This window comes from Anopheles moucheti, chromosome 2 (genome assembly GCF_943734755.1).
Source record: "Anopheles moucheti chromosome 2, idAnoMoucSN_F20_07, whole genome shotgun sequence".
NCBI lineage: Eukaryota > Metazoa > Arthropoda > Insecta > Diptera > Culicidae > Anopheles > Anopheles moucheti.
Window position 1 is genome coordinate 73,897,659 of NC_069140.1, and position 285,356 is coordinate 74,183,014.

The 285,356-nt window shown below is 43.0% G+C and overlaps 26 protein-coding genes across 26 annotated transcripts; 12 read left to right on the forward strand and 14 right to left on the reverse strand.

Annotated features, from left to right (window-relative positions):
• The first annotated feature begins 9,725 nt into the window (after nt 1-9,725).
• LOC128297631 (nuclear pore glycoprotein p62) lies at nt 9,726-11,127 on the forward strand. Its single transcript, XM_053033311.1, has one exon. It carries the CDS (start codon nt 9,787-9,789, stop codon nt 11,044-11,046), a length of 1,260 nt encoding a protein of 419 aa, XP_052889271.1. The 5' UTR covers nt 9,726-9,786; the 3' UTR covers nt 11,047-11,127.
• Nucleotides 11,128-11,451: 324 nt separating this feature from the next.
• On the reverse strand, nt 11,452-16,714 carry LOC128298960 (zinc finger protein 235-like). Its single transcript, XM_053034780.1, has 8 exons — nt 15,556-16,714; nt 15,294-15,410; nt 15,189-15,225; nt 14,751-15,109; nt 12,442-13,872; nt 12,243-12,359; nt 12,133-12,169; nt 11,452-12,064 (listed from the first exon to the last, which is right to left on the reverse strand). Exons 1-8 carry the CDS (start codon nt 16,712-16,714, stop codon nt 11,812-11,814), a joined length of 3,510 nt encoding a protein of 1,169 aa, XP_052890740.1. The 3' UTR covers nt 11,452-11,811.
• Nucleotides 16,715-17,342: 628 nt separating this feature from the next.
• LOC128298967 (uncharacterized) lies at nt 17,343-31,249 on the reverse strand. The gene is made up of 14 exons (XM_053034794.1): nt 29,952-31,249; nt 29,767-29,883; nt 29,667-29,703; nt 29,201-29,588; nt 26,746-27,943; nt 26,559-26,675; nt 26,450-26,486; nt 26,010-26,377; nt 24,212-25,375; nt 24,018-24,134; nt 23,912-23,948; nt 23,738-23,839; nt 20,502-20,595; nt 17,343-17,949 (listed from the first exon to the last, which is right to left on the reverse strand). Exons 1-14 carry the CDS (start codon nt 31,183-31,185, stop codon nt 17,641-17,643), a joined length of 5,319 nt encoding a protein of 1,772 aa, XP_052890754.1. The 5' UTR covers nt 31,186-31,249; the 3' UTR covers nt 17,343-17,640.
• Nucleotides 31,250-32,892: 1,643 nt separating this feature from the next.
• LOC128310420 (uncharacterized) lies at nt 32,893-44,201 on the reverse strand. Its single transcript, XM_053047062.1, has 6 exons — nt 40,901-44,201; nt 37,734-40,351; nt 35,477-37,619; nt 35,236-35,358; nt 34,814-34,856; nt 32,893-34,730 (listed from the first exon to the last, which is right to left on the reverse strand). Exons 1-6 carry the CDS (start codon nt 43,470-43,472, stop codon nt 34,685-34,687), a joined length of 7,545 nt encoding a protein of 2,514 aa, XP_052903022.1. The 5' UTR covers nt 43,473-44,201; the 3' UTR covers nt 32,893-34,684.
• A 2,828-nt stretch (nt 44,202-47,029) lies between these two features.
• Nucleotides 47,030-64,678, forward strand: LOC128298975 (uncharacterized). The gene is made up of 6 exons (XM_053034806.1): nt 47,030-49,152; nt 52,210-52,973; nt 55,776-55,786; nt 57,645-58,302; nt 58,423-59,875; nt 60,777-64,678. The coding sequence occupies exons 1-6, from the start codon at nt 47,205-47,207 to the stop codon at nt 63,749-63,751; spliced, it is 7,809 nt and encodes a 2,602-aa protein (XP_052890766.1). The 5' UTR covers nt 47,030-47,204; the 3' UTR covers nt 63,752-64,678.
• A 1,279-nt stretch (nt 64,679-65,957) lies between these two features.
• LOC128300911 (uncharacterized) lies at nt 65,958-78,979 on the reverse strand. Its single transcript, XM_053037163.1, has 5 exons — nt 78,269-78,979; nt 77,809-78,207; nt 72,195-72,800; nt 68,446-68,761; nt 65,958-66,926 (listed from the first exon to the last, which is right to left on the reverse strand). The coding sequence occupies exons 1-5, from the start codon at nt 78,443-78,445 to the stop codon at nt 66,829-66,831; spliced, it is 1,596 nt and encodes a 531-aa protein (XP_052893123.1). The 5' UTR covers nt 78,446-78,979; the 3' UTR covers nt 65,958-66,828.
• Nucleotides 78,980-79,801: 822 nt separating this feature from the next.
• LOC128297595 (cell division control protein 45 homolog) lies at nt 79,802-81,988 on the forward strand. Its single transcript, XM_053033270.1, has 2 exons — nt 79,802-80,143; nt 80,213-81,988. The coding sequence occupies exons 1-2, from the start codon at nt 79,802-79,804 to the stop codon at nt 81,578-81,580; spliced, it is 1,710 nt and encodes a 569-aa protein (XP_052889230.1). The 3' UTR covers nt 81,581-81,988.
• A 136-nt stretch (nt 81,989-82,124) lies between these two features.
• Nucleotides 82,125-83,498, reverse strand: LOC128298240 (mitochondrial tRNA-specific 2-thiouridylase 1). The gene is made up of 4 exons (XM_053033987.1): nt 83,423-83,498; nt 83,195-83,360; nt 82,942-83,126; nt 82,125-82,876 (listed from the first exon to the last, which is right to left on the reverse strand). The coding sequence occupies exons 1-4, from the start codon at nt 83,496-83,498 to the stop codon at nt 82,125-82,127; spliced, it is 1,179 nt and encodes a 392-aa protein (XP_052889947.1).
• A 3,765-nt stretch (nt 83,499-87,263) lies between these two features.
• On the forward strand, nt 87,264-88,796 carry LOC128298718 (chromosome-associated kinesin KIF4-like). Its single transcript, XM_053034490.1, has one exon. It carries the CDS (start codon nt 87,264-87,266, stop codon nt 88,794-88,796), a length of 1,533 nt encoding a protein of 510 aa, XP_052890450.1.
• Nucleotides 88,797-88,909: 113 nt separating this feature from the next.
• Nucleotides 88,910-130,196, reverse strand: LOC128297644 (protein king tubby). The gene is made up of 6 exons (XM_053033325.1): nt 129,182-130,196; nt 96,098-96,380; nt 94,414-94,878; nt 94,000-94,190; nt 93,582-93,716; nt 88,910-91,765 (listed from the first exon to the last, which is right to left on the reverse strand). Exons 1-6 carry the CDS (start codon nt 129,269-129,271, stop codon nt 91,496-91,498), a joined length of 1,434 nt encoding a protein of 477 aa, XP_052889285.1. The 5' UTR covers nt 129,272-130,196; the 3' UTR covers nt 88,910-91,495.
• Nucleotides 130,197-131,993: 1,797 nt separating this feature from the next.
• Nucleotides 131,994-133,597, forward strand: LOC128297294 (regulator of microtubule dynamics protein 1-like). Its single transcript, XM_053032913.1, has 2 exons — nt 131,994-132,283; nt 132,349-133,597. Exons 1-2 carry the CDS (start codon nt 132,197-132,199, stop codon nt 132,949-132,951), a joined length of 690 nt encoding a protein of 229 aa, XP_052888873.1. The 5' UTR covers nt 131,994-132,196; the 3' UTR covers nt 132,952-133,597.
• Nucleotides 133,598-135,168: 1,571 nt separating this feature from the next.
• On the forward strand, nt 135,169-136,864 carry LOC128297982 (regulator of microtubule dynamics protein 1-like). Its single transcript, XM_053033702.1, has 3 exons — nt 135,169-135,388; nt 135,484-136,037; nt 136,117-136,864. Exons 1-3 carry the CDS (start codon nt 135,299-135,301, stop codon nt 136,172-136,174), a joined length of 702 nt encoding a protein of 233 aa, XP_052889662.1. The 5' UTR covers nt 135,169-135,298; the 3' UTR covers nt 136,175-136,864.
• Nucleotides 136,865-138,668: 1,804 nt separating this feature from the next.
• LOC128310463 (RNA-binding protein 24-B-like) lies at nt 138,669-187,167 on the forward strand. Its single transcript, XM_053047111.1, has 7 exons — nt 138,669-138,767; nt 171,844-172,228; nt 172,340-172,466; nt 173,884-173,947; nt 184,570-184,729; nt 184,827-184,914; nt 184,996-187,167. Exons 2-7 carry the CDS (start codon nt 171,980-171,982, stop codon nt 185,169-185,171), a joined length of 864 nt encoding a protein of 287 aa, XP_052903071.1. The 5' UTR covers nt 138,669-138,767; nt 171,844-171,979; the 3' UTR covers nt 185,172-187,167.
• A 2,756-nt stretch (nt 187,168-189,923) lies between these two features.
• Nucleotides 189,924-191,558, forward strand: LOC128298987 (uncharacterized). Its single transcript, XM_053034815.1, has 3 exons — nt 189,924-190,002; nt 190,084-190,992; nt 191,371-191,558. The coding sequence occupies exons 1-3, from the start codon at nt 189,924-189,926 to the stop codon at nt 191,556-191,558; spliced, it is 1,176 nt and encodes a 391-aa protein (XP_052890775.1).
• A 168-nt stretch (nt 191,559-191,726) lies between these two features.
• On the forward strand, nt 191,727-192,211 carry LOC128298840 (uncharacterized). Its single transcript, XM_053034638.1, has 2 exons — nt 191,727-191,805; nt 191,869-192,211. Exons 1-2 carry the CDS (start codon nt 191,727-191,729, stop codon nt 192,174-192,176), a joined length of 387 nt encoding a protein of 128 aa, XP_052890598.1. The 3' UTR covers nt 192,177-192,211.
• A 2,411-nt stretch (nt 192,212-194,622) lies between these two features.
• On the reverse strand, nt 194,623-195,945 carry LOC128298996 (uncharacterized protein DDB_G0284311-like). Its single transcript, XM_053034827.1, has 3 exons — nt 195,894-195,945; nt 195,703-195,795; nt 194,623-195,611 (listed from the first exon to the last, which is right to left on the reverse strand). Exons 1-3 carry the CDS (start codon nt 195,943-195,945, stop codon nt 194,623-194,625), a joined length of 1,134 nt encoding a protein of 377 aa, XP_052890787.1.
• Nucleotides 195,946-199,481: 3,536 nt separating this feature from the next.
• On the reverse strand, nt 199,482-200,638 carry LOC128298579 (uncharacterized). Its single transcript, XM_053034348.1, has 2 exons — nt 200,138-200,638; nt 199,482-200,048 (listed from the first exon to the last, which is right to left on the reverse strand). The coding sequence occupies exons 1-2, from the start codon at nt 200,636-200,638 to the stop codon at nt 199,482-199,484; spliced, it is 1,068 nt and encodes a 355-aa protein (XP_052890308.1).
• A 321-nt stretch (nt 200,639-200,959) lies between these two features.
• Nucleotides 200,960-207,095, reverse strand: LOC128299005 (prominin-1-A). Its single transcript, XM_053034839.1, has 7 exons — nt 207,087-207,095; nt 206,724-206,874; nt 206,563-206,633; nt 206,252-206,487; nt 204,115-206,130; nt 201,802-201,858; nt 200,960-201,198 (listed from the first exon to the last, which is right to left on the reverse strand). Exons 1-7 carry the CDS (start codon nt 207,093-207,095, stop codon nt 201,018-201,020), a joined length of 2,721 nt encoding a protein of 906 aa, XP_052890799.1. The 3' UTR covers nt 200,960-201,017.
• A 1,845-nt stretch (nt 207,096-208,940) lies between these two features.
• Nucleotides 208,941-209,933, reverse strand: LOC128296974 (caspase-1-like). Its single transcript, XM_053032514.1, has 2 exons — nt 209,860-209,933; nt 208,941-209,775 (listed from the first exon to the last, which is right to left on the reverse strand). The coding sequence occupies exons 1-2, from the start codon at nt 209,931-209,933 to the stop codon at nt 208,941-208,943; spliced, it is 909 nt and encodes a 302-aa protein (XP_052888474.1).
• A 2,911-nt stretch (nt 209,934-212,844) lies between these two features.
• Nucleotides 212,845-214,023, forward strand: LOC128310569 (caspase-1-like). Its single transcript, XM_053047241.1, has 2 exons — nt 212,845-212,915; nt 212,980-214,023. The coding sequence occupies exons 1-2, from the start codon at nt 212,845-212,847 to the stop codon at nt 213,866-213,868; spliced, it is 960 nt and encodes a 319-aa protein (XP_052903201.1). The 3' UTR covers nt 213,869-214,023.
• A 596-nt stretch (nt 214,024-214,619) lies between these two features.
• On the reverse strand, nt 214,620-215,619 carry LOC128299014 (caspase-1-like). Its single transcript, XM_053034851.1, has one exon. It carries the CDS (start codon nt 215,617-215,619, stop codon nt 214,834-214,836), a length of 786 nt encoding a protein of 261 aa, XP_052890811.1. The 3' UTR covers nt 214,620-214,833.
• A 1,752-nt stretch (nt 215,620-217,371) lies between these two features.
• LOC128305451 (L-threonine 3-dehydrogenase, mitochondrial) lies at nt 217,372-222,109 on the reverse strand. Its single transcript, XM_053042904.1, has 3 exons — nt 221,401-222,109; nt 218,142-218,666; nt 217,372-218,073 (listed from the first exon to the last, which is right to left on the reverse strand). The coding sequence occupies exons 1-3, from the start codon at nt 221,585-221,587 to the stop codon at nt 217,667-217,669; spliced, it is 1,119 nt and encodes a 372-aa protein (XP_052898864.1). The 5' UTR covers nt 221,588-222,109; the 3' UTR covers nt 217,372-217,666.
• Nucleotides 222,110-245,971: 23,862 nt separating this feature from the next.
• Nucleotides 245,972-257,443, forward strand: LOC128297555 (protein artichoke). Its single transcript, XM_053033224.1, has 5 exons — nt 245,972-245,991; nt 251,982-252,301; nt 252,361-254,611; nt 254,675-255,053; nt 255,130-257,443. Exons 2-5 carry the CDS (start codon nt 252,051-252,053, stop codon nt 257,049-257,051), a joined length of 4,803 nt encoding a protein of 1,600 aa, XP_052889184.1. The 5' UTR covers nt 245,972-245,991; nt 251,982-252,050; the 3' UTR covers nt 257,052-257,443.
• A 520-nt stretch (nt 257,444-257,963) lies between these two features.
• LOC128297932 (39S ribosomal protein L15, mitochondrial) lies at nt 257,964-259,017 on the reverse strand. Its single transcript, XM_053033649.1, has 2 exons — nt 258,857-259,017; nt 257,964-258,771 (listed from the first exon to the last, which is right to left on the reverse strand). Exons 1-2 carry the CDS (start codon nt 258,956-258,958, stop codon nt 258,016-258,018), a joined length of 858 nt encoding a protein of 285 aa, XP_052889609.1. The 5' UTR covers nt 258,959-259,017; the 3' UTR covers nt 257,964-258,015.
• Nucleotides 259,018-259,447: 430 nt separating this feature from the next.
• LOC128305167 (alsin homolog) lies at nt 259,448-265,090 on the forward strand. Its single transcript, XM_053042493.1, has 7 exons — nt 259,448-260,243; nt 261,082-262,656; nt 262,720-263,290; nt 263,359-264,129; nt 264,201-264,380; nt 264,442-264,587; nt 264,659-265,090. Exons 1-7 carry the CDS (start codon nt 259,448-259,450, stop codon nt 264,907-264,909), a joined length of 4,290 nt encoding a protein of 1,429 aa, XP_052898453.1. The 3' UTR covers nt 264,910-265,090.
• Nucleotides 260,066-260,750, reverse strand: LOC128305172 (ATPase inhibitor A, mitochondrial-like). Its single transcript, XM_053042506.1, has 2 exons — nt 260,589-260,750; nt 260,066-260,488 (listed from the first exon to the last, which is right to left on the reverse strand). The coding sequence occupies exons 1-2, from the start codon at nt 260,636-260,638 to the stop codon at nt 260,269-260,271; spliced, it is 270 nt and encodes an 89-aa protein (XP_052898466.1). The 5' UTR covers nt 260,639-260,750; the 3' UTR covers nt 260,066-260,268.
• Nucleotides 265,091-285,356: the final 20,266 nt, after the last annotated feature.

Here is a 285,356-nt window from a genome sequence, read left to right on the forward strand (position 1 = left end):
GAAGTAAACAAATCTTGGTTCAGATGAGCTTCGAACCTAGGTTGGTCATGTTGGCTACCAAATCACTTACCGTTTGTTCTACGGGATCGAATCAGATACCGTCGGCTAAATATCGTTTATAAGCAGCCATTAAGCGAGTAGGCGAAATCCCCAAACACTGGTAAACTTCCCAATTCTTAAAACTATGCATGAACTATGCATCAACTATACCAACACCAAAAGCCAATAAGCGAAAACTAACTCTTCAGACACGAAATATTCCCACGTATACCTGACCGCAGCCAAAGCGCTAATACGATCTGTGTATGTTCACGTACCTTAACGGCGCTGTCTTGCATACTGGCAACCGTGGCAAGTGATTCGTGCGAACATATTTAATTGGTTCAACTGCAGCGCACTGGTTGCCGCACACGTCCATCATCTTTTAATTGTTATGATGTTGCAAACGCCAGATGCAAATGCGAATTGCGTTTAGTACTGTGAATGAAATTATTCACAGTGTAAATTATGGATCTCGGGGAAGTCGTTTGCGTTGATGCCTGAATTGCATTTCGACATTATTCATTTAAGGAATTAGTAGAACGCAGAGATTAAAATAATTTAATTTTCCATCTTTATGAAGAGCGACGTTTGTAACATGGATGTAGTATGTGCATTATATAAATGGGGTAAATTGTTTGTTAATTTGCAGATTAACCGAATAAACTTTCAATTTTATATTACTCTTTTAGTTTTATTAATCATATGAAATGCTTTATGTTCTTTTCCTTTTTATTCATTATGCTACTTGTCTTAGTTTTTCATGGTAATTGTTTTTTTTTTGCATATGCATGCCGAAATAAAAAGTAAAATCTGTAAACTTTAGAGATTTTGATATTTTATGTATGATTTATGAATGCAATTAAAACACGTACAATTAGTAATAAATCATTTCAGAATGGTTCTCTCAACGCAACCTTATTAATAAATCAAACAAAGCCCATCATTAGATTGCAAAAACTATCCCTGAACCGTCAAACTCCGTGATCGGTTTCTTCCGGAATCGTATTTGTTTTTCGATAATCTTTGCAAGCTATTAACACAGCTTGATCTTTTGATAGGAAGCTTACACCACTAGCTTTGATTTCCTGACAGTTGCATAAGGCAAACCATATAAATCATTCGCAGTATTGCCGCTAGATTACTAGCAATCACATACAATCTTTATTCAGCGGCTGTCAGAACGTTGACTTAAGAACGCTATCTTTATTTCACGGTTAATAACTGCCCTTAGTACCGGATGCAGCGTATAAAAGCAACCCATTAAACTGTGCTGCTGTCACATTGTCCCCGAGAAACTGTTGTCGTATCGTAAGCGACGAGATATTTGCATAACATTCAGAAGGATCCTTTCATTAACTTGAAAATGAAGATAAATTTTAATAATATAAACTTGAACAACATTTAAAAAATTTACGGAAAATGCTAATTATTCATTATTACAAACTGAAATTCTAAAAAATCGTCATTTGTGTTGTCTAATTATTCAACTCCATCATATTAATATTTTTAAGTTGATGTTATTCCTTTAAAACAGTCTTTCGTTTTGGTAAATTAAATATGAAAATAAAACAAAACATGCAGTAAAATGGATTAGTCAATAATATAAGAAAAAATACCAATATCTAGGAAGGGCCATCACAAACTGCTTTAATTCTACTGATAGATAGCCAGGCCTTAAACATGAAACGTAGAAAAAGTAAAATCACCTCACACAGGTGTTTGAATCCTGGCTACATTGAGTATAATTCCAAACCAGTTTCTAGCTTCCAGTGTGGTGTTTGTTTACCAATCTAAAAACCAAACAATTCGCATATGTTGATCGAGACAAACTGTGCCAACGACCTCTCTGTTTGTAAGTGTATCACTTGCTTTTTTGTCGAACCTCACCCTAATGTTTTGGAGTATCATGTTGACTTCAAGTCGCCACTTCATCATCCCAGCTCATACACCTAATGTTGCACCAATTCAATCAAACCCCGCACCATATCAAATGGTGACGCCAGCTATTTATGACCTTAAAAAGGGGTGCGTTTTGTTGACAAAAGCCGAATGATGCCGCGATCGCAGTTGTTATTGTTGACAATGAGAAGGTTTTACAGACAAACAGCCCCCCGGTTTGGCGAACACATTTCGTCCACATCTTGTCCACGTGTAGTATTTCGTAGTGAAATGGTTCTAGTAATTATGGAGGATATTATATTGGCCAAACAAAAGGATGTGTAATATGTAAACTTGTCGTGTATTTTAAAGGGGTAACATGCACTCTAAGTTTCTGAAAGACGTGTTTGTTTTGTTTAATGAATCCTTTGAAATGTCTTCTTTATCGTAAACATTATCCAAAGATTCATGAGACAGTACATTCCAACGTTATAGGCCAAAATGCGTCTCAAAACTTTACTATGCTCTCCAAGTTGGGAAACATTATAACACAACAACAATTGGTTCCTTCAAAATGTAATTTCAATTTTCGCATTTTGCGAGTATTTTTCCGTCGTAAGTGACCATCACCGAAAAAACCTCTTCAATGTATTTTTTTAAATCCATTTTTGGGTCCTAAACCTAATATTTTTCCCAGACTAATTAATTTTTCCAATTTTCCATTTGATTTGTCATATTTTTTCTTTGCAAAACATTGATTAATTAAAACATTGATTTTTTCACGTACTAACCCGGAACAAGTACAAATGTTAAATATGTTTATACCATTTTCATCTCACATTTATAATTACGTTTGAAAATCCCCTTCCTGACTTTACTGCCTCCTTAAGCTAACAAAAAGGCTAGTGGTACATCGATTTAAAATATAGAAATATAAAAAAAGCGTTACACAATTGCTTGGTAGATGCTTAACGTATTATACAGCGAGGTTGTTTAATTGTCATTCATCTTTGTCGTCCGCTAAGATACGATCTCACCCGGGGAATACTTGCACACTCGAAGCCATGCGTTAGAAAAAAAACTGCCAATGCGTAAAGCATAAAACATTGAGCAACATTGTTGCGAACTTCCCGCGCTGCAACATTGTAGCGACATATGGTAAGAGGAAGGCAACAAAAAAACAACAACAAACACTAGCAGATAATTTACAAATGGCTTCCTACGGAATAGAAGGCACGGAGGAACTCGTCATTGTCAAGCACCGGCACAAATAGACACATACACACAAGGCAAGACAACGATCGTACACACCCCGTTCGGATCGGTGTTGTTTAATCAAATGATTGATCTGGCACATACTACCGCTTCAAACGCTCGACACAATGGGGGAAGTGTAGTGTTGTTAAAACCGGTAGAGGAGTTCGATTCGTGGAAAACAGGAAGGAGGAGTTGGTGTAAAAATTACAAATGCACTCACTATCTGGCCCTACGGTGGCACGTGCTACGAACAGAGCCACCGCGCATAAGCTCTTCCATTGCTTCATTATCTATGTGGTTAGCATATAGATTTCACAAATGTGCTATATTAACGTTTACAGCAAACATTGAGCTCATTCGTGTACTCGCTCGTTCAAAACACCATGCTTCTCCATCATTTCGCATAGACCGGAAACGATAATTATTCGAGCAAATGCGATCCTTGGACGATATCAAACATGTGTCAAATTCAACACACAACTACACTCATAGGATGAAAACGTCATCAATATTCTTTCTGTCAGGTTTTAGACCGCTCTCTAGCTCGAGTCGTTGGTGATCTACGTAAAACAAGTAACAAAAAATACCCTTAATTCATCTACTCTCTCTATCTCTCTCTCTCTCTCGCTCTCTTTCTCTTTTTTATCTCTCTATCTCTTTTCTCTCTTTCTCTCTCTTTCTCTCTCTCTCTCTCGTTTAAGCTACCTTTTCCTCTACGCAACGAAGTGCAATTGGTTTAGCTCATTGATTTTGATCGTGGGATCTTCTCAATACCGCTGGACAAGGTCGAACAACAACAACACAACGATGTACGGAGCACGCCGATGACGGCGACAAACCGTCACCCGGGCGACCGAACGTTTTGCTATCGATCTGAAATGATCGCCTGGGAATCGGTCGGAACTAAATAGAAGATGATGGGTTTGCGGGTTTCGGGAAGGCTACATCACAGGACGGCATTAATTATACGGTGTGCGCTTGTGAAGCTACCAGCCACACTCATTCTCCCTCCATTTGTTTTTTTTTTTTCGTCAGTCCATCTCTTTCCATCACCCTCCGTTTCGATTTCCATTTCCACCGCCTGACAGCCTCCCTGTTTGCTAGCACTTCTAATCGGATCGGGTCAATCAGCAGATTATTGAATGCTAATTGTTAGCGGTGGAAGCGAGTGGTTGTTGTCTTTCTTTTTGTTAACTACGGTAGTTATTTTTTGTTAAAGCTGCTGATGCCCCGACCGGCATTGAAACGGAAGTAAGATCGTAGCAAATAACGTGTAGCATCCATTCAGTCGGGCAGTGGATCGATAACGCTGCACAACGCACCGTACTCGTCGGTACAAAACTGTTAACAGCTAGCTTGTGGCAGCTGCTGCATTCACGGAACGGTTGCGATGGTACGATAGGGGTCAAACAAATTTGTCGGTCATACAGACCGCACGGTTATTTTCGGTTGTGACATTCCGCTTTCGACTCGAATGGAGGTCAATTGTTTTCTGCAAAACCTGCCGAATTTAGATTACACTACGCGCAAAACAAAAGCATTAAATGATTTGTTTGTTTTGTTGTATACGGTCGGACCGAATATCTTGCTAAATTGACTTTCTTTGTAAATTTAAACTTACAATCAATTTTGTAAAAACATATAGTGTTCCAAAATTTAATCAAAACCATAACAATTCGTTTGGCCCATGTTTGATGGGGGCTGGTGTAATATTACAATATAATAGTAATATTACAAATTACCAAGCTATAAATAGACGATTGACGTGTGATCAAATTTCAATTTAACATTGTTAAGCAACAGATTGACTACTTGGTTTCTAGAGTCAACCCTCTCATAACGTGTGCTTCTTGTAGCGAATTTTTCGCCTAATGTGTAAATCTAAATACTACAAACATACCCCTTTCAAAGAGCAAAATTTCGTAGTTTTTCGAAGTGGATTCATGAATGCACTCCGACTCCGAAAAGTAAAAACCGGATTCAATCCCGGAAATATTCCGGAGTTGATTTCAGATTTAACTTCGCCTAGCTCCTGAATCAACTCCGGATGTGAGTCCGGAATACTCCGAAGTCAATACTGGAGTTAGTCAAATCTTCAGCAGTGTTCCATGTACTTTAAAATTCTTTTAGGATCTTGTAGGAGCCAAGAGACGGAAATAATAAATAGTTATGTCAAACCACATGGTGAGTGTTGTAGCGGCACTGATTATCACGTCAACATAGAGCAATTTCTAAAGAATGTTTTCTATAACGAAGAGTTTTGCAGGCTTTCCCATCGAATTCCACAAAGAACTTGTTGGAGTCTTAACACCATCCATGAAGAACGTCTTTACAGCGAAACGAAGAACCAATGCTCAATTTTGAATAAATAAGTGACGTATATGAGATAAATACTGTTTCCTTCTTTTGGTCACGCAACGAATGCAAGGATTAAGGATAAATTTAGCTAATGTATGTTCATACTTTCGTCGAACTGATAAAAACAAATACAAATTTGTTGCACTTCGATACTGACCATTAATTCGGTGAGGAATGGTAAAGAAAATCTACAGTGCTTTGTTTTGTATACCAAAAATTTAACTATAATGATATTAGTTTATTTGTTTAACTAAAACACTGGAACGGATTAAATTCGTTATAAGATGGTTGATTGAGTTTAAAAAAAGCTTATAGTTGTCCAGTAAATATTTTATGCAATTTACCAGCCACCAGGCGTCTCCATGACACTCCTGATTGCTTAAAACATGAACCTTGGTTCTTACAAATTGATTCCCGAAATCGATCGCGGAAAACAACTATTTTTATCACTTTCATTAGATTGTGATTGTGTAGGTAATGGTGTACCTACTGCTGGTATCGTTGCAGGGAGCACATCAAATGGTAAAAGCATTTGTAAGATCATAAAATTTAAATTTACCAACCCTGCCCATCCCTAACCAACGCGCGTTACCCGTTCCCATCTATCACAGAAAGGTGCAAAACGGCCCCCGAACATACCGCAAGCCTGCTCACAGCCAATGCCAGGCCGAAGACAGTGAAAACCTCGAACTAGCGGTAGCAACATCTAGCAACATCACAAAATGGTACACACTAGCATACCCCAAACTCTCTTCACGTGACCCAACAACCTGAACCTGGGCGGTGAATGTTTAACGAAATTAATTGAATCTTATTGTGAAGAAATTGTGGCAGCATTATTTATCAAATAAAACTGCCGCTCCAGCCACCACCGGACCAACGACGGGGGGTTGCGTGGTTGTGTGAATTCGTCCGTACGCTGCTTCAAGCGAACGAACCCGTTCGATGATCGGGTGCCCTAGCAGCGCTAGCAGAGATACGCGCAAAGGTGCCGTTTGATCGTTTTCCGGCCTGGCGAGCATCGAGCTCTTGATAGCACTTGTAAGCCGTCAGTACTGCTCACTAGCAAAATGGTAGACGAATTCGTCTTCGATGCGAAGATGTTTGTGTGAACTACAAATTTGTATACATTCTGCCATTCTCTTTGTTTTGTTATGATAGAAAATTATTTATACAGCTCAGCAGTACGTAAGTATTCTAAATGTAATTTCACATCATTTAAAACATTCTCATTAATGTAGGGTGTTTACAGTTCAGGTGTGAATTCGTTCACTTGTTATAAATATTTAAATCACTTCCTTATAACTAAACATCACTCACTAATACACCATCTACGCATACTTTTGCCACTGTTCTTTCCTGTATTTTGCTCTTACTTCTTTGTTTGTGTTCTCACTGAAGTTGTGTTTGTGTTACTTTGTTTTCAGTATATCTTGTGCTGTAAACACACATACCGAACCGGACCACACCAACGTTGCACAACGGTCAATTTGGGACAAGTTTTCTGATTTATGCTATTTCACATACTCGGGACATGTACTAGTTCACAGCAGAGCGTGTGACAGATCACTAGCTGTCACTTTGCTTGTTTTGACATCCGGTGTCAACAATTGAATCGTTTTTCAAACTGACCTACTAAACGCACACTTATAATGTTACTTCTTTCGAAGATGTTACTCTACAAAGGATTGTTATAATTTGCCATTTGAAGTTTTTTTGGTTGGTATAAATAAATACAACGCTCACTATTGTGATGGACATGTGAATTGTTTTTAAAGCATTATCTTTAAACTGAGCATTCCTGCATCGTTCATTTCGTCCAATCTTACAACTCCTTCCACAATCGAACGGATATGCAACGTTGTGCAAACGGGATCACAAACACACACAAACACACGCGGAAACTCGCGATGGAGCTACGTGGGGGACGCGGAAAGGGGGCAACGTTGAAAAACGGCAACCAGCCGAATCACATTCATAGCCGATTTGTGGTCCCCGGTGTTGTGTGCGTTAGATTCGGAACACGGCAACGTTAGTGATGGGGCCGGGTTAGGCTGGTTTGTGACCACTTTATTCTTCAATCTTCCCATTTTCTTAAATTAAGTGCCATATTCTTCTCTATGATTATCCATAATGCCTCTTATCCGTCCACGGTTTTTGGTCCGATATCGTCCGCAAGGCGAGCAACGATCGCGCACTGGACGGCCGGTGCTCAACCGGTGCAAACTTGCTAGCACATAAATTCAAACCCTGTGGACACACGGGTTGCTGTGGTCTTGATTCAAATTTCGTTACGCCGGCGGTGTGAAACACGAGTGGTGTCGTTGCAAAACACCCATCTTCCTCTTACTGGCGGTATTTAATCTTAACACACAGAGGTAATATTTGATCGCAAACTGGTACCGCATTGGCTGGCCGATTTGTGCTTTTGATCATCACAAGATTATCACAAACACACGAGAGTCAATGAGTGTAGATTTTTACTAGTGTTTGACTAATGACTATGCTGATCACTCTTTCCACCAACAACACACTACAAAATGGTTCAGTATAACTTTCTTACACAACACATAAGCAAAATGGAACACAAATTCAAGAAAACAAATAGTAATATAACGCAACCATATAGTGTGTAAACCAACAACTTATCCTACAACCGAAGTAAAAGGGTTTCGTTCGCTAACCATTGCTACGCGCGAGTCCCCAGTAGTCCGATTCGTCCATGTTGATTAAATCACAGTCAAATTCCAACTGAACTACTGATTCCGATTTGCGCTTATGTATAGCCTGGCTGGCGAATCGTGTGGCCTCTGGCCAGGCGCAGAAAAGACACAATAACAGCAACAGCAGCGCAACACTTTATGTATATCCGTATACATACCCACCCCGGTTCGCGTCGCTTCGGTGACACAAAGTCAATGGCGTAATGACAAACCTGGCAGCGACGATGCTGCCCACTTCGGCAAACTTTCATTGGTAAATGCGGTGCAATGTTACGGGGTGGAAAGGAGTACTATAGCTGCAAACACTCACCTCGCAGCATCACATGGGCGATAGGCCAAACACTTCAAGCCCACTGTGCGTCGATTAGCCGCTTGTGTGCGTACGTGTGCGACCTGTGTACCATGCATCGGACACACTCTCACACCGAACGGGAGCCGATCGGCATATTGGAGATTGTTGTCAATTGTATTGTGCTCCCAGCATTCATCATCTACATCTGCGGCTAGTTTGGTTCCCCTCACCGTAGCACCGGCCGCGGTGCGCCATTTCTATTGTGTCTCGAGTGTGTCGAGAGTTTTGTACGGGCAGGAACGAGATATCTCGCGTACGAGCTCTGATCGGCTGGCAAATTGAAGTGTGCCAGAGTACGACAAAGAACGCGATCGAATCGCAAACATGCATATGTACGTAGCGCATGGTTTTGAATCAATCAATGTGTTAAATACACGCAGTTTAAACTGCTAACGGGTCGAAGATGATCAAAAGTAAGCCCACAGGGGAGGCGAAAAGATGATCACACGCTGTAATTTGATCAAGTTCACCTGAAGGAGACGCATGATCTTTTACGAAGACCGAATCAGAATATCTCTTTCTCTAACGGCACAACAACCTCAGGAGGTCTACTAAACCCTGTCGGTTCTGGTTTTCTTTGATTTTATTTCTACGCGTTGCTGGATAGTAAATCATGCGTACTGGTCGTACGAAATGAGATTTTGGATTGGTCCTGTCGTGTGGAACTCGGCGCCGCTACCAACGCACCACCGGACTACCCTGTGTCAGAGTATAATGGTACGAGTTATATATAAAATACAGCATAATTCCAGTGTGGCCTTGATCAGTATGATTCACTTCTTCGCAGGGATATATTCACTTTGATAATTATGACGATTTTCCGTGCTTGCATATTTGGAAATGTGTAGTTATAATACGAATTTGAAATAAAATTTATATATTTTTTGTTATATCATAGTAAACTTTAAACGAATCTTGTAAATTGAAAACCCACAGGTATTTCAAATAGGACCACGTGCAGGTAGAAATGTTTAAAAATTTCTTTTGAATTTCAACCGCTGTGAATTCGTAGACCCATACAAACCTTAACCGTTTCGAGCAGTTTGCTGTTCTCGAGCAGTTTGCTCGATAAACAAACTTGACGTCTCTGCATTGCCGCGCGTGCATTCCGTATTTTTACCGGGAGCGTAATATAAACTGTGTAATTTCTTTGTTACAAACGATTCAAATTTTGCGATGAACTTCTCCTTCGGAACACCAACAACTACAACCGCCTCGACGGGTGGGTTTTCGCTCGGTGCTCCAGCGACCAGCACCGCTACGGGCGGCTTTTCCTTCGGTACGGCGCCAACTTTCGGAGCGACCAGCGCAACCGTACCAGCACCGACCTTGTCGCTTAATCCCACGGCGTCCGCTACAACAACAGCAACAGTTGGTGGACTAGGAACACTTTCGTTTGGAGCATCACTTGGCAGCACGGCTGTTGGTGCTGCAGCTTCATCTCCTGCAGCAGGTATACAGCCATCGGGCACAACGGCAGCATTGCCAACCTTTGGTGCGCTGGGCGGATCGGCACAGTTGGGCGTGGGTTTATCAGCACCAACGCCCTCCCTTGCACCGGCCAACGCTAATCAACCGTCCGGTAATGCAGCTACTGGTATTAATCCACTCGGTGGTTCTCTTGCCACACCAGCCCCGACAACAACCGCTGCAGCTCCATTAACGCTGGGTGGTTTCGGGCTATCCAAACCAGCGGAACAAAACACGTTGTCTTTGGGAGTTACAACCACGACCACAACCACACCGGCTGCCACGACGAACACAGCAGCAGTTACTACTGGTGCGAGTGCTGGACTGGCCGCTAGTTTGACAACCAACACGCAAACCACACAGTCCGCTACCGTTGCCGGTAATCAGCAGCTTAAGTTCTTCCAGCTGGAAGAGTTTATCAACAAGTGGACGCTCGAGCTCGAGGAGCAGGAAAAGCTGTTCACCAATCAGGCCACGCAGGTGAACGCGTGGGATAACATGCTGCTTGCGAACGGTGAAAAGATTGTCGCCCTCAACGAAGCGGTCATGAAGGTTAAGGCGGAACAGAACGCGATGGAGCAAGAGCTAGAATTTATCACCGCGCAGCACACCGAGCTGGAGGAGTGTATCGTTCCCCTCGAACAGGAGCTATCGCGCATCGGCCAAATTGATCTCGAGCGTGGTCAAACGTACTCGATGGCGGAAACACTTGACTCACAGCTGAAGCAGATGTACGAGGATCTGAAGGAGGTGATTGAGCACCTGAACGATGCAAATAAGTACACGGATCCGAACGACCCACTCGTGCAGATCGGCAAAATTCTTAACGCACACATGAACTCGCTGCAGTGGATTGAATCGTCCACCACAGGCATAACGAATCGGCTGGAAGAGATTAACAAGATGCACGAAACATTGCGAAAAGATAACGAACGTTCCTTTCGTTTAACATACTACGATCAGTGAGGGTGGCCAGGGATAAGCCCTTCCACCGGTGGTATTATCTAGGTTTTTATTACAAATTTTGAATATTGAAACATAAAATAAATTGAATCGCAACGAATAACTACGTTCATTCTGTTCCTGGTGCTATATGACTATGTTGCCTCTGTTGTGTTGCAATATACAATTTCTCCGTTACTGTCGCCATGACATATGGTCGTTCGCACGTTCTTTGCGTAGCGCATAACGCGGACACTCGCGAGCACACGTTCCGGGTGTGTTAGGTCAAGTACGTTACCGTTATCATTCGTTTAGCTTCGATGGTGGAACATGATCGTCCAGGCACTCGATCGACACTAGATCGATAACCGTCCGATCAAATTATCGTTCTGATCTCTCTCTGACTGCGACTGTTAATCTGTCGGCTACATCGCTTTATTTATACCATTTCTGATCGGTACTTTTTGTATAATTGCTTAACCTACTAACAAAAGTTCTTTCGCTCATTGTGCCATAGTCAAGATGTTTACAATTTGTTTTCCGGTGTTTTGTTTATAGGTATCGTCCGATTTACAGGATTGCTGTGTAGCACAACAAATTGCTGTGTAGCTAGCTTTCTTGCGCAATTATTCCATTGCATGCGCTGCATTGCTAAACTGTGTCACCTGTGGTGCACTGACCGATCGAGGTGTGATGGATTATTTTGTTGGCTTAAAACTGTTGTCTCCATTTAATTATTGTTATGATTTACTGATTGAATGCTACATTTGCCTAATCTACAGTGTGATCTCATTGTTCCACAGAGGTACACTCATTCCCCGACTTTCCTTCCCGCTCGTGCACTTTCAAGTGTATCCGTAAGTCCGCTACCTCGTCAAAGTAAGCATCGCAATGACCACAAGGATATGGTTGCCCGTGCGTTTTCATGTGCTTCAGCATATCGTTTTTCTGCGCAAAGCCTCGTTCACAGCAGCCGCATTTGTAGGGTTTTTCGCCTGTATGCCTGCGCATATGGATTTTAACGTGGTGCGCCGAAGCGAATCTACAACAAAAGAGAATTGTAATGATTATCATCTCGAATGAAACAACTTTGCCACCACTGGTTCGTACCTCGTTTTGCAAACCTCGCATTCATAATGCCGCACACCTGAAAGCGAAACAGGCAGCATGTACCATGAAATAGGCAGAAACAGAGTTCACAAGTAGTACCAATCTCATACCTGTATGAATAACCTGATGCTTCACGAGAGAGTAATGTCTATTAAACTGGGAACCGCACGTATCGCAGCTGTATGCTTTATGTTTCGAATGTGTTAGCAGGTGCACCGTTAGATAACCTATAAAAAAACATATAAGAAAATCAGAACGATTAAAGACAATTATTCTACTGGTAAATGTTGTTTTCATGCAAGTTTGTACCTTTCGTACTGAATCGACTCGGACACAAATTGCATTGCCATGGTTTGTGGCCAGTGTGACGATACTCGTGTTGCCGAAGATTGCTTCGGTCCCTAAACTCTTTACCGCACTGCGAACACAAAAAACCTGTACCGTCCGTATGCGTTTTCAGATGGTTTCTAAGCAACTGTTCCGTTTGGAACCCTTTGTCGCAAAACACACAAAAATGCGATCGTCCAGTAGCGTGACAATACTGATGATGTTCAAAGGCCGTCTTAGTTATGAACACCTTCGGACATTGCTCGCAACATTGTATCTGGTCCGTGTGCGTCGTTTTCAAGTGATCCGTTAGTTCATTCGGTAAAGCATATGTTGATTCGTTACATAGCAAACAACGAAATTGGTTTACTCTAATGTCCGGTTCGCCAGATTCTTCGGAAGAAACATTAAATGTGGTCTGTTCTGCCTGTTGCACATTGCTTTTGTTTGCTTTCGTTTGCCTTTTTGTAGCCACACATTTTCTCGGATGTTTTATCTCGTAGGTTTCGTCATTTATCAAAGCCGAAGAGAATATTGCCTCATTTTCCTCACCAGAGTACGGTGGTTGATCAACGAATTCACTTCGGCTTTCTCGTTTTATTTGCCTTTTTGCTACTATACGTTTTGTCGAGTGTTTTGTTGCATTACTTTCATCTTTTGCCTTAGAAGACGATATTCTGCCATTTTCCTGACCAGAGTACGATGCTTGATCAACGAGTTCGGTTCGTTTTTCTGCTTTCGTTTGTCTTTTTCTAGCCACACGTTTTCTCGGTTGTTTCATTTCATTAGTTTCGTCGTTCACTTTGGAAGAGGATATTGTATCGTTTTCCTCACAAGAGTACGATGGTTGATCTTCGATTTCCGAAGGAGTTGCGTGATCGTCGACGAGAATCGGACATGTGTCTCCTTTAATGTGTTCCTTACAGTAAGCATCTTTTGGTACAATTTGTTCCGATGTAACATCAACGATAGTTTCCTGTGATTTTCTCCAAATCCTGGCCGGAGCTTGCTTAATTTTTTGTGGACAACATGTCTGCGCATCCGCTGTTTCCATAGAACCACCTGTTATATTGACGATGAATGTTGTTTTTTTCTTGCCCGATAAACATTTCCTCAGTAGGTCACCGCTCTTCATGCTCATCTCATACAAGGCATACGCCTCTAGCACTTTGCCTTTACATCCTCCGCAAATTTTTCTTGGAAACCCCATTAATTCATCCACCTTCACTTGTTCCGCGTTGAATACCGAGGGAACTAACTTTTCCAGCATCATATGCATGTTTGATGTCCCGTCCTTGTAATCGATTTCATAGATGCCATACTCGTCGGTACTTAGCACAGCACAAATGCGACAGAATGTTAGTTGAATGGTCAAGTTCTGATCTTCAGAATCGTTATTTCCATCCATCGTTATTTTACAATGTTTACGATGTTGGGAACCAACAATTTTCGTTGTTTACGCTGCACAAATGTCAAGCATTGTTTTCCCGTTTTCGCATCTAGCCCAAGGTTCATATATGGCAGAGATGTCAAACTCAACAAGAATCATTTTCTGCGGACAAGTTTGAATATCTTCCTGTAATGCGGCCTATTACAACCGTTTATGAGCTGAATTCTGCTTAATTCAATTATCAAACGAAGTGTTCGATACTTCTTGCATGTCGAAATGAAAGACCTTGCCAGCCACGAGTCTGCGAGCCGCATGTTTAACATGTCTGTAATGCAATCTAGGAGGTCCGATTAAAACTAGGCGGCGTTTAATGTCGATAGTAGCAGCCAGTTATTTTGCACATTGATTGATTGTAGAACCACGATTAAAGGCTCCAAGTGCAGTCACTTAACAAACGAAGAATATTGACCTTTTTGTTTTATTTTTTAACTTATATTTAAACTGTTGCTTGAACTGAATGAAGCATAACGTATCGCACATTTACATTGTTTGTAATTTACCATAACACAAATTATCATGAATTACTTCCTGAACGAATTATCACTCCTATTATGAATTCCCAATAACTGATTATGATGTCTCGGTACTCGGTACTATTTAGATTTATTAATTCTTCTCAATTACCCACTGCACTAATGCTCTTTGCTGTTTAGTCCATCATAATACCTCCAGGATAAGGTGGTACGATTAAAAGGGTCTTAAGGTCTTTTTACAATTAGTATCTTCTCCAGGATATCATATATTTCTAGTATCTTAGATTAAGTGATGATTAATAATAACTAAAAATAAAAGTAAAATTAGTACCATATACCCATACCCATGCAGGCTCTGCTTCAGTATTCCCGTGCCAAAATTGTCTGGTTCTCTTCTCTCTTCTCGATCAGCTGGTTCATTTCCTTTTCGAATCGAATTTTCAAAATATTCGTGCTAGTAAAGCTGATGTTTTTGTCCTCCTCGCCGGAAAATGCATCTTTACTGCTCGACTGACAATGGTCCTTGTAGTGATTCCGCAGGTCCGTGAGCAGTCGAAAGGATGCATCGCAACGATCGCACTGGTACGGATTGTTACCAACGTGCGTTTTCATGTGCTTTACCATGTCGTTGCTTTGCGTAAAGCTACGCTCACAGTATGTACATTTGAATGGTTTTTCTCCCGTGTGCGTTAGCATATGTCGTTTTACATGATGGCTTGAGGTGAATCTAAAACACAAAGATCAGAAAGACAATCCTCGATAACGCGGTGAATCAATCAATTGTGTGACAAACGCATCAAACGTACCTCATATTGCAAACTTCGCAGGTAAAGTAACGATCGCCTGAAATTGTAAAGCAAATTTGTTACAGACAGCAGAAGCATACAATACACTTTCCATAGGAATATTACCCGTATGAATTAGCTGATGTTTTACCAATGAGTAATGTCGGCTGAATTGCGATCCACACGTGTCACAACTAAAGTATTTAGCCTTCGTGTGAGTATGCTGATGCCTGTCCAAATAACCTTTTGAACGGTGGAGAATGAAGATTAAATAAAACAGTGAAAAAACAAATCACCTATCTATTGGTACAGTATAATAAAATTGTTTGGATGTTAAAAGCTACAAGTTCGATGTGTAAAACTATTTCGATAAGAGTGAGATACATACTTTTCATGCTGAAACGGCTCGGACACAAGGTACATTGCCATGGTTTATCGCCGGTATGACGTATGAGATGCTGACGAAGATTGCTTCTGTTGCTAAACTCCTGGCCGCAATGGGAACACAGAAATCCTGTGCCGTGTGTGTGAGTCCTTACGTGATTCTTGAGCAGCTGCTCTGTTTGAAATCCTTTGTCGCAAAGCATGCAGAAGTACGATCGACCAGTAGCATGACAGTACTGATGATGCTCAAAGGCCGCCTTAGTCATTAACACCTTCGGGCATTGTGCACAACAGTGAATCTGGTCGGGATGTTCCGCTTTCAAGTGCTCCGTAAGTTCCTTCGGCGAGGAGTATGTCGATGCATTGCACAGCAGACACCGGTATATATCTACCTTCGTTTCCGGTTCCTTCGTTTCATCCAAAGTTTCGTCGTTTGACTCTTGTACCTTACGCGTAGTTCGTTTTTTACCCTTTGGTGTTTTTTCGAAGCCAGCAGCTGAACTTGCAGAACGCTTGGTTGATGCTGGTTTCTGTCGTGTGGAAGTTTTGCGTGATCCCTTTTTGCAAGCACTTGTAGAATGTTTCTTACTACCATCTAAGTGATGCACGTCGTGATCAGTTGATATGGGAATACGTTCTTCTTTCATGTCTGATTCTATTTTATCCTCTGAAATATCCTCCTGTGCACTTGCTACAAAGCGCAACTTACGACCAACTCTTTTAATTGGTGCCCTCTGAACTAATGGCGTTTGTTCTTTCGTTTCATCATCTGAACTGATTAGTGTGTGTTCCGGAGAAGTATCAATAATAAAGTTTTGCTTCGCATCATCGTACATATCTTCGATTATGAAAGTTTCCGTTTTTCGAGACAAACATTCTCGCAGTAGATCACCACTCTTCATACACTGTTCATATAAATCATACGCGTCTAGCACCTTACTTGTACATTCTGCACAAATTTTCCTTGGCCAGCACATGAACTCATCCACCTTCACTTGTTCCGCATTGAACACGGAGGGAACTAACTTTTCCATCATCATATGCATGCTTAGTGTATCATCCTTGTAAACAGTTTCGTAAATACAGTATTGTTCAGCGCAAACTTCAACACAAATGCGACAAAATGTCGGTTTCATAGCAATAGTAAGAAATTCTTCCTCCATTGTAACTAAAATTGCAATCAGTACGATGTAGAAATAATATAAACATCACCCCAAGCGATTTGTTTGCGTTGCTTTGTTGACATTTTACTGTCAAAGTTTTACCAAGGTGTATTGCGATATTGCGGCGGCGAGTTTTTTTCTATTCATCTTGTTCATAATTATTCAAAAATAGGCGTTCAGAATATTTGCACTTTCAATCATTACTTTTCAATATTCTACATAATTTTAACCGGTGTGATGTAATTACAGATCTCCCAGTAATTGTATTGGGCAGCCAAGAATTCACTTTCTGAAGCACGTATTCCCGGACGGAGAATACACTATTCTAAATCACAGGTACGTACAATCGATGCTATCGATGGTAAATGATGAATTATGAACGGAAATTAGAATCGGTAATAAGGCCCACGAATTGTATCAACAATTGGTTCTGCTGTGGTTTCTCTAAATTCAGTTTCTGATAACAGTTCATCTATTCATAAATATATATTTATTACATTAACACTATTTGTTTATAAAAAAAACTTCCTGAGTCGAAAACTACGATCCGCGTACAATCGATACCCGAGAAACGCGCACAATGCGTTCCAGAGATATCCGCATAACTCGAATTTCCCCTAAAACATCGTTATATGTCGTATTAAAGGATCGAATAATTTCCACGTTAAGACGCTCACTCGAAATTGATATTTCTACGGTTATTTCATGATTTACCATGAACATTATTTTTTTGAATAAAAATTGTAACGTATGTCTTGGGATTATTGAAAATTTGCAAATTAAAAATTGCATTTTGCTACAGAACATCGCAAATGTCAAATTCTTAAAATCCGCGTAACTCGGGTATTGACTGTACATAATCATGCCAAAGAGTACATACATGCTATTTCCACCCGTATACCAAACAATCGTTCCCACAAGCCTCATTAACTGTCCCTTTGACCCATTTCTTTTTGGTATCGTAGTTTCAGTATTTCTGTACTAGTAAATCGAATATCCTTATCGTCCACCACCGGCGAAGGTCCAATTCCTTTCTCGCTTTCGACATAGTGTTCTTTGAAGTGGTTGCGAAGATCCTTCAGCAACCGGAAGGATGCGTCGCAACGATCACACTGGTACGGATTGTCACCGATGTGTGTACGCATATGTTTTACCAACACGTTGCTTTGCGCGAAGCTACGATCGCAGTAGGTGCATTTATAAGGCTTTTCTCCCGTATGCGTGAGCATGTGGCGCTTTACATGGTACTGTGAAACGAACCTGTGGATGAGAAGGTGCCAATTAATGTTTCGTTCACGGTGGTGCTATATGTTAATTTCTATCAATTTTCCTATTTTTTCACCGAAATGAAAATTTACCTCATGGGACATAGATCACACACAAAAGGGCGCTCTCCTAAAATAACAACGAAATACAATGGATACAATCAATCAAAATCCCCCAGAGCATGGTTCGTTCTTGGCTTACCGGTGTGAATGATCTGATGCTTGACCATCGAATAATGTTTGTTAAACTGTGAACCGCAAGTCGCGCAAGTGTAAATCTTGTTATTCGTGTGTGTTCGCATATGCACATTTAAGCAGGCTGAAAATAACTCCAATAAATTAAACGGCAAAGGACCAGATTATCACGCGTATATTACCTTTTGTATTGAAACGACATGGGCATAAGCTGCAAGGCCAAGATTTACTATCCGTGTGGAATATGATGTGTTTCTGCAGACCGCTTTTATTTGTAAAGCCCTTTCCACAAATAGAACATAGGAATTTGGGGTCTCGCGTATGTGATTTAAGGTGATTTTGCAGAAGTAGCTCCGTCTGGAAACCTTTATTACAAAAGGCACAGAAGAACGAACGTCCCGTAGCGTGACAGTATTGGTGATGCTGGAAAGTTTGCTCGCTAACGAAAACCTTTGGACACTTGTCACAGGATCGTATCTGACCCGAATGTTCCGCCTTCAGATGATCGGACAGATCGATTGGTGACGCAAAAGTTAGACCATCGCATAGTTGGCACGGATGTACTTCTATCTTTGATTCCAGTAACACTTCCTCTGCACTTTCATTCTGGTTCACCACTACTTTATGCTCTCTTTTTTTCCGTCCCCGAGTTACAACCACAAACGTTTTAACTTTAGCAGAGGTGACATTTCTTCGCTTACGCTTTGGTGGTTCCCAATCAGGTTCGGTATTCTTTTCCTCTAAATATTCGGCTTCATTTCCGTAGGTCAGCTTTTCTTTTATTGGAGTATTCTTCTTGCTGTTTGCATGTTTAATACTGGTGGTAGATACTTGCTTGGTTGAAGTTCCCACAAGTTCTTTCTCCTCGGTTTTTATGGATCTTCGAGGAATGGTAAGTGATTCTTGAGGTCCCTTTGCGTTTCCGGGAATAAGATTACATTCAACAAACTCGTCCGTCGGTACACCGACATCGCAAACCACCGGATGCAGGATTGTATCCTCTTCGTCAATCCTCTCTTTGCCATAGCCATTCTTCAGAAGCTTATTACAGCTATCAAGGCAGCTCTCGTACAGTTCGTATGCGTCTTGCACTTTCTGCTTACACTCTCGACAGACTACCGTCGGCCAGTTCATACTGTAGTCGTGTTGCACTTGTGCTTCATTGAACACAGCTGGAAATAACTTCTCCAGAACGATCTGCAAACTTGTCGTAGCGCTTTCATCGACCGCTTCGTGCATGGAATAATATTCATCCATTTGCTCCACGCATATGCGACAACAGCTTAATAGATCTGTTGCATGCCAAACCTCTTCCACATCCATCGTTGAATGATCGAGTAATCTGCGCACTCCGAGAAACAATCAGCTATTGAAACAACCCGATCCAGTTTGTTTACTCCACAAATTATTGGAAACCCCACAGTCAAGCAGGCGTCTTTTGTTGATTTTGGAATTTTTGGGCCATCAAATTTGACAGCACCCGTCGGGGGAACTTCGTTAAAGGTGCGTACATGCAGGGTATGCCTTGAAAAACAAATTTGAAATAGTCATGATTTTATTTCAATTGCTGCAAAACATCTTGTTGCAATTTTTATTGAAATAAATAGTGTTGATTGTCACATGTCTGATATTTCTGTATAACGACATTTCATAATATATTTCAAGATAAGTTAAAAATCCTCCTTTGATATTTCACAACTATCCCGCGTTTGCAAAGGAACCGTTCCGTATTGAAGAATTGAGGAACATATCTTTTAGATGCCGTCCAATAGTGTCATGTCCTTTCAATTGTAGCACTCTATCTTAGTTCTAGTTTCTTGTGCATGGCATAGATGAAGCCAAGGCTTCGTTTATTTGGCATTTATTCGACATTGCGTACCTAACACACAATTTGAAGAATTTCATACGTTTTAGGCGAGACTTTTCTTTTTCCTATCAGTTCCGTCATTTAGTTTCAGCTGCCTCATACTTTTAAGTTTGTATGTTGTACTGCAAAAGTATTCCTACATCCGGAACTCAAACTAATCTAAACCATTCGCTTATTGTGATCATAAATCAAACTTTGTCACTTCTTTCAATTCGGCTCCTGCAGATTCTCGATGCTCGATGCCTAATGTTCCTTTTTCTTTTTTATATCTTAATTGCAGAATGTCTATACTGGTGAAGCGTATACCTCCACCTTGTTCAGGCGATGAACTAGGGCCAGGCTCGCCCGTCTGATAATGTTCTTTGTAGTGATTGCGTAGATCCGTAAGCAGCCTGAACGATACGTCGCAACGATCACACTGATACGGGTTATTGCCAACGTGTATTTTCATATGCTTCACCATATCGTTGCTCTGTGCAAAGCTGCGCTCACAGTAAGTGCATTTAAATGGTTTCTCACCCGTATGAGTACGCATGTGCCGCTTAACCATGTAGCTCGTGGCGAACCTGAAATTACATTCATAAGATAATGCTTGCAGCCAGTGCCCCACAATGATACATACCGCATGCCACAGACTTCGCAACCAAACGGCCGTTCGCCTGCAAAAAGAATGATAACGATCGTAAGTATATAGTTCGACAATTGCTTAGGCAGACTCCTCACCAGTATGAATCAGTTTGTGCTTAATGAGAGAGTAATGTTTGTTAAACTGTGATCCACAGACATCACAGCTAAACGCTTTTACTTTCGTGTGTGTATTTTGATGTATCGTTAATCCACCTGCAACAAAAAGTGTAAGCTCGATCAATTTCACCAGTGTGCAGAAAAATGAACCAATTACCTTTTGTGCTGAAGCGACAAGGACACAGATTGCATGCCCACGGTTTGTCACCCGAATGCCCAATTACGTGTTGGCGCAGATTACTCTTGTTGTTGAACTCTTTGCCGCAGTGGGAACACAAAAAGTCCAATCGGTGGGTGTGAGTTCGGACGTGACTCTTACGCAGCTTCTCGGTTTGAAATCCTTTGTCACAAAATGTGCAGAAGTAGGATCGTCCAGTTGCATGGCAGTATTGATGCTGTTCAAAGGACGTTTGCGTCACGAACACCTTCGGACACTGTTCACAATGACGAATCTGATCGGGATGCATTTCTTTCAAATGTTCGGTAAGTTTCATTGGTGAAGTGTATGTCGGTGCATCGCAAAACAAACAATGGTACAGATCAATTTTAGTCTCCAGTTCTTCCCCATCCGCGTGTGCTGTTTTTGGTGAATCGATTTTTGTTTCCAAACCTGTTGCTTCCTTCAGCTTGTTGCTTTTAACTTTTGATGAACGTCTACGAGATGCTTTGTGACTGCCGAATTGCAAATTAAAGTTTTCTTTGCTTTTCTCACCCAAATGATGGCCATCGTCGGTTTGGGGCTTTGGCAGTTTTTCAACATTTGTATCCTTTACCTCCTTATGTTCTTCGGAACAGTTTGCTTCCTCAGCTATGACTTGTTTTCGTTTCCTTCTCGTTACAATGCCTGTAACACTTTGATGCTTTCTGGACGTTATTCTTTTGGATGCTCGTGTTGTTTCCGGAACTTTATCAGCCTCAATTTGTTCCACGGGTGACTGTACTTCAGCAGGATTTGGATAAGTTAAGGGCGGTACTTCCTCTAACGGTACGTATGCAAAATTTTCTTCCTTCGTTGCATTTGCTACCCCATTGCCGCTCGTATCGAGCTGTTGCTGGTCCGACAAATCGACGTCCGTCGCATATGTCCCATGCACCACGCATGTATTACAATTATTGTCTCCAGATATTGTTGATGGGCGAATCCTGTCGTGGTCGTGCTTCACGAGTTTTACGTTAAATACTTCTTCTGTTATCAGTGGTACATCCTCCGACGGTTTGTTTTGGAAATATTCCTCGTTTGCAACCCCGTCACTGATCACTGTGAGCGGTTGCTGGCTCAACAAATAATTACTGCTTTCACATTGTGCATACAAGTCGTACGCATTAATCACTTTACATTTACACTCTTTGCAGATAGAAGTCGGCCAATTCATGCTGCGGTCATGCTGTATCTGTTCCAGGCTAAATATAGCTGGAAACAGCTTTGCCAACATGCAATGTAAGCTGAGGGAACTTTCATGGTCGGACCCTTCGTGAATGCAGTTTCGTGCATCACAGATTGAAACACAAATACGGCAACAGTCTAGTAGTATTTTTGAATCGGTGCTGTTTCCTAAATCCATTCTATAAGGCAATATCACTCTAAATGGCTATTTGAAAACGGCAATTGAATTTGTTTGTAAGATTTTATCGTAGCGAAATACCACGGACATCAATTCACTGTCTATTTGTCAACAAAATGAAGGCAAAACACAAGACCAAGGTTTGTAGTATGCTGGTGTGACACACGATACAACCCTGGATTGCACAATCAAAGTTCAAAAGTTCCGTTACGTTTCTTCTCCTGCAAGCCATCATTAATTTATTATAATTGAACGATATTTTAAACTGTTGACCGGCTTTTCTCGTGCACCAATCAGCTGCGAAGAATTCTCTCTTTTGCAGCGACAGTCTTCCAGCTAGTTGGCCCCAATTTTGTGGGGGACGATGAAGGTGGAAGACCAACCCTGCCAATGTCGAACATTGCAGATCAAAATGCTCGGAACGAGCCCCTCTGTTGCGAAGAAAAGGAGAGTGACCACTACTTTAGCGCTTCTTGATGTCCATCCAAAACCAACCCAGACAAGGGGTTTCTCATAGATAACTAGTCTTGCAAGGAATGTAAAGTTTCGGGATTAATTCATTAATTGCACTGAGGTTCTCCTTTTATTACTGTTTTGTGTTCCATTTTTTTTGTATAAACAGTAGTAATGAACATGATGTTGTAGCGATTCTGATCACCAAGTAAATATATTTTCGGTTTTTTCGTACTTATTTAGAAGACCAACATATTTTTGACCACATATCCTACGAAAGTTTTGGAATTGAACTTCTTCTTAGCCGCTACTAATCACGCTTTCGCCCCCCGTTCTCTATTATCATAAAGTTTGAGTCACATAGACCAAAAATCGGAAAGTAAAAAAATACCCTCGCATAAATGTACGTCTATCAACATTATACTAATGTCTAAGAAGTGGAACGAATTACATACCGTTCCTTCTTTATACATCCTCACATTGTCTCCACTAACTTAATTGAACTTGCTGCATCCTCTAGGAGTAAATACCCATTAGAACAAGCTTACCGGTATTTGGTACATTGTCTATTGTAAACACTGAACCAGCTCGGTTCTTCCTTTGCGACAAAATCCGGATGGAATTTTGACGACTGCTCTTGTCATATGGAGACCGGTTACGCTACCACTAAACCACAGAACTACTCGTGTCTTCGCCTACCTCACCCTTTAGAGTAAGTTGACTCATCTCTTTCCGGTATCGTAACTTCAGAATATCTGTACTAGTAAATCGAATATCCTTATCGTCCACCACCGGCGAAGGACCAATTCCTTTCTCGCTTTCGACATAGTGTTCTTTGAAGTGGTTGCGAAGATCCTTCAGCAACCGGAAGGATGCGTCGCAACGATCACACTGGTACGGATTGTCACCAATGTGTGTACGCATATGTTTCACCAACACGTTACTTTGCGCGAAGCTACGATCGCAATAACTGCATTTGTAAGGCTTTTCTCCCGTATGCGTGAGCATGTGGCGCTTTACATGGTACGGTGAAACGAACCTGTAAATGAGAAGGTGCCATTTAATGTTTCGTCAACGGCGGTACTAAATTTCCATTTAATTAAACGTTTACCTCCTGGGACATAGATCACACAAAAACGGACGCTCTCCTACAACAATAAGAAAACGTATAAAATTAACAAAAAAAAAAATCATCGTTTAATTCCGTCTTCCATTACCAGTGTGTATTATTTGATGCTTCACCATCGAATAGTGTTTGTTGAACTGTGAACCGCAAGTCGCACAAGTGTATATCTTGTTTTTTGTGTGTGTTCGCATATGAACACTTAAGCAAGCTGCAAAATACAAATAAAAATATAAAATTTAATACCATCATCGCTACGCACGATATCTAGCCCACATAATACGTTACTTTTCGTATTGAAACGACAAGGACATAAACTGCAAGGATATGACTTGTTATCGTCATGCAGTAGCATATGCATTTGAAGGCTGCCACTATTTGCCAAGCGTTTACCACATATAGCACATAGAAACTTCGTGTCTCGTGTATGAAACCGAATGTGACTCTTTAGCAGAAGCTCCGTCTGGAAACCCTTGTCACAAAAGGTACAGAAGAACGAACGTCCCGTAGCGTGACAGTACTGATGATGCTGGAAGGTTTGCTCGCTAACGAAAACCTTTGGACACTTGTCACAGGATCGTATCTGACTCGAATGTTCCGCCTTTAAGTGGTCGGTCAACTCGTTTGGTGATGCATATGTAGGTCCGTTGCAAAGTTGACAATGAAATATTTCCGTACTGGATTCCAGTGGTTCTTCCCGTTCCGTATCATTTTGTTTAGCCAATGATTTTTTCTCTCTCTTTTTCCGTTCTCGTGGAGTCTTTTCTTCTTTCTGTTTGGTGGCTCTGGGTTTTCGCCTCTTACGTGTTGGTGGTTCCCAACAAGGTTCGGTGATATTGTCGTCAAGCAATTCTGTATCATTTTCGTCAACTATTTCTTCCATTTCTTGCTTGATGTCTGAGTGTTCAATGATTGTAGAAGTTTGTTTAGTTCTCGCTATTTCCTTTGATTTGTTTTTACTCGTTCTCTCCGTTCTTTTGGAAACGTTGCTAAGTTCTTTTGGTTCCTCTGCACATTCGGAAACAAGTTCACATTCAACAAACTCGTCCGTCGGTACACCGACATCGCAAACCACCGGATGCAGGATTGTATCCTCTTCGTCAATCCTCTCTTTGCCATAACCATTCTTCAGAAGCTTATTACAGCTATCAAGGCAGCTCTCGTACAGTTCGTATGCGTCTTGCACTTTCTGCTTACACTCTCGACAGACTACCGTCGGCCAGTTCATACTGTAGTCGTGTTGCACTTGTGCTTCATTGAACACAGCTGGAAATAACTTCTCCAGAACGATCTGCAAACTTGTCGTAGCGCTTTCATCGACCGCTTCGTGCATGGAATAATATTCATCCATTTGCTCCACGCATATGCGACAACAGCTTAATAAATCTGTTGCATGCCAAACCTCTTCCACATCCATCGTTGAATAATCGAGTAATCTGCGCACTCCGAGAAACAATCAGCTATTGAAACAACCCGATCCAGTTTGTTTACTCCACAAATTTTTGGAAACCCCACAGTCAAGCAGGCGTCTTTTGTTGGTTTTGGAATTTTTGGGCAATCAAATTTGACAGCATCCGTCGGGGGAACTTCGTTAAAGATGCGTATATGCAAGGTATGCCTTGGAAAATAAATTTGAAATTGTCATGATTGTTATTTTTAAAGACTGAGCTTGGCAAAATGAGGAATTCATTTCATTTGCTGCAACAAATCATGATGCAATTTGAATAGAAATTAATAATACAGATTGTCACATATATGATCTTTGAATTTCAGGACATTTTACATTGTATTTCAGGATAGGATAAGAAGCTAAAATCACAACTATCCCGCAGATGAAATTGATCAGAATATTGTTATGTGGTTTTTATTCCCTGCAGGACAGCTTAGCAGAATTAGTTTTATTAGATGATTGGATCAAATAGATTGTTTAGGGTATGAGATCCATCATTGTGCTGTGGTCGTCCTTCACAGGTTATAAATTAAATGCTTCCAAACAGTGAAAGGCCACCTTATCCCGGATGTACTTGGCCGGTAGGAGTGGTACTTGCTGCGAAAAATTATGTGTAGAACATATCACGTTGCTAGCAATTGGCGTCCGGATCTTCGCCTTCCTCACCTTTTACACTCAGTTTTTTACTCATCTCTTTCCGGTATCGTAATTTCAGTATATCCGTGCTTCTGAAACGAATATCCTTATCGTTCACAACTGGTGAAGGACCAATACCTTTCTCGCTTTCGTTATAATGCTCTTTATAATGATTCCGAAGGTCTTTTAGTAACCGGAAGGATGCGTCGCAACGATCACACTGGTATGGATTGGTGCCGTAGTGTGTTCGCATATGCATCACTAAAACGTTACTTTGTGCGAAGCTACGATCGCAATAACTGCATTTGTAAGGCTTTTCTCCCGTATGCGTGAGCATGTGGCGCTTTACATGGTACGGTGAAACGAACCTGTAAACGAGAAGGTGCCAGTTAATATTTCGTCAACGTTGGAAATATATTTTCATTCAATTAAACACTTGCCTCATGGGACATAGATCACACACAAAGGGGCGCTCTCCTAAAATAGCAACGAAATACAATGGATACAATCAATCAAAATCCCCCAGAGCATGGTTCGTTCTTGGCTTACCGGTGTGAATGATCTGATGCTTCACCATCGAATAGTGTTTGTTAAACTGTGAACCGCAAGTCGCGCAAGTGTAAATCTTGTTATTCGTGTGGGTTCGCATATGAACACTTAAGTTAGCTGCAAAGTACAAACAACATTAATTTTAATACCATCATCGTATAATATCTACGCCAACAAAATGCTTTACTTTTTGTCTTAAAACGGCTCGGACATAAACTGCAAGGGTGGGATTTTTTATCGTCATGCAGCTGCATATGCATTTGAAGAGTCCCTTTATTTGCAAAACGTTTACCACATATAGCACATAGAAACTTCGTGTCTTGCGTATGAAACAGAACGTGACTCTTTAGCAGAATCTCCGTCTGGAAACCCTTGTCACAAAAGGTACAGAAGAACGAACGTCCCGTAGCGTGACAGTACTGATGATGCTGGAAGGTTTGCTCGCTAACGAAAACCTTTGGACACTTGTCACAGGATCGTATCTGACTCGAATGTTCCGCTTTTAAGTGGTCGGTCAACTCGTTTGGTGATGCATATGTAGGCCCATTGCACAACTGGCAACAAAATATTTCCGTACTGGATTCCAGTGATTCTTCCGGTTCGTGGTCCTTCTGCTTGGCCGTTGCTTTTCTCTCTCTCTTTTTCCGTTCCCGTGGAACTGTTTCTACTTTTTGTTTAGTGACTCTGGACTTTCTGTTCTTACGTGTAGGTGGTTTCCAATCGGGTTCGGTATTGTTTTCTTCAAGATATTCTGCATCATTTTCGTCCATCAGCTCTTCAGTTGTTACCTCATTCATTTCTTGCTTGATGTTCGCGTGTTCAATGATGGTAGAAGTTTGTTTAGTTCTCGCTGTATCCTTCACCTCAGTTTTGCGCGTTTTTACGGATCGTCGTGATATGGTAGGTAGCTCTTGTGCATCCTCTGCACTTTCTGGAACTATTTCACATTTAACGAACACTTCCGTAGGTACATCGACATCACAAACTACAGTATTAAGGATTGTAACCTCTTCGATAAAATTCTCTTTGCCAAAACCATTCTTCTGAAGCTTATTACAGCTATCAAGGCAGATCTCGTACAGTTCGTAAGCATCTTGGACTTTCTGCTTACACTCTCGACAGACTACCGTCGGCCAGTTCATGCTGTAATCGTGCTGCACTTGAGCTTCGTTGAACACAGCTGGAAATAACTTCTCCAGCGCAATTTGCAAGCTTGTCGTAACGTTTTCTTCCAGTGCTTCATGCAAGGGATAGTACTCATCCATGGAACAATATTCATTCACTTCTATCACGCATATACGACAATAGTTCTTTGGATCCGTTGAATTACAATCTTTTCTCGCATCCATCGTGGAAAAATTTAGCAAACCACGATCGCCAAAAAACTATCAGCAACTGGGTTGTTTACTATATGAAGATCCTTGACAAATGTCACAGTCAAAGAAGGCGTCTTTTGTTGATTTTTCGTACCACTCTGTACGTCATGCAAAAGAAATGCTTTTGAGTTATGTACATGTAAGGTATGCCGCCAGAAGAGGGTCGATTTCGTTGAACGTGATTCTAATTTACCGTATGACTCGCAATACGTATTAATTATAATTTTGATGATACAATCAGCCGGAGTAGCTGATATGGATAATTCTATATTCAAAGCATCTACAAGCGAGAGATCGTCAATGAATTGGACGCAAATGAGAAGTAACGAACCCTGCACCTGTATTAGTATCGCGACACTACGCATTTCTTTCACCTGATGGAATTAACACGTGGTATTAACACAAAAAGTACGTTATTTTATAATGTGACACCGGATAGTTCGACATTAGCATCTCGATACTCCATTTTGCGAATGTACTTTGTTTCTTTTTTAAACGAGTGAGCTCGTTAGTTTTATTCATCTCAAAGTTGTAGGTTAATAAACCCTAACTCATTTCGAACATACAAGTCATTTGAGGTTTCATACGAAAAAAAAGTAAGCAAAACCGCTCATACAGTATCATATTTCACGTGAGTCACTACGTATATTTTGAGATACTTTCAATGTGACGGTGTTATAATCGTTTCTTGATATCCATGACTGAATCGTTTTCGCGCTGATCCATAACTGTGATCCAAACAAAACCAGAAACGATCGACCATGATTCCAAGATCAAGATTTCTTTAAATTACATTGCCACAAGAGAGAAAGCAGTATCACTAGCAGTCCATTTTTTCTTGTACAGGATCTGCTACAGAAACAAGAGTATGCTATTGCATACAATGGACATACATTGCCGATGATTTCTAGAATTACGATTTATTTTAGACATCTTCTGCTTCTCAAGTTTTAATTTTCAAAAATATGAAAAAAAAAACATAAATGATTAGCCCCAATTTATAGCAGTATTCCCGATAAAAAAACATATAGTGGCCTACGTACACTCGAACAGATACTACGTTAATCCTAACAAAGCTACTTTTATATTCTACATGCGCACTCACAAATCATGTTAAAATCCCAGTACGCTGTTTTGGGTGATTATTACGCTGAGGTAACTTCTTTTCCAAATCGACCTACCACTAATCTTTACGTTCTAACGTAATCTTAACATTGAACAAAATATTACATGGGTTTTTGTAACGATTTCGAGCCTTCACTGAACTGCGGGGAATTCGGTTGCTTCTGCCATAACTTTGCGACTTTCACAATCCCCTTCGTACCTTTCACTGCACTGTGCCATTTCCTTTTCATACCGCATCTTTAAAATGTTTGTGCTGGTAAACCGAATCCCATTTTCCACTTCGGGACAGGAAATGTTCCCCTTATCAACCGGTTGACACGTTTCCTTGTAGTGATTTCGTAGTTCCGTAAGTAGCCGAAAGGATGCTTCACAGCGGTCACACTGGTACGGATTCTCGCCTAAGTGCGTTTTCATGTGCTTCACCATATCGTTACTTTGAGCAAAGCCACGATCGCAGTAGGTGCATTTGAAAGGTTTTTCGCCAGTGTGCGTAAGCATGTGACGTTTTACATGATAGGTAGAGACAAACCTAAAACAGATGAACAATAAATACACATTATCAAAAATGCATCCCGGTGGAGCGAGTAGTGGAACGAAATCTACATACCGCATTGGACACAGATCGCAACCATAAGGACGCTCGCCTGAAAAACAAATGCACAGTGAGTGTAATAAATATACAATGTTTAAATTTTGCTCGTTCTAACCTGTATGAATCAATTGATGCTTAATCAGAGAGTATCTCGTGTGGAATTGAGAACCGCAAGTATCGCAACTAAATGGCCTTAGTTTCGAATGAGTTCGCTGGTGTAAGTTTAATGCACCTGTGAAAAATAATTGCAACATTTGATCAGCATACGTTTAAATATAGGATTCTCCTTTTTTGTCGTACCTTTGGTACAGAACCTACTCGGGCATTGGGTGCATGCCCATGCTTTAACACCCGTGTGCCGCACCAGATGTTGACGAAGATTGCTCTTACTGTTAAACTTTTTGCCACACAGCGAACACAAAAACTCGGCAACGTGCGTGTGTGATCGGGTGTGGCTCTTGAGGAGATTTTCCGTCTGAAACCCCTTGTCACAGAACATGCAGAAGAAAGAGCGCAAGGTGGCGTGGCAATACTGGTGATGCTGGAAGGCCGGTTCGCTCATAAACACCTTTGGACACTTGTCACAAGTCCGAATCAGATCCGGATGCTCCGCCTTCAGGTGGTCGGTTAGTTCCATCGGCGAACCATACGTATGCCCATCGCACAGCTGACACTTGTACAGATCTACCTTGGATTGTAACTCTTCCACCTGATCCGACGAGTCTTCTTCAGCTTTAATATTCGTTTCTTTTTTTTCTTCCTGCTCGTCCTCTTTACTCCGGCTAGCAGTTTTTTCAAGCTTGATTTTAGGTTTTCGACTTCTTTTTCTACCCTTTGGTTGCCTTTCGAAATCCGTGCTTGCTTCATCATTTGATTGTGCTATTGAATCGTTAGCAATAGCTGCAGAACTTTTCTCCTCAACCGGACCCGATTCCTCTTCCACAGGTTCTTGTTTAATATTATTTCTCGTCCGTTTCTTCACGGGCACAGCCCGTTGCGATCGGTTGCGTCTTCTTGTCGACACGGGGGTTAAACTTTCACTGTTCGCGGATTGTTCTTCAACGGTAAGCGTTTCCGAAAGTACATCCTGGGCTGTTTCATTGATCAAATGCTCTACTTCTGTTGAGTAGGTGTTTCCATCTTCAAATGTATACTCAATCAAAACATCGTACTGTGCTGCGCTCGAACCACCGTCCTGTTCTGACTTCGCGGTGTCAACATCATTGCGGGACCGTTCTTCTATGCATCGCTGCAGCCATTCTTCACTCTCAACCAGCAGCGTATACAGCTCGTATGCAACCAGCACCTTATCCTTGCAGGAAAGGCATGCTTTCGTTGGCCAGTTCATACCTTCCACCGATTTTGCTACCGGGTCGAAAGTTGAGGGAAACAATGTCTTCAACATCATGTTAAGGCTCAAACATCGTTCCGAGTCTACCACTTCGTCCATGGGAAATTGCTCTACAGGTTCCGTTACACAGATACGGCATACTTCCAATTCCACCATTGAAACTAGCTCCGTTTTCACATCCATCCCGGCGCTGCGTTCTGGAGCTTTCCTTAAAATTATATTAAATTATAAATATTTCTCGCCTATTGTTTACGGATCCGAAAGGTCTTGTATTTTTGTTTGATGAGCGCAGCTAGAAACGTCATAGCAGCGAAGCAAAGCCCAAGCTAGATACAGCAAATATTAAAGGTGTGACAACCAATCACGGTAAATAAAGAAAATGGCTGCAGCATTCAAATTAATGTCTCCCAATTCTTTTTAATTTTATAAGTATTTATAACATCCACACCCTGAAGATAAAAATAGGAAATGGTTTACATTTACTAGCCTGTAGAAATTGTCCTCTTAACATCTCACGGAAACCGAGTGCCGTCCTCTGCGAATCCAATATCATGGCCTCCATCTCCATTTCAATATGAACCTGCTCTGTACATCTGGACACCCTAAAAGGGCTGAGTGGTCTGGTGTAATTGTTAAGACGTGACCATCTAACAACGCTGTACAATGGTTAGTTCATCATATAGCTCGTATGGCTCGTCATTGTAACGGCTCTTCCATCAGAACAGTGGCTTACCACGTTTCGGGATAGCCGTTCGTACTACCGGACAGGTCCACCCAGATTAGGTTTCGTTTCAAAACTTATGATGGTTTTGATCGCAATGTTTGGTATGGAAATTATGACAACCAATACTATGAAAGTATACTACTGACTTACTTTTCAGATTCTACAATCGCTTCATGGTGCAGGAGTCCTCTAAACCGCTTACGGTAAAGCGACGTCGTCAGCCAATCCATACAGACAGACCTTTCTGGCGGACGCATGAACACCATCACTACGTCCCAATGTGGGCCTCCTCCGTCCATGTGAAGGTCCTCACAGGACTTTACGAGCTTGGTCGTCCTGTGTCATTTTCATAACGTGAACAGCAAATCGGAGCCTGGCTGTAGTCTAATCCGCTGCAGTATAGTAACTTCGCCGTTCAACTCATAGAGCGCATCATTGAAGCGCCTCCTCCATTGTCGTTCAATAGGAAAGTATACCATAATATAGTGTATGGTAGGCTATATGGTACATAGTAGTATATGGTATACTAATGCATCCTGCAAAGATGAGGGTGAAATCAAAAGCCAAAAATACAAAACCGTTAATCTCTAAATCTTATGTTTATTTTACTTTAAATTCCCATTTCAACGTCTTCCTTCTATCATATTTCCTTTACATTCCTATTTTGTTCTAAACCGTTTGGATCATAATTTGTTCACTGCTGTTGTTGTTTTTTTTATTTGTTGTTGCTTTTTTACGACTTCTTTTGCGAATCCTTCCTCATATTATATCGACTAACCGCTCTTGGCCATTTCCAAACTACACTCTTCATTTAGCGTATTTTTGCAATATGGGGTGGGGTATTGGTTAAATATCTTATTACAAATACAATAATAAATATAATAATAAATTAATGATGCTCATGAAATTTGTTTTAATTTTGTTGTTTTTTTTGCGTTTTGTTTCAGCTTGAATTACTGATTGTAGTCATGTGTTTTAGACTTTTGCTAATTCGACTGTTACATTCTGTTGCGTGTTTATGATTTTATTTGTTTGATTGTTGCTTGTGTATGCTAGTTTTTAAGGATGAACCAAGTTTCGTTTGGGGCATATTACGTGGGCAAAACGAATCGCACATGGAGCGGGCTAGAATGTGTCATCATCATTACATTGCTCTCTATTCTATATGCTAGTAGATTGTTGTTTTTTGTTTCGCATCATTAGTTTGCTTTTTTTTTACAAATTGATTCTGGACAAAGTACATGATTAAAATCAATAAACGTTAGCTAATTGCACCTGCATACGTCTCCGGCTGGCCACCAATTACAAAAAGCGGGTTCAAAACGTGCTTCAGAAGGTTCCACACGCTGCATCGAACGTAGTTAATGTTTAAACATGGTACAAAAATGAGATAAAATAAAAGAAGAAAAAATACTTTCCATTACCACTATGTCCAACAGCACACCAGCAAGCAGAGGGACTGGGTGTAGTAATAATACTACCATTACTACTACTACTTCTACCTACCATAGTACTATGATATCTTCTGCAGATACTAAAGATAAAACGAGCTGTTTTTTTGTTTGTTTTAAAATTAAACAAAGATAAAAAAATGTTGAAGCCAACTAGTATTATGTTGTTTAAGTTAGCGTAAAATGAGTAATAAAATAAGCATTCAAATACAATGCAACTCACATCGACCTTAAGCGGCTCGACGGATATAATTATATCGCCACACCAAAGTCATTTTTCGTGCGAACTCTTGCTGAAGGAAAATTACGTAAAAGTAATACTCTAATTAAAACAACCTATTGCTCTCGACAGTTTATCGCAATTTTAAACACTTCAAAAACCATAAACGGATTGCCATAAAAAGGCGAAAAGATTTCTCTATCAGTCCAACTATCATTATGCTTTGCAATTTGGGGAAAAACTTAAAAACGCCACGCTTTTGGCAATTTTTCTGCAAACATGCGCAACCATTTCCTTCTACGCGCTTTGTTTCCTTATTTTTTTCCCACTTTTAACGCACTATTCCGCACTAAAACTGAATCCAACGAACTAGTGACACCGTGCGGAAACAAATGCATTCTGTTTAACACCCCCGAAAGGTGCAGCCTAGTTGCAGGATGTGCCTTTGCATGCAGATGCGGTTTAGGTGTATGTGTTGGACTATATGCGCATGCTACATTTGCACTTACGTACTAATTACTCTTTCATGTTAAGATTTAAATCTATCGGTGATGTGTTGCTGCTCCATCCGATCCGTTTAAGAACACGAGCTAGATATAGAATGCACTTGTTCGATCGATTCTCCCTACAGTATCGTGCATAACATTACAATTATAAGTAGGAATAGGTTTAAACAATTTGAACTACTACCTTGCATGGATGTTTTACTGTTCTTCACTTTCAAGATATTCTTTTTTTCTAAATCGTTTGTATCAATTACTGGGTTCATTATGATTCCTACCAACTGCACTAGTTTGTTGTTTTCGTTCCTTTCTACATCTGAGTTTTGTGGGTGTTTGTTGTTATGTTTGTTATATGTGTTGTTTTGATTCGTTCCCTTACAAGCTACATGTTGTTGTTCTCTACACATTTCCTTCCCCTATGACGGCTTATAGGCGATTTATATTCCTGCAAATGTTATTACTGTATGTTTTGTTTGTTTGCTTTGCTACTATATTTATATAATATATATATATACTTTCTATCCTGATTTTACTTACACAATACTTTTTTTCTTTTCTTACTACAAGCTAAACATACACTCCTTCTGCGCATATGTGTTGAGTATGTGTGTAAAAAGATACGTTATAGCTGCTATATTTTGTATGTGTTAGCCCCCCTTGCCCTATACGCTCCCCCATTTTCCACATTTACTGCCTACATCATCTGGCGATTTTAAGCGTAAATCGTCAGCATTGCTTCATTATGTTATTACTTTGTATAGTGGTGTTCTATTTTCCGGTGTCACTATTGAATGCAAACATGGTTGTCTACTTTTTGTGCGCTGTTGAAACTGTGGGAGAATAGAAAGCCAAAAGAAAAGAAATCAAACATTATGCACACAGCGATAACAATGTGTTGATTATAAATACTTACGTTTTCTTGCAGAAACTACACTTGAAGGCTCCATTACTGGCTTCTAAAGATTTAAAAATAAAAAATAAATTTAGAATCACGTTTCAAAATAGTCCTTATTTAAACTTTTAATTTTTTAATTCGTGGCATTTTACAACATATTATTTAAGAACCTTAAGGAAGTAAATCGTTTTTGCAGGTGGTGTTATTTTATTTGTACCTCTTAGTAATGTCCAGGCAATATACTTAAAGCAAGAATTGGTTCAAAACAAAGCAGGGAGGCTCTAAGGGTAGGTACTTAGCCTTGGTTAGACATATGGAGACACCAGGTTTCTATACACCACCAGGACTATAGCTACAATTCGACTAATGCTGTAATTCGCCACGACTTAAATTAAAGACTAAATTTAAACAAACTACAAAAGCGCTTCAACTTTACTTACTTAAGTAATGTTCTTCTCGGTGAGTTTCGTATGATTTCTTATAACTAAACGTTGCCGGACACTTGTCACACTGGAACGGCTTCTCACCTCTGTGCATTGTGTGAACGTGAGCGGTTAACATAGCTGAAAATAAATTAACACATTAGATCATACAATCTACGCGATTTCTGTCAACTACACGGGAAGGTTATTGAAGAAAAGAACAATAAACAGAATAATGATCATTTGTTAAATTACTCACGCTTTGCATCAAACGATTCGCCACAGAAGGTACAATCGAACGTTTGCGGTTCCGCCGGTGTCAATAGTTCTTCCGCCATCTTTTCGTGCTGTTGCCGGATGTGCCGTTGCAGATGTCCGACGTATTCGAACCGATAGTGGCAAACACGACACTCGTGCGGTTTATCCTTCGAATGATGTAGCTGCTTGTGCTGGTTGAGATTGCATGGGTACAGGAACTCCTTCTTGCACAGCTCGCACACAATTTTGCCCTTGTTCGATGACGACGATTGCGAGGAAGATGCGGACGGTGTTGCTTGCAGGCGTGCTGATAATGCGGCCGACGCAGCAAGACGTGAACGGTGCGTCGCCATCAGATTCATGTTACGTTGAAAGCTGGCCATGGTCGATGCGGACGACTGTTCGCCTTCGTCCTCTTCGTCGTCATCCTCGCCGACCCCACCATCCCCGTCGTTCGTGTCCGTGATATCGTCCTCGTTCTCATCATCATCATCGTCATCTTCCGCTTCATCCTCTCCCCCTTCACCGTTGTTGTGGCCTGTCTTCGTCGCTCTGCGCTTTTGCTGCTGATATCGCATGTTGAAGTCCTTATCGAGAATATTATCATCTAGGACGAGCTCTAGATTCGAACTGTCGAACAACGGATCGCCTCCGCTACCATCTTCACCATCATCCTGATGATAATCACCATCGGTACTTCCGCCCTCCGTCCGGTTGTTATTACCTCCTTCGCCACCCATACTGCTTTGATCCTCTGGGCCGCCTCCCATCCCTCCGGCCGATCCACCCGCTCCTCCACCTCCCATCGAATCGTTAAACATATTCTCGTGCAGCATGTTGAACGCACTGATGCCGAACGGAACCTCAAGATCCATTGCTTCGCTTCCAATATGCGTCATCATGTGCGTCTTCAGCTCGTGTGCCGTTGGGAAAGTTCCTGCACAGATACGACACACCAGCTTATCGGATCCGATTGCGTCCGCCGGTGGTGACGGCTCCGCCGTTGATGCCGGTATGACGCGGCGCAATTTACGCCCACCGAGATGTATCCGCATATGCATGGCCAGCGAGCGCGCCTTGATGAACTTCAGCGAACACATCGGACACTGGTGAGTAGGTACACCAGCCGACCCGCTTTCCGAGCGTGGGGATGAGGTGGTCGGGGCAATAATTACATCGTCCGTTACCAAACCGCCATACTTTGGCACATTTTGGCTACTACCTTCCCCATAGTTTCCCCCACGACCGGACGATCCACGGAGAGGAGTGGACGTTAAGAAAGAGCTCGACATGTCCATACTGTGATCCTCCTTGGCCTCGTTCGGATGATGGTTGGCCCGATGTCGCACCAGATGACCTTTGAACTCGAACCGATAGTGGCAGGTGCGGCATTCGAACGGTTTTTCGCGCGCATGATGCAACAGATGGTGTTGCTTCAACTGGCAGCTGAACTTGAACACCTTGTGACACAACTTGCATTGTCGATCGGTGGGAGCGATTCCTATATCCACCGATGCTGATGACGTCGATAAGTTTGCTGCCGCAGTGCCTCGACTCTTTGCCTCGTTAATGCGCTCGATATGTGTCTGCAGGTGCACGACGAGTTCTTCCTGTTTCGTAAACACCAGCGAGCAAACAACACACTTGAACTTTTTCCATGTGCGTCCACTTGCGCCAACCGATCCGGACAGTTGGTCACCGTTACCATCCGCCTGATCGGTTTGCCGACCGCCTCCGTTTGTGTCATCATCCGGCCCATCCATCAGTACCAGCGGTTGTAACAGGTGCGAATTATCCAGCTGATCGTCCTGATCCTGCTCCTGATCGAGCATTTGTGGCCGAGGCGGTTCTCGAAGATGGGTTAGCTCGTGGCGCTTCAGGTTCAATTTGTGGACGAAACTATAGTGACACACTTTGCACTCATATGGTTTGCCCGGCTGATGATGGAGCATGGTATGCTGATGTAACTGGCTACGATACATGAAAGTTTTCTTGCACAGTTCGCACTGGATGATGCTTCGTCCTCCCGTTCGTCTGCGCCTTTGAGTCGGAGGCGATTGTGAAACATATCCCATATGCATCGGGCGCTGACCTCTCTGGTGCGTGCGCATGTGCTCGAGGAAAAGGATCTCGTTGTCGAATATCTGGAAAGGCATAAGACCCATCACATAAGTACGAAAGTGTTAAAATCCCCAAAAAAAAAATCTCCTAAGGATTCTTAAGGACTTTGGGTCAGATATGTCCGACCATTAGCTTACCTGTCCACAAATTGTACACTTGCTCATCTTCGGAGGGTCAGCGATCGCGTCTGGGCCAATGTCTGGAAGGATAGCCACGCCGTCACCCTGTTTCGCAATCGACCGATGTGTTTGCAAGTGCCAGTCGAGTGATTTCTTCTTCAGGAATCGTCCCGAGCACAGTTTGCACTTGAAGATGAGGGTAAATCCACCGTTCTGGGAGCTGTTTTTGTGATCCTCGTCCTCCTCCTCCTCTTCACCCTGCCCTGTTATCTCATCATCTGCACCAACCTCGCCCTTGATGGTGCGTTCTTTATTCTTCAATGACCCGTCCGTACCATCCTGACCCGATCCGGCAGCATTCATTAGCGCATCCGCACCCTCCGCCGGTTCGTCCGAAGCAACACCCGACTCAATAAGTTCCATTTTCATACCGGGATGAGCTTCGGTTGCATGCGCTTCGTAAAGTTCGCGAGATTCAAACTCTTTACTACAGACGCGGCACAGGTAACAGACTTCCGAGTGTAACATCTGAGCCGCCTCTAGGTTGTGTGTCTTCATGTGACCATTCAGCACGCTCTCCCGGGTGAATGATTCTGAACAGATCGGGCAGGTGTGAGTGCCTCTGCCACTGCCGCCACTAGTCATTCCTGACGTACCACCCATATGCGACAAAGATGCGCGGGCCGAAACATTCGCACCATGGTTCGACATGCCTGCATTAATGCCGGCGCTATACATCGAGCTACCCGACGCTGCCGACCATCGTCCATGCATTGCCGCGATGTGCTGGCTAAGCAATTTTCGGCGAGTGAAAGTCTCCGAGCACTTCGAGCAACGGTAGGTTGTGGGCTGGGTGGGATTGCAACCGAGTTCGTGCCGCAACATATGTGCCGTGTAGCTGTACTTCATTGCGAATCGATAGAAACAAATGTGACACTCGAAGGGGCGACCCTTCGGCGAGTGAACACGCTTATGACGCCGGAACTGGGACACCGTGTTAATCACCTTGCCGCACACCTGACACGTAAATATCTGCTCGCCCGTGTCTGGATTGAACGAAATCTCGTCCGGATCGATCGGCATATCTTCCGTCGTATCATCATCGTCGTCTTGTGTTTTGGAACGCTTGGGGCGCTTTTCTGCACCCTCAGTCGCATCCTCATCATCCTCGTCGTCCTCCTCGCCGCTATAATCTTCATCGTCGGCCACACTATCGCCCATGTCCGCTCCATCATTTTCCATCGCTTCGCCGTACGGTCGCTTACCGCTAGTGCGTTTCATCGCTGCCACATGCGTTTCCAGATGCGAAAGCAGTGAACTTTTCGTTACGAAGCGCGCCTGGCACAGCTTGCACTTATATACGACCGAACATCCTTCCGGTGCCTTATCGACTGTCTTGGCTTCGTCGTCCGAAACTTGCTTCTTAGCCTCGACACCTTCGTCGGGTTCGTCCGTATTACTATCTTCTTCCTTTTTGATGTTATCCACCAATGTTCCTTCCTTACCTTCCGCTTCCGGTGTATCTGCTTCTGGCTTTTCCTTACTGGCGGCTTCCGCCAGCTCTGCCGCAGTGTGCGTAGTGGTCGTGTGGTTTTCCAGCGCGGCACGATCAGTAAACTCCGTCAAACAAACGCCACACATGAAAGCCTGTTCCATATTCAGAGCTAAAAATTCGTCCTGATGTTGCTCCTGCATATGCTCGTACAGCAACGCTTCGCGCCCAAAGGACATGGTGCAAACGGCACAAATATGTTCCCGCTTAATTTGCACACCAGCTGCATCGTCACCCTTCGTCTGCGGATCATTACCACTACCCTCCTGTTTCTCGTTGCTGCGCATTCGCTTTTGATCCTTGTGCTCCTGCAGGTGCAACAGGAAGCTAGACTGATTTGCAAAACGGCACTGACAAATCGGACACTCCAGTCCACGATGTTTATCCGCATGCACCGCCAGCATGTGTCGCTTTTGCAGCGTAATTGCTGGGAACGACATGTCACAGTAATAACATTCAAAGCCGCGTACACCTTTGCGCCGTTCCATGCTGCCGTCCATGGACGAATCAAACGAATCCATCGTGCCGGAATCCGTACCCATCGCGCCACCGCCGCTATTGATCGTCATCATATCACCCGACGCAATGTGTGTCCGCATGTGTACGATCAACCACCGCTCGGTAAGGAAGGTGTAGTGGCATTTGCGGCACTTGAACGGTTTGCTAGGATCGTGCTGGCTGATGTAGTGGTTCTTGTAGTAGCTGTGGTATTTGAACTCGCGGAAGCACTTCGTGCACTGGTGGCTCCCATTTGGCAGTACTCTGTGGAATGAGTTGTAATCGTAGATTGCCGGTGAACGGACGGCCGATTGCTTCCTTCGGCCGTCGTGCATTTGACGCAATGCTGACGGTCCGTTGGCGACCTGCTGTATGCGCAGATGGCTCGGGGCACTGGAAAGTTGCGATTGCCGATGATATTTGCCCCATTTGCCGGGAGTTTGTTGCTGCTGCTGGAAACGAGATTGCAAGGCTGCGATGGTAGAGTTCCTGCGCGCGGTACTGGCCGCATGCAGCGGATATTGGCGATCGTACAGATAAGAATCGTCATGTTCGTTCATTTGCACAGAACCACGTTTGGAGATACCTGAAATAAACATTACAAACATTAGAGCTGTGAAAATATGTGCGTGAATTTTGTATTATGCTTCACAAATCCTGCACGGCTTATAATTACTTACAAACGCGATTTACTGGGATTATAATAAGATACGACCCTTTTTCCAATGTTTATGTTCATATTGTTAATAATGTATCTTTCCTATCGCTTGTTCACTTAAAGGACAAGAACAAAATGTAATGTGTTTTCCCATTTTCTTCTACCATTTCATTTGTATAAGCTGACTTTAAAGAAATTACATAAAAGTTCCACCATTCAACTATAGAACCCCAAAATTATATCGTTTGCAATCAGATCGAATATTCAAGAACAAAGGAAAGGAAACATATACACACAACAAATGACGCGTCGAATGTGACCTCAATCCATTAAAACGAGCAATTTGGAAGTACGGATTCGATTACCAACGCCGATCGATAATTGCTACTCAATTATCTAATTAACATACTGCAACAGATTACTTTTCCTACACATGTGTCCGCGATGCAATGCATACTTGCTCAATACCCCACTCACCTCCACGATAATAGTCCTCCTCATCCCCGTCATCCCCGATCGCATCAACGCCATTATTGTCCAGCTTTTCCTTCTTGATACGGCGCATTTCGCCACCACCGCCAGCAGCACTGGATGCGAGCAGCAACTTTTCCTGGTACTTTCGGCGAAGCATCTCGTCGTTGCGCAGGCACATATCGTACAGCTCGTACGCGGCCAGCAGTTTGGTTTTGCACGGTACACATATCCGGTCCGGCATACCGGCATTGCTGCCGAGATGCAACGGATGACAGACGGCAATCAGGATCGAGTAGAGGCTGCGCGATTGATACTCCGGCACGACCGTACAGTAGAGCGATTCCATTGGCCGCTGTTGCTCACCATCGGCACCCTCCGCCTTTTCGTCGCAGAGACACACCCGACAGACGTGCGCTACCGGTGCAATCCGGTTGTCGTCGCCCTTTTCATCGCCGGTACCGCCACCTTCACCCATCTCAATTTCCGGCAGTAGTGGTTCCAGCTCGAGCTCGATCGATTCACTGTGCTTCGAGCGAGAACGGTGTGTGGCTAGTTTTCCCAGCGTGCGTCCCGACATGCGACGACGTCCACCGTTATCGTCATCATCTTCCATTTCCACCTCCTCGTCATCGTTGTCTTCATCATCCAGCGGTTCGTCCATTTCCACCAACAGGCTCTCAACCGGTGGCAGGTTCTGCATCAACGACAGTCCGTCCATATCGTCTTCTTCTTCCTCTTCCTCACCCTCGTCATCATCACGGTGACCAAGTCCGAGTGGATGTGGTGAAACCACATTGGCCCGTGATTGTGATTGCATTCCATCGAACGAGTTCTCTTCGGTCGGTTCCATGAAGCGCACATGCTTCACGGAACGTTTCCGTGGCTGGTCGGACGATTGTGCAAGCACCGTCGCCGGAGTCAGCTGTCCCTCGTTAATACCACCCGATTGTGACAGCATACTGCTGGTAGACTTGGCCGAACTGTTTCCTTGTAGCATTTTTCCGTCCAGCACCGAATTCAGATCGTTGGTAGCAAGCGGATCTGCTGGAACCACCTCTTCAAGGGCTTCCGAATCTTCGGAAGCTTCCTCCGCCAGACGGGCTGCGGCGCGGCTGTTCGCTGTTGCTGAGCGGGTGATGCGTTCGTTTGGAGGATCCGTTCGGGTTACCGGTGCAGGACCATTACCACCGAGGCCTAACGAAAGAGATTGTTGCTGCTGCTGCTGCTGCTGCTGCTGTACGCTATCTACTGTGCTTTGATCAACCCCAGGGAAGGTGAACTCCGACTCCAACGAAACCTCCATCGGACCAGCACCCTGTAGACCGTACATTTGTGATGCTCTCGTTTGCTGCTGGGTGATAACAGGCATCTGATTAGCCACCTTCAGCGGATCATTGTTCATGACCATATCGGAAGGTTTCGAACAGGCGGCAATTTGTGCACCTGCTCCGGTCGCATCCACCATGCAGGGGCTCGAGGACGGGAGTGACACTGCCGCCTGGAAAGGTGATCGAGACGCACTGGACCCGAAGTCTGCATGCATCGGCAACTGCGCCCGGCGATGTTCCGGTACCATCTGTTGCTGTTGTTGCTGGGCAACAATCGAACCGGCCGAACCGACGGATGTTTGCATCGTGCCCATGTCGTTCATCCGTTGCATACCACTGGGGGAACCTTGCTGCATGTAAGCAGCTACATGTGTCGGTGTGCCTGCTGTATGACCGTAGGCATTACCACCACCCATTCCAGGAACTCCCGGCGGTGAGGCAGCATTCGGGCTAGCCACCATTGGGCCCACTGTACGACCTCCACCCTGTACGATACCACCCGATACTACACCTCCGGTTCCGTAGCCGCCTGCGTTTGTTGTGTCCACACCGACAAAGTGTCCCATCGCTGTACCAACCACGGACTGGGCATGCGTACCGAGCTGATCGTGAAAGTAGGAAGCCCCGGAAGTGCTCGCACCGGATGCATCCACACCACGGTTGCCGGCGTACTGATTCACACCGACCGACGGCATCATCCGGCGCTGGTGGCCCTGCGTCGCCGTCTCATTCCCGTACCCGTGCGAAACAAACGCGTTCGGTCCGACAACAACGTCCGCCGTGCTCTGCAGCGGATTCTGGGCCCCGTGGTGATGATGCCCAAGGCCAGGTGTCATCGATGTGCCGGCAGTGACACCACCACCGCCGGCAATAACGCGATCTGTTGCCAGACCGTCACCCCATTCCATCGGGAGCTGTCCACGTAGTGCGTTGCCACCGCTGTACTTGTCCTGCATGCAGGAAGTCGCTGTCTGTCGGGTGAAATGTTGCTGCTGCTGTTGATACTGTTGTTGCTGTTGTTGTTGATGATGGTAATGCTGCTGCTGCTGCTGCTGCTGCTGTTGGTGATACTGCGGTAATAGATGCTGTTGTTCCTGAAAGACCTGCTGCTGCTGCTGCTGCTGCTGGAACAGTTGTTGCTGCTGGTGGTTGAGATATGGCACCTGTCCCGTTCCGACAAAACCACTGTCCTGCTGCACCTGAGGTTCCAGTACGAATGCTTTCGATTTCAGCTCCTCGGGATGCATTATGCCATCGTTTTCTGCTTTTTTGGTTGTGTTTTTATTGTGGAACGGTGCGCAACGACAGCGTGTTATGCACAATCAATAGGGATTGATGGCTGCCATATGCCGCCGATTCCAACCGCAACTGCTGCTGCTACTACTTCGCGACACAATTACACACTACGTATGAGGGTGGACAATGATGGCGCTGTGCGAGAAGGTACTTTTCTCAACCTTTTTTCTCTTCTTTGCTGCCTCTACGCCGTTTACACCGTCTCTCTTTTATGATGTCGAACGCTGTACAGCGCAACCACGGGCGACGGCAGGAGAGGCGAGGACTGCGTGGCTTCCCACACCGTTGTCGCTCCAAGCCTGGTCCTCATCCAACCACTACAGGGGATAGGAGGGCGCGCTCTGCCTGCTGCGTTTTCAACGAAGATGCTGCTGCGATTTTTCGATGCACTTTTTTTTCGTTCGATGTCAAACGCACCGCAACACACGCATACATACGCACATACGTCTCATACACACACACACACACCGTCATACACACATCGGCTGCTGGTGGTGCTTCAATTGCACAAACAATCTTCCATCTTGATCCGCACCCGTGTATTATTGCAACGCATCGCACTCTTTCCAACTCTCTTTGCTTGACTGCTTCGCACTATTCCTTTTTCGCTCTCTCCCACTCGCTTCTCGTTGTGTCTACCTTCCCCGTAGTGGGATAGCCGTCGGCAGAAGTTGGTCCTACAGAATACGCATTTTTTTAGAACTTTCACAAAACACACACACACACATACACCTCCACCAACATACGCACACTGGCAGGACTCAGGGAGCAAGGAATTCACACAATGGGGGGGGAGGGAGGTGTTTCAAATCAACCACACTTTTAATGGGACGAAACAATTACTGGCAAAGGGCAACACACGACACAGGGAGTGCAGCGAAAAAAAAACGAAAGAGAAGAGGCTTGACCGATTTCGCTACATGGAATTCGCGGTTTGCCTGCTGCCGAGTTTGGTTGCTATTGCCACTCGTCGCTGCTCCACACGCGCGTGCCGCTTCACCGAAAACAGCTCCCAACACTTAGAACACTACGTGATGGTGTGTGCGGATGGCACCTTCTTTACCTCAGCTCAGTGCTCTCTTCCCTCTTTTCCTCGTACACCAGCAGCGCTGTCCTCTTTTTTTCCTTCCGCTAATGAAAAACGCGACACTACACACACACACACAGGCGCGCGCGCTCATTCGTACGCACTATGTCGTCCATACGGTGAGGGCACACCGCTAATACACAAAATCCCCCATCTTGGCTGTGGCGTTTAGCCGATTCCACACCTTGCACGTCGTAACCTTCTATTGCTTCGGCGAAAAGCACACTTTACAGCATCCGTCAACAGTTGCGCGGTATGAAAAAAGGAACGACTGTGTCGTCGAATTAAAGCGAATCTTCTCCACCGTCGCCGTCGAGATCACACCGTTTTTTCCCCGTGCGTGCGTATGTGTGCGCTAAAGATGCACTTTTCGCCACTTCCTGCTCTTATTTGTCTTCGTCCTCGTTCTTCTGTCCTGCTTGCACGCGCAGCGAATGTGGGCCGCCCCAATGTAGGCTGGACAATGGGAAGTGTCACAAAATCGTTTGACATTAGCCGACCAGTTATTTTCACCCAGGCTGCAAAGAACCCGCGAAAAGACCGATTCTTTGTGTTTATACTACTAGCTAGCGAGTTCATTTGTTTCAAAATCGTTTGTACGGCATATTAAGTGAAAATTCAACGTACACGGCATATTAAGGGAAAATTCCGCTTTTTTCCTTCGGTCAAGCAAGCTTTTATTTGAAAGAAAGGAGTGCACTGCCCTATTACACAAGCAGGTATAATCATGATGCTGTATCTCTTCCACCGGGTTTGCAGGATTGCAAACATTCTTTTATAATATTATTCCATATGTCCCTATTGGTCTTATTCTTGACGAAATGACTATTTGTGTAATATATTCATATGGCATGACAGCCAAAACAACGCACAAGTTACCAACATCAGCTATATCAATGCACTCAGTTGTTGGCTTAAAATAGAAATGAAATGAAATAGAATGAATGAAAAATACATGTACGTTTTACAGGTAGCGTGTTTTAGCACTGCGGTTGCACGAGGCAAGCTTTTATTTAAAAGAAAGGAGTGCAATGTCCTATTACACAGGCAGGTATAATCATGATGCAGTACCTCTTCCACCGGGTCTGCAGGATTGCAAACATTCTTTTATAATATTATTCCATATGTCCCTATTGGTCTTATTCTTGACGAAATGACTATTTGTGTAATATATTCATATGGCATGACAGCCAAAACAACGCACAAGTTACCAACATCAGCTATATCAATGCACACAGTTGTTGGCTTAAAATAGAAATGAAATGAAATAGAATGAATGAAAAATACATGTACGTTTTACAGGTAGCGTGTTTTAGCACTGCGGTTGCACGAGGCAAGCTTTTATTTAAAAGAAAGGAGTGCAATGTCCTATTACACAGGCAGATATAATCATGATGCAGTACCTCTTCCACCGGGTCTGCAGGATTGCAAACATTCTTTTATAATATTATTCCATATGTCCCTATTGGTCTTATTCTTGACGAAATGACTATTTGTGTAATATATTCATATGGCATGACAGCCAAAACAACGCACAAGTTACCAACATCAGCTATATCAATGCACACAGTTGTTGGCTTAAAATAGAAATGAAATGAAATAGAATGAATGAAAAATACATGTACGTTTTACAGGTAGCGTGTTTTAGCACTGCGGTTGCACGAGGCAAGCTTTTATTTAAAAGAAAGGAGTGCAATGTCCTATTACACAGGCAGGTATAATCATGATGTTGTACCTCTTCCACCGGGTCTGCAGGATTGCAAACATTCTTTTATAATATTATTCCATTTGTCCCTATTGGTCTTATTCTTGACGAAATGACTATTTGTATAATACTGGAACGATGACACACCTGTGTTATTTCGGATTGCAAAACATTAAACATTTTCTAATCCTCGGTTAGTTGATAACACATCATGGATAAGTTTCTAAGCTATTGCCGATTCGATGCAGTTTTTCGAAGGAGAAAGTTTTTCCAGAAAGGCTCGAAGGAGAAAGTCAGATGGTAAAATGGCATCATCGGAAGCGTTTACCGTATCTGAAATGATTCACAAATATCGCACTGTGTTTATCTCAAACCATATAAACCAAAGAAAACACTTTTTCCGTGGCCGAGGTCAAAGGCGATAAATACAGGCACTCCCCGAGATACGCTATTATAGCGGACCGCTATAACCCGGGAAAACCCGCGTCCCCGAAAAGACCGCGGAAGGACGTCTTTTCATGTGCCGTTTTGGAGCTTGGGCAGCGGCATCCATATGCCATTCTCCGACAAAACGTCCGACGCACAGTGGTACTGCGTGCGACACTACCGTGGCCATAATGCACCGTGCAATTTCTTTCTGCCTAGCATGTCACAAGTGCTTGAAGTGTCAAATGCATTTGTTGTACTTGTCGAAAAACAAGCTGTGAAGCTAGCAAAATACAATTCTTTCTCCCGTGCATTGGTTTCCTGTTCTACCTTTCTGCACTCGAACACGTCGTTCTGCTTCTGGTCGACATCGCTTGCTTATCAAGCCATATACGCAGACGAGCGAGAGTGTTTGTTTGGGTGGTGTTGTTTTCGTTGTGTGCTAGGTTGCGCGGAACACCAAGCATGGAGGAACCGCGGGAAGCGCAGAGTGGACCGACGAAACACTCATCCGACACAGTGCAGACCGAGGACGAATCAACACAACGGCCAACCGTTGGTAGGATGGTAGTAATTTGTCGCATTTGTCTCTCCACCCGTCCTCGGATGATATCCATTCACAGTCCGGTTCCGGAGTACGATCAGAAGACACTGTACGCCATGCTACTGTCCGTCTGTCTACCACTGAACCATCGCGAAACGGTACAGGGCTTTCCGGAGCAAATTTGCCGTAACTGCCAATGGAAGCTACTAACGGCATACGATCTGTACGAAACAACCCTGGCCAGTGACGAGGAGCTGCGAGCTCAGAAGAATCCGGGAACAGTCACCAAGGTACCAAAGATACCGCAAACGAGCGAGGTGATAAAACCGGAGAGTGTACCGATGACACCGATCGTGGGTAACGATGGTGTTATCCGCGTAAAGGAAGAAACTCCCGACGATGGGTACGAGGAACAATACGGACCGGGTAGTAGAACCGAAGACGATAGTAGCATGACTTACGATCCATGCGGTGAGATCAAGAACATTAGTGTACATCCGGATGTTTCAATGCTAATTCAGCGCACCGAACAGGGAGAGGGGGAAGAGGAAGACCCCGGGTTGTTGGAGGAAACGAAACCCCCGATTCCGGACCCGATGGAGAGCTTTATCGCGGAGCATTACCAGGTTGACAAGGCCAGTGGTAATCATGTGTGCGGGTTGTGCAAACAAGACTTCCCGTACAAGAGTCAGTGCCGGATGCATATTGCGCAAAAGCACAATCCGGCCAAACCGTTCAAGTGTGACATCTGTTTCTGCACGCTCACCAGCCATCTGCGGTTGGTGAGGCATAAGATAGTCGCCCACGGTGCTGGCCAGATCAAGCGCGAAGACGTTATAGAAGCGCATAACGATAGTACTGGCGAGATGACGTTCTCCTGTCCGATCTGCCGGAAGGTGTTTAATTCGTCCGTACGGTTCAAGCGCCACAAAAATGTACACGTCGTGCACAATCGGCCATTCAAGTGCGAGGTGTGTTTGTACCGGTTCGCCACCAAACCGCAGCTGACGCAGCACGCCAAGGTACACGAAACGAAACCACAGTCCGGTCTGTCGCCTGGCAGTTCCGAGGTAGGTGAGTTCCCTTGCGACCGTTGTGAGGAAATATTCGCGGGCAAGCGTGCACTCACGATGCACCTGAAGAAGGCACACCAGGTGTACCGTGTCGCAGGTGGCGCACGACCGGATGAGCGCGAACGCAGCGAGTACGTATGTATCATCTGCAAGGCAACGTTCGCGCGCGAAACAGTGCTGAATACGCACATGAAGATGCACGAACTGTTGGCGGCCGAAAAGGAAAAGGAACGGCGACTAGATCTTGAGCGCATGGTAAAGCAGGAACTGCAGCAGCAGATGCAGCTAAATATGCCGCCCTTACCGCCACTATCGCCAGAAGTGGTTGACCGATCGGCTTGTGTGTTAGAACCGTTCGCGCTGGGGTTGGTGCCGGTAGCGAAGACGGGTACAGCTACGGGCACAAACAATAACAACAATACCAGTATCAACAATAACAGCCCACCGACTGTTAGTGGATCCGGTGGACCAAGTGGTTTAGTGCCGGGCGGTAAACGGAAGATACCGATACCGCCACCAACGTCAAGTGATATGGCGTACGTGTGTCCAGTCTGTGACATGGAGTTTGACGAACGCGATGCGCTGAAGAAACATCAGATAGAGAAGCACGCAAGGCTACAGGTTGGCATCGTGTCATCGAAGCTTGGCGAACCTAACAGCCCAAGCACTGGTTGTAATCCGCAGGCGAAAAAGATGCCACGATTTTCCGATATGCCGGAATTGAAAATGAGGCTAATGGATAGTTCTGTACGGCCGAGCAAAAAGCGACTGCTAGCCGATACGACCGCAATGAACTGTGAGTATTGCTTATGGTGCTCTTTTTACATTTTGTTGTTTTCTGAATCCTTCAATCGATTGACCATGCTAAATCATTTTGCTCTTTTTTCTTTTATTTCATATTCCCTGTGGAACTGTATTGTTTCCTTCATTGCATGCACTTGATTAAAAATAGTTTTAGCTTGAGTTGGTTCAAGATTTATGTTCGATAACTGTTATACAAACACATTCCAGTTTGGTCAGCTAAAACCCCTCAAAATTGAACATGAAATTGATGGAGAAACCTTATTAAGGTTCATGTATGCGGTTGGCCTTACCACCAAACACAAGCGATAAAGCTGACTTTACGAAAAAAGAACCACATCGATATACAGATTTCACCATCATCGTAGTTGGCATGTTTCATAGTGTGTTTGCTTCTCTGTGTATTTGTTCTGGAAAAAGGGTATTAGCTACGAAATGGGTTGCTTCCCATACCCGTATCGTGTTTTTCGCTTCAGTCAAATCGATTGATTTTAGTTACTTTGAAGCAAATGTTAAAACATTTCTACGAACATGGAGAAACTTTTACCGAACCTTTGCCACATTGCTGTATCCTTTGTGTGTGTGTGTGTTCACGTTCGGGTGAGTTGGTTCTGCAAGGGAAAAGCATCTCACCCTCCCGGATTGATAAGAAGCGAGCCAATATAAGTTCGTGTCGCATGATAAAATGTATTCCCTTTTTTATTTTCATTTGTTTCGTGGTTTCGTTTCGATTGCAATAAAGGCAATTGTGTATTCTGTTCACTGCACTTTGCTCTACAACTTCCAATAAGTGTGCAAGTGCATATTATGTCTCAAATTGCAAAAGTCATCATTTTTCGTTTGGTATTGTATTGTTGTGTGCGGTTGGTTTAGTTTCTTCTGACGTGTTCTCGCTATCTTTACGACGTACTAAACTACCACCAACAGCACGGCGCATAGCCCTTTGCATGCGGTAAAAAATTCGTAGATAATAATTGAAGTTTGTCCATTTTTATGTAATTTTTTTGCTCTTGTTTCTTCACTGTATTGCGTGGTGCAGGGTCATTGTCTATTTGCTATGTATGTGTAAGGCTTTTTTTTATTTTACTTTTGTATTTTTGTTTATTTTCCACTTAATGCAAACGATTGCTCTTTGGTTAGTGTTGTTTTTTTTTCTTTATTCATCAACATTGCGTTACAATACAGCTTTAATTTACATTTTACAGGGGTTTTCAATGATCATTTGTTTCTTAAGAAAAGTTTGCAGAAAAATAAGTACATTGTTTTTACGTGAAATTCATAACATTTTGTAACATGCTCACGATTGTTTAATTTGGGTCGAACATGAGTAATTTTGTTAAATGATTTGTCGCTTTTCTTTGTGCCTAAGGATGACAAATTCAAGTAATTTTTTTAATTTCTTTCTTTATTCCAACTACAATCGCCCAAAGAGGTATTTTGTATTATCACAAAATTGCGATAACCATTTGATATTAATTCTGAATGTATGGAATAATATGAAACAACTCATAATGAATGATTCCTTCCCACTCCAGCAAATACACAGATGTACCTTTTTCCTTATCCAAATATTAAAATGATAAATTAACCACATTTCACAGAGCTAACAGCTGGTAAGAGTCAGTTGAAGTACAGAGTACATGCAACAAATCCATATTTGCACTGTAAATGCGTAACATTCTCATTCAAACAGACAAATATATTATAATCATTATTCAAGTTCAATAGCTGAACTGTATTGTTCAAATATTGTTCTAGAAGATTTCCGTAAGTTGTAAGAATAGTCAAAAGTCAGAATGAATATTTCGAGCGCAGAAGGTGAAACTTAAGTTTTTAGTTGTAACATATGGACGTAAAACTGTAACCTGAAAACCCTGTGATATAACTTTGCTACTCATCCAACAATCGTACACTTTGTGTAGTTAATAATCAATAGCTTTTTACATTGGTGTTGGTGCTTTATGCTGTTTGTGTCCAATGTTGCTAAACCTCGAAAGGCTTTAATTTTTTCCCATATCCATTTTGTTAGTTTATCTTTAGGACAATCGCCTAACGCCCACCACCCTTCTTCTGCACCCGGGTGTTTACTCTGCCTATTCGTTATAAACCCTATAAAACACACAAAAATATACATTCCTACGAAACTTAAAACCTGTTTTATGCACTCACATTTTACACCCTTCCCAAACCCAAACCCTGTTTCCCGGGGAGTTTTCCCATCCCTCTCCCATTCGGTCACATGCCCTTTTATGTGTGAACATAAGAACGCCTGGTCTGGTGCTTTGTTTTACGTTTCTTCACAACCGGCCAATTTCGTCGACCGTTCATCGGGTTCTTTTGGGGTTTCAGTGAATTCGTTAAAGGGGCTGGACTGGGGAAATGGGTGGATCGTGGTTAAGTTGATGTTTGCATGAATGCAAGAAGTTGGAAAATTGTAAATAAATGCGTGTACCTTTTGATGTCCGTATTGCATTGCTAAACTAATCAAGTGGTTGTGCCGCACTGTATTACGGGGCCATTCATTTGTTAGTTGTTTATTCTTATATTGATTTTTGTTCGTACATTTGCACCGTCGCACTTGTGCACAACTAATGTACAATGTGCGCATTGTTCTGTTTTTGTTTCAGATTCATTTTTCTAGTCATGATTTATGCTGGCTGCATTGCTCTTGGTTCTGTTATAATTTTAACATTTTGTTTTGCTTTGTATGCAGCCTTTGAGATTATGTTTTATTTTAAAAACGATAAATCATTTTATGGACATATAAAGATAAATATTACAATACCGTTCTTCTTGAGGTAAAAAGAGAATGTTCACGGTTCACTGTTTCATTCTAGTTTATTAATTCTAATTAAAAAAAAATGTATGAAATATATGAATATTTTCATTTTTACATTTTACCTTACGATTATTTAGATGATTTCATCAGTTCGTTTCAGTGCATTTATTACATCACACTCTTTTGTACAGTTGCAATTGTACATTATATATAATAAATCACTGTAAGTTTATCTTTTTAAAACTTTTGTTTTAATGTTGTTTCTCATTTTAGATATTGACGATGGTGAACCATTGGATCATGATGAGTCGCTGGACAACGATGGGCATATCACTGCCGGCCTGTTACCCATCGATGACATTCCCTCCAGTACTGATCGGCGGTCCGCATCTGGCGCCGCAGCGACAACCCCTTGCGAAGAACCATCTCAGTTCCAGTGCGAACTGTGCCATAAAAAGTTCCCATACAACTGTTACTTAACCATGCACATGCGAAAGAACCACGACAAATCGAAACCGTTCGGCTGTAAAGTGTGCCATTATCGTTTCGGGTATCGAGGAACGTTGCTGCGCCACCAGCTTATCCACTCTTCGCAGCGTGTCCAACCCGGTAGTCATGGCTCGATCATCTTCAAGTGTCGAATCTGTTCAGCCAAATTTTTGGAGCTGAAGCAATTAAACGTACATTTGAAAACGCATCGAAAAGTGGTCAATAATGTGTCCGATACAAACCGGCAGGTGCAATTGATACAGTGCGACGAATGTCCGCAAATTTTTAGCGAACCGGCTCAGCTGGCCAAACACATGCTGAAGGAGCACCAGAAACACGACAGCAGTGATGATGATTTATACGATACGGTACAGCATGCAGGGCTGCTGGTTAATCCATCTTCATCGTCTTTTCGAGCCGATAGCAGTTATACCAGTGCGTCCACCCTAAACGATCTCAAACTAAACTCCGAACAGTCAAAGGACGATGGGACAACCCATGAAGAAGAATTCTTGGACGATGATATATCGATGATCAAGATAGAGCCAGTTTACGATTGAACGCGTATGTGTAGATTTGTTTTATCTTTCTTGTTTTAGTCAATTTATAACCATTATTTCCCCGTTCGCCTGTGCAAAACAAGGGGAGAAAACAATAAAATAAATAGCTAGAAAGGGCTTTAGTCATATAAGTGGGTATAGTATCTAGTTGTGTGTGTGAAGGAATAGATGCAAATGGTGTCTTGTCAAGGCCGTAACAAGTAAACGAAACGGAGCAAAACCGTCTGTACAATCTAAACCAAATAAACTGAAATCCAATCATCGAAGTAAATTGATTCTAAGCTGCCGCAACAAAAAACACAGGTTCCACTATGTTTTGGTTAGCCAAAGAGTATTTTATCAAACCTGCCAACTGTTTTTTGATGGTAACAGAGAGGAAAAAGCAAGAGGAGAAACGTATCTAAATAAACGAGCTAGATTTATCACAATTTGTATTATTGATTTTGTTTAACAAAAACAAATCATCAAATAATTGATGGCATTGTATCGTCTTCTTGCTGACCGATACGAATTTTAAAGTATAAAATATGTTTTCGAGAGAGATCCGGAATACGATATACGTAAAATACTACTGCTAGTTACCAGAACCATGTGTTTCGAACGATCGAGTTTAATAAGTCAATGCAAACTCCGAATCGCTATACAAATTTTATTAACATTATTTCCCACATCCATGGATCATTTTTGATTTCACATTTCTTTTTTCAACGCCTTCTAAGATTCTCTCGCCAACAATATGTTTTTCCATGTATACTATTGATTTACCAAATGGAAGTTTGTTACACGTATTGACGTCCACAGACGCGCTATTTAAGAATGTTTTTAATTGTTTAATTGTCAAAAAGATTTAAATTTTGGCAGGTGATACAGGGTGAATGGTTTCTTAAACAACAAAACTGGTACAAAACCCTATTCGAGCCGTACCCCCGCACGCAGCACTCACTACTCTTTCTTCTATCGGCACAACAATCTTAAGAGGTCTGGGCCTGCCATTTCTGGCTTTCTGCGTCTTTGTTTACCCGTAGCTGAATATTCAGTTCAAAGTATGGGGGATTGGTCCTGGATGGGAATTTTGGTCCCGGTCCGTTCCTGTGAAGACCGGCGTCGCTACCAACAAGCCACCGGGCCGTCCCAACGCTTCCAAATCACGGAAGACCAGAAATGGTCATTGAATACACGAAAATAGCAGCATTGAAAATAATACCATGTTTTACAGCAACTTATAAAGCTGTTAAAGAAGCTGTTTTACTGTTTGATTCGATGTTTTCTACTAACAGAAAAGCGAGAGTGTTTCAGGAGCTGTTGTTGAGTCTGAAGACGCAGAAGTCCCAATGGCTAAAACGCCATCAAATGCAAATAGAAAAGTTCTTTTGAATGAAAATCTCGGTAAAATCATAGGCAACAATCGTTAGTTCAAACCACATCAGCCAATAGAACTGCCTTCCATCATCATCATGATCATTGAACTTTAACGGATAATTTGGGTTTGCGATTACTGAATTGTTGCCGTCCATGTTTGGAGTTTTTACGAGACAAGAAGAATTTTGTAGGATAATATTTTTTTTTGCAGATCGCCTGTGCTTCAATAATCCATTACACATACTGAGCGGAAAATCAAGAAATCCAGGCCTGCTAATTCTGGGCTTTTTTAACTTGATTTACCCGTAACCTGGATAGTTGTTCCTGGATTGGCCCGTATGTAATTTTGTACCGGTCCTGTCGAATTGCGCCGCTACCAAATACACTACCGGGCACATCCGATTAAATGGCACCATATGAAATGTGGTGCCTGTTACTGGAAAGGCATGACTCAAATATACTGTGTGTGAGGAAAAAGTCAGAAAAAACTTGGGTAATCAGTGGTACATGAATGTGAATGCCTACTAGACTTAAGGCATATAGAATCAGTTGCAGTTTTATAATTGTGAAAGACATCGACTATCGACGAAATTATGTGCGGTGCCCTCGAGAAGCAGGAATGCATAGTAAGCAACAAGTATTATGGAGTATAATCTGACGCAAGATTGTAAAGAATTGATTAAGTGTAATTTGGAGTACTCATTTTAAAATGATATGATGCATATGGGCATCACAGTCTAGGTGGGAGCTGAACGCAAACAGGACGGGTCATATATTTTTACGTACATTTCATTCGTGATAACTGACCCAGGTTCGGGTCTTATCAACTACAATGATCAAATATATAAAACACGACGCTAGATGTCCAGATCATACGAATGGCTATAACAGACTAGGAGACGAATGTAGGCACTAAGGGTCAAGGTCCGTTAAATCCTAATACGACAACAAAAGCACTATGTGACTTGGAATATGCTTTGCCAAATAGTTTTTTTTATGAACGCCATAGTGGCTCGAGGTGAGAAATTTGAGTTATTAAACTAAATAAAATAAAATTAACAACTTCCACCAATTGGGAAGAAAACCTCTTTTTAAACATCTTTGAGTTTGCGTACATCACGGAATTCTGTTGCATAGCCCTGTAACCGGGCCGATTAGCTAGTAATGAAATAAATTCATCATTTGTTGTTTTTAACGGTTCGTTTGTATTATTACTCGGGCGAAAACATTGTTTTCGTTAAAAAAAACTCGTTAAAATGGTTGTTTGACACTTGCCTTCGTTAAGTGGCTGATTTTTGGCGAAATCGTTCAAGATTTGGTTTAAATTTCTTTAAACTGCTTATTTCAATGTTTTCTTCACAATTTGGTTCAGAATTTCTTGGTCAATTTTTAACTTATACTTTGATTATGCGCTAAATTACGTGCTCACAGCATAATTTGGCGTAATTTAATACGTGCTAAAGTCGAGCGTCGCCTGTACGGTTTCATTCGAGCACGAATTACTGCACGACGCACGGCGAAACGCGTTCTTTATCAACACGCCATCTTGTGCGATGGTGTGCGTGCCAACAAAACCGTTCGAAAGCTCACACACATACAAACAACCTGTTGCTTTCTTCCGCTAGCGAGCCAGCGTTTTGTGTTCTTTTCGTTTCTCAGTCACTGAGCAACACAGAAAAAAGGTCTGACGCCGCGCTTTCGCAGTAGTGGTGCGTCGCCTGTGTGCTTCATTTCGCGTGAACGCGTTTCCCATTTTTCGTTGGTTTTTTCTTCAGTTGCAGTTCAGTTTTCTCCCCCACAGCTACCTGTTTTAGTTGTACTTTAGTTTGCCGTTAGTATGTTGTTAGTTTTGTGCCGTGCAAAGCGTACAGATGGACGCAAACGATTTGCCCAACGAAATGGTAGTGTGACACCACACGGCACGACGTAGCGTTAAAGTGTTGCCTCTGCATACATTCCACTTTTTGGGGTTCGGTTTTTTTTTGTCACGCCCGTGTGTGGGGCGTAATGCGCACTTTGTGGATAGTGAAATAGACGGTAATGGCCACAAGGAAAAGTGGGTGATAGTTTGCCAGCGTGGTGGAAAAATCTGGTTCTTTAAATTTCGAGTAGTGCGTATGTTCCATTGCGTATGTGCCATTGTTCCGACATGTTTGATACTTTCATTGTGCTGAGTTATCCTCATACGTGATCTGCCTGCGTGTGTGTATGTGTGTGAGAGTTGTTTGCCCCCCTTGTTCGGGCTCGTTGTGCTCCGCCGAGGGCCAAGCAAAAGAAGGCAATTTTTACGACACACACAGTGTGAGTCAGAAGAAGTGAAAAAAGGTGATGATGAAGATGAAGAAACATTCCACCGAACAGTGTGGACAGCATCTGGTGCGGTGGTGATGGCGTTAACAGGAAAGGTTTTACAAAAGTAACAAAACCATAGTACCCATCGGAATTGCGAGATTGGGTGTGTGTGTAGGTGAGTGTAGAGTGAAGGGTGCGAGGATGAGGGTGTAGTGCATTGTGGCGACGAAGTTTTACAACGGAACGAAAGACACGAACCGAAGAAAGCAAAAAGAACCACACAGTGCAAAGGAAACAACAGAACCAGAGAAGCAAGAAAGAGAAGCGATGCAACGGTGCGATCGGAACGTATACGAGAGACAGAGACGCCACATCCTGCTGGAGCTGGAGCTAAATGGAATGGGATAGAGGAAGTGTGCAAAAAACATAAAAACGACAGCATAAAAAACAAAACGGGAACATAAACACACATACAAACGTACGGCGAGCTAAGCCCATCGACTCGATCTCTCGATCACACTGGCAAATAGTAGAGTCAACAGTGTGCAACAGCAGCAGCCACAGACAACAACCTCCAGTGCCCTGCGCTCATCGGTTGATGTCGCCATCATTCCATCTCTGCTTCCTTTACCCCATCTGCCAATATAACGCGGAGAGATAAACAAAACCCTATAAACGAGCCTGGTGTATGTGTGTGTGTGTACAGCCCTACATGACCATACGCATTTCATTTCAGTCGTCCCGTGTTTCGCGTGTGTGTAGTTGACAGTCACGGCTAATGGCGGCAACGTTGACATAGGCGCGGAGGACGCCAGTGTATACATTAGCGTTTTTTTTATTTTTCTAACAATTTATATGCTTCATACGGGTTTTCTGTTTAACGAAAGTGTAACTCAAAGACAATATCGAATACCGTCCATTCCGTTCAGCGCACTCCAGGTGCAGCAGTGTAGTTTAGGTTGGTGTTAGTATTTATATCAATCGATGCCAACGCACCCGGTACGTCAGCCACGGTATGGCGACCTTAAACTACAGAACACCATCGGCCGCCAAGGCTCCAACGAACGGCGGTGGTCAAGCTCATCATCATCGCCGCCACAGCCATCATTCCTCCGGTATGCCCAAAACAGTGTACGGAATGTACGCACCCACCACGAACATAGGGCATAGTCCAGGTGGTTACCTTCAGCAGCAGCACCAGCACCAACAATACCAACATCCACATCAACCATCACACCGCATGCAACAGTCCGCACTGTATGCGTCTCCATCGGGCGGGCAACCGGTTATCAACCCTCCGGTAGCGGCCGCACCGTCAGTGATGGAGGATGATGATGATTTTCTCAGCGAAATTACCGTACAGTTCGATGACGGTGTGCAGACGCTGTACGTCGGTCCGGTGGAAATCATCGACACCAAAGGAGGCATCGTCGATGAGCCGCCTGCTAAGCCGGATCCACCATCATCCGTATTGTCGATGGTTCGATCACGAGAACGCTTGCAAGAAGAACGAGCGATCGTAACCCTGGAACCAGTGGGCGGCAAGACCAAAAGCCAGCCGTTACCGATGTACCTCCAGCAACAGCACGAGCAGCAAAAACAACAACATCAACAGCATGTACGGCAACAAGCGCAACATCAACAACAGCAAAAGAAACAGAACGAGGTTCATCCGAAAGCTAGACTGAAGCAAACCAAGCAAAAGCAGCAGCAGCAGCAGCAGCAGCAACAGCAGCAGCAGCAAAAGCAGCAAGAGCAGCAAGAGCAACAACGCCAACGACTTCAGCAACAAGAAATACAGCGCCAGCAACATCAGCAAAAAGAGCTACAGCGCCAGCAACTTCAGCAGAAAGAACTACAACGCCAGCAACATCAGCAGAAAGAACTACAACGCCAGCAAATTCAGCAGCAAGAACTACAACGCCAGCAATTTCAGCAGCAAGAACTACAACGACAGCAACAGCAGCAGCAAGAACTACAACGACAGCAACAAGAACTACAACGTCAGCAACAGCAGCAGCAAGAATTACAACGCCAGCAACATCAGCAGCAAGAACTACAACGCCAGCAACATCAACAGCAGCAGCAGCAACTGCATGAACCACAAAGGCTTCAGCAGATGAGGCTTAAACAGCAGGCACTGCTACAGCAGATGAATCTCATGAAGGAATTATCACCTGAGCAGTTGGTGTTATTGCAGCAGCAATCTAGCTTAAAATCGATGACTGATTTTCAACTAACGCTTAACGCGCAACTACAACATAATCAACAGCAGCAGATATCCCGCAGTATTGATTGGTATCAGACCCAGCACGAGTTGCTCCGGCAGCATCAATTCATGCGATACCAGCAGCAGTTGCAGTGTAACCAGCAGCTGAAGGCACAGAAGCAAGCGGAAAAACCAACGACACCGGCAGCACCGCGGCCCAAGATGTGCATTAAGCAAGCACCGATGCTAAACTTTGCGCTGCACAACGTTCCATCCAGCAGCAGCAGCAGTAACATGAACAAACAGCCAAAAATTGTCTCCGATGGCGGTATGAAACGGTCACTCTCGTTGGTCGATGGACGAACCACCAGCGAAAAGCACGCGGATCGGGTTACACCGCCGGCACCGAAACGTCCCGCACATGTTTCCGAAGCTGGACGGCTGGGTGAGTTTGTACCGGCGACGGTTCTACGATCTCCACCAACACCGACACAGCCGGTCGCCATTAGGGTAGCGGCTGAAGCTCAACCGCAACAGCAACAGCAACCGCCCGTCCTGCTGACACAGCTCAAACAAGAACCCATCACCGAGGAACGGGAGGAGGAGAACGCGGAACCGGATGCAGTGGTACCATCACCACCACCACCGCCATCTCCTGCACTAGCAACAACGCCCCTCATCGAAATCAAGCCCTCCATAGCTGCCGTAGTGGAAGAACCCATCGAGAAATCGGCAACCATCATGGCTTCCACGGAGAGGACGGTATCGCTGCAGCCGGCAATGGCGTCCACCGAACGATCGGGCGATATTGTAACTGCGATGGTTGAAGAGCAAGCGGCAACTGTTTCATCTGTTGCTGTTGTTCCGAAAGGCACGCTTGAGAACGGCATCGAAAACGCTGGCGAAAGGCAACATGGCAAGGATGATGAAATTCAGCGCCCCATGACGAATGGTACGCAACAGCTGCGGGATGGGACAATGAAGGAAATGGCGTCTCCATCACTGGCTGTTAATGTAGCCGTAACTGCCGGTAGGTATTGGTAACGCGTCAAGGTTACTCTCTTATTCCTTATTTGTTCAACAGAATGCAGTTTTGTTTATAGAAAAATGATAAAATTATTTAAATATGGCACAGTATTTTATTACATTTTTGAGTATCATAAATTTTGTACTCTTTTATTTATTTATACTTCTGTGAGTATATTTAATAATGTGCCTTAAGTAATATTTGTGAATTGAATTTTATCAATGTTATTTAAAAAAAGTTACTTTCAACTGCAATTAATTTAGCACATACATAATTAATCCAATACATGAATTGCTGTTCTTTCCGCTAACACTTGCGTGTGTGAGTATGCGCCTTTCCGCACCAATACATTTAACCAAACCGGCCGGTTATGATATGTAGAACGTGTGTGACGTTCATATTATAGAAACGCCGCAAGGCAGCGTACGTATGTATAGGCACCCTGTACTCTCCGCACAACAGTGTGCGGTGTGTTGCTGCGGTTGCTCTTTTTTCTTATTGGTAAATGTTCTGTGCCGACGTCAGCACCTGGTTCGATCAAGTGTGCGTGAAAAAAAACAAAATGGAGCTGCCTGGTGGTTCGTACAAATACGAAAATGCTTCTCGGGCAACCTCTTGTCATCTGCGACATAAATGTGCTTTTATGTCAGTGCGTTTGTTTGTTTGTCGTTAAATGAGATTTCGCCGATGTACGGTCAATAAAGAATACATTTGTAAAGGTTAGTGTTGATTTATGAAATAGTGAAATTGGTGCAGGGTCAATGTGAGTGAAGCACCATGCTGCTCCATTTCCTATTTGCTGTTGGTAAAGAAAAATGATTTTCATAGTTTTCATAAATATTTTTCTGAACAGTTTCATAAAGTTTGATAATTTATTTATTTCCGTTTTTCGCTTTATTTTTAGCTGTCGAGCAAAAAGCAGTGATTGTAAAACGAGGACGAGGTCGTCCACCAAAAGCATCATATCAGAAACCCGTTGCCTCGGCTACAGTACCGACGGAATTAGCATCAGCACAAGAACCAGAAACAATCAGCAGTAGCTCTTCAATGATTGCAACACCTGGGGCAACCGATTTGGACGGCAGTATTAAGATCGGCGACCAATCGCAAGCTGAAGAAGTGAAAAAATCATCTAAAAAACGAGGGTACATATCAGTGGCGGCCCTGTTCGCCCCGGCAAAGGTTGCTCGCAAGCAACAAAAAGATCGTAACGTTGGTGAGCCTGAGAGCTGTGAAGCGATTGTATCCGCCACACAACCAGAGGGAACTGTAACGGCCGACGAAATTGTTTCAAGTACTGTTGAAGTAAATGTAGCAAACGATATAACTGAAAATAAGACTGAGCAAATGGTACCTGCACCAGTCGCCAGTGTTCCAAACGGAGTTTCAAACGATACGGTAGTAAACGGGCTCAGCAACTTACAGGATGAGATCACCGTACAACCTCGACCGCCTGTGGGAAAGACAAGAGAAGGAAGCGTTGCTAGTGGTGATGGTGGTGAGTCGTCCGTTTCGTCGTTGGAAGAAGGTGCGAGTGTAGCGAAACAAACGACCGTCCTAGCGGATATGGACCCGGGTACGGAAAAAGAATCTTCACCGGCTAGTGATAGTGGGATCGAATCGGTAAATGAATCTGGCACGAAGAATGCAAGTAAAAAGCTAAAAGAACGTTCCAAATCTTGTTTGAGCATTCCAAGTACGCCTGCTGAGCAGGGCAAACTTCAGCAGGAAGAGCAATCACAATCACAGCTGGCGGTGAAGGAAGAAAAGGAACAAAGGAGTCGTGCTGTTAGTCGTAGAGTGACCATCGCAGGAGGCGATATCGTTGGCAACGAGCACGATGACGAAGAGGAGGAACATGATGTAAAGGTGGGCCGTAAGAGTAAGCGAACTGTACGTGCAACACGGAAACCATCCGCAAAAGCGAAGGAAGCGGCTGAAGCAGCCGAAGCTGCACAACACGTGGCCCTTTCGAGCGGAGAAGAATTTCAGTGTCCCAAATGTGAAATGTGCTTCAAGACTGAGATGTGGTACAAAAAGCACTTGATAAAATATCACGGCATCGATCTGAAAAACCAGAGTGCGCAATTGCTTTCGTCGTCCGTTGATCGCGATGTTGAAAATGAAACGCTCCCTCTTGCAGATGTGCATGGAGCGGAACCGCACGTGCCGGTACTGCCGGTCGTAAATGGTGACATTGTAGCGAATGAATTCAGTACGGAACAGGATATATCTGCAGCCGCCGCAGCAATGGTTGAAGCAGTAGTTAGTGCAGAAATTACACAGGATGACACCGAGGTGGACGAAATTTCAAAAATTCAACCAGCTGTAGCTGTCGAAACGAAAGTTTCCAGTGGACGGAAAAGAAAATCTACTCCATTCAGTGCTGATGAGCATGCACCATTAACCGAAACAGGACCATCGTACACGGCACTGTCAAGCGACAGTCGAACAGGGGAGAATGATTTGGTTCTGCCCGTTGTCACAAACGTGAAAGTGGAATACCGAGCTTCCGAAGTAAACAATCGTAATCTGGTGGAAGCGGACGACGAGACCGTGCCAACCGATGATACAGATACACCACTATCGAGTACTAAGAAACGCAACAAAGCAAACCGTAAATCGATGATAACGTCGCCGGTCATGGAAACAACGAAGGTGGTAAAACCGGACCCGGATGAGTCGGACAAGCTGACACCATTCGAGACGGCCAAGGTGACTATGCTCGAGTCGGAAATGACGGGTGAAACGCACTACACCTGCACGATCTGCGGTGGTCAGTTTACGGGTAAATTGGCGATCAAGGATCACCTCGGCACGGTACACGCAGCCATTAAGCGACGCTCATGCGAATACTGTGGACGTACCTTCGTGCAAACCGGTGATCTGACGCGACACATTCGCATACACACCGGTCATCGACCGTTCAAGTGTCCGGTGCTAGAATGTAGCTTCGCGTTTATCTCATCGGGCGACCTGCACAAGCACGTGCGGCGTCACAACCAGCAGCCGTTACCGAAACCACACATATGCGATCAGTGCGGCAAGGACTTTGAGCGTTCGTACGATTTGAAGCGTCACAAGACAATGCACGCAAAAAGTGAGCCTGACTTTAAGGGCATTTCGTGCGGTGTGTGCGGTAAAATCTTTGCTCGCCAGGACCAGTTTCGGGCGCACACGTACCGACACATCGGCTACCGTCCGTACCAGTGTGAGATCTGTGGCAAGGCATTTACCGATCCGAGCAACTACTCCAAGCATGCACGCTTGCACGAAATGGATGGCGTCGAGGTAGTGTGTAACTTCTGTGGCCGTCCGTTTAAAAACAAGAGCGCCATCTCGAAGCACATCTTCCACTGTCAGCAGAAGACAGCCGGTGGGCGTAAAGCGCCGCTCAAACGAGGCGGCAAGAAAAACCGTGGCACTGGCACAGAGGAGAGCAAGAAAACCCGTCGCGTTGGATTGGCGGTCGGGTTTGGAAAGGATAGTTCGATACCGATTTTGGTAAATCCAAAGCAGGAAAAGGATACTTACGATGAACTGCGAGCCGGTATTGTTACTAAACGTGAACAGTTGGATTCGGAGCTAGAGAGCTTTGGTGCGGGTTCAGGAGGGCGCACAAAACAACAGCAGAAACAGCAAGCGTCTCGAAAGCGTAAGAAACGTCGCCAGCGAATGCCATCCTCGACCGAGGAGGATGATGAGGCGGAAAGCGATGACGACAGTGGGGATGATTTTATCGGTCCGAGTTCCTCCCGCGATCCGTACGGGGCCGAACGGGGATCGGCAGTAAAGCGGGATCGTCGCAGCAGGAAGAGTCAAAGTGCTACTTTGGCTGGACAGCTGTCATGCTCATCGCATGATGACCTCGATAAGTAAGTGCTCTTCCGGTAATATATTACGCCGTCTCGTGGTTTTTTTATGGAAGGTTTAAGAGCGAAAAGGTTTTAAGTAAAACAAAGGTCTTTGTACTTCCAATATAGGCGATAGACTCTTACGTTTCCATGCGATCCAATAAGCAATAATGACACGTACCGAACGATATGTGTAGTAGATATTATATTTAGCAGATGGCGACGCGCGTAAAAAGGGCGTCCCGCGCTCTTGTGTGCATTCGATTTAATTGAAGCATACATTTACAAAGCAAGAAAGGACATGAGAAAGTAGAGTTCCCCATCCACTGTTTATAGTGGAACTGTCCTATTACACTTATTCTTACTTAAGTGTTCTTAAGTGTAGGATCGAATTCAGGTAGCAAGCAGCATAAAAGTCTTTTGAATTTTTTTACAATATTTTTTTATTATCATTTGCAAACAGAAAAGGGTTCGTCGCTTACGATTTTGTTTATCGTGAACTTTGAAAATATCTGTTCTGTATCAAGATGCTTTTGTATCATTCTATTTTTTCTATTTTTGCCGGTTTTCTGATATGAAACATTCAAACAGTATACTGTCATGATAAAGCATAGCATGGGTTGACTATCATAGCCTACTATGCACACGTTATAAGTGGCGCGACTCTCTTGGTTACGTACATAGAGTGAGTTATGAGATACTATAAGGAATAAGTGAGTGAGCTCTTCTTGGCGCATATGAGCTAATAAATATATCTCCCCCGGGAAAAAGATCATATTATGGCAAGCAAGGTCAAGCGACTATCATAACAAAGACGCAAAGCAAAACTTAAGCTGATTGATTTGGAAAGAATAAAAAGCTCTAGTTAGATATGCTTTCGACATGCAGGACAAAAGGATCGTGCCCCCCGTCTCGATCAAGCCGATCTTAAACCAGATCCAGCCACAACGGTTGGGACTTTTATTTGTTTTTTTTTCTTAAATTATTAAACCACAAGCCGTCTTTCTTTTTTTCCATTATATGTCTTGTGCAATTAGTTTGTAAGCGCAGCTCTATCGTAGTTCTTTAACGGTACGTTAGAATACCATAAGTAAATGCAACATATTATACTTGCCCCCGGTACTTTCCACCAGTTCTTTCCAGCGTTTCATTCCACGCGACTAAGTATTTTTACGAAGAAGACACATACAATCGTTTTTACACTCCAACTCACAGCAAAGGCTTGTAAAACGTTCAAAAAGAAGGAGCAAGGAAAAATGTAACAGAGCGTTTCTGGGAAAAACAAACAAACCGTAAACAAAAGGCATTGAAAGTATATACATTAGTGATATGATGCGAAACAAACAAAAGACAAGCTGAATTGTATTTAAAAGTAACAATTGGTCAAACATTCCGGACTTTTCAGGCAAAGAAGTGCTGTTTTTCTGCATGTGCACTATTTTCCAACGATCGAATGCAACGTTTTTTAAAATCTTTTTTCCGTATATACATATATACAACTGGTACCGCTATTATTTTGTAAGAATGACGCGATATTTATATCTATAAGAATATTCCATTTTGCATTTCTCGTTTATTGGTTTATCAAGCTTAAATGGTTAGCTGTGCATCGTGTAAAAGACGGTTCATGCCTTTCGAAGACTTATTTTTTGATGGTGGTTAAATGCGAACGCGCGGATAATATGTGCGTGCAGAGATTTTGTTTGCCTTTCTTAAGCGCTAATACGATATATTAAAGACATTAGTATGTACTGCTATTCCTTTACTACGCGCGCAACAGGCAGATATTATTTGATTATACACCTGTACATTATTACAGTAATTTTCTTTTTTTTCGGTATCGCTTTCAAACACATTTGGACTCTGTAGCATTTCTGGGGAGAGTTGTTAAAAGATGGCCTAGAATTTGGAGTGAGAGAAAACAAACAAGAAAAGTAACACCAAGATATTTGGCACGAACGTAGCAAAAAGGATGATATATTAAAAAAAGAAAGAAGAAACAAATCAGATTTATGGATGATGAAGTATTTTGGGAGGAAGCAAACAACGAGATGTTCAATATTAACCACTGGTGTAAAACGAGAGAAACTTTTTTGTATTTATAAGACAAATAAAATGCAGCCTAAGCGGAAGAAGCATCCGCAAATTTCTTACCTGTTTATGTGTATACATTTTGTTTGACAAAGCAATGACTTCATTGTGCTCAAAAATAGTTTGAAAAACGTCCCGAAACTTCATCCCAATAACAGGAAATTAATTTATTTATTTATTCATTTTTACAGTTAGCTTCTCCTTCCCGTATTCACACTTTTCATCTAACGCTTCCGTATTCGATTGCATGTTGTTCTGTGTTCCCTTTTGGTGCCCCGTAAACTATGCCCGTTTTCGTGGAATTTTGATCTCACTGAAGAATTTTTGTCTCTTTGCTATGGAACTAATCATGTTTACCCATAAGGACACACTTGAAGGAATATGCTTAAAATATTAGTAACTAAACAAAAACAATACTTTTCTCTCTACGCCCCCTGTTTTGTTTCCAATGGTGTACCTACTTCTGTTGTTACACGCCCGCTCCCTGCGTGTACTCACACACTATCGAATTTCATTCAACACTGTTGTTCTAGTGACTAAAATCATATTGATTGTAAGCTGGTGGTAGCGTAGGCACGACCTAGTTAGGATTTCGTTTCTTTTCCAATATATGTATTTTACAATCTTACATTGATGATCATCCATAAAGTAAGCACATTGAATCTACCGCTAAATGCCTTTTCCGTAGGAGTCAAAGTAAGAAACCATCCGGCAGAGGCACACACAGATTCACACAGATTGCACATTATTATTTTACCGCTGTTCTCATCGGTCGCCAGTTGAGGAGATTTGTGTTATTTTTCGTCCTTTAGTTCGATTGTTTTTTTTTCTCATCGTTATTGGGTATTGGTAAATCCTCCAATTCCTTATTCAACACATTTAAACAACAATATAGGGTCAGGATTTGCTGGTGGTCTGTGGTATAGTAAGTATAGTATGTGGTACTAGACAGCAAACCGTGGAACCAGTCCAAGCAGTTTGTCGATCGTATGGAGGCGGAGGGATGGCTTCTTATGGAACAGGCACCTTCACAGGTTCTTCTTCGCCCGGACCAAACAGCAGTGCACTTAGGGCGAACAACAGGAACACAACACCACCGACGAGGGTTACTAAAACGAAAGACAAGATAAAGATAATTATTCACTACCATGGTTCAAACCAATTGGACCTACGATGGAGGATATTTCGACCAAATCTTTACACTACAGAAGAACCTCCAGAAATGCTGAGAGACCCATAAATTAGTCCTAGCTCACTGACATCGAAACGAATTGTGGAAGATCGTGCGAAATTGCTGATTCTCTAGGAAATAAGTATGTATGCGAGAGTATGTAACGTACAGTTTAACTCTTCTATTTGTGTTCATTATTTAGGCGACCCGATTTTCACCCGTTCTTCATCGATTCCTTGGTGATATAGACATCATCGGACGTAAGCGAAGACCTTCGGTCGCGAGAACTCTAAAATTTTAGTGCGCAACACAATGCGATGGAGATAAAGTACCTGGTTGCCGGAGACTATGAACGTGACAGGACACGATCCGGTTGAGATGGGTTGATGGGGATAGTAAAAGAGTGATCTCGTATCTACCGATAATAATCTAAACTATGAAGGACACACATATGCTACCGAGACATAGAATCTGTCTACGAGCTGTACGATCGTACAACGAGTTGAATTTGATACTCTGCGGCGGGCGGATCATTTTACCGGATAAGAATCATATCAGACGAACCATCCCAAAATGACGTCCACATGGACGGAGGCGATGCGTGTTAGAGCTTAAATGCGATGGAGTAGATGCCAGGATATAGGACTCTTGCAGCAGACAGCTCAGCTCAGTGCCTCCAAAAGGCTCGATCCGTCATCGGTTAAGTATGTTAGTATGAAGAACAATCGATGGGCGCTACATGCTTCTGCTTCTCTTTAAATTCATTTGCACTTTTTGGTTACGTCTGTTGTCGGGTGACTGACACAGGACTACTGTTTGAAACGTTGGTTTTTCTTCAGATTGCAGAGGATATTATAAATGTCTTATCTCTCTGTAAGGTTAGCAAACGAAGAGTCTCCCCATAATAAACTTCTTTGCTCAATTCCTAATTTCTCACAAGGAAACAGAGAGATCTTGAATGAAGAATCGCTCAAATATGTCATATTTTATACGCCTGTCACACAGGTCCGGGTTGTCCTCAACAGCTACGAGTCCTTCGGGACTATGGAGACAGAAGACGCCAATTGTCCAAACCTCATTTAGCACTGGGTTATTTTGGTCTTGTTATAGAGCTCCGACGATTTAGAGACGATAAATCAACCACGAGCTAACCTGTGTGGTAGCGGAGCAGATATCTTGAAGGTGGCAAAGGCCAGAAGGATACGAATTACTGGGGCAAGCGATGTGGATGTCGGACTCAAAACGAAACACGAGGCATAGAGGAGTACAGTGGAAATAGTTGGCATTAAGTAAAGCTTAACCTGCGCGAGATCTTGATCGTAATTGGAAGAGATGGCTGCAGCATTGAATCCAATTTCCTGCATCAAGCACCCCCTCGCAAGTCTCCGTGAAATATTATACCTCAATTCTGTCTAGCACACTCTCAACGCCAACGTACTAACGCATGAAAAACTTACCAGTTCGGACGGAAATTCGTTGGGCGATCATACGCCCACCGATCACAGCCAGTCCGGTGCAGATCGAGTGCCCAATAATACCGCCCGCAATCACACCGTAAATGTTTTCGCGCGCACTCAATATCACGGTGGTCAGCTGGGACCGGTCGCCCCATTCCGCCACGAACGTCATCGTAAACGCCTGCACGAAGATACGCAACAGCATCTTGAAGGCACTGTTGTTCCGTCCACGACCCGCCCCTCGCCGGCTGGTGCTGCCACCCGTTTCCGCATCCTGGCCCATCAGATTGCCACCGGCACTGACTTCACGTTCGTGCTGCGGCGTTGCGTGTTGCATGCGTGGTGGCGTTGGTGCATAAAAAGGAGGAGGAAAAAAAGGAAACCAAAATGTGGTTCGCATTAGTGAACGTTTGCTGTGGAGCTGTGGGGAGGTGGAGATCAATATAACGAGAAAACATTAAAATGGCAATAGAGAACGACTTCGTTTCCGGCTACTGGTACCCTGATTTGTGTAAGTTTGGTGCAACTTTTTCTACACAACGCATTTGAATAAAAAAAAACAATGTGTGAATGCATTTAGCATAAACTCCCGATTTAATGCATCGATTATAAGTGAGGCTAATGTTTAAACCCTTCCTTAATTGTGATGTGTAATTGCTTCGGGAAGGTTCATGCAGAATTGAACAGGGTTACACACAATGCGATGATTGAACAAATGAATTGCTAAATGAAAAAAAAACAGAGGAGAGAAGACATGCACAGAGAAGAGGACGTTTACATCGTGATACTACGGGGTTTCCCAATTGAAGTTGCAAACGCTGGCAGCTTTGAGATGTTTTGATTTCTAACATTTCAGCATTAAATTGTAAGCTAGTAAGTAAAATCTCAAAATTACAATAAGACCTGTAAAAAATAATGATGTATTAATTTTTTTTACCGACATAATTCTTAATGAAGGAGTGATTCAACATAGATAAACATCGTCACGATATCTATTTTAATTCAATGAACTTTATACACTCAAGTTTTGCTAATGGAAAGCGGTTGAGATAATGGATGTTTGTTATTGTGGTCGGGCAATATAGCATTAAACCACCAAAAAATGTAAAAGCAAGCCGCGTAACTGATGTTTTGCATTCAGTAAATTACAATCAAATTATGGCCACTTAAGATATGTTGTGCACATATTATTATGCAGCAAATACATATTACATTGGTCACACGTCAGCCAATCCCAGATTATAATAGAGTCAAAGCTTCTAATTTGAGAACAATTTTGTCACTATATTTGTCATATTACGTACGTTTTACGTACGATTTATTTTCCGGACAGCATCGAAACTTGGCCAATAAAGTTCGCAAATCGAGCGTTTTTTATGCTTAACGTACAACTTGACGCTAGTGTTCGGAAAGAAACTCTGCAGCGTATATCGAGTTTTCGCGTATGTCGAATTTCCTTAGAAATATCGTTTATACTTCATGTTGAAGAGTTGAAATATAAACATGTATATCGAATATGGCATACTGCGGGAGTTTGTTGTATCTTGTTTCAAACTTCTCCCCGTCCAAATAGACATAAAGTGACAAACCTGTCCACAATGATGATCACATAGCCTTGAAAATAATTCAATCTTGCAACAACAAAGCACAATCCCTCGCGGTGACAGTTCTACGCCTGCTGTTGTGATTTTCTTCTATGAATCTGTATGCAGTTCCAATTTACTTCGGTTGTTCCATGAAACAAGGTAAAATATAATTATTTCATGTAATATCTCAAGAATGGCAGCTAGGCCAGAATAAAGGGAATAAATGGTGAATTTACACTGGAGTAGGTTTGAAACAATACTCCTGGGCCTAACAGGCGTAAGTAACTTTATAAATTGATTCCGGTATATCATGGCAATCATGTTAAAAATTAATATTAATATAAATATTAAGCATCGTGGATATAGTTTGTGTATGAAAATATTCAACTAAGAATTAGCCGGTATGCAAAACATAGTTTGTCAGATGGTATAGTCAATTGTCAATTTTATAGTTATATCCTCGTTTAGACAATAGCATTGCATTCATTACAAAGTATTCAGTTGCGGGAGGAGCCTAAGGCAGTTTCGGCGAGCCAAGATTGCCCATAATGACTCCTTCTGATGAGCTTCGAGAATCAAATCCCACAAGTTCTTGATAACGTATAATAAGAACTTTGCTACATGTAAGTGGAACAAAATCTCAATCCAAGTACCATGCAACTTTACAGTCCTTCTAGATATGACCCAAATGGGAGGCCATCTTCAGATCTCGTGATATCGGAATTCAATACTGCCATACAAATTTAATACCTTATCTTGATTTGCTTGCAGTTTTGTTCCACAATATGTTCTAAAGCTTGCCTTTAATCATTTTATCTCAAATTTAATCCATTTATAATAAGTTAAATTACAAGTTTTTGAAAATTTAGAAGATCTTTTTAACGACTCAATTTTTCTCAAACTTTGGACACTTCCGAAGTGTTTCTGGAACGAAAGAGACACTCTTAAATTAACATATGATACCCCGAAAAGCAAGCTTGGGCCATTTAGTTAAATAAATACAGCATAAAGAGTAGTTTAGCAAAATTTCAAACGATGGGATATATTTGGTTTTTGAGATTTTGAGGTTGAGGATTTTGCCAAACACAGTAACGAATTTTAATCTTTAGCTTAACCGAATGATGAAACAATGTTCGAAGCCAATCGTAAACCCCTGTAAGCAACACCATAGGAACACATTTAAGCATGGTGAGTGTAAATAATTTGTTTTGAGATTTGTTGTAATTTGAGCAAAAGAATGACAAGAAACTGAAAAAACAAAAACTCTATAAAATCATCTACACCCAATAGAATATTCAAATGGAACAATAAAATAAATCATTATTTGCTACTTTTTTACATTAACAACTATTAGCAACAATGCGTTAGGATTGCAAACTTAAAACTCATAGCAGCACTAGAAATCACACGTACGAGAACACTAAACAACACTAAAATAAATAAACAACAGTCACACATGTCGAATCATGGAAACAGCAAACGGAACTAAAAAGAACAATCAACAAAAACGGAAAGGATGCGACGCAATCAGCACAACAAAGAAAAACGAACAACGTTAAAATCGGTATTTTGTGCGAAAGATAACCTTTCATCGCACAAGTGCATGGACAGAACAATAAATAAAGAACGGTGAGGTGGAGAACGGTGTGCTAAACATAATAATGATAAAAAGTATGTTCATACTACTAAACAAAAAGAAGAAAGAAAGAAGAAGAAAAAAACACAAAAATAAAAGTTAGAAACAATAAAGGAAAATATAAAAGTAACAACATATTAAAACAAAACACACACACACAACAGAATGAAGAAAGCAGGGAGAAACAAAACAAAAAGATATCTTGCAAGGAATGCTGGTGTGTGCATGAATAGTTCCCTAGTTTTTATCCACTTCAGAAAAGCGGTGTATTGCTTTGGTGTAGGTTGGTTGTTGTAGTATTGTTTTCCAATAAGTTTTTTTTGTATTGCGCGTGTGTGTGGGCGTGTGCGTAAGGGTGAAAAAGTGTGCCTTTTTCGTTTGTTTGTTGCATTGTTTTCCCCTTTTCTTCCTCACTGGGCCAATATGAATGTGCCGCCGGTGGAAAACGAACCGTATAATCGTTAAATAAAAAGGATAGGCTTTCTTCCGGAGGCCGTGCACCCGGCACTCGGCTCAGTTTTGCTAACCATTTTGTGCTGATTTGCTGCACCGTTGGTCATCGTCGTACCAGCCATCGCCGTGGTGATGCTGGTGGGATGAGCATCTTGTACACCGGCGCCGGCGGCCAGATGAACCGATCCGTTCGAGTGAATGCTGCCGGTCGCTGGTCGCAACCGTTGTCTCTGCTCGCCACGCTCACCGCCACCGTCCAGCAGTAACAGCTTGCTGCGGGAAGACTCCAGCACTGTTCCACCACCGGTGGGTGCGGTACTTTCACCTCCTCCTCCACCTCCACCTCCTTCATGGCCACTCTCTGCGGCGATGGCGACGGAAGACGTCCCATCGTTGGGACCGTGCTCCGTTGAGATTCCAGATTTACTGCGAGATACTACGGGTGTTTGCTGTTGGTGACCTTCCGCGGTCAGCTGGGTGGCGGACGCGGACAGGCGAAGCGTTGCACCGGAAGACGTTGTGTGGTTCTGCTGCTGTTCGGCCAGCGAATGGAACGAGCCATTGTTGGGACCGTGGCGGCGGGGCAAGATGCCAGAATGTTTCGTCCGTTGGTCCTCCGTATCACTTAGCGGGACGAGTTCGACCGTTTCCTTGCGACTTCCGCTCATGGAACGGGCGAGCTGCACCGGCACCGGGTTTTGAAGGGTAGCGCAACACAGGCAGGAACACACGCAGATTACGGGGGAATTTACGAAAGTAAGAAAGATGTGATCATGTTTTATAGAGCCAAACATTTGAGCAGCGATCATGGAAGTATGGGAAATTTTTGGTAAAGTGAACTTAAGCTTGTTTCTTGCAGACACACAACGTAAAGAAAAACTCGCTGTTGAAACGTTTGTTTTTTGTTTTTGCACGTGAGCGAAACAATACGAAAAGCGACCGAAATTGAATTAAATGAAATTGGATGGTGAAAAACCGGTGAATAACACTCATACGCATAATAAGGGAAGAGTGGAATAATGGAACAATTATTTGCAACAACAAAGCTACATCGGAGAGTTATTAATAATAGTGCAAAATAAACCAAGTAAATATTTCAATTAAATTTATAATCCCCTTCCACAAACCCCCTTTACAGTTGCATACGTTTTGCAACGTTCAAGTTCGAATACAACTTCAAAATACGATTTAAAAAATATATAAATTTGTTGTTTCTGATTTTTACTATTGGTAGCTATGTTTACATAGAACTTATACAATAAAAAAACCCGCACTTGGTATTACTTCATGAGATCCACACCATACTTGACCTAAAAGAAGCAAGCGACACGCACGACTTGCATGGAAATTTTATCCGAGATTTGAGAATTACCGTCTTGAACTGATCCACATCGAATTATTCGTGTACGTTGAGCATCGACTTCACAAAGAACCAAATAAAAAGTCGACAGGATTCAAAACCAGGGAGCTGGAAGTTCTCAAAGTTTTGTCCAAAAAGTCGCTTCAATCGTCAAGACAGCAGAATTGGAACAAATTCCCTTAAATGTTTGTGTACCGTTCTGCTGGAACATGTAGTGTTCTTCTCCGCAGAGGTTTCGAAAACTGGAGATAATAACCAGCACCTGAATTTGGCGTTGGTTTTTTAAGAATATCAAGGGAATTGGGAATACAAATTAAAATAAAAGAAGCTACGAATTCCGGGTAAAAATAAAAAAAAACATATTTCTCGTAAAATTTAGAATAAAAAATAGCAAAAACTTCCCTCCACCTCAGGCCTCGAAAACTACCTTCGACGGAGGAAATACTCAGATTGAAGGGATTTAACGATGAATTTACACTGGAGTTGGTTTGAAAGAAACCCACCGTAAAAGCCACCGATGATTAACTTGGGGCGCTGGTGCCAGATCTAAAATATGTATTTATTGCGAAATTACGGCTGTAACTTTATAAACCGATTCTAATATATCATGGCAGTTATGGAAATATTAACAGGCAGTGTGATAAAACGATAAAAATGCACGGAACTTCCCCAGCTGTCCTTAATATGAATCAGTACGGTATATTGGATACTTCCCAACCCAATTTCGTTTGAAGGTACAGGCAGTCCCCGAGATGCATTACAAAGTTTAGTGCGAGGACACGTGTAACTTATACAGAAATGCAATATAAATTATAATATAGACATTATAAAAAAGAAAAGAGTCAAACGCCACAAAAACTATTAAAGATAATTGAGAGTGCAGTCATTTCAGGTTTTTCGCGTAATTGCCTAACAAATCTCAAATCTGTGTTGGCCTAAAAGCTTCCAAATGCTTCCATTAAGGAGGTCGATCTTCGTTCGGCATTAAGTCTTCGTTAAAACGTTTTAATGAATCATTTTTGAATTAATGTTTGCAAGTCTCTCTTTCTGGGAAATTGTCCACTGATCGGATGCAATTGGTTTTGACAAACAATTTCACTGTTTGGACAATTGCTTCAACGTTCGGGGGATCGCTTTCCTGTAGGTACTGCAGCACTTTTACTACTCTACCTATCGTGGCGCACTGTGCTGTGACGGCTATAACAAAGCTACTACTTGACATTGTGGTCTCTTTTAAGATAGAAGAAGCCATAAAAGAAACCAGATCGTCCTTATCAGATTGATATGAAAAGATTTTAATTTGTTTGACTGGTTCGACTGGTCGATGTGACACATTCCGCTTTCTACAGGCATTAGCAACAATTGCTTTACTGTTTTGCTAATGGTCGTTACAAATTAAATGATAACGTTGTCGAATTTTAACTGTACATAGTGGGATAGCTACAAAAACACAAAACAATGCTGGGTTCTCCTTAATGTGTTAGGTACTCGTAGGAAAAATCGGTAAAGTTAATATTAGTTAATATTATTTAATGCACAATTAGTGGAAAGCTATAGAGCCGACTTTCTTCGCTCCTTGTTTAAGGAAATTGCTTTCAGGATTACAGGCGACTTAAAAAAGACTTAGCTTGAATGTTTTTTGTTATAAATTAATTGAGCCGTCTAAAAGATATGGCCGGATCGTTCTTATGATTAGGGGGAATTAAAAAAAATGATCTCTCAAACTTCAAAATTAAATCAGCTGTATTTAATACTTGAAAAAGAATTCGATTGAATTCTTTTTTTTAGTATTGTGCCTATAAGACAATTAAAAATCAATTAAAATCAAACAGTACAGTAGTTTTTGGAAAAGTTCTTTGTTGCTTCCAATTGTTATAAATCCAATAAAAATTATGATTTTTGTCGTACATGGTGATCGTATGTCTCACATTGGAACTCTTTGGACAATTTTGTATTAAAAGCTTGAGCTTTTAATACGACGCCACCCATTGTTGCCAAAAATTAATAATAACAATATACAATTCCAAAAAATGTGCTTCCTTTACTAAGTTTTACTAGACGGCATGCCGTGGACAGTGATTATTGTTATAGGTAATATCGTAGCATAACATTTCATAACAACAAATTGAACTTGCAAAAGACATAACTAAGTATAAATGGCCCATTCATATTTTAATCAATTAAAACGGAGATGTGGTTCCAACATCGTAAAGATGAGACAGCAGCACACATCTAAAAAACTGTTCTGCAAATGACTGATCTTCGCCCGTCACAATAGACGTTAGGCCTTGAAATCACGCTTTATTTATCGCTTTCTGAACGCACAGCTTTACACGGGGCTAATATTTGTCCTCTGATAGTCAGTGACTCATGTAAAGAGATAGTGAGAGTAATCAGTGCGCCACAGCATGCGCGGAAGCTCCACAATTAGTTGGCTTACGACACTTTAGCGGCACAGGAAATTATCCCATTGAGGTTTGCATTTAACGTGCTCAAGGGCGTACCAGCTTTGAACGGCGTCAGTTCGAAGGGGCCGTCCGCACAAAGCATCGAGGATAATTAACACAACAAACCGCTAGCCACTACTATTACTCTTGCAATTTGCCAAAGCACCTTATAGCTGCACTTGGAGAGCAAAATTTTTAAAAAAACTCAAGTACAAATAATACGTTAACAAAGCATAATATGAATGCAATAAAGTGCGTCTATGGATAACTTATAAATAATGTTAGTGTGTATAAGGTGCATGGAAGGTAAAGCATAATAAATGCATATTAACGAGCATGCTATAACAACGAACGACATATAGAACAATAGATAGATAGCATTATATCAACTGAAGCAAATAGAACCAAAAATGAAAAAAGTAATTAAGACTGTGCCAGATTCCCATTACAGACGCGTGCCATAAACCTAGGACTATAAAGTAATATACTGATGTATACAGGACACGAGAACCCGGTTTAGGTTGCAGCGCTCATCAAATGTTTTTGACTCGGTTTGTTATCAATCGAATGTATCTTCGAACGCAACCGTGAAAGACAACTACGTGAGCGATAAAGTTGCTGCAAGAGCACAACGATACGATAGTAACAAACATATCAAGAGACAAACGTGGTGCTGTCGTGCTCTATCGCACGGGCAACGTGCTTTATCGCACGGGCAAGGTGCTTCATCGGCAGTACATTTTCACGCAATAACACAATGCAGATCGATGAAGGCGATCGATAATCGTTCCCATAGCAACACGAACCAATGGAATGTTTTGTCTGGCTAACTTGCGCAACATATTTCCATAGTAAAGATGTCATTATACATTCGTTTGCACTGCTGGCATTAGGGTGGCGTATGCGTTTACTATCAGATACTTAATATAAATTCATTAAATCGCTAATTAAATGGGCATTACCACTGATTATTATCGAAATAAAAATTCAACACCTTCTCGGAAAACAAGCGCTTTTAACTGCACTAGGTGGATTTCGTTTCCCTGTAAGCTTTTATCTTGATTAATTCTGACACCGTACATACCGCATACCGTACTGCTACATATGTTTAACGAAAATGATTTACAGCAAGTAAGATTAACGTGTGTACAGTGATGATAGTTGACCATGCTCCGGTCCGGCATCTAACAACGCTGATGTTCCGAAATTATCACCTTGCGCGCGACACGAGGTTAATTAATTCGATGAACCGGAACGTATTTTCAAAACTAACAATCCTACAACAAGCGGAACCGGGCAGGTCTTTGCATTTGCGGTGCGAGCATGGCCAGTGCGATTCGTAAAAGAACGGTAGGTCAGGGCCGTTAAAGATTGGATTACAGGCCCAGGAAGCAACTGAAGAAGAATTAAAAACGTGTACTTAAATCATCAAACAACGCGCCAGACAGAAACACGCTGATAAGGAAGATGATGCCAATGTCGTACGCTCACCGGGGGGGGTTAATGACACTCTCTTTCTTGGAGCAAATCTGGGTGGGGATTGTTTGAATTTCAAAAATATATATAAAAAAAGCCTAACGTCTATAAACGATGCATAGGAAAAGTACGAATTTATAAACTCAACTAGCACTAACAACTATAGTTGATTAGGATCAACAGTACATAAACATAGAAAGAACGAAACGAAGGACAAAGACCAATGTTTATGAGACAAATAACATCACTTTTCAGCCTACGTGACACGTGAGATGCCTATTTAAGACGCATGTGAAGTTTTGTCACCGAAATCAAGACGAAACAACAAAACACAAAATCCCAATGAAACCCATAGGACGGAGGAATAAGCGTTTTTTTAGGCATAATGGAGCGCGATGGACATACCTCATCTTCGCGTTTTCTCAGATCTGACTGCACCTCCTCGAGTTCCTCGGCCGCATCGGTCGCTGACATGTGGTATCCATCGTACAGCATCTTAAACCCGAAAAGGGCAAATAGCGCGGTCGAGATGTAGAAGGTATAGACGCGCGGTATGATCGTGGCCAATATACCGAACATCACCGATAGCACGGTCATCAGGGCAAGTGCAGTGATCGCACCAGCAAACACGGTTAACCGTGGATGCCGCATGGCCATGATAGCCGCGATGAAGAACGTTTTATCGCCAAGCTCGGACACGATAATCACCATGAACGAGGCAGCAAAGGCGTGCACAAACCCAATGTCGGACGAAAGCAGTGTCTTTCCTTCGGTTGGTGCACTGCTGCTTCCATCCGGAGATAGCTAAAATGAGAAAATCAAGAATTAGTACGTCAATCGTAAAGCAACAACAAGAGCAACTTACCTCATCCACCTCGGTCACGACGGAAATGTCTTCCTGCGGCATCTTATCCGCCCCTATGCCGGCCGTATCCAGCATGCATAGCAGTATCAGATAGAAAACACATACGTACATACAATGCACGAGCCGTTGGGCGATATTTCTTATAACGAATTTGTTCATCACACTTTTCCCAGACATTTTCAGCTAACGCGAGGATGGTGGTGGGATTCAATGTCGAAGGCACCTTCCGCTACCTACAAGGTGCCAGCTAATCAATACGACGTAAGCGATAGTTGGAAGAAACTCAATTTTCCTTTACGAAACCGCGTTGCGTTGTAGCAGAATAGTGGTTGTTGATTATTTTCCTCCGTTCCACGATGGCGTAGACTACAAACGGTGGAGGACAGACAAACGGTCACTGAAATATTTTCACGGCACGTTAATGACACTCGTGTGTAACACTGATGTGAATTCGATTCCTGCCACTTTGCAGACTGAAAAACGGAGAACAACCGCGTCAGATAGACGCCGTTTGGAAACACGTAGCTTTACAACCCGGAGATAAAAATACGCGCTGATACACGCCGACCCGTCTATCGTTCTCCAATTGCCACTTCGAACACACGATAAAGGAGCGGGGGAGTAGCATGCACCTGGCGCAAGGGAAGTAACCGCGACGGCAACCGAAGTGACCACAAAAAGAAAACGTATACAAGGACCAACCCGCGGAAACGACGGGGAAACGCGTAGACAGAAATGTTTTTGCTCTTTTTCTTTTGAAGTCTGTTGCTGTCAAACTTCGGTAAACATCGGCTCATCACGGATGGTTTCGGCCAAGGCCGCTACATTTGACGGTTTACGAAATGTTTTACTGTAAATTTCACATGTTCGAAAAGAAATTAAACTAAACGTTTTGTTTGTTAAAAGACAAGAGTTTTAAAAGCTAATTAATATACAAAATTTCAAAACTCCTCGGACGTCATATGTATGTTTGACAGTTGGCTCGCAACAGTTCCCAGGCAACATTTGTTATTGAAAGGGCGATACTCCGTTAACAAGGCCATAACAAACTCGTTGCGAATAATAAATTGTATATTTACCGCAAAAATAGCACCCTTTGTACGAAGCATACAAGTTAACTTTCAAACAGGCCAAATCATTTGATTAAATTATCTTTACAAGAGCTTGCGGTCAAACGGTGTGTTGTCGCCTTTGACAAGTATGCCCAGTGGGTTATGGAAGTTATGCTTTCGGCGCGTAAATTTATGTTATGGTACCAGAGCATCTCAACAGAAGGCCGCGGCTCCATCCATCAAACAGTTGTACCAAACTGCATTACTAGCAAAAATGTGCTATTCCTTTTAAAATATAATAAGCGTTTGTGTAACTAATGTGTGTTTGCCTAGTAAGAACAAAATTGAAACATACTTTTAAAGCCAAATATCATCCTCTAACGACTTCTGTGACGGATGTGAGATCGGTGTGTTTTCCATTTACGGCCTCGGTGCGTTGCATTGTTTGCTGACCAAACATTCGATCGGAGCGCCGGAAGCGATGTTTATCGCCGACCTAAGGAAAGATTTCTACCAGCAGCTGATCGGCAAGCGGATTCTAGTGCTGGTCAACTATGATCTCGACGCTATCTGTGCGAGCAAGATTTTGCAGGCACTGTTCCGCTGTGACAATGTGATCTATTCGATCGTACCGATCATGGGGCTTACGGGCATGAGGCGAGCCTACAACGAACACAAGGGCGACGTGCGGTACGTGCTGCTGGTCAACTGTGGTGGTTGCATCGATATCGTGGACGTGCTGCAGCCGGAACAGGACGTCGTGTTTTTTATCTGCGATTCGCACCGTCCGTATGATGTGTGCAATGTGTATAGCGATGGTCAGGTGAGTATATGGGTGGGTTAGTTACGAACAACAAAAAAACACTGAAGACATCCTTTCTCTGGCTCGTAGGTTCGTATTCTGGGTGAGATGAACAGCAGCGAAAACATACCCGCCTTCGATGATATCTTTCAAGATTCGGACAATGAAAGTAACGATGAGGATGATGCCGGTTACGACGATGACAATGCTGGCAGCGATAGTGATGACGGAACAACACCCGACGGCAAAGGAAACAATCGTATCCAACGCATCGAGCAACGGTTGCTCCGTCGCCGGGAGCGTAAAGCGTGGCAAGAGCGTCGGATAACGCTAATGTTCGAATACTCCCAGTACGCCTACTACGGTTCAAGCTCAGCGCTCAGCATATTTGAGTTGGCGTGGCGCATGTCGAAGGATTCACTCGATCTGCTCTGGTGGGCGATCGTCGGCGTGACGGAGCAAAAGTTGCTCGGCAAGGTCGAAAGCTCCTCGTACACGCTGCTGATCGAAAAGCTTCAATCGCACGTATCACGCCTAACGAACAAAGCGAGCGATCAAGCCATCCAGACGTCGGTGAAGATCGTGTTTGAGAGTGATCTTCAGCTGGCCCTGTTTCGGCACTGGAGCGTGCTGGATTCGCTGCGCTACTCGTACTATCCCGCCTGCCGGCTAAAACTGTGGACGCACAAGGGTGACAAGCAGATGAACGAGCTGCTGGTGGATATGGGACTGCCGCTGGTACAGGCCAAGCAAACCTTCAACGCGATGGATCTGGTGTTGCGCAAAGAGTTTTACGAGAAGATAGAAAAGTTCTCCCCGAAGTACAACATGCCGGACGTGACGTACGCTTCGTTCGTGCTGCAGTATGGCTATCGTAACCGTTACTCTGCGGCCGATTACGTTTACTCGATGCTGGCCATACTGGAATCGGTACGGCAGGACCGGTTACCCGAAGCATGCTTCCTACAGTCGATGGATGCACTATCGCGAGCGAAAAAGTCCATTCTCGACGAGGGTATCGAAATGTGCAAAACACTTCTCACGACCATTTTTAAGCAGGTACAAACGTGTCTGGAAATGCATCAGATACGCTCGGCCGGTCCATTTCTGTATCTTGTGCTGCAGGAGGAGGTGTCTTTCTTTAGCTGCCCGTACGGGTTGATGTTGCTGGCAAGGTTTTTACTACGCGCTCACGTTGCTGTATCTCGCAACCGACGGGCCCAGGAATTGCCCCTGATTGCCGTCGCACCAATCGATCTGCAGAGTGGCATCTCGCTGCTGGCCGGTGTGCCACCTGCCTGTGAAGACAGTCGCCATTTTTTCGCGAAAGCGTTCGAAGAGGCAGGCAACCGTAGTGGAGCGATAATCTCGCAGGACTTTTTCGAAACGGCCGTCATACAGATCAAACAGTCCGACTGTACAAAATTTCTCGATGCGCTCACCGTTATGCTGAGCTGATGAGGCGAGGCAGGGCAGCTTGTTTTAGGAAATTTTAGCCTTAAATTGTCACACATCCAACTGAACATTTTGTCCCATCGGCCGGGTTTGTTGGTTTGATACGTGTAGTTATAGCAATTAGACTGTGCTTGTGTTTGTTTTTTGTTTAAGATCTATATCAATTAATATTAAATGTCTAGCGCGTAAGGTAGCTTTCCGGGATTTTTTTTGTGTCTTTTCAATTCATTGCGCGGCAAATAGAGTTGCTTCGTAACAGGACATTCATTTTAATGTACTTCGACATAGACTTTCCTACCCTGAATGACGATAGAAAAAAGCGATATGAGTTGCACAAAACAATCCGTTAACGAAACCTTCGATAAATTATTGCCCGGCCAGGGGGAGATTAAACGATACGTTAGCTTAAGGTACGGCATTTACCATTAAGGAAATAAATCATTTACCTGTAATAAGACAATTGCGTCATCTTGTTGGAAGTAACAGTGGAAATTGTTGTCAAAGACATTGATAGAAAGAAAGCAACTTTTAAAATGATTGAGCACATTTACCCACTTGCTTCTTTGGTTAGCAGCCATTCCTTGCTGTTATACGCTACCGATGGTCCTGGTTGCACTATTCGAGCACTGCCAAAACATTCCTCATTCCTATAAAACACAGCATACTGACCGGGTGTGATCGCACGGAGAGGTTTATCAAGCTTAACAAATAGTTCTTTCCGTCCATCACACTTCATGCTAGCGGTTTCGATTATGCTACAGCCGACCAATGGTTTAGTGTGCTGGAAGCGAAATTCACACCGTACCACCTGTCCCTGATCCAACCCGGGTGGACTATTTATCCAGACGGGTTGTTCCGCGTACACCATATCCGTATAGAGCAACGGATGATCGTGTCCGGAAGCGACCTCAATCACGTTCGTTTCACGATGCTTCCGTAGCACGTAGTATGGCTGTAGACAGCCGCCAATTTTACACTTCTGTCCTACCGTCCAGTGATGTAAACCGGCATGACGACCCACTTCCTTCCCACTGTCAACGTCTACAAATGGGCCGGGCTTCGATTCGATGTACTCGGCGATAAATTGCTGAAAGGAACGTTTGCCTACGAAACAGATGCCCATACTTTCCTTTTTTCGTGCAAACGACTCCAATCCGATCTCGTTCGCCAGCTGTTTGACTTGCGGCTTGGTACACGATCCGATCGGAAACATTGTGCGACGGAGCGCTGAGGCGGTTATCTGCGACAGGAAGAACGTTTGATCCTTTATCGGATCCGGTGCCATTAGGAGTCGCACTTCTGTGAACGAAAGATAGGATATTTGCTTCATACGAAGGACATATTGGGTTGTTTCGGGGTCTTACTTTCGTTCTCCTCGTATTGCTCCAGAAAAGGTCCAAAGTTGGTCCGTGCATAGTGGCCGGTAGCGATCGCGTCAGCACCAAGCCGTTCGCGTGCATGGTGAAAGAATCGATTGAACTTTATGTGTCTGTTGCACAGTATGTCCGGATTGGGCGTGATTCCTGTTTCGTAGTCTTTTAGGAAGTTTCTAAAACAAAAAAAGAGAAAGCTAAACCGTTCGTAATTCATTTAATTTTGCGAGTTAAAGCCATTTACCCAAACACTTCCAGCCAGTATTCTTTCACGAAATTGATCTCCTCCAGGTGGATGTCCAGCATCCGACACAATCGCTGAGCATCCTCCAGATCCTGCTCACCAGAACAGTAACCGGACTCATCGATCAAGTCCCAATTTTTCATAAATGCACCACATACCTCAAATCCTGTACCGTAACGGGTAGAGCGAAATTCAAACCTTTTCTTTAGAACTGGTGTTTTCACTTACCTCGCTTCTTTAGCAAATAGGCCGAAACGGCGCTATCAACACCGCCGGAAATACCGACCACAACTCTACGAAACATTCGATCTCAGTACGAAATTGGACAGTATTTCATCAAGTTACGTTGATTAACAATTCAATTAGGAAGAGAAGTGATCTTTTGTGCCGGTCGAGAGAAATCAAAATAAACCGAGCCGCAACAATCTGTCAAAATATCGCCATGGTAAACAAATAGCCCTCTTGACAAGCTTATTAAGGGATTGGTTACAGCTCTGCCGCATCCGCAACTGCCGGATGCGGCACATGTTAAACTTGTTTGATATTGCTAGGCGGCAACGTGAGAGGTGCTGTCATGAATGTAAAAATTCCATAGAAAGGCATGCGGCAGAGCTGTAACACTTCCTCCTAAAGAGAGCTAAATTCCGGCAGAACGTGGAAAATTATAAACGGATAATAAGGCAGCAGACCCGACAAGAAGCGCAGCTTCGAAGAGGACGAGCAACTGATGCATACGGCACGATATCTTGACGGACTAGCTAGAGGTGATCGACAGGTGGAAGTGCTACTTCGTCGGACACCTGAACGGAACAGATGCAGTAGATACCGCACCAAGTGCAGGACGCAGAGAAGAGCAGCACTACGATAGCCAGCATGACGGTGACGAAGTGCCCCCGAATGGCGAGGACGAAGTCATCGGCGCCGTTAATCAGCTGAAATGTAACAAGTCAGCTGGCAGCGATGGGTTGATGGCCGAATTGTTCAAGATGGGACCGGAGAGGCTTGCCGCTATAACGCATCAGCTGATTGTAAGAATTTGGGAACAGGAAGAACTAACGGATGAGTGGAAACTGGGTGTCATACACCCAGAGTATAAAACAGCGGACAGGTTGGACTTCCGAGCCATAACAGTCCTGAGTGATGCCTATAATATCTTGTCATGAATACTCTTCTGCAGACTTGTGCCCCTTGCTACAAATTTCGTCGAAAGACTGGGTTTTTTGGAGGCATATCGACCGCCGATCAAATCTGTACTCTACGGCAAACCCAGAAATGCCGAGAGCACCACATCCCTACGCACCAAGTCATTAACTTCAAGGCGGCCTACTACTTAGCTTGGAGCGAACTATGGAATACCATGTAGCAGTACGGATTCCCTGGTAAGCTGATACGGCTGTTGAGAGCCACCTATGGATGGGGTGCAGTGCAAAGTGAGGGTGTAACTTCGGCCAACAACATACGCAACTTACGCAACGAAATCTGGAAGTCCAATGTTATTGAGAATCTTCGAATCGACGACACAAAATGCAACATAAATCGCACTCACTTACAGCACGAGCACGGCGAGGAGTTCGATGTCTGAATTACATGGAACTAGACCTGTCGGAGATTGGATGCTGCCTGAATCAAAGGGAATCAGCTCTGGATTGACTTTCTTAGAAACAGGATGGGTGATTTGACCAAGTCAACACAAAGCGGCCCTAGAAGGAGAAGAACACACACCAACTGGGCGGGTGCCACTCAGCGGCGGATCAAACGGTAGGCGGAGTAGGCGGTCGCCTAGGGCCTCGCCGTGTTGGGGGCCCCAAACAATTTGTGCCGATTGTGCGATTTTTGGAAATTTAGCAGCAGAGTTAATTTATAGCACAAAATCTAATTAAAAAGGAAACAATTTGATCGAAAATATGCTTGGATTTTATATATCCTTGGTTATATAAAATATTTGTTTCTATTTGACTAGCTATATCGGTCCGGTTACGCAAGCGAATTATGCAGTGTACTCAAACTCCTTCTTCTTTATCGGCACGACATTCTCAGGATATTGAAGCCTACCATTTCTGGCTTTCTTTAGACGATTAAATGAGATACCAAACCAGCCAAACAACGTCACGCTGAACATGTCAACATAGTCCCCAAAAACCCTGCAATAATAGCCAACGTGTGAGAAACCCTTCTATCACGCGCAATGAAAACACGTGAGAGCGCATCAGCAATATGCATACTGGAGGGGAATTGATGTCAGCTCCTGTTTTGGATGCTCTCTTGGTGTTGGAAATCTGAAAACAGCCGGTTTTGTATGGAATTTCGTATCACGCAGCTGATTATCTTAGTTGTGCATACACACGCAACACAAAACCACACAAGACGATCATACCGAAGAGCAAACAGTTCCCTTCGCCTGAGTAAAATGTGGATACAGATCACACACACACACGCTACACATAGCCACACACGGCGATCGTATCGCTCGAATGGTGAGAGCGAGATCGGCTGCCGATGCTAAATGCGAGCACCGCGTGATAAGACTCTCGCGTGATAAGCCAGGTATGCGTATGAGGGAGGGGATTCTTCATCTTGAAGAGAGCGATGGTGTGCGTTGCAGGGTTGGCGTCGTATGTATTGACGAGTCCAGCTCGGTGTTGCTTTGTTCGGGAAAAGCTATATGCGTTGACAAGTTCGGTAGAGCTATCGAATGACCGTCAAATGTTGTTGCTGGCAACGATAACTTGCCAATAAATATATATCATTATTTTACATGAGATATATGAGACAATTGTATGAGATACCAAAACGAGCCAAACCACATCACGCTGAACATGTCAATATAGTCCCCAAAAACCCTGTAATAATAGCCAACGTGTGAGAAACTCTTCTATCACGGGCAATGTTAACACGCGAGAGCGGCTCAGCTATATGCACGCTGCAGGGACATGCATGTTACCTACTGTTTTGGATGCTCTCTTGGTGTCGAAAATCTGAAAACGGCCCGTTTTGTATGGATTTCGTACCGGCCGACGGCAAGTTTTTACGCATTTTTTTGCATCGACTGGTGGAGATTTAAACGCATGCGCAAGACACGAAAATTATGTGCGTGGAACGATCGACATGGTGCGGATAGAGTTCTTAAAACAGAATGTTCCTAAATAACCATAAACGTGGTAAATAATACACACCCATTATACTTACTTATTGTTTTATCAATAAAAATACTTTCGGATGGTACTTGTTGCGAAACGAAAATCGCGAATTTTAGAGTCGAAAGACAATAATTAATTTGCATTGCTGTTAGCATTTTCAGTTGTTTGTTTGTTCGTTTTTTTATTACACTCTTGCCTTTACAACAAAGTATGTATGGTTTTTTGTATGGAATTTCGTATCAGCCGGCGGAAAGTTTGAGTGAGATGAAGGATCCGGCCGCAATGATGGTCCAAGGACAATCCGTACGAAAGATGTTTTGCGGATCGATCGATCGACGCGCGACAGGAACCGACTCTTGCACCGGGACTATCATAGGAAAAGTGGACAAATGTAGTTGCAGATCATTTCAAGGGCCTCAATGCCCCCCCCCCCTCCTTCATCGTTTTTAAAATTAGAGGCCCCAACTATAATTCCGCCCTGGGCCTCCAAGGGGATTGATCCGCCACTGGTGCCACTAGAATATGACCAAATTGAATAGGATTTGCATCTTTTCCATGCAAATCACCTACTCTTTTTATTCTTCTTTTTTTGCCCCACACAATCAAAAGCTTACTGTTTCCTTTTTAGGTTTTCAACTGAGTCTTACGACTTCCATCACCTACTCATCAAACCATCATTGACGCGTGGTTTGTACGATGCTCGAATACAGCAGGCCGATCATAGTTTACAATGTGATATTTGACGCTTCCGGCTAAAAAAAATCTGTCGTTCTCTAAAACAATTCAGTGAATATAGAAATTAATTGTAGTTGCAGCTCGCGACATCCGTGTGTATTCCTGGGCTTTTTATAGACTTTTTTTTTCATTTTGAGTATATAAATAACTAACAAAAAAAGAGGAATCCAGGAGTCACAATTCTACGTTTTGTCGCAATGCATTCGGTTTCCGTGCCTGATACCGTGCAGGTAGCGGTTCGCATCAGGCCTCTGTCAACGCAGGAGCTAGCCGGGGGACACCATAACGTGATCGTGCAACCAAACCCGACCGAACCACGGCTGATTGCGCGAGGTGCTGAAGAGTTTAGCTTTACCGATGTTTACGGTCCGACCGTACCGCAGGCGGAAGTGTACGATCGATCGGTACGCGGTATCGTGCTAAAATTGCTCCAAGGCTTTAACGTGTCCATCCTGGCGTACGGACAAACGGGATCGGGCAAAACGTACACCATCGGAACATCGTTCGATGGGCGGCTAACGAATCAGAGCGGAATATTGCCCCGCGCGTTGCTGGATATCTTCGATGCGGTGAATGCACCTCCGGATGGTGACGGTTCCAGCGCAAGCTATCGTGTGTTTTGCTCCTTCATGGAGCTGTATCAAGAGCACGTGTATGATCTGCTATCGCATCGAAACCGATACGAACGGCTGCTGGGCATTAGGGAAGATGCCGAAGGTGTCATCGTACCGGGACTTACGGAGCTGGCCGTGTCGAGTGCGGAGGAAACGTTCCAATGGCTAATGCACGGAGCCAGCAGCCGAGCGACGGCACCTACTCGGATGAACAAGGAGTCGAACCGAAGTCACACCATATTTACGGTTATTATTCGCTCACGGCGAAAAACAAACGCCACGAACGCTGAACACGTGCGTATCTCGAAGCTACATTTTGTCGATCTGGCCGGTTCGGAACGGGCGAAAAAATCACGTGCCAGCGGTGACCGGTTGCGGGAAAGCATCCAAATCAACAAAGGTTTGCTCGCGCTCGGGAACGTCATATCCGCGTTGGCATCGTCCAGTGGAACGTCTCCGGCCAAGTCCGCCCGTACCACGTTCGTATCGTACCGTGATTCGAAGCTGACGCGTCTGCTGCAAAACTCGCTCGGCGGAAATTCGATCACACTAATGCTGGCCTGTGTGTCGCCGGCCGATTACAACATCGAGGAAACGATCAGCACTTTGCGGTACGCCGACAGAGCACTGTCCATACGGAACAAACCGGCCCGAACACCTCCAGCACCGATGAGCCATTCGGGCAGCATGGCCGAGGTAGAACGGTTGTCGAAAACGGTCTCCGAGCTGCGTACGGAAAACGACCAACTGAGGCGCCGCATTGCCGCCGAACTGAAGCCAGCGATCGATGCGGGTTTGGCTGGTGGCAAAAATGGCACCGGTCGGCATCTTGCCGTCCAGAACCGGTTACTGCACGGGCAGCTGCAATCATCGATCGAAGAGTCGACCCGCAACGAACTGCGAGCGTCGATTGCCGAGAACGCGCTCGGTAGGCTGGAACCGTTGGTGTTGCAGGAGTTGCGCGCGGAATATGACGAACTTATCGGTACGGCCACGTCACCACCGTCCGGCGATGAGTTGCGGACCAAATGTGAAGAAATACTTTTGCGATACCGCACCGAGTACGAAGCGCTCCGGCAGCGACCAACCGCACAACACAGATCCACCTTAGATTAACGCAACTCGCTTGAGGACTAACGCTATAAAAGGATCCCTAAAGTTTGAACCTGTAAACTGTAACCGGTTCCTTTTGCGAACTGATTTCAATGCCTTTTTTTTCCTCTGTAGACACTTTATTACGGCTTTATTCATTCTTTTGCTTCATTAATTTCCCCCTTCGCTCTCTCTCTCTCTCTGTCTCTGTCTCGCTCGCTGGTTGGTTTCATTTGCACTACAAATTAGTTGAAAATACGTACAGTTCACTCACTCGTTGCGCTTATTTAAATAAAATCGTTTGCAGTATTATTCTACCATTTCGTAAGCAGCATGTAAAACATAAATGATAATTAAGTACAAATGAAATGAAATGCGTTTGACCACTGCAAACATTAACCACTACTAGAGGTTGTGTTACTGCTTCTCCAGCAATTTACAGAAGCGTCGTATGCACTAATTTAAATGGCCTCTGTTTGGCCATACACACTCAACGCTAATTATTGCTCGTGTGGCGCACGAGTATATTATCTTCTCTGCCTATCTTGTTTGTTACGTTTCACTGACTAGACGTGTTAACTTACGATTTGTGGAGTTGAGTTTTGTTTCTTCTTTTGCACGTTTTATGCATTAGTTCTGTTTTCTTCCACTATTTTCTTCCTTTTGAATTTCATTTTCCAACTTCTTAACTTCAACCAAAAATTTGTGGAAAATTAAAAAGCAGTTTGTACCAGAAATCTATTACGCAAATTAAATATTAATCCTATACCACTGAACTAAATATAGTGCCCTTAGCATCCAACTTAGTATAGCAATATCGATTATGCGTTTTGTTTGCCACCATGCTGCAATAAGAATGTAATACTTAGTTTTGTTTACCATTTGGTGGGGGGTGACACTTCATAAAATTTAACTTAACATACGTACACCCTAATGTTGTTTAGTAGCAAAAAACCCCTACACCATCTGAACACACTTCACGCACTCAAAATCAACGCACTGTTTAAAAAAAGTCATTCATTGCTGGGTGTACATTAAATTTAAATGTGTGTGTGTGAAAGGATCGCCATCAGAACCTGATGCAATTTTTTTTCGGTTTTTCACAATAACACAATTTGCAAATGCACTCTTGTAAAGACTCGGATATGCCCTCATATGTGAAACATAATCTTAAAGCTAGTTATCAGCAGAACGATAGTGCAGCGATAGTGCAAATAAGGGCGGAAACTTTCATTTGCAGACAGGCGCAACATTAAGGCAAAGAAAAGCTTTTCTAGTGCTTTTTCTATTACAGTCAATAATTTTCGCATATTTTATGCGCCATTTGTAAATTAAGTAACATCTTCCAAATGTTTCATGTTCCGATAGTCTTTTGTATCAATCCTTTTTTTCCGTGGTGTGTTATTCGCCCTAGTTCCATGTGTATTCCAGGCCCCACTTTTAATGTTTATCACACAGGAATATTTCAATTTTTGCCGTGAGTTGTAATTTAAATTCATCAATCCAGTAAACAAAGAAATTATTCGAATTACTTAATATAGCTAAATCAAACTCTTTATCCGGTGGTTTCTATTCTTCTGAACGCAAAAAAGAGGCGCTAAAATGTACACTACATTTATCAAAAGCGCGTTTTTTGTTTGTTTGTTGCTTTTAAATTTTTGCTGGCTAATTGTTCTGTTGATTATTTCTTTTTTTTCTCTCACAAACCCTTTGAGGGTTATCTTTAAGAAGTTGCAGCTTTGTTCTACCTCTTTCCGCTAACGGTTGTCTCTCTCTCGTTTGTCTTTTTTCCCTTTTCTTCAAGATGTCCGAAAACGGTTGAATCGAAAAGCTTACAATTACCAATAAATGAAAAAAAAACCCATACCATCCGATCCCTCAACACCCTTAACTGTTAACAGTTTCACTTTAGCATGATGCTACCACTGGATGCTTATTTGCTAACTGAGCTAACATTGTTAAATGTATGTAAGTGTTTTGTTTTTGATTATGACACAACCATTTACCACTGTTTTGTATTTTATATTGTTTGTTCAACTTTCTAACCACCTTGTTGTGTGGCAACATTTAGGCAATGTTTGACTGAACTATGCAGTATTCTAGCACCGTTCGGTGCAATCCAACGTGTTTTGTAGCTTTAAATGTTTGATTCGAGTAGCATTTGCCAATCCACCGTACACAATGCGCGGTAAAATATGTTTAGGCCAATCCAATTGCTGCACAACATCTTAGCTGGGTTGTATACGTACGCTGGTCGTACGTTCCAAAACAATTCAAACTGTTTGCAGCATTACGCAAAACAACGCTCTTTACACGTTCTGGGGCCCTTAATTACACACTTTAAAACATTACCATATTGTCGATTAGTTGGAATCGGTGTCAACCCCACAATAATTATCTACAACATTTAGTGATTTTTGTGGGGTTTGAGTGGTTTGCTTGTACCAAAGCATTGAACCCCGCTTTAAAATCCAAATGCGTTCGCTAACCCATTAATATACCCTACCCATAATAAATAGCACTGTTCGCAACAAAATAACTTAACGTCTAATGCATTCTAGCAATTCCAATTCCCGTAACAGCTAGTGCTCCACTCCAGGAACGGTTTCTCAATTCCTCTCGGTTTCTCACCACCATCGGTTGAGTATATCCATCTGTTGGCAGTATGGTTGCAGCCAGCGGTATGGTGCAGCTTTCCATTCTTGCTCATCATCGCGCCGCTGCTACTCGCAGGCCAGCTTCCCGTCGAAGCTGGACAGTGCGATGGCGAACGCCTGGAACGCGCACAGCGGATACCGAAAGTCCATGGTAAAGATGTCATCTGCCGTTCGCCCGAACTGCATCACGATGTACTCTGGATCGGAATCGTGCACCAGCTGAAAGTTCTTGACCGATGCTTGCGTGACGCGACCGTGAAAATTTAGCACATACGATTGCGTTTCATCGTTCCAGATGGGCGTCTTGTTGTGCAGTTCAACGACATTGTCCATGTTCTAGCGGAAAGGAAAACAAAAGAAGTTTACAAATGCGTTAGTAACAGGCACAATCGATAAGCGTGGCATGGTGCGCGAACCACCTTTAGCACCGGTAATGGGGTTTTGGCTAGTCAAATAACTGACCGCCGTTTATCGGTCCACTTTGGTCCCAAGAGTAAACGCTTTCCTAAACACACACACGAGCGCAGAACGCGTGCTGAATATAGCTCGGTTTAAAATATGGTCACGAAATACACGTGGCCGGCTATGCGGGAGCTAGGCTATTAAGGGCACGCTCTCAGAGGCAGACATCCTTGGCAGAGGTCGTCCGACAATAGCCAAGGGCTACTATTGCTATTAGTTCGTGGAATTCATTAGCGTCGTTCCCGCAGTAGAGGTATGGAAAGAAGGATAAGCTATGACCGTACGGGTTTCCCCTTTTAGATGACGTGGTGGGTGGTATCAGTGTTCTGACAGTTTTCAATGTTTTTTTATCGATCAAAATATTATGCGACACAATACTTTTTCCGAACAGATGTAAGGCATGTGTAATTTATGCATGATATGTGGCTAACTGATTAATATTGAATTTCTTTCGCAATGGAAAAGTTACATCTATTCAAAGTACCTAATAAATCCTTAATCCTTGATTGTACCAATATTTCTTCTTTTAATTGTGCATACTTTGAGATAACTTCGGCAATGATTGTGTCCTAAGTAAAGATTTCTTTTGGTACATACTGAATTGAATTTCTATCATTTCATTGGATATTTCACAACGTAACGTAAACCTACCGTGATTACCACGGGGAATTTATCGAACTTCTTGTACAATGTGGTCTTGTTTTGCACCGTTGGTTAGATGGCACTTCTACTTCAACACGCACTTACACCCATGATGGCTTATGATGAATATCATCACCAAAAGAAAAGCACTCGCGTGAATATCGATCCCGTCGACCGTATATAGCTCGTGGTTGTAACAGTGGTGAACAAATAAAACAAAACAAAAATCCCTCAGGAAAGATTTACCACCTTCGGGGATTCAGCAAACGATAAAACTGTGCAGCGACAGACAGGCGCAGCGTAACGATTGGCATGCATCTGACACGGGAACTGTAGGAATGAGAATGCTGTAACCCTGCACTTGATCGTCTCCCATCTCACCGTATCTCCGTGCGTGTGCGTCCTTGTGCCCCCGGGGTAAAAGCATCGGCAAACTTTCACAACAAGCTTGTTAAAATTTAACCGCTTGTACGGGACAGGAGTGCTAAAAACAAAGCAGAATATAATGATGAAACCGAAGACCGAGCGTAATGTAATTATTCGCTCTTGAAGGGTACATCGGTTCAAAGCGATTATGTGCCAGAGCAAAAGGGAAGGCAAGTGGACAGTTTGGGCAGGATAATCATGTACTAGGGAATGGAGAATATATAAAAAAAGCTTCGAAATGTTTCACAAGTAATATATAACAACGTGCACAACAGTTCGGAAATCTCCTTCACTGAAATCTTGATTAGTGTTACGATGAATCTGGTTCAGCTTCATGAATCTGAATCTCTATTGCAAAGAAGCATGATTCCCATCTCTTTTGAAAGAAACTAAAGATTTATATGATTGACTCTTCTCAAAAGGTTCACTGAACACAACACTATCTCTTGACCATTTTGAAACACCTTTTAAAATTCTGCATCTTCGTTACTATACAAAGCACCACGAACGGATCTCAAATGTCAAATGGAATACACTAACAATCTTTCAAATTTCATCGATGTCTCTCATCGATTATTTCTTCTCGGGCTTCACTCTTATCCGGTGCTCTTCTCATTCTTACCTTCGATTTCCAACAATCAAGCAGACCCTGCTGGCTATCGACCGAGCATATCTGCACCCGCTGATCGTCCTCAGTCATCCCGGGCAGCAGCACCGTCATGTTGCGCGGTCCTTTAAATCCCAGTATGTTGGTGTCCTGTATCCGGTTGCATGGATGGAAGAAAACAAAAGGCACACTTGATTCAATTTGCTGCTGGCAATGTGATTGTGATCTCCCTGCTACGCTTAACATGCTGGCGAAGCGAAGGAGATGTTGCTGTGACATGAAATCACATGACACCATACATGTATTATTCATTCCAACGCTAGTATGCGAAGAAGCACTGTAGCACAAGGTTCAACTTTTAATGACAGATCAGCGTCTTTTGGGAGCATTCGTAAGTATTTAGGTACATTCGTTAATTTAATTTTCTTCTTACATAGATTACGACGGCCAGATCGAGGCGGGGTGCGACCGCATCGTTCTTGGTGCCACTGTCGTACACGAAGAATGTTGTACCGAACACGTTCGAGCGCAGTTTCCCCACGAAACCGTCCGCCTGCCGGGAGAGGTCCGTCGGATCACAGCTGATGATGTAGTTGGACGTTTTACTTTTCTTCCGCTTGCGGCCTGAAATGGTAAAGAAATTCAATTAATATGATACATCATTGTGCTGCCGGTGTCGGGATGGTTATAATAATTAACACAGTTTGCGTTATTATATGTTTGAGATGGGAAAACATTGGGTAATAAATTTTATCTTGCTAACAAAACCAAATAAACAATCACTTTCATCGAACCATCTTCGCGGAGAGAATGTTGAGCTTAATTCTAATATTTGCGCCTAACGTACCCGCTAGACAGAACACCTTCTTGCCGTAGTCTCGCTCGAGGTGCAAATAGTAGATGGGGAATAGGCCCCGGTCCATGCCTTTTCGGTCGCGCGTAATTCGACATTTGTACAGGACGCCCTGGGCGGCTGGTTGTGTGACCCACTGCTCGATCGGACCGATGACATCACCCTCCGTGTCGGGCGCACCGCCACCACCACCACTGGGAGGCGTTGCGGAACCTTCGCTGGACTTTACATTGCCACTGCTGCTGTTGGTGTGATGATGATTGTTGTTGTTGAGCGCAGGTGATATGGGTGCCGAATGGGAAAGCAGCTGGTCGGCCATTGAACGGTCGTAAAGGATGGCACCACCGCTACCACCGTTGGCGGGTGATTTTGTTGAGGTGGACAGTGGCAGTACGTCGACCGGTGTGCTTTCTTCGTCTTCACTGTCCTGTGACGAGGGTGTTAGTTTCTCCATCGGTGCTACAAAGAAAAGAATTGACATTGATCAAGTTACTTTCATGCTAATAAATTTAAAATTGTATTGTACATATATTTTGTTGAAGTTTTGTAATTTAACTATTGAGTTCTCATTGTATATTATGCAACAACAGTTTAGCTGTAGCGTGATGCACACTAAATTAGTGAACACTAATAATGTAGCAAAGTTACCCAACGATTTTGTTTGGATATTGGGAAATTAGAATTAAATAAATAAGCAACTATTACAGTGTGTAACAAAACTATATCAACACTTGTGTTCGTATGGCGATGAAACTAAAACTGATGAAGCGATGGATATGGTCAATGTTGTAGTAAGTTAAGAGGAAAAAGGCTTTTTTTATATATTTTTAAAATACAATAAAAAATATCTTCGTTCAGTTTATTCAACTATTTCAATTCGTTAACCCTGGTTAACTCTAAAATTTCGGCAATAGAAGCTGTGATTTAGAGGTCTTGAATTATAGGACAAGTCACTCCAAAAGATCAAATACTATTTTGCGTGATACTTCCTGATGAAACCAACAGCTTCTGGATGCTACTTTATGATCATATTACAAATCACATCGAGCCCTGAAGGGAAGCATATTTTCCTTTTCCCTGATTGTTAATCACAAACAGTACCATCTTTGCAATTATTTTGTGGAAATCATTAATTCGGTGGGTAATTTATTAGGTGGAGGACGTGATGAACACGGTCTCAACGCAAGTTGTGACCATTCTTCAAGGAAGCTTCAGCCGATGGCGTGTTCGAAAAGTAATAATAATGTCCGTCCTATTCAAGTACTTCGATTTTCATTTTCTGATACTCTGCCATAAGCCATATTGGCTATAAGGTGGACAAAAAGCACCTTCTTTACTCTAATATACAGCTTACTGCTCGAAAAAATTAGCTAATAACGTTATTAAATTTTGTCTATGTACAAAATAGTAAATAAAAAAGATAAAACTATTGAATCATGACGTGGTAAAAAACAACGTAAAAATATTAAAAAGCCCTTCCCATTCGATGACATTATTCAATTGTACCCTTTCGTTGCAGATTATTCGTTAAAAACGTTTATTTTTATTTAAAAAAATTTAACAAAAAAGGTTAATTTTATTTATTTACGTTGATATAGAGTTATGTTACTTACTGTACAATTAAATACTTCTGGAAATACCTGAAGTGCATTCAAATACGAATAGTTACGATACTTACAGTCGCTATAAGGTGAAGTTGGGGTGGTCGTGATCGATGCCGCCGTGATATTGGGACCGGTCGTTCCAACTGCTGCCGATGGCATCGGACCTACGGGTGAGGTGGGCATAATCTGATCCGGATTGTTTGGCGACATCATGAACTGCATCGGTCCGTCGTACGCGTGCACCTCACGCCCATTCCGATTGATGCCCGACATTGGCCGAACGAGCTGAAGATCACTCGCCTGTACCATACCCGGTGTTGCTCGCTTCTGCCGTATGTAAGCCTCCATTAGTTGTCGCTGCAAATGAATCGAACGAAACGAAAGAGCGTCACATTTATTGTATTGTTCCTAGCAAAGTCGCAACACACTCGTGTGTTCATGGTTATGTTTGTGCTGCAGTAAATGTAACAATTTGCATTGTTAAACCAAGAAAGCAAACAGCTCGCGTGGGAATATTTGCACGTTAATATTCTGCCCCTCGCCCAATATCAATAAGTGCTAACCAAATTAACACCTAATCTCCGTCGTTGACTAAGGCAAGGCAGGAAGCCCATAATGATGGCGGCCAGCACATTTGCATTACACAGGCTGTTACGGGAAGACACACACACTAATGCGGATTAAAATCTACACCTCAGCGCGGTTTGTTGTTCTGTTTATGGGAAAACTAGCAATTAGCACAACAAACACTGCGCCAGAGCTAAATAAAGCTCGAGATATGGGATGGGCTCCAATGAAATGTAACGCTGGGCAGCATTGTACAAGCGCGGGTGCACCAGCGCTGGATGGGTACGGTCCACTGCACACAATTTGTGCCATCGACCGAACGCAGAAGAGCACCCCATTAGGACGAGTCGTTAAAGCGCTATGTTGACCTAGAAAGTGAGTGTCAATTGGGATTTATGCATCGAGCAGGAGCGAACAGAAGCGCTAAAATAATAGCTTCAAAGTACACAGTGCCTGCGCAAACAGTGCACAGTTTTTGGGTCGATAATCCATTGTGCCATTTTTTGCACGAAGTGGAATAATTTAATATAATAGAGCTGGGCTTCTTTTTTTTTCTTCCGAAGACCAACCAAAAAATTTAATTACATTGCATGAGGATTGAACATTTTATGGCGTCATTTGCCTTTTGCGTGTATTTGCAAAAAAAAGAGCTTCACTGTTTTTTTTTGTTTGTTTATCATTAAAAATTTAATTTTCAGCTTAATGTTGTCGCTATTTAAAGCGATTTTGAAGCATCAATGCGGCTTGCATAATTGTTCGTACATTATTTAAATATGCATGCCGTAGTACACTGTTGTTTTTATCCTTTCTTTTTAAAGAGACAGAGAGATACTCCGTCACTAGCGCAATCTTTAGTCACGCTTCAGTGGAGATGCACTCATGCGGATACGCATACGGTTATATGTTCCATGGTACAAGAGTAAAGTGGTTATGGTAATGTTACAAAACACAAACAAATGTTCATATATTTAAAGAATTGCAAAATTATTTATTTATTCTGGTGCTTGTTTACGACATACATTTTTGTGTATACTTAAGGGGGTAGTATACGATAGAGATTCTAAAATATCGTAAAATTCCTAAAAATATCGAATTTTTGGGTTAATTTATGTTTGTTTAATTTATTTTAAACTTGATCTAAAATTCAAAAGACATCCCGTTGGCAAGATATAGATCAAAAGTTGAATCAGTGTATTAGCAAAAAAAAATAAAATAACGGAATTATATCAGAATAATGTTTTCAAAATTGAAAGATGAACAAATAAGATGTCAGTTGGTGTAAAGAACGACTTGTCAGGAGCTATAGTTGTCACTTGGTGTTGTCGAACACAGTAGGCGGCGCTAGAAGCAGAACTAGGTTCGACAAAAAGGACATGTCTAAATAAGGGAATAGCTGCGAAAAATGTAAACATCCGTTAGTAGCGCATGAAACACTAAAGGAGTAGGACTAATTTTTAAACAAATCAAGTTCCACATTCGGAAAATCCAACTCACGTCAATAGATTGTCTCACACACGGTTTTATCTGATGCCATACTCTTTTTCTCTATCAAAAATAATAACGCGTTTGTTCGAGTTGTTGTGTCGATTATAGTTTTCAATCATTATTAATTACTATCCTACGTATGATGACAGGATATTTATCGGGGGTTGAGCAAAAATTATTTATTTGTTTATCGGTTCAACGTTGCGGTCGCTGAATGATATCCGCCGATCAGCAAGATGCCATCAGTGATGAACCGCTGTATTCTTGAGGCGACTAAGGGAAGTGGACAGGTTGAAAAAAATATTTATTTAACCTGAAAACGCTACAATAAATACATATATTCCAAATTTTTTGGGCGTGTACAGTTTCCTTGAAAAAAATAAATCGTTAATATTTTTTCAGACTACCACAGTGTACTACCCCCTTAAATGATGATTAAATTATTTCCGTTTGTGGCGCCCCGATTGCATGATGGAAGCGGCGCCGGTCTTCACACGAACGGATCGAACTAAAATCTCATCCGGACGAATCCCCGTACGCAGGACTTGACTATCTAGTTACGGGTGATAAAGTCACAGAAAGCCAGAAATGTGTTTTGCCTAGAGGACTGATGTTATTGTGCCGATAAAGAAGAAGAAACTATTTTCTTTGCAAAGAAGTATGTATAAAAATGTCATCGTATGTGTGAACAATGTGGTATTTTGGAAATCATTAACATTATCCCATAGTCATTGTCATTGTTTAAACGCCGTTCCGGCTAGTGACTAATTGCGTAAGAAGCATCGGAGTATCCCTGCGACTACTAGATTGCCGGTATGATTAATAGAAGGACCTAACAGCTCGCTTGAGGCTCATCCACCGTAGCCATAGATGCCGTAACACCGACTTTCATCTTTCATCTCCAGAAGCCTTTAAAAACCCACCCAGAAAACGGGCTTGCGATAGTGCTGTGCTGGTAGCTTATTTTTCAACCGTTATGCTTTATGTTTCGCACTCTTTCATTCACACGACAAAAGTGACCTGACAAACGACCATTCAGCAACTTCACCAAACAGCACCATCGTCGGATGCTTTGTGGCCGTGAAAAGCCACACAAAAAAGGCTCGTCTAACCGTAATTTGTAAGTGCAGGGCTCGAGAGGGCCCTTCGGTTCTTGCCACCGTCCCCACAAACCCACACACACCCACACACACACACTCACACACCTTGACTTTGTGGTTTTCGATTGTGTTTGTTTTGGTGTGCATGGTTGCGGAATGTTTTTCTCCTTCAACTTCCGCGTACGATCCACCTTTGTGTTACCCTGACAACGGGACAAACGAGACAAACGATGGGCAACCCTGGCAGGCTATGAGGCGGTGTAGTAAGTGTACGCTCTTCTGCCAAGGTTGGGAGATGTGTGTCTGTGAATATTGCTTAGGACAATATTATACCGTGCTGCTTACGGAAAAGCGCACAATGCTTAGTGTAGATGGAAGGTGCACTTTAGTAAGCTTCATGAAGGATATTCACGGATCAAACCCGGGAATGTAAATATTAATGGTGGATGAATCTGATTCAAACTCATGAATCTGAACCTCTATTTCAAAGATTCATCAACTCTCAAAGTTTCACGAATCCTTGGGGATCCTTGGGGATTCATTAATTATCAAAAAAAAGATGAATCTTTACAGATAAAATAGTTACTAGCAAAAAAATCAGCTTAATCAGTCTACGAAAAACGAGTACCAGCAGTGCTTATACTTAATTCATTTGTATAAAAATTCCCAACAGAACCAGAAAAGCATTAAAATATGCCTAAAATCATGATTCCGGAGAGATTCATGAATGAATCTCTGAGGGTTTCTTGAATCTTTCGAAAGACGACTCCTGAATTGATTGACTCTTCACGAAAGATTCATATGACTGGCCCGTTTTCAGAAGATTCTTTAATCACAACACAATAGTAAAAAGTGTTCAATTAAACACATACACTATGGACATAGAATATATATTCAGTGAGGTAATTAATGTTGACAATGATTAAAAATGATTATCAAAAACACTTAAAAAAAACAACAAATAATTGAAGATTGTCACAATTCCTCGGAATTACTTTATGGCAAAAAAAAACATATCCTGAAGTATGTTTATACATCCCCTAATTTGTACCTAAGAACAGAAATTACCAACGTTGACTTTAGGAAATTGCAAGCTACTTCCGTTTCCACCCCCGGAATGCCACAGTTCCATAATTCTCGCACGGACGCATTTTATTTCTACCGTACCGGTTTGAGCAAACTTTTCCCATTCACAAAAGTGCACTCATTCTACTGCTTCCGTGTGTTTTCACTACGCTGAGTGATCTTGATAAATGGGTAGCACCCGTACACATCGCACACGGAGCCACGTGGAGCCAAAGAATGGAAAATGGATACAAATGGAAATGCTGAAGGGAACCAACGAGGAGCACCTACGAGAACGTACTGCAATTACTGTGCGCTGGCAAAAAAAGCTTCGAATTGCTACATACTTGCACGCTGCACAAATGCACCACCGCCGTTAGGTTATGCTGCTGTGACTGTTGGGAGACTGAGAAGGTAGAACACATTAAAAAAACACTCCCACCCACACACCCACACATACACACACACACAGACGATGCATCTGTAACCGGCGCCGTGAACATCCTTTTTCTGCTGCTATTTTTCTAACCGTTGTTTAGTGTTTGCTTTTAAATCGTCTACACTTCTGACGCTTCACGGCAGAGCATTAGCGCGTGTGTTGATTTTTGCAGCCAATCTTGCGCGCCGGTCCGTTACGCCCCCGGGGTTGCGGAAGCGTTTAATGTTGACATTGGCTCACATTCGCTTCCGGCGGACGTTTTGTCAGCGTTTTCGGTGTGTGGTTGCTCCGCTTTGCTGTGGTTCTTTATAACAGCAATGTCAACAATTGATTGGGTTTGCTTTGATTTTTTTGTTGTTCTCTCCAAATGTTCAACAAAGCATGTTTACACTGTAACGATGCTAACACAATGTTGCACGACGCTTTCCGTCGCACCGGAATGAAAATAAAAGTGAAGCAGCAACGTTAGCCAACGCATCGATGGAGACGCCCGGTACTTTACGGTGAAATCATCCCCGCAGGGTGGTGACGTGTCCGGTTTGCTTTGAAGAAAAGACGTTTATTTTTCTTCAATTTTTCCTCCTCCTTTTTCACCCTACCGATGACGGCTACAACGGGCCGAACTAAAATCGACCCATTCGCCAATTGTAGTACGGCGCGAAAGCCAAAGGGTCAGTCGAGGTTAATTGTGATGTTGCGTTTACGGGAATCGTTAGCTGCCAGCGGGCCAGCGGAGCGCCAGTAGGATAGCAAAGCACGCCAACACCAAAAATACGCCCCGAAAATGGCTAAGAAGAAACAAGCCGAACATTGTTAAGCTAAACATGCAAATGAGATTAGCCGGACGGATGGTTGACCGGCATTGACGGGTAGCAGTACGTAAAGGCACTGGGATCGTCGCAATTTGTGCACGGCCGAAATTGATTCGGTGCTAAACTAGAACACAGGGTATTACGCATCGCTAAGCCGGTCTTTTGTTTCACTCTTACCGGCTACGGATCATATTGGTTTTGATGAGTATTAAGCAGGAGAATTACAATTGTCGGTGTAATAAACGAAGCTTTTCCGTCGTGTTTGGTTTGACGCAGTGTGGTTACTTAATAACGCAGTTCGAATTGCTTTCTCAGGTTTGTACTGGACGAAGAATAAGAAATAATTCGCTAGAGAGTGACCTAATGAAAGCAGTATAGAAAACTTCACAATTGTATTTTAATTTATGATATTTATGATATTTACAAAAAAATATAAATTATGTGATATTAATATGTATTAATACATATTACCCAATGTTTGGCGACTACATTGTATAAAACTGCATCAAAAATGCATCTTACAAATGCTATACAAAAAAACAGCATTATTCCTTATTATTAATAATATTCAATATTCTATTCGTATCGAAGGACAACAAACAGAACTAATTTACATTAATATTTTATAACCACTATAGGGAATTTTAAGTTAAAAAGCCTAAATACTATACTTTAAGGACATCTTAAAATGGAATTCGAACAAGTTGTATCATGCTGAATCTAAACTCATCTAAATAAACTATTGAGTGACCCATTTGAAATAATCAACTTGATTAATTATAAGAGAAAAGTATTACTTTATCAAGTATAAACCAATTAATTTTCAAAAACGTACGGAAAACTTAGACAAAAGCTATTTTCATACCTCCATTCTCGATACATGATATCTACATATAATTATGCATAAATAAAGTAAGCACATGTGTACGCGACAAAGGTTAGGCACAAAGAGAGAGGTTCGCTTCACGTTATGCGTTGACCCCTCAACGCAGCCGTGCTGCCAACCTGTAGTGTTTATTCTATTGCAGTTTATAAAGTCTAGTTGTGTACTAGCGGTGTTGATAATGATGATGATGATGTTACATTATAATTTCTCCACCGGGGGAGAAGACGAACGTCCTCGGTCGTCTCTTATGTGCGTTTTTGTTTTTTTTTCTTCTTTTTTTTCATATAACGTTACAATATTTAAATCTTAATATTAATCCTATCTATACCCTAACTAAAAAAAGAAAATTCACCAAAATTCACTTGTTTCCATCAGCCTTTTAATCTTTTGATTTTGCATTTATGACGCTTGATTCCTCTTATATTTTCAAATGTCTTTTCCTTAATGTTTTTTGCTTTTGTTTTATTTGCCCGTGGTTGTGTTTTCGTCCTGATATTTGGGATTACGAAAACTTCTGTTTCTTCGTTTAAAGCTGGAGCTGCTTTTTTATTCACATTTTCAATTAACTGTCGTTTTACCGTGGTGTCTAAATTTCTTTTTGCCTCCAAAAAGAGTTCGTTTGAATTTTCCAATATTTGTGCCGGGTTATGGTTTATCTGATTAAACGTTAGCTCGTTAGGTGTAAACTTAGTAGCTGAATGAATAGTATCGTTATATAATGCAACTGCTATTCTTACAATTGATTTTGTATCGCATCGTTCATATTTGTGTTTGTTCGTGTTGTAGATTTCCGTTATTGTACAATGTGTCTTCTCTATTTGACCGTTAGATTCTGAGCATGAGGCGTATTTCAATGCGATACTCATCGATGCTAAATAGTTTCTTAGTTGCGCGGATCGAAGGGTTGTTTCCTGATCGGTGATTATTTCTTTTGGTATACCATACTGAGCGAAATAATGACTTAGCTTTCTCTGAACTTGTATTATGTTTTTGTTTTTGATGTGCAGCATTTGTAAATGTTTTGAGAAAGAGTCAATTAGTGACAAAAAACTGTGATTATTAATTATATAAATGTCCATGTGTATTCTTTCCAACGGTTTACTTGTCACTGGTCGGGGAGATATTTTTATGTTGTATGGTTTGCGTTCATATTTATGCACGTTACATGTTTCACAACCATTAATAAATTGCTTTACTTGCTTTTGCATGTTTGGGAAAAAATAAGCACGCCTGAGCTTCTGTTCAACTTCCGAAATCCCACGATGAGCTCTATTGTGTTCGATCGATATCAGAAGGTCTTGTCTTTCTAGATCTATTACATCCTCAACTACCGTTTTTGTCATTACGAAGTGACCTTTAACCGCGAAATTGTTTTTTAGCACATCTTGTAACATTTGCGTAAGTGGTTCTGGGGCCTTAATTGCAGTTTGTCTGCCGTTGTGAAAGTTTTCTAAATGTCTCACTATGTCAATCTCGTTAAAGCCGCATTGAGTTACAGTAACTCTATTGAAATTTGCGAACGGCTTTTCCTTCACAACTGTTGCGTTGTTCTGTGTTGTGTTATTTGAGATTTTGAAAATAATTTGATTTCGGTAGTAGTTGATCGGCTTTTTTGTAATGTGAACAAAGTAATTGAACTGAATTTGTTCTGGTTGTTTTCTACTAAGCGCATCAGCTACGACATTCGTTTTCCCCTCTCTGTATTTAACATCGTACTCGTAATTTTCTAATTCCAATCGCCAACGCAATATTTTAGAATTCTTATTGCACGATTTAATGAATATTAGTGGTTTGTGATCGGTAATCAGTGTAAATTTACTGCCGTATAGGTAAGGCTTGTACTTTTCCACGGCCCATACAATGGCCAACGCTTCTTTCTCTGTGGTTGAGTATCTTGTTTCTGTTTCGTTTAGAGTTCTACTGCCGAATGCTATTGGTTTTTCTTTTCCATCTTGTATTTGAGACAGAACTGCTCCTAGGGCAAAATTACTAGCATCTGTCGTCAAAATGAATGCTTGTGTGAAATCCGGGTATGCTAATACTTGGTCTGATGAAATAATCATTTTAAGCTCTTCGAAACATTTTTTATATTCTTCATTTTCAAAATCTACTATTGATTCCTTTTTCAAATACCTGGCTAGAGGTTTGGTGATTTTAGAAAAGTCCCTAATAAATCTTCGGTAGTACCCTGCTAAACCGAGGAATTGTTTAATTTCCTTTTTAGTTGTTGGAATTTTCCAATCCAGTATTTTTTTTATCTTATCCGGGTTTGGTTTGATACCTTCGCATGTTATTACATGCCCTAGAAATTCTGTTTCCCTTCGTAAAAATTCGCATTTGTCTAACTGAATTTTTAGGTTGAACTTAGCTAAACGTTGTAGGACTTTCGATAAATTTTTCAAATGAGTCGGTAGGTCTTTACCAATTACAATTATGTCATCTAAGTAAACGAAGCAAATATTCCCTATTAGTTCGTTCAGCACGCTATTCATTGCTCGCTGAAAGGTAGCTGGAGCGTTTTTAAGCCCGAATGGCATTCTATTAAATTCATAATGTCCATTCGTGGTACTGAAGGCTGTTTTTTCCCGATGTGCAGGGTCCATCTCGATTTGATGAAACCCTGATTTTAAATCTAAAGTGGAAAAATACGTCGATTTTCCCAGGTTGTCTAAAATTTCTTCAATTTGCGGCATGGGATATTTGTCGTTAATCGTTTTATCGTTCAATTTACGGTAGTCTATTACTACTCTAACTTTTTTTATTCCTGAGGCATCCATTTTTTTGGGCACCACCCATATGGGGGATGAGTATGGACTACAAGATGGGGAAATTATGCCACTATCTAACATTTCTTTAATTTGTTCTTCTACATCGGGTTTCAAATGATGTGGGTATCTATAGCTCTTTGTGTATGTGGGTTCTCCATCTTTTGTTATGATTTTATGTTTTACTACATTAGATGCTGTTAAGTTTTCATTTGTTCGTAACAATACTTCTTGATTTTCATGTATTATTTTCAAAAGTTCGACTATTTCAAGCTCTGATAAGTGATCAGAGCGTATAATTTTTCTAATATCCTTCAATTCAAGTTTTTCCTTTGAACTCAGAGGGATTGCAGATATCGTTTCGAAATTGTTGACGTTCAAACCAAAGCGACCTAAATCATGGGGGGGCTTGGATGATTTGCTGATTATTCTAATAACCGATTTATTTTTACTTGAACGATATAATCCTGGTTCAATTATTATTCCATCAGTCAGCTTTTGATGGCATGGAACGAACCAATCACCATTACATAGTGTATTAATGGTTACAATGTGGTGGTACACATGATCTGGAGGATGGTATTTATGAAACGAGAAAGCACAATCTCTGAAAAAAAATTTCTCATTTTTAAAATCAATTTTTGCTCCTGTTTCTGCCATGTATTCGGCCCCAATAAGTCCATCAAAAAATTTATGGAACTGTAATTCGTGATATGTCTGTGTAGGTAAGTTATTTCCTAGTAAGTTTGCTTTACCCTCCTTATTGATTTTGAATGAACCATTGATGTTGTTTATCTCTGATGTATATGATTTTAGGTTCATTTTAATGATACCTGGTCTCAAGAGGTTTTTGTTTGCACCTGAATCTATCAGTAATTTTATAATTTTACCAGATATCGTATTTTTGCACTCGATGTATGGAATGTAATTAACTAATTTGGTTCGGGATTCTCGTGACCCTCCCAAAAATTTACTAACAGTTCTTCATCTTCTGAGTTGGAAATTATTTCATTGTTATGAAGTATTCCTTTGTTACGAGTTAATCTGCTCTTAGTTGATTCAACTTCCATTGGTTCTGTTTTGTTTGTATCCATTCTAGATTTGAAGTTTGGTAAACCATGTGCTTTTATCGTTTTATCACTTGAAGTGTTATTGGCCCTGATTGGACCTGTAGTTGTATAAAAATTCCTATTACTTTCTTTAGAAGTAAACTTACAGAGGAAAGCATGTGTTTCCTCAATACTTTTAGGGCGAGCAGCTTGTGCGTACCCAAAATACGGAGTTTTTAATCCACTTATGTACGCCGCTAGACTGTATTCGTCTATAAACTCATTTATTGTGTCCCAGTGAGCGTTGTACTTTGCATTTTGTTTTGCTAAGGATTTTATATTGAACACAATTTGCTTTGTTTTTTTATAGTGTTCCTCAATACTACCTTCCATGCGATTATGCCACAATTGACAATTGTATGATGAAAGTTCTTTCTTATCACCCAATGCTTCGGTCAGTATTTCTCGAATTTCGCTAAAGTTCGAGGGGTTTCCATTCACGCACAATATGTCCTTCGCGTATCCTTCTATTTTATTAACTACAGCGGTGAAATACATTCGAAAAATGTGTGGTGGCACAACATTTTCAAAAATGCCAAGCGTTTCTTCTGCTGTATTTAACCAACAAGGTAATTGTTTTTTATTACCATTGAATACAGGCAGCATTTTAATAGGATCTGGAATTTTAAACATGCTTCCGAAATCACTAAATTGTGCTGAATTTGTCCTAGGGGGGTCTGTATTTAGAGCAGGTGTGATGTTATTTAACAACACCTCATGTTGTTCTAATTTTTCACCTATCTGGCAAATCACACCAGTCAGGTTTTTTATCTGTTCGGTAAGCTCTTTTACATCTGCCATTTTGCTATCTAGCGTAAGGTTTTCGAAGAGTAGAGTAATTGGCTCGTATGACAATGATCCCAGAGATAATTCTTCTGAAGAATTGTCGGAAATAGTCGCTTCTGACTTGTTTTTTCTCCACATAAGGAGCGAACAGTTGATCTGTTCGGCTCTTTGTTCACTTTTGTACGCTCATAAAAAGCGTTAATAAAAGTTCACCTTACCTCGTGGTACACTTGTAATATGTGCGTGAGGTCGTTGACGTCTTGATACGGAGCGGCGGTATCACAAATCGCCCTAGTTTTGAAAAATCGCTAGGAGACGGAACAAATTCCGGATACACTTATTGTGAGATTTTCACTTCTCTTCACTTGCACTGTTTTACTTCCGTTTTAAAACCAAACGACTACCGGCTGCGCCAATTATGCATAAATAAAGTAAGCACATGTGTACGCGACAAAGGTTAGGCACAAAGAGAGAGGTTCGCTTCACGTTATGCGTTGACCCCTCAACGCAGCCGTGCTGCCAACCTGTAGTGTTTATTCTATTGCAGTTTATAAAGTCTAGTTGTGTACTAGCGGTGTTGATAATGATGATGATGATGTTACATTATAATTATATATTACTATATAAATTAGTATTTTCAGCCAATTATTCGCTTCTTTTTGTACCATTTTCTTCCTTAGTCATGCCCTACTCATACTTATTGAAGATCAACATTGATAGTTAATTTTGCGCTAGCTTAGGAATAAACATGTCTATCGAAAGCCATGAACCCTCAGCGACAGCTTATCAAACGACAATACCATATTCTATTCGGAACAGGTCCTTACAGCGCCACTGCCGTATTTACCACGATTCGACACACATTCCCGCACAACCTCGCTCGCTTCAATCCCTTCGATAAGCTGCGGCGTGGATTTATATTCTGCTCACTGTTACCTGCATGAGGCGCGCGTCTCCACCTCGGTTAACCAACCATTATTTACACATCGTTCGCAGCAGCGCCAATCGATCGAGCTCACCACTAGTCTAACCTAGCCTCGAGCTAGCGGCCACAATCAAACACTTTACACCAAGGGCCAATGAAACCGCCATCCACTGCGGTAAAAGATACGGGAACAGTCGTGTTCCATTTTATTTCCCGCAGGAACCGAGCGCTAAGGGACACCGCGCGCGTTAAGTTTCCTGCCGTGTCGTTAGCGTCATGTTGGTGATGGTAAAACGAGTGACATGATCACGTACCGCTCTCTGGTCGAATAGGGATAAATCACGTTCAGAGCGAGGAGTGGATTATGTGTCCGCTTTTAAAGGGAGCACTGGGACTTTTAAGCGATGTAAATAGATGGCAGCATAATACTATTCTCGATGTGATGCATCCAAAGGAACACGTTTTAATTAATATTTGCTTGGTGGGTGGCATTAGTGACTTTTTAGTGACAGCTCTTTGATTAGTTCAGAAAAGCTCTTGGCACGGCACGAGGAAGCAATCAAGCAATTTACACTTTGAAGCAGTTTGAAGCATGTGTTATGTGTTTTTGAATGTAAATATCAATTTTGATCAATTTTGTAATGAAATAAGCGTAAACAAACGCATAAATCTGAGCTTTATGATTTGGTAACCCAGTGGATGGTTGAGTTCTCAGAGCTGGCTGAAAAGCCAAATGGGGGAATTTGGAACGAAAACATAAATAATGTGCGTAAAATTCTGGATAAATTACATATTTTATTCATTTCTAACTCAAAATTATTACACTGCGTACCAAAGTAATGGTACCTTCCTGGCTCTTACAAGTACGCACTTGTATTATGCCGATCGCAACGGGTATAGAAGAACCAGAAGTCCTCATTGTTCTCAACATCATCCAGTTTTTCGCACTAAAGGACCGGTACGAAATACGGCACGCAGAATTTACTACCAAGCCACGGGTAATTAAAAGTAAAACTTGCTCAGAAATGTTCGCCCAACACCTCCAAAAGTAGTGATTCTGTAAAGAAGATTCTATTAGTGTATTCCGTATGTTAGTATGTATAGACATTAATTTTTATTTCAATGTTAGCTTAAGAACTATTTTGTGAGGTTCAGGGTTTCAACTTATTTTACATTCCTCCCTTCATTAGCGAATATATTTATTCAGGCTATAATAATATTTTTCGTAATTTTGGTATAAAAAATTAAGTAATTTATCTCTGATCATTTGTAAAAGGTACACTCCTAACCCTAAGAGTTAAACTCCCAAGAAACAATTTTATACGAACAACAATAGATATATAGTCAGCCCAGTACACCCAGTGTTGAATATTGTTCAACGGTTGATTCGATTGCGATAGCGTTCGACAGTTGAGGGCGCTACATCAAGAGACGAAACCGATAGGAGGCGAGGATATACCTGAGTTAAGAGGATCAATGACCGGGAGAAAGCGGACTGCATAAAGCTGACCCGGCGGCAACAGAGGACGTAATTATTTAGCTCCTCTAAGCCTAATCTGAGACAATCGATTAAGGTCAATTTCTCTCTCTCTCTCTCTTCTTAGCATAACGACCTGCTAGGTCATGCCTGCCATTTCTGCCTTACTAGACTCACTTTCCTTGCTACGGGGGATTGGTCCGGATGGGATTTTGGTCCGGTCCGTTCGAATGACGAACGGCGTTGCTACCATCATGTCATCAGGATGCCCCAAACATTAGACCAATAAAGATCGCTAACATAAGTCCGCTTGAGTTTATTATATTCGTGGATTTGGTGTTGTAATGTAATAAGAAGAACGGTGTTGCAAGTTATAACATCCGGGATAAACTGGCATTGCAATGTTTGGAGAAGGAAATGTCTCCAAACTAATGTGAATTGTACCTTAAGTTAAGACTTCAATAGTTTCTCCAATAGGCCTGGTGAGGCAATTACGCGTATAGGTCTGGACGATTCATGACTTTTGGTATATTAGACCAAACGACGAATTACGATCTCTTTGGACAACATGGTAAATCCAAGATTATTCATTAAAGAATAATGAAAAGTGAAGAAAGATAGCTTGTCTGGAATATATTCAAATCCTTCTGTTAGTATAGGGTAAATGTACCAATAGCCGTGGTAGTTCCAATAGTGGTGGTAGTAGTAGAAATGCCATCCCTACGTCAAACTAAATGCAGCAAAGATATTTCTAGTAATACTAAAGTTATCTGGTCTTCTACGAATAGCTTAAAACACAAACGACCCCATTCTGTGTTTGTGTCTCATTTTTAAGGCTATAACTGACAGGATATCGAATAAAACCGTATAGAGCCTTCACGAAAATGCTAAAGCATTGTTGATTATTGCAAATATGCAGTCTTTGAGTGTCGTTTCATATTTTTTTTATTGATTTTGGCCATAATGCCGCTATTGGAACCAAAAACAAGCGTGTTCCTATAGTGATAGTATTATCATTTGCATTGAAAACTCCTGTCAAACATAATCAAACGACAATATTAGGCTACTTCGATTAAAAGAATCAATCAAACCAGTTGACGGGATAAAATTTACGGAATGACAACTGTCTACCGTTTCTTGCCATTTCAGGGACAAATTGACCACCAACGTTCTGAAAAAAGTGCACACAAGTCCTACGGAAGATGGAGAATGAATTTGGATCATTATCTCAGTGTTATGGGTAAAGTGCTAATGATAAAGTGATAAACAAAAGATAGCGCCACTATTGGTACACGATACCACCACAATAGGTATCGTAAAACATTTATAAAAAAGTGATGTTTTTTCATTTAATGTTTAATGCCAGTTATCGTTGTTTTTTTTCTAGAGAGAAACGTATATTCCATCATATTGAGAAATTTGTTCCTTCCAAACATCTTCAACGAGTTCCAATGCTGATCACTAATTACACCACTATTGGTACACTTACGCTAGAAGGTGGCAATTATTGTGAATAATGTATTATAAGTAATGCTTGTACAGTCTCCAAGCCACTCACAAGGTTTTTGCGAAACACCAACGCGAACCAAACATTGCACAGCCGTAATCGTGCAAATGTTCCCCACACTAGCGGAATTCTTAGCAATCATAATTAATGTGACATTTGTCAAGGCACGCCGAAAGGTGCTAAAAGTTTGGCCATTTGTGTGAACGCATTCTAACGAAGATAAAGCGCCAGCCGCGCGTGTATGTGTCTGCAGCACCTAAGAACAACTTACGGCGAACGAGCGTCTCATTTAACGTCTGCAGCACACCCGCCGCTATGTGGCTGCGAATGTACGAATTCTAACCGGTATTCGGTCGGGGGCATAGAAATAGAAGCACACAAACAGCATTCAAACGCGTGTCACAAACACGACTGAAGTGCGTCCTTCAGTGGTACTCCTCTCGAGCATCTCCTGAAGCTACCGGAAGCGGGCTCTACCGTTTTTTCTTTTGCAACCGCAGATAGCATCGTTTAAGTGTCGTCCATCACTGTGAGAGGGTGACATATTTCTCGCACCCGTTTTATCGTGAAAAGGGGAAAAGCAAGAAAAAAAACAGATCAGATTTGCATCAGCACGACAGCGAACTGGGCTGCTGGGTGCTAAGGAGAGGATATTTTAGCGGTAATTAAATTTCACCTTCTCCATACACAGTCGCATGAAAACCATCAACTTAGCAGGCCCTGGGTGACGGTCGGCTTATGTAATTCACCCACAGAGGTGTTTGCTTGTGTGCTGATTGTCTGGCTAAAGGTGAAAGCCGTCGAATGGCTTTTCCATTGGATTCCATTTGGCGAGGACATCAGAGAGGAACACCCTGTGCGCGAGGATCTTCGCCCATCCTCTCACTTTCGTGAATTAATAATTTCAATTTATTTCGATTCGTGTTCACCTGGCTGCACTCGTCTAGCGTGTGTGTACTCGGTGGCTTTGGCTAGCCGGGTACGGGTCTATTACGATCCTCATTTTGATTGGCCCTTTGTACTTGCTTTTGGCACACCTTCGCACTCGGGACCTATCTGTGGCAGGTCGGGTTCGGGTGCATCGGGGAAGTGTTCAAACGGAAAACGTCAAACTACACCTTCGAAGAAGGACAAAAAGAAACATAAAGTAACACACACACACACACAAAAAGAAAGAAAACTCCCACACGTACAGCCAGCATCGAAGGACGTCGTTTGTACTTTATCGTTTAAAAATAGGGCCAATAAATGTTGGGAAGGTCGTCCCTCGTTTGTCGTCATCGTCGTATGAGGGTGAATATTATGAATATTTTACGCAACGCCACACTGCGCTGGTACGATGTCTTCGTTAAGCTTTCGGGAGCTTTTTTTCCCGGCAACCGGTATGAGCGTCTGATATGACTAGCAACGGAACGATTGAATGCGATTTGTCGGTGGCGGGGAAGGTAGTAGAAAAAAGTTTGCTGCCGTCTTCCATTAACACACTTTGGACTGTCTTGTGCGACCGAGCTGCTTGTGTTGTTGTGAAAATGATGGAATTATATTTTCATGTTACTTCCTAATCCTTCCGAACGCTTTTTTCCGGTTTTGGTTTGGGGAATTTTATTCCATTTCTGCACAGAAGCCGCGCGTAAACCAATGCAAGAATGTGGTGAAAGGAAATCAACTGCGAACTGGAAATTACGGCGCAATTCGACACAAGGTTTATTCAACAGTTCCAACGCGAGATGTGCGCACTGAGTAAGAGTGAGTGAGTGAGTTGAAATCTTCGAGGGAGTGAAAGAATACGCGCTTATGCTCACTCTCACTCTCTGTGCCGACAAGAAACTCACTCAGGAGTGAGTAAAAGTGTTTCATTACTTTTTGGATTTGAATCACTCTGTGGTGTATTGTTGGTCTGATTAAAAATTCTTTATATATAATGTTTATTTCAGTATACTAATGCTTTAATACCAATATATTTTTGTACACATATTTTTTGCTCTCTCCGTCTTGTACTCAATAAATAAAATTCACTCACTCTTACCAACTCGAAATCCCCGTGTGGACATTGAATACCATCCAAAGCGAGTGACAAAATACGTTTTCTCGCTCATGCTCAGTGTTTACAATCCCAAAAGAGTGATAATATTATTTTACTCATTCTTTCAGAGTGATTTTAATTCAAGGAGTAAAAAAACACTTTTAAAACTCGTGAGTGAGTTTCTAGTCGGCACATGGAGTGAGAGTGAGTATAAACGCAAAAGAGTGGTAACAATATTAATGCAGTATAATATGTTTTAAATGAATCTCTAAAGAGTGAGTGAATTAAGATTTCAAATCTTTAAATCCACACTTTGACTCGGATTCAAATCACTGAAAAGAGTAAATATTCCCATCTCTAGTTCCAACGTCGGATTGTACTTGATGCATAATATATTAATAATGCATCATAATAATATTAATAAACCAAAACACTACATCACGTAAAAGAATATTTTAAGGATTTGTATTAATGTATTAAATACGTTCAATGATATGGTTATTCCATGATGAAGTTATCGATTTCAAAGCTAAATACTAACAAGGCTGGCAACAAAAAGTTATGCCATGCTTATGGTGATGTATAATATTATGAGTTGGTTCCAAATGGTCAAACAAACCCTCAATTGGGATAGGAGAGATCGAATAAATTGAAGGAAAAACGACCAAAATATGAGGATACACAGGACTCCACAATTTTCCAAAACAGCAATATAGCCACATGTTGCTGTTCCAATAAAAAAAATTATTTGGACAATAGTGGATGAGAAATTCGAACTCGAGCGCCTGTCCACACTTGGCACCTTCTGCTGCCACTTAATTCTACAGATTTAGAATGCTCTTTGATGCTTACCGGAACAAGCCACCCAATACAGGAGCGATGCGCTTCGTTTAGGATACCATAAAGAGAGACTTGTCGTGGTCGAATACGATGTTTATTATAAATTGATGTTCTTCTATACTAGTTTTATGCTGACCGAATACGCAAGACGAACTATCTGGCTACGGGAAAATTTAGCCAAATAAAGTCAAAGAAATGGCAGGCTTGGACCGCTTGATATTGATATGACGCTAAAGCAGAAAAAGAACAATTATCTAAAGTCTAAAATTTCGGCCCTATCGTGGGAACGGTGCAAATTGCTGGCCGCCAGGCTCTTACTATTACAGTTTCGTTGGTAGCAAATTCACTGGAACGTTTGCACGGCGACACTCCTAATGGAATACGCTTCTTTCCAGTCGTGGGAAATACAAATTCTTGGACTCGTAAGACGGTCTGGAGTTTACGATTTATCAGAAAGTTGAAGGAAAGAAGCAATTGCAGATGGATAATTCTCGGAATATAATAAAGTAATAAAAACAATTACACGCTAATGTAGAAAACAAACTGAGTATTTAATAAAAAACGCTTGTATACTATAATAAAATAATGTACATGCACATGCATGCCATGTAATGACAAAATGTAACATAAGTTGTCTTTAAATGTACTAGCAATTATAAAAAATATTATTTAGTTTTAAAAAAATAATTTACATATTTTCATAAATTAAAACAAAATATTCAGAAATCTCTTCAACTGTTTTAACCTAAAAATATGTTGCAATTTTTGTCCTTTTCAGCAGATAATTGTTAGGTTAAATTACACTATTTAATCCTACAAAAGACCCAAAAATTAAAGGCATATTATGAAAGTACAGACTAAGCAATACCGTTCTTTCAGGACAGGACGGGATAGCAAAGGAATACCTCGGTCGATTTAATTACTTGCGTCCAATGTTTCACCCCTGTAATTCAGATTCGGACACTACCACAATACCACTAAAACCACCGGATAACGACAACCCCCCGGCAGCCCGGTTTACTGTACCGGTACACAATTAATAATCTTCGTTACCAAATTTTCCCAACCGATGGCAGCATTCCGATCGATCGATAGGGTTCATTTTCCAAACTTCGTTCGTTATTTGTTTTGGCGCACTTTAGAACATTCCTACCAAATTGGCATCCGTTCTAGGAAGGCTTTATCGGGACCTTTTTTTTCTTGTTGGTTGTTGGTTGTCGTTCAATACAAAAGCTCTAATAAACTCGACATTTTCCTGGGTGAGATTTCCCGCAAAGGAACAACAACATAATCGCGTGTACACCTGGTCGAAGCACACATCGGACGCACACCTTCGTTCGTGGCACAGCTTTCCTTTTTCCCACACCGTACATTAATTAGGCTTACCGTTAGGGGGGACCGGGCAGGATTTAATAACGGCGAAGGTCAGGGGTTGTTGCCTTCATCATTACGTTTAATTTTTATTAACACCTTGTTTATGTAGGCGTTGGAGGAAGCCTGCTTTGTTGAGTCCGTAACGTGAAGTCAGTAAACGACCAACATCGGAGATCAAAACCGGTAATTATTCATTTTTAAGCAGGGGAACTAAATCCGGATATTTAACCGGCTTTTTGTCTACTTTTTGTACAACAAAAACTGTTAATCAGTCGGAAAGTTAATCAGCTGGAAGATGAAACAATTTGTTATTCAAGGTAAAATTTAAGCAAATTTGTATGATAAATAGGCATATTTTGGGCTGATAAGCAAAATAGAAATCGTTCTTTTTTAAATGTACAATTAAACATATGCGCAATTCAGCATAAACATCCTCTCCGTCCAGCAACACACGAAAGCACAAGAGAATCGCTCGCAGTTTGTAAAGCAACATTAAAGTACCAACCCACCACAACGGTGATGATGACGAAAAATTTCAATTATTCACCAGGACCGACTCCTCGCACACTAACTCACCATTTCCCATACCATTTCCCAGGTGAGTCGGTTTATGGAATTTACGGTTTCCAGGGCCGGAAGGCAAGGTTCGTTGGACCGGGCGTAGTACCGTCTTGTCCGAACAACAATCTGTTGACGACGAACGATACCGAGCCCGCAAAAAGTGAACAAGCAAAACCAAGCATCGAAATTTATAGAGAGCGAATTGCTGTACGAAGAAGCCAGAAATTGTGAGAAGAGTGGATGTAGTAACAAAGTTCGGAGTCCTTGCTTCCTTCAGCTTTTGTGTCATTTATTTTTCGATCCTTTTTTCGGGGTTCCGCTTGAAACGGTTGAAACATGCGATTGGAATTAACAATGTTGTTCTAAAGTAGCTTATGGCGGTCGTTGCGGTTATTCTGTTGCTTTTGAAGTTGAAGATCATTGATGAACTGAGCGTAGTGGAAAATGTGGAAGGATGGAAATGGGGCGAAAAAACGCTACCACTCTCAGATGCATTACTAATTGAATCTGGGACGGGGATGATATTCAATGTACAAAAAAGCTCCCACCAGGGTTTTGTTTGTACCTTACAACACAAATCCAACCCATGAGGGTAGGTGGGGGTTTGGTAACCGAGTGCGGCCAACATGAACTGACATATTTGTTATGTAGATTTATTCCCACGGGGCCGCCACGGAGCTGGACCTGGAACAGAGTCGACAAGGATGCTCCGCATCTATCCGATGTTGAAAATGATTTACACAACCGGTGAGTATCGTCAGTGTGTTTCGTTATTCAGCCCCGCTTGGTAACATTTTGCAACAATAAATTAGCATTGACAGCTCGGGCTTGCGTATGGAGTTCGATAAAGTTGTAGCTGTTAATTTAATTTATTGATAAAATCCCTTTTACCCTGTGCAATCCATTATCACAATTGAATCCCATAGTGTTGTAACACGCACTCGTGATGGATTTAAACATTTATTTAAAATGATTTTTTATCAACATAAAAATAACCATTAATTACAGTAGTTGGTATTAGGGTTTTTGTTATACAATGCATTCCAAAATGTTAGCTTTAATTATTTGTTTTAATCTAAAGCGTATAAAGCATCGAATGGTTTTCAATAATTTAACAAATATTACCGTACATTACATGAACCTTTTTGTATACAAAAAATTAAAATATAAAATAATAAATGAGTCCCAATACTATAACCTTACTAAGGTGTTTAATAGATTGCAGGATTGAAAGGACATTAATCGATCGCATGAAGCAGCACTCTGCCAAGACCCAACAAACACGACAAACACGACATTGTTCGGAAGGTGTTCTATCAACAATCGCACCCAACCGTCACTCTACCAAACAGCGCACGCGAACAAGATACTTGTTTAAAACATTTTTTATATAATGGTAGTCACAATATTTTTGAAGAAATGAAGATACTCAAAACATCCAAAGGCAGAAACCCAAAAAATGAGTTCTTGACATCCTCTATTTCCTCTTTTAAGCACGTGAAATTTTGCAAATGGTAGGAATAAGTTTAACAGATAATAATTCCTTAAGTACAGTTGCAGGAATTAATGGTAAGGTAATTAAATGGCCTTTAAAAGGCAGTTCTGGAATTTTGGATTAAATAAGACACAACATATAAATCTTGTATTAAAAATTACACGTTTTCTATCCTTTATATAAAAAGAAACAAAAGATTTTTATCGATTTTGGTGAAATAAATGTTGTAGAATAATTAATTATGAAGCTTTTGAAGCTATGAAATACCAAGTAGAACTATTCGCAACTTCATAAGTTACAGATATTGGGACAGATCATACCATAAGTTGAAAAGCTTAAGCTTTCAGCCTGAATCTGTCAAATAATCCAGGTACCAGAAGAATTATAAATTGATTCGTAAAGGACGTAGCATTTTGACATACAAGAAAATGTAAGGGATGTAAGGGATCATTTTTGCGGAACCAAAATTAGAGAAAAATCGATTTAAGTTTAAAAAGTCAACTTTAAATTCAATTCATTTGCAACAAATTATAAGTCTATTTCTTAATAATATAAAAAAATTGATTCGAACATCATTTTTGTTGGTTTTCATAAAAAATGTTTGTTTACATTTTTGGCGTACGGAAAACATAGCCTAACCTGGTTCAGACCAAGCAAGCAAAATGCTTTGTTTTGACATTTGTTGACAGCTGACCGAACATTTCAATAGGAAAACAATGTAATCCTTATTTAGTAACCTTAATTTGGCTTACCATTTGTAACGTCAAAATGCATTAAAAAACTGGCTTATATTATGATTCCGGCCATTGTAGGCAATATTTTTCCTAAGAAAAACATTTCACGCAAGCCATTACGAAAAGATAGCAGTCATTTTCAATTGCATTGCAGACTGCAATCAGGTTAAAAAAATGAGGAAATAATCGGGTTAACCCTCGGAACTCTGTCTCAAAAGCGTGAAAGGTAAATTTCATAAAGTAACTCCTGAATTCGGGTGTAAACGGTAAACGTGTTAAATGCATTATTCAAGTAGAGAAACTATCATATTATAGTTAAAAAATAACATATTTAGGTTAAGTGTATACATATAAAACAAAAACTTAAACCACAAAAAAAAATATACGCATATATGTTTGGTTTAACGTTTAACTTTAAGATGTACTACTTAAAGGATGGTTTAGTGACATTTCCTGATGTTTTTGTTTTTTATTTGCAAAACTGACTGGAACGTCTGATTGCATCTTCAAGCTACTAAAGAGTTGCTCACGTGTCACAGCCAACCGCTTCTCCAAAACATTATTCGAGTTATTGGAGTCTGGCACAGCGACTGACCAGTTCATTGCGTTGATTCCTGGTGGTGTGGATACAGGTAAGCTTTTATTGCCTTGCTTACGTAAACGGACGGATTAGATTTCCGATGGGTTTCAATGTACATAGAACTATTCATGCATGTTAGAACAGTCGTCAAACCACTGTTCTCTAGAGTCTGATGAACGTGTCATATATCATGACGGAATCATCTTCGCCATGAAGGCAATAAAAAATTTATGACTTAAGGTTAAAACTTCACAAGCTGTAAGATTATAAAGTTTAGGTATTCATGGCATGATGTCATATAAGATGTGTGGCATCGTTTTTCCTATGCACGCCACCTGTATCTTTTACAGAAATGAAAAAAATATGTTATCATTTTAAAATGAGTTGCTAACAAATAATTCTCGGTAACAAGCACACGCATGGCCAAAAATAAAATAAAAGTATGAATAATAATGATAACGAAAAAACATAATTTGGAACATTTTAAAGAATAAAAAACTCATGCTTCCACACATGCTCTCTCTCATGGGGTGCAAACTCTATTAAAGTTGCCATATTCATCATCTTGTTGATTGATTTCTATTTTTCTTTCGTACACACCGCACGGAGAAGCGAATATTTTCCACAGCAAATGATGGATCGTGCATACAAAAACTCGGCACATGACCAAAAAAAAAAATCCTTGGAAGCTTCTAGCTGTTCCTTTAAGCACGGATTCCGCTCCAGAAACGTCCGTCACCACGAATCCCGACGAGTGCTTTTGGTGATATTAACATACGGCTGCGGATGAAGTTGAAGCCGCTGATACTCGTGTATGGAAAGTAAACAACTTTGTCGTACGCTTGACGATACAAGCTCGTTTATTGCTTCATGACCGTACGTCCGTTGCCATTTTCCTTTTTTTTTTTTGGGGGTAAGTATGGAAAAATTGGAGAAAAATCGTTATTATTCCACTGCAGCTTACGCGGGTGAGTAAAGCAAATCATACCGAAATCCGTTTGCACAGGCATCGAACCGTCGCAGAAGTAATGCACAACGGCGATACATTTCGGTGCAACTTTGTCTAGTCAATGAACGGGGAATATTTGTAGCGTTCGTGGCCATCACGTGACGAAACATCGTCCCTGGGTGGCAGAGTGTTTGTGTGCTTTGGGGGTTCGGCTCCTGGCAACAACAATGTCCCTCCCCCAGTGTGTGTGTGTATGTTTGGTGCTCGTTTTGACTACCGGAAGTAATTGAGTGCAAGTTTGAATGGTTCATTTTGGACAGTTGATTGCAAGCGACGATAGAAGTGGTTTCAATTCATTTTTACTGTATGTGTGTGTGATTGTAAGTTTTTTTTTTTCCGCCCTACAAAAGACACCATGGAAACGTAGAAAGCAATTTTACGCTGGCTTACTAACTGTCCCAAGCGCCAAGGTAACAAAAACGCGTTGCGAAACTCCACAAACTAGCGCAAGCCACGCAAAAGGGGATCCGGCACTCTTCGTTCTTGCAGGCGGCCGGAGTATGTTGCCTTGACTCATTTGTTTGTGGGCGTTAAAGTGGTAGCAATATTATCATGTGTCCTCAAAAATGATAATCACCCCCTCCTGGCAGGACGATGGGTACGTTACCGGGGCAACCGCAGGGACACTGATGCTAATCGTAAATTCGAGAAATTCTACCGAGCAGTAGTTACTGCCAGAAGTGTTTGTTTTCTTAACTACCAGCGTGCTGACAACCAGCGTGTGTGTATGTTTGTGAAAGAGTAATTCGATTTTCACGGGAAATTGCCCACTACGGTTAATGAATTTCTAATGGAGATTGATTAGATTTTTCGAAAATATACCCTGCCCGATTAAGGAACAACACTCGGTTGCCATGCGAGCAACGAGGGCAGGCATTTTCGATTCGACACGATGGCTAAACTTGAAAACCGGCTTTTGTGATGGTTTCCATAGCATTACAGCTCGCGTAAGAGCTATACGATATGCGTTTGGTGTTTATTTGTTTGTAAACATTTTTAATATGCAAAGTGGCAAACAACCTTAAAACACGTAATTGATTGCATTACTCAAAATACCCAGGCAGAACGGCCTGGAAAAATCGACTTATTTTACCTCGTAGCCGGATAGTCAAGTCTTTGCTACGGGGCATGGGTCCGGATGCGATTTTGGTCTGGTCCGTTCGTGTGAAGACCAACGGGCCGTCCCTAAATTCAATGTATATGACGGATGTATACACGTACAATGTATATGTGCAAAATACATGTCGGAAATACAATATAATGGATGAGAATTCGTATGGGTCTTATCACGAGAAGATGCTACCAGTAAACTGTATGATTATTCTTGTTTATTAATATCATTTGGCACAAGAATCATTTGCTGAACATCAGTCATAAAGAAAAGGCTCGTTACTTTGGAAAAATACTTGTTACACGCCGAGCTTCTTCGGCAGACCACGCAAAGGACTGATCCTTTTGCTGAAGACTCAGTGCGACGGTAACGGAGTTTTCTCGATGAAGCAGAGGTGGTGATTCGTCCCGCTTACCAGACCTTCCCGCTAGTTGCTCCCTATCTAATGCTTGGGGAGCCTATTCAGACAGAAGGGAGTAAGGTGCCGAAAACCAGAGCTCTGATAAAAGAAACCTTCACTTTTCGCTGTTTCTACTTCAACCGATTTACAAAAACTGCTTTATTTAACAATTGCTCCCGCTTATATACCCATTTTTTAAAAAAATCATAGCTTCCTTAAACTATTTTTCATGCGGCTTACAATATTACTTTTTCCTGTGGTTACTTCGATTCAAAAAATTCGCAACAATACTCTTAGTACTTTCTGTTATTAATTGTGCAGTAATTGTCCCCGGTTTATATGCAGAGGCACAATGGAGGAACCGCTAAAATGATGAGTTTTCCGAGCTATCCGATAAACTCACTATAGTACAGCGAATTAGATTCACAAGTCTCCGTTGGTATGGTTATGTCATTAGAATGATACCGGACAACCCAGCCCGGAAAGTCTTTTTGGAGTCGTCCACATCGACTGGTGTGGTAGGCACAAATTGAGATGCGGTGATGGCGTTGACAAGTCCACCAGAAAGGCAGGGGAAATAGATTGGTAGACGACGGTGAACGACCAGTGCGAGGTTTAGAGGTTGTTGGTGTGAAATATCTTACGTTGTGTTTTCTTGGGCTTAAAATAATCCAAACTCATTCCGTTGATTTCTTCTGTGTTTTGATCCGCCGCCATCAAATCGCTTACAACTTATCCTTCACGAGCATTCTTCACGAGATTCTCGATAGTTTCTGTCGCTTCTTGTGCTATCTGATTGCTTTGATTAAAAAAATCTTTCTTCTCCTAACTTTCCCATATCCGTTGACAAGATACGAATCGAAATCTTGACCTCATGAACCTAACCCTAATTTTAAAACTATTGAAATTCCAAAATAGGTATCTTGTAGCAGTGTCAGAAAGGTACAGGGAGTCTCTGAGATACGCGGTTCCTCTTATACGTGGATTCGGAAATACGCAGTTGTAGGAATGTTGACAGCTGAATAAGTATATAGCAAAAATTTTAGCAAAAAGGTTAAAGATTGGTCGAAAATAGCTTCCTTTGTCATATAAAATGTTAGGTTCTTCTTTTACTGTATTCTTTCTAAAAATTCCCAGATAAGCTGAAAAAATTAGATTTAGAGAAGGAAGTTGACGTCAATTTTCCCGAGTTATAGCGCGGACTCGAGGACTGCCTGTAATTAAGTAAGAGTCCTTAAGGTGAATATCTCGAGGTGTTAACGCTGGCTAGCCTTAGTTAAAGTTTTGAAGTACTAGTTAAGCAGGGTGCTCCACATCCACCGGAAATTTGAGAGTTGATGTTGAATGAGTGTGATGGAGTGTGTCACTTGTGTGTGTGCAATGACTCTTGCAAGATTAGACCTTAAAAGTAAAAAGATGTTTGAAGAAAAAAAACCCTTTTTTGCATGATTTCCAATTTTCTATATTATTTGTTAAAAAATTTACAGAATTTTAATTTAGATGTTGCTTACAGCAGAAGTAACTCACAATAAAGTATATTAAGCTGGTTCCTCCTAGTAATCCTGCATCGCGATTGACAAATTCTATGCGATATTTTGTAACGGAATCATCAGAAATAATAACAGAAAAACATTTAGCAATACATTCGATGCGGGCTCCAACCTCGACTGGACTGTGTCCGCAGTAGGGCACAGGAAAATTTACTCCACCAATCGCATGAGATAAAACTATTCCATGTTAAGACCAGGCAAAGCTTTCAAGGAATGCTTAATTATTCATCAAACGGTAATTATATTGATACATGTGTTGTAATTTAATAATAGCTGTTCTATCACCTACAAAGAAAGCACTCACTCGTTGTTTAATTGATCTTTTGCCATTAATTAAATTTCGTTTGCTTTATCCCATCCCCAAAGGGTTCGACTCGTTCGACACGAAGATTACCGTCGAAACAAAAGGGGAAACCCATCATTTATTTCGCAGCCTTGCGCTTGATCCTCAGCGCAGTAGCGTGTCCGTGTCAGAACGGATTTGCACCTGGCGTATCGATTCCGCCAACCAACGCTGCGTAATGCCTCCCATTACTCTTGCACCGATAATTAATCCGATCCGCAAAAACCCCGGGGCACGCAGGGGCCGCAGGTGTTTTGGGGCGAAAGTTTTCGCGAACGCATTTTCATTTTTCCACAAATGCGAAACCGGGCGTTTTCGGTCTCACGCCTCACGCCACCATCACACCACCCCACTTTCCTTTCCACCTATTTCCAAAACGATAGAAAATAGCAAACAAACAACCAGAAAAAAAAGCCAAAATCAATCAAGAGCTGATTTCGATTCATGCTACCGGGGGGGTCCCCGATCAATTGCTGCTGACCTCAAAACGGCTTTTTTTACGGAAGGTGTTTTCATTGGTTTCCTGCGTTTTTTTTCCCCTCCGGTGCCGCCGGATATTTGGCCGGTTCGTGCATTAAAACTCTTCTCTCCCGTGTTTCGGGGAGGCGAAAATGGAAGACACAAAACAAACAGTGTGTTTGCATTCGAAATCGAAAAAGCGGGCAGCAAACGCAACAACAAAAGCGAGCGAGCGAGAGTGAATGGTTCAATATTGGACGCCAAAAGTGGAAAATGTTTTCCATTTCTATGCAAACGAAATTTTCAACACGATTGATGATACATCTTTCTAAAGGAAAATCCTAAAATATGGAAGAAGGAGGAAGGCAAAAGCACCGAAAGAGATAAGTAACGTGCAGCAACAGCAGCAATACACACGAACGCGACGGTGCCGGCCGAATTCAAATGCATACTTTATGGCTTGGATGACTAAGCTTTTGCCGCTGTTCCTCTTCCGCAGTGTGGGACAAGCTTCGACGCGCCAAGAAATCGATTCGGGTTTTGACCTCCTTTGGGGCAAGCTGGGAGCTTTCTGTTTGCATGATCATGGCGCTGTGCTCGTCAAATTCCAGACATACACCCCCGGTACGGGAAATCAGTAACTCGTTATGTTTCTTCTATTGCACTGTTGCAAAATAAGCAGTTCTTTAGTGGTAAGAAAAATATCATAAAGTGTGATCTTCATAAAGATAGATAAAAAAAAAATCACAAATAACGCTAAATTGTACAAATGAACTTTTGTGATATATAATTGTAATACAAATACTAAAACAATTAAAACAAAGTCTAATAAATAAAATTGCTTAACAATTTAAAATAAAACATGATAAAAATAACAAATAATTTAACAAATTGCAATTAATGCAAATTACGCTCAAATGATAATAGGAAGTATTATTAAAATTAGTGCACAAAAAGTTTCTAAATGTAACTAAAAAATTGTTAACAATCAACAACCACAAAAAAACGTATTCTAACACATTAAACTAAAAGGTGCAACGGTAAAATGTAAGTGATTGAATGGAATGACCTATAACATATTGCTCTACATTGCAGCGAGCAGGGAAGAAAACGAAGGGACCAAACCAACCACGTTACGTTTGATGCCGCTTTCAACTTGACTTGCGTGCATTCGCACGGACACGGGGTGTCTGTTTAAGTAAATAAAACTTAATTTAAATAATCCTTCTTCTTCCCATACCGTTTGCTGGTGCCATCACCCCAAAACCGACGCTCCCAGCCATCCGACCATCGCTGTCACTGGGAAGTAGTTACATAAACGGTTAAAGGAAGCCCATAAACCGGACAGACATTGAGGTCAGTACGATACGTCCGAAGGCTCCGGGCTGCGAACTAGTGCGCGAGTGCTGTTTGTATTGGGAATCGAGTGAGTCACCTAGTTGAACGTCCGGTTCTGCATATTACTTTGTGCCGGTGCTTTGTTGGATGGGAGAGGGAACTATAAAAAAACAACAACGAAACCCCCCCCCCCCACCGGGTGGAAATAGCAACGGATGGGGGAATTGCTTCTGTACGTTTAAAGACCGTACGGTCGCGACAGCACCATTCCGTTCCATCCGGTTTGTAGCGAGCGTCTAGTGACTGATCTAGTCAAGTGCAGATGGAATCTGCGGCCGGTAATTGCCGGTGCATCGTTGAAACTATTTGTGCGCAGTGTTCTCGGTGAATGGACTAATCTTCGCACATCGCAAGTAACTTCGTAGTGGGTTCCCAATGCAAATAAATGCTTTCCACCCAAACCGTTGCTTTTTGTGCTGTACGTGATGAAATTTAAACAAAAATCGTATTATACAACAATATAAATAAAGATAAAACGAAGCATTATACATAGAGATAGAAGACGAAACCTAATATTTCGTTGTTGAAACAGTAGGGATTTGCTTGTGCGATTTAAAACATTCATTAAATGAATTTTGATAACCAATATTTGTTATGAATTATCAGAGCATAATTAAAACGAAGGTGTTAAACAAGCACGCAAACGTTTAAACTGCATCTGCGCACTGTGTCTAGAACGGACTTATCTACGCATCGTTAGTCGCAAATTCATGCGCTTTATTTGTTTTGCGATGTGGTAACAAAAAGTTAGGCATATTTATCAAGAAAACGAAAGGTAAACAACTGATCATGGCGACAAGGTTGTGTGTTGGCTATCCAAGCAAATGCTGTTTACGCAACAATTGAATTCTACACTGTAACGTGATATCAATTTGTGTAATGCGAAACCTTTTCGATATTCGATATACGAATATAATTGTTTACAAAGAAATATATTCTCCATTGCTTGTTCAAGAAAACTTATGGAGTAAAATCTATTGGTCAAACGGCGCGTCCTGAGTGGTTCCAATGATTAAAAAGTGGCGAATTTCTCGTTTAGAATTTGACGTAAAGAAAATTGAACAATATTGGAGACGAGGAATTGGTTTATTTGCTTATTGAGAATATCATCCGAATGGTGTCTCAAATATTATGAACTACCTTCAAGCGGTTAAAATCTCGGTGAGGAATTTGTACAATTTACGATGCGAAACACTGTCTCATCCAACATTTACAGTTCAGCATTGAAAACATTCAACCATCACTGGATGCAAACGATACAGCACGATCTTGTTGGAATAATTTTCTTTTTGGCTTAGGACAGGAGTCGGCAAAGTGCTGCGCGTGTGTCAAATTCGGTCGGATAGAATATTTTGATAGAACTTACAAACAACACAAGATCTCTCTCAAGAACTTTCTTTGGTCATCTTACGCCAACAAATTAATTCTTGATCACTAAAGAGAACGCTCGCGGTAATAACCATTTATCGATACCATGTGATAGGATTTGAGGATGGCAAAGTTTTGTCAACGATTTCAAGTCAATTGAGTCAGCTAACACTGGAATTAAAAGCAACAAAATAATATAAAACACAACATGTGTTTAAGACCTTGTTTAGAGTGTCTGGCCCGGCGCCTCAAAATTGTTTCTATTATTTGTTCTCTATTCGTGACCACTCGTGTGCCCCATTCGTGATTCGCGAGGTGTGCCGACCACTGATTTAGGTAATCGTAAACTCGTGAGATCGTGAGGTTAAGGTAAAAGTTACAATTTTTGATTGATAATTTTCATGAGTGTTTTCTTTCAATTGCTCACTTAACACAGTCTCAAATTTTGGGAACAAGAAAAAAAACCCTGAAAACTTACTTGTACACCCAATAGAAAGTAGGCTTTGCCTATCTGTTTTGAAATTCATCAGCATTTTTTTAATGAAAAAGCTGATTCTATAATTCAACTTACCAGTACAACAATCATTTATTGTACTAAATAAATAAAAAATTAGTTTTCCTTGCATTATCCAGACGTAAGGAGAAGAAAACATAAAAAGGTAAATTTTTCTGTGGTTATATTTTAAGAGGCATAATACATACTTAAATAAAACGATTTTAAACTAAAATAGAAATTGAAACGTTTTAACTAGCTTTGCGTAATGTTTTCAGAACTGACTTATCTACGCGTTCGTTTCGCGGTGTGGTACCAAATTAGCCTTTTCTACCGAGAAAACGCAAAGTAAACAGCTAATCACAATAAACGCACACATCGCAGCGGGGTGCCATCGTTGTGGGTCGCAGTACAAACAAAGGCTGTTGATACGGGTATTTGCAAACCAGGATGTAATAAAACGCCTACTGATGTGAATGGGAAAAAAGGTTCGTTATTCTAAAAAGTAATAGATAAGCATAAAAAAAAGAAACAGACATGGATACAATTTCGAGAACATTATCACATATCCATTGAGTTTGGTTGGCATTATCTCCTAGTTTATGATCGTGAAGATTTACTTTTGGAACTTAAACTAATTACTTATTCCGATTTCAGAATTCCAGCGTTTGCAGTAGAACAACATTCAATATAATAAAAGTACAAACGCGCTAATACCCGCTTCTCTACCGTAAAGCTCAGAACAAACAGTAAAAACATGCAACCGTTTAAGCTATCTGTGCGCACTGTTCCCAGAACGGACTTATCTACGCATCGTTATTTGCAACTTCATCTGCACCATTCGTTTTGCGATGAGGTAACCAAAGTTGGCCTATTTATCAAGCAAACGGATAGTAAAACAGCTAATCAGTACCAACGCAAATATCATAACTGTCCATGTTTACTAACATGAAGAATTGCAATTTTGACTACTATGAAATTTCTATTGGTGTTATGTTGTTAAGGTTTTAAGTGTTTAATAGTGAAAGCAAGTTTACGTGATCAAAAAAAAACCCAAAATACCTAATCAAATTTTAATGACCTAAATGGTCGCTAAGCTTAAATCTATGCTTTCTCTTGGCGAAATTCAAAACAATCATTTTTCCCGAAAATACGTTCACAAGTCAAACAAAATGCGCAACAATACTGGGACAATAGAACACAACAACGTTTAAAATCTACACCGTGCTAAACTCTTCCCACGTAAAGGCGAAGATTTACGACAGTTTCCGACAAAAGAGCAACAATTTGGCAATTTTTTAGTGCTTTTAATGTCTGCAGCTAACGTAAAGAGGGCTTGGCTCGAAAATAAATTTGGCTTGATATTTCTGGCACTCCCATTCAGGTAGGAATGGGCGACTTCAGAACCGAAAAGTCACATTTTTCTTTTTAAAAAATCCAGAATTAAAAGAAAAACACTTTTCCAACGAGTTATCCACAAGTTTTTGAGTGTTTTGTTTCTAAATTTTTCATAATTTACATAGAAAATTCCCATATTTCTATATTGGTATTGAGGCAATGTTGTGTGATTTCCTCAAATTTGATGGAGATTTTTGCAAAGTCGCAAGCAAATTCTTGTATTTTCCACTGTTTTTTTAATGGTAGTTTGTGCAGTCAGTGGGTTTCAGTTCACACAGACACAATGCATCAAGTCAGTGACTGTACTGTACATATGTGTCACATATGTATAAGTTTTTCTTGAAATTTTCTTCGAGTTCTACTACTATTTTCCTATTTTGATACTCTTTTAATGACCATGAAAGAATTTTCATAGTTTTCTGCGCTTTGTCATTAAATTTTCTATCGTTTTGTTTCTTTGAATCTGAAGTTTTCCACTCGTAAGTTTTCAACTTCATTCCCTTTTTTTTAAGTGAGAGTTTTATAAGTTTTTTTTCTCAATTTTCCATTGATTTTCCATCCGTTTTCTAAGGAATGTTCCAGCGGATTTCTTATAAATTTTCCGCAGCTTTCCAGCACGTTGATTTTGGAATGTTCTGGAGGTTTCATTGCAAATTCAACAGTATTTTTTCATTACTTTTTAGCTGCTGTTTGTTTTGAATAGTTTGCACCGCTCGTTTGAAACTCATCATTAGTTGACGGTCGTACCTAAACTACGTACAGCATAACGTTTTGATGTCGATAAAATGCATTATAACAATCCCCGCACAATCGAGGGACAATAAAAGGCGGTTCCTTCCCATTTGCCCTATTAATTCAACCCCCTCCCACTCGGAAACAATAAAACGCACTATAGGAATAACAAAACCCAAACAAAACAGCTGTCATGGCAAACTATGATGGTGTTTGTGTTTGCTGGACGTTACCCATCCGCAAGAACCCGCACGAACTGTTTTGACCTTTCGATTGAACTTTTCTTCCAGCCTCCATCCCACCGAACATACGTGCGAAGAAGTATGCTTAAATTCGCTGTTCCTCTTGTGCTGGTTCTTCATCTTACCTGCTGTTCCAGCTTCTGGTGCCGGCTGCTGGCATTGTTGTTGTTGTTGGCACCACCGCTGGTACTGCTGGTATTATTGATTGCACTCATTTCGCGGCGTCGTTCTCTCGCGGGGTTCTCGTCGTGGTGGCCACTTCATTCACACCTTGTACACGCACATCAACATCGACGAAGCTCACCCTCTGGTCGTCAACAAAACGGAACCACGGAACGGCGTTGTCAAGGATGCGTGGCCGGAGGGTAATCGCGGGCGTTTGACTTCGTTGACGCAATTTTAAAACACCCCACCACACTCACACACTGCCGCACGGTACGAACGCTTCGATTCCGCAAGGCACACAACACCATAGCATCGTTGGGTGCAGCGCCAAGGTTGCTTGGTTGAGCAATCGGTGCAAACCAAAACAAAAACTAACCGTGTGCCGTTTGTTAGCACAAGTAACAGTCGCCAATATCTAAAAACCGTTGGGTGATACAATTATCGAAGCATTGCCGATAGAAACGCAGATTACATTGATGAGACTGATGATGACGATACGGCCGCGATTGCCCACGATGCGACGACCGTTGCAATCGAAATCCGATGCGTTCGGTCGCTGTTTGCGGAGCAACAACAACAACAAGTACTACCACCACCAAAGGCACAGCCGTTGTGATGTCATACGAATCCGAAATTATTTTATCGATATCGACCAATACGTGGACGCTGGTTGGGAAAGAAACATTAGCCGTACCACTTTGCCACTATCGTTGGAACTTTTGCTACCGAGCGCGGAAGGACTTTTGGCCGTATCACCCTTACGTTATCCTGGGCACAAACAGAACACCAACACCTGGACGGGCCAACAAACAGCTCGCGCACATACACACACAGAACGATCCACAAACACACCTGCACGCGCACGGGTAATGGCAGGACTGCAACGGGATGATGGGAATGTCAATTTTTTCCTTCGATTGCGTACGGGCAGCGATGCACAACATACACAACAGACGAATGCGCGGTTTGCTTCTTTCCCTGGACGCGAACGTTATGAAAATAACGGTAACTGTCCAAGTCAGTTTACGGCCAGGTCTCGTATGAAGCCCGTTTTGACAGCTGTGCGGTCGATGTAGTGGTGTGCGCGTGCTTGCGCCATAACAAATGCCATAAAGCATTGCAGGGCTCGTAGTCCGTGTTATGGCAAAATCCGTATCATTTCTTTTGGTTCGAAAGTTGAGCTATTTGTTGTCGAGAAAATACAAAATTGAGGAAAAACGTAAAATTGAAGAAATAAATAAATGAGTTAAATAAATAAACACGAATAAACATCAATATGGTTGGTATATTCTTCTTGAAATAAAATATAAAATAAATTACAGGCAGTTCCAGAGATACGTTATTATAGCGGTCCCGGGAAAAATCCGCGTAAGTCGAATCCTGGTACAATTTCGTTTATACTTCAAAGTCACAGAGTCGACTTCCTTCTATACACTTAATTTATTCACCAAATAAGGTGATTTGTAGAAGCGTTACATTAAAATAAGTTAGAAAGAAATGTTTTATACTACAAAACCAGGTATTTTCGACTAATTTTTCTTCCCTTTTGCTAAGATTTTGCACTATAAACTAGCTCAGCTATCGAATTTCCAAAAACCGCGTACCTCCGGATCCGTGTATTACAAGAACCGCGTATCTCGGGGACTGCCTGTATAATGTTTCAAGTATAGAAACTTTGCCAATCTCAAATCAATCTTTATAAGCGATACCCACTCAATTACTATTTGTAGTTACTAAAACAATCTTTTTTTCATCTCTAGATTGTTCAAATTCTCTAGAAACCCCATTTTTTTAAACAGCATCAAAAGTCTTTTAACTGCTAAAAAGCACTTAAAAAGCTTTGAGCAAAATTTTGTTATTTCTGCCCTAATACATTAACATCGTTTTAAATCTCTAGAAAGATGTTGCTGATGGGGTTGTGAATAGGAGAACATTATGAAATTTCCCACCGACAGTTAAATTCCTCCACAGAATCTTCCTCCAATTGAATCTTCACCTTTTTACTTTAAACTTTATGGTTACAATCAAACCACCAGAACAAGGTCCAGAAATGCAATTAACAAATTTTGCCAGAATGAGCGAATCCCACAACTGGCCTAAAAAAACTGGCAAAATATTTGTAATTTTCAAAATCAAACATGTGACGCACAGTGGTTCGTCCACAGTCATCAGGGGTACCACGCAATCAACAATACCAAATATTTACGTAGTTCATTCATCACAAAACTTCTACATCCCTTTGCGACCATGCTGATTGAACATAATAAATGTTCAAATATCCAAGAGAACGTATCAGTCGAACCATACATTTAAATTTGTCATTAAACAGCATGTTCTAGATAATGGATAGAGTTAAAAAAAATTACATAACTTAGTTTCGGCCACACTTTCCAGCCAGAAAAGCATAGTTGGTTTCAAAATTCAAAATCGTTGCATATTCATCGTTGCCAACGTGTGTTCCAGCAATGCAACCAGCCCGCAGCAGAGTTGCACTCCACTACGAGTTGCGCCTCAACTGGCAGCGAAATCGTAGAACTTCACGCAAACTAAAACGCTACCGATACGGTGATGACGATTCTGCCGGTGTTTTCTGATAAAGCGAGCTGCCTTCCCCCCAGCTACAGCTCAGCACCATATTTGTCGAGCCGTTTCCTTTGTACTGGTTCCGTTCGTTCGTTCGTTCGTGCTCGCACCCTGCCTGGGTTTTGCAGTGTGTTTGTGATTAGCCACTGCACGACAGACCTGCTAAGTGGCACGAAGGTGGCACATTTTTCGAACCGATTGTAACTGTGACTGGCGATTTGGTGGGACTGGCGCGACTTTTACGCATCGCCGTTTTACTTACCAACGGTCTCCCGTTCTGACGTGACGGTTTGACTTTTCGGTGCACGGTACGGAATCGACCAGCAGTGGCACCGTTGCCCTTTATTCGTGCGCCCGCTCGTAAACAATCGATATTTGTAAATTTGGTCGCCATGTCCGCGGAAGAGCTGAAGCTGATAGACGAGATGTCTGATAACTGCGAGTACCAGGAAGCGCTGGACATGATCCAGAAGCTAACGGTAAGTAAAGCAATGGTGACCCGAGCCAGTGGAAGGTGTTTTGAATGAATTGCTAAAATCGGCAGGACCAGGACAGCTGTGAAGTGAAGTGGCGTCTGGCGAGGACTGTGTTTTTCCTATCGAAACAGTCCACCGTGAAGGACGAGCAGGAGACGCTTTGCCGCCAAGCGTTCGACCATGTGTCGGCCGCCCTGGAGACGGATGGGGATAACTTCGGTGCGAACAAGTGGTACGGTGCCATACTGGCGGAGAAAGCAACCCTGGACGGTGTGACGGAGCGCATCAAGCAGCTGGAAAATGTGCAGAAACACTTCCAGCGTGCCGTTAGCTTGAACGGGACGGACGATTCCGGCATTTGGCATATGCTGGGACAGTTCAACTACAAACTGTCCGAGGTGAATTGGATCACGCGCAAGTTGATAAATTCGCTCGCGCCAAACCCACCGACCGCCTCGTACGAGGATGCGCTGGATTGTTTCACCAAGGCCGAAAACATCAAGCCAAACTTTTACGCGTTGAATTGGCTGTACCTTGGCAAGTGCCATCTGGCGTTGAAGCAACCGGCCGAGGCGAAGGTGTGGCTTGAGCGTGGCGCTGCCGTCGATGTGCGCTGCGAGGACGACCGGATCTGCCGCGAAGAGGCCACCGAACTGTTGAAGAAACTGTAGGGGCGGGAGAACAAAAAAAAAGTGCGGTAAGGAAATTTCCCGCTGCCTAGTGGCGTGTACGGTGGAGGCTCGCGTTACCACCATCCGTTTCGCCGCACGTGCCACCCCCGCTAAACCCGTTGCAAAGGGGACGACTGTTGAGTACGACTTAGAAATGAATTTTAATGCGACAAGGTAATGTTAAGTGTTGCGTGTAACCGGATATTTGGGTTTTCCTTTTTAACTATTTTGGAAATCGATCACGCGCTAAAGTTATCGGCAAGAAGTGTATAAATGTAATTGTTTAAATTAAACCGTTTTACTTTGGGGGGATAAAATAAATCATAGCATGTGAAACAAACTATCAATCGCAACGCATTGTATTCTAAATGGAAAGCTTAAAGAAACTGACGTCAAGTTAACGTTCCGTGTTAATAATAGGGATGGATGCAAGTAATCAATTCGTGCCGTGATGTAACTACGTGCAGGTTTTCAATTAATCTTCTCTATTTTTTTTTGCTAAATTGAAGTCTCTATTGCTAGCGGGGTAATAGCTCCGCCGTTTGGATTTGCTACTTGGAGTCACAACAATACATCTTTGACCCGGTCTTATCGGAGGGTTGCTTATCGGTTGCATGAGCGACAAAGATGATTTTAAAATCATGCAAACCCCCTATCAACTTCTTATCGTTGTGCCCCTTTAGCGTAATACAGTCCGTGACATAATTGTAAGACTATTAGGTTTTATGAGAGCAAAATACAAAATTGATGGGTAAGTTAACAAAGATGCTGTGCTAAGTTGTAAAAGATATAAAAAAAACTTGAGAAAAGTAGATTTTTTTCTCATTGTTAAATATAAACATTTTTGAAGATGGTTGTGTTTGTACAGTGCCCAAGCGGGTTATAAGCGGTACTCATGCATTGAAACAGGGTGTAACTGCATTAAAAACGGACTTTGAATATATTTTACGTACTGTTTTACGATTAATTATTGCAGCATTTACGGTAATTGTAGTAAAATACAACACATAATAGAACATGTATCTCTTATTTAAATGGATAAAATTGGATAACTGAGATGCAATTTATTCCATATTCCGTCACTTTCCGGAGTCATCTCGGACGGTTACAAGAAGTAAGTAAACGTTTCCGACTTGTCGAAATAGTTGTCAAACCAACTTGATCTCAAGTTAATTTGGCAATGAAAACTTCGTATTTCCAAACTACTCGTATCAGCTGATGGAAAGTAAACCAATTTTCAAGTGTGGAGAAATAGAAAATTTAAAAGGGGAAAACTTGAAATTTTCTCTCTTCTAATTAAAGAAACCCTGCAGAGGGATCTGCGCAAAAACTTTGGAAGAAGTATTAAAAAACTACTGAAAAATCAGTTGTAAACAGCAGAAAACTGTTAAAATTGTCTAACGAAAATTATAAGACTATCCAAAAATCAATGCTCTTTTGGAAGAAATTTATCAAAAAATTATAGATAAAGGTCAACTTCGGATTCGGCTTCAAAATAGAAGTGGATTCATGAATTATCAAAAATCAAAATACACAAATATTTTGTATCGGAACCTCACTATTGGTATGGCGGGTATTACCAGACGTTAGATCAAATTATTGAAACTATTATTACATCATTAATTTAGACGATTTAACGAGTAACATATTTGAAGAAGTAAATTATTTTCACACATTCTTCTAACTTGTTTTGTAGTCGAAAAACTGGTTGTTTTAAGGTTGTGTTTCTGGACTGTATGGGAACAGCGCTACAGATGCCAAATGAAATCTCTTTCTGGTCGAGGTTAAAGGTCGTTTTAAACACAATGCGAATCAAAAGCGCATCTTTACGTGGGGAAGTACTCAAAATGGAACGAAATATCCTACCGCAGCGTAGATGTTAATGTACATATGTTATCGCGATAGATAAGCAGTAAACAAAACGGTCCGACAGCAGCATCTGTTGCACATTTTCCGCTACGTCTAATGCATTGTGTGACTCACGTGCTGCAACGGCGGCGTGTCATTTTGCTCGTTTGTCGGAAGTCAGCTTGTCCGACGTACTCGCTTAGTCATTTAATGAGAACGCAAAATGTGACCCCAAACCGGTGGGAACGATGCGCGCCGACGTTGACGGAAATGTTCGCACAAAACCGGTGATAAGGGCTAGGCAGTGATCGACGAGAGCAGATGAGATCTGCTGTGTGTGTGAGTGTGTGTGTTTATTCAAGTGAATCGTCTCGCGTGGCACATGGAAGCGAATTTTTGTGTATTGTGGAGGGAGTCACGCAATACAAGGCCCATGTGGTGAAACTGGTTCTGCAGCGTTGGAGGTCGGCAGTTGCGCTGAACCATTCCAACCGGCAGCATGGCGGATAGCTTCGAGGAAGCCGATCAGCTGTTCGCGGACTGCAAGTTTCGCGAGTCGTACGATCTGCTGAGCAGGAAGCACAGTAAGGTGAGACCATTGGACAAGCTGGCTAGTGGCGTGGGGTACCGTTAGTGTGGTGATTTAATTAAACTTGAAAACATGGTTCTTCCGCCTGTTTCAAGGATGCGGGATACGCCACCCTGTGGCGACTGTGCCGCGTGATCTACTCGATAACGCGTGAGCTTGCCGTGGATGAGAAGAAATCCAAAGAGCTGGAAGCGTTCATATACGAAGGGTTTGGCTATGCTAAGCAAGCACTTGCCCTGCAACCAGACACGGCTGCCGCCCACAAGTACTACGCAATCTTTCTCGCGGAAAAGTCCGGCATCGAGGGGCTGAAGGAGCGGGTCCTGCAGCTGAGCACGATATTGCGCCATCTGCGGCAGGCAACCGAGCTGGACGAAGGTGATCCGTTTGCGTGGTTTGTGCTGGGTCGGTTCTATCACAAGCTGGCCGGATTGGCCTGGTTTCAGAAGAAGATGATCCACACTTTTACAAACGACATACCGGATGCGACGTACGCGGATGCGCTAGAGTATTTTGTGCGTGCTGAAAACACGCAGCCGAACTTTTTCCCCTTAAACCATCTGATGATAGGCGAGACGTACATCGAGCTGAAGGAACCGGAAAAGGCGCGCCCTTGTTTAGAACTAGCTGCAAATCAATCTGAACCACGGTAAGTTTTCGTGGCGGGAGATGACAGCATGATGATGCATTGGAAGCGTTTCACTAACGAAAAAATCTCCCCATTGCAGTACGGCCGACGATCGGGAAGCCCAAAGAGAAGCGAAAGCACTGCTTAGGAAGCTCTAGCTGACATCGGAAACAAATCTCAACAATGTAATTTCTCTCTTTACTCGCAATACACATAATACCAACCGAACCCACAGCCCAATCTATTCGCATTCGTTGTCTGGCGTCTTATCGCTTCGGTACGCAATGCAAAGCAGCTGAAACCAGATGTATTGGACAGTGGTGTGTACGTGAAAACATATTCTGTCTTGTGGTTAGTCGATGGAAGATAAGAAATAAAACACAAAAGGTGACCATCGTGCGATAGTGTAATCGTTAACAAAACACACGGAACGGCACCTTTCTGCAATACACTGCGATCAATTCCGGTAGAAGTTCGCCACACAGATCGTTAAAATATGTTTCCTTTTGGTGCACGGTTCGGCAATGCGGGTTTAGTGATTAGTTCTCAATTAAATTGGCATGGTGCTGATAACTGATGGGATGTTCGCACAATCTAAGTATAAGCTTACTTGGATTTTTGTATAGCACATCACCCATTGTTGGGTGATACGGCCAGGCGGTATCAAATTTGGATGACGCTGCGCTGAAAGTGTTAAGTTCGATCCTATTTTTATTGGCCCTTCCTGGTTGCTGGGTACAATATTTTTCAACGGTCGATTTGAATGCGACAACTGGTTTCAACGGTTTGGCTGTAGAGGGCGCCACATTCGAGCGGAAAAAACCGATCGAGCCGAGCACGCCCGAACTTACAGGATCAGCGACCTGGAGAAAGGCACTCTAATAAGCTAACCCGGCGAACGAGGACGTGATTTTTTAGCTGCACCAATAAAGTGTGCTAAAATAAGTCCTGTTTGTGTGTTTTATTATGTTTGTGCATTAGTGTTTTTACGTAATTTGAAAGAACGCTGTTGCTTGTCGCAACACGTGTCTTTCACCAACTTTTACCACTTGGACTTTGATCGACGTTTGGACGTGAACTCTCACACTCATATAGAATAGAGTAATGCACATGACATTCTCCTGCAAGACAAAACAGTACGGAAGAGAGAGATATCAACACCACACTAGCACCACCACCAAAATGGTCTTCAATAAGGTCCAAAATCTATATCTTCGTGCGTTTGGGCTACATTTTCTTGCGTTTAGGAAGTAGTCTAAGGACCAAGGACGAAAATCCGAATTTTCGTGCGTTTGTGTGCGTTCCACTGCTAACTGTGGAACGCTATTGAAATGAAATAATCGGTTGAAATGTTTCGCGTTGCTGTCCTTAATAGTCGCTAGGTGGCGCTACATGTTTTTATATTAGACTGTGGTTAAACGTGCTATGGAAATGGTCTTCACGATGTGTTTTTTTTAACAAAAACGGGCCGGCTTCCGTTCCTTTTTCCACTTGCGGTTTCTTCCTTTCACACCCCCTCGATGAGCTCAACAATCCTGCTGTTGAGCGCAAAAAAGAGCCGAAAATGAGCCAAACTGGTTCGTGCCAACTTCGGCTGCCGTTCGGCTTTTTTGTCCATCCGAGCGGCAGCGCCGCGATGATTCCGCGGCAGTTTCAATCCAACGCTCCGCGGTGTAAGTTGTATTTTCCGCTGCTCCTGGAAACGCGTCATTTGCAAACGTGCAATCTATTTGGAGTTTTTTTTCTGCTACGGTAAACAGGCGAGACAATTCAAGCCATTTCACGTATTAACTGTGCCAGTTCCGGCGTCCTTGCGCGGCCAGCGGCGCAGATATTGTCCAATTTTCCGTGCATTTTCCGTGTCAACAAGTCGACCGCGCGGCCGTGTGGCTAGTACGGAATTGTGGGGCTGTGTGAGATAGTTTCAATTAATCACCTAAATCACGTGTCGAAATCACGTTGTGCGTCTTTGTAAGCTAGCTGAATTTTTTGGAAGAAAAATTATTGCGCTTTGTTTGAGAGTGGCAAGTTAACGGCAACAACCGGAGTTCAACAAAATCGTTCATCTGGGGTAATTAGTTTCGCGAACCGATGCTAACGGGATTGATCAAAAACATTGTTGTTATAAAGCTTATCTTTATCTTATCACAGAAAAGGAATCTATGCTTAAGTGGTTGTTGCATGAATTAGTTTATTTTTTCTTGTATGTGGTAATATTGAAGGTGATGTGTGAAGAAAGGAAGGAACAAATTCATATCACGGCTCCATTTGCAAAGTTACCCGTTTACTAGCATTAGTTCAGCGATTGAAGGATTACGATTACGCCACAACACATAAACAAACATCCTTTTTTTTTGTTTTACAGTTCAAACCCAAACCAATAGTTTTAGTGATATCCGCGTTTCTCAAGTGTCCAAAAGGAAAGCCAAAGTGAGGATAAAACCCAGAGTCAACAACAGAAATACAAAGTCCCGAAAAGTGTGCGTTGCGTGCGTATGTGTGAGTGGTTTGGTGCGTGAACAACTTCCCGATCGAACTGGGCATCGTTAAGATCGTTCCTTTGGCGTAAGGAAAACGTAAGGAAAACATCATCCAACGCACTCGTGGGGTCACACCGCAGACGGGGGAAAAGCGAGGAAAATTGGTTGCTGCTTACCGTGTGCCAAGGGGGGCGCAGCAACACACATCCAGCCGGATCCAGCCGTACAGTTTCAGGGAGCCCGAATTCGAGAAACCAGCAGAAGAAATCAGGTAATGCACCATCATGCCAACGAGCAAGCGCCTACAACACCGGTGTGTACGGACCTGTGCAGTGCTAATAACAATAATAATGCTACGCCTGTAATTGCCCCGATGGAAAAGCGTAGTCGTTGTTGTTGTTCGCTGCTGGCCAGTACGGATGCGTCGGTGAAGCTTTACCGAGCTGGAAAACCGACATTAGCGCCCACTGCCCTCCCCCCCCATCCCGCTGGTTCTGGCGGGGCTGGAACTCCCCGGAACCGGACATAACTGGAATGTTTGGAAAATCGCTTACGCGGACGATCCCGGCGATCCCGCAGAAGGTTGCGATCGGGGAGTTTTTTTGGGTGTTCGGGAGTGCTTTGAATTGTCTAAAGCACGCAGGCAACATGCTAATTGAGCCGGTGCCAGATGCTGGCGGATACAGTTAATCGCATTTTTATATTTCGTACCCCATTGCATCTTCTGGCAAGTCCGGAAAAGAAAAACACAACCAACATCTAGAAATGGCGATTGCATGTACGGTAAAATATCTGATCACATTGCTCGACCTTTAACGTACTACAACAGTAAACTTCCCTGCTTTCAGCCATTCGTCCCAAAACGTTCGCTTCGCTACGATGTCCCCGTACGCGTGCTAGCATCGGAAAGGACCGAAAAACGGAACCCCTCCGTGTGGTAATACAATGTGTACGATGTTAATGTACGTGTCCGTGCGAGGGGTGAACACAGAACGACGCAGAACGCCGGGTGCACGGGAACGTACAGCGTGCGTCCTGTAGGTTATTGCGCGTGTATGTATGTATCCCGTTCCCGGGGCTGTCGATGCCATGATTTCCCTCACTTCACTCGACGGCGCACGGAAATGGCAGACAGAGGCTGCATTATATCCTGTGAAGTATGGCACAAGCAAGGGGTTTTTTTTCGATTCCCCATGCGTCACCGTGCGCATGTAGTTGTTAGCACGCCGGGGGAAAAGATTTCATTTTTGTCTGACAAAGGGACTGAGATGAAATGCACAGACCGCGCGATCCGAATGCATATCCCGGTTGTGATGGGTGTGATGTGACAAAACCGGGATTCCACTATGACGGGCGAGTTGATTAGAGGCTAGAAATAATGCATTTTATTCCGAATAAGTGAATGTGATTTTGTCAACCTTTCGCATTAGATTTTGTTGGCTTTGAGGGGAATTTTTGCTTGGGATTTATTTTTTCTGTATTGCCAATACCTTAAAATAATCTGTCATATCTGCATATTATTACTATGTATGTTTTTTTCTTAAGACAAATTAAATAATAACTCCTGTTGGAGAGTTCTCTACCGGGCATTGACAGTGATCTAAATATGATGAACATGATCATTAAGCAAAATATTTAATTGTGACACTTTAAGCTCACAGTTACAGGCCAACAGATTGCTTCACAGCAAACGCCACATTTGGCCGTGCTAATCATTTGCGATAGAGAGATTCGTAATGGTAAACCGTTATATAGCATGACGTGTGGGGAAATCTTCCACCGAAACATGCCAGATTTCTGATTCAACGCCGTTCGAGAGGACCGTTCGATTAAGTCTGCCGACGGTTGACCTCTCGCACCTGCCAAAATCTTGACGGTCGTTGTGCGCGGCCGGCCTCCGGTTCGCGGTGTGAGGGCGAAGCAATAGGGTGGAAACGTTTTGATCGTTTATCGCCACGATCGAACGGCTCAGAAGAAGCAATCGAACGTGTGGAATCGCTGTTGAAATCTGTTCACCGGCGCGTATTCGTGTTGGGTAAAGGGTTCTTCTTCTGGCAGGCGCAAACCCGACGCAACTAGACGAAAGAAAGTGCGCTACCAATACGCAGACACGCACGGATAATACCGCTCCGGGCACAAATCTCTTACAGCAGGCTGTGGGCCCTCGGTCATTATCGGTCGATTTCGTAACGAAACACATCTCCACACGGCGTGTAAGCCGAGTGCCCCTCCGGGAGGGCCCCCTGGATCCTGGGCTGGTGTTAGACAGACGCGGTGTTGGAGAAGAAGAAGAAAAAAAGGGAACAACAACCGCTGCTTTCGGCCATGCACCGTGCTGGTGGTTTGCTGCTAGCCTAAAAGCCTTCTGTGTGCGGCCTCCCCGATGCCGGTGGCGATCCAAGGCAAACCCGCAACGCAAACGGTACACACACGTGGTGCGTTTCGCGTTTCGCGTTGGTACGCATGAAGCCCGTGATGATTCACGCGCATCTGTCCTCCTCCCGGCCATACCTCAACGGCCAGATGGACGAACCCGCTAACGGAGGTTATTGCGAGAAGAGAGAGAGAGAGAGAGAGAGAGAGAGAGAGCACAAAAAGGGAGGAAAATTACGATCGTAAAGTGTTTGGGAGGAAGAAAAAAAAAGGCCAGAGCTAGCCAAGTGGTGGAAATAGGAGCAAACGGACCATTTCCCCTGGGTGGCTAGTTCGGAGAAGAGACCCAGTGCTCTTTGTGGGCCCCACTTATTGACTCTCTGGCGGTGATTAACAAATTATTTTCAAACCCCACCTTTTTCTTCCACACCTTCAGGGGGTTTCCTCCAATGATACGCGATGGACGGCGCTGTTCGATTGGGATTGATTTTGGGTGTGTGGGGGTCTTGGGTGGTAAGATGGAAAATTTGGCTGCTGGTAAAAAAATGAATAATAAAAAAATACTATCAAAAACCCCAAACCAGTGCAGGTGTTGGAAAATGTTTCCGAATGCTACTGCTCCCTCGCCCGGTGACTATTGCCGAATGGATTGCCATTATCAACGGGATTGAGGTTACTTGCATCTTAACTTTATGATGGCTTTCCTTTTTTTTGGAGCTGGGTTACGTGGAGTGCATGAAGATATTCACGCTAGATCCAAGTATAAAATGTTAATAAAATAATTGAAAAGAGGTTCAAAGGGGCGGATTTGATGTCTCGATATTTCATGTAACATTTTCCAATGCGGCTATTTGAACTTTGGTAAGAACCTTTTAATATTACTTCTGTTTTTCTTCTTGACTTAATCAAATTCTATGCCAGTTCTTTCAAATAATTAGCTTCGTAAACTTATTTTGCCACGCACTCGAGAATTTCTGGTCTTGGTAGGGGGGAAAACAAGATTAAGACGATGAGCTTTGGTGTATTTGGCCGAATATCTGATATTCAGGCCGTAGGACTTGTGTTTGCGGCTTATGTCACTCTTCAATATATTTACAATCCAACAAATTGTTTTATTATGTTTAAGATTGTCCAATATTGGGGAAGGTTATATTTTAAGAAAGAAAGATTATACAGGCAGTCCCCGAGATACGCGGTTCCTGTTATACGCGGATTCGCAGATTCGCGGTTTTTGTTAATTTGACAGCTGAGCTAGTTTGTAGCACAAAATTTAAGCAAAATGGTGAAAAATTGATCGAAAATACCATTTTTGTCACTTAAAACATTTGTTTTTAACTTATTTTAATGTATTCTTTATTAAAATCGCCTGATTCGCTGAAAAAAATAAGTCCAGAGTAAGAAGTCGGCTCTGTGACTTTGAAGTATAAACTCAATTGCATCAGGATTCGACTTACGCGGAAATTCGAGTTACGCGGATTTTTCCCGGGTTATGGCGGTCCGCTATAATAGCGTATCTCGGGGACTGCCTGTACTTAAAGACGGCATCTGTCAAATAATTAAGGAATCAGGTTATATAATTCTGAAGAGATTCGCAAATGACATTTTGACATAAAAAATGACGTAAGGTATCATTTTTAGCAAATTCGGAACTTAACAATGAAATTAAATTATTCAAAACAATATGCAAATATGATTATTTGAGTGATCCTAAATTATAATTGTTTTAAATAAATCTATCTAAATGTTAAAGGTTTGTTTTAATAAACCTCATGAGTATGCTGATCCTATGTATTGTTTGAAGAAGCTTCTGTGTTTTGTTTTCTTCTCCTCAACATACAATTAAGGTGTTAGACAACCTCATCACGAAGCGTTTGTTACTAAAACATAATTTATAAAAGGTTAAAAAACATTCAACTTGTGACTTAGTCTAAACGGCTAACGTAATGTCAGATTTGTATGGGAAACTGACAGCTATTAAGCCTCAAAACGTCAAAGCGCTCGTAGTAAAACTTGTTGAAGGTATGATCTATCCCAAGAATAGTCAATTTATCCTTATGTTATTATGTTATGTTATTTATCTATCTATTGTATGGAATTTTCAGTTAAAGCGTCTAAGTTTTGTTTGGATACTTTTCCAAATACTTTTAGATTAGACACTGGAAACAGAAAAGAGAGCAAAAACCTGCTCGTCTGTTATGAATTATATCCTCCCCCCTCCTTCTTATTTTCCTTAGTAATGAAATAACCTTCCAAGCAATAGTTAAAAAATTATCTACATTTACCGATAGTTTCATAAAAAGCGAAAAAGGTAAATATGCTTTGTGAAACTATTGCTGTTGGTACCTTTGGTTCCAAAGCCACCAGGCCACTCTTGTAAGTAATAAGCTGGAAAGATAATCCCCGTGTCCTCCATTCTGCCACGAGCTGATCCAGTTAGTCTCGGTGCTGATAAGCTGCAGAGAAAAAAAGGCACAACGGTGTGTAGAAAACAAAAACGAAAACAAACAAGGAAAGTGGGAAAATTAGCGCCCGACCGATCGTAAATCTTGATCGCTTGGCAAGCAGCAGGAAAACAAGAAAACAAAACAAAAAAAAAAGCAAATGCGATGAAAATTGGCACAGACAACAGCTCGAACGTTTTCCTTCCTTGCGGTAAGCCCAGCTCCAGCAGGCTAATTAGTTTGTTTTGATGAGATAAAGAGCTACCTGTAGGTGGGGGTAGAAGCATGCAGAGGTCACCCATTTTGCGGGGTGTTTAATGGTCAAAAAGGATATTTCTGTGGCTGCGTTGGGTTGTTGCTACGAAAATGACATTTCGTTCGTGCATCATATTGCTAACCGAGTTTTGGAATCCGTTCGGTGCGATGATTCCTGCGTTTGCCGTTAGTGTGTTACGCATCGGCACAACAACATCAGCAGCCTGCCAGCCTGTGCAGATGCGTTATAATGCGCAGCAGGGCCACACCATACCATCATGGTTATGATAGTGTGTTTTTTTGTACCATACCGGTAACAACGAACCAGGGTTCGGCCTGTTTCGGTAAAAGGGGTGGCAAAACGGAAAAATGGTTCCAAAAAAAAAAAAACAGAAAGGGAAAAATAGAGGGAGGATGTACGAGCGAAATCAGCCATCCGAGGCTGACTCGCGCTCATCGAGAGCATTTTATTCGGTTTTTTTCGTATGGATTTGTTGTTGTTGTTTGCTGCTGGGTTTGTTTGTTATTTCCTCCACACGCAAACGCCGTACGCCGAGGGATGGGGCGCGAACGAGCGCGCGCGCACACGCCCGATCTTCCAATGCACAAGCATCGAGAAACAAAAAAACCTCCCCGTATGATCGTGTATCGTGTGGCACTGGCGAATGGTGTTGGTGGTGGTGCTTGCGATTGCGCGAACCTTTTTTTCCTCCCCCCCCCCCCCTCCCCCCATTTGTTTCAACTCGGTCCAACACGCGTTTTCCAGCGGGTTCCGTTTCGGGTCAATCAGTCAACGTCCGGGTGCTGCATTACGGAAGTGCCACTGAACCGTCGCGATCGGGGGCGAGTTTTAGCGCGAGCCTCCCTCGATGTGGCGTTTTAGTTGTCTGGAGAAGGAGGGGGTGGGGGGGGGGGGGGGAAGAGGTGAAAGAGGACTGACGTGGGCAGCCCTGGGTATCGTACCGTGATGCCGCTATGGCTCTTGATCGGTTCAAACTCCGCGATTTATAAATTTCCACCGACCGAAATGGAAGACAGAGGTGAAATTTAGAAATTTGTTGTGGTGGAAAATTAATACAATTCCCTCCCTCCCCCATCCGCCTCCTTCCCCCTTACCCCACCCCTGATGGCGTTGTGCTGAAGCTTTACCTTTTCCGCTGTGCGTTGTAATAATAAATCGACGCACTCACATAAACTTCACATCGGGAAGTTAAGTGCTCGGAAGCGTCGATCCATATGGCACCATCACCGACCATTGTACGATCATGATCTTCTTCGCCCCGGGGCGGTTTTTTTCTTTCGTTTGTTGGTACCAATGAGCAAGGTTGCGTTAGTGAGTGATTACATCTTAACTGGATCGTAAGTGTGCCATCACACCGGGTTAACAAGCCAGCGCTGTTTTCGGATCCCCGAATCCGTATATCACATCATATCAGCAAACTCCTAATGAGCGGCAGGCTCTGGGGGCTTCCCTTACGAAGGCAGTAAGGCGTGCCGCTTTGTTTTGTGGACTACGCGTAACACATAGCGCGTTGTAAACAGCCTGTAGCAAGCGACCGGAGTGATTGGTAATGGTTTATTGCTTTATTGTTTGTACGATTCGAATTCCTTTTGTGGATGGAGCAAGAGGCGCCCTCGTAATGTGTGGTGCGCAATGTGCGGTGTACGATCGTGTAGTTTCTGGCAGGCGAACGGTGTCCTAAAGTGTGTGTTATCCATGATATGCTGGTTTTTTGTTACAAAAGGTTCAGCTAATGCTGTGCTACCCAACATGAGGTTTGAATCGCTTGTATCGTTATGCATGCTTATTGAAGGGATGGAAGGACACTTGTAGTTTTTATTTACGTCCATCAAGAGTTATATGCCCGGCGCCATTCCTGTGTGACACAATAGTTAGACTGGATTTACCCGCAAATGAAATAGGTGTTAGATGTGCTGGAAAGTTGTAACAATTTAAAATGTGTTTTTGTAATCTTTTTAACTCAATAAACAGGCGGAGACTAAATAAATAGTTCTTGATGCCCGAGGTCATGTCAGCACGACGTGCTCAACTGTGAGCAGGCCAAGAAGAAGAAGAGAAGATGCCCGAGATATCAATTCCTGTGACTACAGTTGGAGAATTCCAGAGTTTCTCACCTGAAGGATTTGATTCTCGTGATGTGACCTTTTCGTTTATTGCAGGCTCTTTCTATGAGATGCTTGACGCAATCATGGTATCGTCCCATCGCAATAGCTCACAATGCACAACCTAGAAAACATCCCACCAAAACTAAAACCTCACTTTTTGCTGTTTTTAAGTATCTGGTGATGATGGGATGGTTGGAAACGATCGAAACATCTCAGTAACTCTTTCATTAGCTGGAACAACTTCTTCCATTAATAATGGAGCTGTCACCAGTGTTTTGTCAATGATAAAGTGCTGTACCTGTCAAACAAGAGTTCGAATTTAAATTCTGATTTTAACCCGTAAATCATTCCATCAAATGTTATTAAACTGATTGAATAAACAAAAAAAGCTATACAACATTTATATTACAAGAATTGCAAAATTGGAAGCTGTCACAAGTTTGGTTAAGATTCTATTTATAACTGATACAGATTACATCACGCCATTCATTATGATTAAAATGTATGGCACTCTAGAATTCCTTGAAGAGGAACTAATAAAAATGTCTAAATCTGGTCTATTTTTTGACTGATGTTACCAGAGATTAGTACAAAGTAATAGAAAATTATTGTCGATTGTCTATTGCAATGATTATGGATTATAATTCCACATTAATCAAAATTGAATCATCTGTTTACTTACTTGGTAAATTTTTAAATACCCAATTTAGAATCAAGCAAACAAATGGTTTTTTTGTTGCAACAAATCTGTGAACATATTCTAAACAGAAGAGGTTCTTTGTTGCCCTTTTGTTCTCTTTTTAAAGGGCAAGAAGCACGAACCGGGAACATACTTGAACAACAACTCGCATGAATGGAAGACGAAAGAATTCGACCATTGCTGCCCAGGAGGAGTAGCGCGTCCTTTATTATTTTTATTTGAAGGGTGCAAGAATGTTAAACCTGACCCGTGTTTGGTCTGACTGGTGTGCGTGCGCGTACATGGGTTGGCTTTTGCAAAATGTTACTCCGGAAAGGTCCATATATTCTCTCCAGAAGTTGTGCCTGGTCGTTACGTTTTTGTGTATGTGTGTGTGTGACGAATCATCCCTCAGTTCCATTGCCGAAAACTAATCACGAGCGGCACGAATCATAATGGCTGCCAGACTGTGTAAGAATAGCGAGCGAGAGCGGGAAACGCGTCGCTGTACAGCCACGGGATATTGACCACCCTCCAACCAGCCCGTGGGTGGATTTTGCCGAATACACACCCGGCCCCGGGTTCTGTGCTGGAGTGACAATGAGCGCTGGTCGTTCGGTTTGCCTACCAAGTCGCACATTCCCTTTGCATGTTGGCATTCATTCATTTGCTGCCGTATCGGATTGCAGTATCGATGTTGTCCTGGGGAAATTTATTGTGGTGTGGGGGTTACATTTCCCAACGGTTTTCCTGCACCGTCCCAAAACAGTTGGCCAGACACAGGCACGTGTATTATGAGGAAATTTTATACTGAAACCGAATGGAAAAAATGTAACACAGTATTCCATATTTTTCATTAATTTACGCATAATTTGAATAGGTTGGACGAGTCGGTGCTGTGTGGAAGCGCAAAGACGATTGACGTTAAGGTGTAGGGGAGGTTAGTTCGTTTCCCATCATCCCATCTGTTTCTGTGTTCTTCCTCCCAACAGTGTGACTCGTGTATCGCGCAAGCAGGACAAGGGTCCTTGGGCTGGGTGCTAATCATTAATTCATCCACCAAGTGTACTTGGTCCACCGACGCCTCCAGCGCCTCCAGTTCCACAAGAGGCCGTTAGTTTCCAGCGCTCGCTCTCGGTGTGTATGTGAGAGCATATCCTGCGAACTGTAAGCACACGAACGAACCTTTCACGATCGGACAGTTTGTGTGTGCGGTTGCGGCCGTTCCGGTGGCAGCTTAATCTCGCCTGTTTCTCGCCTCACATGCGAGACGCACACGACGAGAATGCGCGCGAAGATGAAAGACAGCTGGGAATTTGAAGATTCTCGTCGCGTTGCGTCTTGTGCAGCAGCCCGGTGCGCTGCACAGCACTCCGGCTGCCTGTTTGGGATTGGCGTGCCGCGGCAAGGTTTTGCTACACTTTGTTGCGATTTTATTGCAGTTTTAAATAGCTTTCTTGATGTGTTTTTGTGTTTTGCTTTGCAGGGTTTTTGTTGTTTCTCTTGCCATTCTTTGTGGCGCTCACTGATTTGCACCAGCGAAAGTGAAATTGGAGTAGCAAATTGAAACAGAATCCCTTTTTTTGCGGGGGGGAAGAAGCTGCAGAGGAGCGTCGGAGGTTTAGAAGGAATAATATTATTTTGTTTACTTCTTCATTATTGCCATGTCGGGGGAGAGTTTATTAAATTTCCTTCGATTGAAGTGCAAAATGTTACAGGGTCTTAACATGTGCCGGGGTTCGTGTGGCAGTGAAAACATTCCCAAACTGCCCATGTTGTATGACGCTTTTATAGTATCTATTTAATATTCATTTGTGAGAATGTTTATGATCGTATCATTAGCTACTGAATATGGTAATGTAGTTCGTTTAATTGTTTAATTTTTTTTGTTGCTTGTAACGACGAGCTCTACGTGGTTCCCATATGGCACAGTTAGCAAGACGCAATCTTCAACATATGTGCCATAAATTCACACTTGAGTTTAAAGACCCCTTTGGGCGAGACACTATCGTTGCACAGGGCAGAGCCTAATCAATGTGAACGGGCTAAGGGACACACTGGGAAAAGAATTTCCTTTTCCCGCGTGGGGTCTCCTGCAACACGACCCTTTACGTCAGGGGGTCATTTACCTCTTGCTGCGGCGAAAGGGGCTACAGTTATTATGGTAATTGTGTGGCACTAGTTCACACGTCGCGTCTCCCACCCCACAGTATCCTTACTTGCTTCTCCTGCCTGAGCCGTTAGGAACGGCTATCCCCCACGTTGATACGCGTCCACGATCACATATCATACAGTTAGAGAAAACGGTGGAATTCTACGCACGACAGATTACCAAAAAACAAAACAGACATGTACCCAACAACTAGCGATAAAACCGCAGCCGCCCCGATACCTCAGTAGCAGGCGCACCATCTGCTGCCACGATCACCTCTCCTGGAGGCTCCTGGATGCTAAGGGGCACGGTTTCGCTACGGTGGCATTATGATAGTTTCCGTATGTGTTCAAGGCTCCGGGAAGGACATGTGGTAACGACCACACCAAACACGATCAGCGTGGAACCTCGCAGGGATCGTCAGCAAAGGGGGTCGTCATGATCCTTTTTTTCTCTCTCTTCTTTACCATCCTGCCTGGCTGTCTGTCTGTCTGTCTATCGTCATAAATACCGGCTCGCTCGAGAGGACGAAGTTTTAACGATTTTTTTTTGTTGAGGAAGGGGTCCCGGTAAACATCTGTTTTTCCCCCGAAAGCGAGGCACATTCGGAAGAGTCGGCAGGAGACGGCCACTGCGGCAGCTCTAAAAACCCGTAACCTATGCGAAGCTGTTGAATATATGTGTTGCGTGTGTCATAATGTGTAGCATTGTCAAGCTTTAAAGCAAAGAGTGTGCGTTTGAGTGAAGATCTTTTAAGGCCCGCTGTGTGCGTGTTTGTGAGCAGCCTTGCAATATGGTAAGAAGTGCAAATGTTGCTTGCATGCGCTTCGGTTGAATGTAGTACAAAATGGATCAAATAAAAGGATAAAGGTAAAACTGGGTGGAAGCATTACGATTACCACGCTTGACGTTTTGACGTCCGCGTGTGACGTATGTGGACCGGTTACGTCGTAACGCTCGGTTGTTCTATTGTTATTGAACTTTTTTTTTCAAAAACACTCTCCCCCGGATTGGAACGATGAAGTGTTGGTCTGGGTGCTTGGAAGCGTTGAGTAGGTATCGTTGTTACGCTTTACATACCTATTCCCCTCGGCATACACGCGTACACCCATCGGTTGGGTCCATTCATGCTGCAATATGCAACAGAGTGAGTAGCAGCGTGTGTCTAGTCGCTGCGCTGTAGTCGAGGCGCGATACTGTTACCCATACAGTCGTGATATTTTGTGCGATTTGGTGTGCTTTATTTGTACGGGGCTATTTTTTATTATGCCTAAACCATGCTGTTTGAGTTTGGTGATCGAACATTTCATTAAAATCGGATAAATCATCCCAGTGAACTCGTGGACGCCCCGGGTGCAACTGTGCATTGTTTTACCTTTATCCCATTGTAACAAGGGTGGCGTATGCGAAGGGATGCATCCCCCTCTCGTTGATGGGGCGCTCGTATTTTGTACGAACAATTCGAGGCGTTGGTGCTCGCCCGATCGTAGCGGAACATTGTGGAGTTCTGTTTTTTTTTCGTCTTCTTTCGCATTGTGAAAAGCGGGAGGGTTAATGCTTCTTGTCCGCTTTTAAGCCTCCATATGTTGCTGGTTCGACGCGTAATGGAGGTGGAATTGGTGGTGAAGAGGAGACGGTAGCGCACATGTGTTCTGTTTTGTGCGATTCTAGCCAGAGGGCAGGGTTGTCTAAATTGTTGGTGTGTTATTTATTTTATAATATTATATTTACCTACCATGTTGTAAAATTGTCATTATCGTTAATGCTCTTTTTTCATAATATTAAAAATATTACACTTATTAAAATTGAGTTCATTGTTTTTATCGATAAGTACTTACAATTTTGATAACAGATGGCGCTTGTAATATACCACTACTTGGTCTAGGGGTAGCACCACTGCCACTTTGAAGAGTCGTACATTGGGATTTATGTTTTTGGATGTGTCATTAGTTCATATTGTCAGTCCTAAAACAAATAAAGGTAGTCGATCATCTGATGATCATACCAGCGGAGTAACTAACTCCTATGTAACTGAATTCCCTAATCGTAGTCTAGTCGTAGAAAAAAGAAAGAATGTTGTATTTCTATGAGATGTAATCAAAACAGTTGCTACGTGATGAGTGTATTGTTTCAATATCCATTATCCCAATAAAACTTCAATACGGAGCAATAAGTTTGTCGGTTTTGCTCCAAACTACTCCTATCGGTGCTAACAAAATCGGTTTAGAAGTGGGATTGAAAACTTCAGACAATGTATGAACACTCCGATTACGGTTCAACGTCTACAGTTAAGCCGTATGATTACTGTGATCCTGCAGTGTATTTGGTGGGATCAGCCGAGCGTGGTGTATTATGAGCGGTTTAAACACAAAAGAATAGGAATAAAATATTCTAATATATTTAATGCTTAATATGAATAACAAGAATAAACAAATTTTGCTTCAAAAAAAGGAGGGAGAAATGTCTCGCGAACACTGTATTCACATCAGTCCCTTTGGAGCTGACAAAACGGCAAACAGCTGTTATTCTAAGAAATCTTCTTCATTCTTTCTTTTTACATTGAGCTTAGACAACCCTGCCCGAAAGCATGCTGACTCCATCCGCATGATTTTCAGACCCGCGTGGATTGCGATCTGCGCGTGGTATATGTTTACGATAGTGTCTCGGTGCATGCACACAAAGGTTTAATGCTTCTGTTTCGTTCTCCCTCCCAACTGCCGTTCACATTCGGGTTCCACATCTCTCGATCATATGCGAAGATCCCGTTCGATCGACGGGGAAAAAATGTGCAAGCATTTCGGGCCAAGATTAATCCATCGTTTCGGGTTTACACTGCTAATTATTGCGGGATTTTAGGTACCTTGCCCTCGAGCTGTGCTGTGCCCTTTACCTTAGCGCACGGGGCGCAGCGCTGCCATACCAATATTTAATCCCTACCCGGGCAACTTTATGCTCGCTGATAATGATAAAAATCAAAATAACACGAGCCCCGTCCAAACAGGCAAGCTTCATAAATCGCACCACAAACGCATTCCGTTTCAAATGGGTGGCCGGCTAGCTAGCTGTGGCACGCGTAACATTGGCACTCTCTCGACCATTGGCTTTAATGTAATTTCTTTTTTAGTTTCGGATCAACGCGAAGAAACGGTTTTTTTTGTTGTGGCCGTTGGTGGCAACTTGGTACCGTACGCCGCTGCCCGCTCTGCTTTATTCGGTATGGTGCTTTCGTTCCGAGCGAGGTTTACGCTCGAACCCGTGCTCCGCGCTGCTACTCTGTATGCACATACATTTGGCTTCCTCCGATGGTAATTATTGGCCTTTTCGTTCACCCTTGTCGCGCGCGACCCAGGGCAACCGGCGGGGAAATCCGAAGAAATGGCACGGAATATCGGAAAAAATGGTCACTGTTGAGAGGGGGGCGATTTGGGTGGCATTTCGGGGGGGAGGTAAGGTATGTCGCGTCACTGTTTATCGGAATGACGAATGCACGGTCAGCTGCGGTTTGGAGGGGGGAGAAAAATAAACCTAAAACATACCGAAAACCGCGTGTGCCGGTGGACAAAAAGAAACAACCAAAATTTAAGAGCTTTTCTTTAGGAGTTACCTTCGCTTTTGTTGGAGATTGTTTTGATTGTACACACCTTTGGGGGGGGGGGTAGGGGCAACATTAGGGCTGATTTTCGATCTATAAAGCTTTGGCCCTGTTCAAGATTAAGGTGAACTTGTCGTATATGGGAGGGGGGAGAGAGGGCGACCTGGAAAGAAACGGTAAGATTACGAGTGCTACGAATCGTCCACGAACTGTGGACGAGAGAAAGGGGCAATTAAGGCGAGAGTATGTTTGGGATTTGATTTGATTAACACGTGTACGCCGGTACACGTTTCTGTGGGGCTGTCGATTTAGTTGTTTGAGGTAGTGCTGGGTGTTTTATTAGGTGAGATCGTTTTTGGGGAGTTGGAAATCATGGTGATAATTGTAGAGATTTTGTTGCGAGTACTGGAAGAAAGCATTGTTTTTTATACATTAAGCTGTGCAGGACATTAGATGAAGGTTTGATGGCTGAAGTTGCATAATTCTTTGACTAATTTATAGACTTTATAAAGTAAAATCTTCCATACAGGTTTACAATATTCACGGCAAACTTTCCAACGCTTTGGCATCCTTTGCGTGTGTTCTTGCTTATTAGCAGCACAACACATTGTGGATTCACTTCGGTGGACGGACGTATGGTATTGATTCTCGATGCCTTTATTTTCGCGAACCGATCCTCAGTGCACTTGGTGTGCCGCGGTGCCGAAGCACCATTCAGCATCCTTCGGCATTTCGACACAAAAGGGGGGTTTTTGGCACTTGTCAGCATTAGGCACCGGGTTCATCAAACAGCTGAGTGCGGGTGAACAGTGTGTTACGACGAGATACGGCACGCTGGCGTGCCCGGCCTTTCTCCAACCGGGGACGACGAGGGACGAGTCGTATCCTTTCCGTTCGCATCCTTTTGTGTTCGGTCACTTGTCGTTTGTGCAAGTGCACGGTACGGTTTTCACCATCAGTGTACAGTTTCCTGCGGTTAGTAGAAAATAAAAAAGGAAAACAGGGAAGTGTGTAGTAGGTTCTTCAAGGATATTCGCTGAACGGTGCAAGTTGCAAGCAGCGAGCGAGAGTTAGAATGAAAGCGATGGCGGAATATCGATTGGTCGTTTTGTCTTTTTTTGTTGTTTTGTGTGCGCCCCCACTTTCCATTCCTTTTTCCCGGATGTGCTTATACGAGGACGGCCCTCTGCTGTAACGGTAAGCACAACCCGGATGCTCTGGCTTCTGATGTCGATGATGATGATGATGATGGTGCTTGAAAACAGAAGAACTGCTCATTCAACATATTGTCAAGAGGAAATTGAATAATTCGACGCAAGGTTTTTCCCTTTGGTTGGTGGTTTGTGGCCGATCCGGCAGATGGAAATTACAAAAGAACCTCACGCGGGGAGTGACTTTGGGAGAAACAAGGGAATTGAGTGGGATGCCGTGCCAAATGATTCATTCGTCCTTTCGACCCCGGGACGCTGCTGATCCATACGTATAAAACGGTGCGATTTCTTACCATGGATGAAGAGCCCGGCGCTCTCCCGGCTTAAAGCGCAGCACCCCGAGGGTAGAAAAGGGTCACCCGGGTGAAATGTTTACGTCTGCTGATGTATGTATTTTTGTGTTCGTTTTAGCTTTGCGTGACGCTCGTGGGTGCTCGAGATTGAGGACGAGCGGGGTAAGCACGGTGCGGTAGATTTGAAAAGAGAAATTACAAAAAAATATATATATACGTTTGAAAAAGGACCGACGGCAGTTGAATGAATTCTGTGCGCCCATTCCAGTAATGCAGCTTGCAGATGGGGCTTCAGGATGCCGTGAGTGCAATGGCTTTTCTTCGGCGCGGTCGGGGTTTTAAGCAAAAAACAAAAAACTCCGTGGAAACTCCGATTTAAGCGCCGGCAAGGAATCGGTTTTCCGGGGGGCCGAGTTGGAAGTGGATTTCTCTGCGTTTTATGATCCTGCTTTTGTTTCCACCAACCATCCCCCGTTCCATTTCACGGGGGAGGCCTTTCTCCTGCCATTCGGTTGGTGTGAAGAACCGGGGGTGGGGAGATATACGCGAAAGCTGCGAATAATTTTCTCGTTAAAGATTTTCCAAACAGTTTTTCTCTTCCGAGCCAACTCAGTCATCATTCGGTCATTCCCCACCGTTTCGCCGCCCGGCGTTGATCGTCGACGTTTGGCCCGACGGTGCGTTTTTGGGGACGGGGAGTGTTGGGCAACATGTGTTCCGACATGCGGTTTTGCTTGCAGGAAGGAATGCTACCAATCCGAAGGTGGATTTCTTTGTGTAAAAATAGGTTTTTGAAGCAACGGGACGGTAGCGAATTGACCGGTGCGGGTGGGTGTGTTTTTAGCGCGGTTGCATGTGTATTGGGTGAAGCAAAACAAAGCTTTAGCATCGGAGGAAGGTGACGGAATTGTGGAAAGGAAACGAATCAGAAAGGTTGAGCAACATATTTTAAATCGTTTGCAATCTTGAGGAATTTCTAAGAAAGAAGAATTTAGTACTTTTTTTATCTTCTTTTTTATCTTTCTTTGTATCTTCTAAATATTCTCAATAAATTTAATTCTTTTAAACATTTAGAATTAAAGTAACTGTCCTTTCTGTTAGCATTTTAAATGAAATTGGGTTTTAATTGCAATAAATTAAATACTTTTTTTGGCTAAAATATTCTCAGTTCTGTATAAATCCCTTGGCGAATGATTTATGTTCTAATTTACCTTAATTTCCTAGACGTGCATAAGCGCATCGGTTATGATAACTTTTTAGGAAGTAATCTAAAATTTACCTTAAATCTTGGTTGAAACGCGTTCTTGTGTGTGCCTGGGCAAAGTTTGGTGAGAATTGAATTATTATCAAATTATCTCAAGATTCGGTCTTTTCGTGCTCCACAAAGAAACTTTTCATGCACCCCAAAAACGACTGAAACAAAACCGTACCGTGATAATCGGAAGATAAACTCTTGAAAGATGGGTGCTCAGTATCTTTTCTGGGTAGCGAAGAAACAAAAAATTACAACTTCAAGAGCGAGTATGCTGGCCTTACTCTGGGATCTTGCTTAATTAGGCATTTGTATGCGGAAGTGCATTGATCGAGCAGAATATACCCCCTGCATGGAGCTAGGGGATTGAAGAAGGACTCCTTTTTTATGCTCACACACTTTCCTTGCCTTTTTTCCGGGGGAGGGTTCGGTTTAGCAACTGTCGCATGCTGTAATGATATTTTGAAGAGATACCTTTTTTGTACGCTCGTTTCCCCGCAGCCCGGAGAAAGGAATGGTTGGGACATTCTCTCACGTGCAGTAAATTACCGCAAGTTTCCTTTTTGTGCACTCCACATACCACGCGGCGGTTGCCGGCCGTACACATCCTTTGCGTGACAGCAACAATAAGAATAACACATTACCCCAAAAGGTTCGCCGTTTTGCTTTCGCTTGATTGGCAGCAAGGCAACACTCGATTTGGATGGCCATCGAGCATCGTTCCCGATTTCCGATCGGCAAGATACGTCACAGTTGCGGTTTTCATCGTTGGCGGAAGCAAGGTTTTAAATTTCATCGTGCTTCCCCAACATCGTACCAGCCGTAGGGTATGTGTGAGGGTGCATCGTAAATTGATAAACCTCTCGCTTTTTCTATGCTGGCAGTATAAGGAATAACGCAAGGTTTTTATTACGTGCTATACCGCGGGAGCGGAGCTGCCAAAAGGGAATAAGGTTGTCTTTCCGGTTCCGGTGTTTTGATTTTTTTTGTTGTTGGTCCGTTCCATCCTGTTGGCGCTGGTGAGAATATCCTTTCCCGGTTGGCGAAGCCCCTACGACAAGGGAGATAGGATCCCAATCCTCCCCCAGCCCTTCAATAAACGCACGTGTATGTGCATGCAATCGTGTGTGAAGGTTGATAATGTTGGTCCGGAACAATATGGGTAAGGGTGTGAGCCACCTCCCTTCCGGTAAAAGGTGCATTAAATACGCCCTCGAACAATATATCGAACCCCGGTCGTAATGATGTTCGAAAACGCGCCAGTTCCTGGCTCCATGTAGAGGTTAATATTTGATAACGCACGACCAAAACGCGTTAGTTTGGTGCGTTGGAACTGGTGAGTGTGTAGCGAATGTCTCCCCAATGCCGGTCATATTATTTGTCCGATTTTTCACGTCATCGGCATCCGTCGCCTCGCCTTCCATCACAACTTTTCAGTTGCATGTTTCGGGAGGCAAAAAAGGTGCTCCCGATCGCTGGTGGAAAGTGAATTTCGGAAGACAAATCCTCAACAATACACAATCGGTATATCATACCGATTACACTGGTGGAAATAAATATAAAAGAAGAATTTGTTTTAATATTGTCATATCATATTTATATTTATTTTATGTAAGTATGTTAACGAACAGTTCAATTTAAAGATCGCTAAAGATTGTCAACATGTGCTCTAAACTTCATTAGATTGGCTCTTATGTTAATCAATCTGTCAGACGTATAAAACACATAATCGAACAACATGTGATCCCTGGTATTGTAATCTGGCTGCTCGGCACTAACTAGTACTATTGCTATTTTATTTTTTAAAATAAAATATCAATATGATATTGAAGAGAATATAAATTAAATCCTAGCCTACAATTGATAACACGTAAAACAAAAAAAGAAAATTGAAAAAAGATCACTACAAAACATAGGTTACATAGTGCATTTGTCGATTTCTGCGATAATAACAGGATTGTTTTTTTTTTCTAATAATTTGTAGATAATGTAGTTAGCAAACAAAAGTAGGATTCATTAAAGTTTTGTAATAACTAATTAAGGGATTGAAAGGGAAGCGTCAAGATGGGGTTGGTGTTTTCGATTGCTTGCAGCATAATTGCTCCATGGGGAAGACACTCTGGAACACAAATCAAAGGTGTGTTCCAGGGTCTCCACATGAGGATCACCCTGTGCAAGTTGACGATCCTCGATCCATCTTCGAAAATAGCCCTCCATGAACGATCAGTAGAGAATCGATCTCTGTGATGATGAAAGCTTATGGTGAGCTAGTGCTGACCCAAACCAATCGCCAATTTAATGATGGAGATTGCTGCTCCACTTCCGATAATACAAAATATATACACCTTGGTCAGGTATATATAACTTGGTCAGTTTGTTTCACAAATATTAAATATGCCACCAGTAGACGAAGCGACCACATTTTGTTGTCGAGAGATAGAAGAGGAATCTGATCACTAGTTGTACACAAAGTAATTTATTCTTTTTTAAGGGCATGACAACATGAAGAGGTCTTGTCCTGTCATTTTTGGCTAACCAGAGGTAAACTGTAAACTAACTCAAAATGATACGCTCATCTCCAATGTATGAAGAATTTTACAAATTTGCTCCATAACAACATTGAATAGATCAATCTGAAATTCGAATATATAACAACAGTTAAGTTTATAGTTTTATAACTATTTCCACCAGTGTGTGTTTGCCATTTGTGTCGCTATCGGAACCGGGTTGGTGCGAGGTTCAGTCACACGGAGCAAATCGAATTAATGGAGTGCATAAAGGTCCTGATAAAGAGTGTTCTAGCGCACACCCCAATCATAAAAATATCCCGAACGTGTGTATACCAGGCTCGGATGGCAAGAAGGTGGAATTGATTGTGCTGTGGTTGAGGAAGAAAAAAAACGTGCCGGCCGTCCCCGGATAGTAGGGCACCGTAGCTAGTACGATCGTGGAACGGAATGGAAGGCTTTGTTCTACATATAAAAGAATGCGGCTTGCTTGGAAGGTAGAATGGTGCGCGGGAGTAAGTTGATCCGATGCTGATTAATCGACAGAACGTGCGGCTGTTCATGAAACTCCACCTTTACCCATCCCATTTCTTGCACTTCATCCACACACACACACATACAGAAAAGCAGCGTATGGGTGCCGTGGTGGACATATTTCTTTTTGGTGCGTTCCTTCGTTCCACCGTGTCAAAGGTGGTTGACGGTGGCTAATATCCTGACAGCTGTTTCTGCAGCCTTGCAGCACCGTTTCCGTTCCTTCGGCCGAAGGGTAAATGACCCAATTCGCAACCGGGCCCATGCGTGTGGCTCATGGATGGGAAGGTCTCGGTTAAAGGTCCCTTTAAATCGCTCCGATGACGAAGATGTGCCCTGCCCGGCCGGGTGTCTTCTCACTGGCTCGGAGTGAGTAATTCCCGGTCAGGCATGAGGCATGGGTTTTTCTGTTGGCTTTACGGGCTCGAAAAGTGGAAGAAAACGAAAAGAAAAAGGAAAAGCGACCATACTCGTCAAACGTGTGTCAGCGGAAGAACACGTCATACGGGAGGGATAAGTGTTTCATCGTTTATTCGCACACACAACCCCACGACCCGGCTCATTCTAAAGCCCAGCAGCAGCACCCGGGTCTGTGGAAGGCCAGAAACATCTGCTGTCTGGCTTTCTCTGCCGCTCTCCGATTCCGCTTTTCAAGAGACATTTAAACAGCGACCCGAAAGAAGGAATCCTTTTAAATACACATCCAATAGGTGAGTGTGTGTGTGTGTATACCTTTTGTGAGACATTCTTTCTTTTTGCTTCCCCCGTGTGTGTGTTAGTTCGAAGGGTCCCTCGAACCTACTTTCTACTCCCGTAAACTTCAAACGAGGAAGGAAAAAAAAGGTCCCCAACGGCGGCGTTCGAGTGCATGTAATTCTTGAAATCGTGCGCCCAACACACAAAGCGCAAAGCATAGAGATTACGCAGCGAAGCATTGTGGTGTGGGGCGGGAGTTACGTTAGGTCCCTTTGTGTGACGTCCTTTATGTTGTGTGTGCGGTGGTTGGGCACCGGGTTTTCCGTTCTGTTTTGACCGTTCCATAAATGCAGCGCGCGCTAGAATGTGTGCGTGTATAACCTTGGCCAGATGTGGCAAGGTGTGTGTGTGTGTGTGTGTGTGTGTGTGTGTGTGTGTGTGTGTGTGTGGACGTTCATTGCCACCGAAAGGACGAATTCTGGCGGAAAGGAAGGAAGGTAGGAAAAATAAAAATAGGGAGCTGAAATTACCGGCCATCCAAAAACGCCAAGGACTCGCCCGGCCGGAGGGAGAAGAAAACGGAAAATAAATATGTGTGGCCGTGGTATGGCAGCATACACACAACCACATCGAAAGCTGCACACAATTATCCTATCGTGTAGTTGTTTATTACGGTTGTGTTTGATTTCGTTCTTTGTTGCTGCTGTTGCCGTACGACGACGACGACGACGACGACGGAACCCAATCCTTCGTAGCGTAGTAGGCCGTTGTAGGCTGTTGATATTAGAGGGGGTGCCCGTTTGTTTCTACCACGTACAGTCGAACAGAACTGGTTAAAACATTACCGGTTGCGCTATAAACAAGCGTAAATACATACGCACCGTATAGATGAGAAGGAAAGGATTTGCCGCGAACTGCACACAACCAGTAGGGAAATCGGTTCGTGTGCGTGTGCTAAAGTATCGTTCCGATTGCATAGATTCTGTATACCCACACATGCACAAAACGCGGTGTGTACTCATCCCGAAAGCTGCAGCTGCAGCTGCTCGTAAGTGTGGTGACGGTGGTGAAACGGTGCAGTTGAAGGGCTCATAAAAGTTGCAAGCCCTCTGTTTGACGTTGACGTTGAGAGCGCGGAACTGGCCAGCATCAACCCCCCCTCCCTGAAGGGTGGCATGTGGCGCTGTAGGAGCATAATGCATGCATGCATGCACATTTTACGAAATGATACCTTATGATTATATTTTCTGGGAAAAAAAGGAAATTGTTTGCATGCCATAATGCACGGAGGGTTCTGATTGAGTTACATCGGGAGGGATGGATGGAAAAAACAGGAATAGTCTTTGCATTTGTAAAGAGGTCCGTCAATGTCGTGCCATCGACACATCGAAGCAACGCGCGGAATAACTCACACACATCGCTGCAGGGTTTTCCGAACACAACAAACGCTCCCCAAGTGGTGAATGTACAATTTGCTTGCGACTTTTCCGTTTCCTTCTACGGCAATCCTTTTCCACACTCCCTTCCCGTACGAGCTCAATCTCATTTCGATTCAGGATCTTCGGTTTATCTGCATAAATTATCCCAAACCGATGTCGCAATGAGCCAGCGAATGTTTTCGGGTGGGGTGGTGGGTTTGCAGGTTTGCAGCGTCACGGCGTGTCGTTTTATCTGCGGAAGAAAAATGACGCTGCAGTGGCAGGGGAGTGCCAGGGGATGATGACGTCGTGGCACGCGTCTTTTATCTGGCAAGTGTCCTCGATGACATAGTTACTGCGTCACGCAGTTGTGTTGTTAGGGTGCGCGGGAAGTTTGGACATAGCATTGTTTCTTTTTAGGGCATTTTGTTACAATTCACGAGGGGGGTAACTTGCTGTACTTGTGATGGCGCAGTTTCAGCGGTAAGCAAAATGCGTAAAAGTAATTTTGCGTTGTTGGAAAAGGCGGCCCTACCCGAGATACGCGGTTTCTCTCATACGCAGATAGGGAGGTACGCGGTTTTTGGCAATTTGACAGCTCAGTTCGTTTATAGCATAAAATTTGTAGATCAAAAGGGTATAAAACTGGTTGAAAAAGACTTCTTTTGTCAAATGAAGCACTCGTTTTAATTATTGCTAATGTTTTCTTTCAAAAAGTTGACTGAAATGTTATGTAAATAAAGAGAAGAGAAGAAAATCGAGTCTGTAACTTTGAAATATAAACGATACTGCACTAGGATTTGACATACTCGGATCTTTTGCGGATTATAGCGGTGCTATAATAGTATATCTCGGGGATTGCCATACAGAAATCGGTTTGATGCTATCTGAGGTGGTTTGGTACGTGTAGTTTGAACAGCGTCAGGCTCCGTTCATAACTATTTAACAATTGATGTTTTCTTGAAGTTTAACGATTAAAGTACGCCAAACTTGAACTAATTTTGAGCTACAAGATAGAATGGTTATAGAACGCGGTGTACCAACGATTATAGCAACACCTGCCGTTAAACTGTGTGCTATAACTGTGCTATAACCCGGGAAAGATCCACGTATCTCGAATTATCGCGTATGTTGAATCCTGGCGCAATTTCGTTTATACTTCAAAGTCACAGAGTCTACTTCCTTCTCTGATCTTAATTTATGCAGCGAATCAGGTGATTTTTAGAAAGATTATATACAAATTAGGTAAAAACAATTGTTTTATGTCACATAAAAGGTATTTTCGACCTATTTTCATCTATAAACTAGCTCAGCTGTCAAATTTCCAAAAACCGTATCTTGGGGACTTCCTGTAATTAGAAATATTTTAAATGAAAATAGAAGGTATTTTCGGCCTATTTTTTATCTTTTAGCTTACATTTTGTGCTATAAACTAACTCAACACAATTTCCAAAAACCGCGTATCTTCGAATCCGCGTATCTCGGGGACTACCTGTAATGTGCAATTGGTATTTTGGTGGAATCATTCACCAAAAACAAACAGATTTATATCTTTTAACTATAATATTATCAACTATTTATAAGTTTTTCAATTGAATTAAAAGCTGTCTTTTGATTTAACTACTAGTTTTGATTTATAGAATCAATGTCTGTGATTGTCCTTAGAATCATATGGCGCAGTGCAGGGTTGTCAGCATGTTTTCCCTCATTTGGATATGGTGCTAACATTTTTTTGCTATCGCTGTATCGGCGCATATCAGGTCGTGAACAATACCTGGTACCCAACTAATCTGCCTTAATGATGCGACTCTGTTAAGCAGATTTCCCCGGACAATGGGTGTCCTTCGCTGCGAACGAAAAGACATTAAGCATCATCAGACGCGGCGTTTCGCATCATGACTGCGATATCCTGATCGTTTCCGGCAGTGATTAATGGACGTTTTTGGGTCCCGCATCACCTATCGACCGGGTCACCGATTTGACGTCGATTGCCCTTCGGAAGTGGTGTGTGTTTTCCAGCAGCCAATGGCACGTTGTTGCCGCATGACGAAGTGATTTAACGGAAATCACTTACCACAATAAGGTGGAGCTCCAATCTTCATCTTCAAAGAGGGAGCGTGCATTTCGGTCATCCCTATTCCCCACGTCCAGTGTGTGACAGTGTCCTTGTGGTAGTGTAACACAAATTGTTCGTCTCTTGTCGGAAAAAGAAATGCTTGCCAAGCGAGTTTTTAGCTGAAGTAATCAAAAGCAGAGCGTGTGAGGGTTGATCATTCTTGACGGTGGTGGGAAGCGAATAATTAATTCCTTACGATGGTCCATACTGCTGGAGTGGCCCAAACAGCATTCTAAGCTCGCAAGTTCTTCGGTAGATGTCATTTGCAGTGTCGTGTTCACTAACATTCAGCAATCAGTGCTAGTGACGTTGGGCAAGTTCTCTAGCTTCCAGTAGCTATATCAGCGCACACTCCAAACGTATCGTAAAGTTGCAGAGAATAAGCTGGTTGTTTAGTTGCATTTTTGGTTTCGGTGAGCACCACCAACAGTAACTCCCTTCGATTGCTGATTGTGGTTCATAAATTACGCCCGACTTGACCTCGGCCTGCAGTTGACTTGAAGAGAGATGGAAGACGTTGGGGTGGAGTGGGTTTTTCAAACCGACCGTTACATACAGCAGCAGCTATAAAAGTCCCGAAACCACCAGCCAACCAGTGGCGAAATTGATGGTGGACCTGCTGTAGCAATTGACGTGCAGCATTGGTGGTGTCACCCATGTGTGCGCTCGTGGACGAATGTCTGTTGTCAGATTTGGGAGCAGATTCCACGTGGTGTGAGGACTGCTGAACCAAACGGAACAGCCAAGGGAGCATCGCATGATGATAAATCGTTGCATCGTTTGATGTCGAGCTGGTTGGTCGGGGTTTTTTTTGTGGCTCGTTGTTGTTCGTACGGCTGACACTCTTCGCCCACTCATTCGGCACCTTTCATTGTTGTAGCTATTAGTCGTCCCATTAGTAGCGCGGTTGCGTGTCCTGAACTAGCCGGGGGAGTAGGAGTTGGAACCGACTGTATGGCACCTTACTCGGATGGCTTCAATGCCAATGTGTGAGTGTGTGTATTTGTGTTTGTTGTTGATCAAAAAGCTGGACAATATTCTCTCTCTCTCTTTCTTTCTCTCTCTGTACCGGAGCACATCCTTCAGAATCAGGAGGAAACTGGTGAAATTGATTTGATTTATGAACGTGGACAGACACACTACTACTGTACACGGTGGTCGAATGTTGCTGACTCTGAAAGGCCTGCTGCCGCCTGTTATCCAACGTGAAAAGTGAGCAGCCCCCGCCAACCCCGAAGACCTTTAGCCAAAATGATTTGTGGTCGTAAAAGGGAGATAGGCCTTTGTGTGTTGTCTACTTCTGATCGCGAGTCGGCGAAGTTACCAACAGTCCTTACAACTACTTGCAGCGGAATGTGCAAGATTACACATTCCATTAGCTGAGAAAACAGCAGCAAGGTGCGAAAACCGCTCCTTCCCAAGAAGAGCTGCCACATTCCGACCGCTTCGTTCCGTTTTGCCAGCATTGATGACAATGTTGTTTATGAATTAGGTTGTTCAATTGTGGGAAATGGTTTCGCTGGTTTTTCGCATTCTTTTCCGGCACGAGACAAAATGAAAAGCGAGCGTTTGTACGTGTGCGAACACAATTACTTATCCAGAATGGGAGGGGTTTTTTTGTTGGAATTTCTGTTTTAGCTTTTTAATTTCGTCGACCTCTCTCTCGCCTTGGTACTGGAGGGGGTTTTTTTTGTTCTTCTTGAAATGTTACCTTTTTCCACGGTGCACTCTCCCCACCCAAGAACGAATTACGATCGGTGGGGAAAGGTATTTTTAAAAGTATCAACATAACAACGTGCATAAAGCTCCAACGGAACGGAAGGAAAAACCGGATGTGAAAATTAAACCTGAATGAAAATCGAAACCCCTCCACCACCAGCCAGCCACCAGCTCCAAAATGGGGAAGGGCGATGGCGCTCAAACCCGTGCTCAACTCGATGCATATCCGTTTCAGGTTGAACGTCTCAACAGCGGTGGAACACACGAAATTATGCTCTGAGTGATTTTGATCGTTTATCGTTTTTTTTCCTAGCGCTTTCCCCCCCCCCCCAATTCAATTCGTACATTGCTTTCTAACTGTCCTTACAAAAATTAAAATTCACCCCTTGTCGTCGTCCATGTGCGCCATTGGGGGGCCTTGTGTACTTGTTTGATTCCGAAGGGAAGGGTGTGTGTGTTTGGTTCTGTTCTTGCGAGCCAGAGAGCCAACGAAACGAAAAGGGTTGCAAGCATCCAGCAGCATAACTCCTCGGGGAAAGAAAGGAAGGAAGGTTGGTCGTAAAGTTCGTGTGCGATTTGTGAGTGTTGCTTCACGGTGTTGACTAGCGCTGCGAGTTCTTCCGTGCCTGTGCTGGTGTAGTGGTACAGCCAAATGCGATGACAATTGCAGACCGGCAGGCTCACGTACCCAAAACAAAAAGGTGGGGAGGGTTAAACCTTGGCGTTTCTTCAACCCTTGTGGACGAGAGCAAAATAAGGGTTGCATAAAGTGCACTGCCTTCTGGTGGGGGTGGTGGGACATGAAACGTGTGAGAAAACTAGCAAGGGGAAGTTGCTACCAACACATTTACAAACCAACACCAGAACCCCGGAGGAAGGAAACCAGAACAGCGCACATATAGACATAATTTCTGGACGAGCCATGGAACGACGATAGTGCCGGGGAGCGGAGTGCCAGGACAGCTTTCAGGGTCTGTTTCAGGCACATTACGAGTAACGACGCGACGTAATGCTCTTCGTAAAACTCGTAACATCGTCCTTTTCCCCGGTTTGCGAGAACCGGGTGTGAGGAGGGTGAACCTTGTGTGGAATGTGTCCGCTTCACCGTTCGTTTCTGTTTCGGGGTGTAGTTTTAACTGGGTAGGGCCGCGTTTACCCATGCCACACACGGCTCGGGTTATTTACCTTCACCTTGTTGTGCTTCCTCCGTGCTTTAGTTAATATGAAATGAAAGGAAAATGAATGTGGAAAACAAAAAAAAAGATTTTCCAAAACTGACGTTTGATTGTGTAAACCGACTAGAGAATGGAGAGAAAAAAAAATCCACCTGACTGCCTTTTTGGACGAAACAGTAGCACTCCTCGTTACATCCACGTGGTGAGCGAGACCCGTTGCTCCGGGGTGGATTGGACCACCGCGTGTAATTACACCATCGTACACTTGAGAAAAACCGGGACCGGGATAAAGGAATACGGAACACTGTCGGTGTATGGCTTCCCAGTGTTTGACGCTGAAACTCCCGGACGTCGTACCAGCCAATCCAGTGGTACCTGGTTTCGGTGGACCTGGACCAACACTTGACTGTTGATAAACTGTTTACAGGCGGAAATGTCGAACGGTAAAGAGAACCATTCTCGTGGCAGAAAAGTATTTGCCCCCCGCCCTGTCTCTACGGTGTCCCGATCGGTTGGAATAAAATTTCCCCAAAAGCCAAAGGCTCTACTGCTTGTGATGTCTAAATAGCCATCGTGAATTATCCGACACACACCAATTCTAGGGGAGATTGAAGGGAGGTTTTCGGTCATGGCCGCACTCACACTACTGCATCTAATTATGGTACGGGGTGTATCGGATTCAGGGAAGAGGTCGATGGCAATGTAGCGTATATCTGTTGGTGAAGTTGATAAATTACATCCGATGACCTTTCGAACGGTGGTGACCAGTTAGGTCCGCTTCCGATTTCCGCCCGGGTATTGGTGGATGCCGACCCCCCGCCTGACCCCTTTTCCACGCGTGGTTTGCGACTAAGCTTTTTTTTTTAAATAAAACACAACAAAGCGTCATCACTGCTGCGTGCACGGTTCCATGGGCATGGGTGTGTACCCATGCTGTACAACTCCCTAGGTAGCGGAGCTGTAAATGACGCAAACATTATCAGTAAGTGTGGAGAGAAAATTAATTATACGCGGTATAATGCGTAACGCGACGACAAAAACTGGTTTATCCTTTTTGGATACGGAGCCCCGGATGCTACTCAGCGTATAGTGGAGCTTCCGAGTACCGTATAGTTCCCCAGGGAGATAGCAAAAAAGGGGTAAGCTGGAAAAGGTTTCTGTGTTATAATAAATGGTACATTATTTTATTGCAACCAGAGATAATCTCTGTCACGGAGTTGATTGTATCCTCCGTAGGTATTTGACCCCCTCGCTCAGGTGTGTCGGAAGGAGCTCGGAAGTCTGATGCATCCGATGCAAAGCATCATCCACCTGACACTGCTGATGTAGTTTTGCTGAACTTCAGGCTTCGTCTGTGTTCCAAATTCTCGCCACATCTTCACTGATATTCCACTCGCCTAAAGACATCTTCCGTTTGCATATGGGAGGTGACATTTCTACCAAGGATTTGTGCCACTGATGATGGTAAATCCCTCGTCTGGGTTTCGACTAGCAATAGTTTACGATTATTGCACTCGGCTTCGGATGCAGTTGTCGATGTCGAAATGGTCTGTTGTTCTGTCGTCCACTGTGTTGAGATTTGGTGGCAATTCTCAAACGAGATATTTCCCGCCACATATGCTCGTCGGGCTTGACTGGTAAAGGTTCGTCGTTTGATACGTTGGTGAACCTTCGCTTTCACGTGAACACATGTGTGCCTGTGTGGTGGGGGAGATGGGCCCGTTGCCCCAACATCTTTTGTTTGGTGGCTTTTCGACACAAGATTTACGGTCACCGGGACCAAAGGAGGTGGATCGTCCAATCGATTTCACCGTACCATCTTCGACGGCATAAGTGAATCGTTGTTAGCTGGGCGAATTAAAATCCATAAATCAGTGGAGCGTAGTATTATTCCCAACACAACACACTCACAAACGCCTTGATGTTGTTGAAGGAGTAAGGAAGGGGTTGTGTGAGTGTGGGGATCGGAATTCTTGGATTATTCAGTTGGTAGGAATTTGCTGTAAATTGATTGTGTTATTGGGTAGCGTAATTGAATGGGAGATGCTATGTGTGGTGACATGTGGAATTACCCGTGGAGATGAACAAGCCTTTCATCTGCTCAAGATTGGTGGAACCTAAACCGTGAATAGTGTGCAAGCAGCAGCAGTTTTAAAATATTATTAAATATATTAAAGCGCTTTTATCTGCCCTTCTGCGCCGTGTTTCTTCATGCCTTTATGTTAAAGAAACTTGAAACGAGCATTTAATTTTGACACTGTTGTCCCTCAGCTGTACGTACGGACGGGTATTAATGCGCTCCGCTGGAGGTGTTATCTTTGCCTTTTCGGTACATTAATTCGCTCACTGATTCGGAGGGTGTGCTGCTACTTGGCATTAGAGTATCCTTCAGGGGTGCCAAACGGGGAAGTGTACTCAAGTCCCATCCCGGAAACATCAGCACGCCGTTATTGGAAATGATGAAGCGTCGTCGCCGTAGAACAAATCTCTCGCGCTGGATTAAAGCAATTCTTCTAAAGGCTTAGAATGACGCCGCCCTTCCGTCTAGCTACCGACTTGAAACGGAAAGTTAACGAGAATGGCATTAAAAATAATTTCATCATAATGCCTCGCGTACGAGCGGCCACGAGAATGGATGAAGCAAAAAAAACCCCCATCGGGCAAAGGACTAATGTAGAATTCGTTTTTTTCGCTCCGTACAAGTTTGAAGGTTATGAAAGCGTCAGGGTACAGCCAGTGGTCACACGATTGCCTCAAGTTGGCTTTGCTTAAAACGATGATAAAATACAACAATTAAGGCACCGCTTTACCGTTGGGTTGTGAGGGGTCCTTTCCGTGATCGAAATCAAACTCAAAACTCCAACCCGGAACACCCGGGGAATCGTGGAATCGTGGAAATCATCGTTATGCCATTCCGGTTGGCCGTATTCGTTTAGTATGCAACCATCGCCTCGCGTCGCACAAATGTCGTTCAGTTGTCAGTGATAAGAAAAACGGAGTGTCTGAAAAAAAAGTGCGCCGGAATGGAGTGGAGTAGAGAGAAAAAAATCGCAAAAAAAATTGCCATACTTCAAATGAAGCACATTTTTAACTCCTCTTTTGGCACAGGGGAACATTCTGGCAGTAAAGCATGTTTGTGACGTGAAAGGGGGGGAGCAAAACCGGGCAAGTACGCGCGTTCCCTAATGTCCTTTCATTCCTTGCAATCGCAGCGTACTGGACTGACGTTCTGGAGAGCAAACAAAACGAAAAAAAAGTGCAATCAATGTGATGAACGTGTTTGGAAATTGTAAACCACACCGGGCGTACCCTAACTTCGCCAACTCCTCCTGGCCGAACTTCCAGGCGCGCTCCGTAAAGTATTGTGAAACAGAACCAATCGGTTAAGGCTTCCTGGCTTCGCAAGAGGGTTTTGTTGTATGTTCCCGTGGGCTTTCTCTGTTTAGAGTCCTTTTTCCTTTTTTTTTTCGTTAGAGACCGTTGTGCAAGTGAGGGTACAACATTTAAATGAAAGCCCGTAACGTTACCACCATCACCACCGTCTCGGATGTCGGATTTGCCATCAAAACGCAACTGTCATCAGCAGAAAGTGTTGTGAGTGAGCGAGAGTGAAACTTCCCCGGGTAGATAGTTGTGGAGGTTATGGATGATACCGATGCCCGATGACAATGTCGACGGTGATAGATTGGGCAGAAGGGGCAGTTTTTAAAATAGTTATTTGAGTGCGGAAACCCCGTCGGGAAGCCCACGAGGTGCAATCAACCGTGGCTGAACGGTGTACCATCCGGTTTCCTGGACAAACGCTTCCCTTCGAAACGCATAATATTGGGTGTGTATGTGTTTATGCTATAAGGTGGTTCCAACAAAAGGGTTCAATATAATTTATGAAGGCTTCTGGGTTCTCGCTGCATGGGCTTTCTCATATCATTAACACACAAAACTGTTCCAGACCACCAAGCAAGGGCCACATCGCCGGGTGACATCCAGACGGTGGTGATCGTTCGAAAACCTGGTGGAATGGAAAGTGATTGAAAAGTAAACTTCCCTCATTGCAGGGGTATTGTTTTTTATCAGCTCGATATTGAGGGAAAAAAACTCGAACTGACAATAACATTTATGAACTATCGGTGTATGAAACCGATCGGTGGGACTCCACAGCGGCACCGTAGAATGTAATATTTGACAGGCAAAGGCGAAAGCATTTAAAAAACCTTGATGCTCGCACTTGTAGTAGTGGTACGACGGCATTCAATTGCACCACAGGACCCATTGTTCCGGGCTCTCTTGCACGGTTGACCAAACTTTCGATAGTTTCGACATCGGTTTTTGGTTTGCCGACGAGCGAACGGCACGAGCCATTCTATGCGGTGTGTTGTAGCATTGTGGAGTGTGGAGAGTGCGCTTACGTTATCCATTTTGTCCCTCTGCAGCGGTAACGTATTGGAACTGGAAAAAAAGATAGAATTGGTGCGAGTTCTCATGCGTGAAGAGCTAATTTGAAGAGCCGAATGTCGTTCGTTTGTCTGGAGCGGTTGTGGCAATCGTTATGGGACAGCGAATGTGTGTCTCCGTGTGGGGCTGTATGTGTGCTGTTCAGTGATTGCATTGTTGTGAAACTAGTTGTACCGATACATCTACTAACCTTGTGTTGAACTGATGTACTTTTATATTTTTCTGGCTATAACTACATCGTTTATTTTCGAGAGTACCGAAACGACATATCTGGAATTGGATACGAAATCATCTAGTTATTGGGACACTTGTGTCAAATAACACATCTGGATGAAGTGAGCCTTTCGCAGTGGTGAACTGGCTCTTGAGCGGTAGCTTCCGTAGATTTCTTAGGAACAAGCTCACTCAATTTGCGCAAAGCTCGATCAACTAATTCGAACTCAAGACTCATCTGGGTGAGGTGAAGCAAGTGTGAGAAGCTGTAGAGCTAGCCCGGTAACTCGCACAAATTGCACTAGAACTAGATCACGAGCTGTCGGTAGCTCAGTCGGTAGCTCGCGATTTTGCTCAATTTATTGTTGAACTAACTTCATAGTTTAAATAATTAGAGAATAATTCATCTAAGTGAGGTGATAAAGAGTTAGGAGCTGAAGAACTATCTCATGAGCGGTAGTTCCCATAGATTACATTGGAACTAGCTCAAGAGCTCACAGAATTTTTCGAACAACTAACTCGTACTCATGTGAGTAACTTCCTAATTAGTGAATAACTCTTCTGGGTGAGATGAGCAAGATCTAGGAGCTCTAGAACTGGTTCATGAGCTGTAGCTCCCGTTGATTCCTTAGGAACAAGCTCACGCAGTTTGATCAATGATCGATCAACTAATTTGAACTCGTTCGAGTAACTCGCGATTCATCTGAGTCAGGTGAGGCTAGACTTACAAGCTATAGAGCTAGCTCATGAGCTCTGTTTATTTACACTGGAACTAGTTCGCGAGTTTGTTGAATTTATTGATCAGCTGACTCTTATTCTGTGTATTTAGTTAACTTATGCATTCAGCTAATAACTCATCTAAGTGAGATGAGAATGAGCTAGCAGCTTGAGAGCTTGCTTATGAGCGGTAGCTCGTGTAAATTACTCTGGAACTAAGTCCCGATGTTGCTCAATTGATTATTGAACTAACATGAATTTGTGTGAACAGTTTGAACATTTAGTTAATAACTCATCTAAGTGAGATGAGAAAGAGCTAGGAGCTCATGAGCGGTAGCTCTCGGAGATTACATTGGAACTAGCTCAAGAGCTCACTTAATTTTTCGATCAACTAACTGGTACTCATGTGCGGGTTAATTAGTTAACAACTCTTCTGAGATGAGCAAAAACCAAGAGCTCGGGAGTTGACTCATGAGCGGTAGCTCGTGTAAATTACTCTGGAACTAGCTCACTAGCTCTTATCGATTACCTAATTCGAACCCGTGCGAGTTCCCTGCGAGCAGTAACATAATGACACAACACTAGAAGCAATACAATGTGTAGCCACAACGCTGTAGTACTGTACGATTGTAAAACACGCCGGTTCACGCCATCATTCCGGCAAAAACTTCTTGCGGAAGTATCGAATTCATAAACTTAAACCACCTTCCGTTTTGTTCCAGAATAAAAACCAGAACGAGATCTATTTTCTCTGGGGTTTTTTCCCTGGTTTTAAAAGAAAAACCTTACGTGCGGTAAAAGAAGTTGTCGTTTTATTGGAGTTATTGAGCGAGCAAGGAAGAACAACCAAATTTGAGCAGTGCTGTGAAACATGCTTTGACACATACACCGAGATTCAACAGACAAATGTCTTCCCTTTTTCGAATGTTTCAAGTAGCATAAGTGTACAAAAAGCAGACGAAGCACAACAACAAAAAATACAAAAGGTATCAAATTACCTTCCGAAGGTAGTTGTAGGTGCTTTACGTGCTGCCTATCGGTTGACTGTCTTTGCAAACAAAAGTGTTCTGTCCGTACGCTTAAAGCGGTTTTATGCATAAGAGTCATTCGCTGTTTGTTCTTTGACATCGTCCACACACACGTCCGGCGACTGCTTTGGCAGTACTTGTTAGGACGTTGTGCACAGTAGGGCTGTTTATAATTTATGATTCTAATCCGAACCCTTCAGTTTACTGTGTTAGGGTTTAGCAAACACGGTACTGGGCACAGGTTGATGGCACATTTTCTCACCAAGAGGGTTTATATTGTTGATTTTTTATTTAATTGAAAATTATTTACACTGTGGATTATCGTGCTGGAAATAGAAACATTATCAGCTGTATGGCCCCTTTTAATTAATAAAAGTTTGTTTTGTTTTATTTGCAGATAGTAGCAACGATCTCACTTCGTGCGGGGTGAAACGGTGTGAATAGCAGCAGAAACGCACCCGGCGTTGAAGAGTATTGCCAGTGCAACAGTGCAGCAGATTTGCTGGTAAAGGGCAGTAAAGCTGGATTACAAAATGCTGATGCAGGTGTCCCCGGATGCGGCCGATGCCGCACTGGCGTTGGTGCAATCGGGCGGCACTGGTACGACGACATCCTCACAGAGCGCACAGAAAGACACGACCTGGACGAAGCTGTTCGTGGGTGGTTTGCCGTACCATACGACCGACAAGAGCCTGCGGGAGCACTTTAGCGTGTACGGCGACATAGAGGAGGCCGTTGTGATAACCGACCGCACGACGAACAAAAGTCGGGGCTATGGATTCGTAAGTGTTGGAACACATCCTTTCCGGGTTCCGGAGGGGAGGGTGTTTGCGTCTTTTTTTTTCCCCATTTCTCCCACTAACACACGGTTTCGTCTTCCCAATCGTTTGCAGGTGATTATGGGCGATAGACTGAGTGCCGAGCGTGCCTGCAAGGAACCGAACCCGATCATCGATGGCAGGAAAGCGAACGTGAATCTCGCGATACTGGGCGCTAAACCACGGGGCAATGCATCACAAGGTGAGCACGTGTGTCCATTAGGAAAATGAATTGTTTGTGGTGCTGTCGCCCGGTGTTAGTTAGACCATCTGCTAGAGCAGTATTCGTGCCCGGATCTTACCCGGATTAAATCACTGACGGCAGTGGGATGGATGGCTTTTAAGGGCAGGATGGGTTGTAAATAAGGTGCAACAAGAGTTAACGCTTGACGCAATTTGGCACCGATTGTCTAGACGTAGACGATCGTGGATGACGGCGCTAGCTGGAGGGTCTAAAGTTTTCCTACAACTTAAAATCAAGTTGGTTGTTGCGCTGTGCTCGGTTTCTTGTCTTTTTCCTTCAGCCATCTTCATGTTTAACGTCCGCGTCAGACCCTGAAGAAGGATTATTACCCTTCGGTGGGCGCGATGAAAAGCAACACTACAGCGAGAGTGTCAATCTTCGCCCGTAACTCTACTATTGTACGGCAAGCCGTAACAATTCCAAAAAAAAGAAAACAAAACTCACCGGCCTTTTGCGCGTTCTATTAGACAGAACCGTTGAAAGCGTAGTTCGTTTATTTTTCGCTGGTTTGACGGCCCCAGGCAATTCTCTCGTTGTTTTTTTTTTCGCGCTGCCTCTCCACAGTCTGTTAGTCCCTCCCGTACCCCGGATACGTCAGCTGTCAGGTGAAGTTTCGTGAAGCTCGGACGGGAAATCGGCTGTCGGGTTGAGTAAAGCGCAACCGATGACAGAAGTCATTGCAAACGAGCGCACCAACAGCGAGTAAACAAATCATTAAAGTAAATCAATTTTTTTTCCACATTTCCACTGCCTTGCTTTGTGTCGAGGTCAGGCAAACCAGTGTACACGCTTGGGGATTGTTGTTGTTGTTGATGGTTGGTTTCGACCGCGTCAGTATTGGTGGCGGTGAAGGTTCATTCGGTGGTTGTTGCTTTGTTTTTTGTGTCGTAGGTTGTAGTTCTGTACATTGCACCTCCGTTTCGGGCACTCAGTGCTGCTGTTGCTACGTAAACGGTGACGTGTAAAGCAGCGGATAAGCTGTTGTGGTATTGATTAGTGCAGAAGCGGTGGATTCATTAGGCAATCCACGTGCTCGAACCGTTGCTGTGGCGATTGGTATGGCAATGCAATTTTAATGAGTACCGAACACACCGAAGCACTGTGTTTAGCTGTGTTTTGCACATCACTTTAACACCACTCCTTCACAGCCGACTCAAAGAACGATATATTGATTATATTGTTTGGAGCTTTATTACGCTTCATGTTGATATCTGTTGATTTCACCTCAAAGTGTTCCTTTACGGTTAAGTTGTACGATTGGTTTTCGTCCTTGCGCTACTAACCAATCTTACCGACCGACCGTGTACCGTTTGTTGACGTTCTTTTATTGGTTTTATGATTGTTTTTTTTTTTTGGTTGTTTCTTCCCATTGCAGGATTTCCGTTCGCCACGACAGGACTGCGGACGGCTGGCTATCCAGTGATACCGGGACAGTACGGGTAAGTGCGTTTGCTGGAAGTGCATCTGTGTTCTTCTACCCCTTTTACTCTACTCTCTGCTCCCCATACTTTCGTCACTTTCCTCGTGTATTCGTCCTCGACAAATGTTCTGTTTCTGTTCTGTTTCTTTCTCTCTTAATTTTTCACTGTGTAATGCCAAATCCGTCCGCCAAATGGCATCATCAGCAAATGTGATGGGGTGGGTGAGAATTTGATGGTACGTTCGATTGGGCGTAGGTTAGGGCATGGTGGGGGGTTTTGTAATGAAACGAATTGTCCTGCTTAACACATGGACAATCGAAACGATTTGTTTTTCTATTGTGCGTCTATCTGCAATAGGGAATCAAGTTGTAATATTAATATATCGGCTAAAGTTGAAGCTTGATAAAGGTCCGTGAAAGGTTTAAAAAATAATAATTGATAATAAGAGTAAAGTTTTAGCATACAAAGACGTATTTGTATTCGTTTCATGTTGAAAAAAATATTCTTCATGTAGTTTAAAGTTGTCTCAAAACTGTTGTTTTTTTTTAATTTTCCCGAATTATATTAACGAGAATTGTATGCATTGTTTTTTCCAAGTACGAGTAAATAAATTGAATTATTTAAAATTAGTAAGGCAAATGTTAACCCTTGATGTTAATTATGAAAATAGTATTTTTCCGATCGTACACGATACCATCAATGGAGACGCCTGGTGTCCCATTAGTGTGTGGGGGAAAAACACGTGAGGAGTAATATAAATGAAAAATAATGTTTGCAAACGGCAGACATTCAAACTTACTGCACTTTCACGTGCCGTAGACTGTTTTGTTTTGTGCATACTCTGTTACGCGACCGAACGGTACCGATGATCGTTCCTCGCAATCATTTCCCCCGCCGTACGCCTGACTGGACCACATACACACACAAACACACATACACACACACACACATGTTACGGCGGGACGTTATCCTAAAAATAGGCACATAGTTTTCCAAACTTTTCCTCCACATCGTACCCGCTCTTGCTTACACGCATTAGTCGCGTTGGGCGGGGTGATATATTCTTGCACACGCTCTCATGGGGTGGGAGAAAACAGTCAACGGAACCGAAGGAAACATTCTACCAACCTTCGGTGCAACTGTCGTCGATTGGACGGGAATAAATTTTCTATGCGGAAAAATCAGTTTGAACACCGGCCCGAGAAGAAGGCCCGTTAATTAAGCTCCCGTTCCTTGTCACTGGCGGGCGCATATTATGTCTCCCAGTCGCCGGGAATAGTGTCGTCCGCCCGGAGTCGGAGACTTTCTGGCCGGGTAGATCGCCTCGTTTTTCGTGCTGTGTGTCTTCGTGATAGTTTAATTTTTTCTCTTATTCTGTTGGATGCCGACACGGCAAAAAAGATTGATTGCGGTTTTTATTTAGAAATCTTCCCACCAGGCATACACTCACTGTCGACGACTGTGACGGGTTGAACTTTTAAAGTTCTTGCTAGCCTTACGTCACGTCAAGCGGTATCGCTTATTGAAAGTGTTGTCTTGTATTATATTAAATCAAAGCAACACTGTTTTGCGTCCCAGTGCAAATGACTGTTGGGATGTGTTTTATTTTGTAAAGAAGCTATCATTCTTTGCCTTTTCGGGTCGATCGTATCGTTTTTGTTTAAATTCTGTGGTATTGCAAAACGTCGGGAATATGTTTACATACGGGTTTCGTACGATACTTTTCATTCTGTGTTTCATCTGTTTCATTTCTTCTCCCCTTCTCTCTCTACCATCCATTTTCATCCATCCCGTGTTTTGTTTGCAGCCCGTGTCGTGCGGCAGGTTAAGCAAAGCTACCCCACCACCGGTCGCGCTCGTTTGCGCTGTGGCGCCAATTGCTCCGTACGTGTCCAAAGGGTCCATTGGGGGTCAGTCGCGGGTCGACCAGTGCGTTCATGTAATTTCTGAAAGCGATCTGAAGCGAGAGAGTGGTTTTTTTTTTGTGTGGGCAGATTTTTGCAGTTTTCTTTGTGTTCTTTCTGTGTTTTTGTTGTGTTTTTAGTTGTTTCGTTTTTTTTCGTTCGTTTTTGCGTTTTATTTTACGTTTTCTTATTTTTTTTCTTTTCTTTCTTGAAATCCCTTTTCTTCATTGTATGTGTTTTCCTACTTTGCATACAGTTTTCCGTTTTCGGTTCGCTATCCTTTTTTTTCTCGTCATGTCGTGTTGAAGTGTTCTAGAGTCTTCTACATACCATTCCAGTTATTTGCGTTGTTTTTTGTTTGTTGGTTTGATTCTATCGAGTGCAGTGATATGGTTTTGTTTTGTTTGGTTGTATATTTTAGATTTGTGGTTTTGTGAGTTTCTAGACTATTTTCCATTTGACTTTTGTTCACTTTTATTTATTGAGTTGAGTCTTATTGATATGATGATTTTTGTTTAGATTTTTCCCAATGAGTGAGAAGGGTTGTTGTTTTGTTTTTCTATCTTTTTCTTAAAAACAAAAAACGCACACACACACACACACCTTCACGATTTTGTGTTGTTTTATTGAACTGTGCACATTCGATACCTTCGACGTATAGCTTCTATCGGGAAGTTTGTCCGTATGTGTGCGTGTGCGTGTGAGTTTGTTTGTGTTGTTCCTTCTTTTTCTTTTTCTTCTATCGCTAGATATTGGCGAGGTTTCGCCGCGATAGTTTTGTTTTATTTTGCGCCGTTTTTAAATCGAAACCACTCCCTGTTTCCACTTCCGTCTCTCTCCAACACAACAATCAGGTTAGCCCCGTGGTACGTGTTGCATTCGAAACGTCATGTTACCTGCAACGCATTCACCCCGACGGACACACCACCCACTCCGGGGGGTGATTGGGGGGAAAATGTGCGCTTTCGATGAACAATTCATGTGCTTCGTCACATTGCTACCCAACAACCCCCTCTCTTCGGCCCCCCAACCCCCCTCACACATACACAATAAGGGAGACACACATTGTGAACTTCGTGGCGCGTATGTCAACGCCATCGCGTGGTCGTCGTCGCCGTCGTGATTTATTCTACGCGCGCTACTACTCGATGTGAGGTGAGAAGTGCGTTCGTGTGTGCGTGCGTGTGCGTGTGTGGGTGTGTGTGGCAAATCGATTTGGTTTTGTTCCTTTTTTTATTGTTGTTGCTCTTTTAGTGTGAGCGTGTGTGTGTGTGTGTGTGTGCGTGTCCGTTTGCGCGGGTGTCCCCAACGTGAGCGTGTGCGTTTGGTTGGTGTGGTGTGGTTTGTGTGTGTGTTTTGTTTGTGGTTGTGTCAGTGTGTTTCTCATTTTGTTTTCCCATTTTTCACCGTTTTTCCTCCTCCGATTGTTCCTCACCGTTGCCGTGATGTGCCGTTGGGTTTGTGTTTGAAGTTGTATCTAGTTCAAAGCAGGTTGTAATACAAGCCAGTGGAAACCGGCAATAACAAATACATCAACAAAAAAAAAATGAAGCAACAGATCGTCAAATAAAATGGCCATGATTCACATTTCACCTCGCTCGCGGGGCCATGGTCTATTTAACGCGCGTTGACCACCGGGGAACCGGGCCCGATGTGACGTCTGCCCGTTATTTGTGTGATCGGGTGAACTTTTCCGGATGTGTGTGTGTGTTGCCGTACGCGCTTTATCGCGTGCCATGCCACGCGGAACTAAAATTATTTTGATTGCGGTAAAATAAAATTTGGGACCGTTCGTTTGCTTTTCATTGCAATTGCTTTCCCGCACCCACACCATCCCTTGGCCGCTTTCGCCTCCCCACCCCCTACTACGCAGTCGTACACGTGTGGCAAACGTTACAGGCAGCGGTCGGAATATGTTTGCATTTTGATGAGATCAGACATGATCATTTGTTGCTCTCGGTCGCCGGTGGTGAAATATAGTATTTCAGTTGTTTCCACCGGCCCGAATGTGTTGCGTATGCAATTCGGATGGTGCATCGCGCGAGAGGCTCCAGCAGTGGTGTGAAATTGACTTTCACAAATTAGTTTTATCTTGATGACCGAGCAACGGCCTGTTTCGTGTGTTGTTCTGCATAAAATTAAAAAGTAAACAAAAAATCCTCATTTTATATAATGTTTCATTGGTAGAAAATATGTATTTCACATTCACATTTGATGAAAAATTTTAAACAAACTATGCACATTGTCGTGTGCCTGCTGTTTTAATGTTATGGCCCTCAAGGTGGCAAAAGTGTCCAGCAATGTTGATGGCAAAACATCCTATTATTTTCAAACAAAAAAAAATACTGTAATCAATTCTTACGCTCGAATCTTATAAATTATCTTCTTCAAGGTGCAACGACTACACAAAGTCTCCCCGTTCGTCCGAGAAGAGATCTGCTGCTACGAGCATTTCTCGGCAGCTGTCCTCTAATCTCCGGTGCCGATGGGTTTTGAGATTAACTGCAAACACGCACGAATGTGAGGATATTTTGTTTCATGCCCACCCACCCTCCTCCCGGAATGTCTTGAGTAAGCGCCCGCTCCATCCAGTTGGTGTGTCGCTTTTCCTTGGTGGTGGCATAGAGAGAAAGAGAGAGCTTGTTTTGCGTTTGCTCGTTTCGTTAAATGTTGTTTTCCTATATTTTGTTGTTCGTGTTACATTTCGATACCTTTTAGCTAGAGCTTTTAGAGTGTTGTGGCGTGTTGTTCTTTCTTAACTCGACCCTTTTTCATTCGCTAAGAATGCCTAATACAAGCAGCGGGGCGGATGTGTGTTGCGTCATCGTTTAAAGGATTCTCGGTTTCATAAACCGGGCGAGACATCTCTTCAATAAATGGCGTAATTAACTTTACACTATTTAGGGGGGCGGGTTGAAAGGAAAAAAAAACAAGAGCAAACGGAACGGAAGACTGCGTTTACTAGTGTACTGGCTTTTGCACAAAAAGGCAAATTTTGTGCGACATTTTTGAATGACGTTTTGACCATTTTCGTTGCTTTTGTGCCTCGATGTGTAACGGTGCTCTGCCACAATGTCGTTTTGGTTTTTTTTTGTGGGTTTTCTCACATTCACGAGTGTGTTTCGTTGTTGTTGATGTTGTTTTGTGGTGTTTCCTTAGTCATATGCTTACGGTTTGATGGAGTACATCAGCGATTGTGAAGTGCGATTAGTGTGAATTGTTGTGTTTTTTTTTGCTGTCGTTGTTTGAAAGCTACGTACGTTCTACCTTTCGGGTTTTGTGTGGCGTGATGGAGTGATTAAAATTAGAAAATAGGTTAAACATTTTTTACAGCAATTTAACAAACGCACAAAGGGAAGTATAAAACTAACAGAAAACAGATTTGTTTTATAGAAAAAAGTAACGATAATTTGTGATCATATGACGATAGGAATAATTAATAGTTCGTTTGATTATTGGGGGGAATATCCTTAAGGTGTTTAAAGGTTATTTTTTACTTATTTTAACTAGATAAATAAAAAAATGAACTGGGAGGAAATGCCCAAAGCCATGAAATTTCGAAAAAATATGTCAATCATACGGCCCTAGGCCGTTATAATGGAAAAAATAAATAAAAAATAAATGAAAAAATATGATACAAATCAAGTGTCGCATCTTGCCATCAACCAAGCCGTGACATATCGGCTTGACACTGTATCCAACCATGGAACCCGATCGCACAACCCCATTTAGCTATTTTCGGCACATTATCCGATGGCAGTTTAAGATATTTGTGTGTTTATTTTAAGCGGAAACAAGTTCAAACAATAATAAAAAAAAACCCAACATCATGAAACGATCATCTTTCTTCGGGCGGCGTTTGGCTTTTGAGCGAAATCATGCAAAAGGGTTGTTAAAGAACAATCGCGACACGAAACACCTCTTCTAACGTCGTGAACATGTAGCATTACTCAACCGTGCTCTTGACGACAAAGGCGAACGGCGAAAGAAAGGTGCCTTCTATCAACGGCATGATCCTCCCTTTCGGGGTGTCCCTCTGTCCTCGTGGCCAAAACCATCTGACGTCAATCAGCGCCACCAGTGACGGAAGTGATGGCCCCGTCTGTTCGTGCTTCGTGCCGAAAGAAACGTGATTTTTGCCACCGCGATCATCCGCGGTCCACTTAGGCACAGAGATGGAATTCGCATCGAGTGGGACGCTACTTTCCCATGAAGGGTTTTTGCTAATGCCCAACCATGCGAAAAAGGACATGCAGCAGAGGGAGACCAAAAAAAAAAATGGGAATTGAAATGAATAGAAAACACTTGACACAATCATCGATAGGGTGATAAAGCTCGAAAAGGTGCGCGCCACGGTTACAGAGTATCGGGACTGTGTGTGTCATGTAATGGCCACCCACTATCCATTCTATACTCGGGGGTATATTTATAGGTTCGTAAGGTTGCTAAGGGACAAGCCTTATCTACGATCTTCTACAAGCTTGCCTCATCGTAATGAAAGTGACAATCAAGGCTTCGCAACATTGGATTGCAAGCGTCATTGATATATGTAGATGGTTGACGGGGTTTGACACATGGGTCGTCATCAAAAGGACATTTCGAAAGCAGATATTAGATGGTTTCGGAACACCAAGCAATGAAACACGGAAAGAAGTAGAGCAAAACCCTCCCCAAATAGTGTAATGTTAGTGGAGAGCCCTGTGTAGTGTCATGCACGGGGCACGCGGGTACGGATATTAATGGAAGTATTAATCAATTTTCCGTATATGTTACCGCGCATCGGGTAGCAGTTGCCAACGGGTAACGCAACAGATACACCGTCGCAATACACACCGATTACGCCCGGTGTTGAAGCGATTTTTATCGAATTAATGTAATTGCAGCATTTATTTCGATTTACGTAATTGGTTCGCGCGCTTCAGTGAGGAAAATGTGTCCGAGCAGTTGTGGGGGGAAGGGAGGGGGAGAAGAGAAAACGCATTGAGGGAGAGGAAGTGGAGGGTTTGCGCACTCATTTCCCGTCCCAAATCTCCCCCCCCCCCCCTTTGCCTAGGTAGTGTGGAGCAATTAGGGAAAAGGCACATGCGGTTGGAAAATTCAAATGTCAATCCTCACTAGCCGGTTGACCGGTTGAGGAAAGGTGGAAAAAGAAAACCGGGAAAATGGGGGAAAATGTGCGCAACACCAGTACTGATGGGAAACTCTTCATCGTCAACAAGTCTTGCGCGACACACACACAGAGGCGCTGTGAGATGTCTTCGTTGATTTTGGGACAAACACACCGCAGTCCCGGGCACCACCATCATTGAGGGGACACAGGGACAGGGAGACACGATCAGGGGAAGGGGAAGGGGGATGGGGTTCGTTACGTTGTCTTGCCAAAGCGGGGCGCAGTTTTAAGCAGAGTTTTCTAAAAATACAAATAAATATGGCTCTCGAGTCTTGGCGCACACGAGCCACCCAACCCCCCCCCCCCCATCTTCTAAAGCATCCCCATCGCACTGCGCCCAACAACAGTAACAACAACAACGACACGTTCATGATTGCGAAGATCTTCCGGAAAAGCCGAACGATTGCTGAGTCGGTTGAGGTTTCGAAGTCGCAAAGACTTTTAGAGTTGCAACCATCCGTCAGCGCTGAAGCGAAGTGTGTATATTTTCAGTGCACGATCGTACGCGCGGGACCGGTTGCCGGTGGGACATACTGACGGTGGTGCAGGGAGTGCAAAGCAACGAAGAAGGCTGACGGGATATTTATAGAAATGTCCCATCCGAGCAGTCCGGAATGTCCGTCGGTTGCAGCTAAAGCGTGACAGGCGCGAGCCGATCGCGGGGTTCGCGTGAAGATCTCGCAGCCCATCACACTACACCTTCGGATAGGGGGGAAGGTAGCTGATCGCAGCGAAGAATGATTCTATTTGCCGCCTGTGCAATGTATCATCAGCCGAATATATGTATGAACGCTCAGTAAAATGTAACGATGAATTAATATGAACGTGAATGCATTCGATCGTGTACGGTAAAGAATGCTTCACCATTAAATATCCATCAGCACCGGCAGCAGATTAGTATCGTACGATATGGCACGGGACACGATATGATGGGGGTCATCAAATGGATACGATAAACCTTTTCGTAATGGTGGTCATCCTTTGTTTGTCGCCTGTTCCGAAGGCCAGTACCGATGGACGGCAGTAAACAACAGCGACAAATTAAATCCGCGTAAATGGGCCCAAGCAACTCTCGAGCAGATTCCGTTGCTGAGTGTAGTGAACTTTTGTGTTCGGTGATTTTCCTATGGTTGATTCATTTTGCTTGCATGAGCCGTTAAACAAAGAAGTTTGAAATCGTGTCTTTCAATTTAATTATGTGACGAAAAAGGCACAAAGATTGTTCTCAATTGTAGGAAGATCTTTCACTGCGCAATTCGTTGAAGATTCATCGTGCCCCGAATTCGAATCCGTGTGGCTTATGGGTTATACTTTAAAGTTACAGAACCACTTTCGTCTAAGGAAGCTATTGGATCGAAAAAGGCTCGAATCTATTGAATCTTTTGAGATGAGTCATTCATATGAATCTTTAGTGAGTAGTAGACCGAATCAGAAGTCAACTCTCGAATGTCTCATGAATCCTTAAAGATCTTTGAATCTGTAAAGACTCATGAATCCTCAAAGAGTCATGAATCCTCAAAGGTAGATGGAGGGATCTCTGAGAATTCATTATTTTTTTGAATCATTCTTTCAGTTCAAAGAATCATTCAGATTGATTCAAACATTAGATCAAATCTGAAGCTATTATAAGCCAAATTTTGGATATAAATATTGCTCTCCTGTTTTTTCAAATTGTCTTTGATTATTTGTTTGGCAGTTGCTGAAAACACGGAAATGAATTTTGAACTCTAAACGATCGTATTTTGAAATCTGATACAGTGTTTCTCGGACACTACCTGTATGTATTTGCTTGTGCCATCTTTTGCAGGCAATATGAGTAATAATTTAGAATTCATTATGCATCCACTGGCTGCCTTTACTGAAGGGTATTTAATTATTAAACTGTTTGCAACCGGTCACCGCCATCGTGTAACGCATGACTTGCGTTCTGCTGTGCGGTTTAGTTGACAGTTAATCAGTATGGTTTATTATGTCGTTGCACACCTCTCTCCTTGCTTCTTCTTCATGCAATATCCAACCAATATCAATCGACCAGGTTGAAATTCATTGAATGTGCCAAAAAAATTCGCAATTCCCCTTTTGCGATGATTAATACGATGCATTCCGCAGTTAATTTCAGCACGGGTTTAGCACGGTTGTGCCAAGCTCGTGCAACGGATGACAAGATGGCCGTCACACACATACACACATACACACAACGACACACTACACTCACGGATCTCGCGTACGATCTCGATCCGCGATCGCATTTTCCCGTGCTCGAGCGCGCGATGGTTGGCCGTAATTTGGTGAGCAACGTGTCTAACACTCACAACGATCCGCGATCATATCGGGAACATCACAATAATGGGTGGGCGGATAGAGTGACGTTCTAAAATGGCGTCCGGGGTGGCGATGGGGGATGGTTGTTTTATGGACTTTATTTAATCTTCGTTCAAGCGAAACGAGATGGGGTGGGGGGGGGAGAGTGCGAGCGTTTTTAGTGTTTCGCTCACCGATGCCCTCAAATGTGAAGGCGGTCCTATTTTTGAGACGTACTTAAGCGCACACTGTGTGTGTGTGTGGCTGTCACTGGTTGGGCCACCCGATGTCTCGGTGTGCGCGATCAATAATTCTAACGAATGGTCACAGATGGTTGACGGATAAACTTGTCATGTTTCTTTAGAGCCTCGTAGAGAATAGTTTGTGTGTGTGTGTGTGCGTGCGTGTGTGTGTGTATAGGGTAGTGGATATTGGGTGTAGAGATATGTATGCGCGGTTGCATACGAAGCAGGAAACGTGCCCTGACAACTGTCACAATGAAATGAGATGATAAAAAGTCACCCCGTCCCTGCTAGGGAACTGTATTCGAATTCTTCGTGAGCAGTGATGTAATATTTTATTCCCTATTCATATTTTCGACTCTTTGGCCATCTTTCCTGAGCGAAGACACGGTTTTGCTGGTTTGATTCTGTGGGTTTTCATTAACTTTTGGTTTGCTGTGTCTTTTATTTTCTGTCACACTTTTTAAAATGATCCTTTCTATTTTTATTTACCACATTGCGTGAGTTTTGATTTGTCTCTGGTTAAATTTTGTTTCATATTGCTCCTACTATTTCTCTCTCTCTCTTGAGCGTGCGGTATGCGTCATTTGAGCGTTACGTTTGATGGGTTCTTGTTTTTGTTTCAGTTTTTTTCCTTGCGTTGTTTTATGACTTCTTTTTTTAGTTGTTTTCTTTTTCTCTTTTTGACTTGGACTTGTTTTTATTATTTTCTTTACACAATGTTTATTTTGTTCCTTTTTTTTCGATTTACTTTTCTCTACATTTACCTTTCGTTTTGAAAACTAATCAAGACGTGTTTTTTTTTTCGTTGATGTTGCTGTTGTTTGGCGTTTGGCAAAAATTGTGTTTGTTGATGTTGATGTTGTTTAATTGTTGTTGCTGTTTTTTTAATGTTGTTTAATTGTTGTTGCTGTTGGCTGCAGTGTATGGTGCATTTGCAGCGCAATGGTTTTGGTTCGCGTACTAATAATTGATCTTTCTTACCATCTTCTCCTTTATGTCTCTTCTGGCTGGGCGCAACAGGGTGCCACCGTCCTACATTTATGGAACGCCGTATCTAGGCACGGCGGGTGGATCGACAGGTGCGGCCGCAACCGCATCCGGACTGGTACCGATCCCTGCCACTCAGTTGTCGCACGCAGCAGCGATTGCTGCCGCCACTAGTCAATTCTATGAATATCAGGTAAGTGAGAACTCGCTAACGAGCACTGTGGGGCATGTAATAACAAATCGATTGCTTGTGTTTTCTCTCACTCGGTATCTTCCATGTGGAACTGTAGAATGCGGTAGCAGCAGCCGCCGCCGCACCATATCCGGGACAGTACAGTACAGGATTCGATGCATATCCTTATGCGTCCGGCGCTTCAGGTATGTAATGTCGGGCTTTTGTGCCGCGCGAGCCGTCACCATTAATGGACATATGTATTGTTTGTATCCTTCACCTAATAGCTGCCGGTGCAGCGGCCGCCGCCGCCCAATACATGGCCGGTCCGTACACGTACGCCACGTTGCCGCAAGCGGGAGCTGCCGCCGCTGCAGCTGCCGCCGCGGCTGGTGCATTTCCCGGCCTATCGCCCTATCAGAATGCGACCGGCGCTTCGCTCCAGGAGGCTAGACTGCAATAATATTTACTACCACAAGCGCTGATGCTGTCGCTGTTCGACGGTGTCGGTGGCGTCAACGATAAGCGTGCGTAGGAAAGCTAAACCCGCGAGCAGAAGGCAGGTACTCGCCCTTCATCTCACCTACGGGCGGAAATGGAATTGCTGTGCTTGGGGGAGGGGGTGGCGTAAAGCGTTAGCGCATGATATTAGGCAGCCAAAACAAACAAACAAACAAAGGAATATAGAAAGGAAACAGTAATGCAAACCCCCCATGAAGAAACAAAACATATTGGGAATTATTTTTAGTTAGCCGGGATAGTTTTTAAATCAACTTAGCTAACCCCTTAAGCATATGTGTACGGACATGCAAATAGTAAGCGATAAGCAATGCAAATGAAGAATCAGCCGATCAATCAATCAAATTAATTGCCCTCAATTAATGCTCCCACCATTCATCCTTTTCTAAGCAGACGTAGAAGAACAAACAAAACAAAAACACACACACAAGAGCGCATGTTATCGCAATTCGCACATATTTAAGCACATCTTTTTAACCCACTGTTACCGGTCGGGTTACGGATGGCTCTGAACACGTAAAGAGCAACAAAAAAAAAGGAACGAGTCGTACGAGCAATCGCACGAAACGATATCGCAAGCATACAAAGCAAGTAATGAAATTTACTCTATTTATTATACAACTAGTTTTAACGTACTGTAGAAAGCAGGGGACTCCTTCGACAGGAGTCGCGCCGAAGATAGGAGATAATAACCAATGAAGAAAGAGGTGTAGAGAGAGGATGAAAACACATTATTTACTTACATACTTAGGCGTTAAGCAATACATAGCGTTTGAAAACGACATGGGAGTAAAGGAAACAAACAAAAAACTCAAAGAAAAAGGCAGAATAAATATTTAGTATTCGATAAAAGCTCAATTTCTTGTTGTCCCTCGGTGGAAAGGAAAAAAGGAATCTTGAGGAGCCAGGCAATAACTATGCAAAATAGTTGAACAATACCACGATTGGGCAATGTTTAATATCGGAGCGGAAAGACAAAATGACCATCCCAGTGATGGGGCGCATCCCTTTGCAGATGGATCGTGTGGACTGATATACGCAATACTTGTTTCTTTTTACATACGGATGGAACGAAGATATTGCGAAGCAGGGTCAGAACCAAATGCTTTGACGGATGGTAGGCAACAATTAACCCGTACCCAAGCAATACCAATACGTAGCGAACGTCTTATCCCCACCGAAAAAGCGAAACAACTGGATCAAGCGATTAGGAAACATAGCGGGAGATCTACACGAAAGCACAGCGACAGGCGCTGTCCGACGAAGGCACCGAGTGAATAAGTTGTGTTCAACCGGTTGCAAGGCACGCGCGAAGCTTCGATAATCAAAACGCAACTAATTGTGCGTTCGAATGCAAAAAAAAAAACAAACTAAAAACCCCCTGCTAAATCACATCAAGACCACACCTGATCGTGCTCGATCCCGCTTCCGTTTCCTTTTCGTGCACGGGGCACAGCAGCAGGCAGCAGCAGCAGAATGAAATTCTAGTCAAATGTGTGTGTATGTGTGAGCTTTCGTTTGCCTCGTGGAAGTGGTTAATTTATTTTTCCCATTTTGTTGTTGCGTAGGTTTTTGTTTTGTTTAAGAAGCGTATCGTCGCAACCCCCCGTTTACCCGCTGCCGGATCTGCCGGAACGTGCCGGGTGGGGGCTGTGGTGAGTGATTTAGTAAAATTGTTCCCTTCTTCTTAACCACTTGTTTCAACCGGAACATTTTGACTTTGTTGGCTTTTGTTGATAAATTTGAGTCCAATTGTACATTACGGTTTGAGATTTATTTTGCGTTGCCTTGGATTATGCGACATTTAATCAAAAGGTCGCTCACTACATAAATTGACGAATTGCCACTGTTCTTATTTTGTTTGCATATTTAGGTGTTCGAAAACGAAACAAAAAAAAGTTGAAACCTCAAAACCGCCGATACAAAAGTTAACCTTTATAGATATACACATCAGCATGGAACGGGAGTTAGAGGGCGCTACCCGCTGCAGTCCGCAAGAAGATTTTATCAATTTTCGTGTTCGAATGGAAGTTAAAACATTAAAATAAGCCCAACAGGAGGTATGCACAGTGACACAATACTTGTGAAGCATGGAGTGAAATTGTGCCTTTCAAGAGAAGAAAATTTAACACAAAAAAGAAAACAAAAATACCCCCCCGAAGCAGACAGTTGGAAAACTTACAACACCCCGAGCAAACGATCGTAACAGAAATATTTAAAACACAGCAAGGGCTAAACGATGTGAGAAATGCTATTTTAACGTACCCAAAAACCGACAGAACTGACGGGAACGGTAGTGAGCAATGTAGGGAGTAGGGAAATAGAACAAAAGCACACCATAAGGAACGGTCCGTTTGGCTCAACTGCAACTCTCACAAGTTTGAACAAATCGGTGACAATATTCAAGAAAGGAGTGGTATGGCGTAACAAACCCAATCGGATATAGATTTCACAGGCAGTTAGTCCTTTTGTAGCACACCTAACACACAGATACACAGATGTTAACATGAAGGTTATAATGATAGAAGCGTAGGAAAGGAAATAGCATGCCAATATTTGAGATTTGTTGTGCAGTTATATGACGAATCTCGTAACGTAACGGACATATTCTAAGTGATATCCCATCCAAAATGAGAAAAACTGAAGATAACATCAGGGTTGCGTGTTGTGGGATATTTTTTTTTGGGGTCCTGTTAATGTGCTGGCCAGTTTGTGCGCTGAACCCCGCACGGCAACGTAACTCCGAACGTACGCAACCCGTTCTAGAACCAAGTACATAAATGTTACCGTGTGTCCGACTGACAAAGTTAAAGGGCAATGCATGCGAAACAGCTCGATCGTGTTGAAAGATTCGTGAAGAAAAAATAATTTCGGTGTAAAGAGCGAAGAAAGGAAGGATAACACATCGGAAGAAAACGGTAGAAGCACATGACGATTTTCTTATTCAAAAACAAAACCCATTCGACCAAATCAACGAGTTATTGAAGCGCACGCATTGGGAGCAAGAAGCATCTCATTTGATTTACATCATTGTAAAAAAAAAACGGTTGCAAAACGTGGCTACGGTTAAATCTGTTCGCGAGTGGCAAAGAGGAGGCGTAAAAGCGGAACGTGTCGCGATGTGTAGATGTTAAGTTTAAATTATTTATACACGACGAGAAGCGCCGATGTTGGCGTTAGGGTTAAGCAATCGGTACACGTTTAATAGAATCTCATGCAATTGATATGCCTGTCGGGTGTGACGGGGAAGGGGGCAAAGGAATTTAGACTAAGGAAGGACACAAATACTAAAGGGATGAGCGTAACGAAAAAAGGGAAAAGGCATGAGAACGGTGGTTGCGAAGACGCGCGCTGTAACGTTCACTGGCGGAGACGATGATGATCGCGCGAACGTCACTTCAAATACCAGCGTGTGTACCAAGCATGCAATCGTAGGAAACAATTTACGGTTAACGGTAAGCATATTTTAACGTCGACTATTAACAACACATTAATTCAAATTACCAATTGGAACCAAAAAGTAACAAACAAACCCACAACACCGACAAACACACACACACAAACGCGCAGAAACACCCTTTCACACATATTCGCGTAAGGTGGACGGGACAGGCGTAATAAAATGAAAGTAAAAAGGTCGATAAATTGATTAAGCACTAACCACCACCAGCAGCAAGATCACCACCCGGCCGTTGTGGCTCAGATATCATAAACAAGACATCAGCATAATTTAGGGGAGGGAATTTAACAAAAAAAAACGAGAGAAAGGATACTATACAGATTAGAAGCTCTACATATATATACATAAAATATATATTTAAAAAATATAAGAATATTGAATAACACATGCTGCGTTTTATTAGTGTTGACGTTAGGAAAGAAACCAATGCGAGAATTCAAATATTGCTGCGTTGAAAATTATATTCATTTTGTATTTTTGTTGCTCGGTTTGAATATTTTGTAGTTGGTTTTTAGTTACTTTATTTATACATTTCAATTATGACGGCTTGCGCCGTATTATCAATGGTTTTAAGTTATTTTTAATATTTTTTATGTGATTTTTGTGTTACTTTATTATTATTTTGAGTGTTTGATATTTCCATACCTGTATTTAATATTTAATCATTTTTTGAAATAACTTGAAAAAATTAGCCAAAAAAGGTAGAAAAAAGTACAAATTAAAACATTTGCACCCATTTTAAACTACCAAACAGGTTGAAACAGCGCATTTCACAACGATTACTTGCTATACCTGATGTCCTCGTAACATTTCTTAATGTCCAAGCCAAGAACAGAAGACAGAGCCTCCCTTCGTTTAAAGATCATCTGGAAACACGGAGGGCGTGTACGACTAATGCTGATGCGTGATGGCGAGAAAACCTGTGGGTAATGCAGATGTGCATTAGGCGATCTAGGGAGACCACCTAGAGGTAGAAGTCAGCGGAAGTGACCTACGGGCAAGCGTAACGTATTATTCGTGATTTATTTTCATCCGTTTCTTTACAGCAGCCACGCAGGTAGCAGAGGTCAGTGAAAGATCACCGAGGGGTTAGAAATGGTACCTAGTTTGGTGCCTGGTTCTTGCCGGACAATGGTGTACCATTAAAAGTATAAAATGATCATGACATGTCTCGACCGACCGTCAGTTGTGGATCGTGCGTGGAACGTACGGTGCGTGTTTCTGCTGACTGCAAGGATGAATTTGCTAACAATTGTTTGTATTGCTGCTTGGTCGCAGGTTGCTACCAGTTATGTAATTGTGAATCGTGATCGTGGTGAGTATATTAGAATAGACGTTAGGCTTTTAATTTGAAATAAGATTATAACAGTGTTGTAAATTTTAAAATTCATTGTAGATTATTACAAAGCAAATCAACCATCGTTTGGAAACGCACCGGCACTACCAGATGGGCCACTTTCGAATGTACCGATTGATCCATACGAGAAGAAGCTGCTCGAGCTGTACTATTTAGTGCAGGTTATCCGTTCCTATCACCGGCCCACATACCAAGAGCCCACCACCATACTGAGCAATCTGATCGATCGCTTAACGAAGGAAGAATTGCGCGATGAGTTAGAGCAATTGCTATCCGGTGTCGATGGTTTTGAGGAGGTGTTCAACATTGGCGAGTACGCCGTACGCGATCCAATCAAGGAACAGCTGGCGAACGATTTCCGACTCCTGTTCCCGATCGTGGCAAAGACGCTAAGCGGACTGCGTGACACTGGTGGCGAAAGTGACGAGATGGAGGGCACGCTTCAGAGCAAGATACGGGAAGCTTTTAACGATTTCCGGGGCCTTCTGTTGAGTGTGGTGCAGTCGGAGAGTGAAGTGTTTAATGAAATCGAAGAGCTGCAAGCCCCGATTGCACACAAACCGGTGCAAAACGATGTACACTCGAGCGCGGAACGTGGACGATCGGAAAATGCGCCAACCGTGGAAGAAATTGTTTACGTGACGCAAATGCCTGCTGCATCGAACAGCGCGGTGGTGAACGATTACGATTTGGAAGTGGAACACGTTGAGCCAAGCACTAAAGCTGTAACGGAAGGCTTAGCAACTGAAGTACCGTTCGATTTGCGACTGCTTAGTGACAAACAGCTTGAGTTTCTGCCCGACGGAAGTGATGTGAGGTACGAACTGAGCATGGGACCAGATTTACTTTCGCAGGAGCAAGACTCCGACGAAGAGGATGACGAAACGGAGCTGATTGTGCTGACGGAAGACGCCAATTTGCATAAAACGCCAGCCGTGAGGGGCGAAGGTAAGATTCCGATAAGCTTACCAGTAGTTTAGAAGCGTGCGTTACTCCCAGAGCTCAACGAGAAAAAATAGCATACGATGCTTGCGCAACTGACAACTAGAGGGCGCAGTGATCGCTTAGGAGCTTTGAAAGGAGTGAATGTGAAGCGCAAAAGAAACGGGGGAATGGAAAAACACATGTTGCATTACGTGCAATCGAAAGGAAAAGTGTCGACAGGGAAGCAGAGACGATCGGGTTGATTGTTCCGCAAAGACATATTTTCGCTTTATGTGCACACATAAACGGAGCGGAGCAAAAAGGTTAGCAAACACAAAGCAACGGGTTGTATTAACAGCTTTTGGGTATGCTTTTCTCTTCCTTTGTTTCATCATTTGGCATTGGCAGGTAGCGGACCGATGGCAGTGTTGGTAAAGGACCCGGAAATGGCCGCACTGATTCCGCACATTATCGAGCAACTGCGCATGGAGAATGTAACACCGGAGGAAAAGGATGCGTTGGCTGAGATCTTCGAAGAGCTGTGGCCTCTGATGGTGACCGAAGCGGATCGTTTGCGCACGGATCCGTAGGCGAATCGAGTCCCGTTATTATTTTTTACCATCGATCCCAGCCTCCGTTTACCTGGATCTTTGCTTCGTGTGAATCTTTCGTTTACGTGCGCTGTTGGATCGATCAGTTACTGCTCAGAAGCGAAAGGGAAAGGATCGTAAGAGCTTGGAATAGTGGCAAAAAAAAAGATGAAAGTCACACTGAGCGTTCTTCTCTGCACGGTGCTGATGGTTTCAACCGGAAGCAGCCCATTGTTTTCACGAAATTGTAAGTACGAACAATGTGTGCAACAAACAGTAAGCTGACAGGCTTTTCTTTCCGTTGACACAGTGTCCGGTGGGAGAAACTCTTGGACGGATGCTTCCTACCGGGAGCGACTGCAAAGCTGGGGCCTATATCCAAAAGTGTTCCGGTACGGTACAACAAACCATCATGCGGCCATCATGGAACGTAAGCGAGCCGAGCTAAGTTGGTTGAAACGGCTTGTCCGGGAAAATGAGGAAATGCGAGACAATCTGCCAGTGACCATAGCATCATACGAAAACAATGCACGTGACCGGCAGTACGAGAAATTTAAGGAAAAACACTTTCAAAAGATGGAACAGGAAGCACTAGACGTTTTGTGGCAGCATCGTTAGTTTGTTATCGTTACATTAGCTATGAATTGTACAAATATTCTCTAGGGGAATTATTGGTTCCAATACATTACCATTAATGATAAGTAAAGTAACACTATTGATAAAGATAATTATTGTATGACGAACAATTTGCAACTTGAGTTATGGAAATATAATTGAGAGAATTGAGAAGTTTTACATTCTTAAAGTTGGATACAGCCTTGTGAGCAGCATTTAATAAATAAACCCGGTTTTCAAAGTACGATAACTACCTAGTTACTTTGATATTGACTAAGTTATTTTGATTGTTTTCCCCCGGCACAATGAAACTTAGAACTTACATTTGTTAAGAGCTTTTTATTTAAGAATAAATATATTTAGTTTTCCCATCTTATTCACGCCTGGTTATCTTGATTTATCTTCTGATGTTAAGAGGCGTATGAAGCTGCCCAGCTCAAAGTCTTTATAAAATAAAAACAACAACATCTGCTGGTAACGATCTTTTTTACTCGGACGTATATAGAAGGATTGTAGGATTTACATCAATTTTGACAAATTTTCTATTCCCGGTTTTTCTCTTGATTTGAAAGGTTAGGCCTTATAGACTTTATACATTTCCGGAGAGGCAGTGCTTGTTACGGGTTAACGGTCCGGATGGAATTTCCTCACAGTCCCCTGCCATGTGATATTGGTGCTGCAACTAAATAAGCCGGACCACCACTTCTACCCTACTTCTTTCCAGAACTTTCAATGGAATAGTTTTCTATTTCGACTATCTTGGATCTTGAATTGATAAATTTCATATCCATATCACATATCCCGTGGTACAGCTTCTTCCGGGATATTAACTTGTTGCAGGAGTCGTCTAAACTGCTCAAGGTCCTGGGACGGAACGAATGAACACCATCAATCCATTTAAAAATATGCTGCTATGTTTCCTCTGTCTATGTGTATGATTTTTGTTTTGCTGGATCGTCTGGTATCATTCTCATGGCATGACCAGCCCACCGGCGGAGAATGGCGAGTCTAATTCCTGGTAGTATTATCAATCCACACATACAGCGCCAAAAACACTTCAGAGCATCTTCCTCTAGGAAGATCTTCCTTTCCTTTCGTTGCCTTCCTTTCTAAAGTGTACGTGGCGTACGTGTGCACCATCACTTTGAAAGTAATACCTTTGTACGTGATCTTGGAGTGGTGGCCAAAGTACGAGGTGGTTTTAGCCGGTAAGAATCTAGCAGTATCCAGGCGGTGGTCCCGTTGTTTAACAACGTAATTCTGAGTCCCATCACGGCATTAAAAAGGCATACGTGTGTACTAGAACTACATAAGTTCTATAAAGTCCCAGCTTTGTTTGTCGCGACTGGTGTTGAGTAGAGAAATTCCCTCAGCATCCTAGCGCGTCAATGCTGCCTTTAACCCAAGATAGGCGAAGTTGTTGATGACTTCAAGGATGCGATCAATCTACCTAAATGTCTACTCTCTGCGTTAGTTAGGGTTTGTTAGCAGGACCGCTGGTGGTACCTCCATCAATCTTCCTCCGAAATTTTCCTCCGCATCTTCGATCTTTTGGTAATCGGCCCGATATGTGTTTAGCACGTGTTTGGACCTGGATTAGCTTATAGAAAATGGTCACCGAAGTTTCTACCTTCGAGTCACAAATGGAAGTGTCTAGCGCTTGGTTAAAAAGTAGACAAGCAAGATATCTTTTCCATAGCTTGTTAATATAATAGTTTCTTTAGTTTGATATTGTTGTTGTTCATTCTTTTACTTACATTTGGTGCTTGTGTTTTAATTTATTTTTTTGTTACTTAAACCAATTTTCTTTTCTTTCAGTAATCATTCTCAATACCCGATTCAAGGGTTTTTAATACTTAAAATATAATAAATTACTATTTTGTTTGATTTGATTGTGAGTTGTTGATTATTTTTTTATTTAAAAAATTGTATTACAATAAAATATACCTAAAGATAGACAAAAAATACGGCAGAAGCCTTAATACTTGAAATTAAATAAATTAATTAGCTTGATACAAAATTAAAAAGCAATGGTGACTGTGATCGCAAAAATATTGAAGAAAAACATAATAAAGACGACTAAAGTATTGGCACTACACATTCAGATACAGCAGGATTCGTCCATTGTTTCACTGTTCAAGCTTTTTACATCTACAAAACGAAAGAACACATATTTACACGAATAACACTTAGAATTTATTAATTTGCATTGCACTTAATGTTCGTGGACTATAATATGTACAAAACTGAATCGTCTAACAAAAATAATTTCATTAAATTAAAGCTTACTGAACCTAATATTACGGTACGATTGAAGTTTTGCTGAGCTCACTGGCGAATCACACGATATGCTCCACACATCTTTGCCGATCCACCCTTTTTGCACTGACTTTGATCGATAAGCGACCATTCCTTTACTTCCATGATTGAGATTTTTTCCTCTTCTCGGTCAATAATCTTCATAGCTGCTGTAGCGATTTGGAGGCGATTTCCGGTAGGCAAGATATTTCTGTTGCTTCTGTCGCTGCTGCTGAATCGCTCGATGACGGGCAGCTAACTGGAGCAGCTCATTGAAGGACGGATTTTCGAAATCGTTTGCATTCGCTGCAAAGAGCGAACCCTTCGCTGTATGTCCTACATCATTTTCCTCCTCATCTTCGTCAACATCATCATCATCATCATCATCGTCATCATCGTCATCATCATCACCAAGGATACCCATATAGTCAGCCTCATCATCCAGATACTCCGATGAATCTTCCTCCGTATGGGATGGCACGCTTTCCTCGTCTTCCTCATCCTCCTCATCCTCCAGACTGGGGTTGCCGATCTGTGCCTGAATGGCGGCCAAAATTTTCGCCTCCATTTCCGCGTCCTCCTCGTCCTCGGTGACGGATTGTACCGGTTTTTCGATCGAGCGCTTGTAACGTGGCAGCTCGATCGTCACCCGGATCGAGTCCGCCGACAGCTGTTTGGTGTGCACGGCGGTGCTCCGAAGCCGCTGGGTTCGCCGAGTGTGAGCGGTTTTGCGTTTGTTGGTGCTTTTATGTTTTGTTTGGCGTAGATAATACTTCTGTACGATTGCTGCGGCCGTATGCAGGACACGTTGCGCGGGAGCCTCCTGGGAGACCGACATTGCTGCGTTTGGTTTAAACTCCTTTGTGATGAGGTTGCGATCGTTGTCGGTATTGAGTTTTGGTGCATGCTCGGACGGGGTTTGGCGTAACTCCGGCGACGCTAACAGAGCGGTCAGGATGGGATTTCGCGGCAGTCCTCGATGTCTTTGAGATTCTTCGACCACCAGCTCCCAGAGACTGCCGAAAATGTGTTCAAACGCATCCTGTTCCATCGGCGAGAGCGCATCTGACTTCATGAAATCGACGATCATCGGGAGTAATCGCAAAACTTCCAGCTCATCAAAAGTATCCACTGTGAGCTCTGTAAGTTGTGAGATAAATAAATGATTTATAAGAAGTGTCCATTGGAGAATTACAAACGGCAAATCAAACTAAAAATATACGATCGTTACCTTTGGATGGAAGAACCACTCCTTCAGCTATCAGATGTGTTCGGAATTCATTCAGAACTTGAAGGGATGCTGCATCGGATGATGTGGTTTGATCTACAGGGTCGCATAATAATACAGATAAACATAATGTTAAACTTGGTGTAACAATAGAGTCTCATTTATATGGCATGAATCCGTGGTAAAGAACGTACCTATTGCGTAGCTGGAGACATTTGTAACTGAAGACATTAGACACACAAGCATTACAACGCACTTATGCACACTCGAGCACATGATCATAACTCGTTAAATAAGTTTAAACGTTTAAGGATTGAAATAGCACTTGAATTTGAAACAACGGTCTGTACGCAACACTTTGATCACAGAACTTCCTTTTAGTAATGCTTCATTCTTTCGCGTATTCTACGCTTCTTACAATAACTTTCGCTCCGTCGTAATGTTGTAAGGACGAGTTCTCGGAATGAACTGATAGTGGTACGATCGCTGACAAGCGTTTTTAAATATCCTTTCCAATTCATAAACCTCTACCCATCTATCCGATGAGCCCAGCAAATTCACCTGCCTTCTTTCCGTTTCATCGCACTAATTGAGGAGCCACCGGGTGAGGAATGTCTCGCTTTTACCCTGTTCGTCCTGGTGCCCCGTTTCATCTGTACCTTTCTCCCTCATCCTTACGGCCTCGAGCGCGACGTTTGATTGTTTGGTTTCGTTTTTTTTTCTCGACTTTTGAAACATAAGTCGGCGATCGAACCTTCGATCGATTCGTCAGCAACATTCGTCAGCCTGGAGCTTGTGACAGTCTGCGCCTGCCTCGCCGGTATAGGACGAAAGGTACACCGTGCTGTGAGCGATGCGTGTCTGCGTGTCTACAGCCAGTGTCGGAAATGGTACGTCGCCGGAAATGGTCGGGGCGCCGGCTCGTGTTTCGTTGCGATAGGAGTTTGTTCGGCGTGGTAATTTCCTGTGCGGAACACGTGCGACCCCTTTCGGTTAGAAACGTCAAACAATCTCGTCGAGCCGGTGGGGTTTTTTTTTATGATTGCACTCAGAGGACACAAAAAAAGAAAAACCAACCCCTTAATTATGGCACCGATCACGACCGATCGTCGATTTTTTTTTTGGTTGGTAGCCAGTTTGTTAGCAATAGTGACGTTGGTTCCGGTGCCCCGCTACTCGAACTCGTTTATGTTGCGTTTGTGACATTGTGCTAATGGTGCTAAAAGCTCGTTTTGCGCCAGGGGAATGGCGTCGAATGGGCGCAGTCGCAGCACGGAAAAAGGGGTAGTCCGGTTAAACAAACACGGGAATCTGACGATCGTCGGGACGGAGCGTTACGAGATGGTACATCATTAAACGATCAGAGTGTTTGATCCTCGTACCAAATGTGAAAATGGCTAAGGTACGCTTGTTAGGTCGTTAGCATGCTGTACGGACAATTTAACGGAAATGGTGTCTACATACGTAACAGAATTAGTTTAAGTTAAAAGTTAATATGTTTTAAATTATTTTAACATTAGCAGTAATACTCTTACTGATCTTTTTGGTATATTTAATCTCAGTTCTAGTCGGTCTTGCAATTTGTCTCTTTATTTTATTTTTCCCGTCTTCCAGATATATCTCTTCGCAGATGACACTGCCTTAGTAGTTAGAGGAAGGACTTTGGCACAGCTTCGCAACACCACCCAACGCTGTCTTAATGCCATTCATAATTGGATGACAACATGGAAGATTGCTGTAAATCAAAGTAAAACACAAGCGATTATAATACCATATACATTTAAAATCAAAATTTTAAAACCCCAATATTCAAATAACAATCGCGGGAACTTCAATAAATTGGAAAAAAGGTGTAAAATACTTTGGTAGAACATTTGATCATAAAACTAAATTTAGGGCTCACACTACTAACATCAAATTGAAATGTCTCACGTTAACAAAAATATTGTATCCACTTATTAATCGTCGATCTCGTCTTTCTCGTACGAATAGAATAATCATTTACAAACAAGTCTTTGTCCCAACGGTAACATACGGTATAACCGTTTGGAAATCATGTGCTAGAAGGCATAAAAAGAAAATTCAATTATGTTTAAATAAGGTATTATGAATGATAACAAATGCTCCATTTATGACTAGACTTACAGATCTATATTGTTCAATCGGCACAATGTCATAAGATGACTTGATTCTTAAAATTATAGAGTGTACAAGAAACGCATTATTACAATCAGAACATGAAATCATACGAAATATTTCCTTATGAATTTAAATAGTTTTAGTGTATTGAGTTAGTCGTGGTTTAAGCTTAAGATTAAGATATTAGTTTTCAGGATTTATGCAAATGAGCATTAAAAAACGTACTAAACTGCAATTATTGAGATAAACCGATATGGCCTGAAGGTACAAATAATGAAGTAGTAATAGTCGTTGAAAAGCAATATTGCTGTATCTCGCGGAACTAAATTTTGTAACCGATCTGGGAAAAATAAATAAAACAAAATGAAATATAAAAAAAATCCTGTCTTGTATGTTATCTAATCTATTTGTTGTAATTGTTCGATAAAAAGTTTATTATTCACAGAGGGTGATATTGATTGATCTAGAATTAATATCGCTGATTTGACGATTTGAAAGTTGTAGAGTTTCAAGTAACTTGTTTCGCAATGCATTTCTTCAATGAAGTTCTAAAGCACGCAGTCGTAGTTGTTTTTGATTTGAAAGTCATATAAAAGTTTAAAAAAAGGGAATCAACTTTTTTAATTTCTCTTTAAAAATGCCAGACGCACAGTAAAATCAGACGACTTTTTGGTTGGTTATTAGGGCTAGGAGACATAATTAGCATGGTTCCAAGGACACATTTATAGCTGTAGAAGAAAAAAAAACACAAACCGACGCACGGTAACAGCAACCACAAATGGTTTCGTTTTCTTTTTTAACCAGTAGCAAAACATTGGTGCTGGTACGCTCGCGTGCAGACGTCGGGCAGCCGGGGTTTTTAGCCGGGCCCGGTCGTTCATTTACCCCATTTTCTAGGACAAAATGGCGATTCGCAGTGTGCGAATGAACGAATATCGTCTGGGAAAAACCCCAGTCATCGTACAAGTGTCCATCACGGACAGCTGAAACAGTGCTCCACCCATCGACCGGGGTAAAAGGTCCTTTAATTCATGCTGCACGAGCAACGAATGCACGGGTGAAGGTAGAAGGTGTGTGTGTGCGCCATCATGGCAGACGCGACGCCCGAGCGCCCGTAACCCTTCTCCTTTCCACCTGTGCGAATGTGCAGCGGCAGTAGGATGTCCTACGCCCCCGGGCAGGGATAATCGTTAGATGGTGAGCCAAAACAAAGAGCCAAAGAAACAAGCAGCAGGTCGAGCTGGTCGGGTGCCTAATGCGGGTGAGGTGTAGCAATCTATTCTTTAGCTTTTATTACCCCTTGAAACTCGAACACAGTTTTAGCCCATACCCCGGTGCGAGAACAAACGATCGTACCAAGTGTTGACACGATGTTACGTAGAGAGATAGAGAGAGAGATCGAACAGGACCTGTGGGAACGTTTTTAGAACGTCGCAGTGCCAATTCGAGACATAAAATCACCTTCCCACACGCAGCAGGTGGATTATGGCACCGAGCATAATGCTGGCCATTGTTGAATTTGTGCGCGTTACGTAAGCGGGTCATTAGCACCGGTCGCACGTACGCCGAGTCGCGCCAAGGATATGAAAGACCGGGACCGGGAAGAGCGTTCTGAGCGAAACGAGGTTTTATTGAGTGTGCAATTAATTCACCCGCGGTGCGATCGGCAAAAAGCCAAGCTGTCGTTTCGGCCCGTCCTGTGCGACACGGGCGTAGTAATCCTGCCAATGATCGGTCCGGCTGGGCTGGAACTCGACCGGTCCCGGGCTCGTCGTCAGCTCGATCGCGGACACATCCGCCAGGCTGTGCCGGTGGGTGTGGTAGGATGATGGAACCATTGGCTGGGTGACGTAATTGAGCTCGGATTGTACGATCGACGCCGGGGTGGCTGGTTCGGGCTCTTCGGAAACGGGCGCATGATGATTGGTTGGTGTATTAGGAGGGGAAACATCTGGATCGTTACTAACGGAAGGCTCCACCGTTTGCGGGGGGTCTTGTAGCTCTATCATATCGGTCGCTTCTGGTTGCTCTATCGTTGTGGTATTAATCTCATCGTCAGCCTCTTCACCATCCGCCCGAAGCGTGCTTCGAATTGTTCTCGGGGGACTCACCTTGGGACGAGCTCTACTGCTTACGGTCGTACCTTTCCTAGGCGTGAACTTTTGTTTCCTTGAAGATGGACGTTCCAATTCATCTGCTAAAACCGTTCCCTAGTAGAAACAAAGCGGATACAATCAGTAATACACACCTATCAACACGTTCGTGGCTTGTTCGATCGTTGAAGTCTTTCGTTACTTACCGATCCGTTTGATGTGCTTGGGATGGGATCAGAAAAAATAGTCGGACGAGGCTCGATCACGCCTGAACCGGACGCGAAATGTGACGCTCCATGTTGCGGAAAGTGTACCGGGAATGGGAAAACGGCCATCGTTTCAAACTCGCTACCGGGCGGTCGAAAAGGAATCTTGATGTTGATCGAGGACCCACCGGTCCAGTAGGGTGAGGCGTAACCGTACGCCCCATAGAATGCGTCCAGCGCGGACGGGTGGCCGACGTCAATCTTCACAAACCCCGAACGTCGTGGACGATCGCTGTCATCGTCGAGCGAGTCCACCAGCGTGAGGCCCGTTAGCAGTCCAAGAAGGCCAAGAAACCTTCCTTCACGGCGGCCACTTTTAAACTTTTTCGAAGCGTTAACGGTTGGATGAAGTGGTTCTTGCGTGGTCGATCCCATCGTCAGTACACATTCGGCCAGCACAAGCACGGACATCGCCAGCGCGAACAAACTACAGTGCCGCATTGTTTGCGCAAACTTCCACAAGCGACGAACCTGAACTGAGTCGCCAGACGCTTCGGGTGGGCCCTTTTTGAAGTCATGTAGCGAAGTGTTGCCAATATGAATGGAAGGGAAAAAAGGGAAAGTGTTTCCATTTTTCCCGCATGCTGCTGATAAGCCCGAAGAATACCGCCCGCAGATGGAACGTGCAATGCGTTGAGGAACTGCGAGAGCACATCATGTTGAGCAACGCCGTGAAAGTGATAACGAGTACATGCAGGGTGGCAACAACACAAAACTACACCTTTCGTACGTTAGTTTTCAGAAATAACATTCGCTCGCTTTATTTACGTGTAGCTGGTAGGCAAATATTAACAAATAAGCCACATGGCGCCGTTCATCGCTAGATCAAACTCTCGCGGTAGTTTGTGGGGTCGCCATTTTCGTACCGCAACTCGATGTACTCGATAACGACCGCACCTTCGTCGGTGCCGGCCTCCTCGTCGCTGCCGGATGCCGCGTAGTGCGGGAACTCCTCGTCGGTGCTGGATTCGGCCACCGCGTTCACGTGCACCGAGACGGATCTTCGTGGCCGTGTGTGTTGGGAAGGAACGGGAAGGAGAGAAAGAGAGAATGCAAGCGTATCGTTCGGGTGTGTGTGTGTGCCTGTCGCGGAATGTATGGTGTGATCGGAATGATTCTGTCCGCGGCTGCCTTAATATACGCTCTGTTCGTTACTAACACTTCGGTTGGCAATGGCAGTGTGCAATGGTGTTCGAACGAGATTCTGATCTCCGGTCTCCGGAGGACATTGATGTGGAACGAGTGGACATGACGCGGTTGTGTGAGAAAAACGGCGATTCTTTGGATGATTTCGAACGATCACGAGTCGATTACCAATTAGATCTATCTATATCCTGCATGACACTGACGGTGGATCTGGTTGGTGGAACCGCGGTTGGAATGGCGAGCGAATCAATTTCAGTTTTCCATGTTGGCCAATTCGGAATGATGGTGGAAAGTGGCGATGTCGTATGGCATGTCGAGTCATGAAAGGCAAAAGGAGAGTGGAGGTAGAAATGTTTCGGTTAGTATTTTTTTTTGCGCCGGCAGATTGCTGACGATGTTAGCAAGCGGTATGGAGAGCATAGAAGAAATATGGAAGGCCATGCTGGACAGTAACTTACCGTTGCGTTGACCAGTGACTGGATTCCCGTTGATCGTCCCGAACGGAAGCTCGAGCACTGAAAAAAAAAAATGGGAAAAATAATGTTTCGTTTATTGTTTTATGAATTTCAATCATTCAATGAATACATATGGTCCTAGAAATGGTCTTTTTCTAGTCCTAATATGCATTCGTTATTTTCGCTGAGTTTTGAGGCAGTTTCAAGCAGATATCAAGATTATATCATATAGAGTTGTAGCGACCAGGACGTCACCTGGCGCAAACAAGGCGTAACAAGAGAAAAGATCCTTGGGAATTATAATGCAGAGCAAGAGATAATATTAGAATAGGACAGCTAGTGGTGCACGTTTGCACCAGGATATCAAAGCGTTGGCGAGCTTAATCTCGCTCTCTGCTCCTGCCAACGTCCAGCACGTAGCTACGTTCGAATCCACTACGCACCGCGTTTGCTCGCCGAAAAGGAAGTAAAAATTAGCAATAAACGAGTAAATCATCGCAACGAAGCTAAAGAGTCATTATCAACGAAATTAAGGGACCTTTACAGCAAGCCTATATAGCCTCTGATATAACAAGTTTAGTAGTATTAAGCTAGAGACGTCGATATTTCTATAGAGTATTCCAGCCACAAACAATTGCTGTGGCAAGTGACGTCTAACACGAAGCGATGTTAGGGCAAGAAGCATTAACCAGACTTCGTAAGGTAGATATTGACCTGGTCAAGGTGCTCAAGGAAGTAGACGAACTGTGAAGGAGGAATCATCGTAGGTTAGATTTTAACCTCTCCTTTAATTGCTCATTTGAAGAAGTCCATTCTTTGGAAACATTTTAGATTATTTATCGGACAATACTTTGGGGTTTCGGAATGCCTACAGTAGTTTATTGCCACAACTAATCACTCCCTCAGCTTGCAGATTATTTAAATATTTATCACAGCATTGTTAACAAACGCTGAATATTTTTGTATCAGTTTTGAAATAATGTACGATCATTTCCCGAGTTACATGGGAAAAGTCGTATGAAATTCCTGAAATATTAGAACAATTTTAAATGTTTTGATAGTAAGAAATGTTTTGATAGTTTGTTTTCATTGGGTAAAACAGAATTGATAAAAAAAACTCGCCAAAAACCCATAAGAAAATAAATACTGAGTGAATTGGATGTTTTGGAATAGCAATATTTGGTAGCGGCCATGGCTCTACACGACAGGACCGGTGCAAAATTCCATCAGAATCAATACTCCATGCGCAGGATTGATTATCCTGCTCTTTTTCTCTCTTTGTCTCTTCTTGGCGTTACGACCTTATAGGTCATGTCTGCCATTTTTGTTTTACTAGACTTTATTTTATAACGTAGTCGGATAGTCAGTCCTAGCTGCTCTGGATTGGTCCAGATGGGATATTGGACCGGTCCTGTCGTGTGAAGAGTGGTCACGTTACCAATACACCAACGGTCGCTAAAATCCATTCCAATTCGATTATCCAGCTAAAAATAAAGAAAAAAAAAGCCAGAAATGGCAGGCCTAGACCTCTTGAGGTTAATGTTGTCGCTAAAGAAGAACAAGAAAGATGTGGTATCTGCTCGAATTTTTGTAACTTGTTATCGTTTTGTGAATGTATTGGTGCGCCCTACGAAGGTTCTTTTTGAGCACATTTTACTATTCATTGTTTCATATAAAACTCGAACCTTTTGCTCGTAATCTTATCAGATTTCCTGTATAGTCAACGGTTACTATGATGGATTATTGGACGATTACGTATGAAGAGACTTTAATGTTGAAAGATTTTACATGAAAGACTCGTATCGTACCTATTGTAATTTAACCAGCGGTATAGCACTGGCTGTATTTCATAGCACAATGCGATAGAATAAATAAGAACTCGTTCGGTGTCTGTTGCGACGAAAGGTTCGACGTCCCTGGCGTTGCGACATCCCTAGCGCAGTGACAGGTGACAGGATGAAAACGATCGCAGCGTCAGGGATAAACAAAACTAAACGAACAAGTACACGAGAAAGAGCAGACCATAGCGAGGAAACGAGAGTTGGAAAACAGTTGAAAAGAGGGACAAAAGTGAGTAGTGAGTGAAGTGAAAAGTGAAAACTAATACAGAAATTCAGTTTCAGAACCTACCCCACAATTTATGTGAATGGTAGCATAGCATAGGTAACGAAAATCCCCACAACAGTGTCATAAAAGAGAAGCCAATGCGGAAGAAAAATAAATCATCCCTCTTAGCATCAATATTGTTTCTGTGATACCAGAAAGGACTGGTGAAAAGCCTCGTATAAAAAAGTGCCGTTTCTCATTGTTACTCACTTGTAACGATGGCTGTTAGAGTGTTGCAGCTTGCTGGACAGTATCTCGAGTCGCCTGTAGGTGGAGGAAAGCATTAGTGATAGCGGCGTGGCCACAGCCCACAGGAACAGACACAAGAAGGCGGAAAACCAGAGCCCATTCATCGGATCCATAATGTGGTGGCAGAAGAGCATACGCATCGCATCGAAGATGTCGAACAGGGGCCGGCAGCTCGCACACCGATCGTTGAGCACGGTGGCCGTGTAGTTCCGATAAGCGTCCAGATGGGCTCGTAACCGTGCGCGATACACGTCACTGCGATTGTAGCACACCTCGGCCGATTCCGTGTCGAGAAAGGTCTGCGCGTTGCGCAGATGCGTTAGGCTTTTGTTAACCTGCGCTGCCCACGGTGACAGTTGGAGCTCGAGCGCCGTCAGATGGTAGACGATGTCACCGCGCAACTGCTCTAGTGGAGCCAGCAGGGAAAGCTGCAAGCGCTTGGCGCGGGAGCCGAGCGTTGTCATGCGGCTCGCTGTGGCCACGTCCTGGATCTGTGCCGACACACGCTGCAGCTGATCGATGAAGGTGAGTACGTCCTTGTCGGGTGACAGTTGCGTTAGTTCCATGCGCGTACCGGTGAGATTCAGGTCGGAATCGTACAGCATATCCTCCAGGATGCTCTGTATGCGCACGGTGAACCCGTGGAAGGGTTCCTCGCTGGCGCCAACACTTTCAATTGCACGCTCCAGATCGGGCCGTTGATGGGGCTCGAGCTTAGCGGTAAGATTCAGCAGCGCATCGAGCTGAAAGGTGGAATATGATCCATGGCTCTGCTCGCATTTGTTCAGCGCTGTCGACAGTGATATCTGCACCGGCTGGGACCATCGCGCATCGGGTGGTGCCGCCTGTCGCAACAACTCCCCGATGATGCCGTACTGTGGCTCGGTCGGGTAAATCAGTCCCGGTTTGTCGATAAGCTTTTGCAGCACGGTATATTCCGGCTCGTTGTACAGTGGATGGCAGATGAAGAGTTGACCGTGTGCACCGAGAAGCATCTCCATCATGGTGAAACCCGACAGGGCTAGGCTTGCGATGCAGATACAGATGGCGCCCAGGATGAGGGTGATACCGGCCTTATTGTCCGCGTGGCAACAACCGCAGCTGAGTGCACTCAGCAGAATGAGTGTTACCAGCAGGGTCATGATCGTGGTGGCGAGTCCAGCTAACCATAAGATTGCACCAACCTCCCGATACCGATCGAAGAACGAATCGGAAAAGTTGGCCGTATGGTTTACCTGCTCGACAAGCTGCCCAATGGTTTGGGTAAGAATGCCGATAGTCGCCTGGGTATCGGTGGTCAATTCTTCCAGCCGCTCCTGCACCTGATCTGCCTGATCCTCGGTGACGTTTCTAACATCTACGGCGTAGTTGCGAAAGGTTGCACGCGCTAGCGTTAGCTCCTGCGTTAATGCGTGCATGCTGCTGTTTCGACTAGCCTCACCCATCGCCATGAGCTTGGCCAGGGTCCGGTCGACTTGCAGCTTCCGGATCCGCTCTATTAGACCCGTATCCTCGAAGTTTCGAATCCGCAGCGTGTCGCACAGTGGCCGATCACGGAACGTGCACTGGCGCTGCAGTACGGACAGTTGTATCTGCAGCTCATCCAGCCGGTACTCGGCTTCGTACGAAATTTTGGCTGCCCTGGCTAGTGCATCCTGCAGCAGATGGATCCGCCGGGACAGGTTGCTGCTGCTCGTGCTGATCTCAATGATCGACTCGAAGATGATGTCGATACCGGTAAACAGGGCCAGATGGTGCTGGATCGGTTCGCCGAGCAACTTGTCCACGCTTTCCAGATCGTTCCGTATGCGTTCGGTCGCCGTGGCAAGTCCCTCAGCAATCACGTATCGCATTTGTGATTCTGCGTCACGCAGAAACGTTGCCGCATCCAGCAGCGACGACCGCACGACGGTGGGTGTGTGGTCGACGGCCGAGGCAATCTGTTCGTTGGTGACGAACATTGCTATTACGCCGGCGCTGTGAAAAGATGAGTAATGCGTGCGATAAGTTAGCAAAAAAAACCAAGAAAGGCTGATAAAAAACACCTCAACACAATGAAGGTTCGCTATCTTGATGTTTAGCGATAAGCGGAACCTACATCAACAGCAGTATGACGACCTGTAGCATTAGTCCGAGAAAGCTTTTCCGGCAGTGCAAAGATTCTTCGAGCGATAGCTCTTCCGCCTGTATGATGGCATCGACGGTCGGTCCCGGATTCAGATCATCGTCCGGTTCCTTCGCACATCCCCAGGCGATCGTGTAGCAGAGCGGTATAAGCGATATCAGGAAAAAGATCGCTATCAGACAGATATATCCCGACTCCACCTTGAGGGCCTGTAACGTGAAAAGGAGAAAGTTTAGCACCCGCCGAAACAATGTTCGTTGTGTTTCCCGCGCGGTAGTAATCACCTCGAGGATCAGCTGAAAGAAGGATACCTTCGTATGGAACGCATCGCGCAGCAGCTCTAGAATGCAATAGACTTTTATCAACAGTTACGACCCGGCCCACCTCGTAACGGTAGTATGTGTGCCACCGAGGGAGTGGCGCAAATGGGTCAGAATACTCTTACCTACTGGCAGATCGTACGGTGTGATGTAGGACAGGAAGGTTGACAGATAGGAAAACACAAACGAACCATGGTAGAGTCCGAGCGTTGGTATGATGTAGCTATCTGTCGCCACCGGCTCGGGATAGTCGTGCGGGATGGCCACTGTCTGCTCCTAAACGACGTCCAGAATATTAGCCATTCGATGTCCATCGAATCCATTTGCCGTATGCCATACCTACCATGGCTTAAGTTGGAGCCGGTTCGCGAATAGCAGAATTATTGTTCATCCAACAGTTGCCCTACCCCTCTGATGGTGTGTGTGATTTTGGATGGCATAGCTAATTTTCAAACGGGTCTTATATGATAAACCAGCAATGCTTGTACCTGATGCATTTAGAGGTGATCTACCAGCAGAAGTTAAACAAAATGCTGCTTAAAGCAAAACGTTTCTAAAAGGGGGTCTTTTAGGGAGGTCTAACCAGTCAGCTGCAACCAATGAACATCAGCCTCAACAAACCGCTTAAGGGTTTGATAAGCGAAGAATGGAGTAAGTGGATGCAAGGGGCTGATTCGAATCTGACTCCTGCAGGAAGAATAAAATAAACGCCAATGGGTCAATGGGGACGAAGCGATTGTCGTCAAAACCTTTTAAAAAGTACGTAATCGGTAACAATCTTGATGGAATTGAGGATGATACAATTTAGGAAGATAGTGATGACGGGGATGGTGACAATGAAAAAGGTGTTGGAAAACAGTGGATCAGTGGGGAGATGTTCAAAATTAATTGTAACAATAAACTTGTTCCAATTGTAGGAAAAAAAACGAAAAATAATCTTTTTTCCTAAAATTTTGGATAATTCATCTGGGGGGTTCGTTATACACGCTAAAATACGGTACATCAGTTGTGACGAACATCGTGTGCAATGAAATCGACAGAAATGATAACGTATCAGTTATTACGATTTTCCACGAATTGAGTCAACCGTGAGGTAAACGATAACACGATGACGAAGTTATATCAAGACGCTGTACATCCCTTACCCTGACGGTAGCAGAAAATGTTTGCAAATCATTCACCGACCAAGTAGTTATTTCAATTGACAAGTAAGAAATTAATATAAAGCCCGGAGCTGCACTGCGGAGCCCCATAAGCAGATTCCGTTCTTCCGTAAGGCTTCTTGAGGTGTAATTCTACACGGTGCCACCTTCGTTCGGGACGTGTGGGACGATTTCACCACAGACAGGGTAACAGAGTAACCTGCATCTAATGCACGCACACACGCAATGGCGTTGTATCCATTTCATGAGAAAGAATACGCACTTGGAACCCCTCAAAACCGGATTTAAACTGTCTAGGAGCACACGATTCGTACTTTGTAGTTTGTAAAATGTGTATCCACTACCGTGTCCGCACATCGCATTGCACTTGAATAATGTAGGGGCACGTGCCTCCCGCACTCGTACGGTTTTGTACACGTGTGACATTCATCATAAGGTTTTCTGCCGGAGTACGGCGCCAGATTGACAACTGGACTGCCGAATGTGTGATTGAATGTTTTCTGATGTGCCGTAAACAATTTGCTCATCTTCGCATCAATCTTTGCAGGTAGTTCAGGAATATGTACCGTGCTGCGAGCAAGAGCTCACAAGTGCATACGCAATTGATAAACGGTTCGGTTTCTGACACGTCGACAAGAAATGACGCTAATTAGATTACTACCTTTAGGAGGTGTTTATTGATTGCAACAAAAGCAAACGAGCACTAAAGGAACTGGATGGCAAAACATTCGGCAGTACCATTAACAAACACTTTAAATTACTGGGGTAATTTACATGCAAGAACACGAAGCTATCCTGGCTGTAGCTATAACAAAGCAATTTCTTGGAGAAACTTCACAATCTTATCGTTTAGCTGGGAACATTGAAGTTCGCTGTCACGATCACTAAAACTCCACTGTGAAACGGCTGGACGGTACCGAAGCTAACTGGGAACTGAAGTTCGCCGAGGACAGGGTGTATAAAGTTTGGATGCGCTTACGCATGTCCACCGAAGGATCCCGATGGGACTGTTCGGGTGAGCCTTACGGTCTTACGGCGATATGCACGTGTCTGACACGATTCGGAACGGTCCGCGAAAAGGCAAGAGATGCAGTCATTGCAAAACAAACCCCCCGCAAAAGCGAGTACTTTATTGTTGAGTCGATGTTTGTACTCTGAAGAGAGACACTGGAAGTAGACCTATTTACGGGGGAAGTAGACCAATTTGGTCAGCATCGACACTATGCACGGCATCTGTTTCTTTGCATCCATTTTCGAATTGCCAGGAACGTTCGATTGATACTGGTAGGCGACCCTTCGCGAAACACCGATCAGCAGATGTAGCAGCTCCTTGGAGTGTGCGTTCTGTTCCAGCTCACTGCTGAGCGACTGGATGAACCAGGAACCGTTGATGGGATTGCGCCACGAGTAATGTCCATCGTACGTAGAGTACATCACCAACAGGTCCGCCATGGTAGGTATCACATACAGCAGTTGCTCCGACGATGATCGTGCATCGACTGTGTCTGTTAACACTTTGGCCATTTTGACGCCAACGTCGAATCTTTCACCCCGGCAAGCCTGTATGAAGAACAGCTTCGGTTTACCAAGCAGCGTCTTGCACCCATTGCCAACAAATGGTTCCCACAGACGGCCCACCGGGTAGCTATCGTCAGACGCATACAGAACTTCCTTATCGCCGTGTGTCATTGCTACCACCACCAGACAGTCATTCTGCGAATGGTCTTCGTTGGCAATCTTCTCTAGCATCGCGAGAAGGTTCTTCTTATTTAGATTATCAAACACACGCACATTAAATCCGATATCGCTCAACACCTTACAGATACTATCACGATCCTTGTCACTACCATCCCGTTGGGCCATTCTGCTAAACTTCACTTGATTGATAACAAGCGCTAGCCCACGGTTTGGATGACTTGTGCTGTATTGTTCTGCCATTAGTGCCGCTGACATATTCGGCGTGTCTACAATAGACCCTCTGTGACTGCGGCTGTGTGATGTAATTTCAATCTGCCTGCGGGAAGCAAAATATAAAGAGAACCCATTAAATAAATGCTACTTTTTGGGGAAAAAAAACACACACAACAAAACTACTTACGACGATTCAGTAGGTCTAGTGTCGGTTTCGTCTGCGGCTTCCATAGTTTCACTCCTGTTCGGAATGTTCGGCATGCTGAACGTTGCGAAATTTCACTTTCTACCGGTCGCAATGAACTGTAGCGACCTTCTAGGCGCACCATCGAGTTTACCGAATTGAAACTCAAGTTGCTGCTTTAGATAAGTCTTATCGGTTTCTTTTTTTTACGCTTATCTGTTTGTTATCTTGCGATTTGATGAAGCAGGATTGTGTTCTATCGGAAGTATCGGCGGTAAGTTTGCGCAGAGTGGTATGACTTATTATGTTTGTTTTAGTGGGAAGGTTTATTTTAAGTTTATTAAGTTAATGTATTGTATTATTATTAGATGTATTAAGTTTATTTTATAAAAATCCTAAAAATCGCACCAGAAGTTATATAGCTTGTGATTCGCATGTACGACGAAATTACATGCAAAGGAGAAAAGACACCAGACTGATTAGAATAAAAAGACTGTTGATAATGCCTTTGTTAAAAGCATCTTTATGCTTTCTATGCGTTTGGACAAAGAGATTTGGCAAGGGTAAAGAGGTTTGACGGCTGTAAATATGCATACATAGTTATATGCTACATCGCCATTTAAGACAATCAATTGAAGTATTTTTTATTTACAGATCATCAAAATGTTCCTTCTATGGAACGATCGAAGCTAGGTGCAAAAAAAAACATAAAGTAGGTTTTTTTGGGCCTACAATTGTTCGTCTTGCGAAGATTATAACGATATGGTTTACTTCTGTTACTCTTGCTTAAAGCTGTAGTGGAATGTAAACAATACTCATAGAAACAAGAATGTGCTCACATTTGTGCAATGATCTTCTGTAAAATTGATATCCTTTTTTAAGGTAACTATTCCAATAACCAATTATGTTGTATTCCATTCTCGTGCTGTTCATGTGTCACGAAATTGTTGTATAGGCTTAGAAGGTTAGATTCTTTGTGGAACGAATTTTCTCTAAAACTGGACAGATACTGCCCGATCGGCAGAATAGACCAACGTATAAGAAATTTCAACAAACCACTTATCTAAAACATACCCACGTTCGTGAATGATTGTAGTTGCGATCGATTTGAATCTTACATAGTTTATTGTATGTTTTATTTTGGGCCGTCCCGGTGGCATGTCGGTGCTGGGCTTCACACGAACGAACCGGATAAAAATGCCATCCAAATCTGTCCCCCGTAGCAAGGACTGAATATCCGGCTACGTGGTAAAATAAGCCTATATGTGCCAGGTCGTTCTACCATTCGTTTCTTTACTTCTTGAATTTCATCATTTGTTCAATGATGTTTTCAGAACTCCGATTAAAAATTAACGTCGATAGTAGCGATGAATTCATGGTGATACACTAATACGTTATTAACGGATATATAAATATCATATGAAGCAAAATTATTTAAAATTTCTCTAGCTACTGGGTTTGTTCCGTTCCTGTAAGAAAATAAGCTGGATCTGTTCCGTTCCGCAAAACATAGAACTTTTCCATCACTACCCCATAGCAGGAACAATTTTCCAGCCTGGATTTCAATACTCGGTGGCTGTGTGTGAGTTATGTGTTTTCAATTCTTAATCTGCTGACGGCTTTCATTTCAGATTTCAACATCATTCGAATCATTATCGTAGGTTGTATTTTAAATTTCACCTTTCGTTTTACCATGCCTGGACGATGATGGTTTTGTCCATACTAAGGGTGAAATCTACTGATTTCGAATTCGTGCCGTTTCTAAAGGAGCGTCCAGACTGTAAGCGTAACATACGCTCGAATGGTTTTCGAGCAGAAAATCGGCGTTTCTGGCAACCAAATTGACATAAAATTGCGTTTTAGGATGATTTGGCAACACTGAACGGACCGTAACAAGTGTGGACGCAAAATCCCCCGCGTAGCGTAACAAGAATCTATTTTATTGCTGAAATACATTATTTTCGCACAAAGACCATGGGAAAAAGTTTAATTCCGTGCTTAGATCAACTGCCAATTTTTAAAAATTGTTCCCGGAGCAAAACAACTCGAATTTGCTAAATTCGAGCGTATGTTACGGTACGGATTCGACATTTCGCTATTCTGTTTTTGTTACGCGTAACAAGTATAACATAACAAAATTTTGTTACGTATAACTGTTATGGTCTACAGTCTGGACGCTCCTTAACAATTTATGCCCTTTTTATCTGGTTACCAAGTAAAAACCTAAGAGAAGGAATCATTTTGGAACATCATGTGGTTTTATTTTTTTTTATTCTTACGGATACGTTTGCTTTAATTCCCAAAATGTTGAATGAACAATATTGCTTCAGTGCTCAAAGATGTATGTTAAATTATTGGAAAACATCCACTTACTTTTGGCTTTGGAAAACATTACTTTTGGCTTTGACCTCAGATAGAATATCTCCAATTAACACTGGGTGAGGTTATGATTTTTTTTTGCACAAACGCATCTATCGAGAAATGTAATGCACTGCACCACGTGGTCCGCTAGAATATCGCACTGGCTATAACATCATTTTGCTGCACACTTGAAATATTTCAACGCAGCTGAAATGTTTCACGAAACGCTTGATTTTAAATTTTCGGCTGATGGAAAACGCTTGAATACAAAATTTCAAACTCCTCCGTTGTTATCAAGAGTGTTCTTTTTCAGCTTGTTTCAGATTGTTTGAGTTTTGTGTGGTGCAATGATTATTCTTACCGTAATAACTTTTCCCTACACTGAAACTGGAACAGGATATAGATTTGCAATCATCAATAAATTGTATCACCCATTCAGACGATAGATACCACAGCGTATTATTGAATGAACCATTTACGGGAAATAATTTTACTGATAAACCTTATCGCGAAAGATAACAAATGCACTTCAGTGACTAATATATTAGATGGTTTAAAGTGCGTTATTCGTAGTGAGACGTGCAAAGTGAACTAGTTGGTGTGACTTTGAACGCCAGCAATATGGAAATGGAAAAATTGGAATCATCGACATCTTTGGTCGAACCAACGGATCAATTCGATTCCAGATCAATGAATTTGTAAGTAGCATCCAATAATTCCCAATGTGCATCATCGTGGATGTGATGTTTGTTTTAATTTTAGAACTATTACTACTTCTGCATTGGACGCTCCCACAGAGCCTACGCCTGTATCGAGGAGCGTAGCAGCAGAAATTGACGATCGTTATGACACGAGTCATCCAAACCGCGGACTAGCGATTATCATCAACCAAGTGCAGTTCCATGGAATGGCGGAACGAGAAGGTAGTGATAAGGATCGTGATAGTATTAGCTCGGTGTTGAGCGGAATCGGGTTTGATGTGCGCGAGTTCGATGATTTAAAGCGAAAAAAGCTTCTTGCCAACATAAAATCGGTTGCTAGTGAAGATCATTCCCAGAACGATTGTCTCGTAGTGGTTGTGATGACACACGGGAAGAAGAACAATTGCCTATACGCGAGAGACAAGTGCTACAAAGCGGATAAATTGTGGGAACCATTCATTGGTGATGCGTGTCCATCGTTGCTCGGAAAACCGAAGCTGTTTTTCATCCAGGCTTGCAGAGGTAGAAAGCTGGATGCTGGCTCTAGGATAAAACGTATGGTTGCGGAGGTTTTACCATTGCCGGTGGCAGCACCAGTACCGATACACTATGTCATACCTACTATGGCCGATCTGCTAGTGATGTACTCTACTTGTGATGGGTATTACGCGTGGCGCAACACGGACAACGGATCTTGGTTCATTCAATCGCTCAGCCTGGAGCTTGTGGTGAAAGCCCACCGCCAGGAGCTTTTGCACATCCTTACTGGTGTTTCCCGAAGGGTCGCATATCAGTATCAATCGGACGTTCCCGGAAACAAAAATCTTGATGCAATGAAACAGATGCCGTGCATAAAGTCAATGCTCACGAAGCTACTGTATTTCCCATCACAAAATTGCAAACCGGACCGTTCCCCCGTGGCAGTGGATGAATGTCCGGCTGTGACATAAAACAAAGTTGCGCAAAGTAAGTCAATTATGCTTAGTAAAAAAAAACGAAAGTTTGTCCTGTAGTTTCTCCATTTAGTAGCGGTAATAAAAATAGTATCACAAAAATAGTTTCTGTGAATTTAGCTACATGAAGAATAGAAGGATAGTGATTTTAAAAATTGTACGCAAAAATGTTGGATCGCATAAATAGTTCGATAAAAATAGTTCATTAGAGCAATCTTCTTACAGGTTGAATTAAACAATTTTGAATGGATATTTGAAAACATGAACTGATTTCTCAACATTTAGAGTCTTTATGTGAGATAATATTCTCCAAAAGAAATGTTGCTGAGTAGAGTCTGTTAGTAATTTAGAAGTGAATAATCTAAAATCTCACGAGCTTTACATATATGATTGAATGTAATAATGTTTTATAAAAGATCCGATTTCATTCGAGGAATTGGATCAATGTTGATGATATACCCGTTGGAGGATGAAAATGTTGTTTTTAACTAAACAGATAGCAATACCGGGCAGGTCCTTCATCTTGCGATGCAATAAAACTTAAATTGTTTAAAAAAAAAATCATACAATTATTCATTTTTGCATTAGATCGACAGAAACTACGATGTGCCGTAATCCATGAAAGTGAGTAATCAACACTTTTTTTATTGATGACGTACATTTGCGTCACAGCTTATCGTTTTTCGCGCTACCAACACTAATAAAATATGACGATTGAAAATATGAACAAATTGATTGGGGATTTTTTTTATTTGTTATCTACACGTTACCTGTACCATTTACAATTTTTTTTAAACTGATTATTGGGTGTGTTTATGTGCGTGCAGAAGCACTTAAGAAATTTAAACAGTTACTAGTTCCCCGAGTGTATCGAATGTATTTTATTGCACATTGATGTGGATTCGTATCTCCCCCAACGGTTGAAACCATCGTTTCTGCGAATTCGTACCTCGTACACGTGCCTAGCGTTGTACTTGCTGTGTATGAGTTGCTTTGCTTAGCTTAGGCACAAAGTAAAATGCTTTGCATAGCGATGAGTTCATCACTGGCACCTGTTTGTAAGATCCTGGTTGCGGTGGAGTCGAACGACACGATACGAGGTACGTTACATGGGTGAGCAAAGCAAGCAGATCCTTCTTGCTAATATCGCTTCCCAACACTTGGCACAGGGACTGTATGAACCAGGAACCATCAGTTTCACTACGGAACGAAACGTGATCTTCGTATGTCGAGTACATCACCAGCAGATCGGCGTACATAGGCAAACATAGGTTTACAGGTTGAACTGCTTTCGGTGCGGCATCCACTTGGAGAAATGAGTGGTAACATCCAACGTCATATTTCTTTCCCCGACAAGATTGTACGAAGACGAGCTTTGGTTTCCCAATTAAGGATGGGCATTTGTTACCAACTAAGTCCATCCACAACTCGTCAATACAAAAAATATCGCCACCTACGAAGGCGAGTCTATCCTTCGAACCGTGGGTCATCGACACTATCAGCAGGCAATCACTGTTGGTATGGTCCTCTTTTGAAACTTTTGCCAGCACTTTTCGCACTTCGGCTGCTGTATAATCTTCATATGAACGCACATCGAATTGTAAATGCTTGAGCACTTGCTGCAGGTCTTTCAGATCCCGATGTGATCCTTTTCGATCTTCGTGAACGACAAAGACCAATGCGGTTCCACGCTTTCGATGGTTCGTATTATAAACTCCGTACTGAATATTTTGCTGTTTGCTGTACATCATCACACAACACACGTTTCGGCCGTATTTGGATCGAACCATGCTTTGTCGATCCTTATAAATCAACACAATGTTGTGAGAATTGTTGCGATAAGATAAACGTTCCGAAAATTTCTTGTGATAAGAAATCCGCACACACATGACGGATTTCTTGGCTTATATTAACCACCTACCAACAACGTCTTCAGGATGGACAATTTTGCAATTCATCCCTTTTGGTACAGTAATCGCTTGTTCAAGAGTATTCTCATTAAAGGGTTTCTTGGGATAGTGGTTCAAAGCCAGAACGGAACAAAAGCTTACGTAAGACATAACTTGTTAATTTTTGTTTTGACTTTAGGAAGATCATTGACAAATTCACCTGTAGGAAAGAACATTTCATTGATTGTAAACCACTGGAGGATCTCCTGTTTGGATTATGGTTTGGGAGTAGGTAATGCTTGTCGTATTGGTGGAGGAGGTATAGTACATTCTAGAGATGAGAATAATAATCACTCTTTTCAATGATTTGAATCAGAGTCAAAGAATGGGTTTAAAGATTTGAAATCTTTACTCACTCTTTTGCGATTCATTAAAGAGTATTGCAGTGCATTAATGATTTTACCACTCTTTTGCGTGTATACTCACTCTCACTCTCTGTGCCGACTTGAAACTCACTCAGGAGTGAGTAAAACTGTTTTTTCACACTTTAGATTTTAATCACTCTGTAAGAGTGAGTAAAAGAGTAGTATAACTCTTTTGAGATAGTAAACACTACTGATGAAACCTTTTCTCACTCTTTTGCGATTCATTAAAGAGTATTGCAGTGCATTAATGATTTTACCACTCTTTTGCGTGAATACTCACTCTCACTCTCTGTGCCAACCAGAAACTCACTCAGGAGTGAGTAAAACTGTTTTATCACACTTTAGTTTATAATCACTCTGTAAGAGTGAATAAAAGAGTAGTATAACTCTTTTGAGATTGAGATTTGAGGTTAAAGGAGTTATAAAAACTCTTCGATTCATTCACTCTCTCGAAGGTTTCAACTCACTCATTCACTCTTACTCAGCGCGCACATCTCTAGCACATTCATCCGGAATGTTCTTTAGTGCAAAAAAAAACATTATTAGTTTGGTATTTCTTCATGTGTTTAAGTGTTGTTACAGTTTCCCGTAGAAACGAATCGCTTCCTTTTGGCTTTCATCTATATTGTTTGATTTTGATTTGCTTTGCTTTGCAGATAACGTTTGCTATGGTATGACCAGAAGCAGGCTACGGCTACATCCAGTGGACAAGCAGCTGAGGTGAAACCTGCAGTACGAATAAAGCTTATGAAAATAAAATGTCAGTTGCTCGACTGTTCTCATCTCTTTGTTACAAATTATATGGTAAAGGATTAACCATTTATCATATAACGGATTAATGGAGAGAGGGAGGGGGAGGCGGAGATGGGAGGGGGGGGGTTTATCAACTAATCTTAAGTATTTTTCCTTGAGAAAAATCCTTGTCCTTGTCCTATCTGCTTGTTGATATCAAGGTTCAAGATTCTAAGTCTAGATTCCTTATTATGGCTACTCAGGTAATCACCAAGTTTCACAATATTCATCAAGCTATGATACCCTTAACCTTCATCAATTATTAATAATCAATATTATGATTTTCAATATACGAAATTTTTGATTTTCCATTGCGTGTTAAATGACTGAAATGGGTTCACTAAAACTAATTAGAAAAACCATGTCAATCAATCGACCAATGATGTGTCTGATACAAAAAAAGATTGCCAAGGTTACAGTGACTTCATCGTTAGCTGCCTGAGAATTTACAGGAATGACAATTGTTAGCCAACAGTCCTTTTGTCAAAGTACAATTTGCTGGATTAATATGCGGAACTCGTGCAGGTAAATGCACTATTGTCGTCTTCTGTAAGCAACATTTGTTGAATACTTTTCGGATAGTATCCACTGGCAGAGTCCACCGAATAACAGCACCTGTTGTTGCAGGTATACACAGTTTATTGCAGCACTCGATGGTCCAAATGTTGGCTGGAAAACGTGGAGCCGTCCTACTGTGACGACTTGTTGATGTAGTTTTCGGTGACATCACGGACCATAAGATCTACCAGCTTGTCCAGGTCATAGTTGTGCTGCCAGCCCCAGTCCCGGCGCGCCTCTGAATCATCAAAGACTTGTGGCCACGAGTCAGCGATGAGCTGTCTGCTATCTGGTCGATAGCTGACGTGCAGCTCCGGAATATACTTGGACAGCTTCTCAACGAGCTCCTCCGGTGTAAAGGACATGGCAGTTACGTTGTACACGCGCCGTTGCAACTTCTCCTCCGGGGCAGTCATGAACTCAAGCAACGATCGCAGACAATCCTCGATGTACATCATGGGCAGACGCGTGTCGGGTTTGAGGTAGCACTGGTACTTGCCCGTCTTCAGTCCCTCGAAGAATATGGCGACGGCATAATCTGCAATGAAATCGGACACGCTTGGTAAAAAACTTCGTCCTCGTCTGGTTTACCCATCGTTCACTTACCGGTAGTACCACCGCCGGGTGGATCACTGGAAATCACACCCGGAAACCGAAGGCATCGGAAATCCAATCCAAACTTGTGATGGTAGTACTCGCCCATCAGTTCCGCATGCACCTTCGATACACCGTAGATCGTACGCGGGCGCTGAATCGTCACGTTCGGTGTGGGGTTCCGTGGGCTGTCCGGTCCGAATGCACCGATCGTGCTCGGTACGAAGATCCTTAGCTTGTACTGTTTGGCCAGCTCGAGCACATTGTGCATGCCCTCGATGTTGACGCGCACCGCTAGCGGAACATTTTGCTCACCAATCGCGCTGAGCAGTGCGGAAAAGTGAATGATCCAGTCGACACGATGATCGACAACGATCTTCTGCAGACCCTTGAAGTCGAGAATGTCGGCGAAGATGTACGGTCCGCTGTTAACGATCTCGTTGTTCGGTTTGATGATGTCGGACAGAATTACGCTTTCTTCCCCGTACTGGCCTCGCAGAAGTTTCGCACATTCGACACCAAGCTGACCAAGTCCACCTGTGGAGATATGTGACGTATAGAGTGTGAAAACAATCGTCTTACAGAGGATGACGCCGTGGATTATAAAATATTGCTGGACTTGCAAAAGTTAATTAGGTAAATATTTTCTCTTTATGAAACTCATTGATTGTGGATTCATGTAAACTGTAAAGTTATTCTACCAATTGCGAAACTCCCGTGGACAAACCCAAACGGAAAATCCAGCATTAAAAATCAAACCTACTTTGACGAGAATGCATGCTGGTTTTTCCGTTTAGGTTGTCTGCTGCAGTAGAGCAAATGAATTCAAATAGGGCCCATTCAATTATTACGTAACGCTGAAAGGGGGGAGATGGGGTTTTGTTACGTAACATACAATAAGATGATACTTAGATTACCGCTTCATAGTTCATGTATGACAAATTAACTTATTTAAGGGATTTTAACACAAATTCCATGTTATATATCTGCCAGTCGATGGTTTCTTGGTATCTTCTGATGCCCATCCATTGATAACTTCTGATGTTCACTTAGATGGTGATTTTGGATTCCGGTGTGTAATAGTGGATCTAGTTTGCATCCATTATCACATAACATCACATCTTCGTCTCACAAATCTAAAATTGAGCTTGAAAAGCTCTAAAGAGTCTCAGAAGTTATCCACTATCGTAAAGAGCTTCATACAATCATACATCAATCATTATTCATGCATCAATTCATTATTCAATATCATTTGGTGCTCGGACGCACATTCACGATACAATGATCAACTTTTGACAACTAGAACCTGCGGCATCATGATCGGTGCTTGTATGGCCGTGTTCGAAGTCAGCATACCAGCTAAAATAGTTGATCCTAATGGTGCTGAATTTTACGATGCTTGTCAATTCAATTTAACCGTTTTATCCCAAAAAATAAGCAATTTTTTATTGATATTGGAGTCCTCTAAACCATCCACGGTCGAGCCTCGCCATCTGCCAATACAATATCACAGTGTTTATGGCGATGATGCGTCCATCAACCCCATCACTCCATATTAATTTGGCCCACCAACGCCTCCTCTGTTCATAAACAACTTTGACGACCTAAAAGTACTTTACGGGTTGGGTCGTTCGGTGTTATTCTCATGACATGACTAACTCACGACAATGAGTTCGTCGTATAGTTCATAGAGCTCGTCATTGTAACGGCTCCTTCATTGTACTTGCACACATACGGGGCTAGACATCCTTCTGAGCATCAGTTTTGGACAAAACCCATGTCTCAGTGGCATAGGTGAATACTGGAGCTATATAAGAGTAGTCAATTTATTAGGCAGTATGTTTGTTTTTTTTTTGCTTTTGTCCAAATACGATGGAATTACATTAATTACTTAAAAAACATGTTGACATTTTTTTTAACAAGGAGGGAGGGGAGGATCGACGAAATGTTACGTAATTAATAGAGGGAGATTGCGTTAAGTGTTACGTTTTTGTTACAACAGGGCAGGAACGGGTCGAAAATTGACAATTTTTGCGTTACGTCATAATTGGATGAGCCCTTATGTGTGTATCGCAAATCAGCAGTAATTTGTTTCATTGTAAGCGATGATTTCTTCTAATTTTGCAAACAATTTCAATGAAACGATCAATCATCATAGTTGTAAAATGGAACATAGAAACAAAGCTATAATATGAATAAGGAAGCAAACAAACGCTACACACAAGCCACCAATTGTGTAAGACACCAACCGTTAAGTTGGGCCAAGAGTGTGATCATACTTTGTTAAATTTAATTTAACCATAATTAATCGGCCTTGTAGACCACAAAGCTTTCTAGAACAAGTAGACTTTACACGTTTTAAGATGGAGTATTGTATAATCTATTCACAATTTGGATTCAAATTAGGTTCAAAAAGATTTTTAATAGCCGCTCCTAGGAATCTATCAAATAGGAATTAAAACACATTTCCAGATACGATGGAAGCTAAATTTATCGTACGAACTGTACAATTCCACCCAATTCCATTTCCTCTAGTCTTCTCCAGCTCTGGCACGGCGTCATAGACACTCATACCATGCGGTCTTGATGTATAATGACGCACAAAAGTGAAGATGATGTTATAAATTAGACGGTGGCGTTTGTATTTGTATTTATATTAGAAAGCTTATCAACCGGCGTATAAGTTTCTTAAAATTAACTTAAAATAACAAAGTCTAGAGCATTCCCATTACCCAAACCGAAGTTCCTTAATGAAATCGTAGTTATTCACTTAGCTTTTGAAGCTATGTATCATATTGCTGGTATAATGAGTAGTGATCTTCTCAACCCATACGAACAGAACTTTATTCATTTGTTATTTTCAACAAAACATGCATTGTTCCTTTTAATTTTGATCGGTTTGGTGTTGATGAGTTTAAATCAACATTTTTGCTTCTTCAAGTGTTGTTCACATTCACATTCTTCATTCATCATTTTCAGACCGAGAGAAGCATTCGGCACGCTTGCACAGACCACCGACCAAGGGGAACGCGTGCTTGGGAGTGAATAAGGCCAAACAAGTTCTAAACTGCCGTCCGCTTAGAAACTGTACGGCCCCCTAGCAACGCGAGTGTGCGTACGCTTTGCTGCTAACCTTGCATCACAATTTACTCCTCAATTGAGTGCTCAATTGAGCTAAACCGAATGAGCAGGGGCTCGCCCTGTTACGCGTATTCGGTGTGACACACGGTTCGTACCGCGTTTGCCCGGTGCGATCTGCGTGAGAACTCACCTGTGATGAGGATTTTGGGATGCGTTTTTCGTCCCCCGCCGTTGGACAGCCAACGGCGCTGTGGGGCCGCGTGTAGTTGTTGCTGTGCCGCCACCAACGGAGCCAGTACCCGTTCGGCTGACGAGCTGCGGTGCAACGGTTGGCGTAAACATCCGCCAAGTGCGGTCGTAGCCTTGCGTAGCAGCATCCTTTTACCCGCTCCACAACCCGAGAAGCCGTATCAGTGTGTGATTAGTGTGGGGGAAAAAACACTTTCGATGTCAAGCTGCTCCTTGCGGCACACACCACGCGGAAAGATTTCCTTATGGAGAGTTCGTCTAAAATATGCGACCTCAACCTCAAGGGCCGAAAGTAAAAAAAATCGGCGACGAATGAACGGCCCAAAAGGAAATTCCAATATGATACGATCGATCCGGTTGGTAGGGTTTTGGGCAGTGAAGGATCGCTAATGATACAGCACGGAGGATCGCCAAATTATCTTCCTATGTCCGAACACAACCGCGCGCGCACACACACAAACTCACACACATACACAATGGCACAGCTTCTGGACGTGTGGAACTATGGGTAAGGTCGGCCTGATAAAAGGGGATGTGTTGGGAGGGGTGGCTTGTGGGAGGGAGGAGTGAATCGAAGGACCAAACGGATGTGCCGATATGCGGGATCGATGCGAGCGCGAGTCCGTTCGGGTCGAGTCGCGGCTTTGGACTGATGCTCCCTCCAAAGGCACTCCCGTGCCGGAGTGCGCATATTTTTGCGACCATGGCGACCCCGTGCGGGACGCACTGTTTGGTCGAACCGCGGGTTCCATTGGGGTTGCAGCAGGCAAGTCAACACCCCCCCCCCCCCCCCCCCCCCTTGTGCAGGTCTGTGTGATCGTACCAGGCGGACGAAGAGAGTCCTTCCCGCTCCCGTTCGTTCTCGTGCGCAGCCGTACTTGTTGCTACAATGTTGTTGTTGTTGTTGGGTTTTTTTTTGGTTTCTGCTTCTCGCCCATACTTGGCGAATGTGAGCGCAAGCTGACCATGCCTGCCTGGGAGATGGCCCGCTCGAGTTACTGCGGCCGAAGCGAAATTTATTGACGCGACCCCGGAGCGTCTTGTCGTCAGGCGGTGGTGTGACGATTTGATCGTGGTTAGAATCGTACACAACGCGCACGTTATTCCCCCCACACGTTACCCTTAGCCCTTCCGTTACCCTTCTGCGAGCGGCAAGCGTGGCGTGGACGAGAATGCAACTTGCAACGGATGTTAGAGAACAGGTTCCGCTGCGTTGGCTTATGGTGCAACGTGCGGGAACGAGATGACTGCACCGCACCGTACGTGTCGGTATTAGCATTTTTTGTTGTTGTATTTCTATTACACTGCGTCGGGGTTGGAGTTTGTTGGCCAATGTCGCACCAGTGAGATCTTGTAGCAGAACCATGCGTTAGCGGATATGTTTCGATGGACAGAATATTAATATCGATATTAAAACTAACCTTAAAGTGACAACATACGTTAAGTTAGTTCAAATAAAACGAAGAATATTTCATTTTTGTTTAATTATTAATAATTTATCCTAGTTAACAAACAACATTGCTTGGAAGATATTCGTTCTCCGAACCGTCAAAGGGTTCCTTAGGGCAATGATTTCTTATTGAAATTGATATTTTGCTTTAAAAAGAATACAGGCATTCCCCATGTTTAGTACCAATGTTTTGTACCGCGATTATCTAGGTGGATCCTACGTTGTGATATATTTTTAATTAACGATGTAAATCTGCTTTATGGTTTGTGTGGCGTGTGACTACGTCCGTTTATTACGACGATTACAGAACGACTGACTGACATACCAGTCTAAAGTGTCAAATTGACATTGTTCCGAAAATCAAACTCTCGCTTCTTGCATGCAATTTAAAACCAAACACCCCAAGATACACTATTATAGCGGACCGCTATAATCAACGAAAGTTCCGCGTATCTCGAATCCGGGAGCATTATTGTTTATACAGGCAGTCCACGCAAAAATCCGCGTATCTCGAATTTCCACGCAAATCGAGTCCAAGAGTTTCTGATCATTTGTGATTTCAAACGTACATAGTTGACTTCTTTCTTTTAAAAAGTTACTATAAAAGGTACCTAAAAGTTATAAAGGGAACTCCTTTTTTCATTTGTATTGCATCCATGAATTCAGATGACTCATTGGAGAAATACATTAACAAAACTGAAAATAAATTTATTGTATCTAATTAAAAGGAAATACCCATATTTTTCTCATTTTGTGGTTGATTTTTGTGCTATAAACTAGCTCAGCGGTCAAATTATAAAAAACGCGTATCTCTGAATTCACGCAAAAGAGATACCGTGTATCTTGGGGATTACAGGCAGTCCCCGAGATACGCGGTTCCTCTTACAACCGGATTCGGAGATACGTAGTTTTGCGTAATTTGATCGATGAACTAGTTTATAGCACAAAATCTAAGCAAAAAGGTGAAAAATTGAACGAAAATATATGAGAATAAATTAAGTGCACAGAAGGAAGTCGACTCTGTGACATTTAAGTATAAACGAAGGATTCGACATACGCGTAAATTCGAGTTACGTGGATATTTCCTTCATAAAAGTGGTCCACGATAATAGCGTAGCTTGGGAACTGCCTGTACCTGGAAATATTTTAAACACGTACAATATCGCTAATGTGGATACCAAAATAATATAATTAATTTTTACAAATTATAGAGTCGTTTTTGTTGTTAGAATTCGTGTAGATGTAATTAAGTTTAATTCGTAGAGGAAAACATCTTCTAGATTAATATTCATTTAGCTATGTCAAACTTCCAGCATTCAGGTTATAGCTTCATAACTCGAAGTTCGAATCCATCTCGATAGTTAGTAGGCTGAAGTATTGATAAGATACTAATAGTACGGAGTTATGATAAGTTAAGGAGCTCTCTTGTCGATTCGCGTATTGTAGTCCCATTTTAATTTGTTCTAAACTGTATGTCCATCCCTATTCTGCAGTAGTTGCTTTGCTCCAGTTACTTTGCTACTGCAGTCGGAATATCCCATGATCTTGATCATTCATTATCGCCCCTTCCGTGAAATGAGCTTCTATCCCAAAAGATTCGCAATTGCAAAAACGGAATAGAATTCGGCGAAAAATCATTGCTCATTGTGTTCAAAATGTTGATGCAAAGTTGATTATCTCCGAATCAGTGTTTCGCAATATTTGTCGAAAAGGATCTTATCTAATCTACATTTTCGCTGAAGCTAGCAGGGCGACTGATTTTCAGTCTACTATGTGGGTACCTCGAAATGTACACATATTAAGCATGTTGACTGCATGTTATTCTGCTACTCGCAGTGGCGGATAACGGTGGGCGGTGTAGGCGACCGCTATATCAATGTAGGCGGTATATTAGCTCTCTCAGTATGATAGCGAGGGCCCCGATATGTGCCACAAGGGGCCTCAGGTGTTTGGGACGCGACAGGAACACATTTTAAAATTGGGGGCTCTAACTATCACCCAACCCAGGGTCTCCAAGGAGATTGATCCACCACTGGCTATTCGTCTTAGTTGTCGACTAAGCTTATCGTAATATACGATCAAACCAATTTTTATTCCTGTTATGTGGCATGCTCTAGTAGAATTTTCTTGTCGATTACACGAAAATTGAAGCTAAATGGAAATAAAAAATATTAAATAATTCCAAGTTTCCTGTGAATAGTTCAGTCTGGAAGATACCAAAGCATGGATATTGTGATTTTATAGGAAGATCAAAACTAACCATTAATCCCGACGCACCTTTATCGTTAATTCCTCGTTTTGGGTGAGAATCGTATTTCGCTTAGGTAAACCTGCACTCCAAACCCCGTGTCGACCGATGATAAAACAAGCCAACAGGGAAGGGAGCGTGTTCCGTAACCTCATCGGCGTCACTTTCAGGGTCGTTAAGCTCAGTGGGTTAAAGAAATATGATGCAATGTGCACAACACATCAAACGTGCATCAAACGCACTTCTCCGATGCCGGAATGGTGCCGCGAGTTTGCTGAATGCAAAATGTTGATTGTTCAACAGTACGGTGCTCCATAAAGATAAGCTCAGGCTCAGTAGGGCTGTAGTGAAAATTTCGTAAGCAAAATATCCTCGTTTGATTTAAACTCCAATTTTGCTGTGGATTTAGGAATGTCACGCTCGCAAGAAGTGTGAGGAGTTTGTCGTACGACAAATCCGTCGTGTGGAAAATTGTTTACTACTGGAGAGCATCCATTTTCTACCGCTTGTCGCTTGGTAGGTACTGCTGCATCTAAAGATGGCCCTTCTTTCGCGCACAAGCATTTACTGTTACTATAGCAACAGCTTCACTGTACCGCGTGCTGGTGACGCAACAGGTGAATCTCGCGCAGCCATTTGCGATCACCACCTTGGTGCGGAGCCGAACGAGCGTCTAATTACGACACGACGATGGTCTTTACTGATAGCGGTAAGTTTTTGGCGATGAGAATTAAAAACCCATAAGCTCCTATTATGCGTCGCAATGATAGTGGTTAAAGCACGCACAGTCAGCATGCGCACACCGAGCCCGACGGTCGTTCTAGTTGGTGTGCTGAAAAACTGAAATGAAAAGCCAATACATTCACTGCAACGGCAAACTTTTCCAGCGCTTCCGGGCGCAATCGTTGCGCAAAAAGTATGATTTACAACCGGCGGTTGCGAAGGTCGGCAGGTTTTTCCTTGTACATTTTATTTATGTTCTTTCCGTTACAAACAGCGCAGACGGTGACGAAAAGCCGCCCGTCAATCAGCATCTTCGCGCGTGATGCTATTTTTAATGTGTTTGGAACCTTTTTCGCCTGAAGATCGCCTGATGCTGTTAGATAATGATGCTTCGCGTCATTAGTGGGAGTGATTTGTTTTGGGGGATGAGTTCTACTTCTTGCGCTTGCTGGCTAAACTAAAAAAAACAACAACAACACATTTGGAGGTTAACATCGAAACGCGCAAACACGGTATCGATTGGGCAAAAATAAAATGCGTTCGAAATGGTCATCCGTTTCATGCTGCAGAACGTCACAAGTTCGACGACTGACATTGACCATAAAAAATAGCCATTAAAATAAAAAATACATACCGTTCTCTCCAACCGCAAAACTTAGACCAGATCGGTGCCATGAACTTAGCGCATTGTTGCGTGTTGTGGAGCGAAGATAGATGGTGACCAGTTCTCACGATATGGTGGTGAACATTCTCATACAGTACAAGAGGAAGGAAGCAACATCACGACGAAACAATGCGCATCTGCATTGGGATGCTGCCCTGGCACGGTGGCGTTATGATCGGCAGTTGGAACCGAGGAAGCATCTTTAGAACTGCAGCCAGGTCAACGGTTGATTACACCGCGGGAAACAATTTGGGAGAGAAGCATTGCATAAATTTAACCATTCATTTAGATAATTGGACTTCCGTAACGCACGCTTTTAATCGCTTCTTCCTGGGTATTTAGTATGCTTCCTAGATCGCGTTTGAATGAATCTTTAATGAAGGTTCGTCTCCAAGTTCCTATTAATCTGTCCTGTGCTGAAATTTTGCACAAAAGTGCAATGTTCTTCAATGCGTGTTGTACATGCAATCAGATGCAAACTTGCAGAATAGTTTTGCTATGCATTTGGTGGGACCGGCTTGGAATCCTATACTATGAGCTGGGTTGCGAGAGAATTCCCTTTCAATTGGATAATATAATGTGAAGACTGATTGCTGGCAGTCAATGATATGTTACCCATACCACTTCAAGGTCGGCCACCACTGGATGGCATAAGAAATATTTGTGTTTGATCTGCTCGGTGGGAGTATCGACTGTCCAACAATATTTCTGCGACTTGATTTATACGTCCTCTGTATTACCTTACGACCATGTCCTCTGGTCAGACACTATGTAATATGCATGTAATATCTACGACTTCCCATTTTATTACTTTTTATCTCTTCGACTTTCATATGTTATTGCAATCTTTCAAAATTCAGTTCAAGGCCGATGTTGACTAATTAGAATAAAAAATGGGTTCGTGCGGTTTTTCTTTCAAAAATAGAAGCGGCACTGTGCCAAATTGCTAATACAGGCAGTTCCCGAGATATACTAATATAATGGATCGCTATAAACCGCGTACTAAACCCGAGAGACGCTATTGTAGCGGACTGCTATAACCCGAGAAAATCCGCGTATCTCGAATTCCCGCTTAAGTCGAATCCTGGTGCAATTACGTTTATACTTCAAAGTCACAGAGTCGACTTCCTTATCTGCATTTAATTTATTCATTTTTCCTTAAAACAGCTTAAGAAAATTTTATGATACAAAAAAAAAGTTATTTTCACCAAATTTTCACCTTTTCGCTTAGATTTTGTGCTATTAACCTATTCAGCTGTCAGATTTCCAAAAACCGCGTATTTCTGGGACTGTCTGTATATAGTATCCTGGTGCAATATTGTTTATACTTCGTAGTTACAGAATCAACTTTCATCTCTGCTCTTTATTTATTTAGCAGCCCTGCGCATTGCGATGGAAAACATTTTTGGAAAACAACAACTCTGCTGTCAAATTTTGTAAAATACAAAAACGCTTTTCTCCGAATCCGCGATTTAAGAGCCATCTTTGAGATGGCCCAAAGCTATTTTGGTAGTGATGAAGGTCTTCACACGAAAGGACCGGTCCAAAATCCCATCCACCGTAGTAAGGACTGACAATTCAGCTGCAAAGAAGTCAAAGAAAATAGCAGGCCAGAAATAGCAGAGCTCTAGGGCTCTCGAGGTTGTTATGCCAGTAAAGAAGAAAGAACAATCTTTTAATGTGGCAGATGCACGGTCATAGATTGCTATTAAAATAATTCAGAAATTTTGGACACATTTAACTACCTTAGGCTAAATAATGTAGCATATTTTGAAGATCCTCATTTCTGAAGAATATTAAATGATACTTAATTAAACTAAAAAGATTTATTTATTTATTTTCAAGCATTACTAATATTACACTGTATATGCTATGGAAAACGGAGGGGTAGCTCCAATATGTGCCACCGCTTGGGGCCTCGGAAAGGGCAAATCCGCCAACGTCTCGGTCAATGTCTGTACATTCAACGCGCAAAGCATTTTCCGTTATGAATTACTACTTTTTCCTATTTTTTTTTGCAATGTACGGATTCCATCGAGCAGAAAAGGACGGCTCTTTGGTCGCTATCCATACATCGATTCGTTTTTGACTTAATCGTACAATACAACACACCCAACTGATCGCTCCAAATACACAATTTGATCTTTGCGCCATGACCGTTCAGCCTGGATTAAAATATCACGCAACCATACCGACAAATAGTTGACCTTCCTACTAAATAAGCTGGAACACATCTCTATGACGTTCCGCAACTTTGTAATATGCGACTTGATACAAAGTATGCAATTGGCGATTTAAAGGATGGCATATCATGTTATGAGTAACAAAATCTTCGCGTAGATTAGCTTGATGGGGGATTGTTCTGATAAGATATCGAAAGTGTGTATTGCGTCATCGATCAATGCATTGAATCATTGACTTACTCCTTAAACATGCGTACAACGTGCAGTGTAAGCTTTCATAACGCTTGAATAGAGGGATAGAGGGTTTTGGTATACCTAAGCAGTATGTTAGATTGACAATGTTACATTAACTGTGACTGCAGGACGTAACATAATGCTCAGAGCGGGTTAATATCTCTTTTGTTATGTTCCTTTCGTAAGAAGGATCGAATTCCTGGCTGTGGGAGTATTAACATCAGACTAAACTAGCGAATAGGCATTCTTAGAGTTTAGTCTAAGAAAGTTTGCAAAGACAAATACAACACAACCAAGATGAAGGATGAATAATTTAAGGTTTACGAATATATGTACAAACAAACAGGAAACAAAACGATTGGATGCATCTGGACGAAACGATTCTTTGATGATAAATCTTGTTTTGCACACTGCGCCAAAAAGCTGCTAGAAAAAAAATCGTTCAATCTTTTTGCAGTCGATTGATACGATGATTTCGTGTGTAATCATCCAATAATCCATTTGCTCGAAAAAAAATCGTGAACTCTTGTAGAGCGCACCAATAAATTCACAAAAAGACTCGAGCAAAGATGCACCTATTAATTTGCCAAACATTCAGTTGATCGCTTTGCTAAGTTTATAAATTAAAACAAAATTAACCGATCTCCAAAATTATCATTTGTGACCCAATTAAGTGGTAATCTAATCGCTAACGCTTCCGTTTTATGACGTCATTTCCCTGCTGAGATTCCCCGCGGAAATTAGTATGTCGTACGACATCCACTTCAAAAATATATGTTTCAAGGGCACTTGACAAGGGCATGGCTGCCCCGCCCGTTTTTCTTATCAGATGGCTTCCGGTCATCGTGCATCGAACGATGCTGATACAGTTGCGCCGGCGACAGTTCACAATCGAAAACAACGCCCACCTGCCTGATCATACTTTGCACACGTGTAATTCAATATAAAGCGATCATGAAGATCAGACGATCAACGATCACGGTCAACTATTCTAACCAGAGGACCCTGATTGCGTCCGGTTGCAGCGGGTGTGCACTTACGAACCCTGAACCTGCAAGAACCATTTTGCATATTGTATGACAAACATTTTGCTCCATCAAACTGAACAAAACGTGCTGCGAAGCATTGCGATGTGGTCGGAGGTCAAACGGAACGGTCCACCGGGTTGCGCACTAGCGGGCGATTAGGAAAGCCCGTTACCCTTCGGTACATCGGGAGGGTTTGGCCGACGGCGCGCGTAAGCTCAGCCACGCTGGTCCACCGACGGTATTGTGCTCGGCTGAAGAAAGAGGCAAATTACTATTTCCTTAATTTCGGATGCATTGTTTAGAAAGAGCCGGAGCCCTCAGGTTTTGCGAAATGCTTTACTGCCCTGTGTCACCTCCAATACCGTTCACCGTCAAGGTGATGGACGCACGGTGCTCCACACACATCCACATCGCGTCGGGTGGAACCGGCCGATTAACACCTGCCGCGCTGGATGTAGCAAACGACGCAGCTTAAAGTGCCCACGCACAGAAATGACTTAGAAAGGGCCTTGTTACAGGAAAAAAAGCAACAGTGCACTGAAGCACGCTACGTTCGCGGCGATTGTTGGGCGCTGGTGAGCAATGGTGGAAAAATGGACACAAACCCATAATTGTCACCATTTGCTGTCAATGACCACGCACGCATCCCGGAGCGGAAGTTGCCTGTGCGAAGAAAGACAACGTGCATCTAATTTGTGGCAGCGATTTGCGTACAATTTAAAACGAAGGATTTGACGAGCTAAGATCAGTTTATTTATCCAAGATCTGGAACACTTTTTTCAAATCTGTCCTCGTGGGCATCAAAATCGCTACTGACTTGACCGCGTTGCTATCGACCGCGTATCGGCCCTTATCGCATGCTTTCCTTCGCCCCTTATTTGGGCATTTCGAAATCCCGCGTCCTGATTCGTTAGAATCCTGTTTCGCCGAACGCTGACCGTTGACCCTATCCTTCTGCCGAGCCCTGTCATCGACGCGCGGTGTTTTTCGATACGGTCATCGATTATCGATCAAACATAAAATCGATCGTTCTCGATCGATTTCCAGAACTGTCATCCTAACTATTTCCTTGTTGATGTGTTGTGTCAACATCCCCCTCCACGTGAATCCATGCGCTTTGGATTCACTACTACGCAAAGTACACGACCATCAACCTATTCTCTATCAATTTCCGCATCAATTTTAGCCAGTTTCACTACTGGTCGCTTTAAGCGTTTTCCGTGAGCTGTCCTCACTATCACCTGCCTCACTCTACCATCGGAACCAGGGAAAATCTCTTCTACTTTGGCTCTTAGCCACTCTTTACGACTACCTTCCGTCACGAATACTAGTGACCCAACTTCCAGCTTTTGGCCCTCATCTATCCATTTGCTACGTTGGTGAAGGGTTGGTACATATTCCTTTAGCCATCTATCCCAGAAGTGATCCGTTAGTTCGGCTGCCCTATGGAAACTACTTCTTAGTGCCTCAGCAGAGTGAGGTAGGGTGCGGACCTGTTCCTTCCTACCGGTAGAGGACCCTAAAATGAAATGGTTTGGAGTCAGTGCCTCGAAATCTGAAGACACTTGCGGCATGTAAGTCAACGGACGAGAGTTGATGAGACTTTCCGAGTCGGCAAGAACGGTCAACAATATTTCATCATTCAACTTTCCACCATCGTTAAAAGCGTTCATCGCCTCTTTCACGCTCCTAACCATCCGCTCCCATACTCCACCCATGTGCGGTGCTGAAGGAGGATTAAATCGCCAGCTGGTATGTGCGTCAGTAAAGGTGTCTGCACTCGAGTAATGATTTGCTGCAATTTGCTTCTGCAGCTCGTTATTCGCTCCGATGAAATTCGTTCCGTTGTCCGAGTAGATCTCTTTCGGTGGACCTCTTCGACTTACGAATCGTCGAATTGCCATGATGCACGCTTCTGTTGACAGGCTGTGGGTCACTTCCAGATGCAGTGCTCGTGTCACCAGGCAAGTGATCACTGCGACGTACCGTTTTTCTCTCCTTCTCGCATTGATGACTTCTAGAGGACCCAAGTAGTCGATACCAACGATGGTGAATGGCCGAATGTGTGGGGTAAGTCTTGCCTCTGGAAGGGGTGCCATTCGGGGTATACTAGGCTGACACTTTCTTATTTTACAGTGCTGGCATTCTTTCATCACGTTGGAAACGGACGCGCGAATATGTTTTATGAAGAACCGTTGTCTTAGTTCGTTTACAACCGTTTCGCGATTGGCGTGCCCGAACCGGTGATGGTAATCGTTAATGAGAAGCTGTGTAATCTTATGGTTCTTTGGGAGTATGATGGGGTACCGTGCGCCGAACTCTATTTGCCTTGCTCGACATATTCGACTGTTCAGGCGCAGAACACCATGTTCGTCTGCAAATGGTGTTAGTGAGTGCAAAGGACTATTCTTTTCCAGCTTTACTGGCTCCTCCGGTTTCCCTTTTCGATCGTCATCTCTCATTTTACGCACTTCCGACGGATAAACCTCCTCTTGCGTGTATCTCCATATCAGGATTTCGGCTCTTTCGTACTCCTCGGAACTTAAAGGGGTATGCACAGCGGGAATGGTCTTCTTGATGCTGCCTTGTTGCAATTTGGTGGCTCTCAAAGTTAACAAGTGTAGCCCTGCGACCTTTCGTTTGCAGTTCGTCACAAAACGAAGTATTACGGCCACCGTTCGAATCAAAATTCTCCACTTAGAGAAACGCGTTGCATCCAAGTTGATACGGTTATCTACGACTGCTAAGTGTGCCATTACATGTATACGCTGTTCTTCGGTTGTTCGTTGGATGGGTTTCTGTATTGGCCATGCTTCTTCCGGTTTATATAAAAATGCTGGACCTTGTAACCACATGCCATTAGGATGGATGGCTGTCTCATTACACCATTTGGTAAGGTAATCAGCAGGGTTTTCCTTTGACGGAACATGTCTCCAGTGCTGCAACTCAGTCAACGTAAGTATTTCTCCAACTCGGCATGCTACAAACTGTTTGAACTCTCTTGAAGGGGAACGTATCCAGGACAGCACCACTTCAGAATCTGTGTGGATGTATTTTTTTCTGATTCGGAACTCCAAGTTCTCACATACGGTACGCATAAGCCTAGCCCCGAGTAAAGCTGCTTCCAGTTCGAGGCGCGGTATGGAAAGGTGCTTAAGCGGAGCCACTTTGCTTCGTGCCATCACTAGGCTACAATGGACGTCTTTACCCGTATCCATACGCAGATAAGCAGCGCAACCGTATCCAAGTTCACTAGCATCCGTGAACACGTGAAGTTGAATGTTGTCATAATCAACTGTAGTGGTCTCCGAGAAATACCATCGCGGAATGTTCAGCTTTTGAATACTCGGTAACAAGCCTAACCAACGTTGCCATTTCTGGTTCTCCGAATCACTTAGTTGCGAATCCCAGTCTAAACCCGATCGCCACAAATCTTGCATTATAATGCGACCATGGATTAATGCTGGAGCCAAAAGGCCTAGGGGATCGAATAGACTCATAACTATCCGTAGCACTATGCGTTTCGTAGGCCTTCGTTCGCCCTTCGCGTATGGTTTTAAATCATCCTGCCAGTTGGTAGAGAACTTTATCGTATCCGTCGATGTATCCCAAATAAGACCAAGAACTCTCGGGAATAGTTCTTTATGGTCAATTTCGATAGTTTTGCTTCGATCACCACCGCAGCCTTTCAGTCCATCGAGTGCCTTTTCTTCATTACTAAGCCAATTGCGCATATTGAACCCTGCTTGACTATGAATGTGCTGTATTTGTTTGGCTCTAATGTTAGCTTCTTCTACCGTATCGCAACTATCAAAATAATCATCCATATAGGTCTTTAGTTTAATCGCAGCAGAAGCCTCTGGGTATGATTCTTTGTGCAGATCGGCATTTAGGCGCATTACATATTGGACAGAACACGGAGAACAGGATGCCCCAAACGTCGCTACATCCATTAAGTACGTTTTGGGTGGTTCATTTTGATTGAATCTAAACAGGAAGCGTTGGCTGTGTGTATCTCGTTTCTGTATTCGTACCTGGTGAAACATTTTTTCTATATCGCCACCAAATCCCACACGTCTTTGCCTGAATTTACACAGTACCAATGGGAGCGGTACTAGCAGGTCTGGACCTTTGAGCAGTTTGGAATTCAGTGAGACTCCATTCACCTTGGCAGCGGCATCCCACACTAGGCGTTTCTTATCGGGTTTGTGCGGGTGGCCCACTATATTTATGGGTAAGTACCATACTCGGTTTGGGGGGGCTTCTAGTTTTTCTTGATTAGAAGCTTCATGTGCAAACCCCTTTTCCAAATACATATGTACCTGATCGTGTACCTCTCGTTTTAGGTTCTCGTCTTTTTCTAGTTTGCGTTCTAACGCTAGTAGTCGCCTATTGGCCATTGGGAGGCTATCTGGAAAACGAACATCATCTTCTGCCCACAACAAGCCAGTAGTGAATCGCCCATCATGCATCTCCGTTGTACTCTGGAGGAGAATATTTGCCCTGGCTACTTCTCTCGATGCAGGAACGTTATCACTGTATGCGGCCACACCTGTGCCTTCCAGTGTGAAATACTGACGAAGCATATCGTGAAGGATGTGGTCTGAACTCCTACCTTCGACGCTGGGTGCTCTTTCCTCAACCGTACACACTGCAAGGTCGGTAGAGTGCCGCATTTCCCCTTGGTCGTCATGCTGTGGTTCCGTTGAAGACCTTGCGTGGACGTTGACCGCAGCGGATGTTGTGGCGTCTGTGTCATGCGGACCGTAGATCGACCAACCTAGCAGGCTTCGTACCGCTACCAGTCCTCCTTCGTTGCCCGAACGTACTTCTAACGGTTTCAATAGAGCTACGTCTTGTAGACCAATCAGCAACCGTGGAACTGCATCTCGATACAGCGTGGCTGGCAGACCCTGGAAGTAATTCAAATTCTTGATCAGTGGAGAATCTAAACTTTGAGTCGGTAAACTTAGCTGTTTGACAGTATGAGCGGCCGCTACCGTGTAGCGCCGCTCTTCGCCCCTAGCCGATATCTCCAACTGAACACGCTCTGATGCCTCCTCCCTCCTTTTGATGTTGCTAGTCCAGCAAATCTCCAATGGCTCTCGAACACCGCTCACTCCTAGTTGATCCGCAAGAGCCGTTTCGACCATCGTAAGGGTTGATCCTTCATCCAGGAACGCATAAGTATCCACACTGCATTTACCATTGTGGACGGTAACTGGTACAATGCGGAACAACGTTTGCGTTGACTTGCTTACGTGGGCATGACATTGCTCGTTTGCGGTTTTTCCAACAATCGGTTCTTGATGTAGCAGCGTATGATGCCTGGCGCTACATCCCGCTACCCCACAGTTAAATTTCGACTTGCATGGATTCTGTCCGTGGCTGCCTAGACAGTTTTCGCAAAGCTTCAGGCGCCGCACATTATCGCGACGTGCTGCTACCGCCATCTGTTTGAACACTTCACACTGTCTTACACGATGACCTGATCCGTCACAAACATAACACTGGACACTTTGCTGATTTGGAGCGGGTGAGGTGTCGCTTTTGTCACTCACCTGCTTCGTGCGGGAACTGTTGATTCGCTCCTTCGCGTGGGGAGCGTGTACGAGTGTATAGCAACGGCTATTTTTTGCTGGCACCCGATCGGTCTCTACTTTAGCTGCGTCTTTTAGTTCACAACACTTATCTGTAAGCTGCTCCATGAACTCTCCAAACTCTTTCAAAGTAGTTTTGTGAAATTTCCTCTTGTAATCGATCCATTCGAGACCCCTATTCACTGGCAGCTTTTCCACCAGTTCATCTAACAGCACTGGGTTTGCCATATGATCCACCATATCGCAAGCTTTTAAATGGTCATACAACTTTCTTACCGTCAAACCAAACGCTATAAGCTGGTCCAAACGCTCTGGTTTAGGGGCTTCAGCGCGGCGAGCTTGGTGGATTAATTCCTTCACCAAAAGCCCTGGACGGCCGAAAAGTTTCTTAAGAATTTCAATTACCGTTGACGCTGCATTTGGTAATGTGAATTTGGATTCTACCGCTTCCCTGGCTGGTCCGGAAAGCGCTTCCTCCAATCTCATAATGTTTTCTACCTCCGTGTACCCACAGGCTTTCGTCGACTCGTTGTAGTAGCTATAGAAAATAGGCCACTGTTTCGTTTCGCCGGAAAAAGGTGGTAGCTTCCTTCGCCAGATTTTCCTCGCACTCGCACGTTCTACAGCCGTTAGGGTTAGATGCTGTGAGGATGTTTCTTCACATAAGGTTGGTGAACGTGTTCTTCTTTGCACAGGTACATTGTCTTCTTGCACGTGGCTGTTCGTCAACCAATTTATTACCTTAGAGGTCTCACTTACACTGGAGGCACCTTTCCTACTATCGCTATCGTCTTCGATTTGACGTCGCACTGTTGCATGGCTCAAACGCAACTTAGCGATCTTAGCATCAAACTCTGCTTGGAGCGCTGCCACTTCTAGGTCCTGTTCCCTTTCCATGCGCTCCAGCTTCAACGCTGTTGCCGTGGAACTATTGCTTTTTTTGCTACAAAACGCAACGGATCCACGGTCTTCTTTAACACTCCGGCCGCCCTTGCCTTCGATCGCACTGGGCGCCATCGCACTTTTCTTTTCTTTCGCCGATCTCTTCGGCGCAACTTCGAACACTTGCTTATCACACGCGGCTCTCTGCTTGGCTTCTTCGATCTCCTTTGCTGGCTCCGAAGGAATCGTTGGGGTATTCTCGTGGTACGTCCTAGAGGATTCGCCTTCTTGCGAACGGGTCTTTCCATGAGGGTTCCTGCTCGATTTTCCACTTGCTGCGTGGCTTTTCATCGCGCCTGCCTCATCCTTTTCACGGCTAGCACACAACTCGCACACCCACTTAATATTCTTCACTTCGTCTGAAACACCAGCACAATCGTAATGCCACCATCTGAAACAATGGTCACATCGCACCATATCGGCTACCGTATTATCACGGGTACAACCGCAGCAGTCGAACTTCGGTTTCGGCATTTAGTCCGCGTTACTTTCACCAATTTCACCAAAAGAAACTATATTTAATGATGAACGTTTGAAAAAAGCTTTGTGGCAGCGATTTGCGTACAATTTAAAACGAAGGATTTGACGAGCTAAGATCAGTTTATTTATCCAAGATCTGGAACACTTTTTTCAAATCTGTCCTCGTGGGCATCAAAATCGCTACTGACTTGACCGCGTTGCTATCGACCGCGTATCGGCCCTTATCGCATGCTTTCCTTCGCCCCTTATTTGGGCATTTCGAAATCCCGCGTCCTGATTCGTTAGAATCCTGTTTCGCCGAACGCTGACCGTTGACCCTATCCTTCTGCCGAGCCCTGTCATCGACGCGCGGTGTTTTTCGATACGGTCATCGATTATCGATCAAACATAAAATCGATCGTTCTCGATCGATTTCCAGAACTGTCATCCTAACTATTTCCTTGTTGATGTGTTGTGTCAACAAATTTATGTTGTGATTTTTTGTCGCCATTGTTTCTGTTAGTATTTTTTTTTTTGGGACACTAACCCACCCGTAAGTGAAGCCACTTAGGAATGGCATCTCAAGGAAGTGTCTATTATGGGACTCATAAAGTGTGTAGCGAGAGTGTAGTGTCCTCGTGTCGTTTGCACACGACTGATTTAGCCAGCTCGTTGGCCAATGATGACAAGTACCGTCTTGTCTTTATTCGCGTAGTGGCAAACAATGAAATTGGACAGAACATTTAATGCAACGCACGTTCAATGTTATTGTTTGTTTCGATGCGTTTGGAAGGTGAAAATATGACCATTGTGACAAAATATATGACTAAATAGTTTGCAAGCACTAGGGAATTAATTTTGCTTGGAAAAGAATTCTAACATAAAAGAATGGTGAGCACTTTATGGTCGAGTGGCAGAAGCAGTGGGCCTTTTAACACGACAGGACCGGTACCAAATTTCAAAGGGACTGCGATACTACTATTCTGTTTGAATTATGGAACTTCATTCGTTGACGCTCAGTATTAGTCAAAGTGGGTAAAGAGACTAGGTGGGCTCATAGCTCTTTTCAGCAGGCCATTTTTAAATACCCATTTGACGTTTCGCGTTACGGTATCCGTGCACAGTTGTTTTTGTTTTGATTGTGTTGCCTGAAGCTCTTCCTGCAAATTTGAATCGATTATTTCTGTTTCTGTATTCAGTATTCTGCTCCTTCCCTACTCTTTGCGAGTTTATTTATCAGTTCAATAAAGGTGTCCAGCTTCCTGAGCCGTGTGTGATCAACGGGCAGCAAACTTCGAAGTAATTTAAGACCGACAACTGATTGGCATAGGTCCTAATCAGCCGTATTGAGAGCTTGGATTTGGTACAATTCTTGAATTTGAACAACACTGAAAATATACTCTCTGCACGCAATATCATTCAGAACGATAACACACACACACACACACACACTCTCAAGTGACCGTACCGCGAACTGTCAAACCATTTCTACTTTTTTTTCATAGCGCGGTTGTCAAATCGTTAGGGATGAGCCCACCTAGTCTCTTTACCCACTTTGAGTTTAAAGAAGAGATGTGAAATCAAAAATGCTTCACATCAAAAAAATGATCCAAGGATGTGGGAAATGGTAACATGGCAACGTTATGCGTCGCCTCCAACTAAAATTTGTATAGCGATTTCTCATCACTAATACCAAAGTGGGTAAAGAGACTAGGTGGGCTCATCCCTAACGATTTGACAACCGCGCTATGAAAAAAAAGTAGAAATGGTTTGACAGTTCGCGGTACGGTCACTTGAGAGTGTGTGTGTGTGTGTGTGTGTGTTATCGTTCTGAATGATATTGCGTGCAGAGAGTATATTTTCAGTGTTGTTCAAATTCAAGAATTGTACCAAATCCAAGCTCTCAATACGGCTGATTAGGACCTATGCCAATCAGTTGTCGGTCTTAAATTACTTCGAAGTTTGCTGCCCGTTGATCACACACGGCTCAGGAAGCTGGACACCTTTATTGAACTGATAAATAAACTCGCAAAGAGTAGGGAAGGAGCAGAATACTGAATACAGAAACAGAAATAATCGATTCAAATTTGCAGGAAGAGCTTCAGGCAACACAATCAAAACAAAAACAACTGTGCACGGATACCGTAACGCGAAACGTCAAATGGGTATTTAAAAATGGCCTGCTGAAAAGAGCTATGAGCCCACCTAGTCTCTTTACCCACTTTGTTTAAACTCCTTTCTTTCGCTATGCCTTCTATGATCCCCTCGCCAACAATTTATTTTTCCAACGTATTTAGCACGATTTTACGATTTTAGCAAATGGAAGTTTTTTACAAGTAAGGACGACCACAGACGCGCAATTTGAGAATGTTTTTAATTGATGTCCTTGGGTAGTCGCGCGTTTTCTAGCAGGATTCTTCACAAGAGATTCAAAAAGATTTTAATTTTGGTCGGTGATACAGTTCCCCCATCATGTGCCACCGGGCCGTCCCAAAGCTTCCAAGTGTCAAGTGAGTGCAGGACTCATTATCCTGATTAATACAAATCAAGGAAGATTACAAAATAACCATTTAATCCACAAAGGTAGGAGCATAGAAACGTATACCATGTTTTACAGCATCTTAAATTATGTAGGTATTTAAGATGCTGTTTTACTGCTTGATTCGCTGCAATTCTTCATAATTTTACCATCAGATACTACTGTTTCATGAGCAGTTGTTGTTGTTGTGCTCTATTGTTTACTTCTCTGTTTATATAGAGCAAATTTTATCAAACCAAACAACCATGAGTTTGGAGACGTGAAAATATTGTGCAGCATAGTCCCAATGGCCAAGATGCCATCAAATGCTAATAGGCAAAATACTTAATATTGCCATCAACTTCAGGAAAACATCTTTTGAATGGAAGACTCGGTTAAATCATGGTCAACAATCGTCAGTTCAAATCATACCAGCCAATAGAACTGGCTGCCATCGTCTTCTTGATCATTGTACTTCACCGAATATTTCGGGTTTGCGATTGCAGTCCACGTTTGGAGTTTTTTTAGGACGAGAACATTTTTAGTAGGGCATTTTTTTTGCAGATCGCCTGTGCTTCAATAATCCATTACACAAGCTGAGCACTTTATTTAACTTGATTTACCCGTAACCTGGATAGTTGTGCCTGGCGACGAGGGATTGGTTCGGATGTAAATTTGTACCGGTCCTGTCGAATGAAGACTGGTGCCGCTTCCAATTATATTACCAGGCACATCTGATAAAATGGCACCGTATGAAATCTAAACATGTATGTGCCTGTTAATGGAAAGGTTCGACTCATATATACTGTATCGGTAGAAAAAGTCAGAAAAATTCATGTGTAACCACTGGTACCTGAATGGAAATACCTACTTGACCTTAGACATATGCAATCAGTTGTAGTTTTCCAATTGTGAAAGATGTCGACTTTCGACGAAATTATGTGCAGTGCGTACGAAAAGCAGAATAAGGGATAGGGGTATAATGTGACGCAAGATTCTTAAGAACTGCTTAAGGGTAATTTGGAGTGCTCATGTTAAAATGATATGTCGTATATGAGCATCACAGTCCAGGTGGGAGCTGAACGCAAACAGGACGTGTCGTATATTTTTACGATACATTTCATTCGTGATCAACTGACCAAGGTTCGGGACTAATCAACTACAATGACCAAATATCTAAAACACGACGCTAGATGTCCAGATCAGACGAATGGCTATATCAGACTGAGAAAAGAACGAAGGCACAATATCTGTTAAAGCCTAAAACAACAACAATAGCTCTTGGAATATGCTTTACTAAATAGATTTTTATGAGAACCAAAGTGGCCCGAGGTGATAAATTTGATAACTTATTAAACTAAGTTAAGTAAAATTAAAAACTACCACCAATTGGGAAGAAAACCTCTTTTCAAACACATTTGACTTTACGTACACTACGGAATTCTGTTGCATAGCCCTGTAACCGGGTCGATTAGCTAGTGATCCCAAATTTGGGATCGATTCGTGTAAATCTGCACAATAACGATATCGGATCAAATGATCACTGATCTTAATCAATCCACCGTCTCATCACTACTCTGTACAAGACTGATCTGACGCACTACTTACATACTACCCGCATCCTTTTACTAATACATACATATTTGTTAATTCTAACAAACACCACAACTACCATGTTCACTATTCAGATATGAGTCCTGTCTTCATTTCGCTTTCGTCTGTTATCCTCTGTTTCTAATTAGCTATCTTCCTGTTTTCTTTTCTCTTTCCCTTTTATCCTTTCGTTCTATTTGCTCTGTTTTGTGGCTCGTCCATTTCCTCTTCTATTTGTTTCCTTTCTTTTTGTTTTACCCGTTTAGTTGTACTCGCTTGCTCCGGTAGTTTTCTTAATTTCTTCATTTCGTTTTGGGTTTAGTTCAGGCCTACTTTAGATTTAATTTTAATTTAATTTTTAACGCAAAGAACGTAAAAGTCTCAACACTAATTTCAAAGCAAGACATGATATCCTGGGCAAAAATTACAGCTAACAATATCTGGAACAAATGCTGGTACCTCCAACGCCACTGCTTCTTGAGGCAAGTCAAACCATCCACAGATGTACAATCGAACCAAGACTAAAGAGTCCTCTCGCGTCTACGCATAGACTACACAAATTTAACTCACAGCTATAGAATGGATAAATCCGACCTTTTATTACTTCTGTTGAGTAACAATCACAACAACCCACATATTAACAGAATGTTACGTGTACACAGCACAACGCAATAAATACAATATTCCTTACAACATTGGTTTTACCTTATCTGACAATAAAAAAAAAATGACTATGAAAGATCCTAAAACTTTGTAAAGAAACCGACCTTTAGCGACAAATATAATTGTTTTAAAAATATTCAGTTTGTATAAGCTAACACAACAACATTTCTGGCCCAGAAAGACAATTTGTTAACCCGAAAAGATTTCCAAGTTCCATAGCCTCATAGCCACATTGGTCATAGCCTTGTGGGAGGAGTTTGAACCTCAATGATTTGAGTTTGTGAAAATGACTTCAAAGAACATCAGGGAGGTAGAACAATATAATCGCAGAGTGGCTTTAAATATTGAGGTTGATTGGAAGGGTTCTGTAATTTCTGTGGCAATAAACATCACCATTTTTGTAGTTAAAACACCTAGACTGTATCGACCTTAAATATCACCCTATTAGAAAAAAATAAACCTACGGTAATCCCACGAACAGAACGAAGGATAACAACGAACCATGGTTGATTGATCATAGTCGGCGGAGAGTTCAGGTTCATCAGGTTCATCATACGAAACAAGTGTAGCTACTCATAAGCATCTAGGTTAGACCTAGGTTTTGGGGTTCAAAAAGTAAAAGTCAAAGATACGGGTAAAGCGTATACGAATACTTTAGGACATTGCATAAAGAAGTGAAAAATTGTCCCATACTGTAGAAAGATTATGTACTACTAAGTAAAGAGTACCTTGGCAAAGCAAAGACAAACAAAAATGCAAATGGCGAATCTGTTCGGAATCTGATAACAGAAAAGTTCGGTTTTTAAAACATGATTGACGTTGTCCGATATTTTGTCAAACACACTGAAGTTAATGGTTTAATTTCTATCTTGATCCCAGCTAGTACTAGAATGATTTAATGCTACGTATGCCTTGTAGCCCAGTTTTGCAGGGTATGAATAATCTAGTATGATGTCATTCAAAGCTAAAATAGCGATTAATCAAAATACTGTATCACTGTATAGGTCATGGGAAGTATGTTTCTTGATTTCATTGTTCATTGTTCATGGGATGATTTGATTTATCAGGCTGTCAGGTAATCCGTAGTATTTCCGTTATACCCACATTACGGTAATAAACATTGTTAACTCTGACAAACTCTGTACTATCAGATAATTCCTATTGCTTATCGATGGATTAGGTTACCTAAAACGAAGTTAATTTCTGATAGCCAGTAATGATTTCCAGGGTGTTTCCCAGAGTGTCTCGACTACCATTTTCGATAACCACAGACAAGCATATCAGCCCTCCTGTTGTTATATTGTCAAAAAGAACGTGGGCCGGTTATCAGCTCCTGAACATGATTCATCAACGCAACTCAACGGCACGCGATGTTCAATGTACCCCACCAAAACAATTGTTTGTTTCACATTAGCGCAAAATAATAATTGAGAAAGTAAAAATAGTAAATAAGCAATAAAAAAAATTGTCAGAGATTTAATTAATTCCGTTACTTTGCTCGCTTCTTGAATCTATTTTCTTTTTTTATTTTTCGTTAATAACCTTTATACCTTTATATTAAGGACAGTTATGCGTGCAAACTATTAAAACACAACCTTAGTTATGCTTCTTCATTGTAAGAGTGTTTGTAAAAGCAATCATTTGTTTATTCACAAAACTATGAAGTTATAAGCAATAAATAATTGCTTTATACAAAAAAGATAAATATAAGGAAACGTGTGGTGTGTAGGAAAGTTTTTTTGGCACAATTTTAAGATTAATATCAGCAACTTGCTTCTCCATCTCTGACTACTTTACACAAATTATTTTCTGCTGTTGTGCATTTAAAAACGTGTAACTTCTCGGTTGGCTGTTCCTGAAGTTCCTCGACAAGTTCGTCCACAGCTCTCTCTCATTCACCTCCAGACCGATGAGTTTTACCAGTGCAATAATTTATAATCCTTCAAAAGTCCTTTCATATTTCGTCTCAAGCCACTGCTTCTTCCTTACATAGGCTAAGCTACTTATTGTTAGATCCCAGCCAGGCGTGATCAATGATTCTTAGAAATATCACGATATTCATGGATGTAAACGAAAGCAGTGCAAATGGCTTCTAATCTAAGCCAATCTGTCAAAGGTGGGTTATAAACATGTGGCCAAAAAGCTTTCTAAAATCCAATGTTTGCATCTAAAAATGTGCGCCGCTGACAAGAAATCGAGTGCAACGAGTCAAAAAATGAGCCAACCAGACACAACTGAATTGTAAAACCCTGTGAAAGAGCTTCTTCCAGAACTCTCAAATGGAGAGCTTTCTGTTTCTCGTCCTCTTAAAGCAATAGAAGGGAAACAAGTACACATTTTGAGGTTTAACACGTGTCGTACCTCGTCACCCAAATATGGGTGACGCTCTTGTACACTTAGAATACTAGAAATGTTTGCATTTTTGATACGGTATCAATAACATAAACTCCTTAGTGTAAACTACAAATGAACAATCTAAGGAATATATATAAATTCTCTAGGTAAGTATTGTATTTCGCGGTACAAAATAATATTTGCTTACGTTTTTGTCGCACGATCTCTTCACAACTGTGGTTTGTTTTGGATAGCTTAAAAAGATGTTATTAAATTACAATTGTTTCATTTGTTCATCATCGTTTAATAGCTATTTTTCCGCAATATCAAGTGTGAGAAATTTAATACGTTGATTTTTACTGACATCTGTTGCGTTAATGTTAGATCTTTGATAATCGTATCACGGAAGTTTTAGAGTTTTAATATTGCAATGTTTAGGTTCATTTACAATTAGATTTGCAAGAATTTACAAATACATTTAAAATAATTGTTTACCAGCCATAAATGCTAAATTGTTGGCATTTGGGGGCCCACAGGAAAGTTCACTGATTTAGGCTGGGCGCCGGACCGAAGAGCCTGAGATGGGATAAACTGTTAGGAGGCAGCCAAATATAATTGAAAAGCATGCGCCGTCTAAGCTTCGTCCAGATTTTGATTTTTTTTATATTTTAATTCAAACATAAAATTAATCATTCCGTATTAACTTTCTTAACTGCGTCACCCCGTACGAAACTAGCAAACTGTACGTATCGCACGAAAATTATCCCCCCGACTGTATTAATAAATTATGCATAATAAACAACCGTGCTGAAAGTTCACAAACTTCCGTCACGGGGTATGCGCGCAGCAGATGATTACGGGCGCAGATAGGCGAGCGCATCCTTATCACGCGATTCGGATCATTAGGGTAAATATTACATGAAAGGATTTCGCGCTCTTGGTTGCGTTTTAATTCTACAAATCGAACAGTGCCGGACAGTTTTTCACCCCGTAGGGTAATGTCACCATGCGCCGAACGTTAGCTTGACACGCATCGCGCTACTAATCACAGTCACAAAACATCAGGAACTGCGTGGATCCTACTTTCCGCCCTTCAGCAGCCGGTGATCAGCATTTATGATCGCTGTAACGCAATAGTGAATGGTTTCCATGGCCGGCAACAACACGGGGCGGAAAAAAAGGGAGCGGCGAACAGCAAGGGATTTCTGGTGGCGATTCGCAATCGTATGCATTGTTCCTTCGCCGCATTCGATTCAAAGATACCGAACCTAACCATCCATCCATCCATCCATCCATCTAACCATCCATTCAAACCATCCAAGCACCAAACTTCATCCACCTGCTCGGGGCAGCATCGCCTACGACTGTGCGGCTCTATGCAAGCGGCAGCTTCTCCTTCAACCGTGGAAATGTAATTCGTCTGCCATCTGCGGCGTCTGCGGGGTGCAAACAAAAGGGAGGATTTTTTCGGGCGTGTAGAAGTGCCGTTTATGAATTCGTTGCTCTGTGTCTGTGTGTTTGCTAGTGTGAGGTTTAGGAGGAGAGGGAGTCTTTGTAATGAAAAACCCTCTATTGCACGAAACGGAACTGGATTTTACACAATACAACCAACGCACGAACGACGTTCAGCTCAGACATCATCGAAAGCTCCTCGCGAACGGATCGTGTGCATTGTGGATCTTTACATCGCGGTTAGTTTTGTGCTTTTTTTTTTGCTTTTGTGCAGTGTTCATTAGAAACCCTTTAAAAAGGGTATTTTAACAAAATCAGTTCCAAAAAAGTGAGTTTAACATTTTAGTGTCTTTATTTTGTTTTTGCCGGTTGGCATAAGCCTTTTCCCCGATTCGTCGATCACGGCGCAAACAGTGAACGTCTCGGGGTGCTGTTGCGAAAGTGAGTCACCAAACACGAAACGGCGCTATAAATTGTATATGTGCATAATAATTCTGCCCAATTTGCGTAACAGTTTAAATTTTGCGAACGCATTAAAGCGTACGACCAAAACGGTGATTGTGAAAAACAACAAGGCGAGTTGCAGGCGAAGCAAACAGTTTTACAAGCTAAGAAAAAAAGAAACCCAGATTAAATTATACAAGAAAGTGTTATTCTAACCTTAATCAAGCAAGTGTTAGTGAAAACGAATTTATCGATAGGAAATTAAAGCTTAAAAGTTTCATTCACAACACCGCCGTGGCAGGCAAGCATGTGTTCGGCTGCCTCTGTTTTTAGATGCGAAATGCGGTGGAAAGTGATCGGTGAACAGTGAAATTTTACGATCCCGACGAAGAAAGTGATGCACCGCCAGTGAGTGTAGAGTTTTTTTTTTTTCGTGTACGTTAGTTTTGTTGTATTAAAATTCCATCTTTATTTTGTTTTGTTCGTTTATGGCCGGGTCCGCAGTTTTGCTTTTTTTTTTGTGAATCCCGCATTGATCAGCTGTGTTGGGGGTGTAGAAATTGTGGAATTAAAAAATAATTAAAATAAAAAATAATCCACCAATCCATTTCCACCTGTGTCGTGCCATCATTGCGTTGTGAAACGTTACAGCGAGAAGGGTGCTTTGGGGTGTTACGACAAACAGGGATCGTCGAGCAGAAAGCGGCAGAAAGGTGAACTTCAGTCGGCCGAAATTTTCCGGCTTTGTCTTCGAAAGCTAACACACGCGTGTGCTGGCGGTTTGTGGCGTAAGTGATTTATGTGACAGGTTGGGGATTATGGTTTTTGATACGGATTGCTGGTACTGCTGTACAAAAAATCGGTTGATTTATGGTTTTAATCGCATCTGCTGTAAAAAAATGATTGCAAAGACTCGTGCCCTCTTGCTGCTTTCGGATTTTTTTCACAACCTTCGTAGGGTGGTGCATGTTCATTTCCACTGTAAAATTTCGATTGAATTGCATTTGTTTTTTGCACAAATAATTTGTCACATACCATCCAAGTGACCGTTGTACACCTTTCTAGGGCAGTAGGAAAATTTATCCATACGCGTGTACCATCGATAAACGACATCGCATTACATGCTCCGATACATATGCGTTTGTTTCTTCTCCGTTTCTTTTTCTACTCGCTCAACATCATCAAACCAACCGTACACCATAAAGCCCTAGAATCGGTACGATTTGCGTACCCATTCCCTAGGAGGAAGGAGCGGTTGACACCGATTTCTTGTTGATCATTTCGGCAAAGTGTCTCCAGCACTGATACAACACGCATGCTCCGGGATGGTTTGTGAGCGCTTACGGATCCATTTGGAGGAGTGTTGTAGCACGGTTACGCAGAAAAGCCTATTACGAAGCGTGTCTAATAGTGCTAACCGCTAGCGAATTCCCGTAAATGGTTTCCACTGCGTCTCAACTAGAGCAGCAGCTGCGTACGCGCAAGTACGCCACCCTAATGATGACAAAGTACGGTAACTTTACGATTTATTTTTTTTTGTTGGTTTTGGTGCGATTAGCACGGGAACTGGATCGGACTGGGATGCGTGTGCAATCCCCTCTGTCGCTCTGAGCGATAAACACAATAAATGGAGTGTGGCAAAATGCTTCCGAACGCGGAAACCGTTCCATTCCGGCTGCAAAATTTGTCAAACCCAGCAGGGTGTTAAGTAACCAGTGGACTATTCAGCATTTTCTTTATTTATTTATTCGAATCTGAATAAAAGTAAAGGTTGTTTTTGTTTGCTAAAATGCGCATGAAAGTGGAAGGTTTGCAATCTTCCTAACTCTCTGGATCACCATCGAACGTGACCAACCAAAACCTTTTGCTTCACCTGGCCGACACGCCGAGCTTCACGCGTCTTCACGCCTCGCCAAACACCTTCGCACACACCGGTGGCGTAAACTGCGTCTTTAAGACTGCCCGCCCGAATACGGGGTTCCAAAAATGTCAGATTCACTCTCAATGGCAATTGTTTTCGCGTAATAGTACTAGAGACGCACAGGTAGCTAACTTCCACAGGGGTTTTCCCTCCTCCCGTGCTTTATGTCCCTACAACCCTTGCCCATCTTTGGCGAACTTTTCGTACTGTGGACGAATTTTTCTGTTCGTTTCACTGTTTCCAATCACCACCGATCGCCGAGCACCAATCTAGGTTAGCAATACGCGCGAATCCACCTGGCGTGAAGGAAGCAAACAAACAAGAAAAGAAGGAAAGGAGAAATAGAAAAAAAAGGCAAGCAAGTCGGAAAATTCAACGAAAACGAATATTGCGCCAATACCGTGCCCAGCGTAGTGGTACCACGTGTGCGAGGGTGTCCGCGCCAGAAGCAACACCCTTGCGCACGCGGGGGACTTGGGACGCGTGTGGCAGCCGAATCCTTCGAGCGTGACCGTCACCGTCACGAGGGGGGAAAGGAAACCTACACCCGTGCCCGGGTAGGAAAAATAGAAAGAAGCCAGCGCTTTTCCACGTTGCATCAGATGTACGGCTTGCGTTGCACGGTACGGCAACGACATAGGACTGCATCGCTTCAATGCATGATAGCTGTCAAAATGGCAACAAAGCTTTGATGGAAGTAGGTTCGTATTGTGGCTTCTAAAGGAATTGTTGCAAATAGGGGAAAAAAGTGAATGTTTGATACATGTGAACATGGTATGTGGAAAATGTGGAAAAAATGCTTCACTTTAGCAATCATTCGTTCTCGTTCGAAACGTTCGTTTAAGAAATTCTATATTTAGGTAACTAAAGATACGTCACGCAGATGCAATTTGGATTTTATAACTTTAATATTGAATTCTGCCAAAACGTTAGTATAAAACATGAAAAGTAATGTTACTTAAGATAATATTGATCACACAGATCTTCATCCTATCCCCCTATCGCAAAAACAAATTAGCACTCCGATAATCTTATGTATCGTAACGACCTACTAGATCATCATGACTGCCATTTCTACGCGGGAACGGATCCAGAAGGGATTTTGTCTCGGTTTTGTCGTGTGACTGGCGTCGTTACCAAATACACCATCGACCCGCCCACGTTTTCAATGATATGTTTTGATAAAACGTAAAAGATGCATAAATAGAAAAGATGTAATTCATTTCCTGAAGATTTCACCATTCATTGGATGGCGTTTGAAAGGGTCGTTCGGTGGCTTAGTGGTACCAACGCCGGTCTTATTCCTGCACTGCTGAATATAGTTTTTGATAGTTGAGTCTCCACCATCCCTAAATAGAAGGTAAAAGCGTCTAGGTCAGGGGTTGGTTGAGTGTGGCTCACGAACTGCATGCAGACTCTTTGTGGCCTTTCATCGAGAAGTCCACGGTAAGGTCGAAAAAATTGTACCACAAATTGTGACTGTATTTAAACCAATTTGCGGGTTATTTAGAAAATTCGGATTCTAGACATTGTGAAAATTTCCCTTGAGAGCAGCGAGAACTAGAGATTTTTCAAAATCTGTTGCGTTCGGTTGTCTTGGTTATTTTACTGTTTCCCAAAATGATATCCTCACACAACTTGTCCTATCTCGTGCCAACAAATATCATCGGATGGTTATCAATAATTCAACAGATATATTTTGTGCATTGAACGTACATTGTTCATTAAAAAATATCTGAAAACTATAACTGTAGGATCAAAGAAACTACAAATTATGATGTCCTAAAATGGTAGCCTCTCACTAACGTATTTAATAGAATGCAGACCAAAAAGAGCCTGAATTGATGGAAATTGTTTGAATTAGTGATCAGTAAGTCCTCCTCCTTTATGATTCCCTACTAGGAAAACACAACCAGATGCCACAACCTAAGAGAGCTTCATCCAAGTCTCTGGGGCGTATGTGAATAATTAAACTTTATAAGTTCTACATAGTCCCCGCTTCGTTCGTCGCGACAGGCGTTTTGAGAGGAAAAGTTTCCTCAAACTGTAAAACGACCAGTTGGCAGCCAACACCCTGCCGAGTATCTCAACATAAATGATGTTGTCGGTACCTTGACCTTTGACCCAAGATAGGTGAAATTGTGGACGACTTCAAAGATTCTGGATTGACTTATAGAAGATGGTCATCAAAGGTTCCATCTCCGAACCAACCACCTGAGATCCCTCTCTAGCGTAAGGTTGAAGATTAGACAAGCTAGACCATCTCCTGGGCATAGTTCCTTGGTGGTAGTAACGTTGAGCATTGCCTTTTGTACTAGTCTGGTAAATTTGGCCAGAATTACAAAAGACTTCAGTGCGTCGTATACTTTAACCTTGGTTATGCTGCCTTATGAGGCTTTAAAGACGATTAGGAGATACAACGAGTAGAGCTGTTGTTCCAGGATCTACCGCATTGTGACGATCTGATCAGTGGATGATTTTTGGTTTCGGAATCCTCTCTGGTAGGATCCAATTATCTCTTCAACGAATCGGACAATACAATTTTGTAGTACAAGGCAAAATTATTTTGGTTTAAAAATACATCCTGCCATTTTCTTCATATCGTAAACTGACACTAATTATTGAAAAGATTCCGTGGTGATATGCCAAACTTTCACCAGTTATGGTGAGTTTATTTTCTGTCAGCATATCGCTTCCGTTTCATCCAAATGGTTGAACTTTTTCAAACTCTTTACATCTGAAGTGTTGTGATGTTTAGATCTTTGCTTCAAGAACTTTTCCGACCATTGGTCTAGTTCCAATTAAAATTTGCAGCTTGACTTTGGCTAAGTGATTCGCAACTTCCCATAAAATAACGAACATTAAACAAACACGTTTTCCTTCTATAGTGACACATTCTTTAACACACCAACATTATTTTGTATTATTCAATTAATTCAGCGTATTTTATTAATGTTCCTTGCACAAACTTTTTCTTGTTTAATTTTTTAAAAATCGATTTCCTAAATGTGTATAATATATATATATTTAATTTGAAAATTATTATGAAAATTCTGTATTTATAATTTGCATTTGCATTGCATTGCATTGCATTTATACTATGTTTAGCTATTTCGTTATTTTTTAAGTTTATTCTCCAAAGTTGGCAAATTGGGTGTATTTTAGATTCACGATATAAAATTTTGATTTTTATTTAGATTAGATTTCCGCAAATTGTATCAATGATGTACACACAAAACAGCTTGAATAGATATTATCAACATATTATGAAATTACAGAATTCTGCATGTACGAACAGAAACGCTCTTTTGCTGACAAAAAGACTCGCTTCGGAAGCATGCTTCAGTGATTGCCAGTTGCCAGTTCCCGCGAACATAAATAAGCCTGTCTTGTCAAGCCACGATGGTACACGATCGGCGGAACTATGCGTCTTAAATCATTTGAATGGGCTACTACTCTTGACGCCAGCCGAGAAGTGCTTGGCGGGAGGGTTCGTCGCTTTAAGTCTTCCCTTTTCGGTGCTTCCGAGATATGGGGCCACAGGCCACAGATTTGGCCGACAGTTAGCCACAGTCTGACGCAATCGTCAGACCCAATCTCAAACGCCGGCGGTGCAATGTCAACAATGAGCCCATTTTCTCCCATCCCCCCTCCACAGCGGACTCCGGGTCACGGAGTAAATTCACTTTCGGCTACTTGACCTTGGACAACGAAATTGACGGTGGCAGTCTTCCCAAGCGTGCTGGGTGGTATTTATTGTATTTTGTTCTCTTTTTCGCTTCCTCGTGGCTAATTCGCCCTCAGTGCCCATCAGACACCTCAGTGCTGCTGGCCGGTGGCTTTGTTGGTGGTCAACGAGCCCGAAGCAAATCGCACACAAACGAACACAGATCCGGTGTTTCGAATCGGGTTTTAAGGGTTTAGTCAAACTGAATAAAGCGGGTCAATTCGTTATGGCCGTTTGGGGGTACTAATAACCATGAATAAGTTTAACCCGACAGGCATAACAAAGAACTAAATTTGATGTAACTAAAACATTCGCTTGAATCCTATTTTCCATCGGCAGGTAAGGTGATCAGCCAAAGGAAAGTGAAACTCGTGAAGAAAATGACCTGCCCTACACTATTTTCTAACGATGCCAACTGACGCTAACTTCGAGATGTCCGAATCGATCAAAGTGCGGCAACGTGCAGGAGAAATGACGCCATCCTCAGATGCAAAGTGTTACTCCAGGCGGATAAGAAAGATGAACCATCTTGCCTATTTGCTGATGATTTTGTGCTGCACTGTAACGACGGTACTTGCACAACGCGATACGATATGTCCACCCCAAGACATCATACTGCCGTGCAGGTGTTCGCAGCGTGGCAGTGAAATACAGATATGGTAAGAATCGGTCAGGTATTCGTTTGTCTAATTCCTTTAACATCGTCATTTTCCTTCAGGTGTTCGCATAGCGATTTACCGCGAGTTTTGATGGGTTTGAAGGCCGTTTCGAAGTCCATCATACGGCCCATCGACGAGCTCATTCTGGAGAACAATTTTCTACCTTCGCTTCCCGGGCGAACGTTTGCGCCGCTCAACATTCTGCGGCTGATGCTGCGCCACAACGGTCTCGAGCGCCTTTCGAACGGATGGCTCAACGATCTGGATAAAAGTTTGGTGGAGATCTTCATAGTGGAGCGGAACCTGCGCAGCATTCCGGTGGATAGCTTAACCGGGTTGCGCAAACTGGAGGCGGTCACGATACAGAGCGAAAATCTGAAGCGTCTTCCCGACTTTTCCGGTCTGCCCAAGCTTCGGTACATAAACGTGCAGAGTGGTTCGTTGATTGAGCTCGCACCACAATACTTCCGCGATTTGGCCAGCCTCGAGACGCTGCACGTGACGGGCAGCGGTAGCTTAAACCGGCTTGAAGCGGGCCTGTTTAACGATCTGCCCAAACTGAATCTGATTAACCTGTCAGAGAATGGCATCAGCTGGGTGCATCTGCGTACGTTCGTGGGATTGCCTTCGCTGAAAACGATTCAGCTGTCCGGCAACAAAATCACGGATGCTGGCATGATTGGGCGTGCGGTGAAGGACATTCACAATCTGCAGGTGCTGCGCATGGAGCGTAACATGATATCGAAGCTGAACGAAGGCAGTTTCGTGGATTTGCCCTCGCTGAAGGAACTGTATCTGAACGATAACGGCATAACGGAGATTTTCCACGGCGCATTCCATCGGACGCCCAGCCTGAAGCTGGTCCATCTGGAGAACAACTACCTGCGGCGAGTTCATCCCGAATCCTTCCTGCAGGCATCGGGCAGTGGCGTGGAAATGATGCACCTGCAGCAGAACGAGATTGGTCGCGTGGAGGAGTTACGATCGCTGCTTGATGCACTCCCGATGCTGCGCTTTCTCGATCTGAGCTACAACAAACTGGAAGCGATCCCCTTCGGAGCACTGCGAGGGCATGGAACGTTGGAGCAGCTGTATCTCAACCAGAACCGCATCCGTATGATCGAACGGGATGCGTTCATGGCGATGCCGGGTTTACGCGAGCTTCGTCTGCAGAACAACTCACTGCACGATCAACTGCCGATGCCGTTCTGGAACCTGCCCGGGCTGAAGGGTATAGACATTTCGTACAACAACTTCCGCCGGATGGATCCGAATCTGCTCGTCGGTGTTCCATCCCTTCGGCGGCTGGACATCAGTGGAAACACCCTGTCAGTCATCGATGCTGCCGCGTTCAGCCACACACCGATGCTGGAAACGGTCAACATCTCCTTCAACGAGCTGACGCTCATCCATTCTGCTACGTTCCGCGATCTGAACCACATGTTTGAGCTTGATGCGGGAAACAACCACCTGCAGGAATTTATCCCGGGACTACCGATGGCGGTGGAGCGCGTCAATCTGCATGGTAACAAGATCACCCAACTACCGCCACCGACGACCGCCAGTCAGCTGTGGGATTTGCCGAATCTGCGCATGCTAGACATCAGCAGCAATCAGCTGACCCGTTTGCCACGGGCCGTCTTCAAACCGACTCCTCAGCTGCGCGTTCTCAGCCTGGCTCGCAATCAGCTACAGTCCGTCGATGATGGAAGTCTGTCGGGATTGGGGCGCTTGGAGATACTGAACCTGCAGGATAATCGAGTGCTCGCACTGCACGAACGGTGCTTTAGCCCGCTCGAGAATCTTCGCGAGCTTAACCTGCAGGGCAATCGGATCGAGGTGCTGGTGGACAATCTGCTCGATAGTAACGCACTGCTCGAGCAGTTCGACGCCTCACGTAACAGCATCGTGGAGATATCGCCCAAGGCTTTCCGCAACAGTCGCTCCCTGCAGACGTTGGATCTTTCGTCGAACCAGTTGCGGGAACTGCCGGAATCATTGTCCGGGTTGGCGGAGCTTCGTGAGTTGGATGTAAGCTTTAATCAGCTGACGGAACTGTCGCCGAATGTGCTGGTGTCGTGGCGTAATTTGGAAGAGCTGAAGGTTTCCAACAACAAGGTGAACCAGCTGCATCAGGGTTCGTTGAGGAACTTACCCTTGCTGCAGTATCTGGATCTTTCAAGCAACGAGTTGGCCCTGTTGGAGCACGGCTCGTTGAGGAACTTGCCCGAACTGCAGGAACTCGTACTGGCGGACAACAGATTGACCGAGTTGAAGGATCGTGTGTTTGAAGATCTTCCCAGTTTGCAGGTGAGTAGAAATGGAGGTGCTCAAGATCGAGCGAGTTATGAAACGTTTCTTGACTGATTTTAGGCCGTACACCTGCAACAGAACAACTTGCGCTACATTTCACCGTACAGCTTCTATCGCTCACCTTCGATAGTATACCTGAACTTGTCCGCGAATCAGTTCCGTAGTCTCGATAGTGTTGGTTTGCGAAGCGTGAGAAACTTGGAGGTGCTCGATCTAACCGGGAACAGCATTCGCAAGATCTCACCGAGCCCGCTCCGTGGTTTGGACTGGTTGGTGGAGTTGAAGCTGGACAATAACAAAATCTGTGGAATTCAGGGTGAACCGTTCGCTACGATGCCACGATTGCGTGTGCTAAGCATGCGCAACAACCAGATGTCACGTGTGCCGGAACCGATCTTTCGAAGTTTGCGTACGAATATTGCCATACTGGATGTGGACGGTAAGTTTTGGGCAACAGTGGGGGGCACACTGACTGACTCTCGGTTACATGGCCGAACATTGCTTTTGTCTTGTAGGTAATCCTTTGGACTGTAGTTGTGAGATGCTCTGGTATATGGCATGGTTGCAGGAGAGCCGAAGTCTCTATCCCGGTCCGCGCTGCAGAGATGGGAAGATGTTGCTGGATATGAGGTTGTCACGTACCGATTGCCAAACGGGAGCAAGAACGGCACCGGGACATCATGGTGAACATCCACTGACAAACGATCACGGTGATGTGTTTGTTCGCGCACTCGATTACGATGAATGTGGAGCGTCGGAGAATTATGAAGTACCTCCAGGTCCAACGCCACCATTCCGTCCGGGATCACCATCTCCGGGTGACAGTGATTACTTCTACGATCAGTACGTTGATTATCCGAACGCTCTGAATGACACTCGGTTAGCAAATGGTCAACGCTTCAACAGTACTCCCTTTGCGGAGGATCCACAGCGAAATGTGAGCACGAACTTTGTCGATTTCAACAACAACAAGTTCAATCAGTTCCAGCGACCTCCGCAAGGTGTTCCACCTCCAGCCGGGGGGCAAGATTCGGGCTCACCGTTCACCTTCTTCGGTCTGCCCATACCGAGCCTCAATATTGGCAAAATGTTCGGTGGTGCGGGTCGTAATGCAAACAATCGTGCGTCCGGTGGAACGCGTGCAAAGGGCCGCGTACAGGTGTACAAACAGGGCGAACCGGAACAGAGCATCATCTATCGGAACGATGGCGTTAAGACGGACACGGAGGTGACGCTGAAAACACCGTCGGATCCGCTGGATAAAAATGCTGGAGCTACGAACGAGAACAATCTGTTCTATCGGCCCTACTTCCAGACATCCTTCCGACAGCAGCCCGCGGTGGAGGTACAAAAGGGCGGCTTCACACCGATGCTTCCGGGTACGGTCGGTGGATTTACACCCATCACAGATCCGACGTTGAAGGTTATTAACCAGAACTACACGCACGAACCGCCGGGCAAGTGGCCGACAGAGTTTAACGAGCGCGTACCCTTGGTGACGGAACCAACGCGCTATCTGCAGCAGAATAAGTTTGAGGCCACCATCAAACCATCGCACAACAGTGCACCGTACTTTGTTGATGGCATAACGCATCACATACCGGGCAAGCAAGAAAACCATGCACCGATGGTACCCCCGAATCTGACCAACGTTAACGACAAACTGAGCAACGCCGCAGCGAATGCTACTGGATCGATACCGGCGCATTCCGAAATGGAGGAGGACGAAGATGATGGTGGTGAATCGACTGACGACGATGAGGAAATTGCCGACGACGAAGACATCGATGGAGCTCAAAATGAATCCGAAACGAACTCGCAAGGAGGATCGCAACATAACGGCAATGATCTTACCACACGGCTCTCAATCGAACTGGCTACACCGACGATCGGTTCTACTGTAAGCGGTGGCTTCAACAAGGCGTACACAACGCCGAATCCAACGATCCGCGATTTGGCACGCACTCCCACGCGAGAGTTTTACGACAGCTCCAGCAACACTCCTTCGTCACTGTCGGCCCTCATTGCGCCGGGATCGGGACATAGACCACCGCCCGGGAAATCCACCATTGAAAAAGTGCCCGCACCGGTATCCTCCACCGTAACACCGTACTTCCCGAACACGACGCCCGGCACGCCGCACCGTGTGGTGCCGAAGATCGAAACGGACGGTGGTGATCGTAATTTCGGATCGCCGAACATTATCGATCTGTCACCGTCCAGCCACCACCATGCCGATGCGGACAGCGTTAACGAGATCCGGAAGCGGGAGGATATGGATTGGTACTTTGCCAATTACAACCACACACAGCACTACGACTTCGATGAGCTCGAGATCAATAGCTTCCGTAGTGGTGGGGTGGTGGTGAAAGGTGGTGCCATCATATCCCTGATGGCCGTCCATACGATCGTGCGGCTATGGCGAATAGTATTTTAAGGATAAAGCTCTGGAAGAGCTACGGGAAGAACAGTGGGATGGGATCGAAGATTTCACGGGAAGCTAGGCTCCACCAAAGGAATACAAAGTGTTGCTGAACGTAGGAATTAAAAGGGAGGGATGTTTTAAACGAAAATCGGGAAAATAATCGTTTGGGGATCGTTATAGGCTTTAGATTTACCTTAGCTTACGTAGCAATATGCGAGCTAGATTTGTTTTCTTATGCGAGCAATTCAGAAACATGAACCTGTTGTAGAATGTTATCACATCATCTGCTCTGTCTGTTGAGATGTTACACAAATCGTGCTAATAATTTACTTTCTCGAATACAATTGGAAACAGTTTAGTAATTAATAAAACAAATCACCATCCACACGCATAACATAACCAAAACAAAGGGAATTCCATTGAAAAATATATACCATGATCATGCCCAACATGATATGGTTTGTTACTATATAATGCTGTATAAAGTAAAGTTAACGGAAAGTTCTTTGACTTTTTTGTATGTTTAGGATTCTTCTGTTGATTTTTTCATTCATTGATTGTTTTAGTTAATTGTAACATGGTATAACAATTAAAATTATACCAGGCAAACAGGCTACGAAATTCACACCTGTATACCAGAAAACGAGACAAATTTGATAGACAATAAAACTGATAATAAATGGCCAATGTAAGCAAACACAATTAATATAAGAAAAAAAGTATAAATAAAGGTCAGCAACTTTAGCATAAAATTATCGGAAAACGTTTCTGTGTGAAATAGACGAACCATTAAAAAATAATTCATTTATCGTATTCCCCAAAAGTAATGAACGATAGCAAAAGGAACATGAACAAACATACCTGGGTAATAATTTCGGACGAACAACAATCTAACACCCTTTTGTGGGTTGAATTATCTTTGAAAGATGCACTAGTATGTATTCCTTTCAAACTACCTTGCGATGAGCAACCGCTTTCACAGCTTTTCCCTGATAATTGCACGATCCTTTACATTTATCACCCAGCCAGGATTAAGGCCAAAGAAAATCTGCCGTGGATCTTTAGTTTCCGTCAGCATGGCGTAGTCCGGATCGTCTTCAATTTTTGGCAATGTGTAACCATACTTCTGGGCCAGCACCAACCGCTCCTGGCTGATTTGATCCGGGTCGGCCAGATAGCCACGGTTGCGCGCATCGGTGTAGTATGCTACTGCGTCCTGTGGTGGCAGCATGCGCCTCGGTATGGGAACACCTTTTTCAAACCACTTTTTGGGATTCACTACCGCGTACAGACTGTGTGGATCGTAGTATGCAGTACGAATTACTCCACCAATACGCTCGATTGCCGCAATAACCGTTTCGGGAGCGTGTTGTACCTCGATGTTGATTTTCGCCTTAAAATCGTCTGCCCCTTCGTCCGTTAATTGGACGCCATGGTGAAGCAGGTCCGGTCTAATCGCAAACAAACCCGTGTTGCAAATGCTCGTTAGGTCGATGGGTGCTCCAGTGCTTAGTCGGTCCGTATCGATGAGCTTCTGCAGCTGATGTAGACTGACCGGAGGATACTCACGCTTCAGATGGTGACCTTTGTAATACGGTTCGTAGCTAAAACGGAGGTAAAACGGTGTGTTTCCTGTTTCGTATCCGAGGCGCATATAGTTTTGTCGCTGGCCGGATCCTTTATTTCCCGCACCGTGCTTATCTCCACCGTGTTGTCCACGACCACGTTTCGCCTGCAAACCAGCGAACAGGGAATGATTATTTGTGTTATGTAAAGACACCGGGGCGCAATCCGGCACTAAAATATATGGCACTCACATTCTGCTTCGATTGCGGATTATCACGTATATTTCCAATCGTAACCCGTGGGAGTGTCCTTAGCATTTGTAATGCCTTCTCTGTGGTGTGTTTTACGGACATTTTCACGCAATTCTTTCAGTAAATTATGCTCCCAAATTCAACAACACAAGCAAGCTTGTTTTTTTCCTGACATCTATTTGTTGACAGTTCCAAGGCAAGGTTGCCAGGCGATACTATTTGTGAGAAAAAATGAATTTTACAAACTATATCGTTGTGTGATTTTTTGATAAGTGAACAATTGTATTCAGTTTATTTAAACGATACTGGCCATATTTCGTCGAAAATATCGGCAATGAAATGAAATGATATGTTCATAAAATGTGCAATTGAAATGGATTACCCTGTGGCAATAAGGCGCAAGCTGTCATTTTCCAGCTGTCAATGCTCGAGGGCCGTTTTCATAACAATAACAAAGTACCATGAAAGTTCGTGAACAAAAGAACTGCAAGATAAAAATCTATTTTTAGTGACTCAATCTAAAGGCGGAGTGCCCATGTATCCATAGCGCGGTATTAAAATTGTGTTCAATGTTCGTTATAATGAGATTCCATGTCTAGTCGAAACCAGGAAGCTTCCAAAAGTGAAAATACGATGGCTGCTACCGACCTGGTTTCCATCTACTGTGACCTGAGCGAGGAAAGTAAACTGTCGATTCTGCTACCGGAAGGATACGATCCTGCCTGCGGCGTAAAATTACGTGTCCTTGGCGAAACTCACATCCTGCTCGATGCGAACGGAGTACTGCTGCAAGGAGTGCTCCGAGCTACAGATAAAACGATAGAATTCCACTGTCTCGAGCGGAATGTTGCGGATTTTGACACCGAGGGCAATTGGATCTTTTGCTTAAAATCGGACAATGGTACGGTACATCGTAGCCGGAATGGGTCACTGGAAGAGTGGACCCATCTGTTCCCGGACCGCGAAGGTTTCGTGCGGGTGTGTTGCAATAACAACGGAATCCTTCTGCTCGCAGGCGATGGGAGGTTATTCGTGCAGGGTGATTTCGGAACGGTTTTTAACTGTGATCAACTAACGGAGGTTCATGAGGTAAAGCAAGATTGTGTCCAGGAGCTGGCGGCTGGCATTGATTTTGCCATCGTATCATTGCAAAGACGCACCAAAGTGTACAGTTCCATCAAGAAGGATATATTATTTGATCAGTGTACGTTTGATGAGAAAAATTTCGCCATGTACGGAGACTGGCAGAACATATTCGAGCATTTCAACATTCACCCATATCGTCGCCGGGAGTCGTACGAAGTGTCTGCTACGTTGGAAGAGCTGTCGATCTATGGCCAGATGTTGCATCAAACAGGAGTCGCTAGCTTTGGTAAGGTGAACAAAGGTAAGCGCTTACTAACAAATGCTATCTACTTTTGGCCATCGGGACCTGATTTCGTCACCCCGGCGCTATCCGTGGACGTCTTTAGTTTAGCCAGCTGTTCGCGCTGCTGCTTGTAGAAGTATTCCTCTTCGTGGGCCGCTTCCATTTTACCGAAAGAACCACCAGCTTCTCGAATCGCTCCACCGCCACCGCCTCCCTTACCGGCACCACTTCCCATTTCTCCGACTTGACTCATTTTTGCTAATCTATAAAGTGCAAGCAAAGGTGCAATAAAGTTTGCCGGGTTCTTACGTAATCCGTAGAGTTGCGATCTTGCTTCCCTCGGTATCAGATAAAGTGGCTCACCTCATATACGACGGGTACAGGCGTACAAAGCGATGATGTAGGGCAAACATGAAGATTATGGTCAAGAAATAGTAGTGGTTCAATGTTTGATGTCCAAAACCTACGTTATTTGCACAATTTCCCGGTGTACGATGCGTTGTTGACAGGAAAAGTGTTGCTTGGATTTCGTGCTAATGCGCGGATGCACAGAGATAGAATTGGAAACGGTTTATACCATCGAATCGCTTTCTCTCAAATGGATTCTGCGATTTAATTTACATTCGCAAAGCTTTTTTCATTAAAAATAGGCAAGATGCGTTCAGGTTTTGTTTTAGTTCCACGAACGCGAAATGAATGTTGTTGTGGTTCATTCGTTGGCACTGAAGTGCATCATGAACACCTTGTGGCACATTCATGATGCAGTTTTGTTTTGCAGAAATATTTCACCGATAATCATTATGATAAATACTGAAAGTGGACACTAATTAATGTTTTATTTTATTTATTCTAATAGGTCAACTTGGAACTGGTGATCACATAAGGCGCGATAAGATTCATCAGTTGAATGTGTGCAACGTGTCGAAAATAGCATCCGGTTGCGATTACTCTTCCGCACTGACTATCGATGGCCAGCTATTCTTCTGGGGCGATATGAACAAAAATCAAGCCATCAGCTGGAAGCTGGAAAATGCGGGCAATACTAGCACTCCTACTGTTTGCACACGTTTCAAGCACGTGTTGGACGTGTGCTGTGGAAATTTTCAAACGTTCGTATTGACCAACGACCTCAAGCTGTACGATGTTAAATCTTCGTCGGACGATGCATGGTTGAGCTATAAAATAGCCACGCCGGAAATGCATCAAGGCAGTGAAATTAACGAACACATTCCATTCATGTTGGCGAGCGATAGCTTGCTGGTGGTAAACCATCTTCCCGTGAGGCAGGATGTGCTGAAGCTGTACAACAAAGAGCAGACAACCCTGCAATCACTTTTAAAACACATTAAAGAGATGAATTCGAAAAATGGCGCCAAGCAGAGAGGGCACGCACAGGGCGCTGGAACCGATTCTTCGTCGCTGCTATCGGCAAAGTATTTCTACAGGCTGTGTACAACGCTGTTCTATCTGCTGCTGCTCAGAATGCAGTCTTTTCGCACATTCCTGATCCATCAGGACGTAAGCCGGTTAGTTTCAATCGTACTGCACGACGAGATCTATCTGCTGTTTCAACGCATGTTTCAGAGCTTTTGCGATAACGAATGTCTGAATCTGATGCGAGCATGTGATCAAGAAATATTGCAAATCTATCTCGACAACGTGCAGGTTCAGATCGATCTGGCGGAGCTTTTGATAACGAGCGACGCCGGTAAAGCACTGGATGAGGCGACTGAATCGGCATTGCTCACCATGAAATCGGAATGGTTACGATTTCTCAACGAGGAGGTCAGTGAGAAGATGGGCAGTCTGACGAAGCAAACCAAAGAGTTCTGGCAGCGGGAAGAGAATGTTAAATGGTTAACGCTCAAGGAACCACACCGGCGCATGATACTGGACTCAAACGATGTGCCGTTGAAGTTGTTGGATGTGAACATATTTTCCTCCTCGCCACGCTTTGTGCTATTTAACGATGTGTTCTGTTACTTGTCCGGTCTACAAGTGGTGCAGTATCCGCTGAAGCTCGTCTGGATAACGACGGAGGTGAACGACATGCAGCGAAGCCGATACAAAGAGAAACACCGTTTCATGATCACGATCGTCACGCCGGAAGAAACGCTTCGCTGCCACACACTCAATGTGGCCGATAAAATGCGTTGGCTTGGGGTGTTGAAGGCACAGGTCCTGCAGTGTCTGGATAAACAGACCCATGACAAACAGCCCTTGTATCGGTATTCTAAATACACCTACAGTGATCGTTACGAACGGTATGCTGGATCGCGGTACGAAGGGATGTGGCTGATCGGGCAGATGGACGGTATAGGCTCTCTGGCCAGCACTGATCGATCGTACAGTGGCGAGTTTTATCATGGCAATATAACGGGTTATGGATGTATGAATCGGTCCGTGTTTGGAATCTCGACGATCTACGAAGGTAAACACAAGCGGTAGGTAAACAATTTTATCACCAATGCTTGATAGATTCCCTATTTTTCAGGTGATTTTGTAAACGGCAAATACGATGGCTACGGACGGTTAAAAACTACGAGCAATCGTTCAACGCACTACTTCCGTTATCAAGGTTACTTCAAGGCTGACAAATACAACGGGTTTGGAACGCTTACGACAAGCGCGTACCAGTACAACGGGGACTTCGTAAACGATCAAAAGGAAGGGTTCGGTGTGATTGAAGACAGTCTGAACGGGGTAAAGTATATCGGCATGTTTATGGGCGATAAGAAGCACGGTAACGGCATACTCGTGACCACGAACGGGACCTACTATGCGGGATTTTTCGCAAACGACATACTCACACATTCCGCCGGTGGATTGGCCATTTTTCCAAGCGGAATCTACTACAAGGGTGAACTTACAATCGATGGTCCGTTCGGGAAGGGAATGTTTTACTACCCGGAGCACGAAATAGATTCGGAGCAGTTCGAGCTGGACGATTCCAACACTAAAATGGCGGGCCATACGATGACGGGTATCTTTGGAGGCACGTGGACCGGCGTGAGGATCAGTAATGCTACAATGGCGATGGTACAAACCTTCAATAAAGTACCGATGTAAGTATTGCAAGCTGATGATTTTGGGGGGTTGTACGTCACGCTTAAACAACTGTCAACTCTTACAGGTTGGATCTGAAAATCAACGCAGAGCGGAAATGGTCGACAATATTCTCCTGCTTTCATGAAACACTGTTCGGCACGAGCGATATCGTCGCTATCCGACGTATGGACATCAAGAAGGTTTGGAATCGGATAGCTATATTTGTGAGTCGTGCGAAACGAAAAGAGCAGCTGAAGGCGAACAATTTTGCCGTTGTAAGCTCGAGCGAGCTGGACGATCGAGCGGCGGCCCTAATTTGTCAATCTGGCTATCACCTGCAAAGTGCATCAACCATATCGTTACGCTCGAGTCTTTCCGACTCCAGGCTTTCGCTGCATAACGGGTACCCTTCGTCTCCGGCGGCACCATCCCCGCCAACGGTAGCGCCGGATGCAATATCGGTGCAAAGTTTCTCGTCCGTAGCTTCCCGCGGTGACGAGGACGAATTTATGCTCAATCCCACCGGGTATGGTGGACGGACGAGAAACTCGTCCCCGTTTCGTGATCTTGATTTTATTCCCAACTTTTGCATCACATCTGTCGACCGCGAAGGGTTGGAGCTGCTGCGCAACTACCTCACCGATGCCTTCCAGAGCGTGTACCACCCGTTGCATGGGTTGTTTGAGAAGCTGTCCAACTGTTTCTACTCGACGTACAGCTGCTGGAAGTACACGCCGCACTCCATACTCTGCGAACCTGCCATGAACGAGTGGATCTCGATTGTTAGCCGTATCTATACGTTGGTGCTTACCGTAATGTTTCCCGCACTGCCGAAAGATTCTATTATGATAGAAGAGTAAGGAGTTTAGTTCGGGGTTGTAAAGACACTACAAGCAACAAGTATTGATTTTTTTTATTTCTTTTTAGTGAACTCGTGTCGTACCAAAGCCTTCTGTATCCTATACTAATGACGCAAGGGATATACTCAGCCCTGTTCGTGCTGTACGCAAGCAAGTGTAGTAAAAATGATGAAATCTACCGACAACGGATATTAATATGTATGAAAAAGACTGATGAAAACTTGGTGCAGCTTCTTGATATTAACCGGTAAGCGTTTGTTAAGGATTTGAGTTATTCCCGAAATACGATGTTTTTTTTTAAATTGTAGCGAACTAGTACCTATCATCAAACACGAAAAGTATCAGCAAGCAATCGAAAGTTTAAATCGTTTCCGGGAGAAGTGTTGCCCGAGCGAAATGATAAAGCATATCAACGAAGCGTTTACCCTTGTCGACCAGGCGTGTAAAGAGCAAGGTAAAACTGTTTTTTTTAATGTACTGAACCTTTCGTCCTTCAACGCACTATATTTTTTTTTTGTTATGTAGAAGTTCGGATGGATGTGGCCGCTGATAATCTGCTGGAGCTGATCATATGGCTCATAATCAAGGCAAATCTTCCGCAGCTTGGCGCTGAAATAAGTCTACTCGAGGACCTGATGCAGAACGACTACGGTATTAGCTATCGAAACACGCAGAACGACTATTGTCTGATCACGCTGAAAGCGTCCTATCAACACATAATTAGCAATAACTTCTTCGTGAACAAAACATTCGATCCGACCGGTACTGGGACCTAAACGGACTGTGGAATGTGAAGGAAGGATGGAAGTAAACAACGGAGGTTGTTTTGGAAGCGCATTTAATCGAGCGTACGCGTGATTTGTTTGAAACGTGTGTCCATTTTGGTGGGTAGAGTTCTGTTATTCCATTTGAAAACAAATATATAAATAGAAATTAGTCCGATTGTATGGACGCTTCGTTCAACCTGCACGGTGTGTGGTGTTTGTATAAATCTACCCCAAACGAAATTATAACTTTCTTCTTGTTCAAATACGCTTATATTATTGCGATTGGTAAATGTTGCGTAAAAACTGTGTAGGTCGTTTAGTTGCGCTGTAGAATTAACCCGCAAATCCGGTGATGAAATGACGGGCTCGTCCGCAAAAACAGAGCCACCAGGGAGGCGGTCACGGTAATAAATTAAGTAAATTACCGGACGGCACATCAAATTATGCTTCTAGCGTAAGCAAGATGATAACGATAATGATGCTCCTGATGATGGGCGGCAATGACATGACGACGGCGCTTCCGCCATCGTTTACTGTTAAGCTTGATGTCATGGCCAAATCTACTGCCTGGTCGGTTGGCTTTTTTTCTCTTTTTCGATACTAACGCAGCCAGCCGCAGTGCCGAACCAACAGGTCCAGATTTCGAACGCCCCAGTCCGAGTACCGATAAAGGCGCGTAAAATGTCCTCGGGCGGTGTTGTACATTATTTATGCAGGAATTTGCTGGCCTGGAATGTGGTGTGAAATGCCTGTGCCGTCGGAAGAACACGGTGCAAGATAAACGGTGTGAAAGAAGGATCCAGTAACGAAAAAAAAAGCGGGTCGGAAAGATCTTGTTTGGCGTTGATTTGAAATTATGATCGCAAAACAATTCAATGATTAATCATCACGCGGAAAGAACGGAATACATGGCGGTTTTAGACGGTGGGCCACCGTGTGGTACACAGGAGTATGATATAGCTGGAGTATTTTTACTGTAGGTGTTTTTTTTTGCTTTGTTTTCGCTATTTAAATTCCTTCCCGAGCGTGCCTCCCATCTTCTAATATCTTCCTTCCATGTCAAGCGTACATTAAATAATTACGAAAATTACACACATCCCTGCAGCGGGCACCAAAGGGCGGCGCATGAACCATCATGGATGAGCAAAGCTGTATAATGCTACCGGTATTTGCCGTTGAAAACGTGTTTCGCTGTGTTCATGCTGGTGTGGTTTTTTTTTTGAGCAGGCGCATTGCTATGCCGCGGACGAAACAGTCCGCAAAAGAGATACGTAAAAATGAACCACGTCGAACGAGCCCTGGTACGCAAAAGAACCGAGGCCAGCCCCGTTGTCCGTCCCGATGCAGTGAAACGAGGAAATAATAATATGCGCTAAATGGTTAATTGATTTGTGATCTGAGTGCTACGAGCTAAATCGATTTAGCTGGTAGACAAAACGAGCGGGTGAAGAAGAACGAAGTGAGGAGGGAGGGTTTTGACACGCCGTTGCCGTCGGGGACATCCGTCAAAAGCGATCGGATGGTAGCGGGTAGCACAGGTGATTGCATCATGCCCGTGGATGTTTGATCGCACGTGCTGCCAGCCGTTTGGTGAGATTGGTTGGTTGAATTTTTGACTCACGGAAGATGCTCCGTGTGAGGTCTGCACACTGTGTGTACGGTGTATGGTAGATCATGACATACCAGGCGACTCCATAAAGTTGGCATGGAATTTACGGTTTGGAGCAATGTCAAATTAGGCAAATACATTCCGATTTATATTTTTACCTGTTAATTATAACATATTTAACATTCGCATTTCCTAACTTGTATATAAATTGCTATGTGGTATAAACATCAGGAGAAGCCTACGTCGACTACAATAAATGATGGTTCATTGTGATCGTGCGTGAAATTAATGGAGATTTGTGTAAGTGATCTCACGTAACAGTTTGTTGGGCTACAGCTGGAATCTATAGGGATGAGCTTTCGCACATGGACCCCGATTTAGGCTAACAGAGATACAGAGACACGTCCGAAGAAAGGGAGTGTCTCCTCTTCAAGATTATGATATTTGCTCCAGGAAGTGAGTCTTGTGATATCGTGTATGCCGCAGGTATCTATCTAACAGAAAAAACCAACATAAATGCGTCCTAACAACATACAACATAACTCAGATCTCATAATTGATCCTAATCTTATAATCCCAAGTGAAATTTAGGAAGTTAACAGCGTAATATGTTACTATTGATCTCAATCCTTTCATTGCAATGTCAGTTGTTATTTGTTGAGTTATGGAGTTAGGTAAAGTCTCTGAGTTTAGTCTGAGCAAAGTTCAAGACTGTTTTGAATTTCTTCCGTATACAGAATGAGAATTGTTTATCTGAATAATGTTTATTTAAAGACTATGACTAATCACCTTGTCCAACAGAGCCAAACACTGTACAAAGCCGCTTTCGACATTAAACAAAACGATATCGATGGAATTATAAATAGACATTAGACTCCACTCAATACGCCAATGGGGATTATAAAGTAGGGTGTAAAGTGAAAATAATATTGTAAAGGTTAACACACCCAGAAGTCTTGAAAGCCCAGATTTCTTGAGGTGTTGCTAGTGATGCTGACCAAGAAGGATAATGACCTACTACTAAGTCCTCTCTTCCAGACGAAGTATTTTTGCCATTTCTGGTTTACTAGACTAATTCTATTTCGTATCCGGGATAGTCAATCCTTACTACGGGGGAGAATGGTTCAGTTAGAATTTGGACCGGTTCTGTCGTGTGAAGATCGGCGTCGCTATCAATACACCACCGAACCGTACCTTTTTCTCTCAGATAATTCCTCAATATAAAGCACAGGAACAAAAGCGGTTCATTTAGTAAGCGGTTAATGAGGCTTTTTAATGTGGACTTTGTTCTAAATTGACGAAATACACCATGATGCACTCAGTATGCTTTCTTAAAACACCGAAAAGAGTCTAGCAGAATATTCTTGTAAGTATGTCACTTCCTTTTTTTTCAGAAACTCATCCTAATTTATTCCGCTATTTGTCAAGTGCATGTGAATTCCATGTTGACAAACAGCATAACAGTGTTTGTTGTAATTCTACACGCTATACTAATAAATGACATTTTGCATAGGAATGTACTTTTGTAACATATTTGAACAACTTCAACCACGTAGCGCAACAACCATACAGAAAAGAAAGAAGAATGCTTTCGCAAAGGATCACCACCAGGTCAGCTGATGGTTGGCTGTCAATAGTAATTGCAATTTTCTCATCAACTGCACTTCAAGTTGAAAAGATCACCGCCGTAGGGAAGGAACGCAAAAGCAAACAGAAAATGGACCGTGGTTTTTTGTTTTATGTTTTGTTTTTACATTTTCGCTGTTGCTTCCTTTTCGCACAGAAATGGAAAGCGGTACACATGCGGGCTTGCCATCGCAAGCCGGTCCCCGGTTCCGTTCGTAGAAGAATGCTGCATAATGGTTTATCAGTCGTGTTAGTATTTTTGTTATTATTGGAAATTTATTTTGTTTAGCTTTTTGTATGCCTCATTTTACCGCCTTTCCAAACGGAATGGGTTGCGCGACTCGTTTGGAATGCGTTTGATGAAGTAATTAAGGACGGCAAATGATTAAATTTGCGTCAACGTCTGGTTTACAAAAAAAAACTCCAAATGTCGCATTTTCCAAACTGGCCAGCTCCTACGGCGAACCGAGATTGGTGAAATGTATGAGAAAAACAGATCCCGGCTTGTGGTATATTTTCGTTTTTAGACGGCACACTCAAAACACGGCAGAATCAGGAGCCAGGGTTACGTTAATTAATTCCACACGTTCGCGAAATAATTGACCGCCCGGACATTTCCACCATCTGCCGCGACCGCGGGTTGGGTATCGTTTTCCCTCCCAGCCAGCATCTCACCCATCTGCCCCCTGCGTATCGGCATGCCAATAAATTAGCGAAGCTCGGGAAGCTTCGCGAAGGGGAGCATAATACGCATTCTGACACGTACGCATCTGATTGTACATTTTTGGTGGTACGGCCCCGACCCTAAAAGGGCACCACCCGGCGGGGCATTGGGAATTCTACGTCGAAGGCCCCGTTTTTACCCATTCCCATCGAACCCAAAAACCGGGTCTCTGCGTAAAGGTCCGGTTCCTTTGGGGAACGGCCAGAACGGCAGAATGCGGTACGGAGCAATATTGCAAACCATAAATCATCGATCGTACTGCTACGGTAGCACAAGATCACGATCACTCCGCGGACGGGTTTTGCTGATGGAGGTATTTTCTTCCCGTCAATTGTTTGTTTTGATAAGGGCTGAGCAGTGACCGGGAACCGCGAAATCGGGAACGGAATTTCGTGAAAAATATTTGTGTAAAAACGAACTGGTAACATATTTGTACGGTTAAAGCGTTCGGTGGAGGACATTCCAAACGCTATTCAAACAAACCAATCAAACGGAAAGGTGTGAACAGCTGGATAATTGAGTAATTTTCAGGGATCACATTCTAAGGGCATGGAAGAATTAATAGCCCAACAAAAGGCACACGTGTTAAGCCTGGGCGATGATTTATGCGGTTGCACACACTGATTCTCGCTCGTAATGCATCGCAACTGACTGATTTGAGGTCGTCCGTCAGTAGATCCTTCTAACCCAGCATAAGGTCATTATCTGTTCATCTTTTTTTTACGTCGGTCAGATTTGGACCAGGAAATTGTGTTTTTTTCTCTTTATTCCCCGCCAGCTTTTGCACACGCTTGTCGGGACGCTTCTCACCGGCCGTCTTAACTCTTCCCATATCCTCGTTTTGTTTGTTCCGCTTTCTGCACCGAATTATAAGTGTGTTTTATGCGAGTTTCGTTTTTCCCAGTTTTTGCTTCACTTTTCTAACCCTTGATATGTTTTTGTCTCCCCGTTTTTTTGTGCGTTTATCCGAAAGTGAATTTAATTCATCATCCGCTCGAGCTGGTGAGATCCTTCTTTTGTGCCGTTCTCACTCGGCTCTACCGCCGTTCGCAAGGGCTTTGCTTAGATGTCGTTGCAAACGGTCCCGCCGGATTCAATTTCTCACACAAAGTTTGCCCGTTTCCACGTCCCTTTACATATCTTTTTTTTTAGTCGTTGTTCCGATCATCTAGTCAACTTCGCCGATGCGTCCTGCACGCCCTGCAACCTCCTCCCCATCATGTGGCGATCAATCGAATGCGCCAACGTCTTTCCCATGCTGGAACCACACACTCGCTTTGTCGTGCTGCGTATTGCTGTGCTCCCGGTCTTTCTTTTCTGCCGGTCCGGTTCGCTTTTCACAAAACCCCAACACGAAGCACACCTGAACCAATACGCTTCGGCACAATCTGAACCGTGTTTTGCGAGATTTAAAATTTCCACGTTGTTTTTTTTTTAAATCCTTGTCTGTGCCGGTTGGACATTGGGCGAAGTTTTTGCCGGTTCTGTTTTGCTTCCCGATCGAGAACGGAGAAGCTTGTGTGTATTTGTGTATTTTTTTTCCTGTGTTTGTTTCGCGTTGTTTTTGTTTTGTTCCCATAAGATTGCCGGCGGTCGCTCCATAATGAGATTGAAGGCAACGGTCACGTTTTCAGCGGCAAGGAAAGACGTGAGAAGAAAATCACATCCGAGTAGGCAGGACGAAGTTGTTGAATGAATTTGTGTGTTTAATTAAGATAAGATTTGGATGAACAAAAAAATATGTTTAACGAGTTTTGGGACGTCTATGCGCATTTGTTTTACTATAATTTAAATTTCATTGCTAAACGCCTAAAAGTATGCAATATGTGAACAATATTGGAGTACTAGCGGACAAGGCAGTAATATTAAGTTTTAATGTATTTTTTTTCTCATTCCGGCTACAAATCTTTCAGTTATAACCAGTTAACCTTAAAGATGTAATGCAATGAACCGTTCGATAAGCACACTACAACCAGTCAGACCCAGCCTGTGCAGCCTGCATAATTTTCGTAATATGTTTATTGGTTACTAATTAGATAATTGTATATATTTACCAGTGATGCCCCCAGGTTCCTTTCTTTCACCTCTGATCGGTAAAGACAGTTTGGTCCGAGCAGAAGGCCGTACACATCAAACGTATCTGTAATAACAAACCCCGGTGGCTATGGTTATTCCTTCGGGGAATGAATCCTGCTCGTACGATCGGCTAAAAAGGAACCAGCACGGGCACCGAATATGGCAGTTGTACATGGGCGGCGTACCTCGTGGCTTCTACCTTATTACGATCGCTTTGCGGATGCGGCTGACGAGAAGGGAATTCCATTCTAGGGATGGCGATCGTACAGTGTTGATGGAATCCGATTAATGTCATAAACGGTCCATACTTTGTTGCACGTCTCAGGTCCCGGCCCATTGCAGTGGTTTCGGTCCTCATGGTGAAGGAAAGAAAATAAAACCCACTCATCTCACCAATCTCACTCGATAATGACCATTTTCTACAGTGTGAACATAATTTTGGCATGTTTTTTTTGCGTGTCGTTGAGCATTTCTTTTGATGCGTCGCTTTCACTGCTTGTTTTTCGTTTCTTTTTGGAATTTTTAATAAAATTGTACCACAAGCTAACATGTTATCATCACATAAAAAATTATATGGCCACAGCTTTACGACCGTCTTGGGGTCAACAAGTGGAAAATATATAAAACAAATGTAAATTAGCGTTGATTTGCTCCAGCAGTGTACTCTTGTTGCGTGTGGTTAGATTTGCTACGCACGCCTGGAAGGAGATACTTCTCCGGAAACAAAACAGAAGGAAATGTACTGATTGCACAGGAATCGCATAGTAGGAATCGATTCGTAGTATTTGTAACAGCAGCAAGGAAACCAAAAAAATTGGAATAAATCATGCGGTGTCACGTGGCGTTTGTCGGTACTGCTGGTTTCGAGACTACACGAGAAGTTTCCTTTTTCATTGTGTTACAATGTAATCTGCCGAAGAATAATCGACAAATTTCCCAGTAAGTTTATCACTTTTCAGAATTTCCTTTGCCTCGGAGAAAAAGAAAGTTGCCCATACGTTCGGCTGAATACGGCGAACATTTATGTTTAACCAATATTCTTCAAAAATTATCCTTTGATTGAGGAAGTAATAACTAACAATAAGTTAGTGGAACCAATTTGCGTACTTCTTTCAAGAGACGCATTTTGTACACAAAGTTTTGTAGCATTTAGTTTATATGCTACTAAGGCTGGTTTTGACATTAGAGTCTGAAGGACTCTTGCTGCCGTATCGCTAAATGTGTAATAAATGAAGGAAATATGTTTGACAAACAACGAACCAAATCGTTGCACAACGGGAAACAAATGTAATAAAGTCATTTTCAACTTTTTCAGTCAAAATCAGTCATATATAGCCACATAGTGTCACAAACACATATAAATAATTAATATTTATGTGTCGGCTTTACTTCAGCGCCATCTGCCAGAAAATAGTGGAGTTTGCATTAGCTACTAAAATGTGACAGATGTTTTAAATAAGGTGATTTTTTAATTTTTCAATTCCTCAATAATAATCCGTTTATTATTAAAGGTTGTAAATATGATAAAATTTAAGAGTTTAGAATTAATTTCTGCCATTTTTAAACTGCCAGGAAAAAGTTTGGAAAGTCTCATGGGGTGATTGGAATGTCGCGTTCTTAAAGCGTAAAGGCCAAGAAGGAAGAACCTCAACCCTCTCATAAACCACAACTGCAAAGATGGAATCATACCGCATAACGGCATTTTTAGTGCAAAGTGTCATGCTGCTAGACATGGTCCCATCCTTCCGTCAAGCCCTAGCGCCATTGGCCTCAGATGAATGTGCCATAAATGCAGATAACAATAAAACTTTCCCTCTCTCAGACGCACGCACACACACACATGCTCTCATACACACAACATGCCTTCAGGAGCATTTCCTGCTCCTCTCCACACTCCTCCCCCGTCTCGTTCTCCTTTCACCCTTCATAAAATAAAGCAAGGAGTAGGAAAAGGACTTTCGCCTTTTTCCGCACCGTTGCACGGGAGAAAGTTACACCCGGGAAAGCGAAACCACGGTTTTCCTCTTCCTTTTCTGAGCTAAGGGAAGCAAAACAAAAAAAAAACAAGTAAAGTCCATAGTCGCAGTAATCGTCCTTGTCGCTGTCGCAGTCGGCAGCCATATCCGCTTCGCATAAGAGTTTCACCCTGTTCTACCAATTCCATGCCAGTTGCATTTACTATCGTCGGGTCGAGTTAATCATTGCAAATGGTGCAGATGGATGGCAATTGATCCATCTGCCTTGGCGATACTTGGATTCTTACCGTACACCATATTGGACGCACTGTTTGACCTTCGGTCATCAGCTTGGGAGCCAAGCGAACGGGGCAGAGCTCATCAGACGAAAGGCATAAACCGATACAGAGGAAAAGGATTAGATCTTTAGCCTTTTATTGAAGAGCATCAGGATTAGAGTTGGGAATAGGAGAGTTGGGGCTGGCTCGTTCGTTAAGAAGAACTGAACGAATAGTACAGATCGTCCGTTCTTTTGTCTCTCACAAAAAATCTGTCTTTCATCCTCTATCTCGTTCACACAGTTCGCTCAATCTACCGTTCCAGGTCGCTCACCTAATGTGCCTATATTCGACGGCCAGTTCGCTCAACTTATCGTACCAGGTCACTAACCCAACTTGTACCCATAATCGAAGGGATAGTTCGTTCAACCTGTTGTTCTAGTTCGCTTCTTCTACGTTGCCATCCGTTCAATCTGAGATAGATCGAAGTTCGTTCGTTCACTTAAAGGAACTGATCGAACTGTACCGGTTTAGCTGATGCGATCCAACTTTTATCAGGATTACCCAATCAGATACATTCTCTGTTTGCCTCAACCGTTTTGCGATTCGACGAAATGGATTATTTGGAGTTGCAGCGATGCAATTTCGTACAACATTCGAACCGCTAATGAACTGCAGCTCTGCTCACAGCTTTAAAACGAAAGCTCCATTCACAAAACTTCGAAGCAAATGCAATCTACTCTCTAATTTGCTTTTGAACGCCATCTCAACGCCTTTTTTTACAAAACCTCTGCCAACTCGGGCCTCCACTCAAGCGTAGTTTTGATCTGTTTGCTGCTTCAAACCATTCAGTTCAACCTTTGTGCGAGCGATATCCTGACACGGAACGAAACGGACGCAAGCGATCGAGAATTAGATCGATTCTCACGATGAAGATCGTCTGTGGTCATGCCGCCCAGCCGTCGTCCTTCTCTCGCTCTTGTTTGCTGTGTGTGTGTGTTTTGTTTTTGTGCGTGCCTTCCTTCGATGCGTTCGGTGCTGGGAAACTGAGTTGAATTTCAAAATGAGCTGCATAATGATTTTGTAATGAATCCATGGATGTTTTTTTTGTGAGTTTGTGTTTGTTTGCTGCTGTCTCTCACCAACTCCTGACGCTACACACGGCTGAGAACTGATCGAGGTACGATTGACGGATTGACTGACGAACTTCTTCCTGCCTGGTGGAACAGAGAAAAAAAAAACAGAATCCCATCCCAAAACGGTACGTCTGTAATGTTGTTTGCCGAGTGTTCTGATTGCTTTCCGTTGCTGTTGGGAACGGTTTGTGTTTCGTACCCGTAGTTGTTCAATACAAAAAAAATCCAAAGTCACAATAAACCGTGCACAGTGCAATCCGCGTTGTTGCAAAGTATTGCATCTTAAAGTTTTGGCCTTCGTAAAGCTTACGATCCTGTTTGCCGGGTCATTGCCCCCCATTGGTTCCCCTTTTGGTACGGAAGGAAGTGATCGTAGAAAGGAAGGAAATCGGACCGGTATGGCATTGATCACACACTGTCACTAAGAAGCCGATCGGTAGCGCAAGTAATGCCAACGAGGGATAGGGCAGGAACCGTATGCATCGGCACCATTAATCATCTTCCATCACCTTCACCGCCTATCGGATCCTGGCGGGTCGGTTTCAACCCCACGGTTTCCAGGGACTCCAGGGGTCCGGTCCCCACGTGTGCGTACCCTCTGGTGGTGAAATAAAAACCAAACCACCCCATCGGAACATATTGAGGCGTTGCAAACAGAAGCAACACCATTGCCTTGCCGTGCACGATTCGATAAACGGTGTAATTTCGCATGCAAATTGTCACCACAAATGACAACAGCGGTGACATTGTCCGCAAGGAAGGGGCAGGGAGGGAGTCCGATGGAATCTATGCTGGCTAGTGCAGTGAAAGAGGGCCTGGTTTATGCGCGCCCCACAAACATAGACAACGGCGCCCCATAACATTGCAACAGGCCGCACGGGAGAGGCAATCAATTTACAATTTTATTGGATTATGAGAGCAGCACACCCTTTGTACGCGCCCTTTCGTAGCCCGCCTCCCGTTCCGGTGTTGTTTGCAGCAAATGGAGCCCCTTTTCAGAGAAGCCCTTTTTTAGCATGTTCAGCATGCTATCGGCATGGCTTCGGGAGGGTTTAAATAGTTCTACAGCAAAAGAAGCTTTTTTTTTCGTGTGTGAACCTACACGACTGATTACTGCGTTAATTTAGCCCTTTAGCTACAATGATATAACCTTTTCCCCGCCTGGGTACGGTGAAGGTCATTGGCCACCGATTGTGCGTGTGTGCGCGGCGTCGAGAGTTTCGATCGATCCGATCGGGGCAGCTATCGGTTCTGTGGTTAGTGACTTATCGCTCCCGGCCACCAGCCACCGGGGTGGGTGAGAAAATCACCTCCCGATGGCGGATAAATAAACATTGGTCGAGAGTTTTTCACGCAAAATCGTCAAATTTTATGGCGCGATGGCTGTGCCCTTTAATGGCTGGCAGTTTCCTTCTTTTGTTTCGTCCGTAATGGTGCCGTTTCATTGAGGACGGGGAAGATACTTCAAGGGAAAGAGATTGTGTTAGAATTGACGAAGTTTTTGTATTAAAAAGGATGATAACGCTGTAATGTTATCGTTTACAATTCGATTACGTGTGATTCGATTGCAAAACTTGTTATATTAACTTTTTTTTGTTGATTTATAAATACTAGGAGGGACATTTAAAATATCTAGTAACATTAAATATAATAAAACATATAGTATAAAATTGATAATCATTCGACTAAAAATGTATATCCACTGCACACCAAGATTAACAGAGTGTAACATAACAACACAATAATTTGTTCATTTTTGCTTGCAGAGATCTGCATTAAAAATCGGAAACTTGGAACATGGTAAAAACTGGTAGTTTTAAAACATTTTGAGTATGAAAAATCATTTTTGTGACCAAGTGGTTTATTTGGTAGTGGCGCCGGTACTACAAGACAGGACCGGAACAAACTTTCATCTGGAGCTATTGGAATGCAAAGTCAAAGAAAACCAAAATTCGGTTCAAAATTTTTAAGATTCTTACCTTTCTAACCCTGTCAACAATTCACGGACCTTTCAAGGGTCTGTTTCAAAATCACAGCATCTCAATTTGGGCCTATAACATCTCCTCTGTCCATGTGGGTGACAACCTAAAGGGACTTCACAGGCTGGATCGTTCGATGTCATTGTCATGACATGACTATCCCAACGGATACTGCCGAGGTTCAATTGTCCTTGCACACGTACCAGGCCAAAAATCTTTCTGAGTATCTTGCTCTCGAACGCGACTACGAGATTACTAAATTTCTACTTAGTCTCAGCTTTGTTTTGGATTTCTTTTCGAAGAAAAAAACAGCCTACTGACACTTTTCCAGAATATAATGTAAAATCATCCCAACAAAAAAAAGAGGGAGAGACAGAATCCCAAGAAACTCCGTAGCAAGGACTGACTCTGCGGTCACGGGGTTAAATAGTTGACGCAATAGTGACCATTCTACCGAAAAGACAAGTGCTGTATTGAGCAGCGGCGGATCCAACGGTAGGCGGAGTAGGCGGTCGCCTAGGGCCTCGCCGTGTTGGAGGCCCCAAAAAATTTGTGCCGATTGTGCGATTTTTGAAAATTATACAGCAGAGTTAATTTATAGCAAAAAATTAATTTAAAAGGTAAAAAATTGATCAAAAATATCTTCCTTGGTTATATAAAACATTTGTTTCTATGTGATAAATTAAATGCAGAGAAGAATATCGACTTTGTGACTTTAAAGTATAAACGAAATAGCACCAGGATTTCCGAATGTATAGTACCAGGAGAGCATCCACGGAAGAGGTAGCACCTTGTACAGCAATTTTGCTCGAAAATCGCCGAAAGGTATGCAATGTTTAAACACTAACTTTCCCTTTGGCCGTGAAAATTTTCTTCGAAAACTATCAGTTTCCGAATGTATACTACCAGGAGAGCATCCACGGAAGAGGTAGCACCTAGTACAACAATTTTGCTCGAAAACCACCAAAAAAACTGCTTCAAAAACTACCAGTTTCAGCAAGTATAGTACCAGGAGAGCATCCACGGAAGAGGTAGCACCTGGTTATTTTGCACGCCTAAAAGTATGCATTGTTTAAACAACAACTTTCCATACAAACCAACTGTTTTTAGATTGCCGATACCAGGAGAGCATGATTTTCAAGAGGTAACACCTGGTACCAGCCGAGCAAGCACAAATCACGCGCTTCCTGGTAGTTGCAGTCCCATGTTGTTGCATGTAAGATGTTGCATGCCAGATGTTGCGCAACATGTGATGCGCAACACATGTTGCACGACATATGTTGCACGACATATGTTGCACAGCATCTGGCATGCAACATATGTCGTGCAACATGTGTTGCGCAACATGTGTTGTGCAACATTCTGGTACTCGGCTGGTACCAGGTGTTACCTCTTGAAAAACATGCTCTCCTGGTATCGGCAATCTGAAAACAGCTGGTTTGTATGGAAAGTTAGTGTTTAAACATTGCATACCTTACGGCGCATTGCATTGCAAGTTGGTTGCAAAGTTAGTGTATAAACATTGCATACCTTACGGCGCAGAACCAGGAGCTACCTCTTCCGTGCATGCTCTCCTGGTACTTTAAATTCGGAAACTGGTAGTTTTCGAAGAAATTTTTTTCGACCAAGGGGAAAGTTAGTGTTTAAACATTGCATACCTTTCGGCGGTTTTCGACCAAAATTGCTGTACAAGGTGCTACCTCTTCCGTGGATGCTTTCCTGGTATCGGAAATCTGAAAATAGCTGGTTTGTATGGAATTTCGTACCAGCCGACGGGAAGTTTGAGCGAGATGAAGGATGCTTTCCGTTTCACCGATCTTCCTTACACTAGCGATCGCTCTCACGGGTTTGATAGTATGCAATGCAATAGTGATGGGCAAATTTATTCCACACTGCAGGTGTCACCTCTTTAAAAACATGCTTTCCTGGTATCGCAAATGAGAAAACAATTGTGTTGTTCATGGTCTTAAACGTCAACATGAAAAGAAAAAGGATTCTACGAAATTTCGCTGATTGTTACTGAAGAAGAAAACTGATTGGAAACTGTACCTTGGGCGAAAAATCGTAGAAGGCGTTGGACTACTCAGGATTCGTAAACGTACGTGAATTGTAAAAAATGGCGTTAAGGTTCTCCTTAGCGCATACAAACTTTTATATATAGACTAGCTTACTAGGCCTGTTTACAGGGCTACGCAATAGAACACTGAGGTGTACACAAAGGAGCTTTCTTTCCGAGACTTTGCTGTTATTGTTAAATCATGTTTGAAGTACACCTCCCTAACACCGATAATGCCGTAGCAAAATTATAGGCCCCCATTAATAATTCCGCTCTGGGCCTCCAAGAGGATTGATCCTCCACTGGTATTGAGGAATCTTCTTTATAAAAAATGAAAACCTTTAGAATGTGAGGCGGTCATTATAGGCCTGATAATGTTTATGAAAACATCAACGTGGTATTTTTTTTGTATTTTATTTATAACCTATAACAAAAAAAGATTTGACAACTTTGCTTTTTATAAGCATATGACTTAAAAACATTTGTTCAAAAAATCGTATCTGAATTAGAGTGTTTGGTAATGAAGATTGTTAAAACCATCCCAAGCTTATTATTACGTTCAGAAGTGTTGATTGCTTGCTTAATGTTTGAACAAGCAACAGTGAAGCTTAATGAAGCCATTAATGTATTAAGATGAACTTTAAGTTTAAAATCACATACCGGTGGAAAAAAGACAGCTCACGAAGCTTCCGAACGTTGCGTGGGATGTGTTTATATTTAACACATCTCTCAAACCACGAAATGAACCGCAGTAAGCACGGTGCAGATCGTCTTAAGGTAGTTACGAGAATTCATGGTTCCATAATCCCACTGTCGACACCTCCCTCTCCCACCCCCTGCCCCTCCACGCATTTATGATGGGAAAAATTGAATTTTATGCTCCCATTAAAACTGTCTCCCGTTTGTTGTGTTTCTGGTTCCCCTTTTCCATTCGACCACATCTAGCGCCCAAAGGCACCATTATGGTTTTGCGTACCGCACGACTAGCAGGCGCGTACCGTACGGAATGGGAAAGACTAAAAAGACGCACATTATTGAACTTTATTTTCGTTGCTTTCCTTTTTCCCGGGGGGGGATTTTCGGTACGGGGAAATGATCCCCTCCGGTTGGGGTCGTACCCCGTGTACTGTCACCGATCTGACCTCGTTCATTCTAGTGTGCAAATGTGCGGAAACGAATCTGTCTGCCTCATTATGCACAACACTGTCGCGATTGGATCCCCCTGACGGTGGTGAAATTTGACCATGGACTTCTAATTTGAATGTGTTGTCCCCCACAGGAGGCACATTGTACTAATAAAGGAAAGAAACAAAAACGGTCCGCAGCAAAAATGATTAAAAATTTAAGTAAAAGAAGCCCACACGTTGGGATACACATAGAACCCGCTTGCAGCGCCCAACATGCTCAATTGTCAAACGATGTCAAATTGGCGTACGCGATCGCGGCCCGTTTAATCTGCATCGACGGAAACGGATTCCGGGAAATTGATTTAAAGTTGCGCGCCTTAAATCGCCCCCTTCTCTCCCCATACACCTTCTTGCCTTCCTTCCTTACCCCTGTCCGCAATCGGTCAAATGAGCAACCGACGGGTGGAGTGGTTCCGCCCGCACACGGTCCGAGTTCCCGGTCGTTCAACTGAATTCTGTGGAAATTCAATCCACGGAAGGGTTGATTTTTTTCCACCCTGTTACCCCCCTCCTTTGCGGAGCAGTTATCCCGGGCATGGAAGCAGTTTAGCCTGTGGAAGTTTAGGGCCATCGCCACTAAGATCAAACATCGGCTTGTTTGTTGAATGTCGCAGTATGATCTCTTTCGCACACGAAAACAAAATACAGAAATAAAATAAATTCATCAGCAACTTTCTCTGCCAAAGTTAGAGGCGCGCGCCCACACTGGTGTGGTGATGGTGCTGTCATATTTTAGCGACCTTTTTTTTTTTGGTCAGCTTCGGTACGTACCTTTCGCTGCGTTTGACCGGTTGCAATTTGATAGCCTAGAAAAAGGCTCATAAACTACCCCATGGCCATACACATAGGGCTCATCGTAGGATGTCCTATTTGTCTTTCTTTTCGAATAGTTTGCAGCATGTCCGTTAGGACGCTGAATGTTGGCATATCCGAGGCTGGCATGATTTTGGCGTTGTTTGCTCATTCTGGATGTCCTCATTGCGGTAGCGCTTAGATAATTTTTTTTCTGCCAGTTCAAATTTTCCATCCGCAAACCGTTCCGGTTTGATGAAAAGTGGAATAATTGAAGTAGGCAATGATTGCGGTTTGTGTTTTATTGCTGGCCCAAAAAAAATGAAAAAATGATTTAGAGCTTTAATAAAAAAGAATTGTACAATATAAATGCAAATCCCTGTACAGTGGTACGCAAAATAAAGTGCTCACCTCATGTTTTGTTAAACTACTGTTAGTTGTGTGGATCACCGCTGTAAGACCCAAAACGATCAGATGAAATCTTTGGCCTGCTGGAAAGTATGCTGAAGATCGTTGTCCTGCTGATATACGATCCTGTCTTCAAACCCGGTCTAGATGAGCAGGATCTGCTTTATCATCATTCTGTTGATTTTCATTAGGCTTAGAACTCCTCTCTACAAATACTTTCCGCTGTATCGTAACGTTTTCGTTTCTATGCTTCCATCGTGTCTAGCATATGGTGCTGCTCCTGAAATCCATCATTTGATCTGTAACAAACATCAACTCTCCATTTCCAATTAAACTACTAGAAGATGTGTTCATACGTTCAGACAACCATTCCACGTTCATCTGAAGTAAAGTGCAAATATTTTTATGTTAAATCGTCACAACAAAAATGATAAATGGGTGGACACTGAACAATAACGATTAGTTTAATTAATTTTGAAAATGGACACTTTATTGGATTAAACGATTTAATGAATTTATTAATTGAATAATTGAATTTATTTTCGGTTAATTGAATTTATTTTCTATGAGCAAACTGTTTTAGTTTCCATTATTCCGTTATTGTAACTTTGGAAGAATATTTAAATGGATACGATATTGCACAAAGAACACTCCAATGTGATCCTCACAATTTAAAGAATTTTGAAAAAATCAACGGTGAGTGAGTAAAGTCGATACGGCCAGGCCGTTCTAACGAAAAAAAAAAGGTGAGTACTTTATTTTGTCAATGACTGTAAGAAAGCAGGATAAAATGAGAATTTCAAGGTGTTTTTTTCGTGAAAATAATTAAAATCTATCATTCACCTCTCATTCAGCATGTTCAGAACACTCTATTTCACCAGCAAACCGCCATACACAACTGTAATGATCGGCACTACAAAGTTTCCTTAAATTGCAACGAAACATTGTGCTAAAACCGTACTCGCACCGTTCTACCGGTAAACAATTCTGCCGAGTAAAATGAGCAATAAATACGATCCGAAACATTATCCCGTGGCACGGTTGACGATTGGAGATGACGGCTCGTACACCGACCACCACCGGAGCTTTTTTTAATGAATTTTCGTACCGAAAGCGTAGATATGCAGTTTTCACATGCATTGCCGTTTTGCATATGACGGGGGAAAAAAGGGCCCCGGTAAGGTCGCGCACAGTGCTCCCGAGGGAAACGGTTTTTATCGGTTCGGCGTGACATCAACCAAGCAAGCAATCGATTCGTCACAAATTTCTACCGTTTGTCGATACCAACCATCTTCAAACGGTTGGCAGCCCGTGTTCTGCTGGGAGCTTTTTTTCTGCTGTGCACAGCATCTACGAGAGAGAGTGAGAGAGCGCGAAGGGTTGAAATTTCAGCCATACTTGCGATAAAGTACGGCCGCTAATTTGTTCCTCCTTTCTACATTGCAATATGCGTGACGGACTATTATCTAGCGTGCAATAATAGTGTTTCAATGTGTTTCTATCTTTTATTCATACGCAACTATGTATTTATAACAAATTGTTATCATTGCATAATTTACTTTTTATTTATTTAACTCAAGAATTAAAGGTAAATGTCTCCGATGAGTTCATTAAATTTTAATTTCATCATTACTCATACATAATTATAGAAAATCAAGTAAAAAAACCAGAATTGGCAATCCTCGACCTATTGAGGTTGTTGTGCCAGTAAAGAAAAGGAGGAAGAAGAAGAAGAAGAATGATAAAATAATGATTATTGAACATAAATACAAAGATATAGATATAAAAAATATAATGCTCATTTTCAAAAAAAAGTTATATAAAACATTATGTAATACGTAAACAACTTATAATTTCATAATGAATTGTAAACAAAATTTAAATATAACTATAAAAGAAAACGAAAACATTAGAAAATAAAGATAATAAATATATAACATGACATTTGATAGTTAATATATAACAATAATAAAGATATTAATATCAAACTATTACTGGATGTATTTAAATGACAATCGTTTTATTTTATTGCTTCACTGCTATATTGTAAAGCAATTTGCAAAGTATTGAGCTGTGCTGTCAACATGTTGAATAGTAATTAGTTCCTTAAACACATTTATGAATATTTTGAAACACTTGTTTATTAAAGCTAAAATAATATAAATTGAATGACATGCTTAAAATAGATAATTAACATTGCTTTGCTATTTAATATAAATAAGAAAAGAAATGAACACAATCGATTAACAGGTGACTTTTCAATTTTGGTTTAACAGTTCTCAGAGTAAAAAAAGTTATTTAATATGTTTTCATAACTTATTGATATAACTTAACATTGATTATTGTTTGCAAAAATTTAATGCTAAAACGTTCCAAAATATTATCGTTATATGTTTATTTAAATAAATACTCATTTCTCCGTTGCAAAGAAGACATAAAAACAGTCCACTTTCCGACACGGATCCTGCAAGCAGACATCGCCATCCGGCACGTTCGACGCTCTTGCGCGTAGCATAAGCGATGTTGCGCTCTTCCTTTCGTGCTGCTGAGCACGCGGCGCCCAGCATAACTCGGCCGTCGGCGGCACGGACCGTGCCAGTGCATCGTCAGTCTCCGAGAGCAAAGGACGTACCACCGAGCCGTGTGTCGTGTCGCGCACGGCGAAAACTGCAGAAACGCGACGAACTGCCGTCGGCCGCATCGAAGTGCAAGTGTGCATCCTTCGGCAAATACGTGTGTGCGGCACGCGTAACCGGCACGTTTTTTTTTCTTCACACCAGCCACATCGTCGCGATTCGTCGTGGTCCGTGAAGGACAGTTTGATCGTAAATCACGCGAAAATACATCGGAACTCAGTTGGATTCAACCAAGAAACAAAAAAAAAACAAATGGAAGAAATGGGTGGCATTTAACAAAAGTGTGATTGCGGGCAGCGCGTTGTTTTGGTTGCTTTTGCACAGTTTCCAATTTTCCACCATTTGGCGGTGGCTTTGACTTTTCCATTGACGCGTGAATCAGCTGTTTGGTATATGCCGTGCTGCGTGCATTTATTGTGCGGGGTTCGTGAAGAGAAGCAACAAATAATTTGTCGGAAATCACAGGCAAACAACAGCACAATCCGTTCGCCAGTTTGTGTGGTGGAAATCGGTGAAAAACGGGGTTTCACTCCGTGTGACATCGCGGTGCGTGGTGCATAATGTGCGCTACATGCGTGTGCAATCGGCCGTCAGCTGTGATCGTGCGTGCGCGTGATTCATCGCGATTCGGTCGTGCGGTCGTGATTCAAACGCAATTAAAATAGATCGCCCCAAAAGCGGGAGTTGGCTCGCGCGTTGTTCTCGCGTGGTTCGTGGATCGGGACACATATGTAAAGGGTAAGATTTTCCCGCCCGTGTTTCCTCATCCGGGACCTACAGTCTGTGTTTTTTGTTTGATGAAAAACGCTAAAGCAGCCATACGGCAATCGGTGACTTCTAGGCAGTTGTTGGGTTCACCGGTTACGGAACGTTGCGTGATTTATCGCACGGGAAACAATATATTAACCAAATACGATCGGTGCGCTGTTTTCCGCAACAACCGGTAACGGTCCGAAGATGGCGCACACCGTTTGGTCACATTCGTACACGGACGATACGGGTTGGGCTGGGCGGTACTGATCACTCAACGCCACACGCCACCGCCCGCTTAACACCACCGTCGCGAAAAAAAAGGCCCAGCCAAGAGTGTGAGCTTCAGCGAGGGATTAGTGCGTGCGTAGACCGATCGATCGGCTTGCGATTAGCGCGCCCAGTGTGCCCCCGCGACGCGACTGGTGAAGAAACTCGTGTCCTTTTGGACATTTGGATTAGAAAACCGATCCAAAAGTGGTGGCCCTTCGCTGATCACCTGCTAATCGACTGCGGTGTCAAATTAATCGTCCCCTCCCCATCCGGATTGGCGTTGAAACGTCGCAAGGCGGAGCGGAGCGGTCTGCATACCGGGCGGCTAGTGGATCTGTTTTTGGGGTGGCTACATCTTTTCACTCCAACCGCGCACCGGATTATCGCGCTCGTGTGTGTGTTTGTGGTTTTCTTCTATTTGGTCGCCGTACGCCACGGAATGATGACGATGATTTATCGGTACTGAGGCGTAAAGGTTGTCTTTCACCCCGATTACGGGGCCGGGTTTGCTCCTGCCCCTTGCTTGCCCTCTGTACAGGGCGGTTCGGTAAGGCAGACGGCCCCGAAGGCAAAAACCCTCAACCGGTCCGGTTGAACATCGTTGGACATCTTGGTCAACACGCGGATCGTTTGGAATCGGTTCGCTTCACGAGCAATTAGCCAGTGCGTGGTGTCTGCCCACCTCGACACCGCGACGGAGGGCCGGGAGAAACTGAAGTGTGGGTGTGTGTATCGGTCTGTGTGTGTGAATTTACGTGTGTGCATGTGTTTATGCTTCTAAGACACTGAAAGGAGCGAGAGTGGGATCGATTTCGATTTGAAGGCCGTGTGGAAACGGATTGGACCGATTGGATCGTTGGCACCCCTTTGGTTGGTACGCCGAACGCCGCTCGGTTGGCGATTTTCCGAGTGACAAACAACAGCGACAACAACGCCCTGCCCAATCAAACCGTCCCCCCCTGCCCGCCTGA

Bases quoted from the DNA above. Each gene is read 5' to 3' on its own strand.
- LOC128297631 (XM_053033311.1), top strand. From the start codon at position 9,787: ATGAACTTCTCCTTCGGAACACCAACAACTACAACCGCCTCGACGGGT.
- LOC128298960 (XM_053034780.1), bottom strand. From the start codon at position 16,714: ATGGAGGAAGAATTTCTTACTATTGCTATGAAACCGACATTTTGTCGC. The intron at 15,411-15,555 runs GTATGTATCTCA...ACCGTTCAAAAG, and splicing joins GAGCCGTTTCAGCATGAAAA to GTTATTTGGACAGGCATCAG. The intron at 15,226-15,293 runs GTAATATTCCTA...TTACAATTTCAG, and splicing joins ACATCAGCTAATTCATACGG to GCGATCGTTACTTTACCTGC.
- LOC128298967 (XM_053034794.1), bottom strand. From the start codon at position 31,185: ATGGATGTGAAAACGGAGCTAGTTTCAATGGTGGAATTGGAAGTATGC. The intron at 27,944-29,200 runs GTTCAGTGAAGG...AGTTGCTGATAG, and splicing joins AAGCAACCGAATTCCCCGCA to TTTTTTGGCGATCGTGGTTT. The intron at 26,676-26,745 runs GTAAAGCATTTT...TGTACTTTGCAG, and splicing joins GAGCCGTTTTAAGACAAAAA to CTAACTTAAGTGTTCATATG.
- LOC128310420 (XM_053047062.1), bottom strand. From the start codon at position 43,472: ATGCATCCCGAGGAGCTGAAATCGAAAGCATTCGTACTGGAACCTCAG. The intron at 34,857-35,235 runs GTAAGTAAAGTT...TTAAATCTTTAG, and splicing joins CCGAGAAGAACATTACTTAA to AAGCCAGTAATGGAGCCTTC. The intron at 34,731-34,813 runs GTAAGTATTTAT...ATTCTCCCACAG, and splicing joins TGTAGTTTCTGCAAGAAAAC to TTTCAACAGCGCACAAAAAG.
- LOC128298975 (XM_053034806.1), top strand. From the start codon at position 47,205: ATGGAGGAACCGCGGGAAGCGCAGAGTGGACCGACGAAACACTCATCC. The intron at 49,153-52,209 runs GTGAGTATTGCT...TTCTCATTTTAG, and splicing joins CGATACGACCGCAATGAACT to ATATTGACGATGGTGAACCA. The intron at 58,303-58,422 runs GTTCATCCGAAA...CAACGACTTCAG, and splicing joins AGCAAAAGAAACAGAACGAG to CAACAAGAAATACAGCGCCA.
- LOC128300911 (XM_053037163.1), bottom strand. From the start codon at position 78,445: ATGTCTGGGAAAAGTGTGATGAACAAATTCGTTATAAGAAATATCGCC. The intron at 78,208-78,268 runs GTAAGTTGCTCT...TTCTCATTTTAG, and splicing joins TCGTGACCGAGGTGGATGAG to CTATCTCCGGATGGAAGCAG. The intron at 72,801-77,808 runs GTATGTCCATCG...GTGCCGGTGCAG, and splicing joins TGAGAAAACGCGAAGATGAG to CTCGCCCGTTCCATGAGCGG.
- LOC128297595 (XM_053033270.1), top strand. From the start codon at position 79,802: ATGTTTATCGCCGACCTAAGGAAAGATTTCTACCAGCAGCTGATCGGC. The intron at 80,144-80,212 runs GTGAGTATATGG...TCTGGCTCGTAG, and splicing joins ATGTGTATAGCGATGGTCAG to GTTCGTATTCTGGGTGAGAT.
- LOC128298240 (XM_053033987.1), bottom strand. From the start codon at position 83,498: ATGTTTCGTAGAGTTGTGGTCGGTATTTCCGGCGGTGTTGATAGCGCC. The intron at 83,361-83,422 runs GTAAGTGAAAAC...GTTACGGTACAG, and splicing joins CTATTTGCTAAAGAAGCGAG to GATTTGAGGTATGTGGTGCA. The intron at 83,127-83,194 runs GTAAATGGCTTT...TTTTTGTTTTAG, and splicing joins TACTGGCTGGAAGTGTTTGG to AAACTTCCTAAAAGACTACG.
- LOC128298718 (XM_053034490.1), top strand. From the start codon at position 87,264: ATGCATTCGGTTTCCGTGCCTGATACCGTGCAGGTAGCGGTTCGCATC.
- LOC128297644 (XM_053033325.1), bottom strand. From the start codon at position 129,271: ATGAGTGCAATCAATAATACCAGCAGTACCAGCGGTGGTGCCAACAAC. The intron at 94,879-96,097 runs GTAAGTATCGTA...TTTTCTTTGTAG, and splicing joins AACTTCACCTTATAGCGACT to CACCGATGGAGAAACTAACA. The intron at 91,766-93,581 runs GTAAGAATGAGA...CCTTTCCGCTAG, and splicing joins TTGATTGTTGGAAATCGAAG to AACATGGACAATGTCGTTGA.
- LOC128297294 (XM_053032913.1), top strand. From the start codon at position 132,197: ATGTCCGCGGAAGAGCTGAAGCTGATAGACGAGATGTCTGATAACTGC. The intron at 132,284-132,348 runs GTAAGTAAAGCA...TAAAATCGGCAG, and splicing joins ACATGATCCAGAAGCTAACG to GACCAGGACAGCTGTGAAGT.
- LOC128297982 (XM_053033702.1), top strand. From the start codon at position 135,299: ATGGCGGATAGCTTCGAGGAAGCCGATCAGCTGTTCGCGGACTGCAAG. The intron at 135,389-135,483 runs GTGAGACCATTG...GCCTGTTTCAAG, and splicing joins TGAGCAGGAAGCACAGTAAG to GATGCGGGATACGCCACCCT. The intron at 136,038-136,116 runs GTAAGTTTTCGT...TCCCCATTGCAG, and splicing joins GCAAATCAATCTGAACCACG to TACGGCCGACGATCGGGAAG.
- LOC128310463 (XM_053047111.1), top strand. From the start codon at position 171,980: ATGCTGATGCAGGTGTCCCCGGATGCGGCCGATGCCGCACTGGCGTTG. The intron at 172,229-172,339 runs GTAAGTGTTGGA...AATCGTTTGCAG, and splicing joins AAAGTCGGGGCTATGGATTC to GTGATTATGGGCGATAGACT. The intron at 184,730-184,826 runs GTAAGTGAGAAC...GTGGAACTGTAG, and splicing joins GTCAATTCTATGAATATCAG to AATGCGGTAGCAGCAGCCGC.
- LOC128298987 (XM_053034815.1), top strand. From the start codon at position 189,924: ATGAATTTGCTAACAATTGTTTGTATTGCTGCTTGGTCGCAGGTTGCT. The intron at 190,003-190,083 runs GTGAGTATATTA...AATTCATTGTAG, and splicing joins AATTGTGAATCGTGATCGTG to ATTATTACAAAGCAAATCAA. The intron at 190,993-191,370 runs GTAAGATTCCGA...ATCATTTGGCAT, and splicing joins GCCAGCCGTGAGGGGCGAAG to TGGCAGGTAGCGGACCGATG.
- LOC128298840 (XM_053034638.1), top strand. From the start codon at position 191,727: ATGAAAGTCACACTGAGCGTTCTTCTCTGCACGGTGCTGATGGTTTCA. The intron at 191,806-191,868 runs GTAAGTACGAAC...CCGTTGACACAG, and splicing joins CCCATTGTTTTCACGAAATT to TGTCCGGTGGGAGAAACTCT.
- LOC128298996 (XM_053034827.1), bottom strand. From the start codon at position 195,945: ATGCTTGTGTGTCTAATGTCTTCAGTTACAAATGTCTCCAGCTACGCA. The intron at 195,796-195,893 runs GTACGTTCTTTA...GCGACCCTGTAG, and splicing joins TGTCTCCAGCTACGCAATAG to ATCAAACCACATCATCCGAT. The intron at 195,612-195,702 runs GTAACGATCGTA...CACAACTTACAG, and splicing joins AGTGGTTCTTCCATCCAAAG to AGCTCACAGTGGATACTTTT.
- LOC128298579 (XM_053034348.1), bottom strand. From the start codon at position 200,638: ATGCGGCACTGTAGTTTGTTCGCGCTGGCGATGTCCGTGCTTGTGCTG. The intron at 200,049-200,137 runs GTAAGTAACGAA...TGTTTCTACTAG, and splicing joins CAAGCACATCAAACGGATCG to GGAACGGTTTTAGCAGATGA.
- LOC128299005 (XM_053034839.1), bottom strand. The intron at 206,634-206,723 runs GTAAGAGTATTC...TGTTGATAAAAG, and splicing joins ACCGTACGATCTGCCAGTAG to TCTATTGCATTCTAGAGCTG. The intron at 206,488-206,562 runs GTGATTACTACC...TTCACGTTACAG, and splicing joins TCTTTCAGCTGATCCTCGAG to GCCCTCAAGGTGGAGTCGGG.
- LOC128296974 (XM_053032514.1), bottom strand. From the start codon at position 209,933: ATGCCGAACATTCCGAACAGGAGTGAAACTATGGAAGCCGCAGACGAA. The intron at 209,776-209,859 runs GTAAGTAGTTTT...TGCTTCCCGCAG, and splicing joins ACTAGACCTACTGAATCGTC to GCAGATTGAAATTACATCAC.
- LOC128310569 (XM_053047241.1), top strand. From the start codon at position 212,845: ATGGAAAAATTGGAATCATCGACATCTTTGGTCGAACCAACGGATCAA. The intron at 212,916-212,979 runs GTAAGTAGCATC...TTTTAATTTTAG, and splicing joins GATTCCAGATCAATGAATTT to AACTATTACTACTTCTGCAT.
- LOC128299014 (XM_053034851.1), bottom strand. From the start codon at position 215,619: ATGTACAGCAAACAGCAAAATATTCAGTACGGAGTTTATAATACGAAC.
- LOC128305451 (XM_053042904.1), bottom strand. From the start codon at position 221,587: ATGCTGCTACGCAAGGCTACGACCGCACTTGGCGGATGTTTACGCCAA. The intron at 218,667-221,400 runs GTGAGTTCTCAC...ATATCTCCACAG, and splicing joins TCCCAAAATCCTCATCACAG to GTGGACTTGGTCAGCTTGGT. The intron at 218,074-218,141 runs GTAAGTGAACGA...ATTTCATTGCAG, and splicing joins ACCCGGCGGTGGTACTACCG to ATTATGCCGTCGCCATATTC.
- LOC128297555 (XM_053033224.1), top strand. From the start codon at position 252,051: ATGCCAACTGACGCTAACTTCGAGATGTCCGAATCGATCAAAGTGCGG. The intron at 254,612-254,674 runs GTGAGTAGAAAT...GACTGATTTTAG, and splicing joins AAGATCTTCCCAGTTTGCAG to GCCGTACACCTGCAACAGAA. The intron at 255,054-255,129 runs GTAAGTTTTGGG...TTTGTCTTGTAG, and splicing joins TGCCATACTGGATGTGGACG to GTAATCCTTTGGACTGTAGT.
- LOC128297932 (XM_053033649.1), bottom strand. From the start codon at position 258,958: ATGTCCGTAAAACACACCACAGAGAAGGCATTACAAATGCTAAGGACA. The intron at 258,772-258,856 runs GTGAGTGCCATA...GCTGGTTTGCAG, and splicing joins ATCCGCAATCGAAGCAGAAT to GCGAAACGTGGTCGTGGACA.
- LOC128305167 (XM_053042493.1), top strand. From the start codon at position 259,448: ATGTCTAGTCGAAACCAGGAAGCTTCCAAAAGTGAAAATACGATGGCT. The intron at 260,244-261,081 runs GTAAGCGCTTAC...TTATTCTAATAG, and splicing joins CTTTGGTAAGGTGAACAAAG to GTCAACTTGGAACTGGTGAT. The intron at 264,130-264,200 runs GTAAGGAGTTTA...ATTTCTTTTTAG, and splicing joins GATTCTATTATGATAGAAGA to TGAACTCGTGTCGTACCAAA.
- LOC128305172 (XM_053042506.1), bottom strand. From the start codon at position 260,638: ATGTTTGCCCTACATCATCGCTTTGTACGCCTGTACCCGTCGTATATG. The intron at 260,489-260,588 runs GTGAGCCACTTT...TGCACTTTATAG, and splicing joins CTGTACCCGTCGTATATGAG to ATTAGCAAAAATGAGTCAAG.